The 288358-nt window shown below is 46.5% G+C and overlaps 3 protein-coding genes across 10 annotated transcripts in view; 1 reads left to right on the top strand and 2 right to left on the bottom strand.

Moving 5' to 3' along the window:
- Positions 1-65783: 65783 nt before the first annotated feature.
- LOC149340700 (uncharacterized) lies at positions 65784-241136 on the bottom strand. 5 transcript variants are annotated; one of them, XM_089549524.1, is made up of 22 exons: positions 240303-241136; positions 120191-120286; positions 117446-117565; positions 110950-111048; positions 107009-107182; positions 105030-105117; positions 103199-103307; positions 101894-101958; positions 100001-100128; positions 99237-99405; positions 95582-96331; positions 92013-92113; positions 90333-90356; positions 89493-89534; positions 86165-86270; positions 84582-84752; positions 76180-76203; positions 74061-74190; positions 73088-73195; positions 71601-71671; positions 70204-70289; positions 65784-67401 (listed from the first exon to the last, which is right to left on the bottom strand). In XM_089549524.1, the coding sequence occupies exons 1-22, from the start codon at positions 240837-240839 to the stop codon at positions 67321-67323; spliced, it is 3279 nt and encodes a 1092-aa protein (XP_089405650.1). In that variant the 5' UTR covers positions 240840-241136; the 3' UTR covers positions 65784-67320. The 5 variants fall into 5 exon arrangements, with proteins under 5 accessions (XP_089405650.1, XP_089405644.1, XP_089405647.1 ...); XM_089549518.1 differs by having other exon boundaries at positions 70208-70289; XM_089549521.1 differs by lacking the exon at positions 89493-89534 and having other exon boundaries at positions 70208-70289.
- Positions 241137-248039: 6903 nt separating this feature from the next.
- On the top strand, positions 248040-260054 carry LOC149340699 (uncharacterized). Of its 4 annotated transcripts, XM_089549528.1 has the most exons (3): positions 248040-248236; positions 248523-248624; positions 257418-260054. In XM_089549528.1, exon 3 carries the CDS (start codon positions 257424-257426, stop codon positions 259683-259685), a length of 2262 nt encoding a protein of 753 aa, XP_089405654.1. In that variant the 5' UTR covers positions 248040-248236; positions 248523-248624; positions 257418-257423; the 3' UTR covers positions 259686-260054. The 4 variants fall into 4 exon arrangements, with proteins under 4 accessions (XP_089405654.1, XP_089405653.1, XP_089405655.1 ...); XM_089549527.1 differs by lacking the exon at positions 248523-248624; XM_089549529.1 differs by lacking the exons at positions 248040-248236; positions 248523-248624 and adding an exon at positions 248639-248887.
- Positions 260055-271846: 11792 nt separating this feature from the next.
- Positions 271847-288358, bottom strand: part of LOC149340698 (uncharacterized) — a 23943-nt gene continuing 7431 nt past the window's right edge. The window contains exons 4-8 of the mRNA XM_089551169.1: positions 288296-288358; positions 287572-287856; positions 283121-283481; positions 279097-279272; positions 271847-275713 (exon numbers count right to left, since the gene is read on the bottom strand). The exon at positions 288296-288358 is cut by the window's right edge and continues 204 nt beyond it. Of these exons, the coding sequence (XP_089407295.1) occupies positions 273388-275713; positions 279097-279272; positions 283121-283481; positions 287572-287856; positions 288296-288358 (3211 nt within the window). The 3' untranslated portion in view covers positions 271847-273387. The remainder of the gene's footprint in view (positions 275714-279096; positions 279273-283120; positions 283482-287571; positions 287857-288295) is intronic.

Raw genomic sequence — 288358 nt, 5'->3', positions numbered from 1 at the left:
TCTTTTATTAGGATTTCATTTAATTTCCTCATTATTTCCTTTCCTTTCGAAAAGGTAGGAGACGGGACTAAAAGCTGTAAAAACAGCTTTAAAATCTCCCGCTCGATTATAATTCATGTCCAACACTCTCGAGCAAAAGTTAATTTTGAAAATTGAAGAATTGTAAAATACTCTTGTGGAAATGCAAAAGGTAATCACCCATTCTTCTGGTATATAGCGAAATCTTCCTTTGAAAGTGCTTTCATCGATCACATCGGACACTTAAAGGACAACTGCAGCACTTTTTTGAGAATATCGGGATATTCAAGGATTCAAATCTGTATAAGCTGTAGGTGAAACATGCCAAGTGTTTTTGTAATAGCATTTAAAAAAGTGACGTAATCAACGACTGAATTTTGCGCTTCTCATTAATGCACCGGAGGAGTGCAGAAAAATTCGGCGTGACGTCACGGAAGGTATAATTTCAAATTACCGCTGCCGTCAGCCACACCCTGCCATGACTCGTTAGACGCTTCCAAAAAACTCTCGGCAGGCTTTGCCTTAGGTGGCGTTGGTTTTTTTCCTTCAAAGCATGCGTTTGTGCGTTGGAAATGTACCGATACATTCGATGATGTCATCATGCGCCCCCATTTGGCATTGTGCGCTGCGGAGAAGCTTGAAGGGTGTCCGGAATTTAATCGGTGATTACTTCACTATTTCAAGTGCTAGACCAAAAAGACTTCGCATGCTTTACCTGCAAGTTTCACACATTTGACCCTCTTAAGCTCATTGATTTCTAAAGCATATTTGCCATAAAAAACAGTAGGGAACGCTTTTGACGACAGGAAAAACGTTAATAAAAAAAATTCGAAAGTGCCGTCCGGTGATCTGCAGATATATTGATTGCTAGAGTTAAATATTCCATTGTATGAAAAAAATTGCGTTCATAAACGGTTTCCTGCTGACAAATTTTTTTGTCCAGAATTATGGGGTGTGTGTACGTCAGAAATTTCAGGATGGCAGTTTCGTCTGGATTGAAGTAAAGGATCAAGTCTTTCGGCCATGATACAACAAGGACTATGCAAACAACCTACAGTACGAGTGTAAATATACCATGCAGCCGCTTACCGCTACATCCGAATCTTGCAAACTAAGTTCAGTCCACGTCTACTGGACAAGCAGCTCCGAGTTGTAGGCGTAAGCGTTCCTCCAACTCGAGAATAGCGCGGGCTGACACCCGGAGAGAGCTCGTCTTCGCCCGCGTCGCCGGCTCTAACTAAGCTGTCCAGAGGAGATAAGCTGCAGGCCGAGAAAATAACCCGGAAGTGGCGAGCACCTAGTCCTCATTTGCGAAAATGAAAATTAGGAGGAAGATGTAGGGAGGTGAGAGGGCGTCGGAGTTGCTTGAACCTTTGTTTAGCGAAAACTTGAATGTTTAAAATAACAGCTATACTTGGCTAGCGACATACGTTTTCACTAACATAACTACCTCACTGAGGTCTGGAAAGCTTTCCTATTGAACTCAAACTGCCTTGAATAATTTTTGAAGGATTTTTGTAAATATGAACTATATATGGTGCAGTAAGGGTTTAACGAAAGAAGCCAGGCTCCAACAACCTTCCAGGTGAAGTCAAAGTGCATTAATTTATTTTTGTTGCAGAGGAGATGTTTCAAATAATTCAGTTAATTTAACGCCACTATTATGCAGCAAACCAATTTCATAATGTTACAGCTACAGCGAATATAACGATATGAGGAGTAATAATTTTTTGTCAGCAGCAAACAGTTCCCGAATAAACGCACGATGCCGAATGCGATAAATGCGCACTGATTGCCGTGCGAGCACGTTGGCAGAGTGGTATGACATTTCGTACGCACAGATTTTCAGCAAGATGTTATACACGACTCTCAAGTTATTTGTATTCTGTCCCTTCAGGTCGCAAAAACACGGTGCCAACAATGCTGGCGCACACTTAATTAGCAGTAGCGCGGCTGTACCATCAACCACCAAAAAAAATGTTTTTCCAGAGTTTCCCAGAACAAAAATATCGCATCACTGGTACACTACATCAAGCGCAGAATAACACAGCATTAAAAACACGTGTTTCGTTCCCACAGATGTACTTAGTAATGCTCTATCATCGCCTCTTAAAAAAATAACCCCTCAAATTGAACCTTGTACATCGGATGCACACTGTAGCAGATGAAAGACTTTGAGTGTTAGGTCTTATGTCTTAAATTTGCGCCGTTGCCTTTTATAGCGTTAACACATATAACTAACTTAGTAACGGACTTTACAGAGCCGCTTCAAACAAGTGCTTGCTTTTAATTTTTCTTCTAGACAGAAACATCGCCAATCTAAGCGGTTCGCTTGCTGCTTACGCAAGATCAAAAAAAGAGTTTTGTCTTCAAACCGCCCATTCAATCTAGCAAAAGTGTTTGCATGCTACTCTGCGCTACTTATTTTCGGTTTCTTCCTAAATGCCAGTCGCAAGAAGCCCTTGTGGGAAACGATTTGTCTTGACGCCCTGTTCTGCCTTCTCCTCCAGAGGCTGAGAGCTTTCCCCTTTTTGTATAATAGTCACGGTGCAAGTAAGAAAGCAACGAAACCCTTAATCATCGCATCCCTGTTTCCTCGGGAAGCTATTCGCGAAAGCGGCAATCTTGTAACTTCTCGAGAATTTCGCATTTCCTTCTAACGAAGGATTAAACTTTTATCTCGAGAGAACCAATAAGCGCGATTGTACCACCTGCGCCACACTCGTGGTTATAACCGCAGTACGCCGCAGACGAGCTCGCCGCCCGCGTTACAGACGGCGTGATTTAAGCTTAGCGTTTCCAGCGTTGTGCTTAATGTTTCCTCAAGAAAATGCTGTAAGGAGGGAGCGGACAGCGGCGGGATCACGCGTGGGCGAATTCTAGGAAACGCTCGTTAAGCGAGCGGATTTGGTCTTGCACGAAGCGTAAATCGAAATGTTGTTCAATCGTCTATTTCCTCTCGCTTCAAGCTCGCTGTGCTTCGGCCTAGTCAGCTCGCCATGTAGACGTTTTATATAGACTAAGAAGAAAAAAGCAAGAATGTACACGGACAGCCACAGATACCGTCACGGGAACAACCGAGGCGTCTTAGTAAAAACTTAACCAGATGGGGAGTGAGAACGGGCGAAGCTCCTTTACAGTATGTTACAACTTCACGTGTGTTTTCGAAGTGCGCGCACCTTTTATCGCCTTATCTGGCGATTCTTCAGGGCTTCGGACTATCACCGCTAACACGTGCCCCTTCCTATCTTCCTGCCACTCGGCTGCTTATAGATACCCTCTACACTTGTGAATAAATGTTCATTTCTTTTGTTCTACTGACTACGCCACTGCTTCCCTGGTCTGGCGTTACTGCAAGCACGGCATGGCTATGCTACACACTATACGCCAGAACTTTCATTATAAGTTAGCAAAATACATAGTTGTACGTAAAGGGGAGTACCAAGCTAATAACTACCGGCCTGATTATTGGGTCTTCTTGTTTCTCCTGGGGGTCTATATGCTCATAAGTGAATGTTCTTTGTGTCTACTGCGTTAATCAAGAAGAGGACAAATCCACAGCGTTGAAATTCAGCTTTCGTGATAATTTCACTTGTTAGAAAGTGCTTAGAAAATGCTGACACTATTTCTGTGAATATGCAAAAGCAAAGGTGCGTAAAGGCTTCTTGTTCAACAAATCTGCGGCGCTCGCGGCACTGCAGTATGCTGCGAAGCTTAACAATTCGATTCAATAAAAAATTTTCAAGGCACATTGTATATGTTAAAGTGTACAACTGTACAACAATTGCCAACATTCTTTCTCTGCAGCATGTTTCTTTTGGCGGCAGTGGCAGAGGGAGGCTCCGGTTCAATTCACGCATAGTACGCATCTTACACGCAGGATTGTGCCAATTTTTAGCTCTTAGCACTTTTTATTGCTGCTGTCTCAGCTTCCAGTCCGTGTTTAATTTCAGTTTCTTAGCCATGGTCTCTAAAGAAATAACAGCAATTTTTGATGATTTAAAAGTAAGCTTAGAGTCGTGCTGAAAGGTTTTCAAGGAGATGTTTTGAAGGGAACTGCGGACCTCCGTGAAGCCCTCTTGCCAAATTCAAGTACCAGCCTTCTACAGTAGATTGGGCGCCGATGTAGGATCGCAAATGCGTGAATGAGAGGCAAAGAACGTGGAACTCATATATACAGGTTGTTTCAGCCAAGACTTTCCACAAATTTCAAAAATAGGCCTTTTCTGAGCGAAGAGCGCTTTTTTTTTCGGCCTAATATTGTCAGTCAGTGGTCTAATACATCAGAATACAGCTAAAACGAGCTGAATAGCTGGCTGGTTAGCTAATAGTGAATAGCTGACCTTTTCACCTACTCTTCATCATCATCATCATCAGCCTGACTACACCCATTGCAGGGCAAAGGCCTCTCCCATGTCTCTCCAATTAACCCTGTCCTTTGTTAGTTGCCGCCACTGTACCCCGCAAACTTCTTAATCTCATCCGCCTACCTAACTTCCTGCCGTCCCCTGCTACGTTTGCTTCCCCTGCTACGTTTGCTTCACAGTAAATCCTGCCAGTCAGACGTATAAGTACTTTGCGATGGCAGCATTCTCACAGGAAAAACTCTTTTAACTCCTGTTTCGTCAACCCTTCAAATAACCAAGATAATAACTCTTGCGCACCTCACGTAAGCGCTTTTAACAGAGATAGCGCCTTCTTTGTTCCAACAAACAATAATGATATTCGCTCGGTGTTTCTGGGTCTCAAAAAACAGTAGGGCTAGAGACAGCGACAGCTTTGAAATATAACCAATGAAGTTTGTTTAAGAAAAAACTTTGTCTGCTCTTACATTTTTATTCATGACCTCGTCATATTTCCAGAAAGTATGAAGCGCGCAAAGGCCGCAGTGAAACAACCACACCTTTTCGAAAGGATCAGAAGAAATTGTTACTACTTGAATCAAACCCTTTAGACCAAAATATAGTTTAATATTTTCATTATAGTTTCGTTTTAGAAAATGAACGTCAACTTAACTTGCTTTATTAACACAAACCGAAATGGTAATTAAATCTCTTGTAAAATATACCGGAGCTAATTACGAGTATTTTCATGAACTTATCGAAGGACATTGACTTTTTAAGTGGTAAAGCACTCTTATCGTAATTGAAATATTATGGTTCTCAGGTCTCAGCAATAAGTCTCCTGTAATCTTATCACACAAGCCGACAACAAGCGTTGTAATAATCAACAGTTTTCTATATCTGAAGTCTTAGGGCTGTTAATGTTCAATATTTATTTGTTACTGATATCGTAGATGTCGCATAGTGCGTTTCCTTTATTATTTACGCAGACAATACGGGCAGTGCGGTCACTGACCCCTATTACGCTGCTACTTGCCGTGATGTCACTTCTTATGCGGCTGCTTCTACTCCGGTTACTCAACGTTAGTTTAGTGGGTTGAATTGTGACTAGAAAGCAATGGTAGAGATGTTAGCTATGCCCTGTAATTCGTGCAGAAAGCACTACAGTAGCAGAACGCACGGGAAAGGTGTGTACGAAAGCGTACTGAACGTACACACGACACTCTGAAGGTTAAAACCACATGATCGCATCAAGGAGACCCGTTCTCTGGCGAGTGATCAAGATCACCGGCCCAAGAGATCATCAGCTATTAACATCCGCCAGTGATCCTTAGACATTTTCCTATAAATAGCTGTAAAGGTCAAAATTCGCCACTCCAACGCTTCAAATGAAGTTTATTGTATCGCAGGTTGTATAGTAGGCACTGAAATTAAAATATGCCTGCCTTTTTGCCTGTTGCCTTGTCCCCGGAGAAAAGGCGGTGACGGCGACTGAGAAGTATACCACGGATGCGCGACATCACCAGGCGCTCAGCGAGACGCTGACTTAGCACCAACCGCTACATCACATTGTATAAGCAGCACACAGGCGAAGGAAATCGGGTCAGAACGCACCTTAGGCGAGTGCAGTAGTGGGCAACCGGAACGAGTCGGATAGCAGAGGCACTAGTCGCGGAAAACTCACTGCGTTTCTTTCCGACATGGGGCATATGCTAAGCGCACAAGATACTGTTGAATAAAAATACGAACTCAGCCTCACGAACTCTTTTTTCTTTTCGAGTTTCTCAGAATGACTTCGTTTGACGGGCAAATAAGTTTTGAAAATACCAGCATAAGGCAAAGTAGCAGGAAGCAGAAGAAACGTCGTTTCAGAATCTCTGCAGGATTGTGTGTTCTCCATGCTGACTGTGATCAATCATGTTCAGTTCTTTAACAGAAGGAGTATGAAGAGGTCAACATTAGATAACTTCTAATTTACACTATTATCAATTTTTTGCTTAACAAATCGCCTTCTTGTTTTTAGACGCCTATATTGGGTTCCTTATAACTAAGTGAATTGTCTATTATCTGGCTTACTTAGAGCTTTCGTTTCCCGACCCTTCAGACGAGAACGTCTTGGGGATTGAGACGACAGAAAAAGGGAAAGAGGGCAGCATCTGAACGCATTCACAGAAACGACCCTGCAATTAGGGCGCTGTGGGCACAGGTTGGGCTTCTTCACACAAGTGTGTGCTGCTTCATTCAGCGTATAGCGTGGTGCCTACGGTGCGCAAGATGACTCTCAGCTCGCAAGAACCACAAGCGCGGGTACAATTCGTTGCTTATCGAGTGTGCTGATCTGTTCGTGTGTGGCAAGCTTTATGCGCTAGGAGTACATAGACCTTCAGCTAGCGTGCAATATCTGAACTGACAGTTTGAGCAATAAACATTTGGGGTCTGTCAAAGGGCAGAAAAGGTGTTGTCTCTTGCAGTAAAAAATCTGTTGATGTTTTACATCTTTCATGCTCCCTTCTGCATCACTTGTGTTCCATTCTCTGTGTAATCTGGTACAACTCTAAAATGAGCCATGTGGCTTGAGCTTTACCTCGTTTACGGTCTCATTAAAGTTACCCCTCTTTTGTCATTTGTGCATTGTTAACCGAGCTTTGATGATACTCGGTGGGCATAGTTACGAGCGAAGCTGGAAGGATCTCGTAGGGGAGGGAAGATTCGAGCAAAGATGTCACTAATACCGCGTTAGAAGATCGATGGAAGTCTGGTTACTCAGGCATTTTTTTATCCGCTCTGACAGTTACCTGAAGCGTCATTGAAAGTCAGGTCGCATACGCTTGCGGTTTATCTGCGCGAGTAGCTCTGGTACCTTGTTGCTTTTGAAGTGTTCTCGGATAGCATGTGTGATGGAATCGTTGCTGGAGGGCGACAAGATCTCGCAGTAATTCTTTAGATAAAACTTCTTGAAGCGTCCTTAGAAGCTTAGCCACCTGTACTTGCGGTCATTAATTGTTTGTAGAGAGATGATTGTGGCTGCAAATTTTGGGAGAGAACAGCACAGGAATGCGCACAGGAATGCTGAAAGGTCGTAGATAGCGACGTAGAACTGGTGCTCATACAGCGACCCTTTCTCACCATCTGCGGTACTTTCGTCTAAGCTTACTGCAGTAATTTCCTGGCGTTGCATATCAATTGTTTTGCTGCCCTGTAAGGCAGCAAACTCTGCTGAGAGGCCATCGTTCTTCGCAACTTAAAGAGGGAAGACCAGTGGCAGCTACAGCCGGGATTGATATCTGGTTCTCCTAATCTGAAAAGTCGGCTGTTCACCAGCCTCAAATTGACACCATAAGCAGTTGTCGTCCGAGATATAATCGTCATCAGAGTATAACCTTTAGTTAAGCGTGAAATGGGGCGTGAAATAAGACATACGCTATGTAGTCGGTCTAATTGGCTACTAAGATCATTGTTGCATGTTCTGAAGACTTGGAACAGGAAGGTGTTTAGCACCTCTGCATAAAAATAAATGCAAGCAAGGCCTGAAGGTTGTACTGGAGAGCTAGATTATGTATGAAGAACCCTTGAACTTTGGAGCCCATAGAGTACGATGTTGTTGTTACAACCTGCTTATCTAACACTGCACTCTTTCTGTGCCAGAGTGGTCTTGCAAGAAGCCGCGCAATATGGCTGTCATTTCTTGGCCCACGAACACCACCATTCTTTCGACGCAGGTTAAGAAATCTTTCTTCCGCAAAGCCTCCTCAAAAGGCTGCACACCCTTCCTCGGTGCATTTAATTGGCTTGTGTATCACTCAAGGTGGACAATAAAAGAGTTCCTGAAAGCTTCAATGAACGATAAGTGCTAGAAATGCTCATCTGTAAGTTTTTCGCTAGCTTGCTGTGTGTAGTTACATTTTCTGGCCTGTATATAAACTAAGTAATTTAAATTCATTCTTTGGCCAAGCATGCCAATGTGAAATTACTAGGGCGTCCGACTGTCTGTTTTGCTGAATGTGAAATAGGGAAAATAATTCGAATATTTTCCCCACCCCTTCCTTATATACCGCTCGAAGTAGAGTGAAGTAACACTTATAAATAAAAAAAGTGGGAGGGAAAATGACGCCGCGTTATGGGTGTCATTAACGACACCTGTGTCGAAATGACTACAAAAACATTACCGCGCGGACAAAGTACTTTATTCAGCTGCTAGGATTAACCCGAAAAACCACTCGCGTAAGTGACTGTGAACAAGTGCACCTGCAATGGCCATCAGCGCGGAAAGAGTAGGGCTGCTTGCAGGTTGAGTGCACATCAGCTTTGAGTCGACAGGACAGAGAGTGCTCATAAAAACAGCTAAAACAGCAAAAGCGCCAGGGAAACTACGATTCGGTGAAGTTTTAATGTGGCTTCCGAAGTTAAGGTGCTACAAATTCAGACCCATCGTCGGGCATATACAAAAATGTGCACCGGACGAACGTCAGGCAGTGCAAGTTCGCCCAGACCACATTTTTGTACAGAACAGACGGTGGTGTAGGCCAAGGAAGTTGGAACGCTGAACGCCTTTTCTCCCGGCATCGAAGGTGATTAGCGATGGAGAATAACTCAATTAATGTCCTGGTACAGAAGACTAATCAGCCATACATATAGTGCGCTATAAACAGCCCGTCTTTGCTTTTTGTCAGGCAAATAGACAAAGCGCACAATTAGCACTCCTACACAGTAAAGCTTTGTCAGCGGACAACAAGGGCGCAACATAATCAACTGCTTCCATCGATGAAGAGCAGGAATTCCCGCAGTTCTTAAGCATTTCCTTGCAGCAAATGGCGTCAACAACGAATTTCGCGCCTTTTATGAGGAATTCTTTACTTTTTTTTTAGTCCTACAGTGATTGGTACTAGTACTTCCCTATAGATGGCTAGACAGTGCCGTTCTTGACTTGTACCTGACTACAGGCACTTGTGAACAGGGGAAATGATGCTGGGGAAAAAGAACGGCATAAGCGGGAACCTCATTCCTTCATGCCCTTCCCTGTTTCGTAGCTAAGTGGATGTCGTGGTTAGCAAGTCGTACCACACTCTAACAGTTTAATGCTTCATCGTTTATACTTCTTCCCAAGGACAGTTTTACTAGAACACTGTTTAATATTCATTTTTCTATTGCCCCAGGAAACGATGCCATGCCTCTAAATAAGGCCACTTAACCTGTCCCATCGCTTAACCCTATACCGAAGTCCGAAGAATGAAAGAATAAAAAAAATCTAAATCATAACTTCTGCTTTGTAACAGCTGATGTGCCCACGCTCGTAACACAATATGACAATTTCGCAAGCACCGCTCATGCTTCAGAAATCGGTATGTCGCCAGTTAGCAACAATTTGCACATTGTCCTTTTGATTGTCATCATCATCATCAGCCTGACTGCGCCCACTGCAGGGCAAAGGCCTCTCCCAAATCGAAGGCCTCGAGCGAACTTTGTGTCAGTTTTCCTAAACTGTTCGAAACCTTTTATTCAACAAATTCAACAAATATTTCTCACTCACGATTTGTCAGAAAATGAGAGAGGAGGAATTGTTCGACGCCAGCTGGCTGAAAGTTGCAAAATCACTCCCCTTTTTAAAAGTGATAGCGTTAAGGCTCCCGTGCTGCTGAAAATCCGTCGTCGTTGTCGTCGACGTCGTCGTCCACGTTAGCGAAAAATAGGCCGAGGTAGCCACCCTACCTCAAGTGCCACGAAAGTAACAGGTTTTTATTCCTGATGTTCGGCTTTTATTTCTTTGCGTTGTTAAACCCTATTTTCACGCTGAGCATGCACTAACCACGCCCTGTTATGGGTACACCTAACGCTTTCGGCGCGAGCAATGTTAGCTAACGAGTGATGTGCAGAAGCAACACAGTGGGCTATGAAAGGCACCTTAACAGAGGGCTTCCGAGTAATTTTGACCACCTAAGGACTTTTCGTGTCTGCCTAAAAGATTGTGGACGTTTTGCGTTTCGCTTGCAGAACAATGACCACCGCCGTTGAAATAGAACCTGTGAATTCTCGCTAAACAGCCAAACGCCATTTCCCGTGAGCAAGCTTGGTAGATAGTAGGACAATGACTTCCTCTTCGCATTCTAAAGCGCTCCTCCGAAACACTGTAATCGGCTTGGAAATACACAGGGTGAACAAATTTTGGAATGCCGTGGGTGCCCGCCTTCCCGACGTCTTTATTGCAGACGATAGTTTAAAACCCTTAGTAACTGTGCCACATGAACTAATACTAACGAGAAACCAAAAATGAGAATTTTGAACCTGTTTGCATGAAGCATGAAGTACACTCACACAGGTTCTGAAAGTACAGCTTTGGACGGACGAAAGCCGGACGGACAAAACTCGCGGACAAACAGAGAAAAAATGTAGCCCTTGAAAGTATTCCTTCATTAAAACCTGATACTGGGGGGCATGCACCTGACACAGATTTGGTAGGCACCCGATGTAAATTGGCGCGTAAAAACTTATTCTTTCATTTTTGAAAATTTCTAGTGGTGTTTTTGCTAGCCCATTAAGATATATTGTAGACCGACACACACGAAAATAAATGACTACCATTCATACTCAGCATAATTATAACTTCAGATTTCCAAACTCAGTTGTAATTACTACTATTGTGGGCTAATGTGATCTAATATCTTCTTTCCAATGCAGCCTAAGAGTTCGTTATAGTGAATCTAGTAAATCTAGGCAGTCAAAACGAAAAAGTGTACTCCTGCCTAGTCGACGGTAGTGCCTACCGATATAGCTTCATTGCTGTACTTTTTTTTTCGGTAGCTGTGGTTCTGAGCCCGGCTTTTGCAATTTCGCGTTCCAGGCGTTTTGAAGAAACGGTCCGAAATTCGATAGCCCACTTGTAGTACCAACGATGCGGCGCTTGTGTCGCCTTATACAGGGACAACTCTCCCGGACGAAAATTGTTTAAAATTTTACCCCCACACGACGGCAAAAGAAGCAGTGTTTCCATACGCCCCCAGACGACATCGCCATATCGAAGATTGCGCGGGACCTTCCTGGGTTACTGAGCGCTTTCAAACATGGAAATCGTGCATAATCTACATCTATATATAATTCGTGCAGCGTAATATTTCCGCCTTTTAACACGCATGGTCCGTAACCGGTAGTCCGGAAATTATGTACCCTAATTTCGGGAAATTACGGCGTTGCGCGGGTTAATTGTTAACTCGTCTGCTTTGTTAAAGGGGACAGCTGCCGCAATCCAGAGCAAATCCGCTGACGCAAATCTTGGCTGACATCAGGAAGTTCTCGTGCCATAAGCAGTGGCAAATATTCACTATGAGTTATTTCTTTCTTTCGTCAGTAAAAAAAATAAAAACTCGTTTCTTATGGCGCTCATTCAGAAATGTACTCAATTCTAATATATATATCGCTATACAGAGCAATAAGTGACGAACCAAGAACTGCCCTGACTTTCTGTTTAGAGATCGAAGAAAAATATTACTCGATAGAATGTCCACATACACGCGAAGCACTCGTAAACTGGTAAGTGATCTTGTATTGTCTTTTGTTTCTTATTTACGAAAAAAATTCTTCCACAGTCTGCTTGCAGCTTGACCAGCAAGCTCTCCACTCTTAAGCTGCACTGTTTCGCAAAGCAATACTGGCCGATAGCAGCAAATTTGAACTGCACTTACAGTATTCAAGAACAACCACGGCACAGGAATGAATGTATGCGGTGTCTGCAAGGCACACAGGCCTTCGTTTGCAAGCGCGAAAACGAAGGACCGCTACGAAAGCAAGTATAGCGTGGTTTTATAAATCTACTTTTTTGCTCCTCTGAAATCGCACCTCTAATTTATGTCGAGGACTAAAGAGAGAAGCGAACAATTGCCTATTTCCCTGATTATCAAAAGAATGTCGTATGCGACGAGGAAACGAACCAGTAAGCAATAGGTTGGACTAATACGTTTGCAAACCATGCAAGAGCCAAAAATACTTGCTAAGAGTATTGGAACTCTTATACTAACGGACTGAATATTGTCGTAATCAAATCTTTAATTGAATCAAACAGTGAATCTTTAAAATTATTCGAAACGAATCGAAAACGTCCATTCATTTCCGAATACATTTCCACCATATGGAGCGAATTTCGAATAATTCACGTGGTTTTCTGCAACAGCTATTTCAAAATCAGTGTCCACTCCGACACCACATAGCATGCTGCCGCGATTGGTCTGTGCGGAATGGAGGGTTCAGCGTCGCGACGCGGACCATTTATGTGATGGCGTTAGGAATAATTATCCATAGCCTCCAAGATTCGGGACTGGGGCAGGGCTCTGGCAAGTTTAGCAAACCATGTCCCGAAATCAGAAGCCATGGCTTATACGTACAGTCTTTGCCAAAAGTAACCAGAGAGCAGAGTTCATTTCTTAGAGGAGCAATGCAGCACCCATGGCACCCTTAAAGCTCTAAATCTCCGCAAGGTAAGCCAATTCCTTGTCTTCACCTTTTACCCCGCCGCGGTGGCGCAATGGGTACGGCGCTCGGCTGCAGGCCCCAAAGAAACGGGTTCGATCCCGGCCTCGGTGGTCGAATTTCGATGGAGGCGGAATTCTACAGGTCCATGCACTGTGCGATGTCAGTGCACGTTAAAGAACCCCAGGTGGTCGAAATTTCCGGAGCCCTTCACTACGGAGTCCCTCATCGCCCGAGTCGCTTTGGGACGTTAAACCCCAATAAACCAAACCAATCTTCACCTTTTGATCTTTAGAGCGGCGTAAGAGCTCCATTGTACAGACGAAAAGTGAACTTCATTGCCTGTTTTATTTTTCCAAAGACGTTACCTCTCGTACCCCTCTCTGTTTATACGTGTTACTAGCGAGTTTGGTGTTGTGACCACAAACAAACCGCAGTTTTACGTATACGCACTGCAAGACGGTCACAGAATAAATATACCGACTCTGTGCTGTGTACGCCTTAGTAAATACCCCTGTGCCATCTTTGCGAGGCAATAGTGATAACACTAAAAGTTATAGCGCCGTACCAAAGCGCAGTCATTAGCACATCGCTTTTTCACACCGCTAATAATTTTCTACGAATATCCACCACTAGTTCGAATGTTCGTTAAGATGTTTTTCGTGTACCCGATTCAGTTCTTTCCGTATTGGATTCGCATTCGGTTCGGTTTCTATAGTTACGCTATCCGGGTTCGACTCGGTAGCAAAGCTTCACCACTCGTATTCTCTTCGGTTTCGAAACAATACCATTCGCACGCCCTTATCACTTGAAAAGTAGGACGACCAGTCAGGCATATCCTTTTGGGCAGTAGATTTCGGTGCGCATTTCAAGAACGTAAATATTATGCGTACCTCACACTGCACTGTTTTTGCTTGGAGAACCCACTCACAGCAGTGACTATAATTTTATTCGCATTGTGGCGTTGGGCGTATTTAGCCGTCACTGCGTCAGTCTGTCCTTCAACGATGGACTTCTCTCTCCTCACCTAATACGCTAATGAGGCACACACACCTCCTCGCCTTGAAAAAGCGACCTTTAATGTCCATACCTTATATCGCCTTCTCCAAACATTCACAGTACGTCCGGACCAAGCTGACCCAACCCATTAACGAACCAACTCATACGCACGTCCACGACGCAGTGGGAAAGGACTGGTAGATGCACTACCACTGCTTTGAGCGCAGGACTGGAGGTTGCAAAAAAAAAAAAATAACCTCTGTCAGTCTTTTATCACCGCGTCTCTATTAATGACGCTGTTTTTCAACTGGGCGCCAAGAAAAAGCGCCAGAAGTCTCGCAGAGGACGCAAAATAACCATAACCGTCGACCTCTAGCAGGAAAGTGTTTTTATAGCTCGACGAGACAAATGACAACGTGAAGCGTACGCGCCTCGTGGATAGCAAGGCGACAGGGGAGCACGTATCAGCCCTCTCGTTCTGCACTATAGCGACAGACACGAACCTGGCGTCCCGTTTTATCGCTTGCATACGGCGCGCCTTCACATCTCCGCACTGACTGCAAACAGAGACAGCGCCAGGTGCTCTCTTGCTGCACGGTGACGTTCAAAGCACTACGCCGCCGCAGACTTTGCCGAGAATGGGGTTTTGTTGACATCGATTATCGTGCGCGCACCGACGAGCCGTTGCAGGCGTAGGCCGAAGGGTTTGTAACGACTAGGCGGAAAGGTCAAAAGAGGAAAACGCATGAGTGAAGCGAAAATAGCCTTCACGCACGCTGTCAGCTCTTTTGTTATGACCTTTGTTGTTGTGACCAGTTCTGCTTAATATGCAAAATCTGAAATGAAATGACGAATTAACAAGGGCTCGAGGTACGTGGATTCCAGACTTCGGCCCCGGAGTATGCATTTCGAAGAAGGGGAAATGTATACAAACACGTGTTTGAGGAGGCTTGGTGTTTTTGAAGGAACATTGGGTGGAAGAAATCGGTTCGCAGCTCTTCCCTAGGGCGTCGCTCATTGAATATCACCAGGAGTATAAAAAATTGGTTCGTTACAACATTACTCAAATAATATAGCATCGTCGTTGTCGTCCGGGTGGCAATAGTAGTCTTATACATCATAATGCAAATGACGTCATGTTCACCAAAGAGTGAGTGGGCAGTACATGAAGGAAGAGGGGGGGGGGGGGGGGAGGGGGGGGGGGGGGGGGGGGGCAAGCACTGCTTTTAGAGTCATTTTTTAGCCCCAGGACGAGGCCAAAAGTGCGTGAGTTATCTTCCAAGATGGGACAGACAAATCTCGCGATTAATTCATGCAGCGCTGTGGAGAAAATAACTTCGCCAAATCAGTGCGTCAGCGTAGTACACGTTAAATATTGTCTTCCCAGGGCCTTCAGTACCCGTCTGCGCAACAGCAACGCTGCAGCGGTTGAAAAAGAGCAAGAAAAAAAAACAGCAGAATAAAAGCGGCTGCATTCGCGTCAACTTTTGCTCTTCATGGGTTTTTTTTAGTTGTTTGTAAACATTACTTTGTGGTCCGACCCTTTAGATTCACGGCTGTATGTTCCCAATCTCCAGGACTCTTATTTTGCAAATGCATACCAGCGTAAAGTTAAGCTTTACCTTTCTGCCTTCCACGCCCCAACGATAAGTAAGCAGAGCCTTGAAGTGACATGTTTTCTAAAGTGTGCCAGGTTGGACCTGCAGCTGTGCCAAACGCGCGGCCCATGAGAGAGCGTTGGCAAGGTAAACTGATTGAACTGATGTCTAAACTGCTGGCATCAATCACCTGTGCCGCCAAAGCATGGCACTGCTTGAGGTAAGCGGCGCAACAGAAGATTTACTGCAGTTTTTTTTTGCCCTAGCTTCGGCGGCCTGTCAGTTCTGAGCAAACGCAGGTGCAAAGCAGAACGGGCGAGCAAGGCCGCTAGAGAATTTAGATATATTTGCTTAAATAACCCTGGAAAAGTTTTTAAGAAAACAAGGGAAGGGGAATGAGGGGCTCGTTATAAATATGAAAAAAGCCAACAGCCACAGAAACCAAGGGGCACAGGGGATTTTTTTTTTAATTTATTTATTTTGTGGTGTTGATCAATTTAGAATAGTACTGATTATGTTATCGCTTAAAGCTAATTGATTAGAAAAGCAGAAGAAAAAACAACCACATGCCGCCGGTGGGATCCGAACCCACGACCTCCGAATTACGCGTCCGGTGCTCTACCTCTGAGCTACGGCGACGGCTGTCAAATCTTCTGTTTTCGGGGGTATTTATGTTTACAAGTAACCTAACCTTGAGAGTGTTCATCACCGCCACCCACGTTCATAAGCGGCGGACGTAGAACGTCCTGAGTTACCGCAGGTGTGACGTAGAACGTCATCGAACGGAGAGGGTGGAAGCTGCGTGAGAACCCTCTTATGCTTCCTATGGCGTCAAGGCTGCCAGAACCGAGGCCCTCGCTAAGCAATTAAGAAAACAACGGAAGAGGAATGAGGGGCTCGTTATGAATACGAAAGAAGCCAACAGCCACAGAAACCAAGGGGCACAGGGGATATTTTTAAATTTATTTATTTTGTGGTGTTGATCAACTTAGAATATTACTGAATATGTTATCGCTTAAAGCTAATTGCTTAGAAAAGCAGAAGAAAAAACAACCACATGCCGCCGGTGGGCTCTTTTCCACTGCCCTTCTGTATCCATAATATGTACTTCAGCACTGAATTCTGAATTCTACCGATGGCAAGAGGTTCCATGGTGCGACATTTGCGCTAAGTGAAGCAAAATAGCTGATAAGGCCGGCTATAATGAATCTTTGTACCAAGTCGAAAGCATAAATGACTCTTCTCGCGAGCGTATGTGCTTTACGCCTACCGGTTTGTTTATGGGCAATGCAAGAAGTAGGCGCCACCCGCGCAATAGTAATACAAATGTAGTTACCATGAACTCGCTTGCTTAACTGTCGAAGTGAGTCGAAGCAAAAGGATGGGATTATTAACGAAGGAAAATCGCGTGGTCGCAATAACTGTCTTACTTCGGGCGGACGCTTGGACCACGCACTGAGGGAAGGGAATAGATAAAGATGAGACAAAAAGTAGAAGAGAGGACGTTAGATAAATAAGAAGACTTGCATTGAAACGAAAACTTCAGGGCCAAACACAATCCTATTTTTTAGAGCGCAGCTCTGAGGCGTCCGTTCCTAGCTTTCGCGTCGAAGTCGTCGTCGGCCGCGGCTTTGTCGGCGCAGTTGGCGCAACACACTACCTGAGAAGCGTGGCAGGTAGTAGCAGAGCGAAACGAAACGCCACCTGCCACGTCGAGAGCGGAGGAATGGACAACCGGAAGGTGGCTGCCACGGGGGCTAGCAGCGTAACATGCCACCTGTCAGCCTAGGACGGTGGCGTGTAAAGAGCTGCGTTCAAATTTCGCGCTACCGACTATCGTAATCGTCTGACTTCTTTTTTCTGTTGTAAAAGCCTTGGAATTCACACGCCGTTTCCCAAGCTGTTCAGCTGGCGAAGAGAAAAAAACCTTTTGTCGCAATCATGCCAACATTGTATTCGTCTGGTTATTTCAGCGCATCATCATCATCAGGAAACGTACTATTTTGAAAGAGTTTCCTAAAATGTTATCCTCAAATTTTCTGAATTGTTTCACCGCTACGAGTCCACTGCTAACGAGATTCGGAGAGCAGGCAAGGTTACTATACGCTCGGGATGAGTGGCCACAGGATTTATGTGATTAGGAGCCCTCACGAAGCAGCAATATACTTGTGCTCAACTGTTCTTGCCCCCTTTTTTTTAATGGGCTCCTAACAATCATCAAACAGGGCTTATAGTGCCCCGCTATTGAACATTTAAGCGATGTTAGTTGGTTTAGATTGGTTTATGGGGTTTAACGTCCCAAAACAACTAAGGCTATGAGAGACGCCGTAGTGGAGGGCTCCGAATAATTTCGACCACCTGGGGTTCTTTAACGTGCACTAAGATCGCATAGTACACCCCGCTACTGAACATTTAAGCGATGAGTTTATTCAATACCGCCGTCTTGTCTACTTTCACCGCTACTTTAGTTGGTCATGCTGAAAGCGCGACAAGGTATTTGGGTGATCACGGGGTAGTTTAGCTGAGCACCAATCGTTACGTCTGGGACCAAGTGAAGTACGGCATTCAAACTCAGTTTCACTTCAGGTTGAACAACTGTGAACACGCAAGCTTGAGACATAGTGGAAATTGTGTGTTTCGCCATACATCAGCAAGCGCATTTTTCTCGTTTGATTTTAAACTATGTCCGGCATACCTTACACCCGTGCGTAGTGTCAGTCGGCGCCTGGTTTACTTTCGCATAAGTCGAAGGCCTTCAGCTAATGCTTTTATCCTCCTCAAAAAAGTGTACAACCTAAGTTGAAGGAGCACTTGGTTATGCCGAGGATAGTTTGAGACAACTTGGAGTGGCCGTGCAAGAAGTCCTGTGCACAGCGTGTCCTCGCGAGCTTTCCACGTTAGCCGCCACAAGTGGTTTATGTTTACATAAAGCCCATTTTATCTCCATTTCTTTCACCCCTGTCGTTACATCCGTTACGTTGTGTACACTATCCTCGACCGATGTTCACAGTCATGAGTGGCCACTGTGTTCCCTCTAGAAGAAGCGCCTTATCTGTGGCAGCTACTATTATGGGCCAAGGTCGAGGAACTGGTTGAGCTGTGTATCAGAAAGGGAGCGCTATCTGGGGAAAGGGCTCCTCCTGTAATGTGTTCCTGATAAGAGTGAGCAAAGGAGGCGAACATTCTGCAATTGACCGCGCGGAACAAGCCTGCCTACGTGTTGCCGTTATCAGCTTGTCCTCAACTAATTGTTTCATGAAATTACATTTTACATCCTCCGCCTAGCATGTACGCGAGCGACAGCTGCTTACGATGCTTACTGCGAATGAGATGCACCGCAATCAGCTACTGCAGGTGGTCGTCGGCTTAGCAGCGCTCGCTATAGATGAAGCGTATACACATATCTACATATATACAAACATAAATGCGCCACTCACTGAGAGCTGGCTGCGATTCTGAGTCTTATTAGTTCCCGAAATTGATCCGTACTGCTGGGTGCTAAAGGCTTGCACAAAGCATTGCAGAGTTGCAACATTCTTTTTGCTTGTTTATTCGTTTTGCTTGCAGCGGAGCCAGCGGGTACCGCCGATGCTTTCGCGCCCTGACGTGAGCCCACAGAGGTGCCAGGCAGCAATAAGTGACGGCCGGAAAGACTAGAATTGCCGTAATCAAGTTAGTCCACCCTAGCGACGGTACAGCACGTCGGGGTTTCCCTGAAATATTCAGCCGCAATCCCGGCAGCGTCTTCTTGGTATCAGCTAATCCGCGCTCGAGGTAGGAACCTGCCAAGCTCGCTGTCTGCTGGAATGGTTGCGCAGAAACCGGAGAGATCCAGACTTGTAGCTCCAAAGTGCAATGACCGAGGTATGGGGTGAAAAGAACTAGCTGCTATCTGGGAAATATGGCGTTTTTTTATTGAATTCTTTTCTCATTTCTAACCCGTACCAGCGCGATCGCGCAAGCGAGAAATTTTCTTTAGATAAGTTCCTCTTTAACTGATTAGCTGGCCGGATATAATTATAAGCGCTTCCCGATTTCCAGCATTACGTTCTTTCTTTTCTCCTTCTTTACTTCGTATGACGTTTTGTACACGTTCTGTTTGCGAACAATTTGTTGGCACTACTGATGGCCAAAATTTAGCCTCAGATCATCTTGTACATTAAGCAGGTGTAGTGGGCACAAATACTGCCTTTAAGGACCTTTTTTTCCCTCTAGCTTATTTATAGTGTATGCATACACTGGACTGGTATGAACACGCGAAAAAAAACTGCGTACCGACTTCTTGTCATGATGCGAGTTTGAATGCATTATATGGTTAACGACAAAGACAACGAAGCACCTATAACAAGAAATGGCACAAACTGGAATCGAAGCACGTAAATAAGCACTTAGCATAAAATCTCCTAGCGCAGTCATGAAATTTGTATGTGAGTGCAATGACGCTTCAGTTATCACATATTACCTGAGCAATTTAGTAACAGTAACGCCTGAATCCTTTCAAAAGCGTCGCAAATCAAGATAACCCAAAGCAGCTTTATTCCTCAGCTTGAAGTAGTGATAGGATATACAGAGCGTTTCACATAATTTGAACCAAGGATTTAAGGGAAGTGGCTCACCGTAGCTGGGTGAAACCAGAGACATATTGTTTTCCGTCGTATGGCGCTCTTCAGGGTATTTTTTTAAATTTTGCTGAAATTTTTTAATTCCGCAAAAGCGCTGAATTAGTTTTCACGTTAGGGACACCTCCGTTCCGTTAAGCTCCAGATGGGATTACGAAACAACCGATCTATTTTTTTTTTTTTTTGTAGCATCGTATCTCTCATTATCCTTTTTTCCAGCATTTAAAGAAAGCCCCTCGAGAAATGGAGAAAAAGAACGCGATTGCGCTCTTGAGCTACTGTATAGTAGCGCTGCCAGGCGCTACGATACAGTACGATACAGTTCTACGATACAGCTCTGAATGAAAAAACTGTGAGCGCATAACGTCTCGAAATAAGCCGCCGACGCCGCTCTCAGCGTAGTCGTGAAAGTGCGTCAGTACATTCTCCCTGAGCATGGAAAGCGCACGGCGTAATCTACGATAAGTGACATTCGGGTCACCGACAGTCATTTCAGACTATGCTGTTATTGAGACATCGCGCAGACAAAACAAAGATAGCCTCCGTTTTTTTTTTTATGATTTTGCATCTCGTCGAACTGAGCGGCGGCCGCTCTCATGGGCACGGTAAAGCGTACGTTGCGTGCGTTCAAAACACGGTTCGGAGAGCCGGAATGTGGTAGGGCATTAACGCAGTAAGGTGGCTTTTTTTTTATATTCGGCGGGCTTTCTATCAGTTCCGGAAAAAAAGGACCACGTAGGAGGTACTTCACTACAAAAAACTGGATCTGTTCTTTCTCAACCCTCTCTAACTTTGCGAACTGCACGAGATCCTGAAATGAATATTTGAAATTCTGCAGAATTAATCTTACATAATTAACCGATAAACCAAAATCGAAAAATACTTTGATGAGTAACAGATGGCGGAAGCAATACGTCGGTGGTTTCATGTAGCACTGCCGCGCCACTTTTTTGTAATCCACGATTTAAGTCGCGTAAAACACGCTGTATATTGCTCTAGCCTACATACAAAAAAAGACTGTATTAGCGGGGTAATGAAAGATAACTCCCACTCCCCTCCCCCTTTATTTTCTAGTATGAAGGGTCAATCACTGCGACAGCACGAGTCGTCGCCGGCTTCTGTCACTTATTGAGTCATTACAAGCATCGCCTCTGCAAGCTTCAAGGACCTTGTGGTCAGCGCTGCGAGCGTGAAATGGTTTTTCCGTTTTGGCAAAAGCCACCTCCTCAGCTGCGGTATATACTGTGCTCGTAAAATGTTAGTCACTCTCGTCATAAACTAAGGATTAGTAACAACGTAGTCTGCTGACTGATTAGTGCAGACGTCTAAAAAAAAAAGAAAGAAAGAACCGAAAGCATTGCTGAACATCCGCTCAGACTGAGGTAGAGTCTTGTATCCACTAAATTCTACTCATCCAGAACTCAATTACTCCCCTACCTCAGTGGCCTAAAAGCTTTACTTATGTCCCCATCAGCACATCTGACCTCAGTGACAACAGAAAGGATTATACAGAGGTTACACGAAAGCTAGGAAGGAAAAAATGAGAAGCAAAGAAGGAAGGACACGATATGCAGAGGTACATGCAAGGAATCTCTGTGGAGAGAAGACAAAATGATTCGTGCCAGCTATCATCCCAAATTGTAAACATGAAAAGTAGCTGACTTACATGACTGTAAGGATGTGCGGTGAAGCCCCCTTAGGAAGTTCCTTTTCGATGCGCAGCAGGGCGTCGTACGTTGCAGACGCGTTACAATGCTATAGGTCCGGTGTTGTCTTTCCTCTGTTATGGCAGCTGACACTGGCGTATCCGCAGAGGAGACGACACTCGTGGGTGCAAGTTTTCTTCTGTATGCTGCCGCAAAAAACAAGAATTATTAAAATTGTTAAGATATATATGCTCATATGACTGTTCAGATGGCGGACGAATAACAGCAGTGGTGGCGATGGTTCCACAAATCTGTGAATAGCGGACGGACACACAGAAAAGGAATGCGCAGAGTAGAGAATGGTCCGTTAGATCCGCACGCTATGCCGAATGCGCGTCTTCTACACGATGCACGCGGCGACCAGTGTGTTCTCGGCGACGGTAAGAGGAAGAGGATGGGTGAGGGTGTTTGGCGCGCAGAGCTCGCGGGCGTCGTGGCCGCGTGGATGGATGATAGGCGGCCGTTTGGGCGTGGTGCGCGAGGGAAAGAGGGGGCCACACGGTGCCGCGCGGATGCCGCGCGGTGCGGTTGCTAGTGAGCGTGACTTGTCGTAGGAGGCGGCTGCCTGTCCCCTGGCTCTTGCTAGTCACCGAACAAGAAAAATATTTTCTTTCTCGGTGACACGCAACTTGGCGGGCAGCGAGCTCCCGTAGTGTATAGGATCCAAGAAAGGTGGGCAGCGAGAACCGTTAAGCTCAGGCCCGCACGGAGCGTTTTTCGCACACGACACGAGCCGGGTGTGAAACGCACACGTCAGTGCCGCCGGACTTGTTAACATCATGGGCGCTTCTTGCGCCCGCGATGGTGCAGGTTCGGTAGCGGGGATGCGTGCTAGCGTCACGTGGGGTTAGTTTTCTCCTGCGAAAAACACTTCATCCGTTTTGGGCTTTACAGTATTGTCTAAGAAAAGTGTGAGAGCGGCAGCGGTGACGATTCGGTGTTTTCAGTTTTTCAGTTGATTCTCGATCGAAGCTTTGGAAACTTAGTGATACCTCGTCGGATATCGTAACGCAGTTATTCATCAGAACTGTTTTTTTCCTCTGTTACTGTGGCAGTGAGACCGCGCGTCGAATTATGAGAAATGAGCGAAAGAGAAGGAAAGCCAGATAACCCGACGTTCATGTTTGAACTTCTACGCTGCTATGGAATGATTGACTTACGCGTTGCCTTAATACAAGGGAGGCTTCAGTGAGGATTTATCTACAAAGACCGAAACATTTTTTTTGTCTCCGTTCACAGCACGAAATACAGAGGACAGCGCTGCGCACTTCTGCCTCCTCGCCGCAACAACACGCCTTATTCAGCTCGAGGAAATCGAAATCAGGCATCGCCACAAGAAGGTTAGAAGCAGTAGCAACTGGAGCCGGTAACTCACGAACTTGAGTGCAAGTCCGTCAGCGAAAGCCACCTGCAACTTTTGTAGACACCAGAGGGCGAAGTCTAGCGGGAGAATCAAATTCACTTGAACATAGGCTGGTACCAATGCGCACCGTTCGCTAATTTTTACTTTTCTGTAGCAGAGACCTCCTATTTATACCCTTCGTATGAAGGCAGGTGTCGCTCCGAGAAGGATCGGTAGTGTTGCGACAGAAAGCAGCCTGCTCTTGAAAACCTGTACTAAGAGATAGCTTATCGAATAAAAGGCAAGCAGGGCAATTACGAAACTTTCCGCTTCCGTTTCAACCGCTTCGTCAAAGGCATTTCGCACGTCAACGCTCAGTTTGACTTCCTATGCCGGTTTCTCTTCCGGATTCACGATACGTCCTGAAATGGTGGATGTTCAGATAAGCGATGCTGTCAGAGGGTTTAAGAGACCGATGTACGCGTTGCCAAAGCGAGCTCCAATATCTGCCAACGGTGCCGGAGTGTGTGAATGAAAGAAGTGGGTCTGTGAAATAGCTTCTTTCATCACATTTATACATCATACTTGTTCTCGTAGACGTAAACTTATGTCTAACTGGTATGCCTTTTGAACGCCCTTTGTTTAAAAAGAAATTACGGTAACCATTACACATCTTGCAAAGGGGAAAAGGTAAAGGCGAAACGAATCAGGACGTAATTCCGGACACGCTGACGGAGTCAGAAATAAGTCGCACTGACGGCAAGCGGACGCAATGCCGGAAAAATTATGTTGCCTGGGACAAAATTCGTTGCGAAGCGTCTTTTAGTTGCCGAACCGTTTCACAATACCGCCAGCATTACGAAAAACAAGTGAAGTGAAAGAAATAGAACGAAGTAACCCAGTGGAGTAGAAAGCACAAAATACCGTGAAGCCGCTTTGCAAATAGCAGAGACGTGAATAAATAGTAGCGAATGCATAGAACCGCTCGCCGTTTTTTATTGGCATAGATAGTATTTTTATAGGTAACTTGATTTAACATTCACTAAAGAACTTTTTGTTCATCACGGTTAAGGTTCCTCCCCACGTAAAATTTGCTTAGCAGTACGAACGCACATGGCCTTGATATTGCGGCGGAACACTTTCATTTCTTATGCCTGGAGAAGGTGTTAATGTGAGCAAGACTTCCTACAACGCGTGAAAAATATTGTGCTGGCTGGTCCGCGTAATTACTCCACATACACGGATGCGTCGTATGCAAAGTTATAACGAAATAATAGAAAACGCATCGTAGCTAATACAAGACAAGAAAAAATGTTTCTGCGGTGGGCAGAGAGCGAACGTTATCTTTCCACCTCGATGTCTGCACAAAGGCCTTTGTCTAAGGACTGCAAGCAATATTTTCATCAGACATTCCATGCGTCACACATTCATCTTCACCTCAAGGAACAGCACCTCGGATACTGCAGCTCAGTGTACCGTAGTGTTCAAAGTTTCCAGTCCATTGAGTTTGCTACTCGCTCATGCAGATGGTGTTTTATGGCATCCCTGAAACTTCAGAGCTCTCAAGCTTCAAGGATGCCATAAAACGCTGTGAAGGGTAAAGGAAGAAGAAACTTCTCCCTACTTCTCATATATTTAAAGAACCGTGGGTAGATTACTAGCTGTTCTTTAATAGGCACAGATGAAAACCCGGCAGCACGGGAAAGTTGGAAAGGGGTGGTATATAGAGGCAGAAAGTGTAAATTTTATTCACAGTTTATTCATTCTATTCAGCTTACAATTAGCTTTACGTGCGTAAGAGCCGGTCAGAAATGCGGCAGAGAAGCGTCACGAAAGCGCTTTAAGGAATTGCATTAGCCGACACGTACCTTACAGCCACGCTTCTGCACAGTCGGAATTTGCTACAGTAGGAACGATATTGATGTCGTAATATAACCAAGAATGAACGCTTCAAACACAACAAAGATGAGGTTCATACCACCCACAGCATATTTGAGTTCATGACTGCAAGAAATATAAGCACTGTTGCTCCACAGAATATCCGGGTAAATATATATTAGCTCGGCTAGCAGATATAAAATTTTTGACATTGCTTAGTGTTGTTTCTTTGTTCAGTTGCAGATAGCTGTAGTGCATTATCCGAACGAAAATATTAATTATGTCAAAATTTCACGTTCTTCTTTCGTCATTTGTGCTTAAAAGCGAACATGTTAGATAGACCCTTGATCGAAAGTCTGCAAGCCTAATGGTTTCCTTTCCAGCCATGTAGAGTTACACTGAAAGCAGCCCAGAAAATCAAAACCTCTTGAAATGTAAAGAGATGGATTCTTTAGATTCACTGCTTTACAGTTGCCCTAAGCGACTTGCAGTACATCTGCAAACAAATAATTTTTGCCTGAAGGTTTGCTACAAAGGCAAACACGCGACACGCGACTGTTAATATCTTCCCAGAAATGCCCAGAATAATCCATAACATCTTTCTCTCAGCAGTGACGAAGAAAAAAGAAAGACGGTGTATTTTAAGGTCGCTTCGAAAAACGGAAGTACACAGTGCTCCAAGAAAAATACCAAAAAAGAAAACGACCACAACAGCGGAGGGCAATCTCGCAGGAAGCGACGCACGCAGCAGAGTATTGACATCACGGAAACCAAGTCGTCATCGCGTCACCTCTTATCTGCACGCGTCCCCGTCTCAAAGCGGAGACAGAACGATGACGACCGTGTAACAGTGTGCACGCCAAACCGGAAGTAAGAGCGGCAAAAGCGTGATGTGTTTCCCTACTTCCCGTGCGCAGTGACGGGTGCTTGTTGATCCAACGGCGTGTAACATCCGCGGCTGAGCCGAAAGAGGAACCGGGTATGTCGGGTCCGCGACCGCGCAAGCCGGACCAACATACAGTTGCTTTATTCGTACTGAAACAAGTCTTCAACTTCGAAATTTTCCATTACAACCAAAAAGATTTAACCTTTGCAGAACATTCGAGAGAAAGAGTCGTCCATTACGTAACGCAACCTAATTTAGAGACCGATTCCAGCACTGCCAATTCACTTTGCCTGTAATTAAATGGCGTGTAAAGTCCAATAAAGCGCTTATTAAAAAAGAAATACTTCGCATGTTTGCGAAAGATTTTTGTGCTACTTTCTTTCTTCAAAATAAGTACCAAATTCCAGTGCATAGGAGATCTGAGAAATTAAATTAGATAGCCATGTTCTGTTTATGGCTGGCACGATTGGTACTAAAATTTTTATCTTCACGTAAATAACCTTTATGTCCTCTGCTCTATCAATGTTTGCTTTTCTGAAAACTTTTTTTGTCATTTTCTCTTGCAGTTATGATCATATGTTAGTTTCTGCAAGCCATGCTTTCCTGTTTCCAAACGTTTCTGAATATCCCTTTTCCCTCAAGGTCGGTGCATTTGTGCAGGAAAACAGTGCCACGTGTTTAGAAACAATCAAGTTTTTTTCATTTCTCCAATTTTCGAGGAGTTGTGACCTCTAAATATTTTCGAAGAGACGCAATTTGAAGAACAGAACCTTGGTTTCGAAATTAAACGTAATTACTCTACGAACGGTGAGAAGAATGCTCTACATCGAAAAGGTTCTGCTTGGAATACGGTACAATTGCCTTTTTTCTGTCTGGTAAAGGTTTGCTAGCTCTAATATCGATTAGCGCTTTCGAACCGCGCATAGCGTTCACCAAAACGCGGTATTTCTGTTTATTTTTTGCGTATAGATCAACGCAATTTGGCCGAGGCAGTCTTTAATTATCACTCATTCCCAACAGGACGCAATAAGCTCTGATGTGTGACTTCTAGCACAGACTTCTTAGCCGAGGAGCCACTGCTATGAAACGGAGGAAAAGTGTAAGCCGATAAATTAGTCTCTTTTATCTTGCTGACTATGCCTGCTCCTGCTTAATCCACAACAGGAAGATGACGTTAAGTTGCCTTGTTTTATATACACGACTGAATAAAGCTACTTTTGTGGAAGTGTATCACTTTACAAATACTTGTTCAGATCTCTCAGCGTTGAGCAAAGACGGTTCTACAGAAATAAGGAATTATGTGAGTAAGTTTTTTTCCGGAATATAGTCAGAGGGGCGGATAAGGACCTCTAATATTCAAATGCTAGACAGCTGCATTGAGCAAACAAATATAGGAAAATGAGAGGCTCATCATGACGTGCATACTAAAGAAGCCAACAGTCACCAAAACGAAGAAAAACCTAGCTAAATTGATTGCTTTCAATTTCTGGCGTTGATCGATGAGAAATTATCAGCGTAACTAGTTTACGCACGAACGATAATTGATTACAACGTAGAAGGAGAAAAATGGGTAAATTTTTTAACGTAGCTACACTGAGCAGACGTTCGAAAACTTGTGTTTAGCCTGGTTAGCTCGTGGTTATGCTTTCCTGGGTCATCGGCACGTCTGGAGACAATATTAGACTCAGGATAAGCACTGATCGAGGTTAAGCTAACCTGGTTTTTTCGCACCAAAAATGGAAGCTGATGAAGACGACGATGTGCAATGCACCGCGCGAGAGTGTGTTGCAGTTGAACATAAGGCGTGGTCGGTTGCGGCAATAGCTTAGTGCCCTCGTGCAGTGGCCAGCTAATAAACTGATCTGTTCGCTTCGCCGCGGGTTTGAAACTCAGTCGCGGCAATATTTATTTTATTTTTGCATTACTATGCTAGGTTTTGCCAAGGTCACCTTCAAGGTCAAGCGTTTTGCCAAGGTCACCCTCAAGGTCAAGATTCACACAAACTCGGTGGTCCGGTTAGACCTCATGAAGTAATGCTTTCGCAATAAACCTCATGCCGCCAATAAGATTCAAACCAACGACCACCGCGTGTCGTGGACGGTGCTGTGCCCACTGAGCTGTGGCGGCGGCTTTCCAGTCTTCTATTTTCGGAAGTGTTTATCTTGCTTGTAACCTAACATTGAGAATGTAAACCAGCACCGCCCTCGTCAACTGAGGCATTTTCGCAAGGGTGAAGGTAATGCCTCAATATGGGTAACGCATTACAGCAAGGGAGACGATGAGTGCGCTTTATAAATAGGACAGCTGCATGCATAACGGACCTTCATCGCTATATTTATCTGCTTTGAGAATAAAAAGCGCAAAGAGGTAACAATGTAGCCAAAGACACCTTCATCACTTCTGCACACGTTTGGCGTGGTTCGAACATAAGTAGTAAAAAGTACGTAGCGTGCAAAACACAGGTCTGCGAAAGGCAGAGCCTGTCTTACTGCGAATAACGAAATAAAGAAAAAAGAAAGGGTTAAAGAAAGAGAGCGTGCACTCAACAGGAAACGTGGCGCTCGTTCACAGGAAAACAGGTTTCACTTCTCACGGCAATCGCGCTGCACATCCATCGCAATACCTGAACGACAAAACAAGGTTCGGATATGCGGAACAGAGAATTTCTGCGCCGTTTTGTTCTTCGAAAAAAAAAATAAACAACAAAGATTTCCTTTTTCTTCGCTTCTTGCACATCCGGCCATTCTTACGGCGAGGAGATGAATTTGACATGCATATCCGGCCATCGTTACCAAGTACGTCGGATTTTGACGGACGTCTTTGCCTCATACTGAGGTTTCCCAAGTTATTTCCCAATCAATTGAGCATCAGATCATGTTGATGTGTAATTCTCATCCGTTTGTAATAGATGCAGCTAAAAATAGTTCCACGCACAGGGGTTTTAAACGCATCTGTTCGTCTTTCTTTTTGTCTAACGTTGTGTCCTAACAAAATGCTTACTTCTGGTTCCGTTTGATGTAACCCTGCTGAGGGGAGTTCTGTGGTGCGGTGGCCTCATAGATTGTTCATAGTAGGATGTCGTGCGGTCTGTGTGGCATATCGTGCGGTCTGTATGATATGCCATACAATTCGTATGATATGTCGTGCGGATGGAGTGGTGTGTCGTGCAGATTGTGTGGTGTTCTGTGGTGGATGGTCTGTGGGGTTGTTGCGTCGTAGAGCTTTTTTTTTTTCAGCAGGGAATGCTGTATCGGTTCGAACAACCGTAATGTATTGCTTTACTGTACCATTTTTGTATATGATTTAGTTTGTATTATTATTTTATTATCTGTATATATTTACAAGAACTGTTTATGATGCGTCTGTTTTTGTAAGCGATGGCAAAGACAGCCTTTTGTTGTTGTACAATGCAATACCGCTCCTGCTGCTGTACCCAGGCGAGGACAAGACCCAGTCAGGAGGTTTAGCACCTCCTTTTGTCTTGCCTCGTGGGCAATACCTGTATAATGCCCAAAGGAGAAATAAAAAAAAAAAAAAATTTGCATCACGGCGTGATGGTTCTCCCGGCTGGTGTTTGTTCCTTTGAAAGCAGGTCGTTCGCAGTTTTTTTTCTTTCCTGTCTTGATGCTTTGCACAGTGAGTATCGCCTCGACACTCTGTCCAGTACGGTAAGAAAATGGAGGTATACATTAGAGATCGTTGATGTAACGTGAGACACATTTCCATCAGCGTGAGGGGGAAGAAAAATACCCAGAGGAAAATATCCACACCATTCGGTGCTTTGAGCTGTCGGTAACATAGGAACAAGCCTGAAATATTTATCTGCTTTGTTACTTGTGTGCAGGGTGATAGAGGAGATTGCTAGAGGGACGGGGTAGAGATAAAAAAAATGGACTGACGAACGCAGTTTCATTTCTTCTAGATTCAGGCATAGAACGAAATTGATGAACAGTGACACACAGCGAAAAGTGCTCTGCTCTGTCGCTCTTCACTCGAGTTGGTGTCCCTGAAAAGTATCTCGGCTATATGGTGATTGATTGACGTGAGCTTAAGTTTTCCTCATTTGGCGACGTCAGGAGCGCTCGCTTACCACGCAGTTGCGACCGAAGGTACTCCACTTCATCGATCCGTCAAGAAAGGTCACGTACCACGTCCTAGTTTTCAAAGACCGCGGCATCGTTTTTCTCGCACTGTTACGTACCATTGTGACTTCCTTCAAGGCACCTGTCACGACGACAACAGTCGCGGACATCAATTCTGACGCCTTGTTGGTGTCCCCAGAGTTACTTTTATGACAGAAACACTAGGAAGCAGTATAAGAGGAAGGATCCATTTTCTTCAACAACTTTTCGAATTTGCTACGTTGCGTTGCCAGCGAAGACGTAATCGGGAGGAAAATGTGCAGAAAATGTGCCTTCACTTAGAAGTGAGCGGTTCCTGTCTACCTGAACCCGCGGAGCGAAAGAAGGGTTTTTATTAGATTCCTTTTTCAATTTACCCAGCTGACTTGCCGATGCAGGCGACACTGGGTAAGCGATGCTGTGAGGGCAATGCACAATAACAGAGTATCAAACGCAAACTAAACTAAAAAGAATCTGTGCAGCTATATTTTAGGACAATAGCATTAAGAGGGCTATAAAGGCGAAAGTTGTGCGGTGATGTAGACGTCTGTGCGAAGCCTCAACATGATAGGTGGTGTTCAGGGGCATTTCCCTTTCTCCGCCTGCCTCCTGTCAACCGTCCTCTTCTCCTCCTACCCCTCTCCCCTTCTCTACTTGTAGGGGAAAGGGAGAGAGAACAGACGAAGAATCACGCAGCAAAAATGAAAACGACTAAGAAGAACATGACTCAGACAACAGCAGCCGTATACGTGCAAAATATACAGCCGCCTGGAGAGCTATCAGTGCAGAAACTAGGCTTGCGGAAGCTGTTCCTTCTCGCATTGCTCGGGTAGAGCAACCTCAGTGTCACAAACCCAACCGGTGGCAATGTTTGAAACAGCCACCTGTCAGTGCAGTGGGGCATCGCTTAACCGCCTCACCACTGTGCCGGTAGTGGTACGAGGACTCGCAGCGATCTATGACTGTGACACATTTTGTTTAGCATCGTAGACGGAATCGCAATATATTCATAAATGGAATAGATTGGAGAGTGAAAGGCGATGAATTCAAAATATTAATCCAATCATAACTCGAATAGATTAGCGAGTGAAAGAAGAATGCTCCACATCGGTCCATCTGATCATCCCTAAACTTGTTGTTCCATCAACAGAGCAAAAATTTCGAAATGAAGTGTTTCGTGTAATGTAAGTAGTAAGGTTAATTGTAAATTGGGTAAAAGTTTGTTTATCTCGTAATCATAGAGTGCTGCCTTATGCACAAAGAAAGGGCCTATGGCTAGTGGTAGCAACAGTCGGTCGAAGATGATGGTTGCAGCGCTTTACTGTCCGGAATACAACTACAGGTAATTTGGACAAACACCTATTTTGCGAAGCTGCCACGTGCCTAGTGGTGCTGAACACTCACAGACACAGACACTGCTCAAATTCGGAATGTTCAGTACATCCCACTGATTTTCTATGGCGGGCGAAAATAGTTTCTGTGTCCGCAAGTAGTATTTAAAAGGTAAGATTTTACAGCGATGAAGAAGAGTCGGCCACGATAACCACCACGTTCGCGCATAATTTGCTGGGACTCTATAGTTCTCTCAAAATTACAAGTATAAAATATCCCCATTGAGTTATGTGGACCTGGCAGCTGGAGGTCACCAGACGGCTCTAGTTGTTGACGTTCAGGACAGCTGCGCTTGTGACGGAATCCGCAGAATAAATACTATTAAAGAAATGAATGCAGATCTTATTTTAATAGTCAGTGCGTTTGTTGTAACAGCTATGCTCATACGAACAGCCATTTAGAACATTTTCACTCTACGTAGAATAACTTTTTGTTAACGTTCTTAGTTTCTGTTAACTGTTTTTTGTATTCATTTTGCATCTGTAAGCATCGCCCGTGATGCACTCACTTCAGTTATTTACGGAACTATCACGCACCTCCTGTACGAAGTTACACGGTACAGCAGCAGGGGTTGTGTCATGTTAGCAGAATCCCCGAGTTGACGAGGCTGTAATTGGCAAGCTATCTGTGCGCATGCGCGTACTCTCGTACGTTTCGCCGTGGTCGGTCTGCATTGGACACCGAAGAACCGTCTCTGGTCGACGTGCCCGTGATATCACTAAAAATCTGGAGCGATGCACCACCCTTCGTTTATTTTCTTTCATATTTTCACTCATATTTTTAATCCACAAGAGTACATTCTGCGCGTTCAACGAGGACCAGCGTCCTCGCTGACATTTTGCTGCTCTCATGCAAATCACAACAAAAAGGAACACGTATTATAGTAGCAAAACGATGTTACCTGAGAGCATGATGCATTATCACTCATTGCACTGTTCCCGCCTTCTGAGCATTTTAGCGAGCCAAGCCTGGAAAGTTGTAGCTTTTATACATTCAAAAGCAGCCAGCCGTTTTCTGAAATCGCACGTCATGATTATTGCATTTTAAGTACTTTGTCTCTCCTCAGAGCAACGCTACCGCCTTTCGGCTCGTCCGCTTGCAAAAAGCTTCCACCGCCGTCCCAAGGGGTGAAGCGAAGGGGGGTGGGGGGCACACTGGAGACTAGCTGGCTGGAAACACGCGAAAGCTCTTGCGCGTAGTCATCCATCATTTATTGAGCCGTGTGATTGGCTAATATGATTACTCACTCGCCTGGGAACACAAGCTGAACGGGTAACTATGACGTAACGACTCCAGAAGAAGACTACAAAGAGAAAATATGTACGGGCTGTGTGTGAAGAAGAAAAACATTCTGGTGCTGGGCTTAAAAAATTCAGGCAGCGCACTCGTGTGAGAGCAACTCGAACATTTGACCTCGACCTTTGGGAACTTTCAATGAAGAGGAAGAAAATAAACACGAAGATTGAAGAGCGGCAAGAAGCGCTCGCGTTCAGTCTTTTCTATTGCGATCATCAGAAAGGAAGAATAGGAGCGGGGCGTTCTCCATTCTGGTGCTGTAGGTACGCAGCCTTAACGAAGACAAATAATGTAGGGTGGGACTAAAACTATGCCACGTTGTTGCCAGTTTTTGTACTGCCCTGTTATTACCGTTTTTGTATTGTGCAACTCAAGTGAGGCACGCCAAACGGCCTGGTAGCCTGCTTTCAGTCCATACACTGGATGATATACTTTATGTATGGTGCATAATTGATTGACCGTGAGAGCAATGTGACGTAACTTCACTGCCCACGTAGCTCAATAAAAAACCATCAGTTTGTTCTGGTCGCTGTTCGCAGAAATAATGTAGTTGCAACGTTGCCTCGGATTATTAACCAAGCCGTAACTCAGCGTTTATAGTGAACAACTATATCGATAATGTGTGCGTAAACGAACCAGTGAAGAGAGCAAAATGGTAGATATGCTCCGTGGCATTGACTCCTTAAGGCTCTAGGCCCGAGAAGTGGATGAATTGCTTTTGGACACTACTACGAAGCTTCACCACAGTCTCTAATTATTTCTAGCCCATATTGGCAGCAGAATATTAAAAACGCGGAGCTCCTGATGTCTGTATGTCTCTTTGGCATAAATAACGTAGTCTGGCACTTATATTACGTACAATCGTCAGCACGCTTAACACGAACGCTCGAGCTCGTGTTTTCCACGGGCATCAGCGCCGCTGGGCGCCAGCCGCTGTGGCTGAGACAATATTAGAGTGGAGGCAAAGCACGAGCTGTCTCCAACCGCCGCAAACACACCGTGCAGCATGGTCTCGGACTCAGAGCCCAGCGCTCAGGGGCTGTAATATCAATGCAGGACGCGCAATCGAGCGTTCGTGTTAAGTGTGCTGACGATGGCACATCATATTACTCTTGTCTCATGATTCCATTAAGACCGCACATTTGACGCATTTTGGACAAACTGTCGTGTGGGGCTTGCCGTCATTCCTACCACAACTTTATAAATGGCCTCAATTTCGAGGCTTGTATCCCCACCCCGTGTGTCCAGTCTGAGTGTCTCGGATTACTGAGGGCTATATCTCTCACCTGTTGTGGGTTTTCCCGGCACTGAATCCGACGAGAACCGGCACCTGGCCGCAGTGGGTCTGTGGCCGAACAATACTTCATGTGCTGCCTAGACGCAGGAACCACATCTCCGCTCACTCCTCGACTTCATTAGATCGGCCAAACCTCTGTCCTTTACGTTACCGTTCTTTTCTTTCATCCATCATTACATGCCCCCTTTATTCCCTGAGGCAATATCTATCGCTTATAAAGAAAAAAACTGCCGTGCTTCTGCCCGAGCACGAAGGGGGAGCGGGTGATTGGCTCAACGATGACTCGTATAGAAAATGTACGCTTTAACTGACAAAGACTGTAATTCGAAGACTGTCTACGATGTGTCTCTGTTTCACTAGAGGAGCGCTCAAAATAAAGTAGGGGAATAAGGGAAGACCATAGTTTGCTTAAGCTGACTACAGGAGGGAAAAACGTGAATCTGTGTGATGTAATGTAACTAAAAATATAGCAAGAAATAAGACTCCTAATAATGTTTCCCAAATTACTAGTCGATTTGAGATTGACCGATTGATTGATTTATTCATTGACCACTTCAACGAGGTTTTGATGACCACGGCGTTCACGATGATATAAGTTAAAATGTGTAAAATTGCAGCTTTCACTTCGTCCAATGTTCTACTTACTACGATTGCTTCTTTGAATGTAGCTCACAATGGTTCTTGTCTGATATATTTGGGATTTTAAACTTTTACTAAATTGTGCAGCAATACAGAAAAGCTTTATTCCCAATGTGTTTGTTTTCTTGTTTTTCGGTTTGTTAGTTATATGCCCACACCAGCATAAACAAATAACAGGAATCGAAATATGGTAAAACACTGCCTGTAATGGAGAGATATAATAGGCGTGCATACATATGCACATGCACACGCTGAGAAAAGCTAGAAAAAGGAAGTGAAATCCGCAAAACGACCAAGTTAGCCTTGCAACAGCAAAGTCTATATCATTTTAAAAGTCGTGCTTATAATGCTAGCACCAAACACTTCTTTCCTGGAATTGTCTCGGTAAAGACACAAACTTCTGAACATTAGCATCAACAACTACATTCATTGCGAAGTTAATTCGCACATACTTTCTTTAATAAATATAGGGAGTCGCTTTACGAATTTCGCTCTATCGATGATACGTCTAGAAACAAATATTTTTAACAACTTTTATTTTAGATTTTTTTCTCCATTTATTAAATCTTTCCAGATTTTTTTCTCCGGTTATTAAGTCTTTCCAAGTTAAAGATCAATTTTCCTCACGTGATGAACGGAAATACCACGATTAACTAACAGAGACTAACCGACCGATAAATTTTGAAACTTTCTGTCCTTTCAACAACCATGGTCAATTGCACTAGCATACTAAACAACCTTATTCGAGTATTAACCGAACATTTCCCTTACAGATTCGCACAAATATGAGAGGCATCGAACGCGTTTCGTGGAGTAACAGAACAGTTTTGCAGTCAGCGGATCACACGGAATGAACGCGTACCTTTAGTGGTTATGATGGGATAAATCGTAACACTCTATTCCAGTGCTGGTGATGAAGCCGCCAATCTTATTGGCGTCGTCTAAAATTTTACTTTACAAACAGACTGCAAGCAAGCTTGATAGGACGTGCATCCAACCTGAAGAACTACCATAGGCTTGCGGCTGCTCCGGAGGGCAAAATCTGGTTTGTTTTAGTTCATATTTGTGCCAGCAGTACTAGAGTTGTTTCCCGTGTATAGGAAAATGATTGAATGCCCTTTATTCATTACACAATGGGTATTACGAAGGCATGTGATCCATGGGGAGTGAACTGCAGCGAGGTGCTTAAATCCTCCAAACTTATAACTTCGGTTACCATTCATGGTGAACATCAATGACCATTTCGTTCTTTTTTAATAATACAAAAACAGTTTTTTTTTACTTAAATGCAGTCACCCTTGGTTGATTCGCTCCACGTCTTTTAAATCAAGGTGTTAACCAACACGATCATCTACGTTACGTAAAAAAACTTCGCGCAGCAAGACATGCTCTGAGAACTAATTATCAGGATTAAATTACTACTATCTACGTTATATAAACAAAAACTACGCGCAGCAAGACATGATCTGCGAGCTAATGATCAGGATGAAATGACTTAGCGGAGCAGAAGCAACATTACCAAGAAATCCGAATAAGCGCTTCTAGTTAGTTCCCTTGGTTGCCATCATGCGACACATGGCACTGAACATTCACAAAAAGCACATAATCCGCGACGTAAAAATAAAGAAAATGAACTACTGGCCCCCTATTGAAGCGCTATAGGCTGCTGGGTTTAGCGACTCTGGCTGGGCGCTGTCCCGAATTCCTGGCAATGAGGAACGAGGACACCAGATGTAATGCACGACACAGCGATATCTTGTCGTTCATTTCGCGCTTTTCTGCTATGGGTAGTAACCAGTACCAATTCGCCCACAATTACACAGCGCAAAGACCAACACAGACAAGTAAGGAAACACCACAACGCGCTGTTTTCGCTTTTCGCAGGGCTCTTTACCTCTCAGCCATCCGCGTTGTGGTGTTTCCTTGCTTGTCTGTGTTGGTCTTTGCGCTGTATGATTGTATGCATTATTTACCAACGCGCCCAGCAAGTGGTGTTAAGCAATTCACCCAGTCGCCAGTTTTGCTCAATTAAACTGGTGCTGAACACAACATTTTTAAATAAGGATCAATAAATAGGCAGGACTGAATACTCAAATAGCATAAGTCACGTCCTCTTGACCCTTTATTGGCCAAATTATGAAGGAATAAGAGAAAAAAATCATTGCATGCACATTTTGCTGTCCCAATCGCTATAGGGCCCGTTCGCAACCATAACCACCTGGTATATTTCCTGCAGATAGCCGTAAGTGCGAAAGGCCAAGTCGAAAGCCGAGAGACAATAAACAATTTCCTGTTTAAGAAATGTGTTTCTATTTTTTCCCGCAATATGGGCTCGAAAATGAGACGAGGAATTTTTTGACGCTGGCTGACAGTCGCACATTCGCGTCCAGTAACTGTCTCTCCCATCACAGTTGTCGCCGGCGCCACGACCTCTGTCTGAGCTGTGGTGTCTGCGCAACCCATGCGTGCCCCTGTCTATACCTAGGATGGCAAAAAAAAGCTGACCTGTCGGTGGATGCTCTTAATTACTTGACTGTGTTCTTTCTACACGTGGAGAGAACTGACCGCACCCTCGTATATATACACAGACAGCTGGTCCTACCCACTAGTCCAGCACGTGCCGTGGTCATTCTTGCCAGACCGGTCACTGTTCAGCAACAAACTGCACACATGACACCCTCAGCTGGCTCCGAAATGGAAAACATCGTGCAGTGGTTCCATGCATAAGCCAGCAAACACCTCAATGACCGGCTCTGCTGTGCGGTCCGAAAGCTGCCCTGTTGTGTCTCAAATCCCGTCTGAAAGTTTGGTCAGCGTAGCGCTAACTACAGCGTGTGAGCATGGCGGGTTCGAAGAGACAATACCCCGCCTACTTTGTGACTGCCCTCATTCTGGCCGCGAACGAGTATTTCTAGATGCAGCGCTTCCCGATTGTATTCTCGTCCCACAACGAAACCAAAATCATCCCCATCCTTCGTCTGAGAAAAATGCTATCAAGGCGTTCTTCAAATACTTCAAGGACAGAGATTTAAGCTTCTGACTACTCTCTGTGTGCGTCCTATACTCTCACACAGTAATGGCCCCACGAACAAGTTCTTTTTTTTTTAACGAGATTTACTGCCTCAGGACATCAATGGGCAAAAGTGTGATGAAGGATGCAGTAATCATTAAGATAATGGGAATAGGTTCGCTGATTTTATGTCAAGTTCCTCAGAGTGCTTTGATCTTCTATTCCTCTTTTCTCTTTCTTTCATTCCCATCATTCTCTTCATCCCGTATGAGGCAGCATACCAGGCATTTCCTAGTTAACCTTCCTGCTTTTCCATTATTCTTTCTTTATCACTCTCTCCGCTCACAAAGAAGCCACATTTTGACCTGAAAGCGCTGGCTGCTGAGAACATGTTGACGTCGAACTCCGCATCAAAGCTCCATGCATTGATGAGCTGACGGCCTGCAAACGGTATAGTCACTAAATCGCGACAATAGAGATAAAAGGGTTAGAGCGGTTGTCAACGCTGAATGCTGGTTTCGATTATTTTAGGCATTTTAAATCCACGTGGTGAAGAAACCCAAGTCACTAATGACTCTCGGTAATGGCCCCGTCTAATCTGACACTTGACAATAAAGTTTCAAATGATATGCTCTTATTGAGACAATAGGCCTCGTGTCGAGGCATGAAGAACGACCGTCCCTGAAAGGTAATCTAGCAGAGTGGATTGAGAACTCTGCTGGCGAGCATGTTTAAAAGAACAGCCATCGGAAGACATTCCAGTTTTAAGAGGTACAAACTATTCCCTGCGACAAAGCCATGCGAATGGCTCCGTGGTAATGAGTTCACCACGTGTATGCCCGATAACTCGGCGTGTCTTCATGAAGGAAATTTTGAAGTAGTAGCCCCTAATAAGTTGAAAGGGCCCTACGCTTATACTCCATCTCAGTAGTTCCTTGTACCGCTACAAAAGCTACGATGAGCGCAGAGGCGACGTTCTGACGCGGCAGAATGTAGTTCCAGTATAAACTGGGCATATCAGATAGCGTACGCAAACAAAAATAGCGTGCTTCGTAGTGCGCATGCGGGAAATCGAGCCTTACCATACGCTAGTCTTACGTACGCTATTTCACGAGTTTAACGTGTGTGATTTTTGCGTACGCTTAAACAATGTTTTCAAAATGGCGGCGCATTAGAAGCATGACCCCTCATTTCGAACTGGATTCGCCCTTGCTACTGCCATTTTCATTAAGTTCACTGGCCATACCACTTCTTTCCCACCGCAGATCAATAGCCACATTGTGTTTTTTTCATAAAATTTACCACAACAGCTTTCTCAATCCTAAGTTACTGTCAAGACCATGTTACATATCAGCACGCGTTGATCACCGTCATAAAATTGGAATCCTATCTTGTCTTACCAAATGTTTTCACGACTCATTCATACCCCAAACTTGTGTCAGCTGGAATCATCTTCCCCACGACATCGCAGGTATTTCTGATAACAATGCATTTCGTAAAGTCCTTAATGTTTCTTTCTGAGTATGTGTCGTTTATTACTGTATAAAAATTGCCTTTCACTGTCTACACACTGTTTTAACATATCCCCACTGTATTCTAATCTCATTGCGTTCCTGTGTTCTCACTTTTTATGTATTCCTGGTTTATTTTTGTTTTCTCTCCTTGTTGTTGCTGTTTAGGCTGAATTTTTTATGTATTCCCACTCCCCTCTGTAATGCCTTCGGGCCCTGAGGGTACAATAAATAAATAAATAAATAAATAAATAAATAAATAAATAAATAAATAAATAAATAGGGCACCGGGATTTTGCTTCGTCTCACCTGGCCCGTAGCAAACGTATGAGAAGTAAATTTGCTTTATGTTTTATTTTGAGCGACAATTCTGCCTCTTTTAGGCTTAAGAGAAGCATTGGTTGTCCATAAAAATGGTTCCTGTTCTAACAACCAGATGACGCCACTAGACTGATCTTATTGTTGTGTCTCTGCATACGCTAACAAAATGTGCGAATTTGACAAATGACATAACATCTCGCAAAATGCTGTGCTTAGCGTGCGTAAACGTGCGTACGCTTATGGCATAGACAGCACTGATCATTTAACCGTATCTCTTTTCTAACGATATCTTTTGTAGGCCACGAGCAGACGACACGCAGACGACGAGACACAGAGAAACACGTCTAACGCGCTCATTTGATTTTGCGGAGGTATCTACCTTCGTTACTGCTGCAAGAAACCAATGAAATGGAGTATAGCTTTGAAAGCAACTTAGATCGCTTTCTTGGAAATGCTAAACATTGCCGTGGTGTAAAACATGTAATCAGATTATTAAGCTAGTGCAGCGTTCCACTGTCAGAGTACATGAGCTTCAGGGCCGCACTAGTAATCAAACAGTAAGCTTTAGGAGAAGTTTTAGCGCATACGTACTTTAGTTACGACATGCAGGACACTGCTTTTTTGATCAGTAACTATAAAAGTTTATTGCATAAAGACTTGCGCCCGCTAGCATAGGCTTAAGAGCCTCCAAACATTTCCTATGGAAGCGTTACGCTTTGCGCGTTCAGTTTTATGTGTTGTATGCGTTCAGAAAGAGCTGTGAGCCTTCTCTAAAAGCAAGCAGCCTTATCCGCTGCACCACTGCGCCACGAGGGTTATGAGGACTCCCAGGGATCCATGAATATAAAGCAGAAAATGACGTTATGCATAAGTGAGAATTAAACCATTACTGCTATCGCGTCATACCCATAACGCGGAACTTAAGTGTCCCCTGCAGTTTTTTACTGCGTATGCTAGTCGACATAAAAAAGCACCCAGTTTAGATTATAAAGGGTGCTGATTTCGTCCGAAACAATTAAGTCACTTCTAGCTGTTGCACGCAACTAGAAAAAAGCCTTGAATTCGCAATGTACACAACTGTACAATGTAAACAAGCTTAACAGTAAATGGAATACATTGTATGATTATGCCCGGCCTTGACAGCAATCTACACTGTCGCAACGACCGTGCTTGGACCTTTGAAGGCTCGGCAGTTTTCGGGAAATATTTTGCATGAATCCCGAATCTGGGCTGCCGCGGCTCGGTACAACTTATATAGGCTTCAATTGAAATTCAAGGCTCTTTATTATTATTAATGACCTACCCAACGACATCGCAGCCATCATGTGCTCATCCAACTTTGCCAATAATGTTACCAGTCATGTTTCATTGTGTTAACACTTGCTCATCAAAATATATGTACCCGCCCCTTATGTAATACCCCTCGTGGGTTTCTAAGCTAATAAAATGAAATGAAATGAAAGGAATTAAAACACAGTACCTTATATAACAGCCCTTATGTGCACTACCATGTGCGTTAGGAAGAGCAGGACACCTAATTTGCAGAACGTATAAATGGTTGCCTGCTAGGGGGAAATGACTGCTATGGAAACACAAATGCCGGAGAATTCAGAGAGCCGGGTGTTGAAGGCGAATTTACGAAATTTGCTGCCAATGGCTTATTAATTATTGATTAATTAATTAATTAAGCCGTGAATAATTAAAGAATAAGTTACAAAGCGGAGGGTCTGAAGAAGAGAGGACGATAAAGTAAATTCAAAACAAATGTACGCCACAGCAATGAATACAATAAATAAGCTCATTAGTATCTAAAGCGAAAAATAAACAATGGTGGCAAAGGCATAGTAAAAGGGCTGAAAGGCTATTCAAGTGCACACGTGAAGTGAGTGCATCACGCATATCCACCATCACTGTCATCTTAAGCATAACTACTTCCATGCAGGACAAAGGCTCCCCCTTTAACCTTCAACTAATTAACCCTGCTTGTCCTGCACTAGCTGAGGCCACCCTATCCCCCCAAACTTCTTGTATTCTCCCCAACTCCCCCCCTCTCTGACTCTCAGTAGCCTTCTGTTACGTTCGCCTTCTCTTCAAATCCAATGCGGGGTTTTAGTGCGTCAGCAATAACTACATGGAAATCACTTGCAGAGGCTTTTGTGCAGCAGTAGAACCCTCCAGCATATTGATGACAATGGTATAAGATGATGATGATTATTACGACGACAATTATTTGTCATTAGATAGCAGGGTCTCATAATTTCTTTTAACGCCTCGAGGTGGCCCTTTGAACCCGGTTGGTTGCTTAACTTGTTGACCGCTTGCAAGGCGAGAGGAGACGGCTTCTGAACAACTTGAGAGACGATTACGGAAATTGGAAACGCTCCAAAAGAGCGCGCGACAAACGGTGTGTCTCCATTGCCCTTGAAAAGAGAGCCAACTGCAGCAACGAGTTATTGCCATGTGATTAAAAAAAAAAGAACAGACGAGGAAGTGCAGAGAGGAAATATCGTTGGGTACGCACCCGAGGTCACAGCGCGCTTGACACTTGGGCGGTATAGAAAGAAAGGAAAGTAAAAGGCATTGACAAATAACATGCAGCAGAAAAGGAAAGCAACCTGCAAAATTCTTTACATTTATATAGCCATCGCACTTTTTATTCGCATAATAATTTGCTTTTTATGCCCTGAGGCAATAACAAGCGCTAAAAAGGGGGGGGGGGGGGGGGGAGCGGGAGAGAAGGTGAGTAAGCAAGCGGGTTTAAGTAATGTCTCGCGCCGCAGGCCTGCACCGCCAAGAAAGTAAAAACGTGTCACAGCAAAAAAAAAAAAAAAATCGGCGTTCCGGTTCTGACTAAGCTCTGACGTACTATTATATTGAGACGCAGCCAGATAAAGGTGCGGGACAGGATTTCCTGCCTGCCGACACAAGTGCGCGGTGGCTGGATGCGGTACACACGAGTCAACACTGGTTAACAGTGCTGGAAAGCTGGGAGTAGCGAAGGGGAAGGACGCCCAGAAGACAGTTGACTGGTTTATTACTCAAGCGCTCGCTTCGTAATCCGAAAAGCACTTGGCGCGGGGTATATGGAGTATTTGTTTTTAGAACACAGGCGGCTCCATTCGCGTGATGGAAAGAAACTTCCCCGCAAAGACTTCGCTTTTGGTCAGGAATTTCCCTTTAAGGACCTTAACGCCCTTCAAGTTCTCGTGCTGCCGTCTAGTTCGAAGAAACAGGTGTTAATATTACTTATACTGCAGCCTCGCATTAGGTTGTGGCGGGAGGAGGTAAAAAATGCTTAAACAAAGCGTAATAATCTCCTGGATAAGAGAAATTTTAAAGCACAAGAAATGCAAAGTCAGAACACGTCAGCGACAAATCACAGGAGCTATAAATTATTTCACAAAGTAGGACGCGAGCAGCCCCGGAACAGAGTTACAAATTTTTATAGCGTGAAGGAAATACGGTATTTGAACAAAAGAGTACCAGGAATAAAGGTCGAAATGTTTAACTTGTGATAACTTCTTAATATTAGTGGCCTAGAAAATTTGTTAAAACTTACAGCTAAAATGGCGCAGAGTTAACGTTTATAAGAACTTTAAACATTCAATACGACCTGAAGGAAGTGCAGTGAGATCAAGAAGGCATACGAGAGAAACGCAAAAAAATTGTCGCATGGATAAATATAAACGGGACTTTCGACCAATTCTAATTTGTTTATATCCACATCCTACGAAGCCGTATTCTAGGGATGAGAGGATCAGGACTTTGCACTTAAGTAACCAAGTATGTAGTGAAGCAACGGGCAAAATGCAGTGTAAGTATCTGAGCCCTGGAATAGTTTTATTAGAAATTAGATCGATTGGATTATACCTTAGCGTGTACTGGGGGAATCGAAGGCTAAGGAATTAGATGTGCACCTATAGAACGAGATTAAAACAGCTGTGGAGAAGTTAATGTTCATTTGCCATGGAGCGCAACACTTCCAGATGTTCGAAAAAAAATTGGTTGAATGGGCATGGGAAGGTCATAACTGCGGCATGATTTAGTTTTATTATAAAGCACATGTGACCGCAAGCTTACAGGCGTATGTTTGTTAATACTTGAAGGAGTAGATCATTGACGCGTAACAATGAAAGAACGGAACCTTGTGGGATACCTGATGAAGCGTCAGTGCCAGATGATCTAGTCGGATCTTTGCGCTTTCCAGTTAACAAGTGTGGAGTTTGTTTTTTTTTTTAGAGTTAAGCTTTTGCAATAGTTTGCAGTGAGGTACGGTGTCAAACACCTCCGATAAGTCTAAAACCATACCGCCAACCCCTTCGACCAGATTAGGAAAATGGAAGATATCATGAGAGAGAGAGAGATAAAATTTAATTACAGGAAAGGTGGAGAGGTAGGCCGGCGGTAAAGTGAACCTGGCTTGCTGCTCCACATGGGGGAAGGGGGAAGAAAATGGAGAAGTAGAGTACGAATGGAGGTTAATGATGACATCACACAATGAATTGCACGCGGCGAGACAGACTGTAATAGAAATGTCCCTGCATACACTGGCTGGCACTTGACGTAGATCCTGCCCGTATCCCACGCAGTCCGTGCCTTGCACACAAACCGACGCATATAATTCGCACATGATTCAGAGATGCGCCTCCATGCAAACACAAACCTCAACATACTGGCGTATGATCCTGCGGCTTTCGCTGTGTTAATGATTTAGTCATCGCACAGTTGCAGATATGGGCTCTTAAATACAAATGTACATGTCCTGGCACTCACGCGTATGTACATGTGTGGTCCGCAGTGCAAATCGAGTAGGTCATGCGCAGGGCTCATGAAGTTTCAGAGATGGATGTGTAAGCCTGTCTCAGAAACTTGAGAGCGGCCTTCGTCCCTCACCAGCCCCCAGAGTTAAGTCCTTGAGACTATGAGAGTTTCCTCGGAGGCAGTTGTTTGTTTCACTTCAGATTTCAGAACAATCATTTTTTCAATGGAAACATTTTTGTGTCCTACAATACGCCCTACAGTGTAGGCCACTAGGCAAATACTGACATCGACTCGAATCTGACACTTCTCATCACGCATACTGTTTCTCACTTAACAACCCGCAGATTGTGTGTGCCTTTCTTGCCGAATCCCAATGTGGTAGATGCAGTCGAACCTGCACAGTGCTTCAAGAAAAAACTGGCTGCCCCTTATGAACGCATGTTTACGATAGAACGCATAACGTTATTTTTAATACTTAGCAGAAGCGCAGTGTTCGAACGAAACATGTAATGTTCCTGCATCTTGTACAACGTTTTTGCAACATTAGTTTATAATTCGGTTTTACCTGGTAAGAGTTGAAGGGAGAAGAGCAGAGCAAAACAAAGCCAGGACTGAAAGGATGAAGGAATTTTTTTCCGGTTTAGTTCTGTTCAATTTCTTTCAATCGTCTTAATTGGCTAATGCCACGCCACGTCCACGCCGTCACCGTGATAAGCCGGCAACCGCAGTACGTGATAAGGATGGAACAGAAATTACAGCAGCTTCAGGTTGATCATATTTAACGCGTCGAAACTGCACTCAGATTTGTGGTGTAAACCTTTGTACAGAGAGAAAAGCTACTTTTTTTAACCCGCAGAAAAATCTCAGCACATCAGCGTTCTTACATTTCGCCTCAATATCGGATCCATCGAATCTGCGAACTCAGGCTGGAACGCTCCAGCAGTTCAGCCTCCACGGGATGTTACAGGAAAACCGTCCTCTTATAGATTTTCTTATGTTATACCAGCGATATTTTCGATGCATGAAAGCCCTTTTGTTAAGGGCCTATCGACATCACCCTTTTGGTATTATGGCTGCCCGGAGTAGTGCCGAGCAGTTGTTACGGCAAACAGATGAATCAGAGAGAATTTTCTCCCGGTGGGGCCTCGTCATATGCGTTCCTCATGTTCGTGTGCATTCCTCATGTTCGTGTTCTTATGTTCGTGTTCATGTTCGTGTTCGTTCCTCATGGTCGTGCTTCTGCTATGGGCGCCCGGACCAGCTGAATGCGCTTCTGGCTAACAATAGTGCAGGGCGAACACCTTTAACCATGCGTTCGCAGTTTTTCTTTCATTTCGCAGCCATATGGTAAAAAGCGAAAAACAATCCACCGCGCCTTACGATCTTTGTTTGCCCTCATGCATATGGCAGCGCATTAGCTCCAGAGACCATACCGTAGCTCTGTTTAAAGGCACAGTTCACTGGTTAACTATCTTTTTAGCTCTTTTTTCTGTTCGATCCACTCTTTGTACAAAGGCACCTCTGCGAGTGCGCTGCTCTCTCCTGCCCTGAGGGATACACAATGAGGCCAGGGAGTAAATAGGAGACATGCAAACTGTACACCTCGTAGGTGAAGAACTGTGCAGTGCTGAGGAAAGCCTGATTGGCGTCAGCGAAGCAGGGTTGCGTTCGGATATCTGTTCGTGTGCAAGAAAAGTCTACGATTGGCCAACGCCTTGACAGTCGTATATGTACATCCAGGCATCGTTTCTGACCAGCGCAGAGGCGTAAGTCAATCGCTGACTGTACTTATACCCCAAGAACTTTGCAAATGCAGTGCGCAATTTGGTGCCACCGCATCCAGCATTCACAACAATGCATCGTATTATTAGCAACAAGAGAATACAGTAGACCCGCGAGCGCTGCTGCGATTCATAGGCGAAAGGTCGGCCGGTTAGGCAGGGCGCTTCCCGATATAGCTCGCGTTCGCGCCACCAGCCCCGCTGCTGTTGCCCCTGCTGTTTCTGTTGCTCCTCGGTGAAGGTGGGCGGCTTGCCCCAGGCGCGAAATACGATCGCCACCCTTTGTTTGAATAGCGTGGGCGCGCGCGTCAGGGGTGGTCTCCCGTGCATGTGCACAAGCGGGCGCCGAGTCGATGACCGCTCTAGCACCATGCTTGCTGGACGCTTTACGAGCGAGCCCGATAGCGCAGCAAATTCCGGGCGCGCTCGGCTCGGCTGAGATCGCAAACTCCGCTCCCGTGCGAAGGCTGTGGTGTGGTGTCGATCCATACCAGCGCTGTTCGAGGCTCGTGAAAGAACGAGCCGCGAGCCTTATTTTGACTGGATTCTTGTTTCCGCTATTACTCCCCTTTGTTCTTTGGCCGCCCTCACGTATAGTACCGGGAACATTGACTAATTAGTTCCTAGTTATCCCTCCTAACCTCACCAGTGGTGTACCTTACTGTGGGAGAGAGATGAAATGAGCCGGGAAAGGGGGCGTTGAAATACCGCCAGAGAATGCGCATGTCGTGACATCAAATGCGTTACAGTTGGCAAGGCTCTAACAGCACCACACTCTGTGGCACTGGCATGAAAGGAACGCACCTTATGCTGGAGCTCTTGATGCCACCGATAAAAGACGGATAGTTAGTACCGTCATTTAGAAAAGACAGACTTTGTGAGTGAGACCCCATATTTAAACAAATCTGTGAAATTCGGCGTCAGCTTTCGAGGCAGATTACACAGGAACTTTCAGGATTCCAATGCTCGCTCGAGTAAATTGACGTTAGCGATACTCCTGAATGTTCATCACCAATATTAACAACGTTATCCATAGCGCTGATTACCGGCTCCTTAAGCTCTCCTGAGGATCAGGCAGTTCATTAAAAATTATCTTTCCTGTTTCATTATGTTCGTGCTTTCAGTTGAACACTGAAGGGCTGTGTAATCTTAAGCGAACACTTAAGAAAAAATTGTGAGGCAGCATAACCTTGTTGTTACCTTGCTTAGGCGCCGTTTTTACGTGACACTGTTTTAAATATTTGTATTCAGTCGGTTCATAACTGCGTGAAACATCTCTTCATGCGGAAGCTGAGGCTATTTCTTTTGGGCCGTTCTCGTCTGACAATAAACAGCACGCGTAAACTTCAGTTGAAGTCTTTTTTTTTTCAAGGCTGTATGCAGTACAATTACACTTGAAAAAAAAAACAATGCAACATATATTGTACTTTTTATGCGAAAGCATCACAAGTCAGAAAAACCTGCGGCGTGTGTATGCACTCGCAGATGGTACAGAAAATCCCAGCGATTGCAAGAAAAATAGAGTGTCGTCATCAAGTAGCTGTATGACGCATAGAGCAATCCAAGTACAGCCATTTCAGGCAGCCGTATACATCTCGTTCGTCTATATTGTCACGTTGTAGTGACGGCAGTCCAGTGGTCAGGAAGACACCAGCCGGTCTTGGAAACGAAGCTCTTTATTTGGGCTGACTTGCGCCCGCAAAATAACTGAATCACTCGGCGGCGGCGTAAGCAACAAACGTGCTCGTCGGTCGTCGAACTACGAATACCCGCTGCTCGCGGCATCGTTCAATTTAAAGCCGCCAAGGAAACTTCGAGATAACAGGTCGAGATCATCTAGAGTAATCTGGAAACACGTAGTTGCAGCTGCTCATGGCTATGAACAATCGAGATTAGACCAGTCGCTTCTCGCGTCTCGAACAAAAGTGATAACAACCCTTTCCTGCAGCCTTGAGTGTGAACGAACAAACACTACAATGATACGTGGCATTACCCCCCTTCCAAAGAAGCATCGTCTCGATGCTTTATAATGAAATTAAACACGGAGAATGCTTCGAGAACTTAGAGTCCTTTAGCGTTCCTAATAAGGTGTAAGGGCAGCGGTAAAAGCTTTAAGTCTGGCCGTGTCGTCGTCGTCGTCGGTGTTGTCGTAGTTTTTGTCGTCGTATTTGTCGTCGTAGTAGTCGTCGCCGTCGCAGGGATCGTCGTCGTCGTAGGGGTCGTCGTAGGGGTCGTCGTAGGGGTCGTCGTTGTCGTTGGGGTCGTCGTTGTCGTTGGGGTCGTCGTTGTCCTTGTGGTCGTCGTTGTCGTTGGGGTCGTCATCCTAGTTGAGGCATAGTCTTGTGTTTTCGTTCATGGAGGATCTTAGTTCTTGCGCTCATAAGCAACCTCACCTCCAGAGGCTGCTTCATTCGGTTTAACCTTCGGGGCCTGGGGGAGCGTCCACGCACTACGTAGCCTCGGCTAGGAAATACAAAGCGAGGCGACGATGGCGACGGTGAACGTGATAGGCGGTTGGGCGGTGAGCATTCTTCCCGACGCAAAAACTCCTCGATTTCCGCTGGTCGCTGGCCGGGTCGGGGTTGGTGGCACCCGGGGCTGCTGAATAATGACTGGAGTCGTCGCCTGGGGAAAGCTCATGGTGGACGTTGCTGCTGGCTTTCGCTTTCGGGTAGGGTCCGGCAGAATCCCGAACTCAGGTGTGTCCCCTGGCAGGCGTCGGCTTGCGCAGTGGACTGGACTCAGGTCCTGCGGTAGATGACTCAGGGGGCTGGCGTCACGACTTGTAGGGGGTGTCCGGTACATGGAAGGCTACCCCGCACCTCCACCAGATGTCACGTTGTAGTGACGGCAGTCCAGTGGTCAGGAAGACACCAGCCGGTCTTGGAAACGAAGCTCTTTATTTGGGCTGACTTGCGCCCGCAAAATAACTGAATCACTCGGCGGCGGCGTAAGCAACAAACGTGCTCGTCGGTCGTCGAACCACGAATACCCGCTGCTCGCGGCATCGTTCAATTTAAAGCCGCCAAGGAAACTTCGAGATAACAGGTCGAGATCATCTAGAGTAATCTGGAAACACGTAGTTGCAGCTGCTCATGGCTATGAACAATCGTGATTAGACCAGTCGCTTCTCGCGTCTCGAACAAAAGTGATAACAACCCTTTCCTGCAGCCTTGAGTGTGAACGAACAAACACTACAATGATACGTGGCAATATACAGGGTGTTTTTTTTTTTACCATTTAGAGATTTCTAAAAAGAAGGCGGTGATAGTATCGGGAATTCCGCCTTCACGGAATGTATATTCGGCTCGGCGGACGCAAGATAAGGACGTAGCGCTCATAGTTAATGAATTAATTAGCAGATTTTCATTAATTACCTTTCTAAATCTTCACTTTACGCTGCATATTGCAATTGCAGTATTGAAGACTAACGAGTCAAAGCAAATACCATTTGCACCATGTCCCTAAGTTCAACAGGCACTGAGATATTCGCGATTGAATTTTCAGCCTTTTCGGAGAGAGAGAGATATAACTTTTATTTTTCAGCTAAAGTCCGAGCTTACCCGAGTAACTCGTGTAATCTCGGGTAGTAACTCGGGTAAGATGTGCGGCCTGTTCTGTTATTGGCGATTCACCAAGTAAAGAATATTTCAGTTGTGTTTCCAGCGTTGTCCTGTGTACTTCTCCTGCTTGTGAACGCGTCCTTTCCGCTGGTTTTCCACTTATCAAGCACAAGTAAATGGCGCATGCTGATCGTCATGTTTCTCCCAACTGCCAGACCTAATTAGTTGCTGTTCTTTTCTATCTCCAACGCACTTTATTCAACAGGTAAGTAATCCACATCGCTTTAGTGAGAACCTTGTTGACACTTGGCAACATCTCATGTTTCATTTCTTGTTTTTGTTTTTCGCAGCTAAACCGTTCTCCTTCGCCTGAGTAAGTCGTCGGTAACAACGTAGGTAAAATGAATCAAATAGAAAAAATATCTAGCAGCTGCTACCTGACATCAAAATGCTGCAAGCCGCATCCGTTACCTTAATTTAGTCGCTTGTCACCCCGATCACAACGCGCCTATACTTTCTCTTACAGCTTACGTGCAGTGGAGGGGAAAGCTACGAACGCCGGGTGATAGTTTCTAAGCGTGTGCGGCTGGGTCGCCAGAAGAGCACACGTGTGGAACTGCCGCCTCTCGCTCGCATAGCTTCCCCTGCACTGCGAACAACTTGTGAGACGGGAGTTTAGGCTGATTTTCACGGGCCACTGGAGACGTTACCCGCTATTTCTGGCTTCACACCCCGTTCTCTTGCACTTGAGGCCGTCCCAATTTACGGGGCACAAAGCGTCTCGAGCGTACGCCGAAAGAACGCAGACAGCTGCCGTCGGAACTAAACAAAAACCAAGAAAGATCGCTCTTCGAGCCGATACTGTTCAAGCGTGCGCCAAAGCAGGTTGTCTTGACACATTTCTCGCGCAGCTGCTCCTCTTATATAGGTTGTGCAGGGTGCATCGGCGGCCCCTTTTGAAACATGCGTGTCTGCTTTCATCCCCTGCGGTCCGCTCCTACAAAGAAGAGGCGAGGAGGACAGTTCGCTCCTGTCAGCGTTGTCGTTGCTGCTGCTGCAGGCTGTCGTCGAGGTGGCTGACACCGCATCATTGGTGTTCTCACGTCGCTCGTTGGCCTCAGCAGCGGATCAGTTTCTCTTTTGTAATGCTCAATTCTGTGCAGGGGCTCGAGAGAGGAGAAAAAAATTTAAAAAAATGAAGTTTTCATGGCCTGAAATGAAGAGAACATGGGGGGAAAATGAATCATTGGTTGCCAAATGCTTTCATGTCGCAAGGAATACTTTATTTATTCCGTGAAAAACTGCCCGGTCTTAGGATCTGCTGTCTTATCAAGAATTAATGTCGCACTAAGCTCGAACGCTTCAGCGGTCCACTTCCGACAGGCGACCTCGTGCATAGACCATATGTAATAACCACAGTCGGAACGTTCATGATGAAAAGTATAGTGAACTGCAAGACATCTTAAACCAAAACTTACTAGTTTAAAAATCCCCTAGTTTCAGCCCCGCCTCGGCTTGTTCTTCAGGGATAGCAGGGGAGCCGTTCGCTTGCGTCTTCAAGTGCATAAAACCCAACCAGACACGCAATTCTGTCGAAATGTTCAGTTTTCGTGATGAATAGTAGCTCTAGGACAATGCTAAGAAGGAAATGAAAGGAAGTTGGAATGCTGTCTACACTGCTAACCTTTCCGTTGCTCTTGATATGCATGTCTTTTGTGCGTGTTTCACTGGGGCTCATGCTCCTCTATTTTCTGGTATACCGTCGTGTTAAGAGTGAATACGCAGCGCTTGAAAGTAGACGACGAAATCCACTCGCAGGGCCGTGCAAGGAAAAGTCGTGAGACGAAACGCAGCTACAGTTTTACGACGAACGCGACTGTTCTTTTAACGTTTATTTTTCCAACAGTTTCGGGAATGGTACTCCCTTCGTCAGGGCAGGCTTACAATGAATCCGTTTCGTCAATATAAGGACGCAGAACAAGCGAGGAGGTATAATCTCCGCCCTCGAAACAAACTTTAGAATGAGGGCAGGGGACCGGCCACCCCCGCAAGACTCCGCCGGGTCCGAGCGGATGGCCCGTATCAGGTATCCTGAGACGCGTGCAGGGGACGCGTTCGAGAGACGGCCAACACTCACTTGTTAACCGCTGCAACGGCAACCTGCGACTACGCTTAATGACTGTGCCCTCTGCGTATTTTTGCTTCATTTCGTCGCTTTGCTCTCCTGTCGGGATTTTCTACCAGACAATCTGGCGCCCTTTTTCGCGTAAATATACTAGGCTGTCCCAACCCGTGTCCCGCAGTGCGCTTGCCGTGAAAAAGCAGCGTCCGTCGGGTAAAATACTGAGCTAGCCCGAGCGCGTAATAGGAAGGCAAAGGTGAATTTGGGGGAACAAAACAAAAGGAGGGAAGAGCAGAAAAGAATTAACTCTAGAAATGTTTAAAAAAAATGTAACACAAAAGATATTAACGCACACACAGAATGGAGGCCATCGGCCATTTCAATGGAGGCCATTGAGCGGCCGTGGCACTGCCGACACTGCGTGTATGTGCGCGCCTACTCTGGCACGCAGAACAAACAGACGTGAGAGCGAGCCTATAAAAGAAGGGCGTTGACCGCTGACAGACGCCGTTTAAGCTTCATCGAAGCGCGCCCGTCCGACTCCCGGAAAAACACCACTCGGCCAGCATCGGACCAACGAGGCAACGTTCGTCAGTCTGCGGGACGGCATCATCGTGGACCTCTGGTCGTCGGACTGTCGCAGTGCCCGGTGAACAAATTGTGTTTTGTTTTGTTTTTTCTCTCTCTTGTGTTAGTGCACTTTAGGTGCAATATTGACTTTGTATTTTATTCTCTCTAGAGTTTAACATTGCACGAGTTGCATTGTTTCGTGAATCACTTTGTATGTGTTTGTACTAGTGATTATGTAATCCTCTGTATCGTCTCTTGGCTGTATAAACTTTCTTTTGTTTGTGAACCTTTGGCTCCGACCCATTCTCTGGCTTGCGACCGGCGAAAGCTGGGCACCAAACGCCCAAAAACCTCTTGTCACTTCGTAGCTGATCTCCGCTGAGCTTGCCACGCTGAGTCGAGGGCACCTCCTTCGAGTCCGAGACCGCTGCCCCCACAAGCTCTAAGGGTGTCTGGGAACTTCACGCTAAAAGTGCGCGAAGTTGGGTGACAACAAGTTCTCTGAAGATGTGACGTCTTCAACGCAGTTCTTTTGGCCGCGTATGACTGTCTGCCAGGTGCCTCATTGCACAGTTACAGAATCTTTCCAGCTCTCCTAAACGACAGCACCGGGTTTCTTTTTTTTTTTTTTTGAGACCACAATTACATAAGATCATAGTATTGAAGAAGCGTAGCTTCTTGGGCCATTTGATGCATGGTAAGTGCAAAGCCATGCGAAAAGGACGCGTTCACAAGCGGAGAAGTACACAGGACAACGCTGGAAACACAACTGAAATATTCTTTACTTGGTGAATCGCCAACAACAGAACAGGGCGCACATGCGCGAGAGCTACCAAAAACGCTATCAAAACAACAAGAACAAAACTGATTAAACGGCGGAAGATTGCATGCGGCAACCTATGTCCCATTCATGAAACGGTACTTTTTTGCCTTGAACCTGATAGAGCTGTCGCTGACGCATTCAGTTCCTAACTGCTTGATTTTGAAGGCGTCTAAGATTTCTCGTTCAATCTGCGTTTTACCACGGCCAATGATTCTGACATTTTGGAACCGAAGGGTGCAGTGTTTGCAGTGGTTGCAATGTCTTGCCAGATTTGCTGTGTTGCCTGGCTGCAGCGCAGTGCGGTGCTGCCTCATACGCTCGTTGACGCATTGATCTGTTTGACCTATGTAGGCCTTGCCACAGGACAGTGGAAGCGAGTAAACAACTTCGGTTGTGCATTTGGTGAGCATACTCTGGTGCTTGGCATTACAGTTCTTTTTTGTGCTATTTTTAGAGATACAAGCACAAATTGTAGATAGTTTGGGGGCGCAGAAAAGGCAACCTTAACACCGTATTTCATGGCTACCTTTTTAACGCTATGTGAGACTATATGCAGATATGCCATTACAGCAGGTCTAGATTCTTCACAAGGCGTTTCATCTTTTTTTGTGCTGTGACTTAAACTTACTAGTCAAAGTGTCAGCAATAGAAACCAGGACGTCCTTGTAGCCTGCTGACCTCAAGCGGTCAAGCTGCCCTAAGAAACTCTTCGGCATATTGTGTGAACAAGACCTGCGCAGAGCATTACCGAGGCAAAGGTTGGCAATGCCTCTCTCCACAAGTTTAGAATGTGAAGAGGAGTAGGGCAGCAGGTTTTTCTTAGTCCGTGGAGAGTAGCTCCAGTAAACAGTAAACGTGGCTCTCTTCAGAGAAGGCGAGAGTCAGCAGCATATGGGCTATGGCATGTACGTAAACACGCACACACATGCACACACACGCAGACACAAGCCAATATATCCCACCAAAGTAGTGTTTTCAAGGGACGTAGAAAATGTCATCACCATTCACTGTACCGTAGTGGTAAACGTAATAAGTGCGGACGGCATAACTTTCTACAGCATGTTATAGGATTGCTCACCGGATTTGAGTCTACCGGCATCACCTGATGCGTACAACCCCCCCCCCCCCCCCCTTCCTACCTAAACCTCCACACGTTCTCCCCAATCCTACATTAAATATATATACATATGCATTCATTGTGTTCAATGCTCCCGGTTCGGGAGCACGGTCACTCTGATCTCCCTCCGAACACCCTCCGGCGAATGCCAGCTGAGCCAACAGATCTCGACCTGTAGCCCTTAATCAAGGTCGTAACGAATAACACAGTTCCCCTCAGTCAGGTACCGGCCCTACCCCTACTAATAAACTGCTGCGGCTTTTGTTGTTTCTTCAGTGAGTCCAGTTGCAGTGGCAAGCGAATCATCTGGGGCTGATGTTTTGTCAACTTGAGGCCAATCTCTTGTACAAGGGCGTCCGCAGAACTTTTTTCCAGGGGGGGGGGCACACGATGGCCTGTGGGGTGGGGTGGGGTGGGGGGGAGGCGGTAGGTTAGCACCAAAAAGGAACTATTTGTGGTCTAAACTGCGCACATGAAACAAAAATCAGAAACAGCAAATTAGTGATAGGCTTGGAGAACAAACATTGGAATTTATTAATGAACAAAGAATTGAACTCAGTAATCAAATTCCGATAAGTTAATATCATCTAAGCGTGCTAATCAAGCTGTGTAGTTGTTTTCTACTAGTGCATAAATAATATCCGTAAGTCAAGGGGGAGGGGGGGGGGGGGGGGCAACCGCACCCCCTTGCCCCCCTTTCCGGACGCCCATGCTCTTGTAGTTTCTTTAATAGATTGTTTTCTCCGAAAGGTTCCAAGTCAAGTACTCACTGTTGTGGAAAAGGTTTACAGCACTTAAAACAGAACATTTGTATGCTTCTGAGTACCGGGACCCAAAAAACGGTAGAGTAGGTACTGTTCGTACTATGGCACTGTGTAGTTTATTAGTAGACACTTTTAGTTGGCCGTACGTAACGGGCTTACGTACGCAACGCTCACTACGTTGCGTACGGTACGTATGGCGCGTCCATCACACTTTTAGTTAGCCGTACGTTAGCGTCCTTCCGAGTGGACGTACCAAGCGCATCCTAAAATTCTCCGCTGTGCTTCTCCGCGCCATCTGGCGCAAGAAATAAGAACTGATGCTTGAAAAGTTCTTGACATCAGCCAAGCCAAGCCTCTCGCCAATCCTCCTCCAGCCGTATTCGCTGTTTTGTTTGCTTTAGGTTGTGATTCTCGTGTGCTCCGCGACTACCACAGCAGCTATCGAAATGCCGAGGAGCATTTAATAACTGGTAACGAAGCTGGCTGCATCGCGAGTCTTTTTTTTTGTTTCAAGAAAAACTATGCAAGCAGAAGAAAATGAAATAGTTGACTAAAAGCCAGAGAAGTGCTCCGCCAGGTGTCGTTGCTACGAGGTAAACAAACACGGTTAGGCCTACAGCTTGAAAATCGCCAAATTATTTGAAAAACAGGGGCTAGTTATCGCTTATACTTGTGCGTGTGGGCGAGAGTGTCCGAAATAAAAGCGAACCGCTACCATTTGAGCGAGCTATCCCGTCGGAGAATGCAGCGGTGACATGTTTTTATTTCGAAGCGGACGAGCTGGGCGCCGCCATCTTGTCAACGCAACCCGTAACGTGCCCGTAGCGCACGCACGCAACGACACGATGCGTGCGTACGTACGCAAGCGGCCCTGCGGTACGCAGCGTTCTGCGCATGCGCTCTCGCGACCCGCAACGTTCCTGCGTACGTAACGCCGTTCCGTACGGCCAACTAAAAGTGTCTAGTAAGTCCGGCTACTGTCGTACATTTCGGATCTTGGTGTTATCTGATAATATCGACTTAGCTAGGTTTGTTTGTGCAGTAACATGCCCTGAAAGGGGTCCCCATAATAACTCCTGGAAATCTCAAGATGGTACGTTTTTCAGATATCAAAATGACAAGCAGTTACGCAAGGGAGCGCTGTCGCCACAAAATGCCTCTATGGATGTTTTAATACAAGTATTCGTACCGGGCATTTCAGCGAGCACTTTCAAAGATTTTCAAAAAAAGGCTTTTTGGAATAAAAATATGACTTTAGTGGCATAGTACTAATAGTGTTGACGGACACCAGAAAACCGCAGAATCATCTTAAGTAGTACGCAGATCAACTAATTTTTAATAAATGGTTTGGTTTGGATTATGGGGTTTAACGTCCTAAAGCGACTAAGGCTATGAGAGGCGCCGTAGTGGAGGGCTCCGGAAATTTCGACCACCTGGGGTTCTTTAACGTGCACTGACATCGCACAGTACACGGGCCTCTAGAATTTCTCCTCCAAAGAAATTAAACCGCCGCGGCCGGATCGAATTTTTAATAATTAACTTCTTAGCTATTACAGTTAAGTGCCAAGTTGCAATTAGAGATTTGCAGGCAGCCGTTAGTAATAGCTAGATCAGTTTTCAGAATTTCGAAAACGAAGTTACCCTCGCCGCTGTGGCTCGACAAAACTTGGCTGTATTGTGCGAAAATACATGCGCTTTCGAAAGCATGCAGGCAAAGTAACCCCTTCAGAGCACGTAACTAGTCGGAAAAGCCAAATTTTGTCGACCAGCTTAAGTCGCATATCCGCGTTCTACATACGCTAATACTGAACCCCAACGACCATTACTGAAGGTTTGTGCGTTTGCAGTGCCACCGCAATATTACGTGCATTGGTTGATAAATGTGGTTTACGTGGCGCCATCTGCCGACAATACAAAGAAACGTATTTTCTTCTAGTTCTGAAATTGGACGACAGCTAGAGGTAGTTGCACGAGATGTGAACAACTGATATGCGATTTGTCTGCGAAAAATGTTTGCGCTGAATATCATTAAAAAGAGAAATAAAATTAGGATACCGGCTCTCTTATATTGCCTAGCTCGACCCACTGCTGTCCGCATGTCAAGTGGCTGCCTTGCCGAAGCGCTGTCTCTTGCATGGCTGCCAGAGACATGCTCCGATACATTTCGAGGTACGTTTCAAATATGACGCTGAGGGGCGGTTAAGAATAGACCTCGCGGTACATTCCACTGGGGGTTATTGTGGGTTCTTGAAGACACCTGTGTGAAAGCGGCGGTTATGTTCCAGTGGAAATTTCCAATTGGGAATCGGTTGTTTTGTGCTGGTGCCTGCTGGTTTTAGTGGGTTCCAGCAGAACTTACTGGTATTTATATTGAGCCATCTGGTTCTAACAGGAACCGTTTTCCATTGCTGGTTTTTCATTGGATCTGCTGGTCCCAAAAGGAAGATTGCTGGTTCTAAACTCGGATCTACTCGTTTCAGCTGAAAACGTTTTACGTTGCAGTTTGGAGTCGTTTCTCGTTGTTTGTGCGGCAGTGATGCTCTTCATGTGACAGTCCTTTTCAGATAATCGCTTGATTTGTGCCTGCTATAAATGAAATAAATAGTGCCCAAATAGGAAACTGCTTCATAATCATTCTCCATTAACACCTGTGATGCTGTGAGACACCTGTGACATACCCTAATAGACTGGTATGTGCCCATAGTATCAGTTTGAATGCGGGCGTGCGACTTCCACATATGTGCTGTTGTATTGTAGTGCTTTGCTGCGGCTGTTGTTACAGCTTTTCGAGTGGAGCTGGAAGCTGTGCATTTGTTGGCAGGTTGTGATGACGACACAAGTTCAGGTGACCTAGATGACCCACCTGCCACCTAGAGGGCCACCTGGTGGCCCACCGGGGTGATCGGCTTACCCACAAGCCGGACAGAGGCAACCCATTGGCCAGACAGAGATAAATCGGTAAACGTTGTTAATATTCAAACTAATAGCATACTTAACTGCTCACCCCTTGAACTTAATGGCACCTCTCTCGGGCATGTATAGAAGGATATGAGCCTCTGGTGCGGCTTTAAGATTTAGTGTGCGAGTTGCAAATACTTGTTCGGTTGCGTTGTAGTTCTCCATTATTTATTTGTTGGCGAAAGAGAGGATTGTTGGGCTAGTCGGTTCATGATACTGGAACTAAATAGCTTGAAAACACGGGACTACAGAAAGGAAGAACACTGTGTCTGCGCTGTGTCTGTGTTCTTCCTTTCTGTAGTCCCGTATTTTCGCGCTGTTTAGTTCCAGTTCTCGGTTTGCGCATCGCAGATTTCTTGGCAGCTTAACGAAAGCTTTTAACTATTGATATTATTGTGCTGTCACGATTTCCGGGTCCACTAGCCTGCAGAATTTTCCCAACGTTTTTGGAAAGTTGCAAGCATGTTAATCGCTCTTTCATGTTCAAAGAATTATTGCCCAGAAAATGTTACTTTAAGTTTTTTTTTTCTAACGTTGAAGAAAAAAAACTTTATCTCCACCATGTACAGCAGACAGATGGAGGACGACGGAAAAAAAGCCATCAATAGGCGGCTTGACGAGTCCGTCGCCCCACTTAATGTGCAGCGTTTGGTCAACAGCAATGAATTCATACAGTCAAACAAAAAGAAAATGAAAACTCTTGATCAGTGCGGAGCAAAAGTAAAACAGAGTGGTCCGAAAAAAGAAATCCCAGGATAAGTAAAATCAGTTATTCATCCTCAGTAAACATAGATCGAAGCTTAGCAGTGGGACAAATAAATAAATCAAAGTTAGTAGATAGATAATGGTTTAACGGTGACGGTAAAGAATAACATAGGCGTTCCATGCCAGAGTTCAAACGGGGTGCAACGATTTTCCAATATTCTCCACGTCTTGTAGCATAATATTGCTCATTCTTTTCTAAATATGCCAGCGTACCAAGGTTATGTATATTATATCTGACTTCATATTTAAATCTAGTACTCAAACGGTAGAGATATAGTTTATGAGCCGTAATAACATGCGCTCTATGAAAAAAAACTGCAGTTGTGGCATTATAACCAGCGTTGTACACATGACGTAGTTGTCGCTTCTGCATGACAAATTTCTTGTAGGTTGGAGAAGGTAGTTGTACCCCAGACAAGTTGGCAATACTTAACATGTGAATAATAAAGCGAATTATAAACCAATAGTTTAAGTTTTGTAGAAAGAATGTATCCGAGATGACCAATAATTCCAGTTATCCGAGCTATACTTGTCACTAGTAAGTTCACATGAGTTTCCCAGGACATATGAGCAGTAAATGTCACACCAAGGCTTTTAAAATGGTCAACAATGTCAACAGGACTATAGTTAAAAATAATATCGGCATGAGGAAGGAGTGGCTTATTCTTTACCCCAAAGATAATCGCTTTTTGCGTTAATCGTCATACAATTATAGGATGATCATTGTTGTAGTTGAACTACTACGTCATTACAATTAGAGATAAGTTGACCGATATTATTACCAGAGAAAAATATGCTGGTGTCGTCTGCGTATATCATAAATTCGGCATGCTGGTTAATATTAAAAATGTCATTTATATAAAGGTCAAAGAGCAAGGGCCCCAATATGCTGCCTTGTGGGACACCACAAACCAGTGCAAGGACTTGTGATCAAGAGTTATCAATTAGCGCCTACCACGAACATGGTCCAAAAAATGCCCGTATGTTCGTTTTCGAAAGTCCTGCGATAAACTAGGCGTGATCCGCAGCCTTGCACCCAATGGGCAGGGAACTTCCAATGGACGTCCTGCAGACATCCTGACGTCCAGTTTTGGACGTCCAGTTTAGCTTCAATGCCCATTGGGCACCGATGGTACGGCGAACTTCCGTGCGTTTATTTCGGGTAAAAAACGAGTTGTCTTAAAAAAGTCCAAACATCTGAGCTGAGGTGACCAGCGGGTATCTGTTGGACGTCAAATTCCGTGTGAGGCATTTCCATAGACGTCATTGCGAATCTTACAACCGAATTTTGGCGTCCAAAGGGCGTCCGAATGCCCAGCGTGGATTTACTATGTGGAACGTTCGTTCGACAGCCTTGTTTTTGCACGGCACGGCCCCAAGGACGTCCGGAGTTCCTACATACGGGATCTAACTAGGCGCCAAAGAACATCCGAACGGGCATTCGAGCATTCGAAAGGATGTCCGATGGACGTTCGTACATTGTTCGGACGCCTTCATTGGGTAACCTGTCTGATGTCAGCACTATAAGCACTGTCTTCAATTCACAGAGCAATACATGCAAGATTTCAGTTCTGCACGAGAAACAATATTTATATTCACGTAGTATTTATTTACAAAGCTTCGCTGATAAACAGCTCACCATCAGTACACAGGGCTGAGCCATTCAGAAGGGCTATAAAAGCATAGTGAAAGATTCCCACAGATATACGTTTTGTGTAAGAGGACCTAAGTTCTGTATGGTTTAATGATGTCGCAGTGTTGATTCTCAAAGGCCGTTAGTGTACCCGAGCTTTAAGTGGAGACCTCGTTACGGGCATCGCGCGCGCTGCATGTGCTACCTCTCAGCGTCAGAGAATCTAATAGACTCAGATTTTCTGTTTGATGCATTTCACACTAGACTAACTGCCTCCGTTAGAGGCACAGCTGTCATCTACCACACTTCACATGAGCTGCGTTGCTGCGTAATTAATTTGCTTAGTGATCATGATTGCATGCTCACCGATCCGTTCTTTGAAGTCGCTGCATTGACAAATGTCCTCTTTTGTAGACATAAAAAGACCAGAACAACCCAAGGCACGATCCTTCCTTTCAGTACTAAAACCCACATAAAACACACCGTTTTTTTTTTTGCTCCAAGAACGAAAGCAGGTTTCCTTCTTTGAAGCCGCCATTTATCGCTCGCAAATAGGTTCATATGCTTCCCGTCATTGTGCCAAAGGTCACGCTATCAATTAGTGATTACACGAAAATGTATGTGTACCGTTGGTGCTTTTAGGTAAAGCATAGCTTTGTGCGAAGGTCTGGTGACGAACGGGGACCTAAGTAGGATTTGCTTCTTGCGAATTTTGGACCAATGTTTCTTCGGAGATTTAATTCCTGCGTTTTTATTAAACTGTCTCCGAGTCCTCAGTCTCAGTTCAGCCACAAAGCTCTAACGCTCTCCCCATTCGTCTAGGTATCCAGGTGGCCGAACGCAGCCAACATCTTTCGTCGGAACATATCGAAGCCCTGTCAAGCTCGCAAGCTCTGAAAATTGTCTGTCACTGTTAACGCCCTTTAGTTGTTGTTCAACAGGTTTTTAGCCTGCTTCGGTAATCGACTAAATGTCCTACTATTTGACAATTGTTTTGCTGCCTACACGTTCTTCGCTTCGTGAAAGAAAAGCCACAACAAAATAGATAAATAAAAAAATTCGCTGTGGCTTATCTTGGTTAAGCCTGGTAATTGCGAAAGCAATATCCGTACCAACGCCATGGTTCAGCTGGTAGTGTAGCTGGTGGTGGTGCTTGTGGTTAGACTTGTGGCGATGCATCTGTTATACAATCCAATCCAATGCAATCCAATCGAATGTAATCTAATGTAATCTAATGTAATCTAATGTAATCTAATCTAATCTATTCTAACCCAATCCAATCCAGTACAATCCAGTCCAGTCAGGCCGCCGTTCATGTGCACCGCCGTCGCAGACGGACGGCGCGAGATCGCGAAGCAGTGTTAAGCCGCTGTTGGTTGGCACAGCTACTGCTTTCTAGCGACGTGAGTCGAGCCTAATCTCTTCAGCGTAACGCCACAATCGCGCTCTTAGCGGAGAGCGCAGGAGTTAGGCGCCGGTGGTGGCACCGCCGCGGCTTGCGACGGCGCGAGTCGGTCGCCCTTCTCTTCGGCGTGATGTCACACATGACGTCACACAGGTCAACTAAAGGTCAATGATGGCACCGCCGTGCCACGGCAAAGGCTGAAAGTGCAAGTAGTAAAGCTTTCGCTTTAAAAGGGCTGAACGCGATACGGATGACATGCTTATTTTTTTTGTACCCCAAAGCGCCAGTGTATTGAAAAATTCCTTAATTAAGACCATAAACGAAATAGAAGCAGGATAAATAGTAACTAATGCAACAGAGACAATGAAAGAGTCATCCACTACAGAGAGGTGTGCGCATCCCATCATATGTTTTAAGTCCGGTCAAATTGATGCTTAGTAAACTCATAATTAAATTATTGCCAGGAAAACTCACACACGTGCCTTCCATCACAACACAAGAAACACTGAACGTATAAAATTCTTACGCGCTTCTCAATTTCATACAAACATCGAAAATAGTATTGGGAAGATATACTATATGATTTTCCTTAAAATAACGATTTCTGAATGCTTACCCGGAACTTCACCCAGGGGTACTGTAATTTCGCTGTGCAATAGTTCGACTAAGTACATTTCCAATGCTGAAGTGAATATTTCTTATTGGATTATGCTTCATAAATCTGGCAAAAATTCCTCAATGAGCGTGACGCGCTGAGCACCACAAAACCTTTCTCACGCACATTTATGTCTACAACCAGCAGTATTTATCGCGGCAGAAAATAAAAATTGGAAAAGGCAGCTGTCAGACTTGGTTAAAATCCTTGGTTAAAAGGTTCCTTATCACTTATACGGCTATTACAGCGACTTACACAACTACCGCACGAACTTCGCCAGACTAGTGAGTCCACTACTGGGTTACTTTCGATGATTTAAATTGTATAGTTATTACTGCAACAAGTGTGTGACATCAGTTGTGGCTTTACTGGAAGTTGCAGAGGTTGCAGGTCTTTATGAACCGGTTCGGGATATACGTAGTTTCTGAACAAAGTGGTTCGCAACGAAGCTTGCATAGAGTGCGAGTGAGTGTGTGTGTGAGAGAGAGAGTCAGGTGTGCCGGTGTGTGCGTAACGTTTTTGACAGCACACAGTAAATTCTGCAAAGTGCTGCTAATATAAAGCTTTGGAGGTCAAATGTTTAGGGGAATCCCCCAAAGTGGAGTAAATTTGTAATAAGGGAGTAATTACTCATTGGCATCCACCCGAGCGCAGCCTTACGGCTACAAGCTATACAGCTTTCTCAGAAACTTCGTAGTTAAAGAAAAATTCGTCCTGGTCCGGGGATCGAACCCGGGACCACCGCTTCACCGGAGCAGTCGCTCTACCAATTGAGCTAATTGCGACGGCAAGCTTATGGTAGGGCGAGAGCGAATTGATCAATAACTCGAAGTGGGAACAGTGTTGGTCAAATGTTTAGGGGAATCCCCCAAGGTGAAGTAAATTTGTAATAAGGGAGTAATTACTCATTGGCATCCACCCGTGCGCTGCCTTACGGCTGCAAAGGAAAGCTATGCAGCTTTCTCAGAAAACTTCGTAGAAAAATTCGTCCTGGTCCGGGGATCGAACCTGGGACCACCGCTTCACCGGAGCAGTCGCTCTACCAAGCTTTGGAATGCTCGTGAAGATGAAACTCTTCTGGGGCTGCACCAGATCCTTGTTTACGGAAACGCCCGGTAAACGTCGCGCTACATGCGAGTGTCATTGCAGTGTAATCTAGTGCACTGGATTTACAGCGGTTTGAGCACGTAATGAAATCCCGCCGCTGTAAAAATATGTCATTACCACCAACAAAAACAGTCAAATAATACAAACTTTATTGTCTTCCGCTCTCAGGAGCCCAAAAGGTCGTTTTCCTGCAACATTGAAGCTCTCTTTTTTTTTTATCCACACGCAGGTAAAATCAAAGCGATGCTAAAATCTTCATGTCGGCATTTCGACGAACAGGGTTGCAGTATTTTTCTCGTCTTCGAAGAAAGACCTCGCAAAGCACTAGCCAGCCATGTGAATAAAAGAAAACCTTTTTCTTTATTTCGATCGAAGACGAAGGTAGTCGTTCGGTATAGCGGTACGAAAAAAAGGGAAATCACGCGGGAAAGCTTTCTCCGGCGACCGGAAGTGCGGGCGTTCGGGGTCACAACATCGTATGGTTCGCTTCACATATTGACACATCTCACAGAAGTAAGTATCGTATGGCCGTCGTAAATGAAAAAAAAAAAAAACATACACTCAGAGGCTACGAGTGTGCAGAAAATGTTTTCCACAAATATACACTTCGAAGAGGTGAAGTGAAATACAAAGGTACGCATCAGTGCAACAATCATTCTCTGCTTTTCTGCAACCGTCAACAAGGCAGTATAGACATTTCAGTAGCGTGCTCTATTAAATCTCTTCGGCTTACCCAAAAAGCAAATGTTAGCACTTTCTATAACAGCATTAACACACTTTTTTGTTCATGAAATATGTAGCAGTTAAGCACTTCGATTGAAAGCAGCAAGGAACACAATGAAAAGAATGGATTCGCGCATTTGTTCCCATCAAGAAACCTCCGGCTACTTAAAGCACAATGGCATGCAGTCAGAAGCCGAAAACATTTCGAGGCTTAACTGCTACTGTGAAATAAGGTAAGCTCAGATGGCCTTCTTACATTGCACATAATCTTTTCTTATGCGAGGCCTCAAAATACTAAATAACGTTTAACAGCTATTCTCTCGACCTTTATCACCTGACATCCACATACATCAGCTTTTCTCCTGCTGCTGAACAAAATATCGCAGAATTAGACCTACGGTAATTTATTACAGTGAGTTAACATAGCTTCCAGTTGCTCAACAGCTGGTCGAATGTCACTGAGTGTACATTTTAAACTTTCCAGTTTCTAATTTGGACCTTGCCAATGGCGCAATAAATTGTAAAGCTGATAGGCGGCTTCAAGTTCTTTCGTACATGTAGCTGATTGCAACGTCCTTCATCCACAGACTAGAAACAATGGCGACAGATTTTCTGTGTGAACAGACGTTTCCTGCATTACTATTTCAACAGGTAAGATCCGTGACAATTTTCCTAGCAGCACACTGACGACACCAATGCTGCAAGATCCAACCACCTTCTACATGCAACTTTCGTAAATTGTCTCAGAGGTCCTACTGTACTGCTCTGATTCCCTATTTTTATTTCATGTATTCTGTTACCATAATTGAAAGATAGCCTAGTCCTTTGATCAGGCACTTACCTTTCAGGGGGCTCACTTTTTCCCTTCAGTTGTTTTCACATGTACTGTGAAGAACTATTGTTCTCATAAGTATCCGGGGAGGAGTAGTAAAGTCCCCCATCATTTTAAAGATCAGCTACTCGTTTAATGCACTATCGTAAGTTGCCGACAGCGTCCACAGCTTTGCCAGATTTTAAACACAGCATAGCTAACACATGGGCTTACGATATTACAAATCTGATATAGCATACGAAAATTACGTCGGAGCAACTCCACCTTCTGAAACTCTACCAATATTCTCAAGTAACCATGCCACAACACCTGTGAAACCTGAAGTATTTTAACAGTCATGATTCATTGTCTGCACAAGAGAATAATATTACGTGAAACTGTGGCCTTCTTTCAGGCAACATGTTTTTGAAGCTCGATTTCAGACAGAAGGCATCCGAGCAAGAGCTGAACATATAGGTCGGGTGAGCATGAATTGTACAAGGACTTGTTTCAGCTCTAAAGATAACAGAAAGCCATCGTAATTCATTTTGGAAAGTTAGTCAGATCAATTAAATATATATGTATGTAAACCAGATTAGAGACCATCAGGTCTGCTTCGTGCTTGGATCAGTTACTCATTAATGTGGCAGTAACGCACAACACAGATTTTTAAAAAATGCAGGAATCGAAGTATATAAGATGATGCACACTCAGAGAAATAGCTGCAGTCGTGAGTGTTCACACGTTCACAAAGTGCTTCACACATGTTCTTGTTCAGATGCATGCATCTAAGAGCAGATTGTTGTTTGCAGTTTAATCGGAACAAAAATGCCAAAATAAATTCTTCAGGCAGCAAGAATTTTCATGCATCATACAAGAGGCAGGCAACATTTGCTCAGCTTAGCGCTTGAACTGAGCTGAAAAAAATTCTGCATGCGAAGCCTTACTCAAGTTCACGCTTATGTTCTTGACATATAAACACATACATAAACATCAGATATTGAAATGCACACAAGCTGTTGTCATTGCAAAGATAACAGAAAACCACCTTAGGTTTTATGTACATTAATATCAATATATATATAAAAGAACAAATTGTAGCTCTCAACTACAAACAACTTTTAACACTCGTATTGCACTACAAATATTGCTGATATCATGCGAGCGGCAGGGAAGCCTTTGCAACGCAATCGCGACTTCGGCAGTCTCGGTGGCAGACGTTATCACGCAACAAGATTTGTAACTGGTGGTGAATTCAAGAATGTCTAATGGGTGAATGCTGCAAAAATACAAATGGCTTTAAAATAGCAATGAAACCACAAATCTACGCCAGAGGTGCTAATACACCATTCTGCATTGTCAAATTTGCTTAAAAATAAGGGCTGCCAAAAGCGCGCACTTCAAGCAGTTTTGGTACATGAATTCTATTCGACGGCTTCCACGTGTGTTAAAAGCAAACCGCTTCACATCGTTCTTCTGTGCTGCACACATTCGTTTCGAGAGGAAAAGATGAAAATTTCTAATGCAGAACGTTTCTACGACAGCTTTAGAACTGCGACAAAACTCATTCTGTGATACGCTGACATGCTACCACAATGCGCACTTTTTATGCACTTGGTTAAGTTGGAACACTCCTTCGCAATGCCCGGCCACTGTGGTCTGCTGTGGTGGGGAAGCTCTCGCAGATACTGCGACGACTAGAGTGGTACATTACCCATTATCTTCCGAGGCAGTCAGGGTCTTTTCTGGTGTCAAAGGCATCGGGCGGGCGCTAATGTCAATTTGTCTACGCTGTCAAATGCAGCATAATGGGCCCTGTACCTAATCATGGTGGTACAGAAATTCTTTTTCGCAAACATGACCCTGTGGAACTTCCCTCCCAAATCGCAGTTTCCATTCTGCAGTGTTCCGTTCTAAACAGAGTTAATACTAAGGCTGCTCAGTCACCCAAAACTGAGGTAGGGCTTCATAGTAGATTGGTCTATTTCACTTCCATACAAGCAGCCGGCCCAAGACACGCTGTGAAGTGGTTGCAACGTTGTGTCGAAAGCTGGTTTTCGTCGGTTTACTAAAATTCGTTCATTTCACTTGCTATACTGTGGAAGCGTGCCCAATGCCTTGGTTCCCTAGGCTTAATCATTTAAAAAAACAAACACCGTCACACATGTAACATTTCGGAAAGCACTCGACATCGATCAAGAGAGTTCATCACGATCGAATAAAAAGTTACAAGCAAAATAAAAGGCAGTAATGCAAAGCAGTTCATTTTAAATCGACACAATGGCGAGCGTAGTAAGTTTGTGCTCTGTACTCTACATCATATTGCGCAGCGTCACGTTCCTACACAACAACTTCTGATTGCGCGCATCAACTTGTCTTCATGTGTGGTGGATGCGGGTCTTCGACCGGCTCCCTGGAAAGACACCACATCCATTCATCAGAACACAAGTGAACCGCTTCCGTGCTCAGCAATGCTAGGCACACACAAGAATTCATTCAACAGCATCATGGGAAGTGACTAAACTGAAGACATTAAAAAGAAAATTAGTGCAGATGATACAAACAAAGCGATATATACAAAAATCTCTTCGATTACTTCCCGGAAACAGTAGTTGCAGTCTAATGTAATCATTCTGGCAGTCTAATGTAATTTTTCTGCTAAAATCACACAATGTGACACATCACGCTTTCTTAACGCTACCCTTTCTGTGCTTCTGCTTTCTAAAAGGAAATAATTTTGCATCAGATTTTAAAACGTTCAGTGCAAGATTTGTTGAAGTGAACTTTTCGTTGAGCACTCTAAAGGTTTCAGTGCAATTTTCTTATATTAACTTTCACAGTGATTGAGGTACGTACAAGGAATGTTCTACATGAAAATGTGCAGCTGCATGGCTGAATAAATCCATGTGCTCATTTTTTCATGTTCTTTTCGCTTACATCTAACATTCTATATTTCACATAGTAGTGCTATGATAAATTCCCGCAGTTTAAGATTATTGTGAAGCACAAAGCAAAAGCTGTGTGCATTGCATTTCATTTCCTAGTTATCAACACATGACTGCCTAATTGAGCACAGAGGTATTAATGTAAATAAAAACTTGTGAGAAGGCTTTGTGTATGACACGAATTATGCCTTGTATATCAACTGGAAGTGCAGAACAGCAGCCACAGTAGTAAGTTAAGCGTGCAGAACAATGTCCAAGAGTGCACAAAACAAAGAGTAATCCTGTCTCACATCGCAAATCGCTCATTTGCATTTCTCCCAGCAGCCTCCAGACTCCCGAAAGAAAAAGAAAACTCAAACCTACAGCGATAGAAAGAAAAAAAAGTTCATTATTACGATTATTATGGCAAGATACTGGCATTCATAGACACTTGTTTCTTACACACAATATGTTTTCACTCTATGAGAAGTAAAACTAGACTGCTTGCCATAATAAGTTTATCAAGTTCCTTTAAAATCCCTTATGTGCACTGATCCAGAAAAACTTGAATGTTGCTGTAGAAAATGTGAGCACCCTAAGTGAAAACAAACATTTTTAAGCAGTTCAAGGACGAAAATGAAATTCAAGCCATATATCGGCTAAATAACAATGCTAATTTTTTTAGCTGCATTTTGTACGAAACAGCGTGAGGCGTGGCTAGAAAGCATGCATTAAGCACCAATTGCCTCTTGTCTTTTTTGTCAGTAGGAACTCTACAGCCTCTCAAAAGCAATCATAAATATTCTCGTAATTGTGCCCCATGTTTGTCGACTGCCCCACGTACTCCTCAGCACATGCAGTAAGAAATAAAATGCTTAACAAAAGTGCTCAGACAAACAAATTGGTAGGACTACTTTAGGTAAGCCAGGATAGCAAGACTTTCTCCATGCCCAAGGCTCAGCTGCTCACGTTAGTTTTACATAATGAGTGCATGGCCGGCCGAGCTGTTGGTGCGAATGTTAATCTGGTTGATGCCAAACTCAAATCGAAAAACCCTATAAAAAGCTAAGTCTGCTTGTCAAAAACGTCACCCATACAACAGGTTTATACAGGTCGTAAAGAAGTTCTTGGAGTACCTACTATGCCTTCTTGCCGAATGGGCCCCTTGGCACTACAAATATTAAGTTGTAGAATATACACATAATTGTGTTGCTAGACTTCAGGATTAAAATTGCATTCTCTTGTTTATTTCTTTTTGGATTGCACGGCAAGAAGCAGAAACACACTTCGAAATTGCAAACTGTCTGCAAATTGGTAATTAGGATTTAGTGCTCCAATAATAAAAGCAAGACTTGGAATTTGACAAGCCCTGTTATTTCATTTGCAGCGCTCAAAATACTCGGCCCTTTACACCTCTATTCTGCTCCGAAAAGCTGTAAACTGACCATGACAGGGCATCCAGCGATGTATTCTAACTTTTGAGTTATAAGTTGTTATAACGAATAATGTTCCAAATATGTGTACAGACCAAGCACAAAGTTTCATATCGAAATGACCTTTCTGCAGTGCAGTTAACTTAATTAATGCCAAAATTAATGCCTTGCTTGAGAGCTGACAGTAAACATTTTATCCTCAAGAAGAAGTCCTTAATTTCTGTTTTTTTATATATCGAATTTATGCCTCATCCGTCAACAATATGGCAAGAGCAACATAGCCATCCGCTAATATTGCTAAAAAGTGATTCAGCAGAGTGAAAGAAGTGCTGCATCAATTTTCGCGTCAGATTAGAAGCCGAAATACAATAAACGGTAACTCACGTCCCTGCAAACAAGAATGAAAATAGAACCGTGAAGAAATTCACAAAAATCCATGATACAAAAACCATCCTAGCGCTGATGTTACACTAAGGCATTTGAACGTCAGTTATAAACGGCTGATTCAGTCAGCCTTGTAATTACAATGAAACAGTCTATCCTAGGTGCAAGAAGAAATGTTCCTCTACAGCCAGCTTATGGTGATTGCAGCCAAAGGTTTCTTAATGCTTCTTATCAGTTTTCATAACAACTAGCACCAGACAACATGTAAATACCGTGATCTTTTTGAGCTAAAACACAAGCCAGGCTCAACCTCCAAAAGCGAAGCACGCCCCCGCTCAGGTACACATGCGTCGCTCCATTTATGCCTTCTTTATTGTGCTGAAAGTAGCTTTCAGTTAGAGTAAACACATATAAAACGGTTATCTGCGCTACTGAGTTCTTCACTGGGTATAGTGTTATGAACGCCATCTATACGTACATCTGCATGGTCGCCACGGAACTGTTGTTGCATATGCTCTCTGTTTTCACATGGCAAGACTTGTGGCAAAGTAGGTTACAACCTGAAAAACATAAAAGCCACCATATGAGACATATATTAAAGAAAACAATGCTTTATTTTACGCTAGACGTTTATCACATTTTGCTTGTGTCAAGGCCTGTGTGGCCATGTGCAACTCCTTATATATAATTTTCGTCCTCACTGAATCGTTCAAATGATTCAAAGCACACTGCTCAGTCATGTAGCACTCAAACTGAGGACAAATGCAGTGCAGAGTATATTAAGATGGGGTAAATTTAGGACAAATACACAAAACTGACGCAATGCTGCATTGTTTAAAGGGGAAAATGCCGGATTCTTCGTGGAAACCTGCAGCGACCTTTCCAACTATTGTTAACCAGACATCGTCGGACTGCAAGCAGCAATGGGTACCGCTGCTTTACTGTGGCCATGCCACTGATTGAATTTGTAAGAGCTATACCGGAGATTTCAGTACCTGGTAAACTGCGTACATTTCAGGTAAATCACTTTAGACCAGACATCTTTCTTGCACAAAGTGAAAAACATGAGCTCATCAGTAAGCAGAAAACAAACTATTGTTTCAGATCCTATTGGAGACATAAGCTTCCTTTTATTTCTAGCAACATTTTAATATCTGTGTAGCAGTGAATAGGCAATTTCATGGTGCAGTTCTTTAACATATACTGCAATTGTGACAAGGTCAAATTGCTCATGAAAAGGCGAAATGCCAATGTTTTCTCTCTAGGGAGCATTGTTTAGGCATAAAATGTAGTGGATGCTGTTCGCTGGCACACGCGGTAACTTCATCAGAGCTAGCCCATTTGCCCACAGTGCGCATTAACAACTTTCCGGCTTAGCAGACTTTACGTGGAGTGAGGAAAACACAATTACCGCTCATTTTGGGGCAGTGTGCCAACAGTGCTTCATTTCACGCTCAACCAGTTTGTCCTAGAAATTTTCTTCACAACACAGCAGCTTAAATTTATTGATGGTTTAATTATTTGGCACATAGGGAAAAGAAATCTTCTATCCTTAACAAAGTAGCATAAAAAAACTCTTGCAATTTTTTATTCCTCTTAAGAATGGTATGAAGCTTTTGCTCGTTATTTAGAATATTTCTCGTAAAAATTACTGTGCTGCACCCTGTGCAATGAATTCAGTACCCTTGAACACGCATGCACGATTTCGGGAAGATTATTACCATTAATATTGTATAAAAGGCAGATCGACATTCTTGTCATGTCCCAGAAATGTGCAAATCATTCGGAAGCATTCTAAATTCTGCAGTCATAATCAACTGTAACGAAACACAATGTTCGTATTTTCAGTAGTAAGTGAGTGGTCTGCTTACCTCTGCAGACGTAACCCTGTTTTCCTAGCCTTCTTGTCAGTAGCCTTGAACAAACGTGGCATTGGACTCCGCTGCGAAATGAGAACAGGAAAGCGGGCTCAGAGTCGTAAAAGATTTTACATGCAATGCGCATAAATTTCTGGTGAGTTCCTGACGATTCGAAATATGCGTAGGCAAATATTTGTGTAACTCACGAAGGACCAGTTTCTTAATGTTCAGTTTGCAAGCTGCTAAATTAGGGTATCTTTTGCAGAAGCAGCTAGTATCATTGTCGCTTAGGTGGACGCAATAATAATCCCACTGTAATTTAATTTAATTAACAGCGGGAAAACTATCTCGACAGCCACCTAACAAAAGTACTCCCAAGCATTTATACCGCTTCTTTACTGGTACTCACGAACACTACAGTTAAGGCTGAAAATGTGAAGTGTACAACATGCTGATGCCCCTGCTAAAAACAGTTTTCGCGGAAATAATCCTCTAAGCAAGTCAGCGGTGGCTGAGAAGTTGCACCTCTTTTTCTGCCTACTGCTTCTCACTAATCTCGATAATTCTTGGTCTGAGCTAGACCCTTAGGTATGCCTGACTGACAGGTCACGCTTGCAAGTTTGAACATTGGCAGGGGCGTGTCTCTCTCCGGTACCAAATCACAGTCGATCACACAACTTGCGTAACTTGCCAGTGTGAATACACAGTTAACACAGTAGGATAGAGGGCTTCCGTAAGGCACAGCCTGAGCCAAATAAAAGCTAGTCTGCACCAATTCTGCGCAGAGGGACAAACGTATACATTGGGGCCATTCTGCTGCACATGCAAACAGACCACCTCTGTAACAGCAGCTTCTTCCAAATTCGCGGTGCTGGCAAAATGACTCAACCCATGCGTGGCCTAATAAGAGGAATTTAAGCGCCATTGCTGAAAGCATTCGGCTCAACGTTTTGCACAAGACAGCAAGAAACCATATAAAGGTGCACAACTCATCGAAAAACACAACCGAAAATTTTCTGTTGTCATAACATTTTCCTGTAGTATTTTGGGACTTGACAACAGAAATTCTTGTCGTAACAACAGGATTTTGGGACCTGACAACAGAAGTTCTTGTCGTAACAACAAGATTTTGGGACCTGACAACAGAAGTTCTTGTCGTAACAACAGGACTCTCTGTAGTATTGAGCAGTCTCCTGTCGGAACGACAGAGCCAGATATGTCAACACACAACTTTGCAGTAGTACAGAAAAATCTGTCGCAACGACAAGACGATAGAAATGGCTGTTGTGTTTTGGGACCCACTCTGTCGTATTTTCTGAAAGTATGCGTACTTTTTATATGCCAGCCGTGTACTTTGTGAATGCACATAAACAATTTTCAACTTCAATGTTCAGCCGAATGAGCATCCACGGACACCTTGCCTCAACTACAAAGTTAGTAAAACCCAAGGCATTTTCATCCAAGTGGTTTCCAAAGTATCCATGACTCTCCCTTCTTACCCCGGGATATGCCTGGCCACGAAAACATGGTCGTTGTAGATGTGCAGTTTGACGCCTTTCCTCCGCCACTTGCTGCGATGTGCCAGGTGTGGAGGGATCAGGTAATGCCTGGAAGCAGTAGTAATCCTTCTTATTGCAAGTGTCACGCAGGAGAAAATCTAGCGAGCGGCACTTATAAAAATAAGTGAATTCCTTCAAGCCTACCGGTAGTACGTTTAGAGTATAACCAACATGCTGGCAGTAGTTAGGAATGTGGAGACTGTGCACTACTGACCTCAGTCGAGGTGTAAAAACACAAGATCATCGCCCACACTGTCACAGCCAATCAAACTCCACTGTTCATCTACCTTGACCTAAGCCGCAGAAATCACCTTCGCGCCATTAGATTCTTTTGACTAATACAAATGTACAATGCCTTTTCTAGATGCTTCTCTGCCAAATCCAGAACCCAAAATTTCTTCCAATGCTTACATTATCCAGATTATAAGCGGCATCCTTTTTCTTCTGCTTAATTTTGGGCCATGGTTGTTTTGAGTGGTGTACTCAGCAAATTTGTCAGCAGAAGTTATGTGGCACCCGTCTCTACCACTAAATCATCATTGTTTCATGAATTCTTCCTTTTCAGGCAAGTTGAGTATTATATGGCGAAAGAGTAATTTTATAGAGTTTCAGAGAATTTTAAGAGAGACCAAATTTTCTGACTTATTCTAAATTGACAGTGGTTTTAAGCTGCTGCTGGGAAAAAAGTCCTGAAATAGAGAGTTTTTCACTTAACTGGGGGAATTTTCGGTCATGCAACATCACTATGATAAATTCATTCTTTTTTTTTCTCATACCGTATTGCCCTCTTTTTCTGTGAACACAGCATGCTCCTCCAGCACTTAATGCCAGGCACCCTGTTACTCTAATATTAAGTCTATCCACTAAACTTTTGCAGGCAGCAAAGAGGTGGTTAATTATGAGAGGCGCTCACCTGAGGACGCCATTCTCCTTCGCTTCGACAACGAGCAGCGACTTGTCGCTCACGTAGGTCCGGCTCGAGGCGGCACTGATGCCGGACCCTTCACTGATGCTGCTCCTCGTGCTACCATTGTTGCGGACGCCTGGACACAATGGTTTATGGTTTACGAGGGTTTAATGTCCCAAATCGATTCAGGCTATGAGGGACGCCATAGTTAAGGGCTCCGGAAATTTCGACCACCTGGGGCTCTTTAACGTGCACTGACATCGCGCTGTACACGACCCTCTAGAATGTCACCTCCATCGAAATTCTACCACTGCGGCCGGGATCGAACCCGCGTCTTTTGGGTCAGCAGCGCCATAACTACTGAGCCGCTGGTGGCGCCTGGACACAATGGAATACATTTGTTCAACTTTACCGATCACTCCAACATCAAGAGTCCTGACAAATAAAGAATTCATTGCTTGCGCAGAGCTTCGAAAATCACCACCTTATAGCTCTCTAGCATTTTGTGAGGTTTCATACCACGGCTTCGGATGTAAAGCCTCTACACCAAGAAATTCAGAATCATTGTAAAGTTAGCAATAGAAATCTGGTTGCTAATAAGCAATATTTATCGGGGTGCATTACTCTGCCATTATTTTTACTAATCATGTTCTTCGTGGCATAGCGTACAATAAATAAGAGCCATCGTTCGTCTCAGTCCTTATCAGAGAACCCTTGGAACATTCAACTTCTCTCAAGAAATGAAAGCATCAGCAAGGGCATATCCTAAGATCAAAACTTCTTATCTGTCAACACCTCTTTCACAAATTGTGCACCATAAGGTAAAGTCCTATGTGCAAGTTTCATTCTGCCGTACTATTGTAATTAAAGTGCGTTTTCTGCAGTCCTTGCACAGTGATCAACACTTTGTTCAAGGTCTAATCTTTACTGCACTTCAAGATGAGAGCAAAATCATTCCACTGTGCTGTAGGTTCCTTGAAATAAATTCGCAAACATTCAGTTCACACTGCATGTTACTTGAGCTCAGCACCGAAGTTGGGGAATACGTACAAACTTAGAGGGCAAGCACTGTCAGGATTGTAAGGTGAAGGCAGCTTTGACACTTAATCATTCCTGAACGAGCATACATGGTCTGTTCTGAAAGTAGTAGGACTCATTTTTTTAAACAAAATTTATTCAAGAGATTAGTACAGACGATTACAATTTTTCAAGGTAGCACCCTTCCGCACCTACACGCTGCTGCCAATGAGTTTTACAGTTTTCGTGCGCCTCCAGGAAGGCCTGGACCGGAATGCTGTTTAGCTCCCTCGTCACGGCCTGTTGAACCACCTCTACCGATCCGTGATGTTTCCCCTCGAGCGTCGATTTTATTCTCGGGAATAGAAAAAAGTCTGGCGGGACCAAGTCGAGGCTCTAGGGGGCTAAGTCAGCGTTGCCGCCTTGTGCTGGGCAAAAAATCGGGGTCCTCATTCACATGATGAAGAAGATCCTACCGGTTGGCCTTTTCCTCCTCTGACAACAATCCCGGCACCAACTTCGCGCACGCTTTCCTCACGGATAAGTTTTCTGTCACGATCTCAAAAACCTGGGTTTGAGTCATCATCAATCATTCTGATACTCATTCTATGATCACTGTTAAGTAAATGTTCCACTCGCTACACATTTTCCTTGGTCTTGCTGGTCGAAGGGCGTCTGGAGTGGTCGTCTTCCTCCACTCTTTCCTTACCTTCTCGGAAAAGCTTGTGCCACTCAAAAACACCTTATCTACCCATGGAAGCGTCACCATAGGCCTCCTTAATCATGTTGTTAGTCTCTTTGCCCGTTTTACCGAGATTTACTCAAAATTTAATCGCGTATCGCTGATCCAGTAAACGTTCGACGATTCTGCGTGACGAGACGTTTCGACAGGGGTTCGCAGTACAAGCAACCTCCTCTCAACAGCCGAGAGCCGACTGCCGATTTTCCCCAGCATTCCCAATATCCCCCTTCAGCGGTCCTGCATGCGCAGACCGCCTCTGGTCCGCCCGTTCGCCCAGGAAAAAACCAGTCCTACTACTTTCAGAACAGACCCTGTATATGCAGGCTTTAGACTGTGAATGGCAAAATGCTATAAAACCATTCTTACCTGGAACATCCAGGTGAGTATTTCCTACAGAAAGAAAAAAGAAACAAAAAATTTGTCAGCAGAGAATCACAGTAAAAGTATTGGATTGTGCATTTCCATTTACCAATTATCCAAGTGAAACCATAGTGCTCACAAAGTTTAAGAATGGATGACGTTCCCTTTCAATGTTCTCTTTGGTACTTGTGTACTACTAGCGCTAAATTGTGCACAGAACGCCTATTATATAATACAAACAATAAAACTTGCACAAGTACGACTACTTCATTTATAGCTGCATTATGCTACAAAAATGCCACTGTCACTGGGCAGCAACTCAGTCGAAGTCCTTCAGTGACAGCAGCACCATCTAGCCTCAGGCAGTGCATCCTTTCCTTGCTTCTTCTCGTAAGCTATAGAAAAAGAAAAGTTTACTAAGGTTTCCGTGCATAATTTGCATCAGAGGCCATGTGAAGGAAAAATACACTGTCCAATTCCTTGAAAAAAATGCGCAGTTCCCGCAATAAACATGTGAAAGCTCAGGTTCATGCAGTCGTCAAAAGTAAACTCGTTTTGCAGTCGCTAAATCATATCGACTTTCACGGACAAACTGTGCCGGCCCAACCTTGATGAATGGCAATATTTGCATTACATCATATTCAGAGCCACTCCAGAATACTGTGGCATGTATTCTCTTGCTGATTATATTTGATGATGTGACGAGTAGAGGATGTAGACATGCTCGCTCAGAAACTATTTTTCTGTTTGTTCGTGCTGCATTAGGAAGTGTTTGAATCACTTCCCCCTTGCAGCTGCAATCGGATTCCACCATGTAGTTCTTGCGGACGTTCTTTCAGACTCGTTGTTTGCAGTTTATCATAAGAACACAACGGTACATAAATAAAATACACAACATAACGTGGCGGCTTCTGTCTTTCTTAGGAGGAAAATCATGTTTTGAATGTTTTCCGGCAATCAAAATCACTTGCCATAATCGTTCACACGTAGTTTCGAGCAAAGCCACATTTCAAAGCCCTCACACCGTCTTTTGTGTTTCTTGCTTCTTTTTTCCGAGCGTGGTCACCTTGTTCAGGTTGCGTTGCAAATACGAATCTAAGTAACCACAACCTGCGCGTGGTGAACATACATTTTTATGCTGAGTGCATATTATGCGATCAAGCCGACCTCGAAATACAGTGCCACCTTTAGCGTTGACGCCAAGCCTCTCAATAGGATTTGATTTGATTTGATTTATGGGGTTTAACGTCCCAAAGCGACTAAGGCTATGAGAGACGCCGTAGTGGAGGGCTCCGGAAATTTCGACCACCTGGGGTTCTTTAACGTGCACTGACATCGCACAGTACACGGGCCTCTAGAATTTCTCCTCCAAAGAAATTCTAGCCGCCGCGGCCGGGATCGAACCCGCGTCTTTTGGGCCCTCTCAATAGGAATTGATGCCCTAGCACGTAAAATACTTGCTTTTTCCTCCAGCTTCCATAGTGATCCATAGTGACTTAATGTCGCGTAGCAGCTGTCAAGACGATTTCGTTGGCATGTAGTACTCCTGAATAGACTAGTATTTAAAGGCTCATGTGCACAGTGATATACACCCGAGCAGTACACACCACTGTGCGATAGAATGAAATGATGGTTCCATGGAGGGAAAGAGATCACGATACTGCGACGAAAGAGCTGCGAAGAAGCCAGAGTGTTTGCATAGCATTTGACAATCAAACTCGTGACTGTAGGTTTTTGGATTTACTACTGACTTCAGTTTAAGCTTGACTAACTTAACGTAGAGAGGAGAAGAACATCTACGTTCTTTCATATAAAACATGAAACAACAACAACATATACAACAAGTATAAGATTTTATGTTGAGAAGAAAAACACGAAAGGAAATAGTAAGCAAATTTATCACCCATAATGCGAATTCCAATATAACATTCAAGTTAAGACAAGCAAGCGAACACTAATACAAAACACTCGAACAGCGCTTTTCACGCAACGATTTCCTGGACGTTAGCTTATACCGCCGGGCACGGCTGCATTTTTGGTCAGCTATCGCAGCTTGTACTAGAGCAAGGAGAGGCAAGAAGATAGTTATACACACAATTCGTTTTTTGAGACTTTTTGTGTTCAAAGCCGTATTCCACCACGTGCATGCCTAGGACTTTAAAACCCACAAGGACAGCCTATATGATCAATGTACTTGCTACAGCAATTTTAAGCTCATCGGTCTTGAATTTGCTCATTATACCATTCACTCATTAAGAATTCATTGACACAAACTAACGAAGCGCCACACACTATAGCTACAATTATAGAACTGCTTTTCTTGATATAGTTTCAAGAAATCTGTTTCGCGAACCTATCTGTTCTAGGTGAATACAGCAAGAAAGTGTCAAGGTTCACCTGAAGATATACGGTAGTAATTCTCTTTCTGTGTCATTACATCATTCTAGGAAGCACTGGAATAACGCCAACTACAAACAGCCTCTGGTGTTATGCCAAGAAATTAGATGGTAAACTGAGGCATTATTTTCACAGCAAGGATGAAAAGACCTTTATATACATTGATAATTAGCAGATAATAAATGGTAAACATTGGAGAAGCATTGCGCAGGCTGTCAAACTTGGATTTATCCATCCGACATTATTCCGAACCACAGAATGCTTCTAGCACCGTGAAATGAGCGCCTAGTTATAACGCAGATATTTCAATCAAGAAAGTAATTACACCTTATCATCCAGCTTACTGCAACCACATGTCTACAAACGAGAGATTCGCTGTTTCTAAAAGTGTTCACAGTAAAGATAAAAATTCTTGCTTCTCTGGGGCTTGAAGCTCAGACCACCATAAATTTATAGCAGCCGCTCTACCACTAAGCTAACTACAGCTCACCGCTGGCAGGGCGAGGCTGTATTAACCAGCAGCTCGAAAGAAGAAGGAATGATTTCAACTAAATAAGTTTGCGGGGATTCTTAAAAGTGGAATGTATTTCAATCAAAGGTGCAATGAATGGAACATGAAGTCACTCAATACCGTCCACTTGAGTGCAGCCGTATGGCTGCAAAATAATCTACACAGCTTTTTCTAGTCATCAAAGTAAAACAATAGCAGCGATTTGTAGAACGTCCGGTGCTTTCATTTGTGAGCTTATGGTAACAGCCTGATTCCATTTCAGTTAACTGAAATGCAATTGACTTGTGGAAATTTCTCTAAATAACTTGAAGCCTGAAAATTTTTACCCACCCCGCTCGACCTGTATTTCGGCAGCCCGAGATTGCGTCTCCTTCCCCTTGGATTTATCCTATTACTCAAACAGCCAAGAGGTTGATTTTTATGGCCGATAAATCCATTTCTTATTTTAATTTATAGACCCAGTGTTATGAACTCATCTTATTTGTCCGATGCTACTGTCTTTCTGTCTTTCAACGGTGCACAAATAGTTATGCATTATATAACCCACTGTTCAAATACTACCCTAACGAAAAATCTCATACATATGTCATATGCGCCTGGTTCTTACGAGATTATGGAATATGTGTCATATGTGTCCACATATGCCATACGTGTCATATGTTTATTGTTTACAAGATTGGGAAAGGGAAAGGCTGGGCTGGAATTGGAAAGGAGCGAACAATAGAATAGCTGCCATACACGCTAGGGAACTGAAAAATGTAAAAAAATGTACAAGGGCGTTAAAAAATCAAGCTCACCAACTGGATTCGAACCACCGTCCTGATAAACCACACTTAACACACTAACCCCTACACCACAAGAAACAGCACTGTTATTTTTGTATGAGAACACATAGGCTATACTTCTCACTACTTAGCAATTCGAAGCCAAGATGTGAGGTCAGGTGGTGATTTTCCTGGCCCAAGTAGCGGAACTATGGACGACTGAATTTCCACCGATATTGTGAATCTTAATGTGCCCTGAGATAAGCATTGAAACATCTTTGTATATTTTAAAATTTTTCACAGTGCTGGCACCTTCCATGGTGGTCCTCTCATTGTGCGCATATTTTTATTGCACCCGGATCTTTGCATTTAAAATACCTAGCATTATTCGTGGCATAGCTTTACAACGTCTGAACAAAGCAGACAAGGCCATATTTAGCTTTCAACTAAATGCATATCCAAACTCATCAAAAATGCCGAACGATACACGGTTTGAGTAGCCACTGTTTACACAAAAAAGAGGGTACAAACAGAGAAGCAAGGCGAAAACTGTGTGAAACAGGCCATTCTTTTTGTTTTTCATGGGTGGTTGGACAGTGTTTAGTCGCTTGTACGTCGCTTCTTTTTCGTATATTTCATGAAGCACGCGCTGCCACAAATGAGGCACTCATGGCCGCCTCTCTCTTTCGCACTGGGTTCATGTAAGTTGATACAATGCACATCGGAGCTCCTTCGTGCACATGAGTGTAGCGTGTCAGTTGAGGTATGCTACATAAGTCCATAAAAGACATTTGCGATGCGCGCAAACTAGTTTGCAGCAGATATGTGTTCATCTGAAGGATTTGTGGCACGTATGAACTCTTATTCAGCCCATATCAGTTCATGCAAGGCACATTTGTAACATGTGTGAACTCGTATGAAGCATACGTATTGATACGAGGCACATATCGTGACACATATAGCTCATATGCTGCCCGTATGATTTTACACAAGACACATTTGTGACACATATGAACTACTATGAAGCCTATATGTGTTCATACGAGGCACATATCTAGACTCATATGACTCATATGGGCTGCATACGAAGTCATACGAGACGTAATTATGAGACATAGCTCATATGTAACACATAATTCATACGAGACACTATGGATTCATGCGATATTTTTCGATAGGGTATGCAGCCTTTTTACGCTTAATAAAAATGGCAATAGCAACCTGAAGCCTACTTTGTTGATGCCTCTATGTTTCAACCTCAGGATTAATTCTTTTTTTTCTTCCAATTTTTTTATCAGAGGCGAATGTTACGGGGGCATGAAACAATTTGCTGTGCTGACATGATGAGTGGTGGGGTTTGCACCAGCGAGTATAACATGAAGCTTAAACTTGTGACAAGCTGCCTGCACCTGAAGATGAGCAAACAAATAGAAAAAATGAGTGAAGCAAGAAAATTTAGGCCTTACCTTTTATGCAACAACATCTCAGAAATGCATGCGGAGTCAAAAAATGCAATAAAGTCATTAATTTGGAGTCGCAAGGAACCATTTCGAAAATGCACACAGTTTATGAAGCGCACGTTTTTGCAGCTTGCCACTATCGTAACCACTCTAAGCATAGGGCTTCACATTGTCACAGGTACCATGACCGAAATAAAAGTACGGGGCCAGTTTCTCTAAAATCTGTAAAAATTAAACTTAAATCCCATAACGGTGTTTAAACTGAACGCATATTTCACGTTATAAAAGTGTCGACGCCTGTGTACACTTGCTTTGACAAGATGGCAAAGAACATGCTTAAGATGCCAAGATGGACAAGTTGCCTTTTGACGCTATTTCTCAAGAAGCGCTTTAGTGAATAGAAAAATCTGTGGGTCAAGTTAATTTGGCTTTCGTTTTGAGCTGAGCGAAGCAGCACGAGGTTGAAGACGAGCACGACACAGGAGCACTGTCGTTCGTATATCATCTTTGTCTTCGTCCTCGAGTTGATTCGCGCAGATCAAAACCATTTGTAGTTGCACAGGCGCTGAACTTAGCCCACACATAGCTTTCAATGAAACTGGCGAACTCAGAAGCGGCAGTATGTTTGCGAGAGAAAAGCCGCGCCTTCATTTACTTATGAGAATTTTAGCTTTCATATAAAAGGAATATGTCTGGCTACAATCACTTCTGAATGTCAAGGAGTTTTACAACCTCTCGGAGTTAGCTCTACAGCATAGAGGCTATAAACGCGAAATACATTACTGTGCGCAGTAAATAGGTCCTTCCAAATTTAAAAACAAATACAAAGTAAAACACTTGCGGGTGTGAGTGGTGCAGCGCAATAAAGAACGCATCAGATTCCATAGTTTTTTAAATCTTGCCAGTTGCAAAAAAATTTCTACGTGTTACCACTCGCGTCCAAATGTGCCCATCGTTTCGCCAAAAAGATTGTTGCTCCCCCTCCCGAAACAATAGCCTGCCAGTACCACCGATTGATCAGTGCGCCCACTACCGGCGCTACATTGCTCTGGGCACTTCACTGTTAAGCACCAGGGTAGGCATTCACAACGGTTTTCGTACGCGAGGTTCATGACACATTTTATGGCAGCTGGGCCATTAAAGAACTCTAATTCTGTCGGCGTGCGCTATTTTGGCTTCCGATAGGCCCACACTATTGGGGCCGTATGGCTAGCTGTTGTGGATAGCGAGCATGGGGGTACAGCTGAGGTGGAAACCCATCTTAGGGGAGAAGACTTTTGTGAGTCAGACCTCAAATCTCCGGGAAGCCACCCGCACCAAAAATGTGCACTTGTGCCCTCAGTGCCACAACTGGCAAGATTTAAAAAACTCTGTGAAAAGTATTCTGGTGTTCATGAGTTGCACTAAGTGAGAATAAAGAATAGAAAGAAGAAGGAAGAAAGTGGTGTATACCGTTAGGCTCAGCACTGCAAGAGCGAAAGAGAGAGACAGGACAACAGTGGAAGGTAGAACGACAAAGTAACGTGCACGAAAGCAAGTTCATGCTGCAGTGTCACTGGAATGAATGCAATGCAAAGCATTTAAGCCGTAAATAAACGAGCAGAGAAAAACAAAAGGAAATAAAAACGTATATGCATCTCGCTATTATCTTTCTCTAGAAGGCGGCTGCAAAGGCAAACATTTTTTTCTAGCTCTGTGTGTAATATCCTTGTAAAGTTAACCTTTAATAGGCCCCCAGGCAAGCACAGCAGTAGTGCAGGTCGAAATTTAGAACTGGCTCAGAAGGATGGTCAGACATGGAATCTTCTCTGGAAGGTTCCGGCACAACTGTATCATGTTGTTTCCGCAGTTCATAAACAAAAGGGCAATGTACCTATTAACACGCAGCCAATAAAGAGACAGTATACTGACTTCTCGACCATATTGTTTTGTGGCAACAGCAAGCTCCTGGACCAAATAAACGGATACACGGCTGTGGCGCTAGGAGACAGAGCAGAACAATTTAAAACGTAATTTTATGATATGGGAATGTAACTTTCTCGTGATAGTCGCCATCTGTAAATCCTGACAACAAGGAAACGACGACTACCGCGCCATCTAGGCGTCTAGGCAGCGTGCATAGACCTGACATGAGTTCAACATAAACCGGGATGCAGAGTTTTCTTAAAGCTATAAACGATAGTACTAAAGTGGTCTTAAAGACTATTAATAAAATAAGTCCTGTTATATCTTTCAGAAACACCAGCACCCGTTTCTTGCTTGTAGCAGCGCTGCCGATGGAAGCGCCATTCTCAGCATAGTGACAATCTATCTTTTCAGAACATTTTACCAGATGATGAGAAACCAGTGTTAAAGCGGGCAAGATACGGTGAATGTTTTGAAGATATAAAATTCAGGCATCTGAAGTTCCAGTAAAACTAACCCTTTGTATATAATGCTCAGTCCCGGTCATGAAGTGCAATACATCCACTTCAAGCGGCAAATCCCGACTACTCTAGGATCCGCAAACCTTTAGCACCCCAGCTGAAAATCGTAACTGGTCAAACTGGTTTAGGGAACGATTTCCCAGTTGATTCCAGTTGGTTTCCAGCTGGCTGCAACTGGAACTCAACTGGTAGCCAACTGGAAACAACTAGAATCAACTGGGAAATTGTTCCTAAACCAGTTTGACCAGCCATCGTCTCTGGCTTGACTTTCTTTGCCAATTTAAAATGACATTTGTACTTCAACTACCCATCCTGCCCTCTCTAGAATATCCCAATATTTTCGTACTTGTTTCCGGAAACACTGTCCCTCTTGGTTTCTCACCAGTCTTAAGAAATATAATCACCGCCAGATATCGATAATGTTGATGAGATTAACCAGTAATCATCATTGCGGAACTATATAGAACCTCCATAAGTATTAATTACTTCGCATCATATATCAACGCTGATCATATCAATGAAGGGATATCTGTGAGAAAAAGATTCGCTCTAGGAGTTCTAACAATAAAGAAGCGTCAGCGTTGCAAAGAATTAGCCTATTGATAATTCAGGGGGTGCATCCAATAGGAAGTTCATCCATGCAGAACAGTCCGCACGATTATTCCGGTCTGGTTTAGCACAAATGAACAGGTTCAGCGAATTCAACATGAAAGATAGCGTACCGTGATAAACAAAAATACGTTTCTTCATGCGGCAGTGCCGCGTTGTGCTCAGCAAAAGAAGCAGGTTAAAGCGCATGCGCGTGAAAAAGCACCTAGCTCATTCCACTGTTGCGCCTAAGGACACTTACTTCCAAGCGGCACCGACTTTGAGCGGTCGGTGGACACGCTACGGCTGCTACTGCGGCTGTGCGCATCAGCATCCGAGCGAGCCTCCATTGACTTGGAGCGGTTCTTCTTGAAGCTTAGCCTCTTCCGGATCTTGCCCAGTAACGTCCGCTTCTTAGGCTTGTCCTGGCCACCTACATCGTTGGAATGAGTCAAACGTTTCAGGCCGACGGCAGTGATCAGAAAGGTAACGAATGCGTGTTGGGATCAGAAGAAAGTAAATTTGTTGCATAGCACAGGCGCGGTTAGCGACCCGAAGTACGCGGTCTCTATACCATTTAGGCTTTGCGCAGTGTGATAGTTTTTTCTACGCTCTTCACCCAAGTTTTAAGTGGCCTTCCACAGCAGTGCTTACAGTCAGGAACACAGGCCCGCAGACGTGGAGAGATTTGCTAATACTGACTTTCGTAATAATGTTTATGGATACTTAGCTATTCTAAGCAATACATGCCGAGGAGATAGTGCCCATGTACACAGCCAACAGCAATGACAACTGAACAGCTTAAAGAGTGCGCAATCCCTACGAATTCAACAATTAATGCGCACCCGCTGAAACGTTTATCCCTCCTGTTCAATAAATGCTATGTTTTCAGAATATATTAAAACTATGTTCAATAGGCAGATTAGCACGCCGTTATGATCAAGACATGCGCTGTGCTGAACATGCAAGGTTGCTTTACTGCCTTTTACCTTTTAGCTCGTATATATATCTGTGGCACGTGGTTCGTGTAAGCATTAAATTGGTCACATGAGAGAAATGAAGAACTAGATATCGGACTGTTTTACTTGGCTCTATCCGGATACACTTCTTTTTTCGGACATACTGGCATATACAGTATGCTTTGAGATTTTTGTCTTCTTTTATATACTCCTCGATGATCCTGCGGAGCCTTTCTCGTTCATTCTTGAACGCGTGGCCTTCCAGAAACTTGTGGTCGTTATTTTGAAGTTTTAAGCAATGATAATGCTAACTTGCTGCAACTTTTACCGAGGGCACGTGACGCACTAGCTTTGTGAATATGGCTTTTTTATATTCTTTGTGTGGCGATACCCGGAAACAACGCTGCCCCTGGCTTCGTGGCATCGTCGAACCTTACAAATGAAGCCTATTAAAATGAACAGCGAAGCATTCATCCTAGAACTGGGAAGACTGAACCTTGCGGCGCTAAAAAAGTGTGATGAAAGTAGAACATACTCAAAACTTGTTACAACAATTAAGATGACTCAGAGATCATGCCAGTCAACACCATTGTGTACGCTTTTATTTCTGTCCATTCGTACTGAGGTCGTCAACGTTTATAAGAAACAAGTAACCGTTGTCAGCTTGTAGGCATTGCACTCAGAGAAGTTTGCGGCAAGTTACAACATTAAATAAGTTCTGACGCAAACTTTTTGTCAATATACACGATTCTGCTTTAATGTTGACACACTTACTGTGTTCTTTGTGAACCAGACACAAAAATCTAGGTTAGTGTTCCTATAAAAGATTACTATTCTACAATATATTCTACTGCCATCCATAAGGACGGTTACAGATAATCATTACCTTCGCCTTCGGCCTCGCTGCAAGAGGAGGAGACGCTTCTGTCGGCAGAGTTTTGGTTCTGCTTTCGCAGACTGCTTGGCGAGATGGAGAGAGATGTGTCGTCCACCTGCGTTGGCAATGTGTACTGCCTTAATACTTTAGTTATCGCAACAGCAGGAGCGAAGCGAAAAGCATGATTCGTGATTCGGCAACAAGCACAAAAGGCAACTTAAAGAAGCTGTGGCAAAGAATTGCAGAAATGCAGCCTGCGTAGTTTACACAGAATTTTAACATGTAAGATATTCCAAACACTTCAGCTTGTTACGAGACAACACACTCCACACCTTCTTATTCTTCTCTCACGCAGTATTCTGTGCAATATGATAAGCTGTGAAAATTATGCAGTAGGCTGTTTATGAGCCTGTAATACATTTTTCTACTGAGCCAAAAATAAGACATCTGCTATATTCAATAGCTTTAGTAAGATTAAATTTAGCCTCCGAAAAAAATCTGGAAGGTACAAGCACAAATGGAAGCTATATGCTACAATAAAAAACCTATTTCTATATGAAACCAGATGGAAAATCTCACTATTAGAAACTGACTGAAGACATCAAAAGACAAACATCCTAAAAATCAAGAAATTATAATCATGGTAGGTCACGCATGTAAAAACTGCCTATTATCATGTCTATCCGCACCACAAAGAAGGCAGGAAGATGAGATTTTTGAGAACTGAAAGCAAAATGAACGAAGGTCGAGGGCGAACCCCAGTCCGCTAGCCAACGTTTTGCCAACAAAATATGTCATTCACTGGGGCGAAGAATACTACAATATATATATATATATATATATATATATATATATATATATATATATATATATATATATATATATATATTAGTCGAGAAGTTATAGAAGCATACTACGTTTAGTTCAGTATAGTATCAAAGATGCAAAAGGGGCCTTACTTACATGTCTATACAGCACACACATATACTAGGATGTCGGTAGTAAGCATGTGAAAAATTGATGTGAAATGTCTATTTAGTTTTTGTTATACCATTCTGTTATCATCTACGCTGAAGCAAGTGCACCACTAAAGATAGTTAATGGCATTGAAAATATAAGCGGAATCTCGAACTTAACGAAGCGTCGGTCGTCGTAATGCCGATTTGACTAGGAAGTGAGCATTTGACGAATTTCGTGGATCTATGACCTCAGATATTTATGACTATGTTGCAACTTTGCACATTTTTCATTTACATGTATGGCACAGCTTGACAAACATGCTGAGAGATTCATGCATGATGCACATGTTTCTTGATACCGGCGCTGGAAAATATTTTGAGTCAAAAGACAAAAGAAACAGCACGACAGCGTGGAAAAACTGTTTCTACTCAGTTACGCTTGCTCCATTTCTTATTCCATAATTTATAGCCTCCTACAAAACCGCGAGAATGACAAAATCTCGTCGAACTTTATAAAGCTTCAATCAAACCTGCAAGTACGATTCAAAATGAGACGCTGGTTTAAATTTTAACTCTTTACTTCCGCCTGGCCATTCAAGGAATATTTTAAACGAAAACATCATGGAGCGTTGAACTTTACCCAGCCACAAAACTGGGAGATAAACAAATGAGATGTAACTCAAGCAAATATTAAGGGAAAAAAATGGCTGTGGTTTAGCTCCAGGGAGCCATTATGCGCACTTCCTTTCCTTAAAATGATCGGAGTGTAAAACGTGGTCAACGCCAACGCCAATGAAAACAACGAACGCCGACGGCCTATGGCTTCAGCGCCGCGTTTCTGCCGCAACGTTGTCAATGCCAATGTATGCAGCGCACACCTGTCACTACCGCCACTTAGCTTAAAGCATGGTCGAGGTGTCCACTGTACCAAGAGGGCAGTTATGCGCCTTCCCCTGGTTCAGGTGTCCACCGGGATGTGGACACCTCGTCCCCACCTCACGCTATGTATATCCTCGCATAGCAGAGCTAAGCCAGTGCCAATTTTATATACATCACAAACCACGCAGATGGCGACGCGCAATCGCTACTGTTCATCAGAGAATAAAAAACTGGTCTCATTCAAATTCGTACTCTGTATTTCTAGCATGAGTAAACTTTGAAAACGTTACCTTTTTTTGTACAAGAAAAAGTTGAAAGTTATTGTGTTTAACGCGACATATGGGCTATGAAAGACGCCGTGGTGGAAGGCTCCAGATTAATTTATACCACCTGGGGTTATTTAACGTGCGCTGATATATCGAAAGGCCGCCTTTTGCGATTCGCCCCTATGAAAACGCCCACGCCGCGGTCGGGGTTGGGTCCGGGTCCTCTGGCTCAGTTTTAAAACAGCCAAAATATTTCCAGTAACCCCAGAGTGTAATTAGTGGCAGTTTCGTCCTACAAAGTGCGCTCAATTTTTACTTGTTTTCCGCTTTGAAACAGCAGTTTTCTGAAGCGGCCGGTTTCAAGCCAGAAACTTGAACTGAGAAGTTTCTAGAAGCCGTGGTTTCATCTTAGGAACAGATGCTGTCAAAACACCTTCACAATTTTCTTCAAAATTAGTTTTTTGTTCATGATTTTATTTCAAGAGCTTCAAAGTTTTGTTAACTGAAAGTTATATTTTTGAAGCCTTTCGTTATCCAGCAAGTTTAGTTTTTTTTGATACAGACTTTTTACAAAAAAATGACGAATCAAGGAAGAGATGTTTTGATAAACAATCGTTATTTTCGCACTCGATCCCGCTTGAAGCTCAACTCCGCGCTTTTGCTTCTCGGTACGTCCCGTTCCCAAGCAGCACCGCTGCATGTGTTGCCCCGATCCGTGGTACCCACTTAAATGACCTCAAAATAACACTCGGTCCGAATGTAAAACCATTGCGATATTTGACATAAACTAAAAGCAAGCAAACGCAGTAGCTCTGGGAAACAACAGCGTCTAAGTGGTGAAACAAAGTACCCTCTGATCACTGAACAAACCCTCATGTAGCACTTCGCATCAGATGTTACCACTCGTGTGTCGTAAGAAACCGTATTTAAGTTACATTACCAAAGTTTCCGCTTGCGAATTTTTCAAAAATATTCCTGCTGCGTGGACCCGTTATTTTAAACCATGGCAACATTTTAAACACTAGTTTATGAGGCGAAGGTGAGGATTAACAGAATTTTAACAAACGCAAAAACGAAGCAGCGCAAATGAACTGAAAGCAGGCTTAGCAGCAAATGAATGAAGCGCTGAACTTTACGCCAACGTCACAGCGCAGCGTGAATCGAGCGGTTACAAAAAGCAGCAAGTCACTCATTACGAGTGCCGTCCGTGAATAAACACGTGTGACTCAATACCTGAGATACCTCACGCCAATGTCCCGCCTTGTCGATTTTCACCTATAGAGACGAACGGTGCACAGCAGAACCTTTTATGAGAACATATCGCGCATCGGTCAAATTCAGACAGTCCACAACTAATACGATCCAAACATGGTGTGCAGTCTGCTCTAACACCTGGTTCTTAAAACCTGGTTAACATCTGGTACATAATACCGTCATTTATAAACCCTGCCTATGGCAATCTTATACCGTGACATTGCATATCAGATACTTTAGAAAATTTCCAGCTTTTTTTTTTTTACTTGGATGTATAAATGGCTAAGCATGGCATTTTGCTCTACAAAATATAAAATATTCAAAATAACATTCCCAGACAATATTTTTTTCTTTGAAAACACCAGGCAATTTATTAGCTGCACTGACAATAAAAATTATACCGCTGCATACACAAGATGCAAGAGACCGCGAAATGTGCTGTACTGGGAACACTCCAGATTACGGTGCAGTAACTGTAAAGCACAGTTATGGCAAATTATACAGGTTTTTATACCTATGGTGGGGCTAATTCTCCCCGTAAACGGCATAGCCGACGATTAGCGCATTGAAATGTCTCGGCTTTGTAATGCCAAGAGCTACTGATACAAAGAAGATAACAGAGTTAACAGTCAAAACTTTCCGAAGCGCAAATATTTAGCCCTGTCAGAATCTCTACGCTAGTTTAAGGCTCTTGTTTTTCGCTACTCCATGTGCAAAAGGCGCTCACAATGCCTGAGTAACCTAGTTAACTACACGCGCGCTTATTTCTATTGTGTGTACGTTAGTCAATGCAAGCCAAGACAAGCAGCAAGGACGTACCTTCAAGCTCGGACAGGCAGCCTCCTATTCAGGCGCATGCGAAAAGAAAGGCACGCAATGAGAAAAGCTAGTTCACACACGCTGATTTCACATGCCAATTCCTGCACGCGGCCATAGCACTCAACATAAGTCGAGCACGTAAGTTGTGTGCCCATCGTAGAACAGTGTATTTTGACTTGCGTGTTCAATTCAGCAAACGATTATTCTGCACATTGTGCAAAGCGTCAGCAAAGCTTCAACAGGTTATTTTTCTTTCAATTCCGACAGAGGGATCACGGTGTAGATATACCGGGTGTTTTTTTTTAGAAGGTCCAAAATTTTTAAAGAAAGGTAAATTCCTTTAGATTTATTTTAACCCTGGGGCTATACTGAAGGCTACGTCTGACACCAGGTAAGAGGCAAACTAGTTTAATTAGTTCGCTGATTAACTGAACACGTTAATTAACTTTTATAATTTTTATTTTAGGGGATATGTTGTATTAGCAGAATTGGAGATCGTCTTCCAAACAGTCCAGAAAAGAAAAAAGATTTTAATGAAAAAATTTTTTGCGCGCGTAATGAAGGGAGAAAAAGTCACCCTGGTAGGCAGCTTCACACTGTAACACAGCGTCTGTGAGCGCCTGTGACGTAGCTCGCTCCGCCCTGCACTTTGTGTCAATGCGTTTTTGTTCCAGCGCGGCATTCCGTAAGGCCGCGGAGCGAAGCGAGATAAGCAGCGATAGCGCAGGCCGCCAGTCCGGGACGCGTGACGCAAAGCGCAGGGCGGAGTGAACTACGTCAGAGGCGCTCCCGCCGCTGCGTTACGGTGTGAAGATGCCTACCAGGGTGAATTTTTCGCGCCTCGTAACGTGCGTGAAAAATTTTTAATTGAAATTGTTTTTTTCTCAGTTGGACTGTTTAGAGGACGATCTCCAATTCTGCGAATACAACATATCCCCTAAAACAAAAATTAGAAAAGTTAGTTAACATATTTAGTTAATCAGCGAACTAATTAAAGCAGTTTTCCTCTTGCCTGGCGCCCGCCGTAGCCTCCAGTATAGCCCCAATGCTAAAATAAATCTAAAGCAATTTACCTTTTTTTAAAAATTTTGGACCTTCTAAAAATAAACACCCGGTATATCCTGAGTGTTGTTTTGCGGCCATTAACCTGAAGTTTCAACGCTATCAAGCGTCTTTTACACAAAGAGGAAGCTTTTCAATCTTCCAGTGTGAAAATAAGCAGCTAGTAAAAGGACTGCTGACATTCAACACCCAGTACCCTGCTTAATCAAGCATTCTTAAAAAGTGAGATAGAATGCAGCGTTGCCGTTTCTGCATTTAAAATACCTGTTTCTGCACAGGCCTATTACCTCTAACAAGTAGCTCACCACACAAATAATGAAAACATCTAAACTGTCACGATGTGGAGCTCGGAATCTTCTCTTGCACCTGCGAAGTTAGACGCTACGTGAACGTACGAGACGAGGTATACGTGCGAAGCGCGAAAGCAGGCGCATGGCCTCCAGATCGACACCGCACTACCAGGGCCACGTAAAACATGCCAACACTATTTTCAGAATGTTAGTTAACCCAAAACCAGTCCGTTAGCAGCAAAAAAATTACGTGCTGACTTAACAAACACTGAGTTCTAACCGCAGGCTAAATAGTCACAGGCACTGTCAAGCCTTGCCGAGAACTCACCTTATGAACGCTGTGGATAATAAGGGTGCTCTTGGTCGCAGTGGGGCTCCTGTTTTTAGTTTCCAGTTCTTTAAGAGCCGCCTCCGCGAGCGACCCTCCATCTGTTTTGGGTAGAATCAGCATCACAAACACGTCCGTGGTTAGTTAGGATATCAAGCACAAGATACACACGGCAGATACCGGAATCTACATCAATCTCATTTCAACAGGAACCACAAGGGTGTGCAACCAACCCCACCGCAAAGTTGTCCTCGTCTTGTGCACGTGACGCGGAAAACATAAAACGGACGCTCCACAAGCACAGAGACGTGTCAACGCAGTGGGCTTAAACTGATAGCACAAACCTGCAGCTCTCTCCAGGAAGGTGAACATTAATTTTGGAGAAACGCGGACAACGTTCAATTTCAGTCTCGTAAGACGCCGCTCTTTTCCCACGCATAATCAGCAAGGCACGACAAGCACTCATCTTCAGCCATTGAAGGAAGAGAACGGTTGGACATTGGGCAATATAATGAGATTTTGGCATGGTTTTTAAATGGATCGACAGTGCGGCTCATGCGCTAGCTTTTACTGTTTTACACCATGGCAGTATTGACATGTCTTTAGTGCTCAGGCGTGGCTACCAAGTCAAAATACTAGCTGTTTTTTACTTTCTTTCAAGGTTGTACTTTGACAACCCGTTCTGACAGTTCTGCACTTTGGTTTCTGTGCCGCGTAGAAGTTTTCATTCAGGTTCATGTGAGCACGCTGTCTTATTGCCCAAGCGGCGGGTATCGTGATGTAACTCAAAACGAACGTATTGAAGCAGGCAAACCAGCGTCCCTAGCTCCCAGTGAAGTCAATGCTTTTCGCCGAGTTCAACTTAATTCCGTGCAAGAACTGACAATACATAACACAAAGAAATCTGTGGAACCATTTCAACGCGTCTATTCGAGTAAAATGTGTTAAAAAAAATGTAAGGACCTTAGCACGTGATATCACTTCATAAAATTTACTTATTCTCGATTGCTCTGTCTAAGCAACAATAACACCATTGAGGAACTCTGTTTTCATGGCCACCAATAGCTCCCACTGGCCGCTTGTATTGCTGTTCGCGCTTGACCTTGTTTCAGGTTAAACTGAAAACCTATGGTTTCCTGTTTTAAACGTGTAACTATTCTCACAGTAGTCTGGGAACACATGTATTTCAGACTCTCACGGACGACGTTACCTTATCTGATCCCGTTCTCCTCATTCCTCTTTCAGCTCAGAGAAAGTGAGTGAAAGGTCTTTTATTCCCTCTCTTTTGGGAGCCGGAAACACATAGTTCGCAAAAAAACTGGCGCTGATGCCATGACAAAAACTTTGTAATTTCCTCCAAACCAAGTCCTCTAAGATGATCAATACTGTCTTGAAATATATACACTAACCTTCATATAAACATTTATACAAGTTGTAAGGTATTTCGTTCCAGTAGCAAGCTGCTTCACCTTGACCTCACATTATTCACGACAAGAGTGACTGCTCCTGCCTACAAGACAGATAAGCTTTTCTTAAGAAAAGCGCTGGCTAGTCGCTACGCAAACATTCCTAAGATAACGTTTACCACTCCACCTTCATATCTCCTATTGGTCTAGTTCGGAGGACACATACTAAGCGATTCGTTGACTGCTTTGACAGAGGTGCAAAAAATTACAGGTGAGAATGTTCTGACTTCAACACTTTCAAACTTCGCTTTGTCCTTAAGACAGAAGACAAGCAGGAGTCAAATAGTCCGACTTCACTATAGTAGTGACTTAGCTATCTACATATACTTTTGACAAAAAACAAAGTAATCGTCAAGCACCACTGGCAGCTAACTCCTGACGCGAATTTAATGCCAGCAAAACAAGACTGCCCTAGCACAACTTCCAATTCTGGAGAGTCATTATTATCTTTAGCACCGGCAGCTGAACTTGTTATAATATTGTTTTTAAGTGCAGATGTCGAAAACCAAAATTATTACTTCTCGCCAAAAAAATAAAAGCAAAGCTAATGCTTTCACTTGCACTGATGTGAAACTGTGCTTTTATTTCCAGACATGTAGACATAAGGAACCTCTGACATATCTCTCTATAAAAAGGCTGCGGAAGAGAAAAAGCAAATGGTGCCAATTCAAAACGCGCTAGACAACAATGATCTCATGTTACACCCATTTTATTGTGTGCATTTTGGAAGGCAGGGGGTGAAAATGCATCATAGAGCAGCATTTTCCTATCAAGGTATCATGGAAAACAGCAAGACTGTTTCTGCTGTCTACAAATCTATGAACAAAATTTCAAGCTCCAAGGAACATTATACATAATAAAAGTATACATTACAGGCACAGCACGTTTAAGAAAATGCTCACCGCGACGGTTAACACGCCTTTCTAACCTGACATTCCGCGACAGAAACTAACGGGATCTTCTCTCTGGTGTCTCAGCTATCGTGGCGCGGAAGTGGAGCTTTCTCGACTTGTCAGTTCTGCCGCGGCGTTTTGAGCGCCACTGAGTACCAGAGATGCCGCGAATCGGAGGAGCGGCAGTGTGCGCAAGCGCTAGTTTAATCTGTGACACACAGAGGGCACCACGAATCAGGACTAGACGCTCTGCTTCCCTCCTTTCCTGCCCACGCACTGTTTCGTTTTCTACGCCAATGCCGCTAACGGCACATAATCGGAAAATGTGCTCTTATATGTTGTAGCACTAAACTGCCTCAAATAAAGGTTACTATACCGTCCCTTTTCGCATGTAGTAAGTTCTAAATGGCGAAATTCGTATTATGCGACAGGCAGGGAAAAAAACGAAAAACACTTACGTAGCCTTAGCAGCCAACAACGGTAGCACTAATCGAAATACTGGAGAAGAAAATGAGCTTACATGCGTTGGGCCTCTCAAACACCTCGTTTTCTTAATGAGCACTCGTACCACTTCTCAGTGCACATTTTCTGTCTGCCATTCCTGTCGTGTTAGCTCCAAGTGGTAATTCCTCCCAGCTGACTCCGCTTCCAAACCTCTAACCAGGCTCAGTGTTCGCAAGTAAACGTTCCAAATTTGATCAATTCATGGCGAACACATATGAGCTACTTCAACAGTCAGTCTTTCCAGAGCCTACACGTCGTCTTGTGCCATTCTGACAAAAGAGACACAGTTTGAAAGGCAGCTAGTGGATGAACACAGCGGGTGAAAATGTTAGTGGCAGAAGCAGGCGTGGCAGCCACCGCCGAGACCACACAGACGAGAGGGAGTGTCAGACATGCCGCATGCACCATTGCAGGAGGGGGGCGCAGCCTCATGCGACCCAGCTGCCGTGCAGTCAGTCGCCACAGTGTCTCCCAAAACACAGGCCACGGGCAGGCGGGGGTTGTGCAGGGTGCTCACGGGGCAGAGTACACACAGGCAGCACGTGTATACGCAGGCACAGCCAGCTACAGGGGAGGCAACGACAGTGCACGTGCACGAAACGCAGACACGCAAGAGGGGGGAGCAGCTGGCTCCGGTGTGCGCCCTTTAGAAGACAGAGGAAACGGCAGCGAGAAGGCCTGCAACTTCCTGGAAAAAGACTCTCACCATCGTGACGAATGTTGCCGTTTTGGTCAGCTCTTGGAGCACCGTTGGGGGCGCCACCGTTAGCCTTCAAGCCATCCACACCCGAAGTACTGCTCCATGTTGAGGTTCTACTACCCTGGAGATCAGTTAAGCTTTCTTCCGACGACAAATCACTCGTACCTTCTTCAGCTGACTTTGTGGTGAGGAACTCCGTGGAGACATCATTCACTGCTCCTTCATAGCCATTAGCAAGCACTGTTTTCCTAACTTTGCATACCACAAGGTCATCCACATCGACGTCATCATCTGTGACGCTGTCGTCCGCGTCGCGTACGTCCGGTGGAGGTGAAGACGGAAGAGGCGGAGGTACGTCGTTGGCTACATCTTCCTGTTCGTCGCCATCTTGCCTTGAGAACAGGTCCGTGCTGTCAGAGGACAGAGTTGTTGACGTGTCCGGGTCCTTCGTTGCCAAAGGACAGGCAGAGGCGTATGTGTTTGTACTGTCAACGGTTGTAATGACCAGCTCTTCCTGGCTGTTGGTCATGGCAACCTTCGCGTCCGGGATCTTTGACAATGGCTCAGGAGCCTTGGAAGCCGTCACTGTAGGTGTGCCGTTACCGGCGCCATCTGTCGAATTACTGGCGATCTGGCTTCGAAGAAACTCGACCATAGACTCGTCGAGTGGCTTCACAGGTGATGGCTGTGGCTCCATTAGGCGCAGTTTCTCCTCGATGGCGAGGAGAGCTTCCCACTCGAGGTCTCTGGTCTTAGCTACACGAGTATGGGTCGTAAGGAACAGGCATGCACAAAATGAACAGTTTGGTAACGTGCAGATGCAGTCCGAACAAAAATTTACACAATGCAGGTTGCGTAGTACAGGCAAGTAAAACCAAAAGCAAGACTCGGTGAAATCGTAGCAAATATTTCTTCACAACAAAAAAACGGGAGCAGTGACAGCACTGTAGTATTACTAGGCCAAGCAAAACACTATTTTCCTTTCACTTGACATAAGGTCCGTAGAATTACTGTCTAGCAGTTGACAGTTATGCCATGTGCTGAAAGGCTATGAACTGAATCTTGATGTGCGCTGTCAGAATTGACTGTGCTGGAAGAGCCAGTGGCAAAATAAAACATCACAGAGGGTAACTAAAACCACCGGAACCAGTAGAAAACCACTGGCATGTAAGATTAGAAATTGAGCTTTATCTGTACAATGAATGTCACTAAATATCCCCTTTTTTTATGGAGCGAACTCAAGGTTTTAGGTAGGAGTGCTGCTGAAAAAAAAATGAAAAAAGGAGCTTTTAATCAATGCGAAATTGTATTATAATTAGACAAATTGTTTCGCCAGAACACAGCAAAACTCAGGAACCGCAGCAGCAGCAAATTTTGTCGTCAAAAGCTCCTTAGTCCCCAAGAGGCAAGCGTCGGATCATGTGTACACATATCAACTGCAAGCACACGCACACACACAATAAATGGCTACATGCTACAGGCATTAGGTATTAATAGAATGTTAATATGCGACACAGGACCACCTTCCTATTATGCGAGGTCACCCATGCATAGCAAGCTAAAGGCCGGAAATTATAATAGCTGTCTTCATTACACTAGCGTTTTCAACGTATTGCCTTAAGACTCGTATATATCCGGCCCCAAATAAACACAAGCTTCTATATTAACAGCACTATCGCGCCACGGCACATGTTTCATTTTGGCACAGAGCTGTATATATTTGCTAAAGGCTGGCTAGACAAAATCTTTGCCCAGATGCAGTCTACGGATTTGCTCAACCATAATTTTCCCTAAACTGTTTTCCCTATACGTTTCCCTAAACGCCAGAAATCTGTTGACGACGTGAACAGCAAACAAATGAAGGTCCTTGTAACCACTCTGCTTGCACATTAGCTCATAGTCTCTTGGCTTGTTGCTAAATTAGCCTAACCTTTAAGGGGCAGTAAGACGACCATTTAAACAGCGCTTTTGTTATCTGGTTTCCTACCTCTCTACAGAAATGCGGCTAGCCTCTAATACTAAGGCGTTCTTCCGAAAAATCTGCTAGCAGTTATGACCATGAGGCAACAACACATGAACGCTTACTTTGTTGGCGAACCTCGAATTATCTTCACTGCCACACGATTTTGCAGATATATAAGGTTTAGTTTCCGATACATAACACTTCCCTTAAGAATATCACAGGGTCGAATGCAATTTAAAGCACCTTTAACATTTTATTCTACCTTAGCAAACGTTTACAGGACTCTAAACGAAAGCTAAGATAAAAATCCATGCGCTGCAGTGAAGAGCTCTAAACTGACTGAAAAAAAAATGTGCTGCGTGCTCCTGTCTTAAACCAGCATCTAATCAGCGTATTCAGTTTCTCGAATGGTTTAATAACTTTTGAGGCACCCGTATTCTTCTTTTTCTCGGCAGTATCCTAAAACAAACTTTTGACACTAATACCTATACACCATAACCCTAGTTCAACGAATACGAATTTTGAGTATGCCCCGACACTAGTAGTAGCATCCATTTTTGTGATAGGCTATGCATTGACACGAAGCAGTGTCTGCAGACTACCAAACAACAGTTTCTTGCAAGGTACAACGATCAACCTAGCTTTATACATTTTATTCAACATTTCAATAAAGTTAGACTATCATCGCAGCGCCCACGAGACCTGACGCATATGAAACAGATGCGCATTATCTGAACAGTCTGGTTTCAGTCACTGAAGAAGCATGCGTTCCCTGTCCACAGAAACAAAAACAATACAGTATGTCGCCGCTCTAGTGCTTACTTAAAGCAACCGGCAGTTCGGAGCACATGGCCCCGAATTCACGCTCATACGTCCAGCCATATAACAGCAGCGACAACCCTGAATACGACTGTAAACGAAAATGATTCTGCCACAGCACGGATTCATGATCTGAGTCGCAACCAAACGCGTACGGTACATAGCCCAATCCTGGCGAGGTTAAGGAAAATGCTGTTTTGTCATTTATGCTTCCCCATGTTCCCGTGCCTGTAATAACCTCTAAGCGGCTAAACTCCCAATTGCTGCAAATATCGTCCATATAGCAGGTGTTGACACTGGAAGCACAAATAAAGAAATCGGCAATATTTCGTAATTCCCGCAACAAGTGACGGGCTTGATGAATATATGGTTCTGAAACAAATTTATCCAGTATGAATGAGCCCACCATTTAAGGAATTTGTCTTTAACACGGCCCTGCGGGACTATTTAGCACATATGCTGAAAGTTATTCTTCTGTTCCGGTTGATTTGTTTTTGTTACCCCTCATTTGTTACTCCTTATATTACTCAATGTTCAGAGATTCACAATGATTATCATGCGAACAAACTATCGTTTCTTCAGGTGGTTGCACAGAACAGAGTAGAATTTAGTTCTGCAGAACCAAATAACGAAAATGTCAAATCGCTTAATTATATGAATGAGAAATGATGTAAACTTTTTCCATAGACAGGTCAAGCATTTTGTACACCAATGCACTTTTAACACGTAAACTCCAAGTCATTAGACCACCATCGCCTCCATGATCTGGTACGCCATAGTGCTGCATCATTTCAGATGACGCCATGGGCCCAGCACATTTCCGTTGCACCTGAACAAGCTGCGCGTCGAGAACAGTAACAGGGCCAGCGGTTCGCTCACTTTCAGTCGTCGGCGATCGCTTGATAGTGGTTGTGGTGATGACCCTTCCGTCGGAGGTTATTCGGCTGTTTTTTTCGACGATGCGGCTCTGTGGCGAGTGGGGCGCAAATTCTGTGGCCGTCTGGGAGTCTGCTACCACAGGAATCTGAGAGCCCTCCATATAGAGGAACTGTGAAGAGAGATAGGGTCAGTCGAGGAAGTGTCAGAAAGCAGGTTTGAATAGGCAACGTTTTGATGCCACAGCATTAAAAGCCTCATCGGGAAAAACTGCACCGGTGACAAAATTCGCCCATTGGCTGAAGGGAAATCGCCTGTAATTAAAAGGAGTGTCATACGTTGTGCGATGGCGAAGAAGAGTGACTCTTTTCTGCAATACTTTGGCTTCCTATCATAGCCGCGACAACGTACGTTAATCTTTTCGAGAATAAATCCGCACTCTTCTTATTTTCGTTTTTATATTTTAATACATCGATGCACAGTGTAAATAACATGGGCGAAAAAAAAAATATCGAAGGGAGGGCGAGGGAGGATGCAACACTCAGAAAATTTCGGGCGGTGTTCTCACACCGAAACACCCCCTGGCTATGCCCTTGCCTTAAGACATGAGTTTTGCTTCTAGAGCCATTTAAAAACCTCAAGTCGTCTTCAGTGGCTGCAGAGTCCACCATAGCTATCTTTCATAAGCATAGTGATCAAATAAAATTATGGCCAGTAAGTTTCGCAAAGTTCTTTCACCGCAGCCAAACGATCTAGAGCAAGATTACCTCAACGGTTAGAGAACCAGATACGTTGTCGTATTCCAGGGGCCTCGACTGCAGCGTGATGATCTGGCGCTGACTGGGCACTCTCCTAAGTTCGGAGATACTTACAATGCCAAGGCCGAGGAAGTTGTCTGGAAAAAGAAGTACGCGTGTGCGATCATACGCCTCACAAAATGTACGTCAAAGGACTAATGCGATACAGAATCAATGCGTCGCAGGCCTGATCGAGCTGAGTTTCCTATAACGCTTAACATCACTGTAATTTGCGCCCGCGGACTCCAGGTAGGCAGAAGAACCAATAAGTGAAGCAGCATTACTTCCCCAGAGGCGCTGTATACAGCGCCTCTGGGGAAGTAATGCTGCTTATACAGCGCCTCTACAGCGCCTAAGTTAAAAATGAAGGCACAGCTATTGCGTAGATACGACGAGAATTAATGTCGTCACAGCAGTCGCAAAGCCAAAAGTCCCCGTATAGCAACAGCACCACCTGTGTAGCGAAAAAAAGAGGAAACCATGCAACACTGTAACAAAGGTGCTCCGACTAGGAGAGGAATTTCTGCCGGTACAAACACTTTGCCTTCAAATTGCATCAATTTATTTAGGCACGACAATATTTTTTTTCTGTTCTCTTCTTAGGGCACACATAAAAAGCGATAAGTTGACTTCTAGTGAGCATGTTCCCCGTCCAAAGTTCGTGCCCGTCCTAAATTAAAAAATAAATTAAACAGCGAACTGTCGGCGCAGTGCCAATAGGAGACTGCGCTACATACTGACCCACTTCTATGCAGGAAATGACAAGCTTCTGAGCTGTGACGTTATCGGTGCCCTTGTATTAAGCTTTGTCGCATTCTTTCAATTAACTTTGTCGTTGAATGAAGAAGGCATTGGTGCAATAAACCAGTTGTCAGTCTTCAATTGTCTCCTGTGCTTCTTTTCTCCTGTCCCATCCTTTTTTGCGCAGTTTTTATTGTTCTCATAACTTTGGGAAGTCAGAACTACAAAATGCAGAAATAAAGTCCTCAAGAATGTTCAGTTACCTCTTTCATACAATTATCGTTAGCCACGCGTATCTTCTACCCTCTTCAGTGAGCAAAGCAAATACTGAACAGCAGAGCAACGCTGGCGAAATTGCTATCTATTAATTCAACTAAATTTAGCTTTATAAGTTGAACGTGAGGCATTGAAAAATATAGGAAAATACGGGAACGCTTCTGGTTACCTCTACGAGCAAGCTGAGACACGTTCCCGTTACTCTGTAAGCATACAAAAGTTTTTAAAGCGATATAACATCCAATCCGACGTTTCAACAGCAAGCACAAGAAAGCTCCAGTTTTCCTGGCTGACGATGGCATCAGCCTGCAATGACCTTTTTGTCTTTCATACACTAACCAGCCTGAGAAAATTACAAAGACGTTCCAGTTTGAGTAACTACGCGCTTACTTACCTTTCCCATTTGTTAGGGATAAACTTGAACAACAAAAAGAAATACCGTGGCGCACTAAATTACGCTGGAACTTAATCCGCGTCTGGTCCCTGGAGCTTACAAAACCTAGAACTTCTTCGTGTATAAATATCATTCGCCAGTAATTTTTATTCAAAATGCATTTTTTCCACACTAGACCTATGTTTTCAGGCTAAGCAAACATGTCAAAAATACATCGACAGCTTATGTACTAAACATTATTGTGTATATGCAAGGTACTAATTCCGTACATTGCACGAACACAGTAAATCAGTACATAAATAACATTGCGTTTGTACGCATGCACCAGAGAGTATTAAAAACCGCTCCACGTTAAAGATGCACCCGGATATTTTGTCTCAAATGTGTATACTTTGCGCGAGCTCAAGTTTGAATACTTTTTTTGCTTTTATTTTCTCTTTCCCCGCACTTACCTCCTTGAGGCCTGCTCTTGTCGTATATCTCGAACAGTATTTCTGAAGAGTTTTGGTCGAGAGTGCTGCAAAAGGAACGTACCCACATGTAATATAAGTTTACTCTGCGCAACGTTAAAAGCTACTACAAAAGACGTCTTCCTGCTCTCCTTACTTATTGTACATAAAAAAGTGGCAATACATGTCATGCCTGCCTGAAACACTTATATTTATTCAAGCAATAAATAAAATATGTTCGCGCACTGGTCGCTTTGAGTTATGAAACACGCTTATAAGCTTTGGCGTTTACGTAATTGATAATTCGAGTCCGAAAGTAAATGTTTTTCAACTTTCTTTTTTTTGCCTCGGCCATAGAGCCAGCGAACGCTCGTCGCTACATATATACAAAAATGCGGTAACCCTCTTCAATCCTTGTCATTACTTAAGCAGAGTGCTTTCGTAACTCAATATTTTAAATGCACCAGCTTTTAATTACCGAAAATTCCTATTTCACCAGTTTCCGCGAGTCTCATTAGGCTGCCTTAAGCTACGGCCACTTTTCTGCTCTTGATTCGTCCATTTAGTATGTGCTACTTTCATGGCACCATTGCAGTAGTAGACACTCTTATCAGACAACACAGATCTCATAGAGATTCTCATATCCATTTTTAACAGGCAGTACCAGTGTATGACCTGAGGAGCGCCGAAATTCCTAGATAATAAGCCTGCATGCTCCATGGTGAATGAAGTATCGCAAGAGTTAGAGACATGAAACAGAAGGAATAGCAAGTTATCCACTGTCTGCAAACACAGACACCAGAGCTATCTCAAAAAGGTGGGAAGGCAGGAGAAAAATTCAGCGTCGACACAGTACGAAGTGCTAATTGCAGAGTTGAAGCCTTTTGCAAACAGCTGTTTACGCTCATGAAGCTGAGTTTGCAGCGTGCTGCGGCCTGAAAGTGAAACATGTTACTGCGCGAGCTGGTGCGTAGCTTCAGAACATGAAACGCGACAAAGGACAGCACACGGAAGAAGGGACAATGGGACATGTGCTTGTCACGTTGACGGGAAGCGCATATGTCCTGTCGTTCCTTCTTCTATGTTCTGTCTTTTGTTGCATTTCATCTCCTCAAAAAATTCTGCCGTCTATGCTCTTCTTTTAAGACTGTTTTCTTTGCCACAGTGGGCTCGCAAGCGTTCTTTAATAAGATACATCTACTTGTTACCTTTCAACAGATCGTGTCCGTTACAGAGACAGAAAGAAGAAACAAAGGCAATGTTGCATATCACGAGCACATCGGGAATTAAAGTGCGTTAGGAACTCACAAGAGGAAATGCTCATCCCAAAAGGGATTAGTCGTCTCCTTGACAACGGTCGTTGTGCAGCGATGAGGAGGCTCGTCGAGTTCCACGACGCAGTACACTTCCTTGCAGCCTGCACGCGGCGGATGAAGTTAATGTTTGAGGGAGGAGACAGCATCCTATAATACATCTCAGCAGCGGAGCAATCCAGATCGTTTTTGAGCTCAAAAATGTAAAGGCAGGCAAGCAATCTTATTCCCCGTTTTATTCCTGACAAAGCTTGATTCACAAGCAATTTACCCTTCAGAAAAGGACGTTCTGGACTCTATGGTATTCATATATTTATGAATGTTTTTTTCTGCTCCTCGCTATCTGCGATCGCTAAATGACTTAAGAGAAGTAAATAGTAATCGCAAGCTTCGGAACGCTAGGCAGGCTGTAATGTAGTGTACTTTATTTGTGCAGGAGGATAATTTTTTTTTACCTTCAAGAAGATGTAATCTGAGATTAAGGAGAAAGAAAGACCGGCGAAGAAACTACATCCGGGAATTTTTCACCACAATGGAGAACAGCAGGTTAAGAACGCCACTTTTTCATATGTAAGCGCATGGAAGCTAGAAATTATGTTGTCCGAATAAAACAAAAACGCAGCAACACAAAACGAAACACAGCTGACTGTAGCGACATCGATAATGTCTCTTTCCAAAATCTGAGTGCTCGGATCGCTATCAAGTTTTCGGGCTCTGCTAAAGCCCCTATGAAGAAACTGGTTACTAGCCCTTTTCTTGTAGATCTGTTTTGCTTTAAAAGCTATCTTCCTCCTATGTTACTCATTAAAACATATGTCTCCGCTGCGCGGAGTTATACACGGTGCTAAGATCAGCAAAGACTTCCCTATTAAAACGTTCCATATGAGCCACTCCTAAGGAACCATTTTAATGTGGAGTCCATAAAATATGGTAATATATATGGATATCCATATCTTGTCTGCACGGAATCCATAAGAATTCTACATAATTTCTATATGGTTTCCATACAAAGTACATGACGTAATATGGAGTCCACAAATTTCTATACGTGCTTCCATATACTCCATACCGACTCCATATGCTCTACACTAAAACCAAATAATTTCTCACAGAAACGTATGGAATTACGAGACTCGCCATTTGGAAACTTTCAGTAGGGTTGATGTTTGAAAAGTATGCGAACAATTTGCAAACTCTACGTGAAATTTCCCGCGAACGTCTGGCGATATCGCTGCTATAGACCAAGACTGCCTAGTTATATTTATTTCTTTGTTTACTTCTTTCTGACCGCCCTCCAGCAAGACTGCGTAGAGAGGGTGGAATACAAACGTGTTTGTAAAATAGGCTTGAAATCACCTCCTTAATGGCAAGTAGAACACAACTAAATAGTTGAAATAATAAATGCAATATACTGCCATTCACACGAAAGCAAATATTGAGTACAAGACAAAAAACTATACGTAACGGAACACAACAGCTAAAATGGACTCAGCATTATTCGTATGCGTGAGGTAAAACTGCGCATAGGCAAAACGAAAACGTGCACATAGCCCCTAAGGAGACGAAAAAAGAAATTCATTTGAATCATTTGAATTCAATCAGAAATGGTATGCTAGGTGTTATCAACAATGTGTTTGAATAGATGTTCGCGGAATGAGTCACCGCTGCACTGTAAGGTGACACACTCCGGAAGTGCGTTCCAAAGGCGATAGCATGAGGGAGAGAAGAATTTGAATAGAAATGACACAAACAACGCAGAAGAAAAGGTATCCAACAGCGTCTTAACATCCACGTTTTGAAACAGAATGACTGCTCAGACAACTTACCTTTGCTTCCGCCTAAATTGGAAGCTTTTATGACCTTGACAAGGAGCCGGTGGTCGTGCTTGACCTTTGCAGACGGCGCTGCGGTATCCTGAAAGCAGGAACGTACGCGCCAAAGAATAACTGAATAAGAAGGTAACATCGCTGCGCCTATACATAAGCAAATGCGGTGGAACAAAATTTGCCACTCCAGCGAACCAACAATTACCCAAAGGGCATAGAAATGCCCTTAGACGTCCTGAGGACGTCTTAAACGTCTGCAACACGTCCAAGAGAGGTTTAATGTCTATTGGGAAATGTTCTGATGCTCTTAAGCACTCCTCATACAAGAATAGTCTTCTGGCGGGCTAGTTGGTGCTTTTCGTTCATGGTTAAACTGCGCGAAGAAAACACGGACAGAGACAGAAACACACGTACACACTGAGCGCAGAACTTCCAACTTTTATTCGAAAAACGCTTCGGGCATTACCTTTTATACGCTCTAAACAACCACCACATGACACAGCCGGGATAAAACCGATAAGTATTGACAGTAACGTGTCCATGATGCGCCGACCTCATACAAAGCAACGCACACAACATATGCATTAGGTGACGTTCGTGGACAAGCGGCCATTTGAAAACCTGGGCGGCGCCGCGTTGATACCACACGCTTAACATCGCCCATCGGCAGCGAGTCGAACCGCTCTCTCCAGCATTTCGAGCCCAGTGGGTCACTGACTAGGCCATCACAACTGTGTGAGTGTAGTGATGCGGGTGAGGATTTCATGCATATTATCTTCACCGTACCTTCTTTCATGATTGCCCATCAGCCAGCAGTGAGTAACGCAAGGCGTTTTACACATTCACAGTTGCAAACTTTTTTAAAACCTGGAAGTTGCAAAGTGCGTTGCCGCTTAAATTGTGGCTTGTACCGGAAGGGATGATTGGGCGAGAGGGGAGAAGGTCAAGGCTAACGGATCTTAATGTAACATTCATCACGCGCTCTCCCGTGCGACATAAATCATTTACGTCAAATTCATAGCTTTGTGTCTTTGCACAAATAGGTTTCACAGTTACACATCAGTGTGAATGACGAGGATTCATGCCTGCGGATGATTAACGTCACTGTTTTTACGCCTTTCTGCAACTTTCCATGGCCAGAAGAATTGTGGTCAATTTCCAGAGAAAGTGTCCGTCACTTCCCCCTCCTCCTCCAGCGTCCTTTCTTAAAAGGACGCTGAGGATAAATTCGAATTGTTGGCCTGTGCCGAGAGTCTACCATTTGCTATCGACAAAGATGCCACTTCCAGTGGAAATAGAGTGTTAAATGCTAGAAATGGCAAAAGAAATTAAATACAGATGTCGCCACCACCCCCCGATATTGCATGTAAATTAGGATGCGTCGAAAATAATTTTCTTTATCGGGGGGGGGGCACCAGAAGACAGACTACACTGCCATTCACTTAATAAAGGTGACCACGGAATCCTTTTCTCTGTTTGCGTCACAAGTGTTAATCGAGTGGTGGGAACCTTTCTGTAATAGAATTTTCTAAGCAATAAATGCGCATTTTGCTGCCGGACGAACATCATCTACCCACAAAGAGCAATGAAAACTATTTTCACTAAGAACAATAGGATTGAGTTGCCCTTAGTGAGAAACAGGTGTCGCCACCTCTATTGTCGTCACCCTTGCTTTACAGACTTCCTTGTGTCATCGGCCTGGTATTCGCGAGCGCTATTTCTCATATTTAGGGTCTGGGTCGGTCGCAGACGCTAAAGCCAATACGTCGTTTCCGATCTCGGCATTAGAATTTTTATCTGATGCAAAGAAGACGTCGCAGTACGCTCCACCACGGTGTTGCAAGTTGGGCATGCGCTCTAGTAACCGGCTATTTCTTCTTCGGGTCCGCTGTTCCAAACTTCGGTATTAGCACCCCGCAGGTGTCGTCTCGGACGCTTAGCTCTGTCTACTGAGTGCCTGTTATGAAGTCTGCACTCACCACCTGACTGAGCTGCGTCCGCTGAATGATCTCGGAGACGGGTGCACGATGCTTGAAGCTGGGGAAGTCCTTCTGGCCCGAGCAGCTGATGTCGGCCACGGTGTAGGACAACGCATCCACCACAGCCTCCAGCACCACGTCGTCCACCGCGCGCTGGTCCACCGAGTGGGGCTTCTACGCGCATAAGAAAACGCAACAATGGCAACGGCTTCTGTTCGTCAAGTAATCAGTGACGGACAGCATGGCTGATACCACGCTGCTTGGCGGGCTTGCACCGACAACCGGTTATTGTCCTCGCGTTCTCCAAGCAATGCGGTTGCGAATGCGGGGCCACGTGGTAGATAAGAAAAAACAATACATTCCGATCGTTCCGCGTGGATTGAATTCGCAGAGTTGCGTGTCTCCGCAAGCGTTGAATTGCCGCAGTTAATGTGTGACGCCGATTCGGTGCTATGCCGTAGCTCACTGCAGCAGTGGTCAATTGCAGCAAGCATGGAAAGAATGTGCACAGTGATAACAGAGCATAAGACACTGTCATCAACTTATATATTTACATATGGTTAGCAGCGAATAGTTTCTGCTGGGCTTTTTCAGTAATACGTTTTAATGAAAGAGTTTTGCTCAAAATGGAGCGATTGAAACTATTGACTATTCACTATTCAAAAATTAAACAATCTTGTAATGCAGTTCGTACTGATAAAGGTTATTTAACCAGCAGAAACACATACAAATAAGTGGCGTTAGAGCGAGCACTCACTCTGCTCATCTAGCTACTTGAATTTTAAACGAGTTCACCTAGGAACTACTGTCACTGACCTTCAGGTACCTTCGTACGCCTTCATGCTTGTAATTAAAAGGTTAACTATCCCTTTTGAGCTAGTTTTTCACAACTTTCCGTTTACTTTTTTTTTCCTGACTGTCCTGTGTACTCCATTATTATTGTTGTGACGACATGAGTGTACACCGCGAAACTCCTCTTTTCACAATAAATGCATTTTCTAGAACGCTATCTTTCGTAGCGGCAGCATGACGTCAATTAAACCCGCACATAAACGCAAAAAACATAACGACACCAAATTCAAAAAACTCTAATTGTTAAACGCGTCACCCGATTTGATCAAAGCAGCAGAATATTTGACACTGTTCTTGCGTACATTAGCTATACTTAATTAAAAGCCAATAAACTCGATATATATTGTTAGCCGTAACCTCATGCACGCACTTTCTGTACGTAGAAATTTTCACTGGGAACATAAGCAGTTTTGCATCACTGTGCTTATTTTCGTTAACCTCATGTGCCGATGCGTCATTGTTCCGACTTAGCAGAAGGAAGTAATCAAGAAAACGTGCTCTTTTATCTATAAACCAGCAAGAAGGTGTTTACCTAACACAGAGGAAAGGTCCACTAATGCTATGTCACGCATTGCAATTACCATAAGCACCCTCTAACATGTCATTCTCGGGAAAAAAAACAGTTGAAAATAAAAGTGCAAAAAGTTAAAGGTTGAAAGCGGAAAAAGTGCAAAATGTTGCACAGAGTAGCAGAACCAAATGAATTATTCAAAATACCAGCCTCTCAGTAAACTGCACTGTTTACTTTTTTTTTTGTCGTTTTAAGAATACGTAAGCATCGCCCCATTTTATCGTACAAGGGTCGGTGTGCACGAGACTATGACTTCACAATTACTGACGGACATCGAGGAGAAAAAAAAGCAAGCCACGAATAGTGGGCACACAACACCTGGTGCAAATAAGAGCCATGAAATTGTCGCATTGGTGCCGAAATTCTCAATACATTTTCTTTTAGCCCCGAATACCAAAAAGCCTGTTTAAGAAGTTTGAGGACAAGCCTGATAAGAAGGCTGCCGTCGTGACAGCCAGAAATTTGCATTAAACCGTTTGATTTTATGTACTTCGATTTAACGTCCCAAAGCGACTCAGGCTATAAGGGACTACCGTTAATCATCGTTAATCACTTTAAATTTCATCCACGTACGGCAGTGCGCAAAAAGTCTAAGCAGAGTAAATCTGCCGTGTGCCAATCAGCGTAAGCTACAATGACATGCATTTTTTTGGCATCTTGATTCACCTACGCTGCGAGCGACTGATTTCTCTTTGATAGCTAAGCTCGCCCTTAAGCGCAGTCGAGGAAGCTGCATAAGATCAGCACTTAAAGAATGAAAACACAGCTTTAGAACACGAGGAAATATGGCGCAACTCAGCAGTAGTGAGAAGCATGTGCGTAGAAACTGTCCAACCCTCCAAAAAAGATTGAAAGAACAAATCCTGGCGGAAGTAACAAGGCACCCTTAGCCGAAGAGCTAGTGCTGAGTCTCGCGCTACGCGAAGTCATCATCATGAGTGCAAGGTTCAACATCCCCCTAACGAAAGAAATCTACCTCGCTCCCAGAAACGAATCTCCTGATCCACGCAAGGCCGGAGCTCATCATGTGCTTCTGCACCGAGCTGCAAGAAGACGACGCAAGTTCGTTAACAAAAAAGAGCAAGAATAAGGTGAAGCGTCTCATTGTTTTGCTTCTAAGCTCGCGTTGGTACCGCGGCAAAACTCGAGACATCCGCCGTCAAGACCAGGTGCGCGCAAAGGTAGGTGCAGCCGCAGTTGAAGACGCCCGGCTTAAGTGCCGGAGCCGAGAAAATTGCGTTACACACTATCTGCCAGGATTTCAGCATGCCAGCGCTCGAGACTTTCAGCAGCGCCTCGCGAAAAAGTGTGCAGCACCACCGAAGCTACGCAGCCAGCGCGGGCGAGCCAGCGACCGTGCTTTTGTAAAAGCTGGTGCACCGAACGTTTGAGGAAGGATTTGACATTTCCCAGTGTATGTTTGTGCTCGAATCAAACGAAGTGTCGAACGATACCTTAGCTTTAGACGGTGGACATATAATGATCAGTTCTTTAAGGCACGAGAGCTTTGCTAAGCCCGTCCCAGATTAGTTCGCGCCACCGCCAGCTTTCCCAACGATGCACCGTTTTATTACGGCGGAGCGCGAAAAGTATCTGCAAGAGAGTTTACTATGCGAAGCACAAACGCGAGCACGCGAGCGCTACGAAGCAAGGTTTGTGGACTGCGAAGAGAAGGGCATAACCGATTTCTTCGTGAGGATGTATAAAAAGGAAAATGCTATGCAAAAAAAAAAAAAAAACGTTTCTAGCCGAGTAAAAATAGCGCTCGGAAATACGCGAGTCCAAGGCATCGGGAGCCTTTAAGGTGTTTCGGAAAAGAAACTTCGGTTTATGAAAATGAGGCAGCCACGCATTTTCTTTTCGTAAGTATAAAACTTGTAGCTGGGATTCAAAGAAACTGCACAAATGAAATATTTTCGCGCATACCTGGCTGTTTTGCTACAAGAGTTACAGGAGTTGACGTCAGCACGCCAAGCTGTTATTAAGGCGGAGAGGCATGAGTCCTGGCATTTTTTCAGTTCTTAGCCGCTCAACTAGCTTAGTAGCGCGGTGTTTTTATGATTTTTTGTTTTTTATTGTTCATACTGTCTAACTTGTAATGAGGCATTCCTGGACACAATACAGAGTGTATGCAGGTTCTTTTTCGCTGACTTACTCCTGGCATATATCAACCCTGGTAGTTAGCAAGAGAAGAAGCTCCAGCTGAAAGTCCTTTAGAAAACACAGACATAGTTTAAGCAGGCGCACACTGAGGTGCTTATTATGGTAACGCTGAGTAACCGTTCATTACTGGCACAGTAACATGTTGTTTCCGGAAATGTTCTACATTCACAAAGGCTCTGACTTGTCACCATTTTCTTCAGCTTTTTGGATCACTTTGATAACCGTGTTGCGCTTTAAGAAAAGCAATGCGCTTCATATGCCAGTGACGAAGTTTCTTTCAAGACTTGTCAGTGAACCGGCATTGTGATCCATGGAAAAGCTGTTTTGAAGGGCGCCGGAGGCGACAAGCACTTACGTTTTCAGCGACCGAGGACTGTAGCGAAACCTTGACGTCCGGTCGCTGAACGAAGCGGACGACGAATAGTTGCTCTGTGCTAATGCAGCATATCCTCAACTGTAAAAGAAATAAGATGGCAAGAATGGTTAATACTTAGTACAGGCCTCAATACACAGATATGACGCTTGTACGCGTTTCTCTAGCCTTCTTCATAATAAAAGAAAAGGAGCAAAAGCAAACTGATCTCAGCAACACAAGTGCGTCTTTGTGGATTTCGTGAAGTCTCAGGACCAGAACAATTTCTTTTTTTCATCACCACCGGGTCACCAAGTGACCTGACGTCACGTGATAATGACAGTATTGTAGAGTTAATGGCGCTTAGCGCATGAGAGGACTTAGTGCATCTGCCGCAGTTACGCGATTTTATCATGGAGGTGCGTCGCGTTATGAGTGCGGCTGTTGTAAGTCAGAAATACACAAGTGACATTAACCAGGCCGTTTGACGCTACCAGGTAAGCGGCCAGAGTAACATCACACTAAAGTAAATGTGAGCTTTGGTGGTTGGAAAGCAACGTGACCATTCAAGATTATTGTAAGTACTAAACACGAAAGAAATGTGTGCGCCTTTCGCCTTCCTGTCTGAGTCCGAAACTTCGTCGCGTTAACTCGTAGTGTAAGCATACCGAACCAACAAGCACCAAGTATTCTTTGAAACGCTTTTCCATTATGCCCCCCCGATTGCTCTCCAATTTTCGTTTCCAGCCTGTACCCATTGTTTCGTGCCTGTCTAATCTAGGATGACTCAATTAACTGAGGACTTCTTTTAGATGGAAATTATTGAACGTTTATTGCAGTCTGGGCTACATAGGTCTGATTAGGAGGAATACATGGCTGGGTCTCCTGCGTAACTGTTCAAGTGGGGACGCCGTGGAATCCGAGTCGTCTGCCACTTGTATATAAGAGGGTGAGGAGGACGGCGGCCGTCGGGCCCGTGCGCTCGGCGCATCGCCTGCGAGGGTGGCTGGCTGCTTCTCCGACAGCGGAGGTAGCGGAGGGTGCGTCGCCGGTACAGCTGGCGCCATCTACAAGAGCGTCTTGTAACATCCTCCCTTTTTTGTAGCTTGCTGTCATCCAACCAGGTAATCGTGAAGTCGCTTTGGGAGCATTCTTATTCTTTGAGGTCGTGCCGGCGTGCGAGTCACATCAGGGCGCTGCTCGGTTTCTTGCTGTTCAGTGTCATTGGTTTGGTTGTCTCCCGTTTCAGCATTTCCTTCTTCGGACTCAAGCTCTCTCTGTTCTTGTTCCTTGTTGCTGGTTGCACTCTTCGGTGGGCTTCTTATAAACACGCGGTTCCTTCTCAGAACGCTGTCTCCCACGTTGACTTCATACGATCTGTCATCAACTCTTTTTGTCACGGTTCCTTTAGACCATGGTCCGCTTCTAATCGGTCGGACAGTCACACCTTGTCCTTCTTTCAGTGTTGGCAGGTCCTTGGCATGTTTGTCATGATAAAAGATTGTTCGTTGTCTTCTTGCCTGCCTCTTGCCGGTCACGTTTATCGTTTCGGGTTCAAGCAGCTTTGCTGTGGTCGGCAGTGTCGTTCTGGTGCGGCGACCCATGAGCAGTTGTGCCGGGCTGGCGTTTAATCCTTGCAGGGGTGTATTTCGAAAATCTAGGAATGCCAACTGCGGTTCTGACTTGCTTTCTTCCGCTTTTTTCAATAGCATTTTTGCCGTTTTTACCGCTGATTCGGCCATTCCATTCGAACGTGGATAACCTGGACTTGACGTTTTGTGTTCGAAGTTCCAGTTTTTAGCAAACCTTTCAAACTCCTCGCTCGCAAACTGGGGTCCGTTGTCGCTCACCAGAATTCTTGGAATCCCGTATCTAGCAAAGTGAGCTTTCAGCTTGAGGATCACTTGGGTTGAAGTTGTCGTCTTCAGCTGATCTACTTCCCAAAAGTTGCTGAGATAGTCGACTGTAACGAGAAAGTTTTTCCCCTTATACTCGAAGATGTCGCATCCGACTCTTTCCCACGGATAACTCGGTTCCGGATGAGGGATGAGTGTCTCTCGTTGTTGGGAATGCGCATGCTTCTGACACACTTCGCACCTTGCGATGTAATCCTTCAGTTCTGTGTTCATCCTGGGCCAGAATACACACTCGCGTGCACGCCGAAGACAGCTCTCAATTCCCATGTGCGATGCGTGAAGTTTCTCTTTGATCTCACGGCGCAGAGACAATGGGATGAGCAGTCGTAATCCCTTGTAGATGAGGTCCTCCTCCACTGTGAGTTCATCTCTGAATGGGTAGTAGACGCGCATGTCTCGCGGCACTTGGTGCTTTTCTTGTGGCCATCCTGACAATATGATTGACTTAAGCTTTTGCAGGAAGTCATCTTTCTCCGTCGCTTTGCGAATTTTTTCCAAGGTTTCCTTGCGCACTGGAAGGTAGTTCACAACGTTGATGCTTTCTAGTTCACTGTCACCGTCACGGTTGGGAAGGAATGCCCTCGACATCGTGTCAGCTAGAAGTAGTTCTTTCCCTGGTCTGTGCTCGATGTTGATGTTATACCTTTGCGTTTGCAGTATCATACCTTGCAGTCGTCTTGGCACTTGATCGAGTCTTTTTTTCATGATGGACTGAAGAGGCTTGTGATCACTGATGATCGTTGTAGCTGTTCCGAAGGTGTACTGATGGAATTTCTGCAATGCAAATACGATCGCTAGCATTTCCTTCTCGATCTGGGCATAGCGACTTTCTGTCGGTGTTAGTGCTCTGCTGGCGAAAGATACAGGTTTTCCTTCTTGGATGAGAGCCGCTCCAAGCCCGAGGTCGCTGGCGTCACATTGTATTTCAACTGGCTTTCGCGTGTCGAAGTATGCTAGAATAGGAGCTCTTGTCACTGCATCTTTTGCCTTCTGGAACGCTTGTTCTTGTTCTTCTCCCCAGTGCCACGGTGTGTCTTTCACTGTGAGCTTCCTCAATGGTTCTAACACTCGTGAAATTCCGGGCAGGAATCTGGACAGGTAATTGATCATTCCGCAAAACCGCTGTACGCCTTGGACATCAGTTGGTCGAGGCATTTCTTGAATTGCCTTTGTTTTCTCTGGATCCACTTTCAGTCCTTCTTTTGTCAGCACGTGTCCCATGAAAACTGTTGTGCTCATGCGAAGTTGCGTCTTGTTCTTGTCCAGACGTATACCAGTCTGTCTGCATCTCTGCATTAGGTTTTCGAGCTTTCTGTCGTGATCTTCAAGAGCATCCTTTTCAGTTTCACCAACTCCATAGACGAGGATGTCGTCTGCTATGCACAGAACTCCGTTTAGTCCTTCAAGTGCCATTTGCAGTCTCTTCTGAAATATTTCACTGCTGACCGCTAACCCAAATGGTAGGCGCAGCCATCGAGATCGACCGTTGGGCGTTTGAAACGTGGTCTTTAGACTTGACTCTTCATCGAGGCAGCATTGCCAGTACCCTTCTCGTAGGTCTAGTTTTGAAAAGATCTTGGCTTTTGCAAGCTCTGGCGAGACGTCGTCGAGAATGGGCAATGTGTGGCGCTCTCGTTCTAACGCTTCATTTAGCGCTTGTGGGTCAATGCACACTCTCATGTCGCCTTTTTTCTTCATCGCCACGACCATTCGGCTCACCCACTCGGTTGGCTCGGTGACACTTTTGATTACTCCTCTTCTCTCCATGCTTTGCAAGGTTTCTTCAAGCTGTGGTTTTATGCTGACAGGCACTCTGCAGCTTGTTATCGCTTTCGGAACTGCATCCTGTTTTGTTACCAGATGTACTGTTCCCGGCAGCGTCCCTAGTGCTTCTCCAAAGACGTCTGGGAATTTTTTCACTATGCGCTTTGTGAAGTCTTCCTCTGGAGCGTTAACTGTAGCTACCAGATCATAATCGATTTTTATGAGACCCATGGTTTCTGCTGTCTTCCTTCCAATGAGAGGTGTGAGCTCATCAGCAACAACTACGAATTCCAGGACATGCTTTTTTCCATTTTTGGCAGTGACCTCAAGCTGGGCTTTGCCTTTGGAGTAAACTGTGCTTCCGTTCCATGTCCGCAGTGTCGTTGCGCTCGCTCTCAGCTGCTGTGGCTGGACGTATTTGGCTGTAATCACATCGACTGCCGCTCCACTGTCTACTTGAAACTTTACTTTGTTTCCGTTCACTTCCAACAGCGTGTAGACTGAGCTGGGCTTTTCGCTCTTAACTGCCAAAATGTCCCCTTCGTCGCTATCGACCTCCAGACTAGCCACTGCCCTGCTGCCTTTGCACACTGCTGCGAAGTGGTTTCGCTTTCTGCACTTAACGCACACTTGTTTCCAAGCTGGGCAGGCTGTTCTTTTGCGTTCGTGGCTCCTTCCGCAGTACTTGCATTTCGGAAGATTCGCCATCAACGGAGGTTTCCTTTCTTCTTTTAGACTTTTACTGGCATAGTTGCGACGGTTCTGCTTTTTCACAGTGTGAACTTCGCTGTTGCTTGCAGCTGATCCCTCTTTAAATGCTTTCATTTGCTGTTTTGTAGCCTCATGAGCAAGACACACTTTGACAACTCTCTCGAGGGTTGGGTCATCGAGCTTTAGAATGTCCGCTCGCACTCTCTCGTCGTAAATTCCACAGACGATCTGGTCGCGGATCAATTTGTCTCGTTCGTTCCCGAACCCGCAGTCGCGCGCTTTCAATTTCAGGTCGGTCAGAAAGTCATCGAACTGCTCTTCCTGTTGCTGCATTCGTGAGCGGAAGACGTATCGCGAGTACAGTTCGTTATGCTTCGGTAAGAAATGCGCGTCGAGAAGGCTTATCACATGCGTGTAGTCAAATTCTGGGTGTGGTCTTGATCCTGTTGGTTTCCCGAAGTCCAAAGTGTTATAAATGTCAAGAAGCGTGGAGCCTCCGACGGTCAAAAGAAGTGCTACTTGCCGGTCGGACGGTGCTTTCGCTGTGTTGGTTGCTTTGAGGTACAGCGTGAAGCTCTGCTTGAAGGCTCTCCATTGTTCCGCTGCGTTGCCAATGGTTTCGAATTTCGCAGGTGGTGGAATCTTCTCCATGTTGAGGCGTTGGCGGTAATTTTACACTTCTGACACCATGTTTCGTGCCTGTCTAATCTAGGATGACTCAATTAACTGAGGACTTCTTTTAGATGGAAATTATTGAACGTTTATTGCAGTCTGGGCTACATAGGTCTGATTAGGAGGAATACATGGCTGGGTCTCCTGCGTAACTGTTCAAGTGGGGACGCCGTGGAATCCGAGTCGTCTGCCACTTGTATATAAGAGGGTGAGGAGGACGGCGGCCGTCGGGCCCGTGCGCTCGGCGCATCGCCTGCGAGGGTGGCTGGCTGCTTCTCCGACAGCGGAGGTAGCGGAGGGTGCGTCGCCGGTACAGCTGGCGCCATCTACAAGAGCGTCTTGTAACACCCATCGGAAGTAATTAAATTTAGTGGCCAGTAAGAAGTATCAGCCAAATGTCTTCGCCGAAGAACAAGTGTCTTCCTTTTTATTTATTTCATCCGGTGTGGATATGAGATTCTGGCCCGCTGTAATTTTCTGTAATGTCTGCAGGCTAGTGGCTATAACGACGAAGTGCATAAGAACCGCCATTCTGCAATAGGATGCGACAGCCTCCCTGCCTGCTCTGAACATGCATCTTTCATCGTGGCAGTTGTGCTGTCCTGGCAAAGGCGTCATCACAATGATGATAACACTTGTTAAAAATATAATTTCGAAAAAAAAGTATGTTGACCGCATTCTGCAGCTACCACACATGGAATGAAAAACTGCACGCCATAAAGTAAAACAAGAGTTTGTTTTAACACACACACAGACACACAAAAACACGCACGCACGCACACACAAGCACACACACACAGGCACGCACAGGCACACACAGGCACACACAGGCGCACGCACGCACGCGCGCACGCGCGCACGCACGCGCGCATACACACACACACAATATATAACATGTAATCCAACTCTCTAAAATAGTACTCCTCACTCCCATCGCTTGTTGAATGCACATATTATATTGTTAGCTGCGTTTGCTTTTTAGCAAAATAATAATCTCTTGTAATGTTCCTGCGCATATTTTGTGCATGTATGCGCAATCGTGCTCTGCAAATCCAAACAGAGCCCCTATTGCATACAGCGTCGTCGTTGCAATCGTTTTTTATTAGTCTCTTTAGTCTTACGCATTAAAATCTGCACGCCAGCACGCTACGCGCTAAATTACAATTACTGCGGGCCACAATCGTACGATGAACGGCGAGCCATTGTGTGAACTCGTGTATGGCTCAGTGACTCAGTACTTGAAGCCGGCGTGACACGCAGGAGGGCAACTCTGAACTTCGTGAGACAAATCTCTGTCCCTGAAACCTCTACCGCGTTCGTTCATTCTTTGATGGTCCCTCACGCCAGCAGCTAAACAACTTTCATCTTCAGCGCGAAGAACCGCCTGGAAGAAATGCAATCACAAGTGAAACCCAGTCAAAGAATTCGAAACTTGCCTTTCCGTTGAGTTTCTCGACAAGGAGGTTGTACCGATGCACGGTCCTTTCCGGGTCGTCAGTTTTCTTGACTTTGATCACCAAAATCAATCGCTCGCAGGTAACTCCAGTCGTAATTGTCTAGTGCAAGGAACAACATATAACACATAACTGCAACGTCAGCCTGCCGTCTGTGGCAAATGGAATTACAATATCTACCTAGTGGGGAGTTGCATTCGCGGATAGATTAAGATCACCATGCAGCAGTTCACATCGTAAACCCGCTAAAATGACGCATAAAAATGCTAACTTTTCTGTCATGACACTTTTAAATGTCTAAAAGTTAAATACTGAGGTTAGATTTACATGTACGCTGAGAAGATGCCGAGCGAGCGTGCCTTTCCTAGGTCACGAGTGATAAAGAGGGATAAAGATGACGAATGATAAAGGGCTGTTGCAAATCAGGCTTATGGATATGTTCAGACCTACGCCATTCATGGCAGCGTGAGAGCATAAGCTTACATGCACTACCACCTACTACAGCGAAATTACGTGCGCGACGCTTGAGACTGGTCGTATTGAAGTAGGCACCCTTGATATCCTTGTCCATATTGCTGTCTTCCTCGTAACGCGAAGAGATGAAATATACGTTTGAAAGACTCACAAATTTCAAACAAAAAAATACTCGAAAATATTGTCTGCCATAAAAATAAAACAAAAATAGAAAAAGTATCCCCCAAGTGCATATGCGGGCTATAGACACGAATTGCAATCGGACACAACAGGAAAATCGGCCAGCAGCAAAGCAGAGCACAGTTAGACATTTAACCTTTCCACCCTTGCGAAAATTTCTTTACATAGTCTATAGGCTGCCCATAGACTTTTGTCTATGAAGTCCATAGACTTTCTATTGAAAAACCTTATAGTCTAGTCTATAGGGAACGCAAACTCTATAGACTGACTATAGGTAATCTATGGAATTATGGCGATTCACTTTTAGTAGACTTTCGTCTATAGACAGTCTATGGACTACGAATGGACAAAACGAAATATCTGTAGAAACGCAATAGAGTCCACAAGAAGTCTACTGACAGTCTATAGACCACTTTTATAAGGGCACTGCCCAGTGTCGCCAATTCGCGACATACCGTTTACACGCCGTGTACCCATTCGTACATGGAACTAGCATACAAAATTTCGTGTCAACGTTTTCTCAATAGCCGCTGCTTTCGAGTCAAAATGTTTGGCCTGACTGTGGACAAGCTTCGTTAAGAAAAAGGTGTCGCGAATGTGGCTTCCAGTAAGCGTCCAACAATTAGTGTCTCACTTTCTGACAACATTCTTGGTAAAAATAGGAAGACATTCGTTGGACGCCTCTGGGCTTTCGGATTCGTTCGAATCCTTGGGTTCGGTCTTTCAAACAACTCGCAATACCTGTACAAAATGAACTAAACGCAAACTGCTGCTTATTGCCGACATACGATTTATCACATCTTAGTGGCGCTAACAAAATTTTTATATTGGCTTCTCAATGTGGGTACGTAGCTGGCATAATGAGAATGGCTGAGTCACAGTCCTTGCCGATTCTAATCCTACTTTGTTGTCCGCCTTTCACTGGTCTCCAGGTATTGGTGCACAGCGCGCGAGTGGTCAGACTACCGATTTAAAATATAAACTCGTATTTAGCGTCACAACCAAATTTTAGGCGGAGTTAAAATTCGCACTAAGGTTTTTGCATTCACGTATCAGGAACAAAGCCGGCAACCCTAGTGTTGTGCATGCTAAAATACTCATACTTCGTCGGCGCTGTACCGCACCGTCCACATGAGGCCGCAAGAATTTTACGAGCTACAACCGGAAACCTAGCATTTGTGCTAGAAACCAAGTTCTATAGAAGGAAGACCGTACAACTCCTCGAATTCTACCGCTGCGGGAAGAAAGAGACACGCCTTTCATAATCTGCAAAAAAAAAAGGAGTATTTTTCTTCTCTGATAAGTAACATTCTTTAGATTCTTAAAAATTAACTGATATACTAGGGTCATGCATTCCACTGCTTTGAATTTTTCAGATTCTAATTTTTATTGTTCCTTCGTCAGAGAGCCATTTTAATTACCTAAAGTTCTGAGTATTAAAACAGTGTCAAACCAGCTACCCTAATTTTCACAACCTTGCCTTGTCTTTATTTAAGCACAGCGTGTTAAACTGCCTCAGCTGTTTTTGGTAGTAAATATTATCAGCTTCTCTTTATTTGCACCTTACGCTGCGGTTGTAAAATCAGCACGTTCTAAAGCTTGCTTCTATACTTAACGCACAACAATAAGCCCTATATATTCTGCACCCCCGCCGCGGTGGCTCAGTGGTTATGGCGCTCGGCTGCTGACCCGAAAGACGGGGGTTCGATCCCGGGCCGCGGCGGCCGAATTTCGATGAAGGCGAAATTCTAGAGGCCCGTGTGCTGTACGATGTCAGTGCACATTAAAGAACCCCAGGTGGTCGAAATTTCCGAAGCCCTTCAGTACGACGTCTCTCAGCCTAAGTTGCTTTGAGACGTTAAACCCCAATAAACCAAACCAAACCTATATATTCTGCAGGATATGTACGGCTTATTGTTACGACTTAAGCCTCCGCTTGAGTTGATGTTAGTGAGTTAGTACCTCTCTATCACAAATCTACTCTATCTTGGAGAATTCCTGTAAACAATGAACCAAGACAAGTCAAAGTAACTCCGACAGAAGCTTTACTGCTCGTGCCTGATTTATACTCACAAGGCTTTCCTTGGACTCCAGCACAACGTTAGCATCGTGTAGCTTCGGCTTTGTGCTGTCGGGATGGATGCTTTCGAACTCCACCACGATGTTGTTCTGCGAGGAGAAAGAGAGGGAAAAAATAAGAAGCGTATTTTTTATACTGGCGTTCGCTTGACACTTCTGAACAGACGGTTTCAAAAAGAAAGTCTCCGTTTACGACCTCAAATGACGTGAGGAGCGGCGCATTTAACAAAACACTCCTTTTTAAATATTTCGCGTTTGCACTCCCTTATCACTGTCCACCAGGAGAAGCTTCGCTCCCCCCTGCTTACATTGACATGCAAGGCATTCTTTTCTGAACAGAGTACTTAACGAATGACACAGTGAGGAATTCAGCACGTTTTCGTTGCCCACGCTGTATTGTCTTGCATTTGCATTCATTACATTGCTAAGAAGCTATATCGTTTATAAGATGCATGCAACGTTTTCGAAGTCTTTCCAGCTTCTGAAATCCCGTAAAGCACTAAAGCAATACAGCACCAAAGGTGTCAGCCCTAAAGGTGTACACCGCTAAAGGTGTACAGCACTAAAGGCGTACATCACCCAAGATATGTAGCACCAGTACAGATAAAAGCAAAGAAGGGGCACTTATCCACACTGACGAAAGATATTTTATTTTTAGTTCTTCATCGCACTTCAAAAAAAAAAATATTTGGCAACCAATAATCAAAAGGAGAACACTTCAGAGAAAACAAGGAACATCTTATGCTTTTAAATCTCTCTAAGAGGGCAGTCGTCGTTTACATGCTAGTAAGGTGTCATGTCAGAACTGCTAGCACAGCTAATTCGCACCTGACCTAACTACGCAAATACATCATTTTTTTTTTTACATGCTATCTCACCGAGTAAGAACACGAGGGCGCCAGTGCAATCTCTACACGAGAGGACACAAACATGAAAACACGACAGCTTCCCACGTCTATGAGATCTCATCAGGTCCATCGCGCAGAACGCCGAGACAGGCATAAACCTAGCCACAAATATTTCTCAGGAGTGCATCACATGTAAAGCGAAGCTCGAACAGACTTTTACAAAACAGTGCAGCTGTAGGGCGGAGTATACCGCAGTGTCTGCGACCAGAACCGTAGCAGCCCACAAAGAGGCGAGTTGGGAAAACAAGGCTAATGCATGTTGTGGTTCATTCCTTTTCGCTTAAAAGCTTTTCTTTCTTCCTTCCCCTCTTTCTTTCTTACTTTCTTCCTTTCTTTCTCTCTTTCTTTCTTTCTTTCTTTCTTTCCTTCTGTTCTCTCTTTTATTACTTCTCTTTTTCCTTCTTTTCTTTCTTCATTCCATTTCTTTTTTCCTTTCCGTTCTTCCCTTCATTTCATGCTTCGCGTTTCTTTTTCTACCTTTCTTTCGTTCCTTCTTCTTTCCTTTGCTTCTCCTCCTCTTTCTTCCTATTATTTATCGCTTCATTTATTCCTTTCACGGTTTTTTCTTCTTTCTATCGAAGCAGCAAGCGCATAGCAAATAGACCGGCAAGCTGCGGTTGCCTCTCGAGAAACAGGCACGGGAAAGCTCCTGGTAAGACCACTCAACCAGCACCCACAGCGCACACCTTCGAAAAAGAAGCCGCACTGACAGCGTCTCTCTCTCGTTCGCACGACTTGTCGACGAGTTGGTTCCTTCGTGTCGACAAACACCGGTCGAGCGGGTTTGCGTAAAGCGCGCCGCGTGGCAGTTTGGTGTTGACAACGCGTCACTACAGAGCGAAGTACTTATACTCTCCCAAAGAAAGAAAGGCGCGCTGCTTGCATGCGTGTGACGTAACAGGTGACACCGCTCAACTGCTCAGGCGAGCTGGCGTAGAGCTTCAATTCAATGCTTCGTGCTCCGTTGGGTCGACATTCGACACGTAGGCTTAAAGGGGCACTGAAAAAAATTCTACACATTTTTCTGTTTCAGTGTAAGACGACCTTTTGTGACAGTGTTGTTTGACTGGCAGCAAAAAGCGCATTTATTGCTTAAAGAACTTTGGTTTAGAAATTACACATTTTTTCCCGCCATTGGATCCGAACTCGTGACGTCAAGATCAAAAAAAAACTGCAGGGAATGTTTTGCGATCAATGCGAAATCACGGATTTCTGCTACGTAGGAGACGACGATAAGCGGGTAGTGCCGTAACACGGAGCGCTCGAGCTATAGGCCAGCTGCGGACACGCAAGAGGCGATTCAGCTCGGGTCAGAACCACCGGATTGGATATCGTGTTTCGTTGTAATAGTACCGCTAGTCGTCAGTCAATAAGCCAAAACAGATTGTGCTCTTGCGAAAAGGAAAACATATCGGGCGGTTGCAGAGTGGTCCTACAAGTCGACAAAACGAATCGTTCATCCTATAATCAAAATGCCCATACTTGTTTTTCCGTTCATGTTCGTCATTTTCACATTTCTGTACACAATCACTTTAATCTCGTCGGTTTGGAAGCACACGTGAACAATTCACTTTCGTGCTATTCCCTTCTTATTCTGAACACCTCTAGGTCGTCTAGCTAACGTAGTACCAAACACTCGGCTTACCTGCCACATACGGCGCCAGATCTTTCGTTCGTGAGCTGTCGTGCTATCCATTTCGTAACACCGAATCAGTGATCCCGTATGCATGAACCAGTTAGACTGAAAAGCGAGCATAGACGCAGCACGCACGGACGGTCAGGTCGAGCTCTCTAATTATGCATGACTCGACCTGCGTACGTGCAGCCTCCGCCGGCATTCTCAAACACCGCGTGAAGGCACGGACAGCACCGCGGGAGGGGAAGCGCGACGCTGCCAGCGCGGACAGCTTGTCAGGGCGCGGCGACCATGCACCGGCCCGGCCGTCTCTCTCTGCACCGTGTCGTGATCGTGTCGTTGCGCGCAGCAGCTGCCAGACTCGTCGGCAGGGGTAGGACACGGAGCACGGCGGGGGTCATTCAATATTGCGGGTTGCGAAAGCGCCCTTCGAGCAGTGTCTCTGAGCCTCGGTCTGGGATGGCACTGGTGACACCTGTCGGAGGAATTTTAAACAACTTCCTTTTGATTCTTGTTTTTCTTGGCGTTGACAGCTGAGGGAGACGCTCGCTAGATGTAGGGCCGCCGTGACACGTAGGCGGCGCCTCGATATGCGGGTTCCAAACAGCCCGAGGAATTTGAAAGCCGCTATTAGTATCACTGCAGCAGTGCTATGCAAAGCACGAAGGGAATGCAGCCTGTGGTTGAATAAGTGAAGAATATATAGACAGTAATAATAACTTGATCCTCCCAAACATTAAATCCTTACTGGAATGCAGGTAGTTACGGGAACCAGCGCTAATGGAAGGTCTGAAGGAGCAAGGAATAACCAAGTAAGTTGAAGTTCACTTCAATGCGACCACGCAGTGATTTGAGAGTAGAAGCGGGTAACAAAACGAGCAAACCGTTTTGGATGCGTTCAAAATTAAGCGCGAACAGGGTTGTCTATAGCCAGACTGGCGATATATACATTCGAGTTTTGATGGCACTAACCTTTCCCAAAGCCCAATTCTTCAAGTTAGGTCAGTACACTGTGTTCGGTCACAACAAGCAAACACAAAAACTTTCCGCGAAGGCCTACGGCGCAGTGTAAGCACTACTTAAGAGCATCCTAGGGAGTAGCGAGAAAAAGTGTGCCCAAATCTAAGCTATGCGAACTGAGTTCTTAGTGCTAGGAATATAAGTCTGTAATGAAATTCACGAACGTAAGTTTTCATCACAAATAACCTATAAAACAAGGGAAGCTTCAATCAGTGAAAGACACGCTATGCGCATGGAAATAAAGGATCAAACCGGCTCTACCTGAGAAGTGAAATAACTTTAAGGTATGCCACAGAAATCCAACGGAAGTAAGAGATACGTTCAGATATAAAAACACGGAAAATGATTGCTCCTGGGTCGCACAAGGCATAGGATCATGCCATGATGTTTGCTAAAAGAGGCTCACGCTTCCTGAATAATGTTATAATTATATAACCATACTTTCAACTTGAATATCACTATTATATAAACCTCATGATAACTACAACCACGCCATATCTACAAATAGCAGGCACTTTATTCCAATGATCAGATCTCAGCTTTATATCCTCTAACTCTAATTCTGAGCTTTAAAAATAGAAATTCCAATTTCCAGAAGCCCGCCTCCACCGCATGCACTAGACCCTACGCCTTAGGAAACAAACATTACGCAGTTGTGCAAGAGTCCGACGAAAAAAATCCACTTTTAATAAAACTGCGCCCAGTCAAAATCGAAGCGTTGCTAAAAACTGTTCATTTGACGACGCCGTAAAGTGAAGCAAAGTTGGGCACTCTATTCGCTCGAGCGCAAAGCGCACGTGGGCACAAAGAGTCACCTTATCGTGAACTTTAACAGAGTGTCACCTACGTCTAGCGGTAACAACCAGGTACGCAGCTGAATAAACGTGACTGACGTAATGATCACATGCATGTCTCGGATCAGGTTTGTTTCGTTTTTGTATTATTGGAATGTACTCATGACAAAAACATCTTCAGAAACGTTTTGGAACGTAACGGCGAGGAAAGATACAAAAAATCCTTCATTTCGAGAAAGGTTGGGTTGCCGGTCCGCCAGCATGCAGTGAACAGAGATTTGACGCGGATAAACTTTTAACCGTACTAAAAATGCGTTCACAAGAAACGTCTCCTGGCATATTTCGGCCGCAGAAGGAAAGCTTACTTTGTCACAGAAGCAGGAGCAAAATTCAGCAGCTAAGATTAATGCAAAAAAGTCTGACGTCATATTGATATAATTCTTAGCAGGATTCAGCAAGATTTCGTTCGCACCAGAACTGTCGACGCTAAGAAAAAACTTGTTCCTACCGTTAGAATGAGGTGTACTATTATGATCAGTCGCCAGGCATGAATTTCATCACACCGTAGGAGAAAAAATTGATTACTTCTTCAGCACTACAGCTTTATCAAAAAAGAACCGGGTAATTTGGAAAGCAATGCATCAACCGAACAATCAACACAGCATGAACGTTAATCTTCACGGTACATACAAGTTATCCTGCTCTCTTAAGAGAAGAATCAGGGCGCCAACATAAAAAACACGATATAAAACAATATAATTTCGGAATAATGAAATGCACCAAAAAAAAAAGCATTCAAGCAGTGTTTAAAAGACAAACACGATAAATGGAACAAACTAGACGACAGAATGACAGTGCCAGTGCTGTCATTTCAGTAGTGACCATTGTCTATGTTTCTCAGTGTGCTCAATTATTTTCATTCTAATTGAAAAACCTGTGAAAACACATATTGTGTATACTTTAAAACTCGTTTTGTACCAATTATGGTTTATGGTTTACGGGGTTTTAACGTCCCAAAGCGACTAAGGCTATGAGAGACGCCGTAGTGGAGGGCTCCGGAAATTTCGACCTCTTTAACGTGCACTGACATCGCACAGTACACGGGCCTCAAGAATTTCTCCTCCAAAGAAATTCTAGCCGCCGCGGCCGGGATCGAACCCGCGTCTTTTGGGTCAGCAGCCGAGCACCATAGCCACTGAGCCACCGCGGCGGCTTTGTACCAATTAAATCTGCGATTATATAAAAAGAAAGAAAAGGAGTTATTATCAAAAGAGCTAGTACAGGGTCTTTGCTTCTCAAGTCAGCGCTTTGCAAACACGTGAAGGAAAGAAAGCAGCTGCAGGCCTCGCTGGCTTCCACAAATCCGACTGCGCAAGTTCGTTTGCATGTCTGTGTCGGCCATTGTAAGGAATAGCAATCAATGCTTAAAAAAATGAATAGCGAATAATGCAACGTGTGCCCTCTTTTTAGCCTTAACATGAGGTAGCAACGCGACAGCGAATCTCCGACAACCGCAATGCGGCTGACGCGAACAATACGAGAAAAAAAAAACGACCATGAACGCAGCTTTTATGGAGTGAAACGCCAAGTCCAGCCACTGAGAATATTGGACAGGGCTTTCAATTTTCTTCTCTTCATAAATACTTTGTTTCCAGAAATGGAGAGATTTCGCCACCGAAGCTCTTTAACACATGTATGCGACGACAAAGGCGACTGCTCCGCACAACGCAATAAACTTGGCCTGAAATTCTCGTCCAACCATTCATGAATATTTACCGATGCTCACTGAAGGAAGGAGAGAATAAGAACAATATCACAATAAAATAAACTTAGAACTTGCGTACATTCCAACAAACGCGAGAATATCCGAGTCTAACGAACGCTGTGCGAAGAAAAAAAAACTAATATCACTTATTCAGGAGATAAAACAAACGTACAGCATGGCTCTGCCTATTTTTTTTCCCCCATTCCGCAAGTGAATTCATGAGAATGGCACTGAATTTCTATTTTGCGAGCCTGCCAGCCGGCAAGAGCAAGGTGTCGGGGAAGAGGTGCGAGAAGCTAAAATCAGACAGCACATACGAAAAAATCAATGCACGCCGGTCGTGACATTCATGGTAAATTGACAGCTCAATCAAGGCCTGGCCGCAGTTCCGCATTCCAAGAGTTCAGGTGAAGAAAATGAATCGAAAAGCTGACGGGAAGCTCTTTGAACCGATTGATGCATGCAGAAACTTTCAGACGCATGGAGAAATCAATAGGGTACATCATTGTACGTATTGCCATTTACGACCACAAGACCATAAACGTACCAAGGGGCGTCCATATTCAGGCGGCCGTATGAGATTAGGAAGTTTTAGGGGATAACGGAGCCGCAGGTGGCACAGGAAAGTAATGACTGGAGATCGATGGAAGAAGGCTCTGTCATACAGTGGACGCAATGGCAACAATGGGTGTGATCATGATGGAGATGATTGTGCGCTACCTTTGAAGAAGTTCATTGTTTGTCTGAAGCAGTATCAAAGCAGGCACATACTATCGAATAAAGGTGCATGGATGGCTGTTGGCGTTTCCAGAGGTGGCGTTATATTCGAATTAAAAGGTGGGTATTAGTCGACGTACCCTAACAGAAACACATTTTTCACTGCGTGTTTAGAAAGATAAATGTATTAAGAAAAAACAGGGCAGGCCTCTGCAATGGTGACCGGAAGATGTATACTTTTTGCATTAAATGGTAGGTATTGAACACGTTGAAGTTTTCACTGAGAAAACTCACGTCATGACGTTTTAACCTGTTGACGTCAACTGAAGTTTATTGCACTTTCGGTGGCCTATATAAAAAAAAAAAAACGGTTTCCTACACCTTCCCCCCCCCCCCCCCCCTACTTATGGCTGCGGAGAGTTTTTTAGATTATATGAAAGTTTTTTTTCCCCGCGCTCCCCTGTTCATTAAATATTAACGCAAGACGCGTTTTTAAGCGTGAACTTGGCCCGATTACGAGTTAAAACGCTAGTAAAGGAAGGCCGCTCGACGCAGTTAACATCGCTTACTCTGCACGAAAAGTGCTTTCGTTTTTGAGGGCCCAGCTAAAAGCAACAGCTTTCTCCCGGAAGTCTCCAGCGAAATTTCGGCATTGTCGCAACTGTAGTCGCCCATTTCTCTTCCGGACAAACCGTCCGGACAAACTTACATTTCTTACAGCTAGAAGAAGGTGCAAATGATGCGTCGGCAACTTTCAATTCGAACGAGAATCCCGCAGAGTGTCGCCCACACCCTCCCCCTCCCCTCCCCCGAACCCGCTGGCTTCCAGAGTGCATCAGAATAATACCCCCGCGTTGGCGACGTCGAGCGACGGCACGGCGGCGACGCATCGAGCTATGCTGCCTGGTGTACGGGGGAAAGGGTAAGGCCAGCGGCGCCGCACTGTCGCGGCGGGCCCGCCGCAGGTTCCGGGCTCCCCATCGATTCCCGGGTAGGCGCAGTGGCCGCCCCAGTCGTGCGAGCAGTGCATTTCTCTCCTTCTCCACACCAAGGACCCTGCCCCTCTCTCCTTCCTGTACCCAGATCCTGTGCACTGCGCCGCTGCTCTTACCAACGCTAAGCACCGGGTCCACGGGAGAGGGAGTTCCTGCCCTCTCTCCCAGACTGGCGTGGGAAGAAGGCCCAGTGGCCACGAAGGGAGTGGTCCTGCGTATACATAGCTGCCGCAAATGGAATTAATGGCTTTTTCCAAAACGGAGCCCACAGTGAATTCACTTCCGTCTCTCCTCCTCCTCCGCGAGCCTCAGCTTTGAGCCGTATCGGACGTTGAAAAGTCTGTTGAAACGCAGTGACTTCACTGTGCGGAAGCTTCAGGGCCATTTCCCGCTGACGGCTAGGCTTCATTATCGCGAATACAAAGCGCAGAATATAAAAAAAGTAGAGAAAAGGAAAACAATACGAAAAGTTCGGACACCAGGATACTGTTTTTTTTTTTTCGTCAAGCCTTTCGAGTAACGTACGTTTGAAGATATTCCGCTTTTGCAAAACTCTATCAAAACAGTAATGGGAGAAGGGAGGGTAGGGATGCCAGGGTGGTGACATGTGGGGAGTCTGCCGGGAGAGGCAGTTCCGCTGGAAAGTGAAAAGATGGAGAAAATTCCACCGCTTTTCCAAGCCCGAAATGCGGTAGCAGCGTTGCCAAGGATGGAAACGGAGCTTGCTTGACATTTTCCCAGAGTTGAAGAAGGAAACACTTCATACAAACAAAGCTTTCTCCGCGAGTGCAGCTTTCGAAACCGTGTCATTAATAGGGATAAGAGAAAGCGATGTTATTTCTGTATGAAAGAAGTTGAAGGGAACATAACGGAAATAAGGTGAGTATGCTGACCTAAGCTAAGCATAATTCGCCTAGAAGAGACCGCGTTGTACCGCTATACCGGCCATATGCAGGCCTTCCCATGTTTCCTATATCGCCGGCGTATGAAAGTCTTTAAATGTTAGCCACGTTCTTGGTGTGGCCGTACGTTCTTGTTCCTCAAGCAGGCAATGTCACTGTCGTGGTGACAGCCAACAATTCGCGTTGTTTATTCTTCCTAGGGGTAGTGCCTTTGCAAAAGTATGAAGCTGTTCGCGCTGGTTCCATAAGAGTTTCGCGACTACAGGGAACTTGGCAGGAAGTACAGCTATGCCTTGTACATGCATGTGCACGTGACTCAAATAGACCAGCTGATCAGTACACTCTAAACCAAAATATGCCTATATGGGCGTCCAATAAGAGTAAGCTCTCCTCTAGCGCACTGACTTTTATAAAAGGCGGTGCGTTAAAGCACATCTTACTCCCATTTTACTCTTTTCAGTTTAGAGTGTACAGGAAATATACACGGCGTCACCTTAGAATAGTGTTTCGGTTCAAACTTTCCATGCCTTAAGTAAAACTGCAACAAGCAGCGGCCTTTTTTAGGAATGCTTGCTCTACATGCGCATCACGAAAGTGACATGTAAACAGTGAAAAAAAAACCGTTCAGCTCATTTCAAAAGAAAACGCAAAAAGCAGCGCAAACTCAGTGATATGAGGGTTGATTACCCCACAACAACATGTTGTTAAAAATATAAAACTTTCTTTGCTTCGTATAGAAGGTGTGGGAGGCGGGGAAAAATTTTCAGGCCCCCGCATGCTAGAACGCTAAAGTCTTGAACTCGCTATTTGTGGGCCTTTACCGAAAACAAAGACAAGAATGGAAATGACTTTCGTCGCTACATTCTCTGAGGTTATCTTGAAACAAGTAGATAATACTGCAGTCGTTCGCCCGTACTGCGGGCAAAAAACGAGCTTTCAAGATAACTGACCACTGTTCAAGAATTGGCTGGTTGGGAAGACTGCCAAACACTCAGTCAGCAGCCAACCATAGCTTCCCAGATAACACCATCCGTTGTTACAGGGTTTGGAACATTGCCAAGTACTCAGTAAGCAGAAAACCAGCTAAATTGGGTATATTGCAAGTCAAAACGCATGTGAGGTATTCTAAATCTGCCAGCCTATGGACGCCGTTTGCTGCCGAATACCAGATAGCGCGAGAAAAACAACGCGGATTTATGCGTCACGAGAGGTTTTCTGTTCATATGAATATGTAGCACACGCTCTTTTCTAGATAAGCAGGAAAAAGAACTACAGAAATGAAAAAGTGAGAGTAATGTGGCTGCAGACTGTGTTTCCTTTTTTTTTTTTTTACTGCCGATAGTTCTGTCGCCAACTTCGTCCAGTGCTAAACTGCGGAGACATCTCCGTCGGCTCGCCTTACATGTCACTAACAAAAAGTGGTGTCCTATGTCGCCTAATGATAGTATACAGGCGGGCATTTTGGAGAGTCCGACTAAGTCAGCAAACATTTTTAGACTTTACATAGACAGTCTATGATTAGCCAGTTTAAATTTTTGTAGGGGTTAAGCATATTCATATCATCTGGCCCGTGCAGGCATTAAAGCAGCTGCTCTCACGAACTAAGATATAGGTGATGCGGCACAACGGCGTAATTCAATACCTTTTTCCTGTAAGTCATGTGTATATATCACAACATAGCATTGCAGTGCAATTTGGTAATAATGCAACTTTCACGTGCTTCCCTTTTTCCTTCTTTTCGAGCACTGCAAAGCATTAATGGAAATTCTCTTGCAAAGCTAAATAGGCTTGTGGCTGGTTCGCAGCAATCGCCCGGTTGTAAGGCCTAGGAAATGCTAATCTTCATCTAATAAACTAGCTCACCTTGGCTCAGGTACCTCGCTCTGAATAATACATGAAGTTTAAGAGGCTTTGAATGTTGCAACGGTTGAGATGGTAGTAGAATGTTTCTTGATTCCCGTGACCGAAAACGACGCCTAGGCCGTGCAATAAATGTGACAATAAATTGAGTTAAATGTGCCATTTCAATATACTGAAGCTGGTCCATTATTATACCTTGCCTGACGTGGGACTGGTAGAAGTTCTACCAGTACATCAAAGTTCAGCTACGAACTGCGTACGTCACGCCTCCTGAAACTTCGCTGTTACTCAAAAGCTGTCACAATGTGAACAATTACAGTGAAAGGTGTAAATGACGCCGAGCAATTTGAATTCTTACCATTTCTCAAAGGTACCAGAGCTCCTACCGCATATCCCTAAATACGATTGTGGATTTCCTGATTTCTTTGTCTTTTCAGCAGTCAGATATTTCTTTTTTATCTCCCACGACGTAAAAAGCGCCTGTGGCGAATGCAGCCGCGGCTTCCGCCGACCCCATGCCACAAATAGTGTCCCAATTTCCGGTCTCCACCTACGCCACTGCCCCCGCATCTTCGCCCTCCTTAAAGTACCGCCATCCTCGGAGGTAAAACAGCGAAAAAGCAATACGAGACCCCGCCATCTACGCACATTGTTTTTACAGCACCCGCCCTCCCGTTCCACCACCGCATAACCGGCGAACACTCGTACCCAACTCTTCCCCTTCGCAGGAATCCCATCTGTCGGACACGGCCATCTTCACCGTCCACTTCTGTGTATGTGTTTTCTTTACCTCACAGCATGGCCCAATCTCACTCGGCCTTCCAAAGCTTGACGAGCGGCCGCGGACGCCATCGAAACATTCCCGCCACTCCTCCTTTCCACGCCACTCCGATCCATTCCCAACAACGGCCAGTGTCGCGTGCGTTGTCGCCGATGTTATTTCGTCCCCTGTTTGTCGGCTTTTTTGGGACATGGGACGGCACTCCCATCGTTGGCTGTGCGTCGGCTGTACACAGGATGTACGTTGGCCATACGCTGGTTGTAGCTGCGCGTCTCCAGCTTTGCGGCGGCCTTCAGTCGCGATGAGGTACTGAAGGACGGCCAACGCGGCGAAAGCAATAAGCGTCAGCCCGTGTTGCGACTCTGGCGAGACCGGACAGGACGCCGGATGATCGAGTTGGCCGATGCAGAAAGAGAAGGGGAAACGCATTGTTAGACCGAGTGGGAGCTTCCGCTAGGGAATGTGCAAATAAGCAAGCACAACTGAAGATCGGTGATTCATCGAACGTGGAACAACCTCTAAGTCAAGGACATAGAGAAATGACAAAAGCGGGGTTCATTGGAGTATGAAACAATAACAGAGGAATACGCAACAATACCGTCATGTTTTGTTCAGATGCCACAGATAATCATTCTTCGAATAAAAACATGACTGCATCATCTTCACTTTCACGCTCTGACACAAACCGCAGAACCCCAGGAATTTTCCTTTAATTTGGCTTAATTTTCGCAAGAATCTCTGGAGTTTAAGTAAGGCCATAATTAAATTTTCTGGAACCAGTACTGTTTCCCAACCGTGTGCATCATTAAAAAAACAAGCACGACACGAATATTTTAGTCTGTAATGAAAGTGCTCAAACCGAGAAGCACCTTACACACGTTGGGTGGTCCATGGGATCGCAAAGTAGCTCGCATGCAGAATGTAACGGTGGACGCATATATAGCCTTGGTGTGTATTTACGGCTCAATCCCTGAAGCAGTGCAATCAAAAGTAAGTGAGCTTATAACGCAAATCGATGCGAAGCTTTTGATGAAGGTCGGTAAAAACTTAAGACTCGGGAGAAAGCTTTCGTCATTTATGCTCGACGAAGAACAAACGCAATCTGAAACCGAGCGATCCATACGCAGATACAAAAACTCGCAGAAATATTCAGTAGGGGAGGGAAAAAAATGACGTGCGCTATTACTTTCAACCAGCGGTCATTGCAATTTCCGACTGAGAGTTAGCCACACATTTATTAAGCGCCCCTCATTTAAAATCATTTCCACTCTGTAGTTCAAGTTTCTGTCATATTCGTTTAATTTGTCCTGCATAGTACACTAACTTCTTTCTCGATATCGGCGTAATCATTTTTTTTTTCTATTCTCGAATCTTTTCCCGCTTGGTTCCTCTCAAAGCTTTGTGCAGGTCCTAACTTATTAGGCAGATATTTCTCAAAGTATCTTTTTAACTCCCGTCCTCACTAAAACACGCCACAAATCTGAGGGTTTTATCCTTTCCTTTCAGTTTTCTTTTTACCTCTCGCTCTCGCTAGCTGCCGCCACGGAAGAAAATTTCGCATTGAATACAAGTATTTGACGAGCTCTGGCATGTGCAGTGTAAATATACCAGCGCAGCTTATATTCCCATTAAGCTCTTATAAAAGCATGCCTGGCCAATACGCGCCACATTCAGCTCAGCGGCACTGTCGAATAGATCGCGAAGCGGGGGGGGCCGACGCGAGAAAAAAAAAACGAAAACAAAGAAAAGGTCGCAAAGTCGGTGCTTCGCGATTCCCATTTCCCAGCGGCTCCCGGATTAGCTTTCCAGAGACGCTGTTCATTTCGACTGGGCGGCACGTGATCTCCGATGTAAAAAAAAAAGGGGGGGGGGGGGGGGGAATTCACAGTCGGCTCATTTCGAAAGCAGGAAAGGACAGCGCTAATGAATAATGTTTCTTTTTTTTTCCAATTAAAGCAGACTGCTTGCCGTATTCCACTTCAAAACCGTTCCAAATTTTCTGCCTTTCTGTCTCCTCTCGAAATTAGGAATCTTCGAACAAGTGAACAGCGCTTGGAGTTGAAGCTTGCTTAAATTCCGAACGTTCTCTCCCTCACTGTTGCTCCGTCGTCAGAAGACGGACTGACAGAGGCAAGGTCGAAAAGGAGAGGGGAAGGTTGGGGGGAGGAGGGGGGTGCAGAGTGCTTAGATTGACGAGTAGCTTCAATTAGCGCTAATGCTTTCAATTGCCTCTTAATAAACGTTCACTCAGAGTAATTGTCGGAGCACATAAAGAGCGCCCATATACAGGCGTGCCTAGATAGATGGCGGTGATTGCTGCTCTCGTTTTTCGCCTACTTTCAGTTGAGATCGTCGTCTGCTCTCACATTCTTCGTCGTCTGCTCTCACAACAAAGCCCATAGCTCTGTTATTACCCGGCGGCTCGAAACCACACTTGTAAAGGTTAAATTAGGACAGATGGATTATAATCTGTGCTAGTGAAATGAGATAATCTCTGACAAGCATGACGCCTGTTCATCCAGATCGCTTTTCACGCGTTCTCTTTGTCCCCGATAGTGCATTAGGTTCTATCCCCTGCCATTTGCAGAAGCACCACGCGTTCTGTACCTTCAACTTAAAATCATGGGCTTCTCAACTAAATTTCAAAATCTTGGTACATCATCAATTTAAATGCATATGCCCAGATTTGAGGGCAGGATATTTAGTATTTTGTTTTTCTTATTCTCCTCTGTACAGCTATATTCTGCACTCCTCGTTTTTGAAGCTTGAAAAACTAATTCTGATATTTCCTTTAAAACAGAAGCAGGTATCGTTCCCACTGAGTGCCGTTCTCTTTCCGTGTAACTTAGTGGCCTAATAACACTGCATATAACAAATGAATGCGCTGTTGTCTCAACAGTAACTTGACATAGTTAGATTTCCAGGGTCCCGGTGCACTTCTCGGACTATGGGGCACAATTCCGTACAATACTGTGCATGCTTGACGTTTCCCATGCGTGCTCATTAAATCTAATTTTATTTGAATCTCTTTACACTCTTCAATCCTCGCCCTATGTGCGCTGTTCGGCGCAGTTCGGCGAATTAAACACGTTAGACAAAATCTTTATACTTTAACTTAAAAACCATCTATCTGTATCTCTCCCTTTCTTACTCTTTCACATAAGCACATACACACAAAGAAGGCAAGAATATAAGGGGCGATCACATTAGGTCCCGGAGTCCACGTACGGGGAAAAAAAAGAAACCTGAAAAGAAAGTATCCGCACATGAAGCCCGCAAAGGACATTCCCGTACATCCTAATCTACGCAAGGCGTTTCCGAAACCGTAAGTTACGGCCTGCGTCTGCGGCCATATAGAATCACGGCGTGCACATCACGTGAGGCACTATACGAGGCACGTATGCAGTCACGGCCGGGAATGTGTGTTTCCTGGCGCGACGCACCTTGGGGAGGGGTCGGGGGGGGGGGGGGGGGGGGGGGGGTTCTTACGATGCCAGGGAAGACGAACAGCCGCCCACAGCTAACATGCCATAGAAAGGTTATAAAGAGGCAAGTACAGGGAGGGTATAGTGCGATGCGTGGCGCATTAATGCCGACGAGGCCGCGGACCACGACCCACTAGATATAAGGCGCGCTCTGAGGTTCGAGCAGCAATGTTGAGATAGACGTCAAGGGCCCGCGGGCTAGGCTGAAGCACGACCGAAGCTATAGGGAGCCTTTCGTAAAAAGGTAGAAAGCTTCCCCACTCGAAAAAAAAAAATGAGGTCGCTAATTCGCTCTCTAATGTACGCTGCATGTGAGTAGCGAAATAATGCAAATTTAAAAAGCTCCAATCGAATAGCCGAGAGCTTTTTGTGATAACGCATAAGGCTTGTTTACTTTCGTCAATTTTTTGTTTCGCACTAGTCTTATTTCTGCTGAGAAATCAAGCCTTCAGTGGCCGTGTGTTGTCATGCGTAGAAATGTTGAGTATCCAAAGTATGCGGTGTAAGTCAGCGATAGACGATGTGTTACTGAGGACCGCTGTGAATAAACGTGCGATCAACAGAACTAAATTCAACGGCACTGCGCGTTAGGACGCGGCATAAATGATGAGCATAGTGACTGCGAAGGACGTGCTTCAATGTACGAATAATATCTTGCCCTAACCCCAACAGCGCTCTGCAGCGAGCAGTCGGTGAAATTGTCGTGAGTTGGAATTTCTGACGATTCTGGTGCGAAGCGACAGTTCTTACATCTTTAACGTGCACACACAACACACATTCACAAAAGCGTGCACCCATGAACATACGCACGGAATTAAAGTCAGCTGTACCTCCTGCAAGCTTACGCCGGAGGTGGGAATAACAAGGACAAACAATCAAAAAGAGGAACGAAGAAACAAATAAAGCCCTCTCGAAAAAAGAAAACAAGAAATGGGGAGGGGGTGGGAAGCTGGGTGGCTGTGCGACTAATGGTTCGCGGCAAGCTCACGCCGACATCAGCTACGCACCCCCGGTGGGCCTTGATGACTGCAGATCGTCGTCATCCATTATTCGATGCTAAGCCCCAACATATGCGCCGAGTTTGGGCCGTCAGACGAAGTTCCCTGCTCTTTCACAAGCGTAGTCGTCGGCAGAGGCAAACTCTTTTTTCTTCCCCTTCATGCTTTCTATCTTCTATCCGTTTTTCTTGTCAGCTCTGAAAACTAGGTCAAAGGTAAGAAAGTGTGTAAACTAACCAATGTTATAATATGAAGTTTTGTTTTTCCGCTCTTCACCCTCCAAAGCTGTGCGGGCAGATGAGGCTCAACCCCTTCTAGTCCTCACCAGTTTCGGTGACTAACAGAAACGAAGGCCTTGGTCATGTATATACTGCACATAACAACCAAGTATCTGTAACATAATATTACCCTTATGTTCACTCCTTAAACGTGAGCTGAAGTTTTCGCATGTCGTTAAAATATAGAGAAATACGACAAAAACCTTCGCACTGACATTAACTTCTTTACTGTTAATTATGGCAGATCAAGATCGCATTTTCCGCTAACGTGACACGAAGATATTTGTTTTCCGTGGCTGGAGAAAAGCCGGACGTTCCCCAGAACTGAATTTTTGCTACGTAATTATGCATGCTAAGCGGCAACAGCTGACGATTTCTGTAACAGATGGATGCGCAACTCGCATCAGTTCGCAAAGCTGACAGTGCAGGATGTGCAACAGGAGTACGAAATGAACATGGCTACTTCCGCATGATTTGAGCACACATTTGCTTGCAGTGACATGGCGCTCGACACAAACTATTATAATGTCTTCTCCGTCAGCCTGCTCGAAGTCACTAAAGAGAGGCAAATCGTACCTAAGCAACTTTTCATATTTTATTAACCTAAACAATACGCTGTCTCTACGGCAGAGGAAACTGCAGCACAGGTCTGAGAGCAATTTTGTACACTTCAAGGCTTTTAACTGGCGTACTGACATGTCAAAAAACGTTGTATTTTTGTGAACCAGCCAATACGCAGTACACTAGCGATACATTGTTGGCACATAGCTCACGTTCCAGCATCACAGCAGTGCTATAAGGTCAGACCAAGGCCGATTCCGGTGGCATTAGCGTTCGGCAAAAAAAAAAAGAAAAGAAAAAGAAAGCGCAGCGTCATTTGAATCCAAAATCTTTGTATACTAGACGTACACCAGCTATTAGCATGTCAACTGTGGTAATGTTTCTGTCACGTAATATAGAAAGGTTGCCACGCAACTCGGGCTTCACTAGTCCCGGTGTAATTCTGCCACAAAGAAACGTCAAGATGATGGAATGCTGGCGAGTTCATCGCGTTTTCCATCCAGACGCAGCGCCCTAAAAGCACGCCTTGATCAGTACTGAAAAATCGACTTGAGCACAATGTTCATTTTCGCACATTTACCTTCCATGGACACCTTCAGTACATGGCGTAAATGCGTCTTTATACGCATCACCAAATGCCATGCAGCTCGAGCAAAATTTTTGAGTAAGAAGGAATTTTTGTTCATTGTGAACTGATTATATATACAAAAAAAAAACAATACGCTCTCCTACTTTGTTTTGTTCTAAACTGGCCATAAGATGCGGAGGCAGATGTTGCATCTCGTGCTAGCCTCTTTTATTTAGATACATGCTAAACGGTTTCCAAACAAAGCGGAAAAATAAGCTGATGACATATAGAGAAAACTTGCCTTCGCGTATAACGGTAGCTTTGCGCATAAAAGGCTTCTTACAATTCTTTGTGTAAAGTGTAGACGTAGACCCACATTATATTTCTCTATAAATCCCACAAATATGATTCCATGAGCTGTGTGCATTATTACAGCCTTTGTTCTTTCAAAAAAAAAAGTAGTAACATTGGCCAGCCTTATTTCAACGGTCAAGAAACCAAAAGACACAAGTATAGAAGTGTTGTGTCCCCTTATTGCTTTTGTGTGTGTGCGCCCCCTCCTAACGACCACTCGCATTCCCCTCCTAACGACAGTTCGCATCCTCCTCCTAACGACCACTCAATCCTCCTCCTAACGACCACTCGCATCCCCTCCTAACGACCGCTTGCCTTCGTCGCACGCTGTCGCCAGAGGCCCCCCCACGGTGCGCCCCCGCACCCTCCTCCTGTTCTGGGAAGCCACTCCCTTCCGTGGACGCTTCTCCACTCCCTCCTTTCTTCGGGCGGCCAGTTCGGCTCCTGCCTCGGTCGACGCTGGTCGCACCCTCATCGGCTTTAAATAAACGAAGTCTTAAAGTACCGTGTGCGTCTTTCGCTGCATTCAACACAGCGACCGGACACGACAGTGGCGACGAGAAAGTGGATTCGACCCGCGCTACGCAACGCTATTGACAAGCCATGGCTACGCGAGGGTTTCCCAATCAGATACGAGAATTCAACGGCTCATCGTGGTCATCGTGGGTTGGACGCCTTCAGTTCTACTTTGAAGCTAACAACATCACAGACCCAGCCTTGAAGAGGGCCAACCTGCTGACGCTGTGCGGGGAGCAGACCTACGATACTGTCTGCGCCCTTATTCAGCCAAGCACACCAGCGGCAGTGTCTTACGACGACATCGTAAAAGCGCTGCAAAAGCACTACGACCCAAGGCCATCCGAGGTCTACAGCCGGGCTCGCTTCCAACGACGAGATCAACTGGGAGGAGAAACTGTGAGCGCCTACGTAGCCGCGCTCAAGAAGCTCGCTGCCGACTGCAATTTTGGAACGCTGTCGACAACAGCTACCGGGCAGGAGGGAGACGCAGCTTCTTCTGCTAACACCACCATGCTTCCCTTGGACGTGATGTTACGCGACAGATTTGTGTGCGGACTGAGTGACGAGTCACTGCAGCAGCGCCTGTTCGCTGAGAAGGACCTCACATTCAGCAAAGCTTACGACATCGCCGTTCGAGCGGAGAGCGCCGGTCACCAGCAGAGAGGGATTCGCCGGAACACCGAGCCGGTACACCAGACAAGCAACCAGGTGCGCAAGCCTTCTCTTGTTGTAAAATCGGTCAAAAAGGCACAACGCTGCTGGCGGTGTGACGACCAACACAACCCCCAGGGATGTCGATTCCAGTCAGCCACGTGTAATTTTTGCCACAAGCGAGGGCATATCGAAAGAGCATGCATTACGAAACGGAGACTTGCCAAGATAAAGTCACCTTCCCAGCCTAATCACAGCGTCAACGCCTCAGAGAATACGCCACTATCTGATCTCCATGGAACAACATCAGCAACACCATCTGTGTTGTACGACCTGAACACCATGAATCTCGGCACGCGACCGAAGATTTTTACAGAAGTAAGCGTACATCACCAGCTGATTAAGTTCGAGGTGGACTCCGGCGCAGCCTGTACTCTGATCAGTGAGGACACGTTCCGAACTTCATGGCCATCTGACGCACCCGCCCTGCAACAAGACGACACGCACCTGCGAACGTGGTCAGGACAGAATCTACCACTATTGGGCTCTGCCAACGTGCAGGTTAACTACAACGGCCAGACCCATACGCTACCTCTGCTTGTTGTGAAGGGCACAGGATCAAGCCTTCTAGGGAGAAACTGGTTTTCTCCACTAGGCGTGATGATATGCGGCAAACATCAAAACGCCGATGCGCTAAGCCGTCTGCCACTAGACGCAACTGTTGACGAACCATTTCCACCAGGAGACGTTCTGATTTTCGAAGCACTGCCAGAACCTCCGCTTACAGCAGGCACAGTTGCAGCATCTACGCAGAAGTGCGCAGCTCTCCGGCTAGTTTACACAGCTGTTCAACAAGGCAACGTGCATAAACTCAAAGGGGACAACTTCGACGCTTACCGCAGGCGAGCTACAGAGTTGAGCACCCATCGCGGCTGCATCATATTTGGGTCCCGAGTTGTGATGCCGAGAGAACTACGCGCACAAGCTATGTCTCTCATCCACGCCGGACACCGGGGCATCGTTGCAATGAAAAAGTGTGCCAGAAGCTACATGTGGTGGCCTGGCATTGACAACGACATCGAAACAGTGGTGCGAGAATGCAAGCCTTGCCAGAGCAGCCGGAGCGCCCCGCCGAAAGCTCCTGTCCCAGAATGGGAAAAGCCAGACACACCATGGCACACACTGCACATTGATTTTGCAGGACCAATTGAGGGCTGCACTTTCCTTGTGGTCGTAGATGCCTACACAAAGTGGCTTGAGATAAGGCAAATGGGACAGACGACTTCGGCAGCAGTCATTGACAACCTCCGATCACTATTTGCAACGTTCGGCCTGCCGCGCAAGGTAGTGTCGGACAACGGAACACCGTTTGTGTCTGCGGAGATCCTCAAGTTTTATCGCGACAACGGGATCTCATCAGTTACATCGGCCCCCTACCACCCAGCGACAAACGGACAAGCCGAGCGCTACGTAGCCGAGCTAAAACGCGCCCTTAAAAGAGATCAGACAGGCTCGCTGCAGCGCCGCCTTGCGCGCTTTCTCTTCAAGCAGCACACGACGGTTCAGAGCACAACAGGCGAGACCCCCTCGAAAATGATGTTCGAGCGTGAAATGCGAACCCAGCTCACAGCCATCCTCCCCGAGCCAAAGGCAGAGACGTTCCGGGAAGAAAAAGCAATTCCGCGCTGCGGCACGCTTAATGAGGGGCAGCGCGTCCTCGCCCGACAGTTTCTGAAAAAGCCACGCTGGGAGGAAGCTACAATTGTCAGACGCATAGGCCTGCGCTCTTGGCTCGTCAACATACATGGCACAGTAGCACGCCGACATCTCAACCAGCTGCGTAGATTTACGACGCCGTCTGAGAGCTGTCCGCCAGCGGAGAGAACACGTGCACCATCTTCCCACATAGCCTGGCACCCCTTCCCGGAAGAAGAGACTTCGCCCGGGACAGACCTAGGAGACACAGCGAACAACAGCCAGCCTACAAGTGTTTCTCCCCCGAGCGCACAAAGCCAGCGCGCCTCCACGCGTGAGCGCCGACCCCCTGCACGATACCAGGCAACTTTCTAAGGGGGAAGGAAGTGTTATGTCCCCTTATTGCTTTTGTGTGTGTGCGCCCCCTCCTAACGACCACTCGCATTCCCCTCCTAACGACAGTTCGCATCCTCCTCCTAACGACCACTCAATCCTCCTCCTAACGACCACTCGCATCCCCTCCTAACGACCGCTTGCCTTCGTCGCACGCTGTCGCCAGAGGCCCCCCCACGGTGCGCCCCCGCACCCTCCTCCTGTTCTGGGAAGCCACTCCCTTCCGTGGACGCTTCTCCACTCCCTCCTTTCTTCGGGCGGCCAGTTCGGCTCCTGCCTCGGTCGACGCTGGTCGCACCCTCATCGGCTTTAAATAAACGAAGTCTTAAAGTACCGTGTGCGTCTTTCGCTGCATTCAACACAGCGACGGGACACGACAAGAAGGAAGAAAATAGGCGTAATATATATTGCGACACCTTTCCTAACGCAATTACTTCATTATTCTCAGAAGCACCCGGTAGCTAACTGAGTAAGGCATCCAGCTTATAAAGGTCTGGAAGCATAGCGAGCGGAAAAACGCGAAATTGGCCCTCCGTTAATAGCATTTATGCTTTAATCATTGTAATTAAATGAACCGAGCGAAAAACGGATGCTCTGATTTTGTAGACATTATGCAAGCAGCGCCTCAGAACATAAAAATATTTGAAAAAACAACGGTACGACGAAGACTAATTTTCTCCGCGTGTGTTATAGTTAATGCCTTCCACGTGGTGATTATTCCAAGATGGACATCCAGCCCAGGCGCATCATCCAATGAACTGGTAGAAGAGCACTAGCTACAGGGACCAGCAGCACTTAGGATATCTAAAGTACCCGTTGGAAAAACTACAAATTACACTTCACCAATGCTGCTGCTGGCCTGACTGCCTGATCTGCTCTTTGTTTTTGCACACATTAAGCACAAAGTATATTCGCAAAAAAAAGTACTTATACATGGAGATTGAACGCCGAATGTTAAAGACTTTACAGGAAGTCTCAATAAACCTTTTAATCTACGAACGCACATAAATTATCTACCGATGAATTCGCATCGTAAGATTTAAGTTTGCCTTACCAAAACAACTGCGCTCTCCCTTTTTTGTAATATCACCGGCAAGGAAGATGTGAGGGTTTCAGAAAGAACCTCGAAGGTCTTCAAGAGCCTACGACTCGGGTCACGCAGGCTTTCAGATGTGCTTCTTTCCGTTCATAGACATGCAGACCAGTCGACAATTCCTTGCGGTGCCAAGAGGCAGTAGCAAATAAACCCAGGCATTCCAGAACACTAGTGTCTGCAGTGGTCTTAGTGAATGTACAAATGCACTTAAGAAGAGTCGTGGAGGCCAAAACTTGTTTCGGATTTGCCCAAACGTATCGTACTGGCGGACTGAGTACATCACTTTCCGCTTTTCTTTTCTTCAAGGAGGCAAGAGATGTTATGAGCACGATATGTTGAGTTAGATTGTAAAGACTGCAACGCATGGAATGTCACTAACTAAAATCGCGCAACTTAAGTCAGATCAGCCATTTTCCTCTGTTCTGATTCGGTAGAATCTCTTCATATTGTGTTTAAATGGCTTCAATTTCTCCAGTACTGTATCCAGGCATGTTTCTAGTAAAACATTTTTTTTAGTTGTGAACTTTTTTTTTCACTGAACAGCATTACTTGTTAACAACGGCACATCGTTCATTCAGGCCCTAAACAATAACATCAATCCCTTTGCAAAGCTCGCACTTTTCCTGTGACCTCGTTTTTCAGTCCTTACTTCTATCAGACAATTATGCAAGCGCCATGGATAGAAAGAGAAGCGGCCACTTGGGCGTAACGAGCCGACATTTACACTAGCGCACAGGAAGACGTTGAAGAAAGATGTACCGAACCTCCCGCTTCCCCTCAGAAAGGAGCCAAGGAAACGGCCTTTACCCCTTCCCAACAAAGTGGCACAACCTTGTCGCTCCAATGCCAGCGCGGAAAACAAAGGCACACAGGCCAGGCGGTCGCTTGGCGCCGTGATAACACGGACGGCCCGAGCGGCCTCGCAATCTCGAGAGTTGACTGCACTGTTCGATGGCAACAGTGCCGTGTTTGCGAAGCACTGCGGGGAAGCGTGCGTGCGTGCCGAATCGAAGTGGTAAAATAGACGGGGCTGCAGCGGCTGTAGGCGGCGCCGAAAACTGCCAGCAAGAAGAGTTTAATCCGTACGTCTGAATCATCCTTTGGGAAATCAGATAAAGTTCATCACAGTTGCACAGTGCGAAGAAATACTGCTCATATTCGATGCCGACAACTTTAGACGCATTTGCGTTGTTGGAGGTCGGATGGCGTTCAGATATAGCAACTATATTTTGAAAATAGGCGCTAACTGACAAGTTAAATTTGGAAATGGAGAAGACTTAAGACCACCAGGAACAGTCAAGTGTCCCAGAAACATAGGCAGGAGAATAGAAGCTACTTTAATTGGAGATAATGGTCCTTTCACAAACTGTTCCGCGAATGAACAAGTTGCTGCTGCTGCTCACTGGTGCACAAGAACAATAATTCCAACCGTTACCGGAAATATATACAAAAAATATACATACAAATATATACAAATATATACAAATTATCTGATTTTCTAAGCACTCTTCCTCGAGAACCGTAGTTCCTGTAATTCCATTCAACGTTCTGCAAACACTTTAAGAACAAATTAGGCTCTCTTGCATGAAAACTAATATTTTTTTCTCTTTCACAATTTTCGTACTTGCTGCGCGGGTTTAGGCCTGCTGTGGGATTAAAGTCGCCTCCAGTGACTGACCTAGCTTACCTGCACAACGCACGCAAATCTGCTAAAAAGTTCTCGGCAGGTTTTTAATTCGCACAATGCTCTCGTCTGCTTTCTGCTTAAAGAACGCCACCTTCATCATCCTAATTACGCCCACTGCAGGGCGAAGGCCTCTCGCATGTCTCTCCAATTGAACCTGTCCTTTGCTATCTGCGGTCACCGTATCCCCGCAAACCTTCTAATCTCATCTGCCCACCTAAATTTCGGCCGCCCCCTGCTGGACTTGCTTTCTCTTGGAATCTACTCCGTTACCCTTGAGGACCAGTGGTTATCTTGCCTTCGTAATACATGCCTTGCCCAAGCCCATTTCTTCCTCTTGATTTCGACTAGGATATGATTAGCACGTGTTTTTTCCCTCACCCACTCTGTTCTCTTCCTGCCTCTTGACGTTACATGCCACCTTAGCGCCTTTAAAATTTATACCGATAAATTATACTGCCCGTTGCGCAGCTTCACGTAGCTGGAAATGCTTTATATGGTCGGCTTTGATGCCATGACATCTGTGCGTCTTTGAGAAGTAGGTCACACACCTACCTGGTGCAAAAGCTAGGTACTGCTATCTCGTCCTGGGAGGGCCCGGCGCGCCGAGATAACGTCCAGAATAATGGCTTAACACCCCCTCCTCCCCTTTTCTGCGGGGTCTGCCAGTTGTCAACAACATTTAACAAATACCTGGCAACCTTGCTTTAAGTGCTTGCAAAAGGATGTGCCGAGTATGGGAGGAAATAGGCTTACCTACCAGAAATCAGGACGAACATAGAGCATAGGTATTTTCTGAAGACTGCTGAAGAAGATTGAATCGCGTGCGCAATAAAGACACTCCTTGATAAGAAACGTCTTATCAGGTTTAAATGACGTCTAGCTTTTCAGCTCACGGACACATGTATTTCCAAATTTCATTTCTTAGTTATTAGAAATCACAGCGAAAGATTCCTGCAAAAAGTGAGAGCAAGTTCAAAAGAATGAAGTATTGTTCTAAATTCGGTGCTTGAACCCCTGAAAGCAGCATGCCAGGCAAGAAGAAAACGGATACAAGGATTCAACCTTAAGACGGATATGCAAGGAATGCCGAAAACATCATCGCTCCCGACGAATTCTGGCATCTCAACTGCGAAAGCGCCTTACGCTGAACTTGCGGTCAGGCAGACACAAAAACTTCCCTTCGAATAAAGCCCACGAAGTCCGCCTTCCACACCGAAATCATCGCGTTAATGATAAACAGCCGAGAGTATATCCACTTATCTACATCACATGTAGCGATAACCCATGAGGGGTCGGCACCTGACGTCTACTCGAGCGCTTAGAACAAACGACCACAGCAGTGCACTGATCATGTCCGTCGGCGAAGGTCACTGTTGTACAATAACAGTAAATTCCAACTATGGAACCCCAAGATTACCGGGAGGACCTCCGCTGTTGCATGATCCCACTGTGCGCACGTAGTAAACAAAAACTACTTCCCTTCGTTGGCCGGCTTTCATCGTGAGGAATGTTAGACAGAGGGCGTTAGGCAAAGATCGTGGGATGAGCAAAGGATGACACTCACGCCTGTCTGCAAAAGGAGCTCCTGGCCGGAATAAGACGGTCGCAGTCCGAAGAAATGTCTGGCCAAAACAGCAGAAACGAGACGACCGCGGATCGACAACGCGCTCACGGGGGCAAAACTGAGCGCACTGGTTTTTCGTCCTGCATGGTGTGAACTGCGACAAGCAAGGCCGACCGGACTTTTGCCACCGCTCCTGCCAAGCTCTACTCCGTCTGCCTACCCGCCTCCCTGGCCGCGACGTGACGAAACGCAGAGACGTCACCGGGGAATCAGAGCTCCAGAGTAACGACGGCAACGGGTAAAAAAAAACAGCAGCAAAAAGAAAGCAACAGCGGAAGCGCATAATATGTAGGGAGAGGAATTCTCTCGTGTCCACTTCACAGGTCACCCTGTGCCCACCTCGTCAAGATTACGTATCTGCGAGCCAGTTTCGAGAGATTGGACGTCGCCCGCCCCTCGAGAACGATGCATGAATAGACCCCGCGGTCGCCCAAGAGCGCGCTCCCTGGACAACAAGGGCCGAGGGAGAAGCGTGCTCTCCTTCTGCGTCGAGTCGATAAGGGCGTTGTTGGGCAGCCGAACAATAGACGACGGGAAGTCCGTCCGAATGGATGCTGCTGCCGGCCCCCAAAAGAAAGGTTTCAAGGTGCTCAGAGAAGGGCACACGTGCGCCCGCCAGAATGTTGCTCGAACCGGCCTACGCGGAGCCGAAAGCGAGGGCAGTCCGTCATGACCTGAAGACGGCTTGCGCCCGAAAGTGAACGAGCACGGCTTCCGCTAGCCGCTTCGGACATGGCGTTATCCGATTCGTTTTCCGCTGCAGGTTCCGTGTATTCGCATTCAATTCCCCTGCACTTTCACGGAACTGTTCGGCGTGTCTCATATTAGGTCCTCTTTTTTTTTTTCGTCTCTTCATCTACAGACTATACAGGTACACTGGGACTCCGTCACGTTAGTCAAGCAAGGTGATCTACGATTATTGTTTAACAAAAGAAACGGTGCAGCTACTGCCAACACTAGTCACATCTGCACTTTAATAACGCAGACAAGAAATGCATATATCGTTTACCATGAAGTGGGTCAAGCAGCGAGTTGAAGTCTCCTTTAGCGAACACGTCTAGAGCATTTTTTCTTACTTCAGTGTCTGCCACTTAGCCGCGTTCTGCACTGTCACGTTTTAAGTGCGCCAGATAACTTATAATGTAAATGTTTTACCTTACTATTCCTACTATGGTATCTGATCATCTTTGTTTCTACTACCAAAGTGTGCACAATAATCCCGTATGCGCTAGTTCATGTTCCCTTTGGGCGAACTTCTTTGTGCCAAACTTAAGTATTGGCGCTGCGCACACTACAGGCTTTAGTAAAATGCGTTTTTGATCACATCTATTTTGGGGGAACCAACCGGACTGTCAGCATGTTTTCTGAGGTTTAGAGAAGGGCCTTGGCTAGAAGATTACATCCAAGGTCAAAATGTTATCGTCATCCTCAAAACAAAGCCTGCGCACCAATGTTTCGGACACGTTTGAACAAAGCATGCTAGCGCCCTCGGGCGTAACTTGCCCAATACTTTTTATCTTTGCTCAAAGATAAACGGGCATGCCCTTGAAGTTGTGGGGATGTGAAATAGAGAAACAGGATCGGACAGAATTGCCTGTTCTTTTTCCTTGTCGTTGCCGAAATAAAAAAATAGTACCGTAACGCTTTTAAAAAATGAAGAAAAGAGTACAAAAATATAACGCATGTTTAAAGAAACTTCCCAGGTATTACAAACAGAAGTCCCGCAAAGAGCTATCTCAGATTTTTTTTTTCCAAACACGCTAACGGAATCTACACCCTTGTCCCCCGTATGCGACTTCCTGTACATCGATCTCAACCAAACAGGCTGAACGGCTCAAGCAACCACTGCATCTCAAAAGTGAGTCAGTGAACACCCGTTTACTGGCTAGGGTAAACAGAGAGGGATATCCCGAGAGGTGCCTGCGTTCACATGCTTTCGAAAACAGCACCTTCGTCGAGTGAAAATATCAAGATTAACTAAGACGCCGAATCAACGGCAGCTTGCTTCAGGGTATTTCCTCACTTCCTTCCCATAAATAAAAAAATGGACATTTATCCGCTTTCGGCACAAATGTCTATGCGAGTTGAAAGACTATCCGTGTCACCGGACTTGGCATAAAGCAAGGCACGTCAACATATTGAAACTTACAGGGCAAACAGTTCGCCACCTACGGCCTATTCTGTTAAGGAAGTGAAGATCAATACGCAATCGACTCTCGCGCTAAAATGAAAGGAGGGCGGGGTGCCTCCTGGGAAATACGGAGTAAACAACCCGCAACGAAGCAAACTCGGCAGGGGTGTCCGGAAATTCGCTTTCTCGAAAGAACAGGTATTGATTCTCTTTTTCCCCATCAAGTAACGACTCCGTAGGCGAGAGAAACTCAAGCGCAGTCGATCGCTCGTGTCGACAGCGCGCGAAGCAAGTATTACGGACAAAACACAAGGTGGTTTCTCTGAAATAGGCTATTCTCGTACATTGACACTCCCTCCAACTCTGCCGAGGCACAAATGCTTTGGACGTGTTGTGTGTGTGTATATATATATCAAAATTTGCTGACCCTGACAGTTGTGACCGCGGTGTACGATAATCCAAACATCGACCAATGTTGCGACTTGTGAACAGCATGAAGAATTCGACCTCTGACTGCCTGACATCGGCTACAGCTTAAATTACGCCACCGTATTTGAATAAGACTGAAAAGGGTGTAAGGTGATTTAAATTGGTTGTTCTTTCGTACATTACGACTCTCGCGAGACAGGGGCCGTCGATGGGACTTAGATGGACGCCAGGAGGAAGACTCCCAGGGGTCTATGAATGTAAAGCCGAGAATTATCAATTCCTTGTATATGGGCGTTAACTATGAACGCTACTGCGTCACGCCCATAAAGCGGAGCTTACGTGCCCCCTTCAATTTTTTATTGATTGATTAATTAACTACTGATTAATTAATTGATTGATAGATTGACGGATTGATTGATTTATAGATTGACGGATTGATTGATTGATTGATTGATTGATTGATTGATTGATTGATTGATTGATTGATTGATTGATTGATTGATTGATTGATTGATTGATTGATTGATTGATCTGAAAGCTAAACTATGTGCAACGCATAAAAGAAGAAAGCAGACAAGAATTGACCGTTTCCATGCGGACCGGAGGAAACAGATCTGAAGATGAAAGAGGCAAATATTTGACGCAGTAGAACAAAAAAGCGCCGCTCGACAATTTCAGTCATTGGAATGGCTCAGGGTAACGAGTTAAGGTAGACCTTTTTAGGCTCAGTAAATAAACTATTCTCTGTTAAGGTGCAAGTGGACCCGAAATTCCTCGTTCCTCTTTCACAGAGTAGGTAGTTGAGCAACCCGACTCATTCGGATTAAATGCACCGGCCTATTTGCATGCATCCCCTATGCGATCTCCCCGCTTTCATGTCGCCATAATAAAATGGTCTTGGAGGCTTCAAGGCTCTTAATGGGCGCATAGGGTGCATGAAGAGCTTTTTTGAACGGAATGAAAAGGGGTATCAAAAAGCCTGGTCGGGGCACTGCGCCGAATTCGTATCATTGGGAGAGCGCGTAAGGGACAACGTTTCCGGCTCTTCTCTCCAACTTTCCTCACTTCCTTGACGCCTCTGCAGCATTCCCGACGGCATTAATTTATGCCTGCCTCTACCACCGATAAACCACACCGAGAAAGAGCGAACACGTGAATCCCCAATGCAATTCACCTCGCGCCCTAATTGCTTTAATCCCGTGAAAGAAAAAACGGCACACTTCTACTACCGATGAATCGCACCTTTCCAAGCTGCCCCGGGCTCCAGCTCCGGAAAGTGTGCTTTGACACTCTTCCAGTGCGCAAAGTCACGCATATTCATGATGTGTACTTCAACACTGCACCTCACGCCGTGTCCCTACAGTCACCAGAACACCCTCCTACCTTGCTGGTTGGTACCGCGCTTAATCGGCTATACCGCATAGCCGTACGAAGTCACGCGGACAGTGTTGGCGCCTAACGAACGCACCGATGTTGCCAATAATGAAGCGAAAGAAAAAACAGCAGATAACAGACAAGCCAACGTTCTTAGCGCACCATCTAGAAAAAGGAGGGACGTGCAGTCGCTGAAAGCGATGCACCGAAGCATAGGACGCCGCTCACGTTTGTACAAAGGATTCCCTCCGCAATGTACGAGAGCGCGGCTGCGCCTGCCATCCGAGCAGGCATCGATTTCCAATTTGGCCGAGCGCGCCTGGTCCCCCGAATTATTTAGGTTCACGCCGCATCCGGGGTTGCGACGTTCGCTCCGCAAAGTTAAGCCAACCTCTCCGCCACGCTTACCGCCGAGCTCGCCCCAAACTGTTCACACCCCCCTAAGCTGTTCGCCAACAGGCATCCGTTTCGCTGACTCTTCGTCGCCGCCACGAGAGGAGGCGCGTGTCGCCGAGCATTCGCTCGCGTCGATTATGTCGCGGCCAGAGCGTCGGCACGCCATCCGCTCATTGCGTGAGATTAACTGCCCCGACTAGACTATACTCATCATCATCATCATCAACCTGACTACGCCAACTGCAGGGCACAGGCCTCTCCCATGTCTCTGCAATTAACTCTTTCCTTTGCCAGCTGCGGCCACCGTGTCACCGCAAACTTCTTAATCTCATCCGCCTACCTAACTTTCTGCCACCCCTGCTACGCTTGCCTTCTCTTGGAATTAACTCCGTTACCCTTAAGGACCAGCGGTTATCTTGCCTTCGCATTACATGCCCTGCCCAAGCCTATTTCTTCCTCTTGGTATCGACTAGGATGTCATTAACCCGCGTTTGTTCCTCACCCACTCCGCCTGCTTCCGATCTCTTAACGTTACACCTATCATTTTTCTTTCCATGGCGCGCTGCGTTGTCCTTAACTTAAGCTGAACCCTCTTTGTCAGCCTCCACGCTTTTGCCCCATAGATGAGTACCGATAAGATATAGCTGTTGTATACTTTTCTTTTGAGAGATATAGGTAAACTTCCATTCATGATGTGAGAGAATCTATACTGCTCGCCCTTAAACCAGAACATTGGGCCTCCCGCTTAGGGTCGGTAATTTGAATTATGAGAACCAGTTCGTAAAGGTTTTATGGATGCCGATTTTACGGAAAACACTGAGTACTAAATGACAAAGAAAAGAGAAAAATCGCTGACAGGCAGAAACAGCAACGTCGTCTCTGCGTGGAGTTAACATCTCTATAGTTTCCGTTTTTCATGGTGCCAATTTATATATATCTTCACGGTGGATGAATTTCGTTATACAAAGCTCGGTCGCCTGTGTTAGCAAAGCCTGTTCGTTTATTTTTACCGGTTATGTTATACAGCTTTGATGTTTATAGTTCCAATAAACTTATTATCTTCGTGTTTGAAAATAGCGCACTATCCTTCTGTTTTTCTTTTTTCTGTCTTTAAAAGTGTTATACTTTCGAACTATATTTCTCTTGCCATTCTGAAGTTTTTTTTTTTTTGATATAGCAAGAGACCAATCAGGCTTTAAGCATACCATGAATGAAAAGCAATTTCTACGAAATCCACAATTCAAACTGAAAGCTAGCATATATATTTTCATGTTGTGAATCTGCCGTGTTTACGTATGCAGAAAACGTTTCATGAAGTTAGGTTGCACTCGAGAGACAGCTTCAGTAATAAGATCTAGCATCGAAACAATATACCTCTCCGGAGTGCGACGTAAACAAAACGCTTGAACGAGTTCGCAAGATTTCGCTCACGCAAGCTTGAAGCCAAATAAAAAAAAATAATAATTCAACACGCGCGCTGTTTTCCACTTTGTACTTGACAAAAGCTGTCTTCTGTGCATAGCACATGTAAAATGCTGCGATCGGGATTTCTCAACGCAGCCCTCGACAAAGGGAAGCTGGTCGAAGCAGTGGCACCACTGCGCTCGTGCGAAACAAAGGAGTACTATTTTTCTTTTCGGTTCACCATGCGAAGAGTTCAAGCGGACAGTTTTGCATACTGCTATGTTCGCAGTTTTTTTTTTTTTGCTTTTCTCTCGAGCAAACTGTTATGACAGACTTAATAAAAGAAGCAAACGCCACTCTATGACGGCAGCCGTTCGAGCCTATTGCGTGTCATACTCATTCGCCGGGCTTCTGTCCCCGTCTCCCGAATGCGTGACCGTCTATTTTGTCTGTCTGTTGATTTCAACCATTCAAAGTTCTTGCGAGCTCCCGGAAAAAGTTCCGATCCAAAGGCTTTGTTCACAGGTGGTGCGTGTCAAACAAGCAGAGCCGGAATGCGAAGGAGTCTGTACAGTCTTTGTTGAAAAGTGTACAGCCCAAGGGGTCTGCTTCTGATTCCTGCAGCACAACTCCTCTTGCATACTCAGGGACCCTGATCTCACGAAGGTGGGAGGAACTAAGTCCTCAACCCTACCTATGAGACTGTCAAACGGTTTTAAGAACCCCCCTACAGGGCTTGGAAGCAAACCCCTTGGGCTGTATATTTTTCACGAAGACTGTACATAATGATACCGTTCACGCGCTAGAGCACCGTGATTAAATTTTGTTACACTCCCAATAAGCAGGCCATTGCGAAGGCATCTGTTGTTCGTGACCTATGTGCCACATGCCAAGTTGCACTTGCATCGTGGGGCTGAGGAGTACGTGTTTGAGCGGGCACAGTACGGTGGCCCTCGCTTACAGAACCTTGCATATCACAACATGATGTTAAGTAGCCATGTAACGGAGCCTTGAGCTCTCGGGACTCGAACATGTGTGCGTTGTTTGGAATGCAAACAACGGCAGCATCTCCCTCCTCCTACAAAACAAACAAAAGCGGTTCGTCAGAAACGTCATAGCTCGTCTGAACTCCATACCAGCTCCCCGATACTATTACAGTGCTACCCTGTGCGGCCTCGAACTAACTAAACGATTTGAAGACAAGACTGCAGTCACGAGACATTGTTTCCGTGTATAAATACAATCGCTGACAGTGGATTCGCCGAATCTACAACCAACACCCGCGTTCGACGCTTTCCCATGAAACCTGAGCCCCATTGTCGAATCATGAGTCTTTACCATTCTGTTATGGCATCCGACCATGATATACTTCATCGTGACGTCGACGCTTTCAAGCGAGGCTTACAGGGCTTCACTAGGCCTCAACACTTTTTGACGGTTGCTGGGTGATTTATTGTTTACCTCGTTTTCTTTTGCTGATTTATTTCAATTTAAAAACCGCGTGCGCCACTGCACTGGATCTTTCTCTGTTGGTAGGAACATCGAAATAAATAAATAAATAGACTCACGGTGTGCTTAATTTTCACTTCATAAACGACGGCACACACAATGCGTTCATGTTGATACATTTGGCTGCATACAGAGCAGAATGCGGATTTCACATTAGAATTTCTCTATGAAACCACTGCAGAAGAGGTCCAGAATTTTTTTTATCACATGCAAAATAACATTCTCGCGACATGTAATAATCCCAGAACCGAACTCATGCCGCAAAGCGAAGCTCAGGAGTGATGATTTTGTTCGCCACAAGCACTCCTGCTTCGGCAAATAAGGCTTGCATTTTTTATCCTCAGACGCACTTCTACGCCAAAAATGGATGAGGACACTCATGTGTGACAGTATCGGATAGGAAAATACCGCCGCTGCGAGTCACTGTTTCCTTGTCAAACATAAGCAGTCGCTCCGGCCAAGATCAACAAGCGCGTCTTAGCCCGCATTGGTTCTGCGTGGCCGTGAACAGAAACAAAAAGACAGTGCGTTCAGTTGCGTTGTTCATTACAAGGCAAAAATATCTGTCAACCGGAAGCATTACTTAACCCAGAAAGACGCATTGCGAACGTTATCTCTACCTTTATTCTCTTCGTTTTCCTGTACCCGGCGGTGAGTTTCGACGCGCTACAACTGCCGTTTCTTTATAGTCACTTGGGGCTCCAGTTGGCCGCAAGCAAAAGCAGTGATCCATTTATAAGAACGTGACCTTCCTGCACATATGATGAGCGAGCAGCTAACCCTGACCCAAGGGCTACAGATGGCCTCACTCACCCCTTCGTGGCCCCTCCCGGTTCTTAGCGGCCACTTCACACGCGCTGTCTTGACCGCAGCAAAATAGCCTGCCTGCCTCCTTTGCCCCCGGGAGCAGGAACGCTGAGTAGGCCTGTGCTTAACTAGAGCACGCCAACTACCGGCACGCATCGAACTCTGCTAATGAGCCAGCCCTCCTCAAGTGGCTCTCTGTCACCGCCATGTGATGAAGAGCCGTTAGCCACGCTGCACATCGTTCGCTAATGGTTGGTTGGTTGGTTTATGGGGTTTAACGTCCCAAAGCGACTAAGGCTATGAGAGACGCCGTAGTGGAGGGCTCCGGAAATTTCGACCACCTGGGGTTCTTTAACGTGCACTGACATCGCACAGTACACGGGCCTCGAATTTCTCCTCCAAAGAAATTCAACCGCCGCGGCCGGGATCGAACTCGCGTCTTTCGGGCCAGCAGCCGAGCACCATAGCCACTGAGCCACCGCGGCGGCTCGTTCGCTAATGATAGCCGATAAAGTCCGGCGGCTTCTCCAGTCCGCAGCGAGATTTCGCGCTCGCCTAGTTCCGTTCCTAGCCGTAATTTGCTTTGCACGACTTACGTGAAATATGTAGCGCTTACGTTCTCGAGAAGACCCGGTATTGCACACCGCCTGTTACAATCGGCCTACCGAGCCGCTGTACTGTCTTGAGTGCACCGTTATGAATATTTAAAATTGAATTTTGAGGAAAAGAAATGGCGCAGTGATGTCTCAAATCTCAGAGGACATCCGAACCGTGCCGCATAGGGTAAGGAGGAAGGTGGGAGACAAAGAAGAAAGGAGAAAGAGGTGCTATAGTGGAGGGCTCCGGAATCATTTATACCACCTGGGGATCTTTGACGGGAACGGACATCACACAGCACACGGATGTCTTTTGTGTTTCGCCTCCATCGAAACGATGCCGCCGCGGCCTGGTTCGAACCCGGGAACTCCGGCTCAGGAGCCGAGCGCCCTGACCACTGAGCCACAGCATAAGGTCGCTGTTGGGTGATGACCGTGTGAAGTCCGATCTCAGTAAACTTGAAAGAATTCCAGACGGTCTGAGTTCACCGGAAACAACTCCACTATTGCGTCCCTCGTAAACCATGTACACTTTCGCGACATTAAACGCGACATAACTTTACAGAACATAACAGTTTGTGATTCTGCTATCATGCTTTTAGGACAAAGAACTTTCAGGCAGAAAAAAAAAGAGCACAAATACACTTAATTGAGAGCACTCCTGCGTTTTAACTGCATTTTTTGTTTAATTACACGAATGCAATGTTCAATTACACGAATTTTCAAGTCCCGCCCTTGCTGGTGTCCTCGCCAGCAGAACGCTATGCTATCTATGCACGTATATACAGCGTATCGCGCGCGGCAGGTAATCTAGCACTGCTACACAGGTTCCACTTCTGCCCGCTAGATGGCGATCGTTCTCCCAGCCGCACAGAATGGCAGAAAAAAAGCGGGAAATGATGCGGTCGCTCTCGCAAACGCATAGACGTCGCACGCACGACGATTACAACTTTCCTTTCATTTTTTTTTTTTTTTGCGTTTGCCTTTTCCGAAGGCCCGTGGCGACGGAAGAAACCTTTCACGCGAGACCTGCTGAGCAGGAAAAAAAGAAGTGAGGAGAGAGAAAGAGCGGGCGTGGTTCGCGAATATATAGACATGCGCGAAGCAGCAGCAGCAGCAGCAGCAGCAGCGGCGTGCGTTGCAGGCCGTCGTGACGAGCCAATGTCGTGACGACCTTTCGGGCCGTCCCGCAGGTATAGTTATGCCCAAAGACAGCTGCTGATTCACGGATGAAAACGGGGTAAAATAAAGGCACACGCCCAACTTAACCAACCAACGGCAAACGCATGAATATTCCTAAATACGCTAAGAATTAAGCGCCGACGCTCCAATGCCGAACACGAACCCGCGCCGTTTGTTTTACTGATTTTGTGTTTTGTTCGTGAAACGTTCCCTCCGCTTATCAGCATACGACCTCGGTCGCATGAGTACTCACGCCGTCCGTCCAGTCGGCCGTTTCAAAACACGAGGGTGTGGCTATTCACATGACCGGCAACGGACATGGGCTCTGCTAATGGAAGGACGGCTATTTGTATTCAAAGTTGCAACAGGTAGCGGTGATTGCTTGTTTGGGTGCGCGAAGACCGTATAGTATACAGTGGCGAATTTATGCATACATCAGCTGCTGACGTCGCAGATTTATGTCAAGCTTTATTCAATCTCAGAGAATTTGTTGGTTGCAGGTGATCACAGCATCACTTCAAGGGTCAGTGTGGCGTGCAGAGAATAATTTGCCTCACCACGGCAGATGGATTGCCCAAACAAAACCTGCAGTAGTAGTCCACATATGAGCAAGGAGAGGAGAGATGGGATTATTGACAACACAAAACGAAATGAACAACGCTAAGGCGTGAGGCCTCTGTCCGCTAGCCAAACTTTTCGACAAGAATACTTGTCTTCGTGTAAGCCCACTAGACGAAGACAGGTCGGCATGCATGTCGAAACTTTGGCTCGCGGACTAAGGCTCCCCGCCTGCCCATTGTTCGTTTTGCGTTGCTATAGCAGCAGCGAAAGTCTTTACCCAACTACAGTTCAGGAGCAGGAAGAAGCACGAAAAAATAGGATGCAGCCCTCAGTACAGGGTCTCAAAAGCAGCACCCCAAGAGCTGGCTATGGGACGAGGTTAGATGAGCTCGTATTTCTAGGTTTAAGAAGGTGGGTTGAGGGGGAGTTGAAAGAGCAAGTTGTCTGGGTTTTTACAGCCTATGTGAATGAGGTTAGTGATGCTTGAGCAGCAGGGACTATATGGCGGTCTGGGGCCATCTCGGTGGAGTCTGAAGGCTAGAGTTGCGGCACTTAGAAGACGTCATGAAGAGAGCTAGAGTAACAATAAAATCCCCCAGCTGTAATGTGATACTGAAAACTACGCTCTTTAGAGAAACATTCTTTTTGACTCTGCGCATGCAGGACAAAGTTGTGCATTTCGGTGAGACAAGCCCGTCAGGAGACCGATGGTCAAGGTGACGGAGAAAAAGGTTTAATTACAGCCTGTCATTAACAGTGCACCGACGCCGAAAAAAGCCAACAATATTATGCAGTAATCATTGCATGATTTTGCAGTAGGAGCCGATTAAACGAAGTGTACGATATGCAGGGCGCATCACGCAAGGAGAATCGTCAAAGTTTTGAGAGGAGCAAGTTCATACGTACTGCGGGAATGCAAGCAAAGCACCTAAACAATGTATTCAGTAATTTAAGAGTTAAGTAAAAAATTACCTCCTGGTGGTTCCTGCTCTGAAAATCAAGTGTCAGTAGCCTTTTCAATGCAAAACAAATGCGCCTGGAAGAGTTCAGTGTTCCAGAGCGCATTATATTTACTTTGCTGGGCATTTCTATGCATCTAGTCAGCATAACAGTGTGTCAAGAAACAACGTCGCAGATTTGTACTACCAGCAAACGAAAGGACCCAAAAGATTTGTAAACGAATGAAAAAATCTCTGCCCAGCCATTTTTTCCCCGGTCGACCTTCAACATGTTACGCGCGTGAACTTGTTCATTCCGCCAGATGTTGTAAACGAAACTATCATCATCATCATCATCCTGACTACGCCCACCGCAGGGCAAAGGCCTCTCCCATGTATTTGCAATTAACCCGGTCCTTTGCCAGCTGCTGCCACCGTATCCCTGCAAACTTTTTAATCTCATCCGCCCGCCTAACTTTCTGGCGCCCCCTGCTATGCTTGCCTTCTCTTGGAATCCACTCCGTTACCCTTAAGGACTATGATCGCCTAAATAAAGTATACGATTTATACGCAGCCTTGCACGAGAGGAAAGCTTCTGGATAAAAAAAAATTAGAAAGGAGAGACACATAACCTAGCGCGCCGTTTTCTGAAGTGTCTAGCTCGTCAGGAGCACGCAGCGCAGGCATAGGAGGAGACATAGCCCAGCCGCCGATTAGCTACGTAATGGAAGTGTATTCATGCAAGTGCAAACCAACTAACACTAGCTAACCATCCTAGGAGAATAAGTGCACGAGTTGTATCACAAAGGGATCGAGAGGTATTTCGTCCGAGGCCTGCGAGCCGCAACTCCTACGCGTAACAGCTCACTCCTCGAAATAGCTACTCTGTCGTAAGCTCGTCGAAACGGAACGCGCCTTTCGTAACGAGTTGTGTCATGCTCGCAAGAACATATCCGTTTCGGGGACGTGTTGAGTGTACGCGTTGATGCCTCACCGCCTACACCTGACGTTGGGACTTTCGTAAGGCTACACGTAGTCTACAGCCAAGGTTATGTATCAATACATACTAGTAGTAAGAAAAAATCCACCTATAAAGAGTGTCGGTCGTGTCAGCACGACCCAGAGGTAAAAAAAAGAGAAAAACATCAGAGTAGCGTATATCAAGGTCTCTGTAGGAAGCTTCGTCAGAAGCATTTTACTAAAGTTTAGGTTGTCCCAGACCTTAAACTTTGAGCAATTTTGACGACTTTAAAGTCGCTACGAGGTCGCTGAGGCAAATAAACACACCGTCCAATGCATAACGGTATCTTTAAAGCCACGCTTGGATATCAGGCGCCACGCAGTTTCAATGCAACCTAAGATGCTCTGCAAGTAGCAGTCCGTGGCATATGCACACGGTCTGCACTCAAATGCAGTCGAGGGCGCAAGAAGAATGTTACGTTATTTTTACACCCTTATTAATTCCAAGAATTTTTTGCTTTGTTTTTGAGTTGTCATATCGGCATTGTAACTTCGCGCAGTATTTCAAACAAAGCTAGTACCATATACAGCGTCTTTAAACGTGTCTGAGATAACGGCCTATGTAAAAGCATACGTTGCAACAATCGATGACACCACCTTGATTACATCTTACCTCGCTTCCATAGTGTCTTTTAATTGGCGTTGTCATAAAACGCAGCACCACGCCCTAAGTGGCGGCGTGACATTGGGCGTCCACTGCAGCGTCAGTAAAATATAATTCACGTCGCCCGTAGGTGCAAGCAGTTTATAGTGACATGCTACACGTACAATTCTCTCCGTCCCACAAAAGACGCGCATCAAACTCGGCTGCCATGTAACTCCCCGATCGAAACAAACACCCACCCACATCTCCAGGGGTAAACCACAAAACAAAAGCAGACTCGCCGCGACGGATGCAGTAAGCTAAATTGAACGTCTGTGTCTGTCACGAGATAATGCACACCGTGCCATCCAGAAATGCACAGGACTGAAATACCATTCAGCCGTTACGATAGCGTACGGCCGGTAGCACTACAAAAAACATGGGCCTCCTCCACTCGAACATCCCGCGGCATACAACGTTCAATAAACTTCGTTTCCGATCTGAAAACTACGTCCGATCGAAAGGACGTTGCCTGTGGGTATCGCTCATTGGCACCTTCTCTGCAATTCAGGGAGGAGTCAGTCACAACAGATGCCACCATTGAGGACTCGGTTGTGCATAAGCCTGTGGTGTAGACACTAAATTTAGAAATTCATATCTAAAATAAAACAAAAAATTACGTAGATGTCCCAACCCTAGCGATACGGTGGTGACGGTGGCGTTGAGTATTGATGCACCCTATATACGCCAGACCGCTGCTGGCACCAAGCCGTTCTCGCTCGAACACTCCCCAAAACGGAACGCTCCATCGATAAACCTGCCTGCCATCAACTGGCAAGAGTGAGACGACTTGCAGCCGTTGACGCGACCAGTACTCGCGCACTCTTTCGAACGTTCACATTAAGGGGGCATTCGGACGGTTCCTCTCCAGGTGCCTGGCAAAACAAAACCCAAACATTCGACTAGGAGTCCCATCGTTGCCGCTAACGAAAACCGGGCGCTTTGACGTGCACACCCGTAGCCTGAGAGGCTGATCGAAACAAGCGGAGCCGCCAATCGCGGAGCACGGCGGACGCGCGGCTTTTCTTTGACCGCCGGGCTCAACACTGCAGGCGCTGTGTTCGAAGAAAATCGACTTGCCCTGTCTGGGTATCGACCAGAACGCGATACGGGACACAAAGCCGCCGCTCTCTCTCCTATTCCAGGACTGTCAGCGACGGCCGAAAATACCTGGCACCGGTCGTTGATGTCGATCGCCTTTCTCTGGGTGCAGCCCGGCTTGCTTACGGCGCTTACCTATTGTCAAAATTCGTTGTGCTTTTTTTTAGTATGACAGTGAATTAAAAATAGCTGGTTTGTTTGTTCAACACGGAACAATATTGCGAGAACGCATGACACGCAGATATGCCATATATGGCTGCAGCTTTTCTTGCCTTAGTGCAAATATTAACCCTGCGAGAGAAATCTATTCCGGAAAGATTACAGTTCCGTACGCCACTGAAAATTAGAGCGGGGCATTAGTGTGCCCACACAACGTTTCGAAAATATGTAGATACATAAAGTAGTGCGGGGACGTTGAAAAGAAAAACAAGAGAAACGATTCCACATAAGCGAAAAGATGAAAAAAAAAAACGAATCGATGTATTTACTATTGTTTACTAGATAACACTGCGGCCACCACTCCTAAGCTGAAAAATTCTACGCAAATGGCAGTACCTTCTGCCAGCCACGTAAATCCCTCTGACCATTCACCAGCGCATAGCGTTATTGTGCGCATAAGGTCATCATTCTGCCAATATATGCATTTCATTGGCCTGCCTTCTCCTCCCCATCCCCCAACTATTTTTGTTTTATTCTCGAAAATTAACGACTTGTACGGGGACATGTCTAAACCTCTTTTTGAAGTCACCATACTTCACGTCATCGCGAAAAGGAATTTCAGGGTCTAGTGAGCATTGAAAAATATCCCCGAAAATCTACATGACCTTTGTTCCTGCTTCAAGAACTTGATGAAATAGGGCTCATCCTTAACGCCTGGTAGCCATCCTGGTTGGTTCATCCCAGACGGCGACCACTCCGCTGAGGTGACGGACTGGAAACTAAGGCCATGACCAGAGCGAAAATTTCCTTCAGTCGTGAAGCCGTTTAATGTAAATCCGTCCCCTACGAGAACACACTTCTCCACAACATCGTTTCACGACAACATGACTTCTCGTGAAGCCGTTCTTCTTTAGAATAACATCGAAGGTACAGCTCATCGCAAATTAACTTTTCAGCCCTCCTTTCGAGCATGTTGCCTCCATTTAAGTCGTCCAGTGTATGTCTGCACTGTTTTCATGCGCAAGACGCATTTTCATCCGACACACTGATGCAGGATAGCTTGTTATACACTGGTTGTTCTGCACTGTGCAGTCCTTCCGGCACTTCTGTTCGGCACAGTACGTTTAAGCTACGTATTCTCAGCCATTTATTTGCAACACAAGTACATAGCGCAATTCGAAAGAATTGCACACGAACTTTTTTACTGCGTTAGCACTATAGCCCTCTTTCGGTGAAAAAGACGTGGTCTGCGTGTATGCGTATTTGCGAAGCCGCCACACTTCTCCCGAGCACCCTCCGGGTCCAGAAGGTGCCTCCATCGGGGTGCCCTCCGGTAAAAACATATCTTCCACTTAGGAGCCCCCACCAGTCACCAACCTGCTTACATTCACCCTTCACCATCCATCCTCCAGAAGGCCCACAACCGCTACCCATCTCCACCCATCAAAAGCCCCCGCAGCAACTAAATGAAGAAGTTTAGAAGAACTTCTTGTTGGGCGAGTTGGTGCATTGCTTTGAAGGAACCACGTTGCGCTATAAAAAAGACAGTCACAGGAAAAAGCCAAGGAGACAGAAAGAGCGCAAACTATCAACTGAGTTTATTTGTGTGAAAGTGCCTTATATAGTCAGAATCACAGCAAAAGAACAAGGGGAATGAGAGAGGGAGGTACAGCCAATCAACTCCTGGTCAACAACAGGTGCGCAGAAAATAGTTTTCCTTATTATACAGTTTGACAGAAGTGTCGCTTACACATTTATCACCGTTTTCTTTTATGTGAAAGGCCTCCAAAAGCTCCCGCGCTATTTTATTTTTACTTCTTCCTAGAATTTTAATCTGCTTAAGCATAGGCTCGCATCCACTGCAAGCAAGGCAATGAGCAGGCAAGTTTGCTCCTTCTTTATTCCGAATGGATCGGGCATGTTCCCCTGCGCGTTCATTCACGCATCGGCCTGTTTGGCCCACGTAGGCGCCTCCACACTTGAGTGGGATTTCATACACTACTCCAGTGGCACATTTCACATACTTTTCGGCATGTTTTATGTCGCATCCGCTGCCTCTAGCTCCTTGGTTCCCGGTTCTCGCGCACAAGGCTGCGAGTTTCCGTGGGGCAGAAAAAACAACAGGGACGCCATGCCTCTTGGCCACTTTTTTTACGTTGTGCGCCACTTTGTGAAGCGACGACGAAATCAAATTCGAAGACACAGTGGCAAGGCGATCAATGTAAAACTGAAATGTACATCCTCAGTCAAATGTTTAGAGCCCACGGGGATCGCTTATCGACCACGCCTTGTAACTGGCCATGCATCCCTAGGGTTTTAAATATCTTCAAGGCTGGAAGTGCTATGGTCCCCTTCCCGAGGGTTAGTACTTCCACGATTCCTATACAAGAGACCCTCTACGCGGATTACAAGCTAACGTCCCCTGGTATCTAAACTTCTGACAAAGGCTGCACAATCAATATTGGTAACGCGGAGATTCGCTGCATCGCATTATATGATCCCCTGTGTATTTTTCGCTTATTTCTGGAAATATTCCATCAAATCTCATTTTTCGCTTCAACCAATTAACCGCAAACTTTGGCTTGCTTCTCAGCGAACTGATTCCACGCAGTAAACCCCTAGCCCATACCGCTGGCGCTCAGGTGCAAACACCTGCCGTCTCCGACGGCAAACTCAATTGCCCCCCCCCCCCCCCCCCGCCCCCCCAGCTTTTCCCAGGCTCGCATGGGAGCGGTGAGGCGTGTTCCGAATCTGACGCATCTCCGGAACGCAAGGAGAAAAAACAAAACACAAACAAAAGCAAGGGCGGTGCCAGCCCGGGTGCAAGCCAGCTCGCATTAAGGTAAACACGCCCGCAGCTCACTGAAGACGGCCGCTGAAAGTGGCCAGCTAGACAGGTGTGCTCGCAGCCGCCGCCGCTGCTAGACACACGACAAGCAAAAGTACACATAAAAGGCAAGTCGCGGTGGATCGATGCGCTCCGCTATGAAATACCGCACTTTCGCGGTTCAGACAAAGCATACGTCCTTGTTATGAGAACTCGGTGCCCCTTTCCAATTTGCCGAAGACTTGTGCGCGGGCGTAACACGATATAGTAGAACGGGACGAGAAGATTTTATCGAGTGTTGATTGGGTTCGCTACAGGGCGGTGGTTGTTCTTTTTCCGTCAGTTTGTGAGCCGATCGATACTCATTTTGTGAGTTTGTGCATTAGAAGAAACTGATTTAGCTTTAGTGAAGTAATTGCCGCGAGGTTTACAGTTGTAATTTTTGCGCGATAGCTCTTATCTTTTTTTAATCATTCAGCAATTTAAAGAAGCAGAGAAATCGAAGACATTCATTTTAGCCTCAAGAATAATTCACCCATCGATGAGGCAATACATCAGACGGACCAGCAAAACACTAAAAGCAAACCAAGATCGCCAAACTTACCCACTAAAAAGCTTGTGAGTACTGTTTGAAGGCCAACCTGTCCTAACCTAACTAGACAGAGGTCCTGGGACCACTGAGAACATCAGCCGATGTATGCACGGCTTCGTAGACTATGTCACGGAGACGCGTCCCGCCAGGGCTACGCTAGCGCCAGCTCGAAACAACTGGGAATAAATCTCGTCACTGACTGAGCACGGCTCATTTTAGTTCTTGAAGAGGCCTAGATCAGCGGTGTGTAGGCTTATTTAGAGAACCCCAAATGCGGTTATTTCACGCCATGCTGCAAATTGATAAAATCGGATCTTCGAGTTTATGCAGAGAGATTGGAATCCAACATTTATTTCTAATACACTTGCCGTTCCGCGGCAAGTGGATCGAGGCTACGAAATTCAGATACATATAGCCAATCATCATTTGCAAGACAACGCCTTTATTCCTTTATTTCTAATGGGTATTCTGCGCTAGAAATCCCTTCGCCCGTTGGGAAATCGGGTCTACAGGATTTCGAAGTGCAGTGCTGCCTTGGTCAACGACACAGGAAGGGATGTTATGCGGCTCCAATGCTTGTGACTTAGGTCTCATCGCGCAGCCCAAAGCAAAGTACCGTACCTCCCTGAACCCCGAGGTCGGTGCAATGGACGGTTTAAGTCATAAGAGGACACTTTTTATAACGGCGACATTTTACTGCAACGAGCTTTTATCGGCGACATTTGTATACTGTATTTACTGTGGGGGAAACGGTGTTGCGTGTGGTTTGCCGAGAACTCCCTTGTACACTTGTTAAGCAAAACGAATGGTATCTATAGCAGCTAGCTGTGGGTGCGCCAGATCGTGTGCCGTCTATAGTTGTGTTATACCAGTGTCATCATCATCATCATCAGCCTGACTACACCCACTGCAGGGCAAAGGCCTCTCCCATGTCTCTCCAATTAACCCTGTCCTTTGTCAGTTGCCGCCACTGTATCCCTGCAAACTTCTTAATCTCATCCGCCCACCTAACTTTCTGCCGTCCCCTGCTACGTTTGCTTTCTCTTGGAATCCACTCCGTTACCCTTAAGGACCAGCGGTTATCTTGCCTTCGCATTACATGCCCTGCCCAAGCCCATTTCTTCCTCTTGATTTCAACTAAGATGTCATTAACCCGCGTTTGTTCCCTCACCCACTCCGCCCTCTTCCGATCTCTTAACGTTACACCTATCATTTTCCTTTCCATAGCTCGCTGCGTTGTTCTTAACTTAAGCTGAACCCTCTTTGTTAGCTTCCACGTTTCTGCCCCATAGGTGAGTACCGGTAGGATACAGCTGTTGTATACTTTTCTCTTCAGGGATATTGGTAAGCTACCATTCATGATCTGAGAGAACCTACCATATGCGCTCCACCCCATTCGTATTCTTCTAGTTATTTCCCTCTCATGATCCGGATCTGCGGTCACTACCTGCCCTAAGTAGACATATTCTCTTACTACTTCTAGCACCTCGCTACCAATTGCGAACTGCTGTTCCCTTGCTAGGCTGTTGAACATTACTTTGGTTTTCTGCATGTTAATTCTTAGCCCCACCGTTCTGCTCTGCCTGTCTAACTGATTGATCATGCTTTGCAGTTCTTGTCCTGAGTGGCTTAGCAAGACAATGTCATCAGCGAATCGCAAATTACTCAGGTATTCTCCATTAACTCTTATCCCCAACTGTTCCCATTCCAGTCCCCGGAATACCTCCTGTAAGCAGGCAGTGAAGAGCATTGGCGAGATCGTGTCTCCCTGCCTGACCCCTTTCCGTATTGGAATTTTATTGCTGACTTTATGGAGAACTATAGTAGCTGTGCAGTCGTTATAAATATCTTCCAATATTTTCACATAACACTCTTCTACACCCTGATTCCGCAATGCCTGCATGACAGCTGAGGTTTCCACCGAGTCAAATGCTTTCTCGTAATCAATGAAGGCTATATATAAGGGTTGGTTATATTCTGCGCATTTCTCTATCACCTGATTGATAGTGTGAATGTGGTCTATTGTCGAGTATCCTTTACGAAAGCCTGCCTGATCATTTGGTTGACTAAAGTCCAAGGTTGTCCTGACTCTATTAGCGATTACCTTAGTAAATACCTTGTAGGCAACGGACAATAAGCTGATTGGTCTGTAATTCTTCAAGTCCTTCACATCTCCTTTCTTATGAATTAAGATAATGTTAGCGTTCTTCCAAGCTTCTGGTACTCTCGAGGTCACAAGGCATTGCGTATAGAGGGTGGCTAGTTTTTGTAGCACAATCTCTCCTCCGTCCTTCAACAAATCTGCTGTTACCTGATCCTCACCAGCTGCTTTCCCTCTTTGCATTGCTCCTAAGGCTTTCTTTACTTCCTCCTTCGTTACTGGCAGGATGTCCCATTGCTGTGCTTGACTGCCTCCCTCAGTAACTTGATGATTACATTCGCTACTGTATAGATTTGTGTAGAACTCTTCGGCTAATTCAACTATCTTATCCATATTGCTGATGACATTGCCCTGTTTGTCTTTTAGCGCATACATCTGGTTTTTACCTATGCCCAGTTTTCTCCTCACTGATTTTAGGCTACCGCCGTTCCTTAGAGCATGCTCAATTTTCTCCATGTTAAACTTTCTTATGTCGGCTACCTTGCGCTTATTTATTAACTTCGATAGCTCTGCTAGTTCTATCCTGTCTGTGGAGTTAGACGTCCTCATGCTTTGGCGTTTCTTAATCAGATCTTTGGTCTCCTGAGATAGCTTGCTGGTATCCTGTCGAACCATCCTACCACCTACTTCTGCGGCGCACTCTGTAACGATAGCTGTAAGATTATCATTCATTGTTTCAACACTGCGGTCGTCTTCATCAGTTAAAGCGGAAAATCTGTTTTGCAGCGACATTCTGAATTCCTCTACCTTCCCTCTTAATGCTAACTCGTTAATAGCCTTTCGCTTCACCAGTTTCGTCCGTTCCCTCTTCAAATCTAAGCTAACACGAGACCTTACCATTCTGTGGTCGCTACAACGGACCTTACCGAGGACCTCCACATCCTCTACGATGCCAGGGTGTGCGCACAGTATGAAATCTATTTCATTTTTAGTCTCACCATTGGGGCTCTTCCAAGTCCACTTCCTGTTTGCTCGTTTGCGGAAGAAGGTATTCATAATCCGTAAATTATTTCTATCTGCGAACTCTACTAATAACTCTCCCCTACTGTTCCTAGAACCTAGGCCATAGTCACCTACCGCCTTTTCTCCAGCCTGCTTTTTACCTACCTTTGCATTAAAGTCGCCCATCAGTACAGTGTACTGTGATTTTACTTTGGTCATTGCCGATTCCACATCCTCATAGAAGCTTTCAACTATCTGGTCATCATGGCTTGATGTAGGCGCGTAGGCCTGCACCACCTTCAGCTTGTACCTCTTATTAAGCCTAATTACGATAGCTGCCACTCTCTCGTTAATACTGTAAAACTCCTCGATGTTGCCAGCTATATCCTGATTAATGAGGAATCCCACACCTAGTTCTCGCCTATCTACTAATCCACGATAGCACAGTACATGCCCGCCCTTTAATACTGTATACGCCTCATCTGTCCTCCTAACCTCACTAAGCCCTATGACATCCCATTTAATACCGGCTAATTCCTCCAATAGCACTGCTAAGCTAGCCTCACTTGATAAGGTTCTTGTGTTAAACGTTGCCAGGTTCAGTTTCCAATGGCGGCCTGTCCGGAGCCAGAGATTCTTATACCAGTGTACTTGAATATATTCCCACCACTTGGAGGAGAGAAGGGGTCAGTTACGGTGTACTTCTCCACAACATTTCTCGCCGCAACGCCGGGCAAGAACACTGAATTTTTTTTTTTAACATAAGTTTAATGCGGCCTCAGGTCGTGTGCCAGCAAGGTTCGAAAAACATTGCCGTTAGTGTCCTCCATCATTTCCAATGAGGTACAGGGAGTTCCCATAAGATAGGCTTGCCTGTTTGCAGTGCTCGACAAAGTTTGCTCAGAGCACAAGAGAGGGCGCTGAAACCATTTTTCATTCAAAAACAAGGCTCCCGCCTCATGACTACACGCGCATGTGCGGCCCTGCTTTACAATCAGGTGCGGGGAGGGGCTGTTCGCGGCATCAACAGGAAACGCTGGCCGATCGATGGTATAAGCGAAGTAAACACGGTATTCTTGAAGGTGGGCCCGGTGGCGTGTTCGCCAAATGCAGCCGGTACAGCCAGCGATGACAGCGCCGCCCACCGGCAGGTAGCAGCCACATTAAGGCTGGTTATAAATATTCATTCAGAACGACGGCTCGACATCGCCGCTATGGCGCAGTGGATTAGAGGCACGTGTTGCGTATGGAAGGTCGGCCGTTCGACTCCGCTCTCTGTCCTGTAATTTTATTGTTTTTTTTTTAATTTCATTTTTTTCAATTTTTTCCCTTTTAGGTCGCAAATCGTGATGCTTAGTGGCATATAACGCCGTTTAAGAGGATTTATTATCCCTTTTAGGTAAGCCGTTGTGACAATCTTCAGTCACCGTGATCAATTCACTGTGGTTTCAAGCCTTGTGGCTGTACAGGCTGCAGTTGGCGAATACGCGGCCCGGTGTGTAGGTCGTACACGGCCTCCTGAGGCACGGGACTCCCGGTGAGCTTCGATCCGGTTATAGACCTCACTCACTCAGCCCGAACGCGCATCACCCACCCTCGTTGCCGGCTTCCACATCTAGCACGTCAACGCGACTCTGAAAAGCGGCGGCAAGCGCCCGCCCTTCCGGCCCCTGCGAGCCGGACAAAACCCGAGCCTGTACGGAACCCCTGGACAGCCCGGTCACGCCAGCCTCCGAGGCAGCACGTGATTGTCTTTTTATTTTATTTATATATATTTTTTATTTCTATGGCATTATACTGCCTAATCATACACCGAGCATGTTGGACGAAACGTCACGATCAGAATAACTCGAGTACGAGCGCTTAAATACAAAACTAAATGGGAACAAAGGAACAAAAAATGGGTCTCTGTGGTGATGCTGCATAGATTTTTATGCGAGAGCTTTGCGTCAGCTTACGCTTTACTGAAGCATTTACTTTATGGTTAGCTTTAGGGGAATATAAAGGGACATATATATAAAAGTGAACTGGCAGCTGACTTGTGAATGTGCACTTTAAAATTTTACTCTGCATGAAAAACCCATCAATGCGTGGTCTTATAGAGGGTGTCGTGCAATATTCCTGAACTGAGTGCAACAGACACCGCATTTTAAGACGCGACACAGAGGGGGAGATAGTGACAGCCGTCGTCTCTGTCACTTCTTAATCACAAGGCTATGTGGGAAAGTAAGGAAAATTCCTCTTTTCTTTCATTCCTTTCAGTCCTTATTTCTCCTTTGGATAACGCCCGTTTTCACGTAGAACCACCTAAGAAGAGCTCGCCGTAAATTATACCCTCGCTTTTCCTTCGTTCTGCTCGCGATTTCAATCTGGGCGCTTGCACAAAGCCGTCGGCCGCCGATAAAACGCGCGGCTCAATTTCCCGGCCCGGCGAGGGTATCGCTGTTATTGCAAAAGGCGCCGGCATGTTATGCGAGCGGGTGCGAGCGAGCACCATTCGTCCTCATTAGGGCGACACAGCGCCTCGACGCCGACAAAGACCCGGCGCACGGTGGAGCAGCTCTCGAAGGGTGGAGGACACAGCGCAAGCCGCCCCATACACTGCACTGGGTAAACATGTCACTACTTCCTCCAAAGCCCGCGAAGTACGCTTTTGAACGCCAAGAACCGACGACAGAAAAGTCGCTCTGGCACTAAAGGAAGCTTCGAGTAATTAATGGCTCCGAGGTGCCGCTGTTGCGTGCGTTCTTTCGGTCCACCAGGCGGAGAAAGAACCGGTGCCGCAGCGCCATCTCCGGTCAAGGCTAAAAAGAGTACGCAACGCAACCTAGAATAAAACAAGAGCGCGGGACGTCGCGAACCAGTCGGCACGTTTTCGTTAGCTTCCTCCGAGCAGGAACTGAGATTGCAACGGGCAGCGACAAGCACATCACAAACTATGCCGATGTACAGGGGCGAGAACATGCTACGGCCTTGTAATCTAGCTGAAGCCCTGGAAGAGAAGAAAATGAGACCTACTACATACATACGGAGTGTCCTCTCTTTACCTGTCCCTGGCAGAAATTCAGATCGGCCGGTGAGATAAGGAAATATGCTGAAGTTGGGGAAATGTGCCAATGGCAAAGCACGATCCTAGCTGGAGATCAGTGAAGAAGGCCTTTGATTCGCGGCGGATATAACCGGGTCTGATTATGAAGATGAGGTTTAGATTTAGTTTTACGGGGTTTAGCGCCCCAAAGCGACTCAGGCTAAGAGGGACACCGTATTGGAACTCTCCGGATAATTTCGACCACTTAAGGTTCTTTAAGGTGCACTGACATCGCACAGTACATGGGCCTCTAGCATTTCGCCTCCATCGAAATGCGACCACCGCGGCCGGGATCGAACCCGCATCTTTCGGGTCAGCATCCGAGTACCACAACCATTGAGCCACCGCGGCAGCTTGGATGAGGTATCGCTGGGACAGTTTCAGATGCGGAAAATACTTGCATGGGAAAGCGTTCAGGCACCTTGAATGGAGAAGCGTGATTTACCTAACCGGTAGCAGGATCTTTATCAGAACGATCTGGATGCGCAGACATTAAAAGGATGCAACTGAAATATACAAGGCATTTTTTCTGTGCCTAGCAAACAGCTGTGGATAAGACCCGAGAAGAAAGCGGCTTCTCCTTAAAGACGTGTCACTCCGCACGATGTGCCTTTCCGGGCTTTGCGAATTTTCGACGTACTACTTTACGAAGTCCTTTACGCTAACGACAATGACTGAAGGTGTCGAAATTTCACTCAGCCGCCTAAGTTTCTTAGGCTTCGTCCCAGTCGGGGGACATTTCGAGTACCCGGAAGGCGCAGATGAGTAACACAGGCACGAGCCAGAGTGCAGTTTTTTTTTTCTCCTAACCAAAGATAAATGGAGAGGGACATCCGAAACAATGCACCGTATTGGAGTGGCTCCGCACTTGAGCTCTCTGATGCGATAAATGAGGTAGCTACGTATTACGCCAGTGATAAACAGAATAATAAATGGCAAGACCCTCCGTGAAAGCCAACGCACGCCATCTGTCGCGTCATGTCAAAACGACTGCTCAAAAGCAATGGCCGGTCTAGAGGAGAGCGCACGCTTCTAGACCGGCCGTGCACAAGCAACCTGCTAGAGCGGCACTAAGCTTCGCGCTCGCATGCGCTTGCACACACCATCGGAACGAGATCCGGTGTCGTCATTTCGTCGTGCGCCCATATTTCCAGAAAAGGAAGGACGCAGCAAGTGCCAATCTCGACGCGACGCCGAAACGCCTCGCGCAGCAGCCACCGGCTGCGCATTCTCATTCCACGCCGAGACCAGCGGCAGTGTTCGAGGCCCCTCCTTCGTGTCAGGTCCACATTCTTCGCCAAGGCAGTATTTTCTCATCGCTCTTTCATCTTCTTTTTCCTTCTATCTATCGTTTTCTTTTCCGTCCTTGCTTTCCCGTTAGTGTGGTTCGCGACTGCGTGGCGGGGGGTGAACGACCCCGTGTCGTTGTCTCGGACCCGGGGCCCTAGCTGTCTGGCACTTGACCAAGAATGAGCGGCGGACAACGAAAACGAAAAGAAAAAAAAAGAAAACGCAGTGACTCCAGGGTGGAGACTCCGGGTCGTGAGGAAGCAGCGACGGAGACCAGACGGCAAGCCGAGGGCGCGGCGCTAAGCAAAGCAGAAGAGGACACTGGGGATCGGTTTTCGTTGCGCCGAAGAGCAGTTTTTAGAAACACCGCGTGTCAGTCGTGGGCGCAGCTACGGCACGCTTATAGAGCGGCTCTCTTTGTTTATTTGGGTCTTTCGGGGTCTGTTAGCATAACTGGGTTTTGCGGCCGGAAATACGCGCATCTGTCATGCATCGCGAACGTTCAGGATTTTTAAGTTTCATGCTTTTTACGGTCTAGAGTCCGATGAAGGCAGCAAAGTTGAAGAATGAAAAAAATTTAGTCCGTTGTTGAGCCAAAAAATGCATGTTTTGAACATTTAACTTTCTCACCGCTGAGGCGACAAGTGCAGCACTCGCAGCTTATACCATGATCTTCTCCTAGCTATCTTAAGTGTAGTGCAGATAAAGATGGGCATATTAACGACCACGCAGACATTTGCGCGGTAGTTTTTGAACTGAGCTGCAGTATGTACCATCGGTACGTTTAACAAGCCCAATGAAATTTTTATCGCTACTTGACGCAGAAAGAAGCTTTTTTTTTTTTGTTTTTCGTAGATTACCTGACTTACGCCAAACGCCTTCTCTTCTAGCGTACAATTTCAATACGCAGCCTTTACGTCTGCTTAATCACTATCTCCTACAACACACACACCACGTTTCCAGGACTCTCTTCTGTCCAAATCCGGTTCCTTCCACATATCAAACGAGACAAAGTTATGCTGCGTCCAACCATACATTTGTGCGCTGATTTTTTTTTTTTTTTTAAAGGAAGACAGAGGCCTACCTGCGCCTTGAGGGCGGTGTGTGCTTAAAGCAACAGAGTTATTCTCTTCCACCCCGTCGTACCCACCATTCAACAGAGAACAAGCAAACATCTTACTCAAAGTTCAGACTAACAATCCCCTTACCCCACGGATGTTCTTCACATTCGGAAGGCGTGATCCAGATCACTGCCCCAGCTGCAGGAAGATCAGGGCAGATACAGAACATATTCTATACATATGTAAAACTGACATTACCTTCCCTGTTTCTCATAGCCTGTCCCTTCGTCCTCGAGCGCTTGGCTTCATTCGGACCTGGTGTAAAAGCAACGGGCGCTAACGGAGCAAACACTCTTTTTCACGGACCTCTATCATAATGGCCTCAAATAAACGCCTTCGTCCTCCACCTCCACTTGCGCTTTTCACCGCCAACAGTCCATTCCTTTCTAAGACACTGCAATCTTCTTTTCATCTGCCTACACCCGACCGACTCGTCATTTCGAAGGCGAAGCAGTACCAGTGGTTACAAAGCTGGCGCTGCCTTCAAGCCAATTTTCTTTGTTTCCCTTTCCGTTCCGATCATCACGCCGCTCAAGAGGCCCACCGAAACGCTCCCGCCGCTTTCTCGCTATTCTCGTTCACATTGAGCGAACTCGGTCGTCCCACTGTGCGCGATAACACCGTTTTGCTTGCTCTATACGCAGACGAACACGTCCCTACGGGTGCACCTCCGACACGTGATCTCTGTTTTCCTCCGCTCCAAGCCAGGTCGGGTCTTGGGCGACGATAACACCTCCGCCACGTCGCTCGTCGAACGCGGAACCACTTTTGAGTGTCGGGCAAAACGAGAGAGTTCCAATCTCGTCGTATTATACACCGAACCAGGCGTGGCAACCATGCAGGAGCAGGAGAGGTGAAAGCCGAATGACTTCCGCATCTCTCCCGCACGTCATTCTATTTTTGCGACCCCAAGCGCGCGCTTACAGCCGAGAGGAGCCACACAAGCGCTTGAACTCGAGCGATCTCGCGTCGTCGCGCGGACAAACACTCAAAAACGAGAAACACGGGTTGCAGCTATTCTTAGTGAACTCGACGAGGAGTAATGACAGCCGTTCGGCTCTAATCAGGATGTTATGCTGGGAGTCACGGTGTGTGATCACTGCTTGCGGTTGCTAAATCCGGAAGGCATGAGGCATCAGGTACATGCGCTTATATGTGGTCCAGATTTTGGGTTTTACAGACACGCTGAAAGATGGCAAGCGGTTCATAAAGCCCGTAACCCAAAACGTCCACGAACGAGTGAACAAATATTTATTTAGGTAATTAGAAACAATTTCCCCGGCTGGAACTCTCAGACCGGGGCCTCAATGGCGGGGGCCCAATGGCCACTCTATCCTCCCTGTCGATCAGAGATTGCCGGTTTCTAAGGGCAGAGCAGCTCATCCGCTCGTCCCAATAGGCACGGCTAGTGTGCGACGTACGTCTATCTATAGAAGCGATCACAATGGGAGCTGACGACTACTTTCAGATGTGAGGATTCTGTCCGAAATGTCCCGACATGTGAGACTCGTATTTTCTGTTCGACTCAAGCGATTTCGCAGTGACATTTGAGTGCTGTACAGCTGAAAAACATGCACGCTCAATCCAGCAGCCCCTCCCCAATCTTTAGGCCTTCCTTCTTTAATAAATTCATTAATTCAGTAATTCACCCCACAGCTGCATTCGTGCACGTGCCCCTTCATCATCACCCCTACCATCATCATCAACATCATCAGTAGGGCTCCTTCAGCAATAAATGAATTCAATAATTCTTGTAAAAAGCTTCACCCGAATACGTTCCTCTTCATCACCATCATAATCATCATCATCATCATCAGTCGGATTACGTCGACTGCAAAACAAAATCTCTCCTGTAGACCTCCAATTTGGCATTTCCTGGGCCAGCAGCGACCATGCATCCCATCATAGAAAATTTCCTACAATCTCAACTTCTCGCACTTCACTCCCCTACAGCACCTGGCCTACGTTTCGTTTCTCTCGAGCTACCCTCGGGGATGTGGTTACCTTAACAAAGCCGCGGTCATCTGATCAATAACCGTGGTTTAACACCTGCACGGTTCGTAATACATGTGCAGATAGGGTACCCCAGCCACTGCGGAGGCGACCGATGTGGCGAGCGGTAGGTCGTGCACCGCTGCTCCGACTTAAACACGCCGAGCAAGTGCCCCAGCGGGTGCGCGATTAGCAACCGCACGGTCACGGTTGCATCCGCATGCCAAGGAGGCGAGGCACGCTCGATGCCCCTCGTTACCGGCCCAGCTCCGTGCCCAGCGGGGTCGCCGGGGCCGCCCTTCGAAGGCCAATCAAGCAGCCTCCAACTCCGCGACTCGCGGTTGGCTGCACTCGGCACAGACTCTCAACAAAAACAACGGCGTGACACACGTTTGAGAAGGTGCGAGTGAGCAGGGTGCACCGCCCAGAGGCGTCGTCGACGCGCCGAGTTCGGAGCAATTTATGATGCCTTCGTATTTCTTCCAACGCAGACAGCATCTATAAGGTGCTCAGGACCAAACTGGGCGATCGCGCTAACTCGGTCGAGGCTCAAGGCGTGATACGGCGTTAAATGAAAATGAATCGGAGAGGTGTAAAAGAAGGAAAGATCGAAGCAATCTGAACGTAACGTAAGAAGATTAGCTCTTCTTACACAAACCTGCATCACTTAAAAATGACGACATTTAGTTGGTGTGTACTAGCACAGTACTTGAGCAAAAAGCGTCTCCAACCAAGACATGTCGTTTTTCTCGGATTCCCTCGAAAAGCAGTCACTTGAGTGCCGAGAAAACGGGTCGACCATTCATCGTCTCTCGCTGCCACCATCCTGCCCCAACTACGGACGTGGTGTCCTTGGCGCTCCGCCGTTTCAATCGGTTCAGACAGCGGCTGAGAAAGCGTTGGTGCTAATGACGCTCGGGAGCGTCAGAGTGGCTGACGGCTCCACTTACCGCGAAGCCCTGCGAGAAGAAGAAACGGCAACGAGCAGGCCACGCACGGGATCATTCACGCAAGCAAGAGAGCGCGCATGCACGCTCTAGCGCACCCAGACGCACGTACGCGCGTTTGCAAAGAGTTATTTACGGACGCTAATTAAGGCCGGTGTCACGGATCGAAGGGAAACACGTATACAGCCTGAGCTGCAGTCGGCGCACAGCTCGCGGCATCGCTCTCGCGGCGAAAGCACTCGCGTGTAGGGGGTGGCAGCAACGCGTACGGGCTTAACTATGCTTCATGTCCGCAACTGCAGGGATCCTACTCCTGAAATTTAGATACTGTCAGCAGCGTTGTAAGGCGCAACCAGGATCCTCTGATAACTTTTTACTTCTCAGAAAGTATGCCCTGCAGTTTGATCCCAGGACACAACAGTCCATCAGAAAGCATGGCCTGCATTTTGATTGATTCCAGGACACAACCGTCCACTAACGAGCTACATATCATGGCGATATGAAGGGAATAGAGCTATCGTTTTGTCACAGATTCTAGCGCAACGCAGCCTCAGCTTTCTTAACGAACCTGAAACGCGTTATACCGCGTGCATAACAGGAGCCAACAGCTCTGCAAGGCCCAAGAGATCAGCTACCCGCGCGTTGTAAGTAAACCGCCAACAATAAAAGTGCGTCAGTTGCCAGGCGTCATAGTGATGCAACTTCCGGTTCCGATCAGTTAACTATGCCGCCGACTGCCCCCGCGGTATACATGTAATTGACCCGTTGAGTGAACAATCGACGTGAGAACAATCACATCAGGATTGTTATCGCATGGAGGGTATTTAACTCATTACGATGACGACAGCCCTCTCCTGCTGTTAACGTTTAATACCTCACGTACGCTCCTGAATTCTGCGTGCGATACAACGGCACATTACACACTTCACTGAGTCTCCGTAAACTGGTCTTTCGCCCAAGGTCTATAAGTCCTCTTTTTTTTTCTCTTTTTTGCCAGCACCAGATGATAACAGGCAAGGTTATGAGAGTGCAATACGCGCATCAACCTCGTTTTTCTTTCAACCGTCTAGAAATCACTTTTCCTGTATAGAATGCCTCATTAGTTTGAGGCCCTGGGTATTTCCAGGCAAACCGCCTTTGCCCCGCAATGAGCGGATAGAATAAAAATTAGGGGGACGCTTAGGCTTCGCTTTGAAATTGCACACGATAGCGCCTTCCCCTTCATTTTTATCTTTTCATTCCACTACATTCTCATTTCTCACAAATTACCAATCCACAATCACATTACCGATCACGGTCATCGATTACAATCACAATTACTGATCGCATTACCAATTGCCAATCACCAGTCATTATCTCACATCACACGACATACTACGCCACTACATACTCACACGCACCATTTGTTTCACTACATTAAAGCAATTGCGCGCAATTTCTGAAGCCTAACTACCATATCTATATTTATATTTCAAAAATGTTCGTTGGTATATCCTTGTCGACAGCAGAATCAGTCTGAATTGAACGATAATGACGCGAACAATATGAAACGCAGAAGGTGTTGTAGAAACGTCCTCCGAGTGAACAAATATGACATTGGATTTCAGTCCAAGCAGCTGTTTTGTGTGTTTGTGCGTGTGTTAGATTAAACATTTAATACTGGATTAAGGAACACACTGGCACAAGGAGGGCTCCGGAGAAAAAAAAGACATTAAACCTTCCGAACTACTATTATTCGACTTCAGCACCGCGCTTACGGCCACAAAGACCTGTAGGCACTCAGTCCGAAGGAAACGAAGGAAGTCGCTGCAATACGTGACCCCTCAACTCTTAAACTGCGAATTGAATCCTCGTTCTCACCTTCCAAGTGGAAGAGAAATTCACGTCGTATATCACACGTCGTGGCTTCATAAACCAAATCTTTCCTTTTTCCTGATATCACCAAGCTTCACCACCATGAACAACTTCGTCAGAAAGTGAACAAGTACGCGGGTGCACAAATTGCGATCTTCACACCTAAGCTCCACGTGTCGGGAAAAAAATAAAGCGATCTATTTAAACAAATAGATGAACAATATGTTCGCAAGTACAGTAACCCTATTACTTCCTCCGGCGCAAAGTCACTCGCTGACTTCCCATTCAAAGACATGGGGGTCCCCGAACAAAGCGGAGCTCGACACCGGATCGCGAAACGCGCGAAAGCCCCACGAAGGAACGGACGAACGAACGGACGGCTCGGAGAAAGAAGGCGAGCTCTTGCGGGAGATCCGCAACAAAGGAGTTCGCATGCACACAGTGGGGCTCGCCTCAAATTCAATTACTCCACTCGAGCCCCGCGGCATGCCATCTGCTGCCGAGGACGTTGCGCCACGAAGCGGAGCGGTCTGTCCGATCGCTTCAAAGCAGCAGAAGCGCGATACGCAAGCCGCTGTCGTATACACAGACGACGACTGCTTGAGCACGTGTATGTACTAAGCTCACCACAGATGCGCATCGGCAGCACCGTACGCTGCTATGACAGCTGTGACGTCACAACGCCTCCCGAACTCCCTTCTCCTCTCTCTATCTCTCTATCTCAGTGTGATCCAATCAGAGGAGAGAGACGCAACGTGCGTCCAATACGCCGAGTCTAATTGCACTCTACGAAGCATCCCGACGCCTTTCATGCTGAAGGTTCACGGCGTTTTTGTTGGTTTTTAATCCTGCTTTAAACGCACAATCTCAAAAAAAAAACTGTATCTAAGTAAGCCGCCCGTCCCCTACACCCACCTCTCTCTCTCTCTCTCTCTCTCTCACACACACACTCTCTCTCTCTCTCCGCCTACTTTCCGGCTTCATAAGTAGTTAACACTGGAGCAACTTTATCGGAAGCGAGACAAGGTGAGCCCTCTTATGAGCGTAGTTTTTTGGGTTACGCCACTCGAATTTAGTGGAACAAAGGGTAGGGAGCAATTTCCAGCCGCTTCCCACCTTTTGTGTGCCTGCATCAGGTTCCCTCTTGCGACTACCCGTTATCGCCGAGCAACAGCCAAGGTAGCCTATTTCGCCCCGCAAGAACCGCGAAGCCACTGACGCTCTTCCCTGTAATACCTGGCTAACACAGCCACACATTAGGCAGCTACTTTATCAGAAACTCTGCAGCTAACGAGACGAAAGAGCAGTATTTAAAGCACAAAGAAATGCGCATGTTTTGGAGCGGTTTCGAAGAGTAAAACAAGAGGCACGGACCTTACATACGTATATTTAGATTTTCCGTTATCGCTTAGAGCCTCTCTACAGCCTGTAAACTATTCTGCCGGCAACTTCGCCGGCAACTTCGGCATTCTTCGCTGTTGAACCTCGCGCTGTCACGTGGACTTTCCACAAGCGCAACTTGCCTGCACACTGCACGCACGGCTGCTCACGGCCATGTCTCGACGCAGCAACAGCAACGAAACATAGACAACACACAGACGTCCAACAAGCTGAGCTTCCAACGTGGAACAGCCGCAGAAAAGAAAATGAGGTTATCAACTATTCACGGGGAAATAATAAGGACCCACTATACCTGTGGCGGCAGCATCCAATGTCGTTTCTTGTACGCGGCATCGGTGCTATAGCTGCATTGTGTTGTTTTTTGAAGACGTCTAAGGACGGCAAGTCTCTGCACCTTTTAGTTAGGACGAACGAAGCGCATTGTTTGTGAGGAAGCAATAGGCCTGCACTAAATGCGCTGATTAAGAGAACATTAAACAGAGGTTTTTGAAGAACATTTACCTGGAGGCGTAATTGAAGACACGAACAAAAATCATATCGAATATGTTAAGCGGGGAACGGTACCGAAGGCATGTAGTGCTCCACTCTCAATGTGACGTCGGGGGCGTTGCTGGGTTTTGGCAGTGCCGTTAGCCTGGAGATGAAAGCTCCGGTATAGACAGGGTCGTTAACAGAAGCAGCTGAACGCCAAAGCCAACGCGCTGATGCGGCGTTCACCCGCACGAAGAAGAGAGCAATGTGTGGTATGCTCGTTATGCACAAAGCGCTCTCTTAGCTAGCAGTGTGTAGAGCGCATGGAACAAGTACGACCTATGTGAAAAGAACTGCATTTGCACTAAATAACCAATTTCATACATTTTTTTTTCGTCGAAAATGACAAATGTACTCAGAGGATACCGCACACATTCGAATAAGGGCCGCACTCGTGTACGGGCTGCTCCCCTCAACTTCGGAGCCGATAATTTTGGGGGGAAAAAAATCCGCGAAGAGCAACTCTGTTTCACATCAGTGTAAATTTCTTTGCGTGGCAGCCTCCCCAGGAAACTGCCGGTTTACGACAGCTTCCTGCTGCTATCATTGTAATCATCGTCTAGCATGCACCATTATGCAGATGTGTGCCATTTAAAACGGAATTCGGCCGCATGCACTCGGAGTGAATAGCAACTGCCTACAACGAAGTCAGGCCGACAGAACGGCTAAGATGACCATCACTTCAGCTCATGAGCTCGTGGATTTCGAATTCGAGCCGTGCTATGTTCCGGACTTTGTTTCAAATGTAGTAAAGCGACAATAGTTCCGAATACAATTGATTTAACCGAATGATTTCGTTTACGAGGCATGGTAAGGAACTGGGCCCAGGCAGCAGCGAAGGCGACAGTAGTGCAGAAAATTAAAGGTGACGTACGCTATAGGCGTCAAAAATGGCCTGAGGCTGTATGTTACAATAAACTAGTTTTCCCAGAATATAGCCAGAAAACTAAAATAAAAATACAGCTTTCATGTAATGGTGGAACCCTGCGAAAATCACTAAAATAATACGCTACCTTATGTACAGTGCATACGGCAACTCGTCCAAAAAGGAAGTGTGCGTTCGTGACTCATACTTGGCCAGTAAACATTGGACGCGCGATAATCAGCTATCGTATGTTTAATTTCATACTTCCGGCACCTCTACATTCAGTACTGCATATTCGAGTGGTACTTCCAACAGAAGGGTTAACGAGCCGTGAAACATCGTTCCTTGACACGGAACACTCTCTCTATACAGCTAGATTCGGAGTCCCGGTAGTAGTCCTCGATTGTACTATCTCTTAAGGTCACATTTCAAAACTGATCCCATTTGTCAATAACTGAATAATGGCTCTACTCAAGGATTCGGGTTCATAGTGGCTAGGTCACGTATCTCAGAGGCCTTAGTATATATGTACAGCCTCGTGAGAGGCCAAGACATATACAAAGTGTGCCCATCACAGTTCCAGGAGGCCTTTTAATACTCCTTCAAGTAGCATTCTCCGGTCTCTCCTGGTGCTCCGCCTGAATACATTAGTCGTAACCCCCCCCTATTGTCTAGTGCTAAAGGCCAAGAAGGCAAGACATCGGCGACATACACCGGCTTCAGCCCTATGCACGCCTGGCAACGCTAGTGCGACAGCACTGAAATGAACTTATGCTGAGCTGAGCAGCATGCAGCCTTATCTTGAACACTGGTAGCCGTAAATGCACATGTGCTGAGCTAAACCTTCCTTTTACGGCACCGCTGCATGAGCGAGCACCTATCAGTCACTATCATTATGGTCAAAGTTTGAGCTTGTTTGTAATATGCAATGCTCCAGAGCGCAAATAAGCGAGCAAGTCAACAGAAAGACTGGGAACGAGGCCCCAGGGGTGGTAAATCGATTTCAAATTTGCTGCAAATAAGTGCTGACGATGTAACTCTGAGGACGAAATAGAATAAGAGATTATGAAAAAACAAAAACACGAGATCAGAGGTAAAAACAACTCGCGTGCAAAATGAACAATGAACAGCTGCATAGCTGCAGCACAGATAACACTCGATGAGGTTCAGGTTGCGATCTCCATTGGGCTGTGTGACGCATGCTGAAGTCCAATAAAGCGCCGAATTATGGAACGCACTCAGTCTCAGGACATTCTAAAACTAGTTTCAAAGCTCCGCTCATATTGACCGGCCAAGAGAGCGTTTCGTAATTCGGCCCCAGAAGCATTAGAATTTTCCTTCTGTAGGTCAGGCCGTCAACCCAGCCAGTATAAACATACGCCACCGTCTAGCTGTCCCAAGTGCACGAAACGCAGCAAGTTTTTAGTTGCGGATTGTTTCGGACCCTTCCTTGCCATGCATGTGATACGACAAAGGCAGCCATTCTCGGTGCTCAGCATTTAAAATATCACGTTCCTGGAGCCCCCTTTCCGCGCATAAAACACAGACAAAAACTTTTGGCCACAAGCTAATGTAACACGCCTGTCGCAAGAGGGATTAGAAGAGCCAACTTCAAACTTGCGAGAGCCGCAGAGAATAGACGGCTCATACGCGTTTCTGCACTAAAGGCGAAAAAAATCGCAAGCAAAGCGCTTTGGTGTATAGGTCGGCAGCGTACGCTATTTGCAAGAACTACACACTGCGCTTCTGTCGGCATGAAAAGAAGATCCGCGTCAGTGCACTTCAAAGACCCTACGGAACAAGGTGACAAGGGCGAAGTTCCACTTGACCCAACAAGCGTGAAGTAGCCCAACACCGACAAGACGCTCTCCAAGGTTTCTTTTGTGTGTTTTGGGGGGACACTCGCTTCGTTCTAGCCTTCGTTAATCTTCCTTGAAAAGCTTTACGATAGCACCGATTTCTTCGCCCAGCCAGCGCGGTACACGTCTCTCTTTAGTGACAGCGTGAAGGACAAAATTACATAAAAAGAAAGAAAGGCGACAAGCAAGCTTTAAAGACACGAAAAAAGGTCACTTTTCTACCCTTCGCGTATGATGGCGTATGACCCCTGAAAAAGGGCGCTGCGCTGTGGTATGTCAACCGCAAGGTGAAAAGAATGGGGCATTCGTCTTTATTTTTTCTAAAGAACACGCTATAATTCAAAAGAATTGCTACAAAAAGAAAAAAAATAAAGTCGTCGCGATCTCAAATCTACTTTCGCATCCCTTTTTTGTTGCCTGTCAAGACAGACTGCCTGTTTCAGAGACCGTGAAAGTGTGTGCCCTGGAAAAGAAAACAAGGCTGCATGCAGTTTTCCGCCAAATATGCTGAGGCAGTGTAGTGTATACATATCAAAGGAGTCGCACTTTTGACACTATATTAAAATCTGCGTTATTATTCTTTCTAATAAACACACTTTTCTAGCGCGGGCACAGAGAAAGAAAGAGGTTCAGCTGAATGGCTAAGAAGCAGTACGCGTGTTTTTCCACTTTTATAAGGCAAATAAATCTTTAGCAGCTACAGTACCGCTTTTGTGTATGTGCGCGCATGCGCGAAATTTTGCGCATCTATTTTTTTCTGCAGCGGGTGTATTCGAAGGGTGGGAGTGGGTACGTCAAAGCAGACACATCTGCCACCCTGTTAGAGGCATATATGCCTACCCCGTATTTCATCCAAGGAGCAGACGACACGCCACAACCTGTTTATTTCCTCTACTCTTTCTATGCGTTGTCTGTCCGCATCTGCATTCCTTCATGATTCATCGTATTCGGAGTTGCCTGCCTTAGAGAGCCTCTTTCTATCTTTCTGAGCTCCTGCATGAAACAAGCAGGAGTACTGCCACTCCGACAACTACATTGCCCGCCTCTAATCTGCTCTTCCATTTCTTGATGTTGTTCGTACAAATCCCGTAACAATGAGAATCTCTCTCTTTATGCCCAAGCTAGCTTTCACTTGGGTACCAAACCTACAGAAAAGAACTGACAAATAGCTTGTGCAGAAGCCTACAGTGTGTGCACGCCCCCTGGGCATATGAAGAAAAACGCCGTAGTAAAAGCGACGACCGGGAGACAAGCAAATCGAAATCAAATAGTAAAAAAAAGCGCCCAGTGTAGAACTTAATTCTCCGGCAGGACGAATATGAATGCGGGCCAGTCTGGCGGCAATATTTCATTGGAAACAATAACGGCTCCTCACCGCTCGCAAATCATGCGCGTGGACTATATATACTATGTCTCGGCAAAGCCGTGCAGTGCAGCGAAGGCTACAGAGCAGGCGTAAGGCGATTTTAAGCCGAGTTCGCAAAGCTATCCACACGTGTGACCGCAGTGCGCTTGTTCGGAAACATATACACTGCGCCCACTCACGATAGCTGGAGACGAAGTACAGCCAAGGCTTTCGCCAACTGCGAACATTCTCGCGAAATTCGCTCCGTTAATTCTGCCCCTGCTTAGCTAGCGGAGCGTCTATTAGCTTATAAAACGCTGCACAGATTTGGTGAGATGTAGTGTAGGTCACGCCTCCGGTTCCTGGTGCGCGGCACGTCCTGCGAGAAAGATATGCGTAGACGGGGCAACAGGAAATGGGTTCCTTATCGATAAACCCCGTTGTTTGCGACCTGGCGCTGGCTGGTTCATCAGAATCCACCCAGCAAGTGGGGCGTGGGGGAGCAAACCAAAGCAGGAATATATATATATATATATATATATATATATATATATATATAGACAGGTATACATACATATATAGACGGTCAAAGGGCACCTCAGTGTACACTGGGCGTGGCGGGACAAGGAAGTAGTAAACCGGAAGCACGATCGACACGCTATGAATGAGTGATAGAGTTCGTGCCGCGGCCGTTAGTCAAGGCAAATTGAGGCGTGCGCCGTTTTCGGCGTAAGCGCCTCTTACAGCGGTTGATCCTTGTTATTCTGTAAATTTGTAGAAGAGAATATTTGCTTAAGAAAGTACCAAAAAGAAGTGAAACGTGTACAGGTTTTTCACGACTTCGTAGCTGCCGTACCAGACAACATTCCACTTGAGCGGTCTACCGATATACTTGCAGAACGTTCCCTGCGGTTATGAGTTTACTAGACAGTGCTTGAACTGTAGTAACACCACAGAACTTCTATTTTCTGTTACTCTCTTTTCTCTTTCTTTTTTTTATCCCCTCACCCCCTTCCCCCCGTGTAGGGTAGCAAACCGATTATTATTTCGGTTAACCTCCCTGCCTTTCCTCTTCTATATCCTCCTCCTCCTCCTCCTCCTCCTCCACAGAACGATCTGACCTAAATATATGAATTGAATAGTCACGTCTCCTCCAATGCAGCTATTGCTAACTTGAGGTCGAGGTGCACTTCGGCGAGTACTTTCAGAACATTTATTAATCGCTTGGCAATAACATTTCAGATGTGGAAACTAAACCGCTAGTTTGCGGAGGCACAGTCGGTTATTAATTACCCTCACGTGACCAGTCTGGGACACACATCCGCGTTCATGCAGTAAGTAGAGAGATCGCTGAGTTACCAACGGTACCTTAGAGCCGATTTCTTGACCCGCTCCAAAGTGATCGACGCTCTCACATGTGCAGCCTTTATAAAAAGTATACAGCCCAAGGGGGTTGCTTCCAAGCTATGTAGCGGGGCCCTTTAGCACTTTTGACAGTCCTAAGTTTGGGAGTATTGAGGATTTAAGTTGTCCCCGCCTTCGTGAGATTACGGTCTCTGAGTATGCAGAGGAGCCGCGCTGCAGGGCTCAGAAGCAAACCCCTTGGGCTGTGTACTTTTGACAAAGACTGTACCTCGCGAAGAAACCTTATTCTAAAGGGTGCGAAATAAAACGTTATAGAGTTGACGCAACGTCACGCTTAGACAGAAGACGCTAAGACAGTAGGAGCGCACTGCGCCGTGAATTACGTTCCTGCCTCCTCTAGTCACTTATCATTGCTGTTTTCCTAGTCCTGACATCGGAGCACGCGTGCAATAAACAATAAAACAAAAGGTGTTTGGTTAAGTATTTCGCACTGAAAAGAAAGGAATTCCTGCGCCCTGTCCTGAATGTTCGTGTGAGAACTACGCCCATAGCGAATATAGGTGGGCGTGGGGGTTCACTTACGCAGCTGCGACCGATATACATCACAAATGCTGGCCCGTGAGCACAAAAGAAACGACAGAGAAAGAAATACCAACATTCTCGAACAGCATTTCCGTCAGCGAGGTAAGATGGGAGACACATGTTTCTGTTTTGTGTCACCAGATGGCGACCCCTGTCTTCGCGCTCCCTTCAATCCTTATCTTTTGTTTACAACAGGGAGCAGGCAACGTGTGGCCCCAAAGTACAAAGAAATAGAAGTAGGCACACGTGCTCGCGCTCAGGGAGTCGCTGCGCATGCTTGCCTGACGCGCGCCCAGGAATCTGTGGGGAGCGTAACGGGCGCATGCCGGTGCCGATGACTTCCGCGCAGCGTTGCAGAGGCGGCTCGAGCTTGTCAAGTGCAGCAGCGCTCGCGTTCACACGCGTCAGAGAGATGCATGCAATTACTCCTACCGCTGGCTTGATGGATGCGACAGAGGTAGAGAACCGCAATTACTTCACTGCGCTGCTAGTTTTCATTGCGAGTAGTTCCCGACACAATGACAGCGTAGTGTTGTGGAGGATGGAAAGGGACGGTGCTTAGGAAACGCTGCATTTCGAAAATAATAACTGATTTCTCTGGAAAACTTGCTTCTTTGATCAGATTCCTTTCATCACTCACATACCTGCTGACTAGACCATAGTCATATACAACTGAAGAACGAAGAAGCTTTTCCGCAGCCAATGGCGTCGACCGCTTCTCATCACCCTTTCTAGCATGACAATACAGGAAGTGGCGGATGAAAGGGGATTCCGTCCCTCCACAGTCGGAGATAGTCCCATCCCTGCATTGTCGCGCCGCTCCCTGAATTCTGACGATAGCAGGCTAATGAGAACCGGTCTACGCCACTGGCTGGAAGGGGGATCCTTCGACGGCGAACAGCCACTTCGTTCTTGAGTTGTACGCGACTATAGGCCCATTTGCATGTGCATAACCGCCGAAAGTAAAATAACTCCGCTAATATTACTACGTATAGTCTTCACCGCCGTGCTCTCTACGTAAAAAAGCATTAATAGTAAGACAGCTCTGAACACGAGACAGTTCGGGAATTCGCGTGCCAAATTCTGCTCGCGCAAAGCTCAGTCGTACCGCGTGCCCAATATCTTCAGTAATAGACAGTTTTAGTATAGCGTACGCAAAACCTTTGCGTACGCAATAAAATAGCGCATGTAGAATGCGCATGCGCAGAACGCTAAAAGAAGCTTAGCGTTTAGCGTACGCACGCAATTTTCTGGAAATAGCGTAGCGTCTTTGCGGGGCTTGCGGAGACAACATGGCGGCGCCCTGTTTGCCCGCTTCGGTTCTAAAATACCTCGTCATTGAGTTATTCGGCACTCAACTGGCAATAAATGGTGGTATTCGCTTCCGCTTTCTGTCGATTCACTGGGACGCAGTGTTATGTACGATAACTTGCCGGTACTCTTGAGATAGCAGTCTGTTTTCAAGCCCGTAAGCCTAACGACAGGTTGTGTACACTGTCGTCATGGCAACGTCCATTTTTAACACTTCTCAAAACGCCTTCATTTTTTTTTTTTTCGACGTGTGGTGGCGCTAGGTACTTACCCAAACGGGGCTGAACCTGGATGTTGTATGTCTACTTAGCGCCTATTGCGGAACGGTCCGCAAACGCTCAACTAAAGGTGTTGTTCGCGCTTTGAATTTAGCGTACGCAAACATCTTGCGTGTTGCGTACGCAAAAAACGCAAACGCTATACTAAAACTGTCTAATATCTCCAAATGCTGCTCATCGCGTGCATGGGAGTGTATCAAGCTTCCGGCAGATGTCGCGAATCTGGGAAAAGAGGCAAGAGCTGTCGCCCTCAGTTGGGTGCAGTGCGCAATGGTCTTTCAGGCACTAGCGCTTCCGAACTGAAGGCATGCCAGCGGCGCCTAAATCTAGCGCTTAATATAGTGCTCCCTAAACAATGCACGCAACTAGCGGCGCTGGGATACAGCGAGAGAGGGCAAGCAGCTGGAGGTTGCGCGTCTTCCTCCTCAGCCGCTGTCAAAGCGGTGCAGCTGTTAGAAAACTACGCAGCGCTCTCCAGCCCTCTCCAAACAGCTGCGTTTCTCTGTTTGTATACCTATATATAAAGACGACATGATGTCTGTGCACTGGGGACATGCCAAACCATTTACTCAAAACAGATGCGAATCGACCCATTTAGGATGAAGCACCCTGCTCTTTTTTTCTGTGTGTGTGTGTGTGGCTTCTGTTGCTCTACTGGATCTTAAATATATCCTAAGTGGACTGACGCTTCCTGAACGTTCGGATTAACCAGAAGAAGGCTTATATGTAAACACCGACAGAATACAAATTCCACAAACCAAATTTAAACGAAGGCAACGCAAAAGGGGCAAGTCAGCATCGTTCGTATACAGAACGTCATCGTTCTTGTACACTAAGTGCACCTTAAACTACTTCCTTAATACATCTTCAGGCATTGTGGGCTGCAGGCAATGTGAAGTATGACTGATTTTGACACCAGAGCGATTTACGCAACGGCTTGTATTTTTTTTAACTATTTTTATACTTGTCGTTTCTTGCAAAGCGCATATTTTTTTTTTATATATATACATGTATATGGAAGGCGGGGAATCGCAAGCCTCGATTTCAGCGAAGCACACACGGAAGCGAAGCTGTCACAGCATTGTCGGAGAAGCACGCGAAAGCCAATTAAATGATGGAAATCAAAGTGGAGCGGCTACCCAAAAAGGCATCAACTCGGACCCTTCTTCTATCAAAGCTTTTTAAGTGTCGCACACGAATTTCTCTTTCACTGATATCTGTCCCTGCAGGCCTTACACCATTCACTTATACAGACGCCGCGGGTTCGATCCCGGCCGCGGCGGTCGAATTCCAATAGAGGCGAAATTCTAAAGGTCCATGTACTGTGCGATGTCAGTGCTGGTTGAAGAACCCCAGGTGGCAAAAATATCCGAAGCCCTTCACTACGGCGTCCCTCATAGCCTGAGAGCTTCGGGACGTTAAACCTCCATAAACCAGAAGCCGCAACGTGGATAAACGTGGTTTAATTCATTCATTCGTCCTTATTCCCTTAGCATCACACTCAGAAGCAGTAAAGAAAACTCCCAGTAGCTGAGTTGAGATGTTACAGAAGTTGTGATGTTGAGATGTTCTGTTGAGGTGTTAAAAGCGCGGGTGTAGAGCTCGACGACACCCATTTTAGCGCAAAAAGGCTAAAAAAAAGAACTGCTGGGCTTACGAACCTTTCTCATCAGTCAACTGCCTCATTATCCTTCTTGAAGCAATTTTCAGTTCTAATGCAAGTGTGTCTTATACATACAAAATGCAGAGGTACGGATACGTTACCACACTCGACGTCTTTTTACGAAGCCATTGGTAACAAGGTACCCCTTTTTATAAAACTTTGTTCGAAACGGCTTGAATGTGGTGCCATTCGATTCCCAGTGACATTCTGAGTGCAATTTTACCATTTGTATGCATGTGAGCCATTCACAGTGCTTGCGCGTTATAAATGGCCAAACTGCCACCTTTCGTGTATACCCTTCCTGTACCAGCTGTTAACGACCGCATTCATTCGTTTCCACGTATCGCGTCACTCGCGCTTACTCCGCAAGTGAAGCTGAATATCAAAAGCGTGACTTGGCACAAGTTACCTGTATGGCGTGCATTGCGACCGCACATTTAGCATGCGGAGCTAAAAAAAAAATTCTGCGGTGACAGGGCTGTAAGTCAGGCGCATGAAGTGGCTGCATGGCTTTCGGCATGGAACCGTGGGGTTGCTAAGGCACGCTTGTCGCTCCAATATTCCTCTCATGCGTTTTAAGCAAACCTTCTACTCGCCCAGTTAAGGGACAGCTACCGTCTATATGAAGCCGCGTAAACAGTCTTTGCCAAAAGTAACCGGGCAACGGTGGTTTGTTTCTTAGCCGCGTAACGAAGCACTCATGGCAGCCCTTAAGCTCTGAATCTGTGCAAAGTAAGGTGATCCCCTGCCGTCACATTCTGACACCTTTTGGTCTTTAGGAATGCCGCAAAGGCTCCGTTATATGGTTTAACAGCAAAAGCCTATTGCTCGGTTATTTTTGACAAAAGGTGGGCACCCACTGTATAAGCCTTTCTACTCGTTTCAAGAAGGCTCGTCAGACTATAGGTGCGACACATCAACCCGAGCAAATGTTCCCATCGCGCGTGTGTCAATCGTAGTCTCGGGGCAACGCTATAGGAAATGTGACACGCGAAGCGCTCATATAAAGCAAACAAGCAAACAAGGCTGATTCCATATCTCCGGCGCATATGCGGAGGAACCGAGTGCCGAGAGATAAGATCACGCCTGAAAACGCGATCATTGTGAAACGAGCGTGCAATGGCGCATACACAGACGAGGTCGCGGGTTGTTATATCCAAGCTGCGCGACACGCGTATACGTGAGAACCGGGGCCTCGAGCAACGCGGGGAGTGTGTCCCACGTGTAGTACGCGCTATAGTGCGCGTGCGTGAGCCTATAGCTGCGGCGTGTGGCGGTATTTTTCTCCGCCGCCCAGCGAAGAGAGGAAACGCCCGATAAGACACGCGTTTAGACGTGGTGCGCCGCCCTCCGGGTCGGATTGGGGACAGGCGGCCAAGGTGAGGACGACGACGACGAGACGAGGGCGCCAGACAGCGCGGCCACCACCGCCTTCCGCGAAAGGACAGGCTTTGCCCCGCAGGGTGTTTTCTCACCGTCTCGCTTTCGAGCTAGAGGTGAAGGGTAAAAAGTGCACAGCGTGGTACGAGCTAGAGACAAGCGCAGGGACACCGGACGAAGGTAGAGAGAGTTGGCTGACAGCTAAACGTTTATTTTGCAAGCAGCGAGGCAAGAGACAAACGTTCGGTCGTCAGTCAGCGCTCGTCCTACGTCCCTGTTCCTGTGCCACGTCCGTGGCGCGTTCTGCACCTTTGACTGTGTTTCACCAAACGAGCCTAAAACATTTCCAGAGGTAGACGGTGGTAAAGGTTTATTTATGTGAAGAGGTAAAAACAAAATTAAAATTGGTTTTCAGGATATGAAAGGCGCACTGTCTCTGTTACCGGTGGACACCTCAAGCGCGCTGTGAGAGACAGGAGGAAAGTGTGGGTGAAAGAAAGAAAGGAAGAAATAAATAAATAAATAAAAAAATAAATAAATAAAGAGAGACAGAAAGAGAGAAAGAAAGAGAGAGAGAGAGAGAGAGAGAAAGAAAGAAAGAAAGAAAGAAAGAAAGAAAGAAAGAAAGAAAGAAAGAAAGAAAGAAAGAAAGAAAGAAAGAAAGAAAGAAAGAAAGAAAGAAAGAAAGAAAGAAAGAAAGAAAGAAAGAGAAAGAATTGCCGTAGGGGAGGGCTCCAGAATTTTGACTACTTGGGGATCGTGCCGAGGTAAGCCTGTACGCCGAGGTAAGGCTTCACGCTTCGAGGGCAGCCGTAGTGGAAGGCTCCAGGCTAATGTCGGCCACCTGGGGTTCCCTTAACGTGCACTGAGGTCACACAGCGTGCAGATGTATGTGCATTTCGCCTCCATCGAAATGCAGCCACCACGGCTGGTACTCGAACCTTGGACGTCGTGCCCAGTAGGAAAATATCGCAGCCAGTGAACTACAGCGGCAGTTGGCCAGTCCCTCTTTAACCAATAATCCCTTGGAGGCTATGCAAAGCTCTCTACGATAACACAAAAATTGCACCTCCCGACAATTATTGCTCGGCTTTCTCAACGATTGGGTCATCTTCACGGAGATTCTCTTGAGCGAGGTTTAGTTACCAAGTTGACCAAGTGGTTTTCCCTTTTGAACGCTGTGTGAACAGCATAAACCGTAATTGTACCAATGTTTGGAATTACTCCAGACTCGAGGGAACGAAGCAGAGCATACGCATATATTGGTATGACCTCACTTATGATTTTTAGCACCAGTAAGCTGAACCCTTTATATATATATATATATATATATATATATATATATATATATATATATATATATATATATATATATATATATATATATATATATATATATATATAGTAAGCATAAGTAGGCAGAAATGATGAAACAAAAGTGCGGAACACAACAATATGCAGCCAATTTTGCCGTGCTTACTTTTCTTTTTCTTTTTCTCTTTGCCCGTGCTCCACCTTGCATGCGCCTATTTTTATAGGTTCAAGTGCCGTGCCTCCGGGCGAGAGCCTCCGTCTATAGGACCACGCCAAGTCAGTACTCATCATCCGCGCCCAAGAGCTCACTCGAGCGGAAACAGCGGCGAGCGGAAACGATGATCGCAGAAACAAACGGTGCTCCTGTTTACGGCGTCTATAAATACAGACACCGCATCGGAAGCCGGTTTGCTCGCCGCTTGAGCTCGGACCTTGCCTCCCGCGTTAGCGCCAGTACGAGATCCTCGTACCGAGCGAGACCCTTTCCTGTAAGCCCGGATCAGACCGTGCTTAGCTCGGCGCAAACCCCGCTCGGTGGCCAAAGGTCGCGGCTTATAGCTACGAGGTTCCCGGGCCGCAGGGTAGAATGAAGCTCGCTGGTACGTGTAGATTTTTTTTTTTCATCAGCGCCCGCAATTGGTCTTAGTGGGAATCCCACCCCTGCAGAAGTGTGAAGGCCAGCGAGATATCATCCGCTCGATAATGAGGTGACTGTAATGGTCCGCGAGCACATTCATAAGTATATATTTTTCTTGTTGTTGTCGTCGTCGCTGTTCATTTGTAAACAATGACGCATACGAACTAGCTGCGCTAGATCCAACAGGGCTCAGCGAAATCGATCGGCTGAGACTCAAACAACGGGCAACGCAGAATTCCAATGAACGAGATTATGAGTACGCCCTTATAAAAATCATCTATAGACAGTCTGTAGACTTCTTATAGACTCTATTGCCTTCCTAAAGATATTTCCTTTTCTCTATTCATAGTGTATCGACAGTCTATAGCATATAGACAGTCTATAGACTGTCTATAGAATTTGTATTGCATATAGACTGTTCTATACGATTTGTCTATAGACAGCTTCTAGACTTTTGTGGACGGAAGTCTGTGGACAGTCTATAGACTGCCTAAAAAATTCTTGTAAGGGCGAGCGGAGCAAAGCAATGAAGTACAAAGGCGAGCACAACATTTGTCAACGAGCGGCAACCAAATTCAGCACGGACGCAGGCACACGACACTCGCGCAAAGGTCAAATGGTGGACGGGGTAGAATAAAAAAAATACATCTATTTTTTGTGCCCCGTATCCCATCGAAACTATACTTAGAAAAATAAAAAAAGAAAAGCTAGAACGTGATGCTTACCTGTTTCTTTAGATGCCATGCTGAGTTTTGTTTTCGGTTCTTTCTTTCTTTCTTTCTTCCTTTCTTTCTTTCTTTCTTTCTTTCTCTCTTTCTTTCTTTCTTTCTTTCTTTCTTTCTTTCTTTCTTTATTCCGTCCGTCCTTCCTTGCTTCCTTCCTTCCTTTCTTTCTTTCTTTCTTTCCTTATTTCTTTCTGCCTTCCTTCCTTTCTTTCTCTCCTTCTTTCTTTCTCATTCTTTTCCTTAACGCCTGCTTAATTAAACCACTTTGCTGATCCCTCTAACAGATCTGCAACTAAGTCAAGGAACTGCCTTTACCGTTACTCTTTATGGGCTTTGTCGACTCTCTCAGCATCTCGTCATTACTCCTAGCAGTCGCCATTTATTTCACACCGACAATTTTCGACCGTTTGAAAGCACGCGGACTGCGCTAAACGAAGGAAGCTGCGAAACACACGCACAGAGAAAAGACCGTGGTTGTCCCACCGAAAAAGCGACGGAAAGAAGCGAGTGAAGGGGAATGAAGGAAGAAGCCAGCGACTGATCGCAGCGGTAGATGTGGACCAAGCACAACAGAGCGCGCGAAAGCGCTCACGAGAGCGACGGTAAGCCCCTGGGGACCCCCTAGCTCCTGATCACCGTGGGATACAAGAAGCGCAGGGCGGCGGACTCGTTAGGAGCATGCCCAAGACACGAGACGTTCAAATAGGTCCCATACATAAAAAAAACAAAGAAAAGACGAAATGTAAAGATATGCACACAGTATACGCTTCTGCATACATCGAAACAGAAACAAAGGCTGCACGGAGATAGCGTTTTGGTTTCGCGCAGCACGTCGCCAGTATCTCAGGTTTAAGGAAATGTAAAACCGAACCAGAACCAATCTCTTGGTTCGCTGGCCGTATAGACAATGCACACGGACGGAATTCCTAAACACTAATGCGAAAGAACAGAAAAACAAAACAGAGAGAGTGAGGACGAAAATAAAAGAGAGTTTGGTGGAAAAGAAAATACACGAACAAACTGAACGACGGAAAAACCGGAAACATTTATTTTTCCTCGCAGCGTCGGCACGGAGGGAGAACTTTTGCATCGGCTCGGATGTCCCCACGCGCGCCCGCGGAAATGCATGAGCAAGAATAAAGACGGAAAACGAATTCAGTAGACGCAGAGACGCGAAAGTCGGCGCGTGAGAGAATATACACAAAAAGAGAAACAGTATAAGCAAGACTTTGCACTTTGGCTGGAAGAGCTGCGGCCGTTCCGCGTGCGACGCACGGAGGAGACTTAGTTTGCATGCGGAGGGAGAACCGGATGCCTCGCTATATAATGCGCTGAATGGAAAGCATACGAAACGTCAGTTCATCTAAATAGGCAAAAAGCGATGTATAGGTATACGAACGGCAGCGCGAAATGGCGGTGGACGGACAGCTACTCAGAGGTCGTAAAGGCGGTGATTAAAATGGAACGGATAGAAACATATAAAGGTCGTCTCGGCGAATAACGGTCAGGCGAGATGGCAAAAAAAAAAAGACAACACGCAAAGAGGGACAGGGCATATAGTGGACGGGGCACTAGTAAGCCGAGAGGCTGTGGTGCAGTAGACGGCCGCACTCCGCCCAGATTGAGCACGAGCACGCACGAAGAAACAGAACACAAGTAAACGAAAAACGAAAAAAAACAAAAGCATCATCGCGTATACGTAGATAGTTGAGCACCCTGTCATATACACCACGGCGGTGCCCAGTTACCGAGTCCCGCCGAGAGTCCCAGGGAAGGAAGGAAAAATGGGGAAGGGATGTTGTGGGGCAAGTGAAGGAGCAGAGATCCTCTCACACGAGCTCGGGTATACCCTCGTCACGGGCAAGAGTGGCTGACCTTATATCCTTTATTGTTTCCGTTGACTTTTTTTTTTTTTCCTGCGGTCACTTTGCGCGGTTCCACCGCAAATGGAGGCCTATTACGGCGTCCTCGCCCCTGGTATATACGAGACTTGCGGCGCCCCCTAGCGTATCATATATACAGTGAGGAGATATATTGCTCGCGGACGGAAGCACAGCAAGTCTCTTTTCGACGTAAAAAAAGTAAAGAAATGAAGGGTAATACACTTATGCACGCTTTCGCAGAGCAACACGGCAGACTGCGTTGGGCAACAACGCGAAGCTCTTTCTCTTCAGCGTGCACCACAATTGTTTCCTGTATTAAATGTAGTAAAGGACAAGCAGTGGATAATAGAAAGGTCGAAGGCATGTGTATATCATTTTAAACTATTAGCCAACCGCAGCAACCGCATTTCAACAGCTGCTCGGCCAGACAAACTGACACGGAAGTAGCCGGCGCAGAATCGTGCGCTCTCTCCGTAAAAAATTGCGAGTAGTAAATCAAAGTAGATAATTGGAAGGGACACTAAAAGGTAAACTGCACAGGTTTTAGAAATCAACGAGCTTAAGAGGGTTGAATGTGCGAAACTTGCAGGTAAAGCATGCGAAGTCTATTTGGGCTAGCACTTGGAATAGTGAAGTAATCACTGATTAAAATCCGAACGCCCTTCAAGCTTCTCCACAGCGCACAACGCCAAATGGGGGGAAGGGGGCGGGGGCGCACGATGACGTCATCGAAGGTATCCATATATTACCAACACAAAAACGCTTGCCTTGAAGGAATAAACCAACGCCACTGAAGGCAAACCCTGCCGAGAGCTGTTTGGTAGCGTCTAACAAGTCAGTGCAGGGTGTGGCTGACGACAGCGGTAATTTGAGAGTATACCTTCCGTGACGTGACGCCGAATTTCTCTGCACTCCTCCGGAGCATTGAGGAGAAGCGCAAAATTCAATCGTCGATTACGTCACTATTTTAAACGCTAGTGCAAAAACACTTGGCATGCTTGACCTAGAGCCTATATAGATTTTAATCCTTGAATATCGCTAAATTCTCAAGAAAGTACTGCAGTTGCCCTTTAAGCTCCGCCTTAAGGGTATGACGCGATAGCGTCAGTGGGTTAATCCCCATATATTTAGAATTAGTTATTCTGGACTTTACATGCTGCCAGCGGTGGCTCTTCTGTTTCCAAGGTTGCTCTTCCCAAGCGACCAATCATTAATTTAACTCCCACCTGCCACGGTGGTCAGTTTGCTCATAAACCGGAGGGCAGGTTCTGATGACGCCACAAGGGGATTTTTTTGTTCACAACGCTGAGGACGACGCCGGATTTTCTGCAGAACGCGAGCCTTAACGCTATGGCGTTAGTAAATAAATTATTAATTTTTTGGGGTGCTAAAAAAAAACTGTGTGGACCAAGTAAGGCACTTCGCAGTCGACGGCCTCGTATCAATCCCAAGAACTTCGGCTTCTTTAATATTCACCGCAACCCCAGCAGACTGGCACTTTTGCAGTCCCGGCCACGTTCGAACCCACGGCCTGAGGCCCAGCAGCAGAAGGCTATAGCAATTGGGCTACAAAGACTGGACAAAGGCATGTGGTATAGTAGCGATAGGGGCATAAGGGGAGGCTTTTGTATATACCCCCGCAATGCTGTCGTAACAGGGCGGCCGATAAACTTGCCAGCGGGTTTAGTGAGGGAAAAACTACGTTTTTAATGTTCAGCTGCCGACTTAGAGCGCGAAACTGTGGAGGGGGAAAGGGAAATATACAGTTGTGCGCCTTTTTTTTTTAATTTCGTTATATTTCCTACGGCAATGCCGGAAAGTGTGCGTTTGGCTCTGGTAATGTTTATCAAATGTTTAGGGGAATCCCCCAAGGTGGAGTAGATTTGTAATAAGGGAGTAATTACTCATTGGCATCCACTTGAGCACAGCCATACGGCTACAAAGGAAAGCTATACAGCTTTCTCAGAAACTTCGTAGTTAAAGAAAAATTCGTCCTGGTCCGGGGTTCGAACCCGGGACCACCGCTTCACCGGAGCAGTCGCTCTACCAATTGAGCTAACCGGGACGGCAAGCTTATGGTAGGGCGAGAGCGAATTGTATTCGCTCTCGCAAGCTTATGGTAGGGCGAGAGCGAATTGTATTCGCTCTCGCCCTACCATAAGCTTGCCGTCCCGGTTAGCTCAATTGGTAGAGCGACTGCTCCGGTGTGGCGGTGGTTCCGGGTTCGAACCCCGGACCAGGACGAATTTTTCTTTAACTACGAAGTTTCTGAGAAAGCTGTATAGCTTTCCTTTGTAGCCGTATGGCTGCGCTCAGGTGGATGCCAATGAGTAATTACTCCCTTATTACTGGTAATGTTAGCCAGAAAACGTTAATTCCAGTACGATAAGAGAGTAGAGACGATTCAGGTCATTATACATGTTATAAAGTAACTATGCAAAAGTGAGAATCGTATTCCTACAGACAAAAAGTACGGAAAAATATTCGTACAGGCGCTCATCCTGTCACAACAGGCAAGAGCAACGTGCACCGACCGGAGACGTACCGGAGCTGCATTAAGATGCGAAGACGTCCATCTTGAAAAAAAAAAAAAAAAAGTCCTGCATTCATTTCGCATGCCTGGTTTGAAATGGTTATGCGGATGAGCTTGCACAACTTGGCACTTTATTACAGTGGCCGCAAAACTGCAGGAATGTGTATACATGGGAGTAAAATGGGAACAAAGCTGTCCTCTTCTAGCGCACTTGTTTTTATATAAGCGAGTGCGCTAGAGGACAACTTAACTCCTTTTTACTCTTTCTGTTCAGAGTATACGAGGACTCGACAGCATTCAGGACGCGTGTATAAGCGCACACGCAGCGTCTGGAGGGGCTGTGACTCCGGAAATGTTTTGCCAGGGAGCAAAAGACGAATTTATTGCTCGGAAAATTGGATTTAAAAATTTTCCCGCCACACGACTCAAAAGTAGCGACGATTACACCGAACTGGACTCCGTGATGCCTGTTTTAAGTAAATGCCGGTAGGCCGGTGTTAGACTTTTAGTTAGAGGAGTTTAGAGGAGACTTCGCGTTCAGATTTCTTCCCCATGGCTAATCAACTGCCTGCGCAGAGTAGATCACAGGGAAGCGTACCGGACTCATGACCTGCGCGATAATTGAATAAACTGCCGCCCTAACGGGCACAGCGTGAACTTCGGCGGAGTAAAGAAGAAAATCCAAGGAGCAAAGAAAACGAAACGCGTAACCATCTCCGCAATAAGCGCAGCGATACTGCTACAGCCTCGGGAAGCTCAGTTCAGTATCGACGCCAGCAGAATCCGATGGGCGCGGCAGTGCCCAACGGCCATTTAGGGCTTCGGCAAGAGAGCAGCCGGCCCCAGATTTTTCTTCCTTTCGTTTTCTTTTTCTTCTCGTTCTATCTCTCGTTCTCTCTGCCCCTCTCTACGTCCAGCGGAAAGAAGCCTTCTTCCTGCGGCCCCTCGTAAGTGCAAGTCGTAAACACGTGGCGCGCCGTCGCCGCCTCGAGGTTTTTTTCCCTCTTCCTGCCGAGTAGTACGTAGTAGTAGTACGCGCCGCGAAGCCGCCGCGCCGCCACGACACACGCCAAACCGGCGGAGCTGCAAGGGCCGCCGCCAGGATAGGGGGCAGGGTCGCCGGGGAGCTCCGTAGTGAGCACTCATTCGCCTGTGAGCTATAACTGATTCCAGGCGCTGACGGTACGCGCTGTGATGACGTCGGACCTACTACTATATTATACAGCATACTATCATACCCGACAACCCTGGACAAAAACATTTCTGAACCGGAAAGAGTTTATGAGAGCAATTTTTCACTTAACAATCAATATGTCCGCAGGTCTCCCGTAGGCAGGCCTGCAATTTTTTTTTTTTTTGCTTTTTGTTACCGTCAAAAGCGTTCCCCATGGGTTATCTATGGCAGTCGTAACTGCTCGATGCGAGCGATGGGAACACTATAAAAATAAAGATTTTGCTACATATCGAAAGAGTGTACCACTACCTTCAATATCTCTATACCGGTATCTCACACTTTTGCAATTTTCTAAATTTTTGTCAAGGAATGTTGACATGTGCACTAACTGTAAAGCAATAAGGTGCCAATACTGAGCTATACTGCCTGCTCGAAGCGGTGGCTCACTGGTCATGGCTATGCGCTGCTGATCAAATCAAGGTCGCTGGATCGGATCTCGGCCGCGGCGGCCTCATTTCTCTGCTGGAGACATAACGCAAAAACGCCTGCGTACTGTGCGACGTCGGTCCACGTTAAGGAACCCAGGGTAGTCGAAATTAATCCGCAGCCCTCCACAACGGCGTCTCTTATAACACATGGGACGTTAAGCCCCATATATATCTAGCACATTATAATTAGGGTTGTTCGTTTTCGGGTAAAACCCGATTTTACCCGATTTTTGCACCCCGAACGTGTTCCTAAAATATCGGGTAAAACCCGATTTTTCCCGATTTCTGAAACTTGTGCCCACGGAATTGCTGTGCCTCCAGTCTCAGACAAAGAAGAAAACCAGTTGACATTGTAGAAACTGGGAGCCGTACTCGATCCGTTCCAAAAGCGGCTGCTGAGTCAGTCGTTTGATGACTACCGACCTCTTTTTATTTCCGTGATGGAAGATGTATATATAGGCTCGCTTCGCGAGGAGTTTAACCACTACTTGCTGGAAGCAAGCCCCACAAATGAAGTTGTTGAAGTGATGGACTATTGGAACGACGCAACTGTGCGTTACCCAATGCTAGCAAATGCAGCGTTGCCATTGCTGTGCCTAGCTAATGGCAGCTGTGACGTTGAGCGAACGTTCTCTCAGCTAAGGTACCTGCAGAGACCAGACAGGTCTCGGATGGAAACCGAGATGTTGCGCATGCAGATGATTATGTATATTAATAAGGACGTGTAGAACGTTGATGACCAGCCCTCGTGAACAAAATATTTGTTTTCTCAAAACTGATCGTTGCCTCTCACTGCAAGTAATAATTAATTACCAAAGAAACGCCAAATTTTGCAATACTTTCGTGAAAGCAGCCCAAAATATAGCCCTAATTGTTACCCACCGGATAGAGGAAATAGAATAAATTATTAGTTTGCAAATTTAACCCGATAAAACCCGAATTTCGGAGATTTTTCACAAAAAACCCGATTTCTCCCCTATTACCAAGCCGAAAAATAACGCCCGATTTTTACCCCCCGAATTTGAAAAAATATAAAACCCGAAAACCAATAACCCTAATTATAATGTCCAGAAAATTCGCAACACTATATAGTACTCTTTTAGAGCTGTGTGTGTAACGACCACACACAATCCGTGCTTTCTTCAGTCACACAACGGTATGCTCGACTTCGTTGCTACTGAAGGCAGGTGCCATAGCTGTACCACTCTCAAAGCAAGAAAATCGACCCACACCTCGCAGAGATTAAGGGCCGAACCGTCGCCGGTCTTGAGCTATAAAAGGTTAACAGAGATAGATCATGGGTTCGGAACCCACTGGTGGCATGTGGTTGTTTTTGTCCTCTTTTCTCTCATCAGCTTTCCTTCAGATAAAAAAGAGAATACACTTATAATTTACCATTGGTCAACAGCCCAAAAATCCATGGTAGTGTTCTGTAATTGGGAGGGGGGAGGGGGGGGGGGATGGCATCCTGCGCTAACAATGCTTGATTTTGCTACAGTTCGAACACCCGGTTTTACGATGCCCTTTGGCACTGAAAGGAGCTTCGTAAAACCGGGAATTTCGTAAAATAAAATGCGCAATAGTGCGTTCGTAAATCGATATAGGCAGTTATTAAGTATTGTATGTTGCGTTACCATTTACATTCTCGATGTACCTTATGATGTTGTGACGGTATAAAAGGTGCTCTAATTCTCGATTCATTGTGAGCCCCGCCACGGTGGCTCAGTGGTTACGGCGCTCGGCTGCTGACCCGAAAGACGCGGGTTCGATCCGGCCGCGGCGGCCGAATTTCAATGAAGGTTTGGTTTGGTTTATGGGGTTTAACGTCCCAAAGCGACTCAGGCTATGAGAGACGCCGTAGTGAAGGGCTCCGGAAATTTCGACCACCTGGGGTTCATTAACGTGCAATGACATCGCACAGTACACGGGCCTCTAGAATTTCTCCTCCAAAGAAATTCTAGCCGCCGCGGCCGGAATCGAACCCGCGTCTTTTGGGTCAGCAGTCGAGCACCATAACCACTGAGCCACCGCGGCGGCGTAATTTCGATGAAGGCGAAATTCTACAGGCCCGTGTGCTGTGCGATGTCACTGCACGTTAAAGAACCCCAGGTGGTCGAAATTTCCGGAGCCCTTCACTACGGCGTCCCTCATAGCCTGAGTTGCTTCGGGACGTTAAACCCCAATAAACCAAACCAATCTATTCATTGCGAAAATTGCGCGCAGCTGTATTACTGCCATCTTTGCTACGATCCCTGATGGAATTAACAGCATCAAACTAAACAAGTTGAAGGACTATTGTGGAAATATCGGGGTCATCACAAAAAAAAAGGTTTTCCTTCAATTCCACCCCTGAACAGTGTCTATACTCAGTCCTCTTGTGGGAACTGGCAAACTGCCAACGGACCCATCCACCGCACCCGACATTTGCTTAACTTTGGCGCGCAATCTTCCAGGCCGTGCGCACCGTCACTCGGATTTCGTATACGCTGGCAACTATCTTCAAGGTATGCCTGTTGTCAAGAGTGTATGTCACGCCTGATGCCCCTATGATATACCGGCGTCCAGGTGGTTTTTGAGAGTGACGCCTGGAGTGTTTTTCTTAAATTGGTAAAGGTTCTCCCAGGAACAGGTTGTAGGCTTTTTTCCATTGCTGTTAACAACTATGCCATCCAACGCAGCATGTTCCCGAACTTTCGCCTCGTGTGTGGGAATTCATGCTTTTCGTTGTTGTTGTGCGAACAAACGTTACCGTGCGTAGTCTCTTGCAAATCCTGCGCACAGAATCGAGTTCACATAAACTTCTTCACCTGAAATGCAATCAGTTACGCTCGGGGAATAAAAGATTGCAGTACAACTGTCGTGATCAGTTCTTAGCTCCAAAGAACGGTGAACAGTTTGGAAACACATTGAGTGCATCGCACAATTCCCTCGACACACAATTAATCGAACTCTATTACCTTTATCTGTAGACATCTATATATATATAGACAATGGGTTCTTGAAAGATTTAAGCGTTTTTTTATCACTAGTAAATATTTCTACGTCAAAAACCCGACCACAGCTTATTTTTTCTACACGTAATTTTACTTGACGATTTCTTGCACTGTTCTCGTTCCGCCATTTTCTTTTCCCAATCCCTGCCCCCTTGGCAGAGCTGCAAATAAGCAGGTTAAACACGCCGGCTAAAATCACCGCTTATCAATATAAAGAGCTCTGCCCGTCTCCGTCTACATAACATTTCATTCTCCGCGCTTAGACCCGTACCGTGTTACAGGTTAGTCAAAAGCCGGAAGTACTCCAACGGTACGCTATATGTCAAACTAGACTATACGCCCAACCTCAACACTCAGCGCACGTCTCTCGAAACGGTGGCGCCTCGCAGCGGCGATGATCAACCATTCCTGTTAAACCCCCAGCATTCCGAAAGCGTCTCACGCGGCTATACGCTGAGAGACGGAACGGCGAGCTACATACTGCTGCGTTCTGCCCGAGGCACTCGATAAAAACCAAACGAAAATCATAAAGAAACAAGACAAAAAAATGCCGACATCGAAATCCCGGCGGCCGTGCGGCGATTTCAGATGAGACAGGAGAGCTGTTTCCAAAAAAAAAAAAAAAAGTTTTTTTTTTGCTTGTTTTTGTTTTTGCAGCCGCTAGACGTCAGCAAAGCGAAACACGCTGCGCGGCCGACTGCGACGCGGTGCGGGAAGCCTTTTATCTTGCATACGCAAGAACATTACCCCTGTATGCTTTTTTTTTTTTTTTACAAACTCCGCGCTTTACCCGCCTGCGTACAGTGTGCAAGGGTTTGCACACAAGGCGGCTGCACTGGTTAATCTCAGCGTTTTGAACATTGTTTTTTTTTTTTCTGCTCGCTTCCTTCGGTTTCTCTGCGTATACTCATAGGTTTCCCGAAGCCCCGCTACAGACCCCGTTCGAAGCACCCGCTATCCTGTGTGGTGTTTCCAGAAGACGGAGGCTGTCCGAATGGAGGAAGCTTTAGCGGGTACGGTGCACACCCAGAAGATAGTTTGGACTCGCTGGGCTGGATACGGGAACGCGGGGAAAAGTTTTGTCTGCAGCTGTCTTCAGAAATAGTTCGGTCTCCCCCGCTTAAGCGAGGGGGCTTAGCGTGCACGGGAAGCCCTTTGTTTGCGATATGAAGAAAGAGAAAGACACAGGGAAAATAAACGCTCGACAGCGGGAAAAAGACAAGCTCGCTCGGGAGGGGCCTGGCTCGCCTTTGCAGCCACGCACGACGAACTAATTGGGCCACCGGTTAGCCTATATGCGAAGTTGTTTGCAAGACGGCTCGGCGAAAGCCGCCGTTGTCTTTAGAGGAGGCCACGCCAGCAGGGCTGTGCTTTGGCGGTGCTTCTTTCAGCGGCCTTTGCTTTATTCTGATGCTTAAGATGCATGTGTTTAACGGCAGAATTCTCGGGCCCGAAGAAGCCTCTCTACTGATGTCCATTAGTGGTTTATGGTACCGTTTAATGTTTGAAAACACAGCGTTTCGTATCGAATGTACACAATCTTCAGTGTGAACAAAACTTCGTGCTGGGCTAGTTGGTTTAAGGGAGCATGCTCAAAATTTGATACAACAAGATAAGCTTGCGAATCTAGTTTCGCGCGTTATGGGGTGCAGCTGCGCGCCACGGTTCAAAGAAGCAAAGGTTTTAGGCAGGAGTAAAAGCGCAAAAGGAAGAGTTCTTTTGGAGGCCTTTCAAATTCATAAAAAGGCTAGCCAGAGCATCAGCGACCCTTCCATAAGCTTGTACTCGGCTGAGCGCGTGTTTTTGGACAACGTCTTGTAAAGTCATGGCCCGTTTCTTTTTCGTCTGTCGATTCTCGAACTTTTTCGATCATATCCCTTCCACATCTTTTCCTTTTGCCATTTTCATGTTCAGAGTTACCTACCTTATCTTGTTACCCGCGCTTTTTTCAGGGACATAAGGTGAACTTAGATAAGTGTGAGCCATGTAAAACTGTTAAAGTAGCCTGGAGCCGCCCTAATGTGCGCATGTGTGTGAACGAGTATAAATGTGTCTCTTGCATTCATGAATAAATCAGTTGTTAGTAGCGCTCCGTGTGTGTCGTTTCCTTTCTCTGTGTTCGTCTTTTGCGCTGTACCAAGTTTCAACAATGTTCAATGTGATTACCTGAGAGTATGTCATTGCCTTTGGAATTCTTCTTTTTATTCCCGAAGCAATATATACTTAACGCGGTCCCAACAAAGAATATTGTGTGAAGCTCGGAGTAACTCGGGTAAGCTCGGGTTATTTGGGAGGAGCGTCGCGCAAGCTGTATGTAGCCAGTAGGAGGAGAGCTTTGTCGTGTTGCGTCCCAAGCGCTGTAACTCAAGCCCCTTGAGGCTTTGGTAGGCCTGACTATCTTTACAGTATATTTATATCGACATCTAGTAAACGTGTCTGTCATTGTTCTTGATTTTTTTTTTAGTGAAGCACAAACAATCACAGTTGTTCATCGCAGTCATGACAGTTCCCCAAGAGCAGTGCTGAACCAATGACTGTGGTCTCTCCTTGAAGGCCCCACAAACAACTGAATTGAAATGCTCTTCTTTTCGTTACAATGTTTGCTAGCACGTATAAGTTTACGTCTTCTTTTCTTGCGAGTTTGATGCCTCTACGCTACGCCACCCTACGACTTTATAATCATGCGTACGCTGACGACTTAACTATACATATACACGTACGCACTCAAGCGTCAGTCTTGTAACCCACGCCCGCTATTTCAGCCCGTAGGCTGAAATAATTAAGCGGCCGCATACCTTTACGTCCCACTAGTTTCGAGGTCACAGCGGCGCCTTTCTCTGCGGTCATCGGCGCGTCATTCTTAGCGCCACGAATGAGGAAGTCCCCGAGAGCGTTATGCCGCGCCTACAATAATAGCCGGTCACTCAAGACCGCTAAGCAGGCCGCTGACGTGCCGAGCTGTTCTTCCGCCCCGACGGGCGACAGCGAGATTCTGATGAGCCCCGCCGTCGGGTGCAGTGAACCGCACGCAGCGTATGCAAATGTGCCGGTTCCTTGGGACACGCCCCCTGGCGTGCGTATGAGCGAGCGTGTGCCGAAGACCGGACGTGCGGTGCCTCCAGATTGGCGTTCTTCCTTCATCGAGCGCCGTTTCCGAAGGCAGGCGCACGCAGTTAACGGAGGCCATTGATTAGGCGCGTGTACCTTCCGTATTGCTGCGTTGGCGCTAACCGTGTTCCGAACGGCCCTGCGTCTATGCGGTCCGAAAGCACGCCGCCATGCGTGAGTAATTTTCCTGACAACCTTGTTAGGCCCAAGCGCTGAAGAAGTCTTGTACAGGATAGGTGTAGGTGCAAGATAGCGCTGTAATTGGCACAGAAGATTGGTGCAAGCCTTTGTCCTCTCGCAAATATCCTAGCTAGCACAAACTGAGGCGAGCATTTCGGTACCGCCGCCTGTTCGTATAGAGTGGTCAACAGTGCAGCCAGCGTCATGTCTCTTTTTTTCGTTGTCCCTCACACTCTGGCCCAACGTTACTAGACTAGCTATGGCCTGACCCACTGACCTTATTGTCAGTGAAGCTTCTCGTTTTCTCAGCTGTGGCCGGCACTAGGTCAAAGACGGATTTGAGCTCCAGTTGACACCTATCTCCAATGTGCCAGTGGCAACAGTTGCGATAGTACTCCAATAATGCCGAACAATACATACGAAAAAGAGAACTCAGTGGTCGCGTATTTGCACAGGGTGTTTTTCAGGGAGGCTTGTTATACGATCAGGTCTCTTCAACACCCCTCGCCCCTCTCCCCCTTCTCAATGCCCGCATCTCGATTGCATAGCGTGGCAGACGCCTCGAAAATGTAATAAGTACCCGAGATCTACCAGCCAATTCTACACCTTCCCACAACCTTGAATACATAAACTGTAGAAGAACTGCAGAACTCAGTTGTAAGTTCAGCGCTGTGTGTGTCTTGTCTCCTTCTTGGTCTGTGTGTGTTTGCGCTGTTGAACCATCACTTTGAACCATCACTTGAAGACATGCCGCTAAGCAAGCCGATGGGCTAGGGACTTTCGAAAACAAAACAGCGTCAATGTTCGCGTCAAGCGCGCCGCGGCGTCGACTCTGGCGTCTAAGCGGCCGTCCCGCCCGAGCGTCACTGTATTTTTTATGACGCAAGATTCCGCGGTACACCTCTCTTTCCGCACTTGGCTCTTCCCGGCGCGCGGCTGCCGCGGCCTATATATGGGAGCGCCCCGCACGAAGCCGAGCCCTCGCACCTGTACGTGCACTGCTCCGACCGCACAGCCGCCACCGCCGCAGGAAAGAATCCGCGCGCTCCGAGGTGTCAAACAAACAAACGCTTTACGACTCACGACGCAGACCCACGCAGGCGCTTGCGTGTCTTCCTCCCTTCCCCTTCCTCCTCTCTCGCTTCTCTCCCAGTTCCCGCGGGAATCGGCGTCGCAAGCCGACGGCGGCTTCAAACGAAATCCACCCAGGCAACGAGCGTTGAATGGAGACCCTAGGGCGGGCATTAAAGAGAACCGCGCGCGCGCCGCAGAGGAGCAGCGAGCCAACGCAGCAGGAAGGTGTGGTACAGGTATATGGCCGCGCTTCTTTCGCTGCCTGCTCAGTGTCGGCGTATCTTTATGCGGGATCTAATACTTGGCGCGGGTTTCACCGGTTCAGCGTTATGAGCACTTTACGACGCTGGTCGAGTGATGCCACACATACGCATCGTGACGCATTATATAATGGTCATCATGTTTTATTACGGCAGAACACGACCTCCCCTTCCACCCACCCGCAAAATCGTGCCTCTCGTATCTTTCCACAAAGTGGGTCAACAGGAGCCAGTTCTTTACCACTGATCACACAATCACTGCCTATTCTCAAAAGAATGGAGCGAATGCTGGTTCGTTGTGGGGATAGAATGCGATTATTAGCACGCATGTTGTATGCTTTAGTGACAAATCCGTCGCGGCCCCAATCAATATATTCTCACCTTTACAGAAACCATGTCCGCAGCAGGCGCGTGCTTTCAACTGTTTACAGTTACACAGTCACCAGTCAAGCGGGAACTGAAGTAAATGAAAATCGCCAGCCGCATGGTGAGGAACGTTAGTAGCCAAGGCTAACATTTAGGATGGTTGGCTACCCACGGCAAACCATAGGGGTTAATTTCCGTTCATGGAGAAAGGTATATAATTCAGAACTTAAAGTGAAAGTTATCGGTCATGACGTTGTTGTTCCACATAGTCTAGCACATCTATGACCTGCGAACGGCACTCGTCTTGTTAGAGCAGGCTTGTCTATTATTCTGAATATCACTTTTGGTTCCTGTTAGCTCCGAGGCAGTTACTCTATACTAAACAACAATGCGCCTCTAGCGGCATATTTAAACAGAGGGAAGTCAGGGAAAGAAAATGAACAATACCTAGTCGAGAGGTGAACAAACTCCACAACAGCGCCGCAACCAAGTTAGCAGATTTCATTTCATATCAATCGCGACATACCATATCCCGAGTAGAAACTTTCAGGAAATGAAACCGCAGATATCGTCGGCTCTTGTTTCGTATCTACAGCAAGCTCAACTTATCGTCCGGAGCTTCTTGCCGCCACTTCAGAGGTTCTTCCGCGAAAAAAAAAGAAAGAAAGGACGCGGCAATCTGGAGCACGTGACAACGAGCTGCTAGAAACAATGCAGAGTTTGTCGACAAACATCCTCCTGGCATTCTTCGCGACCGCCGCTGTTCCTAGAAGTACCCTATGCGTAGCACGCCGCGTCCGCTGCTGTTATCGCGCCAAGAGAGCGAGCAACCTCTGAGAAATGCCAAGAGCGCTGCAAGGCGACAGTCTCGAAGGCGCAGGTAGAAGAGACAACAGCACGTGTTGAGATAAGAAGTTACTCAATACGGCAGCGCAGCCTGCACAGAAATAAGGAATTACAACAAGTATGTCGTTTCTTGCGAACAGCGGCAAGTGAAGCTCGCTGTAACGCGACAGTTCTTTGTAACCTGGGATTACATCCAACCTTCTCCTTTTTCGATCAAATTGTCAACTCGCCTGTGCGGAGTCGCCGTTTTGTAATGTATGCCTCCATTTCGTCCACTTCACCCTGACCTTATCTGTCTCCAGTGAGAGCTACTTCACCCTAGTACTATATAGCTTCACCACCGGTTCCACTAGCTCCATCTAGCTCTCCATCTCCTTAGTTGAGGCCCTCCCAGTGCCCTGTCCTCCACATCACCATCATCATCATCATCATAATCAGCCCGAATACGCCCAGGAATATGCAGGACAAAGGCTTCTCCCATGTCTCTCCAATTAACCCTGTCCTTGAGAGCTGCGGCCACCCTATATCCCCGCAAACTGTCACGTACGATCATCTCTAACTACCTTCTTCCGACATACTATTCATCCCCGTCCAGTCGTTGTTTCGTTTCGTTCTTGTCGCCACTCAACGCCTAGCCTCTTATGTCGCATTGCTATATTCATCCTTCGTCATCTCATGGCCGAACAAAGGTGCACGGACCTGATTTCTGCAGCTTCCCTTCAGGAATCAAGGCATCTGTAAAATATTATCCTTAAAATGGAAATTGAGGACAACTCTATCTACTCAGTAAGAAGTTATTCTCCGACTCTTTCTGGGTACGTGAAAGGAAAGCCATCTTCGGCCGAGAAAACTAAATTGAAACAATTTACCCAATTCGATTCACATTCGTACCATCCGCACCGAGAAGGACCGGTTGCCTTCGTTTGGGAGTGAACAGAAGCATAGCCTTTAAGGTCCACGCTAAAAATTCTGTGTCGACGACTGCAGTTTATATACCAAATCGGCTATTGATAGTGAAACCTGCAGCTCCTTTTTTTTTTTTTGCCGTTTCTGCCTTATAGAAGCTCCATTTTAGGTAGGAGTGGTCTCTTTGTTGTTAGAATACCACAGCCTATCCGCAGAGGCCAACTTCAAGTTGTTCCCAGTTTCCCTGTAATTTCATTCAGAGTTAATGGCTTTTATATATGCCGCCAGCAACACCATGTGCCAGAATAGTTAAGCGCGTAAGCTACAGAGGCACTACGGGAATACTGAAAGCACATTCCTTATAGTGTGCCTGAACGGATGATATATCGCAGTCCGAGGTCGTTTTGTGGTTACATGCTGTTTTTTCGGTGAGCGAGATATCGCGCGGTGCCAGTGGTCGCATTAGATACAGGCGATATGCAATAACACCCGTGTTCTGATGCCTATTGAGGCGTAAACAACGCCAGGCGCTCTATACTACAACATCGTTTCCTCCACTATGCGGTGTGCCGCACAGCGCAGGTATGTCAGTACCAGGAATCTATCATTTGGGATCCGCATACGAAAAAGAACATTAACTCCCTTGAAATCATTCAAAGGAAAGCAGTCAGGTTTATTTTCCACAAATACAGCAGATTTGATTCTCCCACAAAGCTAATGGCAGAAAATAATATCCCATTTCTTTCAGACCACCGCAAAATAAACCGAATTTTGTTCCTTCGTAAGATTCTTTCACGCGAGGTAAACATTCCAATACCTAACTATGTTTAATCTTCTACCACCATACGTACCGCCACACTAAGGAACACGCACTGCAGCCTGTCTTTGCACGAACAAATTCATTTAAGTATAGCTTCTTCCCCCGAACCATCTCCGATTGGAACATGCTCCCAGAATCCCTTTTTCAAAATAGAAATTTTAGCAACGCATTGGAAGAACATTTTCTTGGTTAAGTTGTCTCCTTTTGTATTTTTCATGCTGTTCTTTTTAAATTCCCTTTGTTATCGCCGAATGATGCTGTGTGTTGTTTTTTCGTTTCTTTTGTGCGTTGTTATGTTGTTTGCACCTCCTGCTTGGGCCACATAGGCCTGCAGTATTTTGAAATAAATAAATTGTAGTGAATTACAATGAACGCGCCTGAACTATTATGAATGCGCCTCAGGTAGCCTCGATGGCAGACGAAGAAGTTGACGAAGTGTGCCGGCGCGCGGCTCCAGCTCTCTGGCTGTCTAGACTGACTGTGATTTTGCTGCCGTCCGCTCAGCTGTTTGGTGAACTGTATCGCTGAGTTCACTAGTACGCGAACCCGCTTTCAAAATAAATAAATAAGTCTATGTATAATGCAGCTCAAAACAGTCAAAGAACTACGCAGGCCGGGAGTCATGACTTGCTAAGACCTAATTATTGGCGCGAACGAAAACGGGCACAGAGCTAGAGGTCCGCATGATTTGGGCGCTGTTAGCCGCAAGACAGCACTTTTAGGCCTCACCCAGGACGAAGTAAGGATTGTGCGGTAGCTGCACCGATACCTGCACCTCGCTCCCCGCGCTTCCTGAGAGGCATCAGGCTCACTCACACAGATCGCAGCTCCAGATCTAATGACACATGGCGTATTTTCATTGGTAAACTGCCAAATGATTGATTGTAACGGCCTAAAAGTGATCATCATCATAAAACTCACTAAGCCCATTGCAGAGCAAAGACCTCTCCCGTGTCTCTCCAATTAACCTTGTCCTTTGCGAGCTGCGGCCACCGTACCCCCCCCCCCCCCCCCCCCAAACCCCTTGATCTCATCCGCCCACCTAACTTTCTGCCGCCGTCTGATACGCGTGCGCTCTCTTGGAATCCACTCCGTTACCCATAAGGACCAGCGGTTATCTTGCCTTCGCATTACATGCCCTGCCCAAGCCCATTTCTTCCTCTTGATTTTGACTAGGATGTCATTAACCCGCGTTTGTTCCCTCACCCACTCCACCCGCTTCCTGTCAATTAACGTTACAAATATCACTTGAATGATCACTATATTATCATTGAGGCGACGTGATTTTTTTTTTTTTTTTTTCATTACGACATACTCATGCTATTAGTAGAATGGCGTTGAAAATTTCCCAAAAGCTATACTTAAACAGATATCGCTGTGAAATGAAAACTAAAAAAAAAACTTAAGACAGCGGGGAAGCTATGGCACTGAGCGGCTTATTACGGTGGTAGCCCGTAAGCGCGCTGATACTGACGTGGTGCCAAAGGTTCACAGTATTAAATGTACAGAAGCGTCTGCAAACCGGAAACACCACCGCATCTCGAGGCTTACGGGTAACGCTCGTAGGGGGTGAGCTTTCAAGTGGACGCCTGAATAAAACAGTATAAGTGGCGGCAACGTATACTCTCAACGGGTGGAGATGAGCTCAGTCCGCGTCGTGCCAGACGCAACGACGTTCCTGCGCCTCGCCCTTCCGATAAGATGGCTGGAAGCACGGCGGAAATAAGTTGAGGCTCTGGTCGATCCACTTTCAGAAGGGCGGAAACGTCTCGCAAAGAATGTGCTCCGTTCCGCCTGGGCAGTTCTGGTCCTCGGTCCCCGTACTCACACATTCGAGTCGGAAGCAACGTTGCATTCGTATAGGGGATTCAAAAGGTCACCGTACTTGACCCGCGTAGCTGTCGTTCAAAAAAAGGTCCCATTCGCTACACGTGCCCTCGAAAACTCTTTATATACGTGGATCTCTGCTAATGCGAGCGTGGCAAAAAAAAAACTAAAAATCGACCCTAGTTTCATTTTTATAATGGCGCGGGGAAAACCTCTAACCGGCGACTGAACAAGTGCCGTGCGCACGAGCATTTGTTATGGTGAATCTACCAGCGCGAATGACAGCGACGTGAAATGAGACGAAACAAGCGCTGTTCTTCCGCTGATTCGTGTGAGTACAAGTTTGAGCTTCACCCATTACGGTATCCATTTTAACGCGACAGCCTTAAGGTTAACGTTCTGCAGAAAATCTGTCGTCGTCGTAGTCGGCGAAAAATACCTGGATAGGTACCTCGGTACCTAGGTGAGGTACCAAGATCACGTGACCTTGTGGCGCCCTCACAACATACCCACCGGATTGTGAGCAAACTGACCACCGTGCCAGGTGGCAGTTAAATTAATGATTGGTCGCGATTGCTCCGGAAGAGCAACGTATACCTGGGCCGCACAAGGCCCACCGCTGGGAGCATCTGCCATCGCAGGGCAGTGGTGCATCGCTTAACGGGTGCACCTCTGCGCCAGAAGTGGGATGAGCCCTCCCAGGGATCTATGAATGCGAAGTAGAGAATGACCAATTCCGCATATATGGGCATTAACCCTTTAACGTTGAAGAGAGTTCTTCTTATTTAATTACACTAATTGAGACAAGCAGTGAATAAGGCGTCATCAAGAACAATGGCTTGACATCACTAAGAAAGGAAAGAGAGGATTTATTTATCTCTCTTTCTTTTTTTTTCTTTTTTTACATAGATGAACTTTTAAAGAACCTCAGCGCAACCCGCATCAGAGCAGCCATAACTACCCTCAAGTTAAAGAGAGCCCTAAATGTTCATTCAGTGAGCCTTCAGATGCATTTCGTACCTCCCGCAGAGCGGTCGGGTGATCAAGTGGTCGTCATAGAGCAAGAATGTGTTCCTGTGAACTTCAGAAGTGTTCAGTTTTGAATGTAATCGCCATTTGTATTTCCCAGAATGCCCCCCCCCCCCCCCCCCCCGCCTTTTATTTCCGGTGCGACAGCGAGATCTCGCAATCTTCCATCTGCCTCTTATTCATTTCCACTTGAAAATTGACCACAGCCTGCTTGTTTTTATAGGATATCTGCGGTTTCAGGTACTGTGGCTTGACGGCCTCAGACTGGATATCAGTACGTTTTATCGTTTCCCTGTCTTGCGTGCGGCAGAAGCAAATATTGTGAATATTAGAAAGCTGTGGTCGCAGCGTCAGCCGCCAACAGCGCGCATGCGCTATTGGCGGCAGGCCGTACACTGGCGTACAATAGCACTATACACTAACAGCCTACTAAAACTCTCTAATGGCACGAGCGCCGCTCCGCGTCGCTGCCGGCTTGACACCCCCGGACAACCTCTGGACAACCCCCAACAACCACGCGATAGCCTCGGACACCACCTTCCACAAGTGCAAAAAGTGCAGCACGAGGCCGCCCGCCGGTGTCTCCACAGTCTGCACCCGCTCCACCGCAACCGAAGGGACGACGAGAGAAGGTGGCGTCGTCGTCTTCTGCTTTGACAGCGGCCGCCTGCCTCTACGAATAATCAGTCAGCGCCGTCCTCCGGACACGGGCCGAGACAGAAACTTCGTTCCCGTCACCCCCGGGGACCGACGACCCAAGACGCGGCCGGACCTGTTACGCTTTGCGCTGCGCCCGTTTTCTCGCCTTTCGCTCTCTCCTCCTCCTCTCTCTCCCTGCGCCGCGTATAATGAATCACCGCCTGCTGCGATGCAGCCGGGAAACGCCGAGGCCATCGATAAAGGAACCTCATTTCCCGTTTCGACGGCTTCGCTCGGCTCCTTCTTCGCACCCTGCACTCGTCGGCCGCGGCTGGATGGAGGCTGTAAGCGCAAGCACTATGACGCGTCACTGGTCTCCGATTAGACAGCGATGTGCACGCGCACACACAGGTTTGTGGAACGCAACTTTGGTGAACAAAGTTTTAATTTTATTATCATTTTTGCACACGGCTTCGAACAGATATACTATAACGCACCCGTGGTCTGAGTGAGCAGATTGCTCAGTGTATAATTAAATTTCCAAAGGTCTATAGAAATTCAGGGATCCAAAGATAACTATTTTTTTAGTCAGTCACTGCCCCATATACTTATGACAGTAGGTGTACACCACTATACTGCTGCATCACGATAATTCCTATTCACAGTGACACTAGAGCATTTTCAGCCGCAATTTCAGCAGCACACCCTGCGAGTATGCCGACTAGCTAAACAAGCAACAATGAAGGAAAACACAATTTTCGATAAGCGCCACTATAACAGACGGACTTTGCGATTTTCGACGACGCTCATTTCCCTACAAAACTGCCCGCTTGATGCGTCTTCGTTACATACAAAACAAAGCGCTGAAAAAGTGTGCTTCGTTTCCCGAGCATACAGTTTCGCAGATGGGCGTATTTAAACGGGGACAGTAGCACACGTGAACACACGCACCTCGACATGAACCACAGAAATAGAATATTTTGGGAGAGGAAATGAAAATCCAGTCGACCATTGTTTGAACCGTATTTTTATTTTTATAACGCAATGGCTAACAACAGCAATGGTAAAGCTCCTTTAGTTTTTCACGGCAGCTTTACCGTGGCAAGTACCGCTTGGCACTCTGAATATGTCCATTAGGCCTACATCCTGACGTATAAGCAGCATTACACCTGACGAACGCGGGGAGACAGTTCTTTAGTAAAATCTAGACTTAAATAAAACAGAAGCAGATAGAACATGGCTTGAACCCTGCAACTTCTTCAATTTCAGCTCTTTTGGGACTTTGACTACATTCCGTCCGTCACCACTTTACCGTTGCAGGCGGTGCGAAGCGTCGTTAATGCGCTACATAGCAGATGTCTGCGCATTCGACGACTGTAGAAGCCTCGGCAGCGATAATACGGTAACGGTATGCCAGAGCACCCAATTATGCCAGCCATGACAGTTCTACGGCACAAAAATAGTCCCGGGAGCACAGGAACCTGTCAATGAGCCTCTGCCCCTTAGCCGCCGCGCAACGAAGCTAGCAGCCAGAGGCAAGCGCGAATGTAAACGAGTCCGGCTGCGCAAAGAAAGAAGGCGCTCCAGGAATAGACCACGCGCCGAGCCGAGCTTGGCCTGGACGCGGCAGCAGGTCGAACGTGTTGAACTCACGGGCATCCGGTTCGCATGCGGGCTATGTGCGTCTGCGGGTCTCGAGGCTCCAGAGCATACCGCCCGATGACCATGACACGGTCTCGTACCGGGGTAGAACTGCTTGCCGTTAAGGTCGCAATCGAGTATACGGGGTGCCTGCTAATTCCTCATCCCTCACGAATCAGGGGAAGTAATCTGCGTCAGTACGTCAGTACGTTAACCCTATGTATATCTCGCTTGTGGCTCCCGTTAGCGTGTCCTTCACACGTGCCAAGATACCAGCGTCCGTTCAAATAGGAAAAAGAGATCGATGAAAAAAAAGACGGCGGAGCCGGTTAAACCATTCCGATTCACCTATCCTTCGGGACAAGCGCCAAAGGATATGTCCTGAAACCAGTGTGCGGTTATATTCATGATTTTATAATTTCATCTGGTAGATTTCACTGCTAGAATTCACTAGTTTTTCTTTTCCGTATTTTTTGTTTTCTACAAATTCTAGCTATACGTCCCAAAATTATCAAAATACTCCACTCCTTGCACATGAGTGCGTTTGAATCCGCTATGCACCCTGGACAATCCACCGCCGTGGGTATGTGCCATTAAGCCTGATGATATCATCATCATCAAACGGGAATCGCTTGCTTGGGATGCGCCAGAGAAAAGTTGGTTACGCCAGGAATGGATATGAGAGAGGAAATACCTGTGAAAGGGCTGAGTGAATTAAGAAGACTTTCTGTGCTCAGTATGTACGCACCAGTCAGCCATGAATCTCGACGCAGGCCTAATTAAATGTGTTATGAGAGCTTTTATTTGAACCTAACAGAAACGAGTCCAGTCGGCTTAATGGGATGAAAGCTGCTTGTCTGTTTTTATAGTGATGCGCTACATGATCATGATTTGCGTCTGAGAAGCCGTACGTGAAAACAATGGAAGAGAGGAAGTCATCGCATACATAAACATAACTAGAGGATTCGTTATTTATTTACACAGCTGGTCACTTCCCTCCAGGACGCACAAATTTACTAAAGGTTCTAACCTTTGGTGTCTAAAGTTATCGCAAGCGGCTGCCGTCGAGAAAGTGCGAGCAGATACTCCTTGTAACATCGTAGGGCATTGTTGCGGCAACGGGAAATTTGTTCCAGAGGCTAAACACGACAGATACATGCAGGGGCCGACCCCCGCAGAACATGCTAAATCTGGCCAAACCGTGGCGGGTGGAAAGTAAACGACGCAGGCTCCGCCGTGTATAACCTCTGTTTACAAAGTTACGCCCCCCCCCCACATAAAGAGACGGAGGACGTGCAAATAGCAGTGGACAAGGCGATAACAAAAATAAAAAAAAGCACAGGAATCCCAGTACTCGTTTTCGCCTGATCCTCTCTATACGCCGCTTTCACGCGGCGCTGCCAGGTTTAGAGGTAAAATATTGAGCGGTCCAATTCACGGTTGGCACCTCTTCGTTGGAAATGATGAAACGTGCCTAATATACCCTAATAGTGAGACCGAGGACGCCCGTCACTTTGCCTATTTAAATACAGGGGCGCCAAATGTCTTTGTGGAAGATACAAGAAAAAAAGAGTTCCCACACTCTCCGTCTACGCACGGGGAAAGAAATGGCAGTTTGCCTGCACTGCCCCTCCCCCCTTTCCCTTCGACCACTTGTGAGCGCATGTTACGTCACTTTTCTAATTCGTCTAGTGACTACTTCTGCTTAAACCACTGCACCGAAGAGCTGCGGCGGTGAGGACGTTATATTTTTATTATTACTATTCGAGAAGTGTGCCATGAAACAGAAGTTGAGAAAGAGGGCATGGAATGCAGGAGATAGAAAGCTAAAAGGAAGAGTAGAGACCAGTTTCGCGCATGTAGTCGCAGAGGTTGCCGGTGAACTGATTGTTCATAGTCCACTTCATACAGTCACATTCGCGGTTCCACCTCAGACCAACCTGCCTGAGGAGCCGTTTTCTAAGGGGAGCCTTCGCTGAGCACGTCCACAAGAAATTCCGCACATCACAACTGTCCCGGTACAGCGAGAAGAGGCTCTGGAGGAGCACACCTCGATTTCGACGGCATGCCACCGACGTCACGTTCGCCATCCCTCAAGAGGTGAGACGCTCCGCTGCTGGTGTTTGACACAGATCGCGCCGTCGGAGCTTATCCCGTCATCCTTGCGACAGAGCCCGTCAGCGCGATCACTCAAGAACAGTCGACACCGTCTCACACTGCGCTTCGCCATGGGCGCAGTAGCAGCGCCTGTCTTCTTGCTGCGACGACCGAGACTCACAGCACGAGAGGCGCCCCTCGACTACGGCGCTTCCTGAGGCAGCACACACGATTCATCTCTTTAAAACTGTGCAATGATGTGAAAATTGAATCCGCATTCAACCATTTGCGGGGTAGAAGTCATAACGTTTTGAAGCTTCAAGGCTGTTCGGACGAGTCGGCACCAGACACGCTGGTCAGAAGCGACTGCAAACGATACGGTCACCTGTGTGCCGGTCCCTTAACCGCGTGTTTGCCAGACGCTTTACTGAAGCGATAAGCATTTGAAGGTGTGCACTTCCCGGTGCACGATTTTTGTTATTGAGTCAACTTATGATGTAATTCCGCTGTCTTGTTCTCGGTTTAGATTTATGGAAAGGCTGGTTTGCACAGTGTTTATGCAGTAGCCCAAATGCCTTGGTATATCCAGCATTCTTTTCAGTTTTGCCTCTCGTATAGTCCGCATGGTTAACTATACAGAACCGAAGATAAAACCACTTGACTGACTATGGGTTTGTGTGCCCATTCATCACAACCGGCGCTTCTTGAGCACTTACCGCGCAGGTTGCGTTCATGCGCTTGGCGTACCCATCGATCATATCCTAGGCGACTGCGCGACGACCCCACAGCTGCTGTGGACATATCTAGTGCGATATCAGGAGTGACTTTGTGCGTTACATGTTGACCGTTTTTTTTTTTGAATTCGTCTCCTTCCCCATTCAGATTAACCGTTGCAAGCTCTAGCCAAATGGTATTCTCTCTAAGACCGAGACAGGTAGACGACATGATATAACGCTACGCTGCACTATCAACTCGAGCTTTTAATAGAAAACACGAAGGAAACTTACATATCAGCTCGCTCAAGCACTACCCATCAGAAGCTTCATTTGAGACTGTAGTGATATATGCCATCTCCTGCCTTTTGATCGCGTTCTGTCTCGGTGCACTACAGGAATACCGTAGCACCATACCAACTGTCCTAACTGTCCGTGCAGCAGAAGCTATGGCTTTCTCATCACTGCACGCTTCTAGTCGGACATTAGCGCGCTGCGGTCGGGCGTGTGTCTCTCTCTCCCCTGGCCCGTCGTTTATCGCCAGCCACAAACGCGCTCCCACAAGGTGGCCGCCTGTCGGCGTCGATGAGCGTCGCGAGCACCCGTGGGGAAGCAAAGAAGAACGCAACCGGTGACGCCGCGGCGGCGGCCATTGTCTCGCACGCACTAGGGCGAGACGCGCAGTCCCCGGGGCAGATGACTTGGAAGCTCGGCGAGTTAGCAGTCGTCACGGCTTGCGCAACGAGGGCTGACTACGCCTTCGTTAGCAGCCCGCGCATGCGCTGCCTGTTTCTAGACTTTCATAATCGGGTCTGTTTGAATGCGGTTTAGTTCCCTACCATCCACGGGAACCAGGTGCAAATCATATAGCTTGTATTTGCGTTCTGTCGTCTTGAAATAAAGCGCAGGCAATACACTGTACAAATGACAAAGGAAAGCTTATACCGCTTATACGATCATCCAAGGACCTTGTTTGTTACAACAGACAAAGCGGAGAACTAATCATCGCACTTTTCGCTGACCAAAATGCTCCTGTCTTCGCATTTTCATTGTCTCGTTCATTGCTTCATTTGTCCACAGTAAGACAAAAATGACCTTATCGCTACATAGACGAAGGAATAATGATGAGTAGAAATGCTAAAAGTATAAACTTTAAAGAATCACAACCGCGGATATAGAACCTGGAGCTCTAATGTTGCACCGGACGGTATCCTGCTGTGCTTCTTCTCGTCTTATTATATGCAAATACACAGAGCCGACTCAGAGCTCAACACAAGCGCTGACGAACACAAGTGGTTCGTCATTTGATTGCGCATCCTTTACCTTCACAACATCATGTACCAACTAGGCCCTACCCAAGTTTTGTTGAAGTTCAGAGCTCAACGCCCCGACGTTACTGCTTACTACGTACTGCACGTGCCAACTGTGAAAACACAGTCGTTTTAGTCCCTACCGCTGAGTGCCTCACAAGCACACACACTCGCCAACACGGCAGCCACTTCCTCTATAGTGTCTCGCAAAAGCCTTCCTGTTTCCCGCGCGCTACTGAATAGTACAGCTCGTACTCCCAATCGGCACCCGCCATCTCTCCACACGAGCACGGCGTACTCGTCTCAACGCGTGCCCCGCTGCGAGCCCTGTTTTTACACCCAACACCACGCAATGGCACCACGTCCGCAAACCGGCAGCGGTCCCTCTCTTGCTCGGCTCGTACCGCGTCCCGATTTAGCTCCGATTCGGGTGAAAAGCCGAGGACGAATTCAAATGTCGTCGCGACTTCCCGGCGCGTCTTCCGTCGTGCGCTAGACAGCCGGCTGAGGTGTCTCTTTTGTGTAGACGACCGCGTGCCGCGGTGGGGGGGCAGCGCGCTCGGAATGAAAACGGAGGGCGCAGACGGAAGCAAGCTTTGTTTTGATTTCTCCCCCCACCCACCACCTCTTCCTTTGTTTCGAAGCGAGAGCGCATTGCTTTACGTTAGGTTAAGCACGGACTTCTCCGAAGTCGGCATGCAAGGGAGGATGTCGTGCAACTGAGCGATCTAGCCCTTCAATCTTCATTGTCTTTAGTGCTCGTTTATTTCTTATTCCCTTGCTTGTTTGTTCATTTGAATGTGTCTGTGTTTGTGTGCGTTTTTCGCTGTTACTCGATTGCAAAATTACAGTGATGTTATACAAACACAAAAAACGAATCAGCAGGTGAAGAAGACAACAGCACAATAACCCTGTATTCAAGCGCGCCGAATTTTGCACCAGAGCTTTAATTAAAGCGGCGGAAGCGAGACGCACACTCGCGATGCGTTAAGAAGCTCAAACGCTTAATTGTCTGAAGCACATCGACGTGTATGGGTTCTATTCTTCTTTATTATACGATGTCTTCTGTCGACAAAACAACTTCCTGAAACAACTGAGTTAATTTCGTTACCAGCGAGAAAATAAATCACAATTAAACTTGCATGCCCACGTTTGTATAAAGTCGAGAGAAGTTGTAAAAAATAGAGTATGGTAAGGCCCCTCAGTTAATTAATACGGGTGGAAAAACATGGCGGAATGCGGCAAGCACGAAAAGAAAACGTTGGGTACAGAACTGTCGTTTATCTTTTACCGTGTCTTTTGTCCCGTTCTTGGCGCTGTCTTTTCAACTGTTATTGAAACAATTTAATAGACTTACGTTCGTTCCAGCAGGTTAGCGGGCCTGGTGGATCTTATGAGCGACGTCGTGTACTATAGGGACGTCCTCAATCACTTCAGCACAATCTCGAAAGCCCAGTTTATTATAATATAGAGTTGAACCTCTCTACAACGAAGCTGAAGGGACCCGCGGCGACTACTTCGTTATAGCTGTAGCATCGTTATAGCCTATGTTCCCCATGCTTCCAAGGGAAATCGTCATTCCTTCGTTATATCCATCATTTCGATATAAACAGTTTAGTTATAACAAGGTTCGACTGTATTTCGAACACCAGTGACGTCAGGGACACTGACGACGCGCATAGGCGTCGCGACTCAGCAAAAACTCCCTCAATGAACGTACAAGATCCGCTGAAGAAGCTCGCCGTTGGGCCTCCAGGGTGCGCGCGAGTGCGTGCTAGCCTCGCTAACCGCGATATCCAGAGGCGTCCGCGCCAGCCACACTCGCTGGCCAGTCGGCTCGAGAGAGCGCTGGTTTCGAACCCGCTGGCTTTAGCGCCAGCGCTGTCAGCTGTGGCCGTCACAGTAGCTCCGAATCCGACTCCTTCCCTCTCCTCCAACGCGCAGCGCCGGGCGTGAAAAGCTCCAGGACGGCAGCCAAGGCGAAGACGTCGGCCCGCGGCAGCAACAGCCCAGTTATAAGCAGCGGAACTCTTGCCTCCCCGCCCGGCGGACCATGCGGCGTGGCTATATATAGCGGGCTAGACCGTCGGCTTCAGGGGGCCAGAGCGCCTCCCGCAGCCTAAACTGGTGCACCGGCTGCTGTGATGTCATCGCCGGTTTGTCTGTGCGCGCGGGCTCGCGTGTTCGGTGCAGACCGGGCAGCGCTGCGCGTTCAGCAACAGCAAACAGTGCGGCGACTGCGCGTGACAATGACACCCCCACAAAGAGAAAGGCCTCTACCAAACCAAGCTTGTCTTCCTTTCTCTTTAGAATGTACTACGATTTTCGGTAAAGGTGTTGCTTTTGAACATCATCGTGGAAGACTTGAGTGTACACTGTGGATCCTCCACTACAGATTGATCAATTAGTTCGCTCGTTTCATTTGCTCTTCACAACATGACGTACAGTCTTTGTCAAAAGTAACCAGGCTGCACGTTTTTCTTTTCGGTTTTATATCAAAGCTATTATGCCAGCCCTCAAGCTCTAAATCTCTGTATGGTGATAAGAACCCCTGTTCTCACCTTCAAAGAACTTTTTGATTTTTAGGGAAGCCGTAAGGGCTCTACTATAAGAATGAGAAGCAAACCATGGACCCTGGTTACTTTTGACATATTGTGACGTAGACGAGACGAGGATCCAACTTTATTCATGCTCATAAAAAGATAAAAACTGAGCGTGTTGAGTGTATAATATCTGCATTGTATAATATCTGCATCTAGGACAAGTGCTGCGTTAAGAGCAAGTTTTTTTTTTTATTTCTGCAACAAACTTAAGCCCAACTTTTGCACTGCTGCATCTTTATTTATGTGTAAACAAAAATAATTAAACAATTGAAAGTTGTCTATTCTCAAGCGCATCGTTTCAACTCTTGCAAGTGTGTTAAAGTGCTGCCACCTCTATCTTGCCGTCACCTAGCTACGCACTTCTTTCGCCTTTACTTTGTTTCTTTACAAACCGAGAGCACATTTTTTTTTTTAGTAGAAACAAGCCACATAATGCGAATGTACTGCTCTGTCACACGATATAGCACGGATTTCATGCAGAGACTCGGGCGGCGCCTACTTTCTCCTTCTGCTCTCAAACATCTATCTTCAATTGACACCCTGACGAAAGGCGAAGCGATCTATCGGGTTTAACGAGGTGCTCACGTTTCCTCCATTTTCAATTGCACCGACTTAGCGCGAAATCGGAGGCTACGCAAGCAATAAATAGGTGTCGCAAAACAGGTTCCATCGTAATACGTTCGCTACAAAGTTCAGTAAAAAAAAAAAATCTAGAAAAAAAAAGGATATGAATAAAGCTAGAAATAAACCTATAAATGAAGAAAAGCGAAAACGTGGAGGTGAACAACGTTAACTCTTTTATTTCTTTTCACGTTCCCAGAGCCTGTGAAAAACTCGAATTGCGGAATAAGCGTATGCGGACAGCCAGGCCACACTTGAAAAATGACTCCGGTGCCGCTCACGCTCTCTCTCCGGTGGATCAACGAGGCACGGCCCCCCTATTACAACAACCACCGCGCCCTCGGCAGCTGCCGACAGATGTGGCGTCATTACAGGGTGAGCGCGTATAGCGTCTTGGGAGCAGCTTTACCCGGCAAATGCGAGCTTCCCTGGCATATGGCGCGACCCGTGGCGTAACGAGTTCTTCTGGCTGTCCGCCGCGCTCTGAGCGAAGCTCGACTACGACTTCGCTTTACCTTTTGATTTTACAAATATAGCTACACACGAGGACACTTTCTGTGACATATAAGTGGGATCGGCGTCTCTTTCGCAAATGTAACCGAAAACTCCTGCACTCCCCGGTCGGCTTCTGCAAATGCGATCGAAATGAAAGCGTCGAGAGTCGTATAGCAACATCTATGATTAGGGACATCCTGAAGTGTTTTTTCTTTCTTTCTTTTTTAATGCTCATCGTTTCTATGACTACGGTGCTAATTATGGCAGAGGCAGTGTTCGATCGGCGTAGAGAGACAGTAAGCTGTCCATAAATTCAGTGGTGGTCTTTGGGGTTCAACGTCGCGAAGAATACCATGTGCTATATGAAGGACGCCGCAGTGGAGGGCTCCGGATTGATTTAGAGGCACCTGGCACAAGCGTTCTTGCATTTTGCCTTCATCAGAATGAGGCCGCCGCGACCAGGACTCGATTCCGCGACCTTCGGAACAGTTTCGTAAATTGATAGTAAAGTCATAAAACCGCTCCGCTGAATTTAGACTACGCTAGAACACCCACGCGCTTCCAGACGTAGAGGCGGCTTTTCGGGGACGCCCGGGTGTTTTGCTGAAAAGACAGTTTGTTTCTGGTGGGGGAGTCTCTGGGTATCTGGAGGTGGGCCAGACGACCGGAAATACTACCCGCTTGTGGGCGGTCGATAAATTTGTGGGGACGGGGGAAACTGCGTTCACGTTGTGTCATTAGCGTGGACTCTGTAGCTGGTACCGACTGGCGTTTGCGCACAGGCACTGGCCGAAGCAATATTTTCTGAAGGATCGACGAAATGTGGGAAGCTTCAAGTCCAGATCTTGGCCTGGGGGCAAGTGTGACAAACAAGCTTGACCATGACACCCTTCTAGCAAGCAGAAAACAAAATGTAAATAAATCAAAGTGCGAGTATGAGAACCAGTGAACAGAAATAGGGACCGGATCAGAAGTAGTGGAAGAGAGGGATCGTCGAGAGAAAACTAAACGTCCGACAAAACTAGGATCTCGCTCGCTTGTCGACCATGGTCTTGTTATCCGACCGCTCCTCTTTCAGTCGTATCTTCTTTCGGGTCAATTATTGCAAAAAAAAAAAAAAAATGTTAGTGGCACGAATTAGGGTTATCTTCGTCCATGGTAGGCCCTGACCTCACATAACCGATTGCTGCGTTAACGTCAGTATGTTTAGACCAAAATATTGGGGTCAGTTTGTACAACAAAGTGCAGATTACTAGGACACAAAGAAGAGACCCTAGATAAGCACTGAGCATCAGCTTTGATCTTTTTTCAATGTCCTTGTTCTTTACGTTCCGTTGTCACAACGGAACGCAAACTAGCGCATCAGCTTAATTTGGCAAAACAGAGGTCAGTATTTTGTCTGAACTATTTTTTTTTATCTCATTGTGTTGAAACGTGGGCTGCCATTTAGATCTTGACAAAAAAACAAACAAAAATGGACACGGTGCACACTGCCGCCCTCGACTCAAAACGAAAATCCGTCGACCGATCTCAGAACACACTAAGATAAATAACAGACGAGACAAAAATTATGCAAAGATACGACAATACGATTCAAATATCGCGCCATCTATATACTCGCGGTGACAACTGAAAGAAACAATTACGCCGTGAAAATATTGCAAGTACGGAGCGCACCGAACGTCAGGTATAATTACATGAGCAAGACACATCCCGTCTCAGAATACCAGCGGAATGAAAAATCGCACCATCGACTTAATCGCTGATAACAGCCGATTTCGTAGTCCACTTCATGATGAAGGCCCTTCCCATGGCTTTTCGATACTTCGGTCCTATCCTAGCCACAGCCACGCTTAATCTTCGGATTTGCTCATTTCATACACCCATCTTATTTCAGGCCACCCACAATAAGGCTTCCTCAGCTTTAGAGCTCGCTCTGTAAATCTAAATAAATACCAGTTACCTGTTCCGAGTGCGCGATACGCTTTTCTTTCTCTCCACACATTCACTAGTTCATTTTGTCCTATTAAATTTAGCTAGGTTATTTTGACCTGCACTATATAAACCTATGCGGTATGTAAAAATGCTTTTTTTCTGTCTCCGCGCATCCTACTGCTTCTTCTTCAGTTTCATCATTTAAACTTTTTTTTTTTCATCAACCTCCAAGTTACAGTTCCAAAGATGAGGATGAATAGGCAGAGTGCACTGATCGCACGTTTATCTTTTCCTGCCAGATAAGGCCAGCGTCGCAGGGTGGGTCTCGGAACACACAATGCCTCGAACAGCACCTTCCGTGCCAACGAATGTCTTCCATCAAGGAATCATGGCTTCGGCACTCGACAGATAAAGGGGTGACCGTTCGATATGTATTGCGCGCCTTGCTGTGAGATCCAGCCAATGACAACGACTCCTGCTACAGACGAAACAGGAAGCGCGTGAGAGCGAGTGTGGCGTAGAAGCGAAGGGCATCTCTCTGAACCTTCAGAGAGCTCTGAAACGTCCTTACAAAACGGTTCGATTGTCGCCTCCCTAATACTTCGCCTCAGGAAGCAGTACAAGCCACTTCGGATGCTCCGTTTAGGTGAGGCGGGCAGACGAGATTAGGAAGTTTGCGGGGATAAGGCGGCGTAGCGGGGGGAAGAGGTGTAGAGGGGAGGGGGGTAACTGGAGGCTACTGGGAGAATGGACGTATGTGGGCTGCTATTGATGCTGATGATAACTACGACGATGCAGCAATGTCAACGCACACGGGATCCTGCACGAATCAAGAGCCCATCTGAGGCACTTTTAATGCGAAAGCATTTCCTGCCTCATGAGTGGCGTGGACAGGATTTCACCACGGGCTGTGGACAAAGCGTGTCTTCATGAACTGTCGATTATACGGTAGGAGTGTAATTATGATTTATAATGATTAACAACTATTTAATGGAATGTTTAAATGACCGAATTACTAAAATAAATAATGAATTGAATAATAAAGCAATTAATTTCTCTATTTACTCCGGGTAATTCATGCCATTCGCCAATCACTAGTAATTCCTCCAGAATTTAAAAAAAGTATTTCAACTCAAATTATTAGCAATTAACAAAAGTGGCTAATTATGTTATTTAAACACCTAATTGATTAAAATCAACAATAACTTATAATTATTGCTTAGTTAATTAAATAACAATCATTTAACTAATCGAATAAGTATCATCGATGATTATTTACATTACTAAGTAACCGAGAGGCAACGGAACTCGAAATGCTTCCGCATTTCCGCGCGTAAGGAGACTTAAATGTACCTTTCATTTTTTTTTTCTCTCTTCTTTACCGCCTTTATGAAAATACCCTCGTAAACACACTGCGTTCTCGTCCTGTTCGAAAACTAGAATCAGGGAAAAAAACGTTTACAATACCGCAATTTTTTTTCTACACGCCCCCGCCTTCGTGCACAACGAGCATCGACTTGCACGGTGAATAGTGGCGCCTTTCCAGTGTTTTCACGCTTGTTTAAAGAACGGGCATCAATACACAAACCGCTTTTGAAAGGAGCGGAAATATTTGTTTTGTTTGTCTTTTTCGCTTTCTTCACAGTGTTGATGTGCATCTCCGAAGTGTGATTTGCCAAATCCACCAGGCTTTTAGCCTTAACTGTTAATTCTCATATTACGCTACGAAGGTACCGAAGCGGTGCTTGTTGTGGTGGGACCATTATCCGCTGGCAACGAAATTTTGTCCAAAACGGCGGCCAATGTTGCCGCCTCACTTCTCGCGATGAAACCTAAGTCCCCCTAATCCGACGTAAGCCACGATGGACTCGAAAGTTATCGAACGATACGCAGTAACCTGCTAAACTGTTTTGAGCCTCAAAGGCCCGAAACAAAAGGAGCCAGGGAGGAGCAGCGGTGTGGAAGGAATCATCAACCACAGGGGTCGTCGTTATCACCTCGGCTGGCGCCTTGCCCACTATCGCGACGCCAACCAGGAATGCGACTCCGGGATCTCGGTCGTTGACAGAGCATCCATTGCTGCCCCCCCCCCCCTCCCCTACCCCCTGCTTTCGGACGTGTCAGGGATAGCGATTCCATGCAACCGTCGTCCTTGGGTATGTGCTTGACGGCGCACCAGCTGTGACGTGCTGCCTCCACTACTTCGTCTCGATGCTGAAGGAGCGCATGCTTACACGGCTATATAGAGAATGGTCGAGAACCGAAATGCGTTTAACAGACACAGAAGAATGCAGTTTAGCGAGCTCGCAAGAAGTGGGGAAGGGACAAGACGTCTTACCTCCGATGTAGGTGACCGCTGGAGTAGTATTTTAATTCATTTCGACAAAACTTCCCGCCACGCTGCGCCGTTAAATTGATTGCCTATTTAACATGTATCAAGAGGGCTATGGCAGTAATGACGTTTCTAAACGTCATTCTGCGATGTCATTGGCAGGCCGTAAAGTTCGCAGTGCTTGCAAGTATGGTCATGTCTTCCCGTTTGCGTCAGCAGTCCAAAAAGAACAGACAGCGTTGGCAACAGCGCGTTTTTTTTTCTCCGACTGTTGTCAAACTGAGAATAAATAATACTGTAAACTACTTATTCCCGATAGTACTTAGGTCTGGGACCCAGCAAGTTTTTCTTTAGTTTCTATAGTAATTAGTTTGCTGATATTAGTTTTGTTTTTCGGACCACTGTTTTGCTACCATGATTTGTGCTCTGTTACATGAAAAGCAACAGAAAAGACTATTGCGATTTCATCGGCAATTTTGCCGTTTGAAGCGCCGTCCGCCCCCTTTTCCATCCTCGCCCAAGATTGCACCAAAACGAAGTGAACTGGAGCAGCGCATAGTCACAGTCAATATGAAGATGGCTACATTAACGTTAATTTGTTCGGATTAAAATGGTCCCCTGCAGTTTTTTTTTCCCCCGAAAGAAGACCAAACAAACTCCGAGTGCAAGGCTGACCTCTCCGTTCTTCTATGCTGTACTGCTATATTTATTCTAGGGCCACTTATCATCACGCCAGGAAAGATGTGTTGTTCGTTTTTGGTAGACGCGAAACCGATTGCCATCATACTGATTGTTGCTGTAGTATACATATGGGAGTAGGCGTCTCTACAGCATTCGATAGGTGCTCTGTTGAGCAAACGAAGCTAAATTTGAAAGTACGAGGGTTAAAAGATAATGACTGCGCTCTAGCACATCCGCGTACGCAACAAAGCGGAAAAGGCGCGAGCACCATTTTTACATAGGGACCAGTACTGCGCTAAGATTCCTATTTACTCGCTCTGCGGCGCACTGCTCAGGCGCTCTCGAAAATCCCATTCGCGTCCGTGCGTGTCATTCTGTCGAGTAGATGGAGTAATTGTGCCAGCGTTGCACGTTCGCCGGCAGCTGCAAGGCTGATGCTTCAGCGTCCCTTCCACAACCGAGCGAGTCACGGCCTCATGCGTGACAGAGTCTCGAGCAGCGGCAATCTGGCTGGGTCAACGCTCAGCCGATTCACTTTCACATCGCTCCAGACTGCGACGCACACGCCGCTCCCGGCCAAGTATAGCCGGGCTGATTCGCATCGCGCGGGAAAGTGGGCCTTTCCGCCGCCGTATAATTAGGCCGCGATTACGCCGCCGCCAGGCCGCGCCCTCGGCTGCGTGTCTGCCGACGCCGAAGGACCAGGGCAGAGCTGGCGTGCAGGAAGGAAGCGATTGGGTGGCACAAGGAAGGAACCGACTCTCGAGGAAACGGCGCTTAGGCTTCGCCACTCGTGTGGGCCTCCTGGTGTCCCCGCAGCAGGGAATATACAGTTACAGCAACGGTTAACGAAGACGATTAAGGGGTTCTGCGTACCCAGACAGCACTGCGAGTCGAGGTGAACGACGCGTAATGAGGACTCCGGATCGATTTCGACCACCCGGGCGGCTTAACGTGCACCAGAATTTAAATAGTGTCTCTTTGTTTTTGTCTTTGTCAATTCGCATCCGTGGTATCCGTGGTTAGGATCGAACTCGTGGTGAACAACCGAACGCCGCAGCCAATGAGCCATAACGCGATCGAAGCGCCCGTTTGTTCCAAATAATACTGGGAGGTAAACCGGGAAAAGAATTTTGCGACTTCTAGTGCAAGATTAGCCACAGTCTAATCTAAGCCACGACGACGGGATTAACAGAGAGTTTCGGTACAGCTTTTATTTTGTTCATTTCCAATACTTCATTTTTTGTTGTTTTCTTGCGTTTCAAAACAGGTTCGTTATTGCGCAGCTCAGGACAAGAACTCAGCGCAGAAGGCACTATGTTTTACGTTTGTCAACAGTGTAAAAAGCATTCCCTGAAGTTTACAGGCATTCTTGTAGTACTCAAACGAAATAACGCTGGACAGTCTTCTCTAACATCGTAGCATCAGCTCTACTCTGGAACCATGCGAATCGCCCCTACCACTTTGTTTCTCTAACCCCACCAAATGTAAGCATTATAACGTTAAATAATCTTCAGGATTAAAATAATAATAAAGCGGCATTTTTAGCATTCAGTCTATAGAGTCAACGTTCCACACGCTAGCCAATTCTGCGGAAGCCCACTCAATGCTTAGAAAGAGGGAAGGCATAACCGCACTGTAGCCAAGCACTGTTGGAAGGCCTCAATTTGAGGCGTCCAACCGTTCGAGTCCAATTTTGGCTGAGAACCAAACCTGTTCACAGGGGACCGCGCGGAAACCGATGCCTCTTCAAAGACCATCATTTCAGGCGTTCGACCGTGCGAACACCCTTCTCCCTTTCTTTTTTTTTTTCTAGGCTGCTCCACCGTTCACTGAACAGTTCCTTAAATAAAACATGTGCATCGGTCATTTTCATTGGCGAAGAAACTAAAAGGAAAATAGGGGATTTCGTGGTGAGTTTTAAACGGGAGAGCTACAGAACAGCACGTTCTTGAGTGCTTTGAATAAAAATTAGTGCCCTCTGGAGTGCTCCTTAGTGGGGCAAGACTTTTCTGGTGCAGAGATTAAGTGCAGCGTTCTCATACAGCGTTTCCAGGTTCCTGTCTGAAACAGTGTGGCATAAAGCGCGCTGGATCACGTGGCCCGGTTGAAATAAACAGCTGTCTCTGTCCGGGCCGAAAACACGTGTTTCCTGCAGACAAGGAATCACATCGGTTATTAAAATTTGTATAACACGCGTTCCGTTTAGAAAGTCTTAGCTTTCATTTATTACTCACGAAATGCTTCACGCGTCATACTGAATTTGGCACGTTCCTGCTTGCGCACGTATCACGACTAGCATCAAACCTAATAAGCGTATTTTATGGTTCATTTGAAGATTCATCGACAAATTAATTGATCGATAGATCGAGTTTTAAATATGACAGCGAATTCTCTAGGAACGGCGCCGGAGGAAGAATTAATTTCGACCGAATGGTGTTCAAGCTTCTTCGACGACATTACTGATTCATTTACTTCTGTTTTGTTTCGCAGATAGCAGCTATATACAGCTAAAGTAGAAATGCAGCCCAGCTGTCAGGCTTTGCCGAGGCGTGTCGCGTTCACATAATTGCAAGTGAAAGCATTCGGTGCCTCCTGATACTGAGAAGCAGTATTCGTGTTGTTTTCTCATTGCTTCCTCCGTTAAAAAATAACTAGAAAAGACAGCAAGTCGTCCCGTGCAGGCATTGTTGTGTCGGCACGCCAGCTCACTGTCACCGGAATACTAAACTAAGCAAGAGAACATGCCCCCAAACAATCTAGAGGTCTTAGCGACACTCACAAGTGATTGTTCAACATTCAGCGAGGCAACCTTAGAGGAATTCGAAGCGCGCGTTTTCAAAAGGACATTTGACACTATACAGTCAACGACTCTCGCTTTTCATACTTTCAACGCCGCTGTAGTTAAAACGCATCGACAACGACTTTCTAAAACATTCCACCATATAGCCATCAGTGTTTCGGGCTACTTGCACGTCACTATTGTGAAAAAGAAAATTTCGATACGATGCGACGTACGCCGCACGTTCATCGAAACGCTGACCAAATATTGCGGAATGACGCGCACGTCAGATATTGAAAGCACAGTCCGCTTGCCGTTTTTTTTTCTTTTCTTTTTACTACCAAATTACGTTGTGTCCTGCCAGTTTCCAAACATTAGTTCTCCCCCATTGATTTGTATAAACCCTGTCTGCGATCCTCTAGCATTCGTTCATTTTTTTTTTTATCAACCACTAGCGTAAAGAAAAAAAAAGGTACTTTCGCACGACACACAGAGCAGCCTCGTCATTAAGCCATCATGCTCTCGGCTCGCGTGCTACCGGTCATTGGCACGACTCTCCTCTATGCATATGCACGCTGCTTAGTTATATCAGTGCACGCAAACAGCTGACGTCTCTGCTTTGCCTTAACTTTATTTTTTTCTTTTATCAAGCACCAAAGGCGGCGATAGGGAAAGGAAAGAAAAAAAGCGTTTCCGAAATTAACAAAATAATCTCTGAAGAAATTTCCAGCAACATGCCTTACATGCTCTGCACCGACACCGGTTGCTCGCGCTGACATTTTCGTTTTTACTACCGTATTTAAAAGTTCAGCTGTGCAGGAAACGCTCAATTCTACTTTTTAGGAGGACACAGGGGCGCAATAAAAGACACGGACATAGAAGTAGACAGGGACGAGCGCTTACTTCTATGTCCGTGTCATTTATTGCGCCCCTGTGTCCTCCTAAAAAGTTATGAACCAACACGCCCAAATACAAGTGCTTCTGAGCTCAATTTTACATTCTTTTTTGTTGATTACCTAGCACTTTTAGGAATAAACGTGGCAAAGCCTTGCCCAATTTCGGCTTTCATGACTCGAGAGTTAATTAGGCGCACTAACTATACTGCGCTAGTCGACGAAGACGGCGGAAATTGTTAGCCGGAACAAGGACCCACTACACGCGGCTGCCTTCGTCCGAGAACTCGCGCTCATTTGCGTAAAGTTTGGTCCGCTAGCGTAACGTTGGGGCAACCTGCCCGGGAAACACGACAAAATGGCGGCAAGCCCATTACTGCGTTCCGCGCAGGCAAGCACAGGCAGCGGCGAACAGAGCCTTCCGTCCTGCCGCGGGCGATTATACGCACGCAGGGACTCACCGCGGTGCTAAACGGCGTCGCGTCCTTCGCGTACTCGCGACTCTGGGAGCGAGGCAGCGAGGCTGTACGCCGTGGAGGGAGGCGACTTTAGACACTGGCTACCGTGCGTGCGACAAGAGGAAGCGACGAAGGAAGAAAGAAATTTCGTACGAGGAGAATAAAAGAAAGCTCAGGAAAGAAGAAAATAGAAAGAAAGGATACAAAGAACAATTAAGGAAGACAAAGGAGTGAACGTGAGAAAGCGAAACAAAGAAAAGAAGAAACAAAGCAATAGTTAAGAAAGAGAGCAGCAAGGAAGGCAGCAAAGAAAGAATATAAGAATGAAAGAAAGGAAAGAAGATAGAAATGAAATAAAGGAAGGAGAGAAGATAGGAATGAATTATACCAAGTGAATAAAATAAGCGTGAAAGAAAGCAAATGAGAATGAAATAAGGAAAAGAAAGAAAGAAAGAAAGAAAGAAAGAAAGAAAGAAAGAAAGAAAGAAAGAAAGAAAGAAAGAAAGAAAGAAAGAAAGAAAGAAAGAAAGAAAGAAAGAAAGAAAGAAAGAAAGAAAGAAAGAAAGAAAGAAAGAAAGAAAGAAAGAAAGAAAGAAAGAAAGAAAGAAAGAAAGAAATCGCATGGTTGTCCCGTCCCACGCATTTGGGATTATGTACAGCCCTTTGCAGAACGGTGGAACGAGACAAGGTCGCCTTTCAGTTCCAAGAGATTGTAGTAGCGTTAGCAGCTGAAAGATGCGCGCCCTACATGCAAGGACAGCAAGAGGACGAGCGAGGACGCACGCGCGCACAGAAGGACACGCTTGCTGCGTGCTTTGCACTTCCATGGTTATCTTCCCTCACCAGCCGAAACGCGTTCAGGCACTTGATCCGGCGTTAAAAGTAGGGTTTTTACACCTTCTAGTACGTTCTTTCGCATGCCGCACACGTCCATTACCGTCCATGCTTGCCTGCTTTAGTTGTGGCGTTGCTTCGTTACGGAAGCTGATATTCTTAGACGTTTCTTGTGCAGAGGGTATCAGAATTCGCATTGGGAAAGCCACGGTTCGGAAGACGATTGTTATCAGCCAAGTCTTCGCACACGAGAGGCAATATTTCTGAAATCAGGCAGAGCTGACGGAAGCGAATCATCGCATCATCGGCTGCAGCCCAGCATTGCGACTATTTACAGTACTCGCTTACCCAGTCGCGCAGAGTGAGCCGGCACCCGCGTTTGCTCAAAGGGAAAGTGCAGAAGACCAGACGAGCCCAGAAAGGGAGCAAGACGTTCGCGCAAGTAGGAGAATGAAAAAAAAAAGAAAATGAAATAGCGAGAAAAGCAGCCGAGCGACCTTGGCAGCTGACCAAGCTTCTTAATATTTATCCCCGAGCAGAACCGCCGTAGCGCGGGCCCGAGAAAAGGAGCTGCAGAGCGCGGCAACGATTTGCAGACGCCGGGACGACCGAGCACTCCGTCCGCAACGGCCGGGCGAGCCAGCGGGGGTGGAAAATTTTAGCGCATTTAAAATATTTAAATTATCCCGCGCCTCGAAGCCCTGTGGCCGTGAGCAGTGCGATAAAAAGGCAACTATTCAGGCCACGTATGTGTGCTAGTTCGTCGTTTTATTATTTTTTTTTTCACTTGAACGAGTAGAAAATATAGTGTTCGTCTGCGCACAGCGGGCATACGGCTGCTTCGTTTCAATTTTAACTCCGGTTTGCAAACTAGGCAACAAGCTAATGAGAGGAGAAAAGAAACTACTTATAGAATCGTACGAGAGCGCAAAGCAGAAATCGAGTCCGCGAAGAATATACGCTAAATTAAAGGTAACGGGTCTCTCCTAGTGCAGCAATTAAACTACTAACAAATAAAAATAAACGCAGATAGCTGAAGAGACAAAGGCGGTATTTCAATTCCCCGCTATATTCCGGAAACCCCACCCCTTGCCAAGACAGCTGTCAAGTACGAAACAAGCGACAAAGTTAACACGTTTCCATCACGTCGAAGCGAAACTAACAGCTGCCAACACACGTGCAATCGAACACAACTTCTGAAGTGCTGAGGAAAAAAAAAACCTCGTTTTTATTGTACGCAAGCAAATAACGGGATGACAATCCGACAAAGTCAGGCTAATCCGGTTAAAAGTCCAACGAAAGACAATAGCCCCAGGACATCGACAACGCGAGGCGGTGGACTTCTCTGGGAACGTGGTATGCATCGCATGCAAGGCAATGCAGAAGACCACCCGAAGAAATAAGCTGTTACGCATATATATAGCCTAATTTTGGCCGCCCATTCCTCCCTATATTCGTGTACGGCCACGCGGATAACGACAAGATGATAATGAGAAGAAGGAGGGGAGAAATGACGGCGCCATTGAAAGAGGAGCTGCATGAAAGTCGGAGCGCAGTTCCATATTTAGAGAGGCCGACGACGCCGACGCGTTGAGTGTATGAATATTCAAATCGCACCCTTAGAACAGCGAGGCGGAGAATGACATGGCAGCTTCAGTCATACGGACTGAGTGCGGCGTATAATTCCGCACGTAGCCTGGAATGAGCGCGGCTAGGAAGGCTGCAGTTGAAAATCGTCGCGTCGGAGATGTGCTCACACGTTTGAAAAGCGTTGCACTCGAATCACACAAAGTGGGCGCGAAATTAGACTAGCGTGAGCTCGGAGCTGGCTTGATGCAGAGTTTAATTGGAAAGGAAAGGCGTAGACTTTCGCCCTGGAACGTCAAGACGCGCCCCTACGTGTAGCGGCCCATCAAGGGTTGCGACTGCATTTTATGAACTCTGACGCTTTGAAGCGCACTAAAATGTGGGCGTTTTATTTTTCCATAGCTCACGCTTCGTGTCTGAGAAAAATTATGTTAGCAGCGCGGCGAGTAACAACATACTTGTCTTTGTTTGATGCGGCATGTATTATCAATCTCTTTTCGATGCCCAACAGGCTATTTCTTTCATTTAGGACAAATTTTCCTTCCCATTGTAAACCAAAAAGTAGAGCTTAAGATTTACTCACAACGAAATCCTTTCCAATAACCTACATTGGGGCGCCTCTTACAACTGCCAAAAAGGCCATGCGTCGGCGGTACTCGCTTCTGCTGCTAAGTAAATGAACTCAGAATTCATCACTCTCAGGCTCTGATTTTTCTATATTCTGAATTAGATTCGATGATAACTGACCGATGAATCATAATCAGTCGAGGAGTAAAAATAAACATGACAAGTAAACATTTCAGATGTAGAGGAGAAAGAGCAACTTCCATCTAGAACAGGCCGACGGATCGACCGGACCCCCTAGTGACAAAACCACGCCGTAACACCGCCGAGCTTGCGGAGGACCGCTGAGCAAACACCGTCGCTTTCGGTTACAATCCTTGAGTGGTACAAGGAAGGAAGATCTGTACGTTCGAAGGAGGGGGGGGGGGGGGGGGGGGGGGGAGACCTCTCGAATAGCGCAGGTAACGAACTGATGGCCAGGTAAGCGCGTTACAAGACCCAGGAGCCTGGGGACCGGCAAGCCCAGATCAATCCAAGCATGGTCTCGCACTTGAGCTGCCAGACTTCGTTTACTTGCCCTTATACGTACACGCGGTGATATCAAACAACAGGAGGAGGTACAATCTCGAAGACACAGGTTTTCCATCAAGCAGGCTTTCTGTTTTCTCCTTGTTGTGGTCAGGACGATTGGCAGGTAAGTTTTTATGTTGCGCCATCCACCGGTTAAACGAGCCACCAGAACCGACAGACTCACACGCAAACCGAAACACAAACAAGGAAACAAAGCGGCAGTCAGCACCGAATCCTGGCCGCAGGTCACGTCAACAAACTCGGCGTGTCAGCGCGGCCAGCGTTTGCGGAGTAGATCTAGTGTTTAAAGAGCAAGGAGGACATCAAGTCTCGATCACAGGCACTCAACAAGAAACCAGCTTTGCAAGGAGCTAAGCAAAGTTTTTGGAAAGAGGGGGGGGGGGGGGGGGGGGGGGGGGGGGGATGAGTAAAGAGCACAAAATAGGTGGATATCGCAGCCACCGCGAAAGGAATCCACAGATTCGGTTATCACGGCTCTAAACGCACACAAAAACACTGCCCAGAGATGTGCGCTGTAGCGATGGGCAATACATGGAAGGTCGCTGTTCCGCAAGCTGCTGGCCAGACACTACGTACAGCTGGCTCTCCAGAACTTCAAATATCCTCCAGCGGACTTCCAGTGCAACTCACAACCTCGCCTTCGAAAAGTCCTCAAGGTCGTCTTCGGGCTGAGCTACTCGAGGATGTTGTGAGAATGGCCTACGTGCGACAGTAATTACCGCACGAAATGGCGAAAAAAAAAAGACAAACAGCGCTCCGAATGCTCGCGACAAGATTCGACCCATGCAGTCCGGAAAACAGGAATGAGGATTTAATGACCCTCCATACAAATCTTTATATGCATGCACGAAGCAGGAATTCTCGAAGGGGGCTGCAAGGTCATTTAGGAAATCATTTTACTGGAGTAGGAGCGTAATTGCTCACAGGTGTTCTACAAGAACGCATTGATGTTATCCTCGAAAATTTTGATGACTATGTGAGCTTATTACCGTGACTCGTCACTGCGTAAGTCACAGACTGCCCCACTGTTCTCCTTCCGTTGGTGCACATGCATTTTGGCGAAAACAATATCAGAGTCGTCTTTACAAGTGCTTAATTATCAGGTAGAGTTTATTTTTCGTTTTACGCGGTCCTGGTTATTGCTATATGCCAACCGCGAACTTGCACAATAAGGCAGCGCAGCAGTGCCGAGCGGTTCATGTTGTGTTACAATCGCGAACAGAACAACAGTCATTGTACGAAGCCAGATTGCAATGCACCAATATGCGGCCCTATAAACATCGTGAGAAGAGCAAAGTTTTCACGTACCTAAGTCAGTGCTAGGAGTGACTTAGCTTGTCGCTTGCTGGGTCCGTCATGTCTGCGGTATTTAAGAAGCCTAGATGTTTATTGACGTTTAAGTTTGTGAAAAAAAAAAACCCCGAAGACTCTTAATGCTCACTGTTTATTAATTTACCGACAGGCCATCAAACCGAAGATAATTTTAATCATTTCTCAAATTAAGACTATTCGTGTGCCACAAGCCGCCTACTTAAAGCATGGTTGGCTTCCTTGGTTTAGCAGAGCGCCAGGAGTTGCGGAATCAAGACCAGCCGACGTCCCTCCGACGTCCTATAGCGTCGGCGCTAAACAGGGACGTCGTCTATAGGCAGCGCGCTAAGGCCACGCCGGATGAACGCGACTCTTCAAGGTTGGCGGAAAAAGATGCGCCTAACCGCGCGACAACAGGCGGAGAACTGGCGGCCGGGGAGAAAGAAGAGATGTGAAACGGGGCAAAAAAATATAAAAACGAAAGAAAACCGGCCGTTTTCCTTGTTCGTTATTCTTCTTTCCACACCAAAAGAGGATATACCCTGCTTTCTTTTCTTCCTCCACAGTCACTCCTCTTTCACTTCGCCGCCATTCTTGCTCCCCCTCGCCCCTCCCCCCTCTCTCTTTGACGTGCGTACGCACAACTGAGCCGCAAAAAAAAAGCAATAAACTAGAAAGAAAAACGCTAATGTACGAGGAGGCTTTTCTCGGTTATCGTTGTTATTACTTTGATTTCTCGTTGTGCCCCTTCTGGGCCAGTGTCAGCGGCGGGAATCGCTTGACCCCCGGCTGTCTGCCGTCCTTGAGGGGGCCGCTCTTGGTTTTGTTCTTGAGCCGGCCGCAGGCACGTCGGCACGCGTGTGGAGGCGCAGCGGGCGCGTGTCTGACACCCACTGCTTGTCTCAGCTCCTGCTTCATATTTTTTGCAGTTTTTTGTTGTTTTTTTGCGCCGTGTAGGAGTAAATGAGTCGACAACACGAACACGTCACGCCGGTACGCGAATTTGGTAGCGAATTTGGTTGCCAACTTGGCACCAGCGCTCATCTTTGATCTTGTCCCTGCATTCCGAATTCTGGCTTAGCAGTGAGCAATTTGAAGAAGGTTTTCATTGCACTAATAAAGCTTTTTGTGCGTCCAGGTTAAAGAGACTGTGTTTCCTTCGTAACCACGTTGTGAAAGGATGCAGGGTCTTTCAGCAAGCGACACTACTCAGGAAGCACTCGAAGATACAATAACGTCTTAAAATTGTTGTAGATGTACCAGTAACGTTGCATGATACATTGGAACGCTATGGTAACGTTAAAAATGAACAATCAACATTATAATACTGCGTTATAAATATCATTTAATCCTTCAAGCCACAACTATAAAACATTAAAATCCTAGAATAATGTTCGGATAAAAACTACGTAACATTAGTAATATGTCTCCAGCATTGTGTCTAAGAACAGTTCCTACTATTTGTAGGGCGGTGATATTGAACTAGCAGAACTTTGCAGCTACAGAACTCAGGTGTTGCCTGCCATAAATTGCATGCAGAGCTCCAAAATTTTATCGGCAAGCTTTGCATACTACCCAATCACCACTAACACTTCTGGACACCCTTCACGACTGGCGATATAAGCTTGAGGTTAATGCACTTGTCAGAAGGTGAGCGTATGAACTGCATTAGTTGTGCTGTACTGTAGTGGGTGTCGCCCTCTTTTTCCATTTATTCTTTGCACTGTTGATGCCAGTTGTAATCACCATCAGGCGGATTTCTAGTCTTGAAGGCTTACTTTACCATTTCATCTAAACTTGCATATCTCTTGTTTAAATGTTTAATTAAGGTTAGAGAACGGTTATTCCAACGCTTATCTGTAACATTCCATAAACACAATGCCCACAATAAGTAAACTAGTCAAAACTTTTCGGAGCTGCAACGGCAAGTGGGGCCGTTATGTAACTGCTCGTTCTGCACGTGACGCGTATCTAAAACAAGTCTAAAAAAATGTCGAAGAATGCAATCTTCATGGCATTCTTCGGCATCTTTTTAGACTTGTTTTGGATACGCGTCACGTTGTTAATTTGTGTTTTTCTTTTGTGTGTGTTTATGCACTTGCCCCACGTCTTCAGTCTCCCGGTTTTTCCACCCCTGTGGGTGATTATTAGAATGTGATGATTAGAATAACGCCTGCCATCTTCGGGCGATTGCCACGGGTTCGTCATGCGTATGCGCACCACTCCCTCCTTCCTCTTCCCTATATAAGGTGCGGATCGGCCTCGTGACAATAAAAGTTGATAGCCAGCGCATTGTGTGTCTTCTGTGTGCCTTCATTCTCGTCCGTTGTCCGCCAGCGCTGTGTTTCATAAGAAATGTCTTTAAAAATATTTAATGCCTGCTATAAAAACTGATATTATGTATGCGACTACCTGTTTAGGAAACAGGGTACTAAATGAAAGCATTTGCAACCGCGAAGCTGACATAAGAGTCGACTAATTCAAATGGGTGCCTTTATAAATCCATTCTATTTCGCTTCTCTGCTGAGCCCCTACTTCGAGGCGGGACAGAGTTAACTGGTGATCAACGGCGGAAGCATTAGTCCAGTAGTGGACGTAGGTTGATGATGACGGCTTCGATACAGTTAAAATCGACAAGAAAATCGAAGTACTAACATCTCGTTCGTGGAGATATTCAAGCGCATATAGAACTACTTCCAGCTCGGCAAGGAATCTGAAACCTTGACATCGTCATCTCTTAGCACTTCTGATGGTCAGCTGACGGTCGCGAAATGATCGACATCCACCACTATTTCTTCAAACTTTTTCCAATGGCTTCACTGCGTTTCCATTTCCAGCTTTCAGGGATTCGTGCATCTAATTTCTCTCATGGATTAAATTTGATCCTTCGCGAAGTTATTTGTCAAGTTCCATCTGCATGAGGACATGCGCTTCCAGACAGGAGGGGTGAGGGGCGACGGAAGTGGCTGGAAGGGGAGCGCGTTGTACGTAAACGGAAAGCCCGAGATTGGCCGATTCGATCGTGCAGTCGCTGCCCGGAACCCACAGCGACCGCGCCCCAGCGGCATTCGTGCTGCTATATATACAGGAACTGAAATGCCCCGAGTTGGCCGTCGTACAAGCGGACATTGGCCAACTGATATCGGCTGCTATCGCATTTCCAGAGACGGCGCGGTCAGTGCCGGGAGGGTCAAGCCCTGCATTTGCAGATAAGCGCAGCTATGGTATAGCGCGCGCGTCAGCGATATACTTAAGTAGGTTGACAAACAGGGCCCAACGAGGGATTCGATGTCGGTCGGTTCCGTCAGAGCTAGATACGTATGACCGACGGAATTCTGGGTTCGTCGGTGAACAGTGCGTCATACCGGATGCATGAACACAAGGAAGCTTTGCCGAAGAAGCGTGGATCCGTTTCATGCACTTCAGTATAACAGAACTGCTCTAAAGCATGACCCTAGTGGCCTGACACCGACAAGCGAAATATCACTGCTTGCGAAGAATGACCTTGCGAAACATTCGTTGTATGCGCCGTACAGCCCTGCAGCGCAGTGTATGGTAGGCAGTCGCTGCCAATGTATTCCGTAGTCGAGCCGCGTCCGGACAAACGTCCTCGCAAGAGGGCAGAAGGGAAACGGTGACAAATGGCAACGAAAGCTCGGAGTCACGGGAAATAAATAAGAAACTACGGCTCGCTGCGATCAATAGGCTGCACAGGCTGTGCGTGCCAACTGCGCGAACGACCAATCACGCGAGGCGCGCGAGCGAGCAGACGACGCAGCACTCGCGTCTGCTTGGACAGCTGTTTTCGTCCGCGCAGGTTTTCCACGTTTCTCTTTTATCCCTCTTTTTTTTTATGAGGCGTTGCAGGGAAAGGCGAACCTCCCATTGTGACGTATCGTGCTGCGAATAACGCAATCCATGGGCGATTTTGTTATTCTCCTGTAACCTTCCTTTGTTGCCTCTTGCGTTGGCACGTGCTATCCTAAACCATAAACTAGTGTAGAAAGTGGCTCCTCTGCTTCAATGCGCCAGTGTTGCTGTGACTGACGTGCATTATCGGTTGCGTGTGCGCTCAAAACACACGGCTAGCGTTTGTAGCGCTGCCTTGTATCGACAAAGCCCTGTGGGCAGTGGTGCTTTCCGCACATCTTCGCGGTTATTTCTACATTCGCTCAAATGCAATTGCCTGACAGTCACAGGTATGCCTGTGTGTCTATGTAAGTGTGCAGTGATGTTGACGCTGCCGCAGTGCTAGCACAAGTGCTCTGCCATGCGTTCCATACTACTTTGTCTCTGTCAAGAGGGATGTCGATTGATCTCCATCCTTCGGCTTCAGCTGTCACTTGCTCGCGCTCCTTGCAGCCATCTATCTGTTGTAGCCATCCTTTCGCGATGGTGTGAGAAGATCCCATCCGGGCGCACACTTTTTCGATCGTCGCTGTAATTAGAGACATCGACGCTGCCAAACAGCCGACACAGTACGGGTGTCAGCGAAAACTGAGAAGCATTGTAGTGTAATGATGCTTAGCAGAAGCCAGTGGCGACGAATCACGCTAGACGTTTTCCGGGAGACGACCGGCGTCGATTTCCCATGTGACATCACAGAACAGGAAATGCAGTCGTAAGGCTACACAGTGGAGCATGGCTTCCACACAGTGTAAGCCACGCTCCAGCTAGTAGTATGGCGCGTAATTAAAGAGCCAGTTGCTTACAAAACTATAAATTTTGCTGCCTGAAAGACTACGGTCTTTCAGTACTGTACTATATTTTTCTGCCTGAAAGATTGCAGAAAGACATGTTCATGAACATGTTCATGATTGCAAGTAAGCGATGTGATCTGTATCTTTTTGTCTTCTGTTCGTCTACTGGAGTCTCCAGCTATCCGTTCAAACAGATAGCTGCCGACACGATGCAAGCGAACTCACCTTGGGCGGCGACTTCTCCAGCTTCTCGTTGAGTGCCTGAATCCACGGCTTGGAGAGGAACTCGTGGTCTGCGCGCGCTAGCACCCACGTCAGGACCCGGTTGGTCCAGAGCACGGCGTCGGGGTCCGACCCCGAGGCCGACACCGCGAACGGCACACCGTCTTCCTTCGCACCTTTCGCCCACCGGGCCACTGAGGCCACGTGCGACGACTGCAGTTCCTCGGCCGCTGAGGCAGCGGTCACTGTCTCGTCGACGGGCCCCTGCCGGTCAACACGCTGTACCGGAGCGGCGACGCGGCGCCGACGGCCGAGTCGCTCGGCCAGAAGCGTGCCCACGACGTAGACGAAGAGGCCGAACAGCGCCCATCCCAGCAGCATCACGTTGAGGTAGTCGAGCGTCTCGAACGACTCGTCGGTGTAGAAGAACAGGGCCAGCCGTTCCACGAGATCGGCCCAGGTCACGTTGAGCCAGTGCGTCAGCTCCTTGCCGACGCCGCCGCTGCTTCTGCCGGTCGTGGACGACGATCCTCCCGCCATGGTTCTTGAGAAGGATCACGACGCTGGGCGAGAGGGATCCGCGACCGGCGTGCCCGTTAGCAGCCGGCGAAGCGCAGTCTACACGGCGTGTAATGAAGCGCGCGCGCCACCGAAGCCGCGCTCTCCGTGATCAAAACGGCGCGCGACGAATTCGTAACCGTACGCAGGCAGTGCCCAGCCCCTCTCACCCAACCGCCGCGGTCTCGCTTTTGCGCGCTGTCTCGGCGCAGCCCGTGCCGGTAGCTCGATCGCACTCGCGCACCCCCCGCCAACCGTCGCTAGCTGGGCTTGCCGGTGCGCTGCAGCGCCGGAGTAGACCACCGCCGGCGTCCGCCAGAAGGCGCTCGCATCCGCTGTTCCGTTTTGGTACCGGCTTCGGTTTCGTTATCGACAGCGCAGTCCTGTGGCAAGACTACCTCTACCCGGAAGTAGTTACTTCTTGAGGCAGGGAAAGCGTCGTTATGGTCGTTACTTGAAGAAGGCACCACATGGGGATCAAATTTTAATCTTGTTCAGTTTGAGATCAAGGGTGAAGTTGAGGCTTTGTCGGCTAACGCTTCTCATCATCGTGGGTTTGTGTGCTGCAGTATCGCTAGTAGCGCTGCAGCTGCGGCTTGCACACAGTCAACGTTGCTCTAAAGAAAAAGAAAAAAATACAAAACAAATTTAGTCTGGGCATAAAAAAATACATGCAGCCGTGCCGGCCATCATGGCTTGATTGCTTTGCGCCATCTCGTGGAGGGAGGCAGGATGAGAAACTGTTGGCAAAGCAAGCGACCTCTCTGGGTGAAGCGGTGGGTTATATGCTTAGCCCAATCGCCACCAGGCGACGCCATACTACATGGTCTGTCAGTTTTGAAATTGGAAGAAAATTGGCAGTCGATCCGAGGATGTTGACCACGCTAGAATTTAATGGTTAGGTGACACTTGCCACCACCCCGATACAAATAGGAGGCTAAAAATTGTTTACCCATCAATCTACTGTAGGCTCCGTACTGCCTTGTCGTTGAGCCGTTCATCTTGAATATGTGCAAGTCGGTGGTGGAGCATTTCTGAATTCTCAGATTTATGTAGTGTATCGATACTTTAGGAATCGCACAAAAGTGTCACTGAATCGTCCCCGCAGGGGAGGAGGATAAGGACCTTCATAAGGTGACCCCCAGGTGCATGTGGCTCTTAAAATTGTCTTCTGTGTCGTCGTTTAGTGTTCTAGCACTAAGGCTTCCACTCATTCGAAAAACGATTTTTTGCCATTTAGTACCCCCCCCCCCCCCCCCCCCCCCCTTTACTTCCCGGTCTTGTGTCTTGTGGCAGGCCGCCTATCCGCCCACTGGATTCTGGACAACCTGTCTGGTATATATATTAAAAGGTCGGACCTCCGATCGAAACGTCTAGTCAAATAAAAATGTTTACGTCAACAAAGCATAAACCTCACTGTTTATTTTTTTTTAACAGCCAAGAACGCGACGCACGCTTTCTGTCAATATTTATTGGCCGTTTCCTATACAATAAGTGTTCACTGCCTCACCTAGGCGAAGAAATGATTATGACTGGGGCAGGCAGAGGCGTCGTGCACAATAAAACTGAACACACAATAAAAATGTATAAAAAGAGGGAATACATTACCTGCATTACCGGCGGAAAGACATCCAGCACCGACAACTCGTTATAACTAAATGCTTAAATGTGGTTCGGCCTGCTGCCGAACAAGCACGTCCGCGTAGAGTCTCTCGTAGCGTAAAAGGCTCTCGCACAGGGCCGACATGTCTTTTAATTATTAACGAGTGTTCGACACCTAATCTCTTCCCGCTGTGATTATTCCCCACCAAACTGGTGCGCGTCTAGCCGTCGGTTTCACCTTCAGTACAGCTGCAACATTGCCTGAGCGGTCGAATAGGCATCGCCTGTAAATCATCCCTGTGCCCGGTACAACTTACGGTTTTACGGTCTCATTCGCAGAATCTTGCAACAAAACCGGCTCAGACTCCTGAGGCCAGCGTGACTGCTTGCACGTGACATGCATACATATTTGCGTGAGGAGTCTTAACAATAGCGAGCAACGGCCCATTCTTTGCTCGGCGAGCAGCAATTTTCGAGCCGACATATACTAAATATAGTGACCTTGCGCAATCCTACAGCCATTTCTTACAAGGCATGAAAGCCGTATTGAAAAGTCGATGAGAAGTTCACATTTTTGCTTTGTTTTCTCGCATGTAGCAATCAAGGTCTATGATCGCCACAAAAGTTGTATTACATGTTGTAACGCAAGTTGTAATAAACCGTCTTTGAGTCCCGACTGTCTGTTTTTATTCTGGTGTTTATACTTCTGTTTCTGCACCCATTAGAGTGTCGTATCTTCCTGCATGTTACCTGCACACCCCCAGACGGCACACACCTCCCCGCTTTTCCTCCTCCTCCTCCTCCTCCTCCCAGACGCCGCATCGATGGCAGCATCGTGTTGTCCAACCCACTTTGTATATCATCATCACCACCATCATCATCAGCCCAACTACGTCCACCGCAGTCTCCAAATTAACCTGTTCTGCCCCAGCCTCAGCCACAATACATCCCCTCCACCTCCTCCCATAATTCCTAATCTCACCCGCCTGCCTGACTCTCTACCGCCCCGCTACGCTCTCACCTTCTTGGAATCTACTCCACTACTTTGAGGGACCGGCTAACTTCCCTTCATATGCGTTAGGATTAGCATTACATGCTAATCCTAACGCAAACTACGCTAAACCACACCCACAGTGCAGTCGCTGCCAAATATGCGGCTTGTGTACTCTCTTTACTTTCCCAAGCCAAAGCAGCGTCAGTGAAAGCCAGCCAAAGGAGAGGAGGAGTACTAGGAGGAGGAGGGATGCCTCTGATCAATGGATGGTTGCAGGTTCATTGCTCTCTCACCTGACAACAGGAAACGAGAGCGGACGGTTGCTGAGACGATTGCTTGCCCTGGAGTTTCGATGAAATCTCCGATAACATGACTTGCATACGCGCTAGTCCACATCCATCACTATGCTGACATCTGCCCGTCTGGCTTGCCTTATGCAGTCGTGCGCATAATGCCATTTCTGCGCTGGGCAGAGGCAGTGGCAGCGCCGTGGTTGCAAAAAAATCCTTTTGCTGCCTGGACTTGTTTTGTTGATGTTTGGTGAAATTTATATTTGTAGTCTTTTGATGTTCTTATTCTTATTCTTGTCTTTCGTCATTCTTTTAACGTACTCGACGAAATATTATGTGCAGTTAAATCTAGCTTTCGAAGTGCCCTGTAATCTTTTTGACAATTAGCGCGCAGTTTCTCCGAATTTGGAGGTCATATGCGGAGCCTTGAACAGTTTCAGCGATAATACTGTGCGAGTAACACGCCACGCTTCGGGGTGTAGTGTACGAGCTGGAGAACCATCAGCCGACCACCAATGGGCACGCAGGACCGGTACTATAATACATTCTCCCACCTCACTCGTGTTGTTGGACCTGATAGCTATAACTACAATGTTAATCTGCGTCTTGAAGTGTAACTTTTAACACGACAGAGTTTAAGGCCCCGTTCAGCAGAAAATCCAGCCCTGGGTTTGTCAGCGAAAAATCACGAGCATGGCTCTGGAAGGTCGTACCTAGAAGGAACGTGGGCCACCTAGGTCACGTCCCGTCATCACAACCTGCCCACCGGATAGTGAGCATACTGACCACCATGGCAGGTGGCAGTTAAGTTAATGATTCGTCACTCAAGAGCAACATGCGCCACACAAAGTCCACCACCTGGAGCACACCTGTCATCGCAGGGCAGGGGCGCATCGCTTAACCACTGCACCACTGCGCAAGGAGTGGTATGAGGACTCCCAGGGATCTATGAATCTATTATAGAGAATGACATTCTTCAGATAAGAGAATTAACTCATTACGCTATCGCGTCATGCCCTTAAGGGGGTGCTTTTAAGTGTCCCCCCCAATTTTCAAGGCCCCTTTGACACTCTCAAGAAGCGCCTTTGCCACTGAGAAATAGCAAGAATTTTCTGTGATGCTTGTGAGCGCTAAACGTTCACCGGAGAGAGCGTGCCCCATTAGCGGAGTTTGCGTGATCGACGATACCGTCGATGTCACGGAGTCAAAGGGGGGAAGTGATGGAGAAGGTTACTAGCGACAGTATCGAGATGGATGCGTACTCTTGTCGTTGAGATACGTTCAATAAGTTGAGGCATTGCAATGGGCGCTGCCATAAGCACGCATCTGTAATTTTCTGAAGCATTCTACTTGACTAAACTGTGTGAGGAACAGCGCTGACAATTACCGTTTGCGCCCTTGACGGGTATGTACCTAAGATAAGTGAATAAGGATGCTTTGTTTTTCTTTTGAGTTTAATATACGAGTTATTCAATTTGACATTTATCTTATGATTTCATTTGACCTGTGTTGGCTATTTACTTTTTGCGCGGCGTTTTGTGGCCGTATGTAGTTCTTGCGGTAGAAATAAACCATCTTTACAACCACCGATATTGATTTTATCGCTTTGCCAGCTCCAAATTTTTGCATTGGAAATATTTCTTGGTTAATACATTTCAAAGCGAGGGTGCAAATCCAAAGAAACCCTCACATGTTATATTATATGCAAATCCTAATAAGAGGAGAGATTAAAAATGCAATCCACCTTTTATTGGGCTCTCCCCGTCATGCCGGTTAATAAAACAGCTAATTTCACGTTGTGAAGCACCCGGATTAGCTGAGATCGATTGTGAAATCACACCCCGCTGTGTCAAACACCGATCGGTTTTCTTTATTTATTACAATAGGCTCCTGGCCTGGAATTCAACTTGACGCTGGTGACCGACAGCCTACTTCAAATTCAATTCCTTGCTGACACATAGCAAAAATCACTGAAGCGTGTTCTACTGAGGTCTCACTCCGGGCATTATAGTGGTGCGAAACGTTGCGTGTCACTTCCTTTCCTCAAAACGAACTTTTTTTCAGCCGCTGCATGGACTGGGAGCCATTTGACGGTGACTCGCGGGAAGCCCAGCGCGTAGCGATCTGCAAGCTCGGGCTTGACAGGAAGGGCAAGCCCGTAAGGGTAAAGCTGTTAAAGCGAAGAAAGCGAAGCATTACTGGGACGCCTCCGTGGAAGGGAGCGCTGATGGTCCCAGGTCCCAGTCGAAGTACTGCAGACACCTCGGGAAAGGGAAGCTTGATACCACAAACCACAGAAAACCGCGGCGATGTGCAGCCCAGTGTGCAGCGGTGAGGCGGCGGGGAAAGGGGAGGGAACGTCTCTCCCAGAGAACGATTTTCTTGCTGAGAAAGAGTGTGTTGGACCGAATGGCCACTCTAAGGATATTTTGTACTGAGACGTTGTCGCGATCTGACGCACTCGTGTCCACATCGTTGTTTATAATGTAGCCTTCTTTATTGCTATGTAATCCAGTCCCCATTCGAATTAATGTAATCAGTTTGCCGTTATGCTCTCACCTGAAACGCTTCCGTCTTCTTCCTACCTGAGAAGAAATCTATCTGAGAAGAAATTCTTCAAGAATACTTCGAAACCACATAGAATAGAATGCCTGGTCAACTAACTTGCTATTAACAAACAATATATCAGATCCCGTTATGCATCACATAAGTACGGAAATCGCAAAGTGAACAAGAGAGGGGAAAACCTCAGGGTGCTTGCCAACGTTTCGACATGAGGACTGGTCTTCGTCATGTCGAAACGTTGGCAAGCTTCCTCAGGCTTTTCACTCCCTTGTTCACTTCGTGATTATCAGGAACCACCTGACCAACCTCTCTTTGCGATAAGTACGAAAAGAAAATGCCAAGCTTTGTTACATCACTTTTTGCAATGAGTACCCCAGAACGGGAGCACTATTTTGCAGTAGCGATAGTATGAAACGTCGATACGGTGCTCATGACTTGAAGAAATTCATACTTCACTGAGCGAAATTGATGTTTTGACGTGGTGGGTTCAAGTTGGATGCAGTTTCGCGCTAATGTGCACGGCATATGGAAAGCTAAAAACTAATGCAACGAACAGTTAAAACAGGAGCAACTTTGCAACTTCTGTTTCCTCGCAACATGATGCGCCGAAAACAAGCGAGTTTTCTGCTCCATTACTCATGGCTATGCAAAATAATGTATTACGTCAGAATCGATTTTCGTTACGTTAGACATAACTGCAGACATAACAAGCAAAATATGTCAGGATGTAACCTGCTTTCTGGTTTCCGTATGCATCAGTGGATACACAATGAAAGCATACAAGCATGGGAGCCTGAAAGCACGTGCACATTTCGAGCGCGTTCACATTGCAAAAAAAAAAAAAAAAAGCAGTCTAGCATGGTGGCTGAGCGCTCATTGGCGAGACGCCGACGAGGACAACTACGCTGCAAGCGTGACAGCTCAGCCTATTTGTGAACTTCAAGTTTGTGTAAGGGAGTAACGTCTGCATCAAAGTATGACGCACGGAGAATGATTATATCTGCACATTATTATTGATACAAACCTGCTGTCCCTATACAGAGTACCCAGTCATTCTTGTCTGTGTCATCTGACGAACGCACCATAGATACACCATGGCATTTCGCGGACGCAGCAGTAGAGTGCACCCAACTATTTTCGGGCGCCAAATAGTTCGTAAGGCTCTGGAGGAGAAGGCAAGTGGGAGTGAGGAGAACAATTGCGAAGGCTGGTGTGGGAGGATAAGCAGCGCACTGAACGCTGCACGCGGCGAGGAGAGAAGCGATGTGAAAGCTACGGGAGAAGGCGATGCGCCGCTGCTGCTATGTCGTGGAGAGAACCTAACGCTACATGCGCGAACACGGCAGCTATAACGAGTTTAGTCCAATCCGCAGCGTAGCGAAAATATTGGCAATTTCTTTTTTTTTTACTTTGCTTGCATTGAAACCTGACCGCTGTGATTTAGAAGACTAGCTGGAATAGATCCACGACCTCCAGGCCTCAGCAGCGGGTAATGACAGGCGTTCCTGTACTCCTCGTATGTAAACAATTGAGATTGGTGTGTTCTACGAGCAGAACAAGCAGCAAAAAGGCACGAGCTATTTTTGAGACTGCGATGAGTCCTCGTGGTGCTGACACAAAGACACGCGCCGGTTCGTGCACGAGCTTACGTCCTGTGCGTGGAAAGGAACAGCCAGATAACATCCGGCAGCTCACGGCGCCTCTCGATCGTTGGGTGCCCGGGCTGCTGTAATGCGCATCCGTTTTCTCGTCGCCTCGCAACGGACAAGCCGAGCCCCATTTCGTCTACGCATGCCGACGCCTCTGGTTGCAACCGCCGCTGCGACTGTTTTTCGACTCCAGTTCCGCGTCTGGCATACGCTCCTACGGCAGATGACTTCTGGTTTTGCTACATGCGCGCGCGCACCTCGTTTTGAACACTGAATACGGTGAGTTGAGAGGTGAAGCAGTTTCTTTCTTCATTTGTCTTTTTATTTCTTTCTTCCTTCGTTTCTTTGTCTTTTCTTCTTTCTTCCTACCTTCCTTTTCCTTTCTTTCTCGCCTTTTCCTTTTTTTTTTTATCGTTCATCCTTTCATTGCAGCACTTCCGTCGCTCTTCGTTTCTATTCTCCTTGAAAGCATATGCGTCCCGAAAGTTTGTGCCGTACGCATTGCCGTACTTCCATTCTAGTAGCTCTTCCTTTCATCTCTTGTGTTTGTGCGCACGCATATCAGGAGTCCACTGGGGATAATTTCGCGGAATCTCAAGCGCCCGCTTCCGTAGCCGCCGTTGTGTCAACAGGGCGCCTGCCCAGGAGGGAAATCAGCGGAACAAAGGTCAGCGAGCCGTGAGTTCCGTGTGTACGTGTCGCCGACACTACACCCACGCTGCTCGACGGCGCTGCCACCGTCGCATTAGCTGTCGCAGTCTTGGCCGTTCTTGGCGTGGGGAGTGTTGCCGTGGCGCACGTGAACGTGGCCACTGTTCGCCGCAGCCCCAAAGGCGCTCGTCATACGTCGCAGTTTCCGGGCTCTCCTGTCGGCTCAAGCAATCGAGGAAGTGGATCGCTGTATTGTGGAGTGTGGCAGTAGCTTTGTGAGTAAGTGCACGTTTTTCTGAAGTGAGACATCTCAGTGTGCTGGTGCTGGTTGTAACGAATGCCTAAGTGGTGGCACAAGGTAGGCATGAAAGTGTTTGTGATCGATCTCCACGGAAACGATTCTTGTCGGCAGGGGCAGATTTATGGGTCACCCTTGAAGGGAGTGGGGAAGATCAACTTTCGGAAATTTCAGGGGTTGTGTATTCCACGCCAAAATTTCAATACTGTATCTTGAGTGCGAAAAAACTACTCGCGTCCAAATGAACTAGGGCGTACGTGAGTTTAGAAAAACTTCAAGAACAGTTTTCAAAGTGGTTCGCTGTTTCAGCATAGGTGAAACCAGGAAAGCGTAGGCTTTCTCTTTCAAAATAAACGGAGGAGGGTAGTGTTTTATAACAACCTTTTCTGAAAATCCTAACCATTTCAAAGCAACCTTGGTTTTCTTGTTGTCCACAATTTCGGTGGTTATCAGAAGCTTGTTCGTAGAGAACCTTCAAGAGCAGTGCTTGCAAAACGGATGCTGTTTTACTTAAGACTTGTTAACCGCGTCCTTCTTTCTTCTGTTCGCGTAAGTGAAAATTCTTGCATATAAAAGTGATGGTGACAGTTGCATTATTTCCGAGAAAATTTTCTGCTTTTCTCCTCATTATCTATTTCAAAGCTAGGCGACAATGCATTCGAATAAAATTAAAGGGGTGTACAACTGTAAATCAGCATTTACGTACCAGGAATAAAATGCAATACCCAATTCTTCAACTGTCATATCATTTCTTTCTCCTTTGTCTCCGCACCCTCGTAAATTGTATGTTGTGCACAGTTACCAGAATGGGTCACTGTGTGAATCGTTCATTCCTGTCCTCGGATGATTACAGCAGAAAAGCAATAAAAAGTTGTATTGCGAGAAATTTCATGTCACTGGCTACAGGAAATTACTGACTGCCGATACCACTTTAGAATCACTCTAGCGGGCAATATTTAAGGTTTGTAGTTTGGGTTTTAAGGTTTAGCTTTCCGAATCGACTCAGGCTATGAGGTATGTACGTCGCAGCGGAGGGCTCCGGTTAATTCCGACCACTTAGAGTTCCTTAACGCGCAATGATGTCGCACAGTACATGGGCCTCTTGCATTTCGCCTCCATTTTTGAAGTGCGACCGCCGCGGCCGGGATCGAACCCGCGTCTTCCGAGTCAGCATCCTAGCACCATAGCCATTGAGACGCCGCGGCGGCTAATGTTTAGGATACGCGTATGCTTTGTTAAGCGAAAACACCGTTAGGCACAAACACAGTGAACAGACAGTTCGTAAATCATGTGCTGCTACTGCACGTTTCACTTTGCATGCAACGATTCCTGTGAATTTCATTTATATTTCTTTTTTTTTGTAATTTAGATTGATAGCTATGGCTATTAAGGTGTCGTTTCACCCCTTCATAGGAAAAGGGTGAGATGCCCGAGAACTTTTCTCTCTTCTTCTTTTAAACCGTCCCCTTTAGCAAGCCAAACGTTGCATAACGTCTCAACGCTTTAGTGCTGGTGAGCGGAAGTATGGCGCAACTTCTGGGAATGTTTACGCGAAGCAAAGCATTTCGCGAGGGGGGCGAGGACCTGCTCTATCCCCCCCCCCCCCCCCCCCCCAAATATATCTTCAATGTTGCTTTAACCTTGTATGAACTCCCGATTAGACTTACCTATTAAGATTACCCCCGTGCCGGTGCTCCACAATAAAACCTTATCGTTCCGTGCACCTATTCATGAAGACTGGGGCGCTATGCTGGAAGGCCCGAGTTTGCTGAAACTCGGAATCTTCCCGAGCTCTGGCGACGCCCTCAGATGAGTGAACTAATGGTGGCAAGACAAAATCCCACCCTCGTCACGCCTCAAACTTCATTGGGTTATCTGGATATATTCCGTGCTTTATCATCACATCGGCGCCACCTCATCGGCTTCTTGGGCGGTCTACAAAGAACTGGTCACGTGAGCCAACCGCCGGTGCACTTTTCATTTGTGTGTCGCTCCACCAAGTGCACTGCGTGTGCAATTAGACAAACGAGGTTTGTTGAATTTTATAATGCACTTAATACACCTTTATAAGCATTTTATAGTGTGCAAGATTTGGATTTAAAGCGCTTTGGAGTGATTTCTGCATTATTAAATTTTGCTTTGTACCGCGAGGGAACGCTACCAACGCCCGTCATCAGCAGACCGCCAATGGCGACGAGGTACATGTGCAACGCTGTGAAGGCTACGGAAGTAGTCCGCAAAAAAAAAAAATAAAGAGAAGTGTATCACTCCGCGCTGTTCTGTGGCTGTGTGGTCTAACGCGTCGCTCCGGAGAGTCGACAGGCAATGGGAGCGCGTGGGTTCAAATCCCGCATGGTGAAACTTTTTTATCTCACATTTTTTTTTCATCGCGTTGAATTTCGCGTGACTTGAATGAGAAAACTCGTTTTGTTCAGAATCGCTTGAATATTATGCCGTGTTCTGAAATGAACTGCATGCATCTGTTCATTTCATGCATACCGCGTTAATGTGAGCTGTCCGAAATTCGTTGTCAATGAGCTCGCACCGGCTTTTGGTCAGCAGTGGCGGTTATCTTCCCGATTTTGCAGCATTGTGACTATACTTTTTAGATGCAAGTGAGAGGTTTGTGCGAAAGATGACATTCATTCGTCGGATTTAATTAATTAGCACAGTGGTGAGCGCTCTGCAGTGGCCCGATTAACAAGTGGCCATCTGCAACTTTCGATTTCGCCGTTGCCGAGGAGCCCACGTTCTTTTTGTGGGCCTCGCTTAAGGTACCTGGCATGTTATGAATTGTTCTGTGGAACCGGTTAGCGGCTGATCCAGTCTTCGTCAAAAGAGTCTGGGACCGACTTTGGCACTGTGCTGTAGAGTAGCCCAAAGGACTTGGCGAGAACAATTATTTTTTACTGATTGCAATGTTCAATGCATAATGTGCCTTTCTCATGAAAGAGTTGGCCTTCACCATGTCAGGGCTGGACTTCGAAGGGGCCTTTACGCCAATGTAGGTCCCGTGAACGCATCCCACGACGTCTGTGATGCCGCCGCGCAGAAGGAAACGCTCCTCAACATACGCACGCTCGGCCGCAGTCGTGGGCAAAGCGAGCCACCGCTTCTGCACAGCCGCGTCGATAAGCCCGTCGGATACGTCCCTCACACAGCGGCTCACAGTGCTTTATTGGCGTCCAATAAAGCGGTCTGCGCCGACGCTCCCCTGGAAGCTCCCGGTCGCAAAGAACCGGAGGGTGCAGAGGACTTGCTCTTCGACCGAAAGCGAATGAAGCCCGGTACGCACTCTCCGCAGGCGTGGGTCGTCGCCTAACTATTTACACAACCATCGTACCGATTTTTTGGAGAGGCGAAAATGTCGCTGGAATTCGTCGTCGGCCAAGGCAGCAAACGGGTCCAGCCGGCCGTACTGACATTTGCCGTCAGAGGAAGCGATGACCCAGGCTGCTGCTGCTGCCGCCATGACAGTCCCGAGATGAATTCGGGGCACTTCACCGTTCACGAGTTAAGCTCCGAGTTCACCTGTCAATCAAAACCATGGGTCACGCCCCCGGCGTGCCGTATATAAATTATAGGCGTACGCGCTATGGGTGGGCTACTCCCAACATCCCTGCCGGCTACAGGTATGCTGCGCGCCTGTGCTGATTGCTGACAGACATCGACGATGTTGACCATCGAAATATAACAGGCAAAACGGACGTCATCGCTGATAAATCTAAGCACCTCTGCGAAGGACACGCAACGTGGCGAAAGCCGCCGATTTCTTCGCTCGCATACCAAGATTGCACAACACTATAGCCTGTTGCAACCACGTAAGCCACAGCACAACGCTGAAGGCGCGTCACACCTGCTTACAAGGCATCAAACACGGAGGACGACGACGAACCGGTGCTTGGAGTACGTCTTACTCCAACAACATCGCATCACAGGTGTTTGGCTTGGCCGTCCTTTCATCGGTGATAAAGCTCAGCATCAATGTGTCAAAATGTGTCAAACACATCTGGGATCGACAAACGATCGCTGCTCCAGACCCAGTGCAATAAAGTGTTTGTAATTTCCAGCACGCAAGCACTGCGTACTTCACAACCGTAACACCTTTCTTTGTTATAAGTCCGATTCCATTATTACAAACAGGATTCCTCACCTGCCCGAATGATATTAATGCGATGTCCCTGCGGTATACAACGGCGATCGACGTTAGGGACGAAACCAGTCCGCAAAACCTTGAAGTGCGCGACGTTAACAAATACTACGCAGATACGTACGCCACCCCCTTCCCAGCTTTTAGTCAGCGTCTGATGACATAGGATGAGTTGTGTCGCTGGGTAGCACGCTCTTCGCATCCGCAGTGCACTAAAGAGGCGTCACACACAACAGGCATACGTAATGAATCACTGAATACAGCCTAACAGCAATTTTTTTTTTCGCACACCGCATCACAGCCGCTCGCACGGCCAATTTCTACCGCTGAGATTCGCCAAGAGCGTACTAAAAGCAATGGTTGGCCATAGCGGGGTGCGGCAGCGGCCGTAGCAGCGGAGAGCTCCACCTGAGGTCACTGCAGAGAGCAGCAGTGACGCGGGGGTGTAGTGAAATTTAGTTTTTTGCTTTTGTTTATTATGCAAGCCAGAAGATGCATGTCTGTTATATTTTGATATACGACACAATAAAATATATTATTGCAATGGCCGAAAAATAAGACAGATTCAGCGTGTAGTAGTTGCCCAGTCTTTCCAGTCGAAGGCAGCGCTACCGGCGGCGTGTCAGCGCAAGAGCTCTCTCGTTTTCGACACGGTGGGCTGCCGCTCTAGTTCGTATGCAAGCCACGCTGCAAGCAATGGCCTCACTATCGCCTCTAGCGGCAGAAAGTGTCAAATCTTTGTTAATTTCCTAAAGCTATGCTTTTCAACCACGCCTCATTGGATTCAGATTTTAAAATACATTTGGAAATGAACAAAATATTCATAATATTATCTGTTGCCTTTTAACGTATTCGAGAGAAGAGAAAGGGTTGATACAAGAGTGCACCTAGTGCGCACTGTTCGTCTTCGGAAATGGAGAGACAGATAGAGCCTGAAAGAGAAGACACGCCTTTGACGCGCCCGAAAAGGTGTGTGAAACAGCTAGCGGCGAGTGTGCAGATAGATAGCAGAGAAGTCACGATTTCGCGATTGCTGATATGGCGCTGATAACTTCAGGTAGCGCTGCGGCCTCGTATTGCGCAGTGTATTGTGTTTGAAGTGTGAAACAGGCGCGCAGGGTGCGCTTGTATCGCCTTTACGTGGCTTTATCTCTACATTTTATTGTCCGCTGCCTGCGCACGTTCCGCGCTATCTTCGTTCACTGACTGCCATCATCGCAAACTCGGATGAAACTCGGGCAAGCGCCAAACTCGGGCCTTCCGGCATAGCGCCCCTGATGACGAAGTTGCGCTGGTCGCTAAGGCCAGCTTGAAAGCAAGTGCCTATTTGCACATGCGCTCGTTTCGCGTAATAAAAGATCTTCCGGAATGGCCAGGGTAACGTTAGGGGCAACCGGTCATCCTTTGCGTAGCAGGCAGGAATTTTTCAGCGGACATAATACGATGTGCAAGAGGCATGAACCTGCTCAACTGTCTGTTGCCATTTCTTAAAATGCATGAAGACCTTAGTAAAACAGGACCAAAATATATTTTTCCTCTTTATTCCAATTCATCGGCTAACGCTCGTGATGGCATCGCAAGATGTAACAAATGCGTCTGCAGACACGATGTTCAGGCCAATTGTTGCTGTTTCTGCTACGGCGCGAGTTCCTGATAATACCTTCGAATGTCAGTGAGAATGGAGATTATCTCACAGTGGTCGCTGGCAAAGTTCCATTCCCTGGATTGAATGCCGTTGTGGTAGTAGCAATAGTAATAGGAATTTCGGCCACCTGTGGATCTTTAACCTACACTGACATCGCACAGCACACGGGCGCCTTTTGCGTTTCGCCTCCATAGACGCAGCGCAAGAGGCGCCCGTGTGCTATGCGATGTCAGTGCACGGTAAAGATACCCAGGGTGTCGAGATTATTCCGGTGCTCCTTGACTACGGCACCTCTTTCTCTCTTTCTTCTCTCACTGCCTCCTTTATCCCTTCCCTTACGGCGCGGTTCAGGTGTCCACCGAGATACGTGAGACAGATACTGCGAAATTTTCTTCCCTCAAGATCCCATTTGCAATTTTCAACTCACTTAACTGGAGGGTGGTAACCATGCTAACCACCGGTTACGGTGAAAAGAGGCTCAGGAGGCTTGCACTGACGTCAGTGATGACGTCAATAGAACGCACCACGGCAGCGCCCCACGCTGGGTGGCCCGAACCCAGTGACTTCATGTGTGACATCGCAATTCTCCTCCCTTATGACTCCTACTGCGACTCCTCGTCTTTCAGAATCAGTCATTGGTCCAGCACTGCGAATACATCTCCTGCCATTTCTCAGATCACTAGGATTATTTCATTGTTATCAATATAAGTGCTACTTGGCGAGCAACTATGTCCGAAAAATAAAAAAGAGTGGTCTATAACTGTGCTATAAGCATCAAATTAAACGCGGACAAGTGATCAAATGCCAACACAAAAGCCAGAACGTATACTAGCTATGGAGAAGAAATACACGCGAGGTTGATTAACACTACTAAAATGCGGTGTTCGCTCTTTCGAAGTGAAATTAACCGGCGCTAGTATTGAGCTATTCCCGGCTAAGGTCTTCTCATTTTTCAGTTCGTGTTTTATTGCCTTGTCCGCGTTCCACTTGTTGCTAGCGGTATATATATGACGATTATCACAGAATGATAACGGTCGTGTGAGTTTTTCTAGGGCACCGTATGCCCTTTGACAGCTTCATTGACGCAGATTTTCTTTTGGTTGCAAGTGCTTGATTACAGCTGGGTTAATATGACGACAAAGGGCGGTGACGACAGCGTAAGCTCTGAAAAAAAAATCTGGAGATGCTCAACAAACCTTAAGTGCGGAGAGCGATATCATTAGAGTTCGCATTTATCCCAGCTTCTGTTGCAACTTTTGTGTGTGTCTCCGCCAGTTTCGTTGCAATTCTCAGTCGACAAACCGCCCAATTCGGACCGCTATCAACAGTAGCAGGTGTCCGCTATGCTGTTACGGTGCCGACATTTGCATATATCACATTTTTTTCTGATGTTTGATTTCGATTTCGACTGAGCAACGCAAAAGCCACGTTTCTCGCACCCCGGAAGGCAGGTTGCGATGACGTTACAACGTTGCCTTACCTCTCTCGACCAATCATGAATATAATTGCCACCTACCATGGTGGGCAGGTTGTGATGACGTCACAACGTCACGTGGCCTCTTTCGACCATGCAGTCAGCGAATTTCGTGACTCCGGAGGGCTTATTATATCCCTGATGTGAACGCTAATGATGTCGTAAAGGATTTTACATCTTCACGAACACTTTAGCATTAGGTGATCAGACTGGTTTCTGTGTTCAGCCTTGCCCAGCTAGAAGGCTCGTCAGTGGAAGGCTGTAAACATAGCTTGCCTTGTCATTTGCTTTTCTGTAACCCTCATCAGCAAGAAAGCAAGTAATTATCATCATCGCTGTCGTCGTCATTGCCATAATAATCATTATCATCATCATCAACCAAAAGTCCACTATATAACACAGTGGCCACAGTAAGCAGAAACTTAACAATGGTAGCTAAAACTTCAGTTTTATGCCAGGGCCGTGATTCACGACCTCTTCTACCTTCCCTTTGTGTTTTGCAGGAGCTTCAGAGCAAAATAAAATGCGACAGTATAGCTCCACGAGGAAATGGATGAACGCTCCTGAAGCCGTCACTGTCGGGAACTGTTGCTGCACATTTCTGTGGACAGACTATGAATCGCCGGGTTAGTGCTACAACAAAGTCGCGAAAGCGGAATTCACTAAAACAACAGCCTGCTTAATATAACAGGAATAGCCATCAGTTTCTTGTTGCTTCGTAAGAACATGCTAACGCGTCATATTTTTTCAGCCAAATGCAAAAAGAATATACTGGGACGCTAGCTAGTTGTCATAGCCGATGTCTCGAACCCCTTCCTTCCCTCAAAATGGAGACGCAGACTTAGAAATATAAATGAACTTGTTGCGAAGTGTCAACTACGCTAAATATCATTTTTATTCGTGATTCCAGTGCTTAGAGGAGAGAAATGAGAACAGTCTTCACTGAAATGACTTTTAGCTGACATTTGCAACATAGTGCTTGCGGTTATTTTTCTTGACATGACAACTAGAGATGCTCGCACATTAACGTATAACCTGGTGCTCGTCGTTGTTTTATAAAAATACATAAGTACAAAAAGGCCGTTTATCAATTAATGCACGCCAGTGAAGGGCGACGCACAAACAAAATGGTAATCGCAAATTAAATCTTGTAGGATGAACAGACTTGTGCTTTCCTGACTTTTACGAGTGTGTCTTGTGCATGGTCAGATTATAATGCGTGTTCTTTTTTTTTCACTCCAGCATAAAATGCAGGTGGAGATACTGATCGGTGTACTATGGCTCTACGTGGCCACGGCACAGAAAAAATCACCGTGCAACGGAACGGACGACCAAGACGTGGGAACTGTATCTCTTGAAGGTTGTTTAGTGACCCCTAGAAGCAACGAAGACGCTGATGTCGAGTGCTCCGTGGTAGCTAAGCCAGAACCAGACCTCCGGCCTCGAAGAGGCATCTTGAAGGCGGTTGCGACGTCCCTGTCTAACTTCTTTCCACCGGGGCTTTCTAAGGACATTTCAGGAGCATGTCTGTCTCTTCGCAGTGTTGCTTTTGAATGTTGTTCCGAGGTACTCCTGAATGAAACGTCATCACCCTTTGTACATGATATAACAAGTTTCCACCAAATTGTGCAGTTTAATGAATCTTTCCCAGCGCAGATAGTTGACTGCACAAGCCATCACAATGGTACCAGCTGCAGCTTCAACGTATTTATTGCATTCAAAGGGAAAGAGGACTTCGGTGACAAACGTGACGTTACACATGAAGAATCTCAAAGTATTTGTAACGCTGCCTTTGGGACCTCTGGAAGAAATATCTCGGAAGCTGCTGGAGGTGGAATTGTGACATCTCCCAGAGGTACTGACAGCCTGTTTCAAATGCTGCAGGATGAAGACGCACTGGGAAATGCTACGCACGTAGTTGTCCATGGCTGCTCTATCGACACGCTAACGAAGGATGATTTGTCATTGGCGCCAAACCTCCAAGACCTTGAATTTCGTGACACGCCGTTAAAGAGTGTGGCGAGGGATGCGTTTAGGTCTATGCGCGGTGTGCAAAATGTCTCGTTTCTGGGGTCGAAACTGCGCGCCATCCCTCACGCTGTATTCTCTATCGACACTCTCCAAAGCCTTAAAGTTAAAAACACAGTCCTTCAATCCAACGAATCTTTCTCGCTCACCATTTCTCCAGCCCCTTTACGAAACAATTCTATCACGAATCTCAACCTTAAAGGTACACCTTTATACTTCCTTAAAGATCGCGCCTTCTGTAACTTCCCTTTACTCGAAAACCTAAACTTGCAACGCTGTTCTTTAAGAGCCATGTACGGTTCCCCTTTCATCTGTCTTACACGTCTAAGGAGGCTCAAACTCAAGAACAATGAATTGGCAACTATTACAAATGAGACCTTCCAGGGTCTGGTAAGCTTGACGTCACTGAAGCTGACGAAGAATAAAATCGTATTCCACGATGCCACACCTGTATTCGCTCCGCTTGTGAGCCTAGACGTTCTGCATTTGGGCGAAAACATGATTGATGTCCTCTTCCCCGAGTTGTTCCTCAGTATCCCTGTATCCAAGCTCACGTTAGCTATAAACTATATCTCTGAATGGCCTGCGCCCATCTTCTCGAGGATGGCTAATCTCGATAACCTTCGTCTGGACGGCAACAAACTCCGCGCCTTGGACGAATCCATGTACAATGACGTCGCAAACTTGACGAACGTTCGCATCTGTTACAACCCTTGGGACTGCACCGACTGCAACATCAAGTACGTGGCCCTGTTCCTGCTCGAAACCGCCAAGAACCACTGCTGCGTGGACTGCGTCGTCTGCAGCGAAAAGGGGTCGCTGTCCAACGTGCTCGTCATGGACGCAGCTCCGGGCACCGCGCAGGCGTGCCTACCGCCGGACTACTACGTCATAGTAGGGGTGCCCTCCATTATGCTCCTTCTCGTAGGATCGGTGGCGGGGTACGCCGTATATACCAACAGGTGGTACATCCGCTACTTCTTCCTCTTCCTTCGCGTCAAGGTCAGGGCTTACCGACGACTGCGCTCAGGAGACCGCTTCCTATGGGACGCCTTCGTCTCCTACCACAGCTCGGACGCCGAGTGGGTTCACGAGCACATCGTGCCCACGCTGGAATCCACGGTCGGTCGGTTCCGGCTGTGCGTCTCGGAGCGGGACTTTATACCGGGCCTGCCGATCGCGGAGAACGTGTGCCGAGGCATCGCCCAAAGCCGCAAGTCCTTGTTCGTGCTGAGCAGACAGTTTACGGAGAGTCGGTGGTGCATGTTCGAGTTGACGCTGGCGCAGCACCGGCTCTTCGAGTCGGACCGCGAGAACCAGATGGTGTTCATTCGCAGGGAGCAGATGGACGAATCCAGCTTGTGCCCCCTGCTGGCTTACTTATTCCGGACTAAGACGTACATCCAAGCGCCGTCCGGAGACGCCGACGAAAGTGTGCGCGACTACTTTTGGCTGCAGGTGCGCGCGGCGTTGGAATTGTGAGTGTCAGTGTGGTGAGTGCAAGCTGCGCCGAACATGGAACGCAACACATACTACTGGTTCGTCAATGCATGAGGCTGGGCTAGTTCGTTTTGCATCGCAAGAATTTAGTAGACGAGACGGGACGAGGAAAAGAGAGATAACAAGAGCGCTTTAGCGCTCTTGATGTCCTTTCCGTCTCGTCCTGTCTTGTGCGCTAAATTCTTGTGTACTACTGGTCTCACATAGGACACGACGTCCTTGGCCCCTGTTGCTTCTGGCGCCTCCACAGCCGCGTTATCTTGCGGTGATTGCGTTAATCGTGCGTGGCATCGTTGAGAAAACCACGAAGAACATTGGAGTTGAACCAAGGAAAAGAAATAAATACATCAAGCTGCCAACTTGCCTAAAGAGGTCAGTATGGCTCCCATTTCCGCATGGTTACTATATCAAGTGAGGCTAGCTTAGCAGTGCTATTGGAGGAATTAGCCGGTATTAAATGGAATATCATAGGGCTTAGTGAGGTTAGGAGGACAGATGAGGCGTATACAGTACTAAAGGGCGGGCATGTACTGTGCTATCGTGGATTAGTAGATAGGCGAGAACTAGGTGTGGGATTCCTCATTAATCAGGATATAGCTGGCAACATCGAGGAGTTTTACAGTATTAACGAGAGAGTGGCAGCTATCGTAATTAGGCTTAATAAGAGGTACAAGCTGAAGGTGGTGCAGGCCTACGCGCCTACATCAAGCCATGATGACCAGATAGTTGAAAGCTTCTATGAGGATGTGGAATCGGCAATGACCAAAGTAAAATCACAGTACACTGTACTGATGGGCGACTTTAATGCAAAGATAGGTAAAAAGCAGGCTGGAGACAAGGCGGTAGGTGACTATGGCATAGGTTCTAGGAACAGTAGGGGAGAGTTATTAGTAGAGTTCGCAGATAGAAATAATTTACGGATTATGAATACCTTCTTCCGCAAACGAGCAAACAGGAAGTGGACTTGGAAGAGCCCCAATGGTGAGACTAAAAATGAAATAGACTTCATATTGTGCGCACACCCTGGCATCGTACAGGATGTGGAGGTCCTCGGTAAGGTCCGTTGTAGCGACCACAGAATGGTAAGGTCTCGTGTTAGCTTAGATTTGAAGAGGGAACGGAGGAAACTGGTGAAGCGAAAGGCTATTAACGAGTTAGCATTAAGAGGGAAGGTAGAGGAATTCAGAATGTCGCTGCAAAACAGATTTTCCGCTTTAACTGATGAAGACGACCGCAGTGTTGAAACAATGAATGATAATCTTACAGCTATCGTTACAGAGTGCGCCGCAGAAGTAGGTGGTAGGATGGTTCGACAGGATACCAGCAAGCTATCTCAGGAGACCAAAGATCTGATTAAGAAACGCCAAAGCATGAGGACGTCTAACTCCACAGACAGGATAGAACTAGCAGAGCTATCGAAGTTAATAAATAAGCGCAAGGTAGCCGACATAAGAAAGTTTAACATGGAGAAAATTGAGCATGCTCTAAGGAACGGCGGTAGCCTAAAATCAGTGAGGAGAAAACTGGGCATAGGTAAAAACCAGATGTATGCGCTAAAAGACAAACAGGGCAATGTCATCAGCAATATGGATAAGATAGTTGAATTAGCCGAAGAGTTCTACACAAATCTATACAGTAGCGAATGTAATCATCAAGTTACTGAGGGAGGCAGTCAAGCACAGCAATGGGACATCCTGCCAGTAACGAAGGAGGAAGTAAAGAAAGCCTTAGGAGCAATGCAAAGAGGGAAAGCAGCTGGTGAGGATCAGGTAACAGCAGATTTGTTGAAGGACGGAGGAGAGATTGTGCTACAAAAACTAGCCACCCTCTATACGCAATGCCTTGTGACCTCGAGAGTACCAGAAGCTTGGAAGAACGCTAACATTATCTTAATTCATAAGAAAGGAGATGTGAAGGACTTGAAGAATTACAGACCAATCAGCTTATTGTCCGTTGCCTACAAGGTATTTACTAAGGTAATCGCTAATAGAGTCAGGACAACCTTGGACTTTAGTCAACCAAATGATCAGGCAGGCTTTCGTAAAGGATACTCAACAATAGACCACATTCACACTATCAATCAGGTGATAGAGAAATGCGCAGAATATAATCAACCCTTATATATAGCCTTCATTGATTACGAGAAAGCATTTGACTCGGTGGAAACCTCAGCTGTCATGCAGGCATTGCGGAATCAGGGTGTAGAAGAGTGTTATGTGAAAATATTGGAAGATATTTATAACGACTGCACAGCTACTATAGTTCTCCATAAAGTCAGCAATAAAATTCCAATACGTAAAGGGGTCAGGCAGGGAGACACGATCTCGCCAATGCTCTTCACTGCCTGCTTACAGGAGGTATTCCGGGGACTGGAATGGGAACAGTTGGGGATTAGAGTTAATGGAGAATACCTGAGTAATTTGCGATTCGCTGATGACATTGCCTTGCTAAGCCACTCAGGACAAGAACTGCAAAGCATGATCAATCAGTTAGACAGGCAGAGCATAACGGTGGGGCTAAGAATTAACATGCAGAAAACCAAAGTAATGTTCAACAGCCTAGCAAGGGAACAGCAGTTCGCAATTGGTAGCGAGGTGCTGGAAGTAGTAAGAGAATATGTCTACTTAGGGCAGGTAGTGACCGCAGATCCGGATCATGAGAGGGAAATAACTAGAAGAATACGAATGGGGTGGAGCGCATATGGTAGGTTCTCTCAGATCATGAATGGTAGCTTACCAATATCCCTGAAGAGAAAAGTATACAACAGCTCGATCCTACCGGTACTCACCTATGGGGCAGAAACGTGGAGGCTAACAAAGAGGGTTCAACTTAAGTTAAGAACAACGCAGCGAGCTATGGAAAGGAAAATGATAGGTGTAACGTTAAGAGATCGGAAGAGGGCGGAGTGGGTGAGGGAACAAACGCGGGTTAATGACATCTTAGTTGAAATCAAGAGGAAGAAATGGGCTTGGGCAGGGCATGTAATGCGAAGGCAAGATAACCGCTGGTCCTTAAGGGTAACGGAGTGGATTCCAAGAGAAAGCAAACGTAGCAGGGGACGGCAGAAAGTTAGGTGGGCGGATGAGATTAAGAAGTTTGCAGGGATACAGTGGCGGCAACTGACAAAGGACAGGGTTAATTGGAGAGACATGGGAGAGGCCTTTGCCCTGCAGTGGGTGTAGTCAGGCTGATGATGATGATGATGATGACTATATCGCATATCGGTAACGCTGTTCACACTCATTGAAACTACGCATCTACCGGGTGAATAACCCTGATCCGTACTTGAGGTCCCTGTCAGGTTATACGGACCATGGGTCTTGCATCTAAACCGTTTAGGGGCTACTATATTAACACCACTGGAATCCCTAACTGTGGAGGAGTGAGGGCTAAAGTTCTGCGCACCTTCTAGACATTTGGAACGCTGCCTTTGGAAGACAAGCCATACTACAAGTCCCCGAGAATAATCGGGTTGGCTGCATGTTTCTAACAAAGGTTGTACACCTTAAGGCTACATTTTAAACACGAATACTCCTATATGGGAGTAAAAAAAACAGTATGCTGTTTTTTAGCGCACTCTCTTTAATAAAAAGGACTGCGCTAGAGGACAGCTTACTCCCTACTTTCTCCTTTCTGTTTAGATTGTACGTTTCCAAAAGCCTTGGTTTGTTACCGTATGCCCCCTTTGCCAAAAGTAACCGAGCAACAGGATTTTGCTTATCAACCCTATAGTTGAGCCTTTACGGCACCCCTAAAGACAGAAAGGTGTCAGAATGTGAGGACAGGGGATCACCTAACTTTATGCAGATTCAGGGCTTAAGGGCTGTCATAAGTGTTTTGCTACGAGACTAAGAAACAAACCACAGCTGCCCGGTTACTTTTGGCAAAGACGCTACATACCGCATCAGTTTAGCCGCTCTCCTTTTGTTTTAATTTAAAAGGCCTTCGTGTTGATGATCTTTATGCGCGTAGTGGTAGTAAGTAGTAGACCTTTATTCGGCCATACTTTACAGGCCGCGCTTGTCGACCGCCTGGGCGACCAGAAGTCGCTGTTCTTCCTCCCCTTAACCGCCAAGCCAGTTGAGCCAGGTGGTGATGGATAAAGGTGGGGAGTAGGAACCCGACTGCTGAGCAGCCGGGCTATAGAAGAGGCAATGGGCCAGGTCCGCATAGATGCAGGGACAGTTGGAACAGGAAGGGTCCGTTCGAGATCGATGGAGAAAGAGGCGGGATGGAGTGAAGACTGCATTCTTTGGAATGTGCCGAAGAAGGCGAGTCTACGGCACCGTTAGTGACAAATGAGGGGGAGGGTAAAGGCGTTTGTAGAGGCGGAGCTCGAGGTAGACCTCTTTTATGGTGCGGCGAAGGGTGAGTCTCCCACCGTCCTCCGAGGGCGTGGGCCAGGGGATGAACGGTGCCCGGAAAAGTGTGTCGCGGGCGAGCTGATGGGCCAGCTCATTGCCGTAAATCCCTGAATGTCCAGGGACCCAGCGGAGGAAAACGATGGAAAGCTGCAGTGCGGAGACCGCTCGTTCGACCTCCTGTTGGAGAGAATGGGTTAGGGTGCGTTTCTGTATGTGGTGTATAGCGGCTTGTGAGTCTGAATAGACTGTGTACTCTTGGAGAGAGGGAAGGAGGTCAAATGACTGGAGGGCACGAGCAATGGCGAGGACCTCGAGGGACAATGCGTCCGGAGGGCGTAGATACGGCGCCTAGTATTCTATTGTCCTCTACGTTGACGCTGAAGACGTGTTATATGGACTGGCAATTAAAGTTTGTGGGGACTCGTCCCCTTCGGTTTTCTTCCCGGCGTTGGGTCCTCCCTAGTTCCTAGTTTGATTAACAAGGGAGGGTACCTGGTCGCCGCGATCGCGCTCAGGGGATAGCTCTCTCTCTTCGGCTCGGGAAGTGTCGCGCGCTGACGTTCCGGCGCGGTTCTCGCTGGAGGCCTAGCGGAGACATTTTCCCTCAAGTACGTACCGTCCAGCCGTGGAGCTTTTCCCCTGCCCTAGCGTGGGAGAACATTCGCTCGTAACCTTGCTGGTGAGTCGGACGGCTTTGGTTCCTTATCGTATTATGTTTCTAGCTGGCGTTATTGTTGTAGCATTAAATGCTCGTTTGTGTCAGGCAGAGCGTCGTTCCTTTTTTCCACCTTGAGAGCAAGGCCCGCCGCGGTCGGCCTGCGCTCGGTAGCGCTCGCGATCACGGGGTGCGGTCGGGGGTTTTGAACTGTGTCAGTGTCACCCAGACTTCGCGCACTTTTAGTGGGAAGCTCCCAGACACCCTTAGAGCGTGTGGGGGTAGCGGTCTCGGACTCAAAGGAGATGCCCTCGACTCAGCGTGGCAAACTCAGCGGAGACCAGCTACCAAGTGACAAGAGGTTTTTGGGCGTTCGGTGCCCAGCTTTCGCTGGTCGCAAGCCAGAGAATGGGTCGGAGCCAAAGGTTTACAAAACAAAACAAGGTTTATACAGCGATTGAGACGATACAGAGGAGTACACAATCACTAGTACAAGCGCATACAAAGTGATTAACAAACAATGCAACTCGGGCAAAGTTAAACTTGATAGAGAATGCAATACAAAGGCAATATTGCACCTAGAGTGCTCTAACACAAGAGAGAGAAGTAAACAAACAAAACACAATTTGATCACCGGGCACTGCGGCAGTCCGACGACCAGAGTTCCACGACGATGCCGTCCCGCAGACTGGCGACCGTTACCTCGTTGGTCCGATGCTGGCCGAGTGGTGTTTTCCCGGGAGTCGAACGGGCGCGCTTCGATGAAGCTTAAACGGCGGTCCGGACTGACTGATGTTGTTGTTGTTGTGACTGAGAGAAGGATGAAAAGGAAATTGCACGGGCCTGCTACTGGCTCTAGCCAAGCCACCACCGCTGCCAACGTGCAGATAGAGGAGAGGTAAGAGATCAGAGGAAAGAGAAAATGGCAAGAAAAGACGCGCGTCGCAGCAACAACTGCGTCCGCCGGAGCGGACGCTGCTGAAAAAATCAGATAAGCGGCCGAAGCCGCGCTCGCCGAAGCGAGATCAGATACTCCATCGTCTCTCTCTTGACTGACTGATAGCTGTCAGCGTCCTTCTTTTATAGGCTCGCTCTCACGTCTGTTTGTTCTACGCGCCAAAGTACGCGCGCACATACAAGCAGCATCTCCAGTCTAGTTTCCCTTCCTTTCTCTCGCCGGCCGCGCGTCCTCATTGGTTAAAGTCAGGAGTCGTTTCGCGAAGGTTCCAGCGTGTTCTAGCGTGGCGCCATCGTGGCGGCGTCGCCGACGTCCGAGTGCAGAGGAGGGGGACATGTCTTAGAGCACGCAAGGCTTCCCCCTCTTACCCCCGTCAGCCATAGAAGCAACTCGGATGTTCTAGAGCAATCGGCGTGGATGACTCATTCCTTCGGCGCACGCCGTGGCGGTGGAGAGAGAGGCACGCGCTCGGCGGGGCTTTCCCTCTCTCCCGTTGGGCTCGCACCGGCGAGACGCCGTGCGCGCGGCGGTTTTTCTTTGTTTGTTTTTAAAATGCGCCGAATTTCGTGACAGTCAGCCGTGCTTTAGCGAGGAGAACGCATTTATCCCGCCTAATTCAACCTCACAAGTTCAACCCGAAAAGGTTGCAAAAGACCGAAAAGAACAACTTGATACTACGAAGTACGATCTAAATGATGTTGCAATGCTGCAAGAGGCCGGGTTGAATGTTGAACTTTGAAAAAAAAAGCTCTAAAAGACGACTATGAAATAGACTTGCTTGCGCTGGTGTCATGGTATTGCTGTTGTGGTCGTCTTCTGTGAAGAAGTGAGACGTACGTATCCAAGCAGTTATACGTTATTTACAACACAAAATACGACAACACAATTTACAAAAAAAAAAGCCTTCGTGAGACGTGGCTGAAGCCGGAGCTCCTTAATCTTACCAGCAGCGAAACTTCCCATAGAAGAAGAATTAATTTTATTGTTACTCTGAAAATTCTTCTCGGTGGGAGAAGTGTAGGAAGTAAGTGAGTGAATGAGTGAGTGAGAAAGAAATGAAGGAAGGTATAAACAAACAAACATTTATAGATCCAGAAGGAGGTGACTAGAGCGGGATGGGTGGAGTCCTCAGTCCAAGACCCCAATGACCCGGGCTGATCCGGCGGCGATGTTGATGAGCGCCTCCTGGACTCTAGGAAGGCGCTAGTCAGCTGTACCTCCCACTGCTCTAAGACCGCATTGGGAGGCTTTAAGTGTTGTGGTTTGTGAGGACATGAGCAAGTAATGTGTGTTAAAGAAGGCACGTCTCCGCACCATGGGCATGTGTCAGAATATTAGGCAGGGTGGATAAGGTGTGAGGGGCGGAGATTTGAAATATTAAGAGAGGTGAAAGGCTGCTGCAGAAGATAGGTATTTCTGAGGTTGGGTATATAGATGCCGAATCATGCGGAAAGTCTCGAGACGCGTCGAACACCGTTGTGGGGAGGGATATTAGGCAATGCTGTAGAGCCCTGCTCGGTTGGCGGGTGGGTTTAGTCAAGATAGCGGCGTCAGCCTTGTCATGTAGGAAGCGTTGTAGGTCTATGAATTAAAAAAACAGTGGTCTGATCGGGCCAAAATTGGGGAGTTTAAGCACTGTCGTGACGCTCGAGGTCAATAAGTGTGTTCGAGTAACAAACTTCGAGATTGTTCATAAACGCGCAACCGCTTGCAAATCACTGAAGCAGATGCAATAAGAAAAATATGTAGATATAACAGTCCGACAGGTAAATTAAGAGGCAAAAGAAGCAAGAATTGGCAGTGGATTAGTTGGGCTATGCCAGGATATACGCAGCGAAAGCGAGCGCAACGACCAGGCGCGCGGTGTGACGTCATGCCAGATGGCGCGGCGAGCACGCGGCGTCCTCCAGCTGCGGCGGTTGCTAGGCAACGGCTCAAGGTCGGTCTCTGTGCCTCCTCGGAGCACCGCCACAGCGAAATCGCAAGTTCGTGGCCAATGTAGCTTCGGCTACAAAACAAAAAAGCTCTCTAGATGACAATGGCTACCAATGGCAGCGCACGCGGAGACCGTCCTAGGAGGCACTTCGTCGTCCGTGGGTTCGTGGTCGCACACCCGACAAGCGCTTATTCCAAAGGCTATTTATTTTACGTAGCCTAGTCATTATGACTAGGCTACGTAAAATTATAAAGTTGATCTGGGGTACTGTCAATGGTGATAACAAGCCTGATGATTAAGTGTACTTACGTACGACAAATTAGTTATCAACCATTAGGTGTACGCGTGGGATGAAAAGGAAAAAAAAAAGGCGGCCGATGAGTTTACCCGTGATACCGATCGTAAAGCTCAGAGTAATGTAGCGAAAGCCTCTTAACCAGGCAAAGATGCAGATCTTCCGCAAAGAAAATCTACTTATTTATTCCACTACTTGACAAGCCACCTTTCAGAATCTGCGTTCTTTCAACGCCCAGACTACTCAAAGTAAGATAAAACAAAAACCTTTATCTGGTAAGATTAACGTTCGAATTTCTCTTGACGCCGCGACGAGATCATCGCCATACAAGTTTACGTGCCAGCTACGTATGATCTTTAGTACGCAAGAAGCATTGTAAGGAAAATAAATAGCCTTGATGTACTGCTCTTTCGTCACAGTCCCCATCAGGTGGTGGTTACCGAGACATGGTTACACTTCGGTATTTTTGACGAGGAAATTGTGTCACTAAACAACGTCATATAGAGATGAGATCGCGGCTCACGTGGTAGAGGCGCTGCTATGATTGCGAAGCGATAAGTGAGCGCAACGCTCCTTCAAATAATTTATATTAGACTAAAAGCTTGTTTTTGCGCGTAACAGCGCCTGGTTATACTTTATTCCTTTGTGCTCTGTATCGTGCACCTAATGCAGCGAATTCTTCTACGTCTAGTCTCTTCTATCCTTTAGTACCTTATCAGAATCGGAATTTAATTCTTACGCATGATTTTAACTTCCATGCCATCAGTTAGGAGAAACCGTCTTATGAGTCTCAAGCGATCGTTATTTTAGGCCAGATGTTTTCATTAGACCTTAAGCAAGCTGTTCGTGAATAGACCAGAGGTCATCTGTTCTAGACCCATCATTTGCCAAACCATTGCTTGATAGAGTGCTTAACGTTGAAACTAAAATCACGTACTATCGTCTTTTGTTCTCTTGTGCTTCGCCAGTTGCTTCCGGGAAGTGTCCTCTTAACTGATGAAGAATTGTGTACATGTTGTGTGTTGGATTCCAAGAGAAGGCAAGCGTAGCAGGGGGCGGCAGAAAATTAGGTGGGCCGATGAGATTAAGAAATTTGCGGGAATACAGTGGCCGCGGCTGGCAAGGGACAGGGTTAATTGGAGAGACATGGGAGAGGCCTTTGCCCTGCAGAGGGCGTAGTCAGGCTGATGATGATGATTATGATGACAGGCTGTTGATAAGAGAATTATCAACTCTTTACAATCACAGTTAGATAATCCTTGCAACAAACGACACTTTTAGCACCACCGAGTGGACGGTGAAGTGCGCATGCGCAGTATGCTCACCCGCTTGCGGGTCAACGGAGCGGCGCTACCGTTCCACTGCCGCGCCAGCTTTGCAGGTGGTGGTGAAAACATTTATTACGAATGAGCAGGAGGTATGTTTGGATCAGCCCGTAAGGGACCGATCCTTACAAACACTAGGTGGAGGTCCCTAGTATGGGACCCCAGTGGCGGTTGCCGCCGCCCGGGCGCGCCCGACTAAGGCTTGTTGGGCCTGTAAGTCGTGGCAGCCGAGCAGGGTCGCCTCCCAGTCCTCCCGGGTTGGGTTGGGGATGGGGGGAATAGCGGGGTTGGAGGGGCAGGCCCACACCATGTGATAAGTGTCAGAAGACACTGCACTACAGTGTGGGCAGCTGCCGCTAAAGGAGGGGTCAAAATGTTTTAGCGCTGCCGGGCACAGCAATGTATTGGTGAGAAGGCGGATAAGGAGCCGCTCATCCGCCTTCTTGAGGCCTTTACATGGGCTAGGGTAAAGGCGATGACAATTTTGATAATATGTTGTAATATCTTTGAATGTATAGACCGGATTAAAATCGGGTTCCTGATCGGACGAGGAGGAGAAAACAGCCCGGTGAGAGAGCGCGCGGGCGGCTGCGTCTGCTGCCTCGTTTCCTGCCAACCTCTGATGAGCAGGGGCCCATATGAGGTAACGGTGTGCGGGGTCCGTATCCCGTATGTAATTTTGGTATATTCGATAGGCTAGGAAGGGAGTGCAGCCTTGTTCGACGTTCCGACAGGCCCCTCGCGAGTCGGTGATTATGTATTTTGAATTGGAATGTGAGGCCGCGAGAGCAATCGCGACCTCTTCTGCTTGTGTTGCACTGCGGGCTCTGAAAGTTAGGGCCGTTAACTGTGTTGCTGTTGTGAACTACCGCGGCCGTGTACCATCCCCCGTGGTGAGGGCCGGAGGCGTCCACGCAGTATACACCTGTTTTGTTGCCATAATATCGGGCTAGCGCTTCCGCTCGTGCCAGGCGCCGACCATTATGGTCTTCATGTGACATGTTTGCTGGAAGAGGCCGCACGTGGAGGGCACGTCTCCACAGTTCCGGGATGCGAAACCTGTCTTCCATTGGAGGGGTGTGTTGGATATGGAGTCGAGCAAGAAGGCGGCGACCCGACTCTGTTAGCGACAAGCGCGTGTACTGGTTTGTATAAGGTGCGCCTCCCGGAGTTCCCGGAAAGTATTCACCACCCCAAGAGCCATAAGCCGGCTGTTTGAAGTAGTGATGGGGAGGTCAAGGGCACGTTTAACAATTTTGCGAAGGATGACCTCAAGGGCGTCCTCCTCTTGTTTCCGTAGGTGGAGATAAGGAGTCGAATAGAGAATTCGAATAGTTACGAAGGCGTTTGCCAGCCGCAAGGCATCCTTACTTCGTAACCCTCCGCGTTTGTTGGAAACCCGGCGGACCATGCGGCCCACCTGGTCCCCCACCTTACGGAGTTTGGCCAATGTAGTGTCTGGCCGCCTGTGTTTGTGGATGTAGAGTCCGAGTACCCGTATCTCATCATTTTCGCGTATGGGACCACTCTCAAGAGAGAGAGATATTTTAGTTGTGCACTTCTGTGAGGGGCGGAGGTGCACAAATTCCGATTTTTGAGGGGAACATTGAAGACCGCAGCGGCGGGCGTAGCGGTCTACTATCGTCGCCGCTGTTTGCAGGCTGGTTTCAATGTCTCCTGTGCTGCCCTGCGTGGCCCACAGGGTGATGTCATCGACGTACAGGGCGTGCTGCACGCCGGCGACACCACTCAGCTGGGCCCGGATCTCCTCTTAGTTCAAGAAGGCGGCCTCTGGTTCGACCGTCAGGTCAGAAAGCGATTTCAAATTTCACTGTCTCAAGGGCTCATTTCCTCTACTACAGAAGTCGAAACCGCTTCAAAATCGACGAGGACACCAGTTTTCAGTGCGACATAGTTGCGGTGAATCCTTTCCAGCGTCAGTGTGCACACGTGGACACGGATGCCAGAAAAAGTGCAGAGGTCTGTATACATGGTCGACTACTGAATCGAAGTTGCCGGGCTCTAATCTGGCCCTGGCGGCCGCGTTTCGATGGACGCGAAACGCAAAGGCGCCCGTGTGCTGTGCGATAAAAAGTGCACGTTAAAGGTCCCCAGGTGGTCAGAATTATTCCGAAGCCCTCCACTGCGGCATTTCTTCTGTCTTCTTTCACTCCCCCCTTCCTCTCTTCCCTTGTGGCGCAGTTCGGTGTCCACCGAAATGTGTGACAATTACTGTGCCATTTCCTTTCCTCAGAAACCGATTTTTATCCGCAGCTTCCCTGCACGCTAAGAAGGCCACTGAAGTACACTCCTGCCCAGATGGGACTGCTCCAGCGTGCACGTCCTAGTTCATGCCTTTTGTCGCTAGGTTAGAAACAATACCGGTGGTGTGGCGCTAATATATACCTGTTGGCAAAATGACCTCCTCCATAATTTTATTTCAAAGAGGATATTTTTATTGTTTGTCCATGTGATATTCATCAACAATTTATCTATGGTAGGTGCGATGGTGCAGACGAAGTTAGAGGATGCAAAAGGGTTCATTTTCTTTCCTCAAAAATCAATTTTTCTACACAGTACACTCGCGAAGGAACACACGACTCATTCACATACGCGATCGCTGCACAAATGTTTATTGCACATTAGGAACATAAAGTTAAACATCATGTAATTCTGTACATGAACGTTGCAAAGGAAACGCATGTTCCCGGTCATTCAAGCTAGCATGAAACAACGCTTTGATAGGGGACAACAGACGCTGTGAATCACATCACTGGGTATGGCAATGATTCTGGCTTTCTCTGTAAATTCTCATACCAGTAACGGTACCTGAACTATGTACAGTGGGAGTCGACAAATAAAGCAGCAAGAGGTGGTGGATATCCATATAGAGCACAAAAAGCCAGCAGATAATCACGAGTGTAGGTTATAAATAGCGAAAATGCCTTCCGAGATGCAGGACATGAATGACAATGAAAAGGTGATTTCCAGCCCGTATCCGAAAATAAAATGAGTGATATGGTTTTTATAGAATCGAGCGTCTCGTTGGGAAAAAGGACGCACGCTGCTCTCATTTTGCGGGCATATTCCACGCTTGTGTTCTCAACTAACAGTAAATTTCTGCACTTGCACTAGTACATGCACTAACACATCGCCGTGAAGACGGGGGGAGGTCTTCGGGTATCTGTTGTTTCAGCCAGCGTCTTCGCTTCGGCGGACGCGGTTCTTGCGACGCACGTCTCTTTCGCTCTTTCACTCTTCTTATCTTTTAACTCTCCTCTATCTGCACGTGGCAGCCATGGTGGCTAGGCTCGAGCTAGTCGGCAGGCCCGTGCACTTTCCTTTTCATCCTTCTCTCAGTCGCAACAACAACACGCTGTAAGTGTAAGCACCAACTGCAGTAAAAACTCTTGTTACGCGAAGGTGCGAGAAAGCAACGAAAGAAGAACAAATAAAACAAAAACGCATTGAAGGGCCAACCTCTGGCCGGAAGTGAGACTTGGCATAAAAAAAATCATGTGAAACATAACAGTCGATTGCAAAATTGTTGCACAACGGGAGTTTGCTGCACAAGGCATGAAAGACCCTTGTGTGATGTCTATGCACTGTTACGCACCACTGCATTATACAGCACTGTATGAATTATGACTTGGTGTTGCTACGGGAGTATTATACGTATCTGTAAGAAGTTCAACGAGATCACTTGCGTACAGCGTAATCTCCCTTACGTGGTCAATAGCTACACCGTAAACAGATAAGCGAAAATGACCCTACGACGTACGGCAATCCTCAGAGCCAACATTCATTAATGTCCGTTATGAATCGTAAAAAAAAACTCGGCAACATTTTCGCTAGATGCAGATTGCGCCCCAAAGGGTGTGCCCAACACAACCGCTTGACACAATAGTCGCTGAATCGGAGGGTTTTTCTGTATCTGCCCGAGCACCATACTTTCCTTCTGACAGGGAAGATTTAGCACCAATTTCTGCATCGACATAAAAAACAGCAACCTTTTTTAGGGCGGCACAAAAATACGTCACGTAAAACTACAACTCTTGTCATATTTATCGCATCTTTCGAGCCTATCTGTTCTGTTCAACAGTTTGCAGTTGCGGGGGAAGGGGGGCGAGGGGGGGGGGTGGGACATCGTATTATTGTTGAAGTGCCATCTGCAACTGCAACCAGAACAAATCTTGCAAGCGTTCGTCACTTCCAGATGATGGTACTTCAATGTATGTCCTAGATCTAGTGAGATAAGAAAGCATAGGGCTCATGTCAGAGTCCTCGATGTGGCTTTTCTTTATGAATATGATATGTTCTTCGCGATCCGCCTCGAACAGGCGGTGCTGAGCGAGCCTCAGTTCGAACATACACCACGAACTTTTGCAGAACTGTGCGCCAAGGACGAACAAAGACACGCGACTCTGTGAAATGCAACGGCAAATGTTTTCGGCGATCGGTATTCCCGGAATGAAATCGCGCTCCGCAATGCAGAAGCGAAAACTCATAGGCGGCGATTCCACCCGAGCCAAGAGAACGTTTCTAACCCAACCGGAGTCAGAAGAGTGATAACAAACGAAAGTGTCCCACAGGAAACGGCCAGTCTGGGTCTGCCGCTTGTAGTTCTTGATCTTCACTCGCAAGTACAACAGCGCGTACATCAAGTACCAGCGTTTGATGTACACCACGTAGCTGACGACAGAAACAAAGAGGGCAGTCATTAGGAGCGGCACTCCCACAAATACATAGTAGTCGAACGGACCACAAGCCTCACTGTTCCACTCGACGTCGACTGCCTTGGTGCCAGCGTAGCTCTCGGGTTCTTTGCATACTACGCAGCGTTCGTACTTTTTCGCGCTGCTGTTCAGGAGAGAGTGGAGATTGTTCAGTAAACAGCTACCGCAGTCCCATGGGTTGTAACAGATAGCGACGTGGCTTACATGTGCTAGGTCCCGCAACATATCGTTGTTTATTGTATACAATTGGTTTGACGCCAGAATGACAGTATGCAAGCTCTTCATCGCACCAAACATTGGTGACGTCCAGTTGGATATGACGTTTTTCGATAGGTCTAGGAAGGTCACGGGTACCGGCACCGTGGCGTTAAGTGCCAAGTGTTTGATTCTGTTGGCCGACACTGACAACAGCCTGAGCGATGGGAGGCTTCCGAAAATTTCCGTGCCTGGAAATGTTGTGAGGGAGTTAAACTTCATACTGAGAATCTCCAGTCGCTTCAAGCCACTGAACGATGTTCCGGTAATCCATTTCACCTTGTTCCACCGCATGTCCAGTCCATGCAAGTTCTGCAGGCATATGAAAGGGGAACCGTGCATTTCTTTGATGGAGCAGTCACTGATATCGAGAAATCGCACAGAAGGAAACGCACAAAACTCGCGGTCCTTCAGCTGGTGCAGGGGTGTGCCCGCCAAGACAAGCTCTGCTGCAGAACTTTGGTGGGGGCATGGTTCAGCACAGAGCTGGAACGTTCTGTTCCTGGGCACCTTTGTGGCTGCCATGTTTAGCCGGTGCAGTCCCTTCTGTGAGAACACGGCCTCGGGCACCGATGAGAGCTTGGTTCCCACGAGCGATATGTTCTTAATGTCTGGTATGAGATCAAAGGCATAGGGATGCACACTTGAGATCGGACAGTGGTAGAATTCAAGAGCTTCTAGGTAGCGCATGTGTGGTATGTCGCGTTGCTTTATCTGCTTGATGTTGCTCTTGTAAAACACGATATGGCCAATCCGGAAGGATGCAATGAGTCCCAGCGCGGAGCCAGGTACGCTTCTGACTGTTTCGATGAAAGTCACATTTATTTTCTTCACCGAAATGTCATTGAGGTTCCAGTCTCTGAGCAGGGCGAAAATGAGGGCGTTGGCGGAAGCGTTTCCTGCGTTGCCAGGTATAGGGTTATATTCTATGAAGCGGTCCGAAAAACCGTAAACGTCACAGAACGGCACCACCTGGCTTTTGTTGTTTCTCGAGCAATGAACACTAGCTATGTCCACCGGCCTCTCAAATGTTACGTTCATCTTGAGCTGTTCGATGAAAACCAGCAGAGAATATATAGAAATGGGACCGAGGTTGTCTGAAGAGAAGACGGGGAAAACGTCGTAGCGATTCTCCAAGTTGAGCGGGAAGTCCTCCCATTTCTCTACATGCACCTCCGTGAGTCCCATGCAAATCATCTCCTCCCTAAAAGTAGTCCCGTTGGTTACAGGAGTATCAGAGACGAACACTTCCTCCAGCGTCATGATTTCGGGGTCCGAGGGGATGAACCAGTTTTCAGGCGGGGCTTCGACGAGGAGCTTGCATGATGATTTCACCCTGCCATCCTCAAGCAGCCTCGAACGGCAATGCTTCAGAGGGAACAGTTGGGTCGAGTAGTTCGTACCCGGTCGGCAGGGAAGCGCACCGCCAATTCCCACGGCACCAGCAATGAAGCTGGTGAACAAGGGAACTAAGATGAGGAGCATCCTGCGTAGAAACAGCATAAGCGTTGGTATGCCCTGCAGACAACTAGTTCGTGCAAAATTGCTGCTCAAGTTTATAGGCTACACCAAGCCTCGTTTAAAGCTGCTTAATGAAGTCCTATAATTTAAACGATTGTCAACCAGATATTAGGTGCTGGCATAAAGTATTTATATTTTACGAATTTGCAAGTTTCCTACAAAAGCAAGGGAATATGAGCGAGCTTGATCTCACCAGGCTTACATATGCAAAACGATGTACTTGAGGAATAACAGAGGGTTCTCCTAAGGAACGTGAAGGTGACAGCTGCGCAGTCGTGCCGCTCTTTCGCTATCACAAATACAGTTGAGTTACTCGAGGCGCATTTGTAAAGACGGAGTCGTTTGCTCTTTTTATGAATCTCCTTTATAATGTAGTCCCTGCAATGCTTCCATCTAAAGCTCGGGTCAAATGCTTTGCATGCAGCAGCGAAAGCATTCTGATAAAGTTCAGCTTGATGTCAGCGCCTGTCTCGTTGCCATTTCTGTGCTCCTTTGATTCTGTGATCCTTTTCTGTGGCGCTGTGCTGCATAGCCTACAGCACAGTGAACTGCCTGTTCGTGCGGTCGGTGAATGTAGCTGCGTCGCTGTCATTATAGTTACTATTACATTGCATTCACTAGGCGGACGCGAAAGGTGTTCTTAACAGGATTGCAGTTAGCTGAAACACGAAAGAATGCTCACATTGCGGTGGAGCGCATACCGAAACTTTGAAAGGAAAAAGTCTCATTAGAGACTCAATGAAACGCAGCAAGCCTAAAGAGCGCGAGCTCGGGTAAGTGTAAGATACTCTGGACTTATGACTCGATGTCAGCTTCTACACGGCGTGGGCACAGGACCACCTTATAAGATGTCTGGCCTAAACTTGCGAATGGCGCGCAAAAGTTGCTTGCGCGGCGACGTTAAGGAACCGTCCTTTAAAGCCTTTCTGCACACCTCTCACTACGTCTCACTGCTTTCAAACCATTCGCCTGCCGTTGAAAAGTTTACGGAACTCTTAGTTTACTGCATCAGCGCCCATATCCGTTTTTGGTTCTTTGCGCCGATCGCCAACAAGACCAATGTTTGTAAATTTACTGCTGTCTCTGCTTATAGTATTTCTTCGCAGCTTTCATTGCGTATTGAGTTGCGAAGAAACTGCTGCAAGATGCGTAATGATTTCTTTCAAGCTTGCCAGCTAGGTTAGGGAAGTGAGGGGCTCGTATACGTACTTCCAAGCTTGTGACACTTTGAGCTGTCGTCTGTATTGCTCTCACGCGCCAAACTTTAGCCTTTCGTTTACCGCGGTTGTCAAGGCGATAGCCTAAAATATAGTAATTTAGGTTTGAAGCCACATCCCACAAGTTATATTTTAGCTAAGCAACTTTATTTTTAGAAATCGAGCTGGTTTAATCTGCGAGAATACTGTTTGAGCGGAACATAAGGCAAATTTTCCTTTAATAGACCGTCTTCGACTACGTAGATTTTCGCTGAACTGATTTCCCTAGCAGTGCCTAAGAACACCTCTTTCGGGGTTTCGCCAGTGCTCATACTCCAAGCAGTACGCTCCAACACAACAGAAAGACGCAAAGCAGAATCTGATTGTCTCACTGCAGCTTGTCGAGAGCGCTGTTTTCAGCGGGGCTGAAACGTATTGAGAAGAACAGTCGAGCCCACTTATAACGACCGCAGTTATAAAGAATGCTCGCTTATTATGAACGAGGGTGGTGCTATCGTCAAAATATGCATTAGGGCAGTTACAATGCGCCTCAGCTAAAACCAGCAGCTATGGCCGCGCAACTCGGTTACAGCGAACTAGGAGGTGCTGTAAATTCGCCCCCGCATTCGAAAAAATTCGAGCTTCCGCCAGCGCAGAGAACGTCTCCCAAACCCGTGCAACCAACCCCCTCGATGAAAATATTTGTGAAAAAAAAATGCGGCATTGGAATTTAAGGTAGCCGCCGGACAAGCAAGCGCCGACGGGCTTCAAGGTCCATCAGTGCATGCGCGTGCTGGCTAGGCAAAGTGTCTAAGTGGGAAGCAGAAACGTGGTGGGCGGAGGGGCCACGTTGAAAGCGAAACTAATGCACACGGTCGGTGACCAACCAATAGCAAGGGTTCGAGAAGTTGAATACCAGTCACGTGGTATTCTTTGCTGTCCAACGGGCCTCGTGGCGTGCATCGCCTGCCCAGTCGGCCACGTGACGTGCGTCACCTGCCCAGCCGGCTTTCAACCTCTTGCGGTGCTGCCGCGTGCAGGCAGCGCACAAAGATCAGAAGTATTGTTCTACGCACAGATGCGCTGCAAAACTTAGTCGAGGATCACAGAGGAGGAGAGGCCCAACTACCACCAGTTGCCGTCTACTTCCCGACCGCGATGAGTTACATCCCTTCCTTAAGACAGCTGGTTAGTTGCAAGTCTCGGCGAGGAGCACACGACCGCATTGGAGAGCCCAGAAAGCACCGTGATGTGGTTTACAGATGTGCATAACGAACTTTTTATAGAAATAAACGCCACTTTCGCCTTACCTCGTATTTTTGGCTCTATTATGAGAAGTTTAATTACTACGAACTTCGGGCTGTAGCTTTGCTTATAAGTGGGCTCGATTGTATGCTATGCGACAAAATCATTACACTACCTTATAGCGCCTTTGAAAAGCCTTCCCCGCAACTGGCATGTCTTAGTGCCCGTTGGATACAAACACGGAACAACGCGACCCAAAACCTAAACCAGAAACTATAGAATGTTGTTCAATATTACAACTATATGTCAAAGCTCGAAAATCATAAAAGTTGTGGACGGACAGCTAGGCGAATGTGTTATCTAAGCAGCTTTTTTTTTTCTTCAGTCAGAATCAATCTACAACTAGAATTTTTCAGAAGAGCAAGTTGCTGGGCTAGTTGGTGCTGTTGCATCGTGGTGGAGCAGCGCAAAGGACGGGACACAAGAAACAAGGAAGGAGGTTGATAGGAAGTTGATAGGAAGGAAGTTGATAGTCAGCGCCTGTGTACGTCCTTCCTTGTTTCTTGTGCCCCGTCCTTTGCGCTGCTCCACCACGATAGAATTTTTGACTTGTTCAACAGCGGCTCAATGTGAAGATGGAAAATGTAATTCCTCCTATTTACGCATTTACAAAACACATTGCAGCACCGGTTCATTTTAGAAGGAAGTAGGTACAGATTAATAAAGAAGCATCGCGATAGCCACTAGCAATGGAAGACAAAAATAGGGGGAAGAGGAGGAGAGGCAAAGCCGGTATAGACGACAAAAAAAAAGTTTAACGGTATACTTTTTTTTCTTTCACAAATTTTAATACAAGAGTGTGTATTCGCTGCAAGTTTCAACGCAAAAAGCAGGACGAAGTACTTACTTTAAACGTCGGACAGACCGCTGTTCGTCCGTCACAAGGTCACAGTGTTCGGCGCGCGAGAGCAAGGCTGAGTCTTCGTCGGGAAATATGTGGCGGGAATGATGAGCGCTCTTCTTTTGTGCATAGTCGTTATCGCCTCCCGTGCGAGCGGAAACCGACCGCAGGAGAAGCCGCGCCTGTATCCGATCAAGCAAGATCCAGATGCACTTCCCGTTTCCGTCTCGCAATGTTTCGACGCTGCATCAGTGTGCTGCTGTTCCGTGGCAGTCGACTAACCTAATGCGGAACTCTACGAGGCGCGCGAGGGCAAAGGCTGCAAGTTCAATACTATCTAATCATGTTGCAGCATGAAAATGTTCGGAAAGGTTAAAGCTTCGGGAATTGTGTTGTGTTTAAAAGTTTGTTTATTTTTTACTATTGTTTTTACAGCCTATATCTCGTTTAAACCTTGCTTTTTTTCAAAAACCTAAAAAAAAACATTAGAAGTCAACAAGTCCATTTACACCTAAGTGATGTTAGATGGAACGGCATGTGTTCAATGTAACACACTGCAAAATGCTTCTTCCTTAGTGTTTCGAGTTTTCTGCATAAAAATAAAACATGGTGTACTGTTGTAATCTATGCATAATTCACATAGGGTCTTGTCTTGTTTTGTCACTATGAGGTTATGTGGAAGGTGTGTGTGCTCTATACAAGGACGGCTGAGAATCCCTTCCTTGAAACGCTCCTGGTGTGTGCAACACTTCCATTGACCTAAACCTCGCTTTACCAAATATTTCGAGAATTGTGTTGATCCCTTTATTTTGGTGATGATTTCCTAGGTTATTTATTTCTCTCTTTTTTTGTCCGTGTCTCTTTTTTTTCTCATCAGGACCAGGTATCCTTCTTTTCTCCTGTGTGTTTAGTCACCCGTTTTGTATGGTGTCTTGCGGCACTTTGGGAATGGTTATTACATTGCTGTTTCTTGTTGCTAAGTTCAGTGAGCTTGCAGGTCAGTCAAGCTCCCTGGGAGTAGACCTTTTCTCAACCGCGGTAATTGCAAGATTACAAGTGGCAAATAAAAAAATGGCGAACGATTTAAGAAACGCAAATTAGGTGCTCTAGCACTTCGGCTCTCACATCGGTTTCAATTCGAAGCTGTGTTTTCAAGATCAAGCAGGCTTCAGACAAAGATCGGCTGTCACAAACGTTGCAGCGTTTATGCTTTTTAATGTCCCGCTTAATTCAACATGTGTAAGCGGCCAGTGTCGCTAAAAATATTATGTACCTCAAGGTTTGGCACATAGTTCTTCTATTCGTCGTTTACGTGTACGAACACGCGGTCTAGTCGTACATAGTTCCTCTGGTCAACCACTGGAGACAGAGGAGGGTGTACGCGGAGTCTTCTCTCTTAGTATTTTTCTTTTCTGGTCTTCTAGGTTGCCTCCAGCGTACGGATGTAAGGGCATACGTTCCTCCTTTTTTGTTTGGGATGCTCCTTTTCCGGTGACCAGGTGACCCCAACCACATCCCCCCAAGCCAAAGTGACATTCACCCCATTGTAACCGGAAGCCCAAGCAGTGGCAGAGTTGTATGTGGGCGCGCGCAAGGTTTGAAAGATGAGGTGATTGGTGAACAAAGGCAGTGTCCACGAGAATCTCTGTCGTCCGCCACAAGGCCTATAAAAAGAGGCTCGTCCGTTAAGCGCTTGAGTCCGCTCCTCGAGGGGTAGAACCGCCGCCGAGCACTCCTGGGACTTGCAACGTGCAGTTGTTGCTTGCGCTAAAATATATCGAAGTGTAAGACAGTGGTGTCTAAACCAAATAAACAGAAAATGTTGTGAAGTATGAAGAATGGGGGTATATGCTACGCATACTCGAAAGTAATTTAGCACCAAGCATTTATTGACAGCTCAGTTTCTTTTTCTAGTCACCTAGCACTGTAGGTAGGCTTTACAATCACACACACCAGATGAAATGCTATAAAGTTCACGAAAAGATTAAGTTCACCATGACGTACAGAGGATGCCAAGTAGCGGTACAGGTGCGAAAGGACAAGTTGTCTGTCGAGGATTTTAAGAGAAAACCTAAGCATGGAGTGCCGCTTGCAGTTTTAGCCAGAAGAAGTCCTGAAGTCGCTCGTCACTCCCAGGAGGCGGTACATCAATGTACGTTCTCCACTTTGTGAGGAAGGACAGCAAAGGACCCATCTCTGTCTCGTCAATACGGTTCTTCTGTATAAAAACGATATGCTCATCCCGCTCCGACTCGAACAGGCTATGCTGAGCGAGAGTCAACTCGAACATGCACCAGCGACTGCGACAGAATCCCTCACTGATGACAAAGAGCGACACCCGGCTCTGGGAGATGCAGCGGCAGATATTCTCGGAGATCGGAATTCCTGGAATGAAGTCCCGTTCGGCAACACAGATTCGAAAGCGCATTTGTGAGGACTCCAGGCGAGCTAGGAGAACGTTCCTAACCCAGCTGGCATCAGATACGTGGTAGCACAGAAATGCGTCCCACAGAAAACGACCACTGCCTTGAGACTGTCGTTTGTAAGTCGTTATCTTGACTCGCAAATATAGAAGTGCGTACATCAAGTACCATCTTTTTCTGTACAAGCCGTAGCTGACTACGGAAATCACAAGAACGGCGAGAATGAGTGGTACCCCTACCAGTGCGTACAAGTCTAGAGGCGTGCATTTAACCTCGTTCCATTCTACAGATTCTGCTTTCATACCAGCATACCTTTCAGGTCCCGCACACAATGTGAAATCAGCCGACGCTCTAGCACTAGAGTTCAGAATAAGTTGGAGGTTCCTCAATAAGCAGCTGTCGCAGTCCCAGGAACCGTTCGAAACATCAATAGTTGCAATGTTCTGTAGGTCGTGCAACATGTCGTCGTCTATAGTGTACATTGCGTTCGATGACAGGTTAAGAGTGCCTAAGCTGCCCATTAGAGAGAACAAAGGTGGATTCCAGTTAGAGATGAGGTTGTTTGTTAAGTCTATGAACCTGACCGGTGTCGCCGTGATAGGCGGTTCCAGAGTGCGAATCTTGTTGAAAGATAGATGAAGTGACTTCAGGGATTGGAGGTTTCCAAAAACTGCTGGGCCGGGAAGGAAGCTAAGCCAGTTTTCCTTGAGGTCAAGCATCTCCAGACGTGTCAAACCTTTGTAAGCTGCCTCGCTAACCGACGCTATCTGGTTCGAATGCAAGTGGAGTTCACGAAGGTCCTCCAGGCATATGAATGGAGAGCCTTCGATTATTCCGATGGAGCAAGCACTTAATTCTAGAAGCCTCAAGCTAGGAAATGCACAAAGAGCTCGGTCGTGCAGTTCGCGCACCGGTGTTCCTGCCAAAAGAAATTCTGTGACTGAGCTCTTCTGCCGGCATGGTTCTGGAAAAAACTGAAATGTAACGTTTGGAGGGACTCCAGTAGCCGCCATATTTAATCGGCGCAGTCTTCGCAACGGAAAAATTGCGACAGGAACAGATCCAAGCTTGGTTCCCACAAGAGAGATGCCTTGTATATCTGGTATGCGGGCGAATGCGTCAGGGTGCACGGTACTAAGCGGGGCATAATAAAACTCCAGTTGCTTCAGATATCGCATGTGTGCAATGTCACTTCGCCTTATCTGCTTGAAGTTGCACCTATAGTAGACGACGCGGGCTACCCGAACGAAGGCAATAATCCTGATCGCTGCAGAAGGAATACTTTTTACGCTTTCGGCGAAGGTCACATTCATGACCTTGATAGCAACCTGCGCAAGGTTCCAGTCTTTCACGAGAGCTATAGATAAGACGAAGTCAGAAATTATTGCAGGAATGTTTGCAGGAAGGTTAGGAAAGGGATTGTAATGTATGAAACGGCTCTTTATGCCGTAGACTTCACAATCACGCGTTCCATTGCTCTGCGACTTCGAGCAGTTCGCAATCCCAATGTGCACTGGTTTTTGAAACGTCAAGTCAGCCTTACACTGCCTGATGAAAACCATGAGAGAATAAATCGCAACAGGGCCAGCCCAGCCACGAGAACATACTACGAACTGGTCGTAACGGTCCTTCAAGTCGGCCGGGAAGTCATCCCATTTCTTCACCGTGAGCCGTGTCAGGGACAGCAAGGCCCTGTCTTTGTGCATGGGGGCGTCAGACACTAGCTCCTCTTCGAGGGTCATCACCTCGGGGTCCGACGGTATGAACCAGAGCTGCGGCGGCGCCGAGATGAGAACTCTGCACAAGGCTCTGACTCTGCCGTCTTCCAAAATAGAGGTGTTGCATTTTGATAGCAGAAGCAGCTCCTCGTCTCGATACTTCGATCCCGATCCGCAGGGCAGCTCGGCTGTGCTCCCGCTCCAGATTACCAAGAGAACATTAAGCAAGATGCCAGCGAGGAGTCGCATCCTGCGTTTGCAATTGGATAGGGATTAGCGCCGTGTTCCCTCTCCTAAATGCGGGCAAGCCGAATGAGCTATTGCGCTTTCTAAAAGAGTTTCGGGAACTTTTACTGCCCATGCAAAGGAAACGTCAGCGGAAGCCAATGCCAGCCAGCCCCGAGAAACTCTGCGCCCTCGGGTCGGGTGTGCTTCTGAGTTTCGTGAGAAGAATGCGTTTGGTGTTTATCATACGCTTATACAAGCGGCATGTGTGCCATCTATGTGTGAATAATTTGTGTATAATTCGCAGCAATGTTTACTTTGCTGCAAATGCTAAACTACGCCTACACAGTACGTAGGGGTGCACCCCTCTGTCAAGACATTCATAGGCTTTTTTGGTGCATTCATAACATCCTAAATGCTTAAATAAAGGTATTTTAATTTGTATTTGCACTCTGAAAAGATACGACTAGAACACTAGATGTGAAGTGTACGCTCGAGGGCACGTCTGTGATTGATTCACTATCAACTATACCATTAATACTTAATTTTTGGGGTGTAGCACAGACTCTGAGGGATTCAGTTAACTTTCTCTCCCTGATTCCATCTAATAATTTACTTCTTTTTCCTACGCTTGAGAGAAGTTCTTGTAGACGAATGTTTCTATGAAAAGAACTGTTTGCATTGAAGGAATTCCTCCGTCCTTTATCATAACCAACGTTTACCCTCTACAGACTGGGCATGGAGCTGCCGTCGCTGGGAAGCCGAACCCGCTAACCCACGTCCTTTCTAAGCTGCCACTACATCGCACGACAGGAAGCATTAAGGAGTCCTCTGGAACTTACCTGCAACGGCGCTCTTTGCGAATTTCGTCCACCAGAGTTTCTCGACGCAGAAGTCCTAACTTGAGTCATCCAGAAGAAGCGCGCAGGCGAAGCGATCGCAGCAAGCTCCAAACCGAATCAGCTACCCTGTTTGCGGAAGCGAGCGACAACAACAGCGACTCCTGCCTCCAATCAAGTGCGATGAGGGCGTACTTCCTTTTCTATCATGTAGTCGCGTTGTCGCGTTGCGCTTGGTGTTGTCGAGCGCGGCCCTTTTCTTCATTCCATAATGCCCTTTCACGGCATACAAAACTGTGGAATATACCCTTCAGTTGGTGCCCGTTATCACATCATCCGCCTTTTTTTCTTTTGCCGCAAACTGCCTTCCAAAAGCGTATTTTAAGTGCGAAAGCACTATTTCACGAGGTCGAGCCGGCTCAGCGAGTTTGTGTGAAGCTTTACCTTGAGGGTAACTTTGTCCAGACCCCAAATAAATAAAATAAATATTGCGGCGACTGGGATTTGAACCGGCGGCGGCGCGAAAAGATCAGCTTCGCTGCCCACAGCACGAAAGCACTATGCTATTGACGCCGCCGATCACGCCACGTGTTCAACTGCAACATACTCTAGCGCTGTGCATTGTACATCGGCGTCTTCTTCAACTAATACTGTATACTTCAACTATACTGTAATACTAATACTGTATGTGTTTGGCCAAACAGACCAAATACATACTTTCGTACGTCCACTTAGTTTAACTATGCTAAAACCATACTATTTTTTTAAAGCTCTGTCAGTGCGCACATATAATTATAACAGCGCAGTTCGCAGCTCGGGGGTAGAGTAATAAACAAAAGTCGCCAAGACGCGCGAAAAGCTTTCTAAGTGCATAAGTTGCAAGTCTGCCAACGACCAGCTCATTTCACTGCGTTATGCACGGGTGTCCAACTTTCACTCCCAAAAGTGTGGTCTAGGACCAGTGGCTAAAAACAGAGATATCAGCTTCGGCAGCCGGTCAGGTATCCTCAAGACTTTTATCCCCTATAGTACCCGTGACTGGCTTCCGCAAATGTACAAAGTCTCTGTATGCTTGGTAATGCACTCGCCCTGCCTGAAATTTACTTAAGAACCTAGAGACAATGGACTCGCTTGCGACTGATGCGTACCGCTAGGAGTTGTGACTTGCTAAGTGCTTTACAGTGTCAGCAGCTCCTAGAAGCACCAGAGACGGTGCCGACAACAACACCGATGTGAGATCTCGAGGCAACCGTTTGCGAACCAGACTTCCAAGACCTAGCCAAACCACTTGGCGACAGTGTTTTCGTAATGCGAATTTCAGGTTTTGTGATTACCTTTATGCTTTGACTGCGAAAATTCCAAGCACAGAGACGAATACCTGATTAGGCTGCGTCCGCTTGCGTACACATCCGGATAATTTTCTGTTAAGGTGAGAGTTAAAGAAAATCAAGGTCCGAATATGGCCGGTTGGTCTGATCGTACGCTCGTCCGGCGACACGTTGCCGGTTGGGGCAGCAACTCCAAACTCTTTGCGACAAAACTGAAGCAAAAAACTAATTTATTGAAGACGAGACCAAAACACAACGAACTTAAGAAAAAGGCGGTTTAAAGAAAGGCTGTCAAAAAAGGCTGTTAAAAAAAAGGGCTGTAGAAAAGCGGCCGAGACTGAGACTCGGCGCGCTCCCCCCGCTCTTTGTTTGCAGCGGTTTTTATCCCCTCGATAATTGGGCGGAGCTTTAATAAACCGGCTCTCGCCCAATTCCAACCAATACTGCTGCAGTGGCACTGCGCATACAAGTAGGCGGAGCCCAGTGCACGCCAGGGCCCGACTCTGGAGGCGCCACTGCTTAGCTAGACAGTCGGGGGTTTAAGGAGTCGTCGACCTTATTGTCTCCAGCTCCCACTTCTATGTTTGTCAAGGGATCCTTTCAAGGGGTCGTCGGCCCCTTGGTCCCCGACAAGGCGGTCGCGGTCTTTCCCGCAGCCTTGGACGGCATCCGAAGCGCGCGACCCGCTGTCGCCATTCCTAACCCCTCCCGACTTCAGACGGTAGGGGGAAATTAGCTACTGGCGCCATAGGCCTCTACCTTAACACCTCCCCACCAAGAATGTTGGGTGGACGCTCGCCGTACGCCCAACATACAAAAGCGCCCACAGGCACAAAAGACCCGGCCGTGAACAAAAAAAAAAAAAAAAACGCCACAGCACAAGGGACCGGACTGTCAACCGGACGCTGCACCAACAACATAAAAAAAAGGAGCGCTTCTGCGTCCTGCTAACAATGCAGAAAGAATGCCAAGGAAGAAACCTCCAGGAATGGGGATACAAGCCGAATCCTTAGCTTGCACATTTCAATTGCAGGTAGACCTGCACAAATGAAACCCTCTGGTAAAAACATAAAATCGTGCATGCAACAGCACTGCAACATTACTGTAGAGTTCCCATGAAGTTGCATATACATCACAACATAATCCCGACGAGGGCAAGACAAACATCATACCACGGCGCTCTTCTTCAAACACGGATTATGTGTCAGCACAAAAGAAAACAGTGCACAGAACACAAAACAGCACACCCGCATGATCATGTCCAATTTTCAGTCTCTTCACTGTGAAGTGTCACATTCCACCACGTTCCCCCACTCTCACCCACTGCCTCATCGTGTGCTCAAGCCACAAGGCATTTTTGCGCGTACCGCAACCTGGCAAGAGTGGGTTAAGGCTGTGGCGATTAGGTGTTTGTCGATATCCACCAGGATCGAACACGTCACCTGTTCGCATGAAAGTGAACAGTACGTGCCGCAGCGTGCACAGTCGTCGCATTCGTCCTTTCCAGTTGCGTAGCGCATTGTCTACATCGGCGGAGCCGCCTCCCGTGCGTGCATAAGGGGCGCAGGTCTCCGCGAAAGCCTCTAAGCTCTCGTTCACAAAGGGCCTCTTAAAAAGTGGCACGGCCAGCTCAACCAGTCCACCATCAGCGACATCTGAGTTTGCGATCCACTTGTTGCGCAAAACAGCAAGGTGATCGCGGCATGGGTTGCCGTGCGACCCTATCAGCGGCGGTGTACTTTCGTCTCCTTCAGGGAGTAAGACGAATTTTTCGTCGTCGTCACTGCTCAGACTCCATTCACCTACCGCCAAACTCATTGCGGCGTTACACGAATCTGAGTTTTCTAGCTCGGAATAGCCTCGCCTACCAAGCTGTTCCGCAGGCTTCTCCGACACCGCTGTGAGTGCCGCGCATGGTGTTTGAACACACACGTCGCTTTCATCAAACCCTGCCTGGCATACTGATGCTTCGGTGGGCAACGAAAGGTCGTACTGGGCAACCTGGCCGGCCGTGCATTCCATGTCGTTGTTCTCATCAGTGTCATTAGCATCGCTAATGACACGCTCGGCTGCCTCGCAGCACTCGACCTGCAGGGTCTTATCACAGGTCGAATTTTCCGCAGTCACATCCGTGGAGCTCACCTCCACCTTGGGAATTAAAAACTGCTGGTCTGGGTCAACAATCATGGTTGACTCCGCAACGTGCGGCTCCTCGACGCTAATGATAGCTTCACTGTTTTCAGGAACCTGTGATTGCTCTTGCCTGCTCTCTAACGGAACCGACTGCATGCCGCTGCCGCTATCCGCTTTACTCACTACCTTGATCAGCGTTTGATCAGCGTCCCATACAATACGGTAGGACGGCAACTGTGACGTCTCCGTCAGTGAACTGGCCGCTCTCCGTGAGCGTTCCTCCTTCAAAATCCTTTTCTTCTCCTGCCGTAGCTTCTCTTCGGCTACCGCTAACTGACGCTTCAGGTCAAGAATGTACGCGTCGCTTCTTTCCTTTTCTCTGGCTCGCTCGGCCTCTGAAATTGGGGCTCGCTCATGGCCATCCCAATACCCATAGCCATGTCCACTCCACCAGCCAACTGTGGCCATTGTGCCCTGTTACTCTAACCTTGCGGCTCAAGCACTTCCGAGGCAAGTAAAGTGAGACTGGGGAAACTCACTCGGTCGTCGGGTTGTCGATCATGGCACTTGCTGCGCAGCGGCGGCAGGTTGCGTCCATAGGC

Source organism: Amblyomma mixtum, chromosome 6, assembly GCF_055824585.1.
Source record: "Amblyomma mixtum isolate Tamu chromosome 6, ASM5582458v1, whole genome shotgun sequence".
Lineage (NCBI taxonomy): Eukaryota > Metazoa > Arthropoda > Arachnida > Ixodida > Ixodidae > Amblyomma > Amblyomma mixtum.
This window is presented reverse-complemented; position numbering and strand designations above follow the sequence as displayed.

Excerpts from the sequence above, each read along its gene's own strand:
- LOC149340700 (XM_089549524.1), bottom strand. The coding sequence starts at position 240,839 with ATGGCGGGAGGATCGTCGTCCACGACCGGCAGAAGCAGCGGCGGCGTC. Across the intron at positions 84,753-86,164 it reads CAGCGAGGCCGAAGGCGAAG|GTGGCCAGGACAAGCCTAAG; the intron begins GTAATGATTATC and ends CCAACGATGTAG. Across the intron at positions 67,402-70,203 it reads TGGCGACCATGCAGATGTAC|GGAGCCGGTCGAAGACCCGC; the intron begins GTATAGATGGCG and ends GTGTCTTTCCAG.
- LOC149340699 (XM_089549526.1), top strand. The coding sequence starts at position 248,946 with ATGCCTAAGTGGTGGCACAAG. Across the intron at positions 248,967-257,417 it reads TGCCTAAGTGGTGGCACAAG|CATAAAATGCAGGTGGAGAT; the intron begins GTAGGCATGAAA and ends TTTTCACTCCAG.